Genomic DNA, 211,300 nt, shown 5'->3' on the forward strand with positions numbered 1-211,300 from the left:
ACGATTCATTTCACCACGGATACGATGAAAAATGACAACACGAAACCGATCATCTCCAGCAACTCCCCGCCGGGACCCCGGCGCTTCGGGATGCTCCCGGTTTCCGCCGGATGCGGGAACAGCCCCATTCCCCATTCCCGGCGTCTGGCGATGGGGAGAGGCGAGCTGTGGGCGGGGGTGGGCGCGGGAGGCTCTGGCGAGGAGCTCTGGGGCTTCCTGTTTCCTTCCGAGCGCGATTTGAAAGCAGCGGCTCCGTGAGCTGGACCAATGATCGGGGCACAGCGCGCCCGGGCCGCCCGCGCCCGTTACGGCCCCGCCGCGGCGCCGCCCGGCTCCAGCGGGAACACCGGGAACGCCGGGAACACACACCGGGAACACACACCGGGAACACGCCGCCCACTAAGGTAAGGCGCTGCTCCCTTCGCCTGCTGCCAGGAATTGCGAGGCGGGGGGAAAAAACAATCCATGGAAGCAGCGGGGTAGGTTTGGGATGTGGCGCGGGGTGCATCGCCCCGCAGGGATCTGCTGGGAGGGATTTAGGGATGCTCCGGGAGCCACAATGGGGGAAGCAGCGCTGCTCGGGCACGGAGAAGGGGGAGGTGGGATGTGCAGGTTCTCCTGCACCCGGGTAACTCCATTCTCCATCCCTGGAAGTGTCCCAGGAAAGGTTGGGCAGGGCTTGGAGCATCCTCGGCGAGGGGAAGGTGGCCCTGCCCATGGCAAGGGGTGGAAAGGGATGGGCTCTATGGGACATTCCCACCCCAGTCATTCCCTGATAACGGTGATAACGGCACAGCTGGAGCGGTGTTTGGGCTCCGCTGGCGTCATGCTGCCCGCACAGTGCTTAGTCACCTTTTTCGGTGTTTTGTGCCGCCTTCTCCCGCTCGTTCTGCGCTCTCCTTTGGGATTTGGGCTGGGGAAGGCAGCAGCGAGTTCCCCTCCTGCCTCTCCCGCTCTCCCGCCACCCGATACATCCCAAACTGCGGCTCCCTGTGTCCCGTGGGCTGTCCCGGAGCTGAGGGGCTCTGCCAGGGCTCAGCATTCCCGAGCTCCCTCCTTTTCCTGCTCTGGCTCCGCTTTCGCCCTCGGGATCATCCGGCGGCAGCACATTCCCTCTCCAGGGGGGAATTATCTTCCTGATCCTTCTTTAGTCCTGGGATGTCCCGCGGTGGCTGCGGGCAGAGCGCGGCTCCTCCAGCCCAGCCCATCCCATGGATCGCGGTGCTTTTCCCGCTGCATCATTCCCGGGAAGTTCCCACACAGCCGGGACACGGTGCTGTTCCAGCCCGGCCCCATCGCCGCCTTCCCCACCGAGTTCCCTTTGGGTTTTTTGGCTGGGCCTCGCAATTTTTCGGCAACAGTGACCTCTGTCGGCATCGCCACCGCGGCCCCGCTGTCGCCCGCCTGCATCCCGCAACTCCACCGCAATTCCCAACTCGGGCACGGACGGGACGCGGTCATTTGGGACCGATCCCGCCGTTCCAGCCGCTGCGGGATCCCACGGAGGCGGCTGCGAGGCCCGGGCACCGCTTACCGAAAGGTGTCCCCGGGACAACCCCGGAGCCGGGAACCCGAAAATCCCGGGTTTACTGGGCGGCCAAACCTCCGTGACTCATGTCAGCACCGGTGACTAATCCCGGGAGCGCTCTCTGCCCGGGCTCGGCTCCATCCCCGTCCTCACCAGCGTTTGGCACCGTTCGATAGCAATAAAAATAAAAAATCCAGGTGAGGTTATGGGAGAGAAGGGATGAGTGGAAGCTGCCAGGTTGGTTTGGGCATCCCCTCGGCTCCTCCATCCATCCTGTGCGCTCTCAGAGAGGCTTTCCCTGCCGGGAAACGCTTCCCAGCCCCTTTGGAGCGGCCCTTTGGAGCACGGATCAGCGGCTGCAGGTGGCGGCGAATTTTGGGAGGGCTGTGGGGCCGTGGCGGCGGCCGGGGAGTGACTCAGAGGCGCTTTGGGGCTCTGTGGTTTTGCTTTCATGGTTTTGCTGTGACTTAGCAACTTGTTTGTGCGCTCTGCGGGAAGGCAGGTGCCGGCATGCCCGGCAAAGCAGCCGGATCCCGTGGGATCCCAGATATCCCGAGGGATCCTTTGGGGTGCTGCGTTGCCCAGGTGGATGTGGCTGAACCCTACAGGTGATGCAGGCAGTGGTGTGACATGATTCTTTTGGGATCTGCATCCTCCACAGATATTGCATCCCACTGGGAAAATCCAGCAGGAGCAGTTCCCACCCCTTTCTCTTTAGAAGGAAAATGGGATTTTTGACGATGATTCTGGCATTCCCTAAAGCTCACAGTCTCTCTAGGGGTTTCTGGAGAGTTGGATCTGGAAGCTGGGCTGGCATTTTCCAGGGAGATGCTAATGACTGCCAGAACATTTTCCTGTTTTGTTGCAATATTGGGGAGAATAAAAGGTGGAAAGGGAGTAGGCTGAGTGTAGAAAGTACTCCCGTTCCTCATGTTTCTCCTTCCCATAGGATGCTTGTGATGGGATTTCTTCCAGGCAGGGCATTTCCCACCGGCTTGTGCTGTGCTGGGAGGAGCTCCAGGGATGTTGGTGGGAAGCACTGGACAAAGAGGAGGAATTTTCCATCCATCTCCCAGTTTTTTGGGGGGAGTAGCCAAGCTTTTGGTGCCACTGTAGCCAGTGTGGTGCTCCGACGCCTCCAGAATTCCACAGTTCCTGAGTTCATTTGGAGATTTGTGATCCCTGGAGTCTCAGGCAAGGGAGCTGGATGGGAAATGGGTGAAAGCCACAGATGAGGACAAAAAGGGATGGTTTTTGGGTGGTTTTCCTCCTTCAGCTAAGCCAGGCCATCGCTGATCCCGTGTCAGCTCCCTCAGGCACTGCTGGGTTTTTCCTTGTGCTGCAGTGATGGTGCTGGAAGGGTTAAAGCCACCAGCAAGTCCTGAAGACAGGGATTGAGGTTGGAATGTCAGCTGGACCATGGCATGGCCATGGAGCACTCAGTGCCAACCACTCTGCATCTGAGCTGCCTCTCCGGTGCCATAAAGCCGAGTGTGATTAGCGTGGATTTGGAAAAGGCTGATTAAAGGTTCCCCGAGCTTTCCTTTCCCCTTGTCACCCCCTGGGGCTCCCCCTCTGCACTCTGTCACTGCTCCCAGGGCGGCTGGTGCCCCTGAGTCATCTCCAAACTCCAGCTGTCTCCAGCAGCACGGCCCTGCCCCAAGCAGACCGTGGGGCGCGTTGTTTTCCCAAAATACATCAGCTCCAAAGCACATGGAACAGAAACTTAGTGGGAAAAACCCAAAGTGGGGAGAGCAGCAGGGTGACAGCCACCCCCGTGCTGCAGGAGAGAGGGAAAAGGGCCCTGAGCTGGGAGGGAGAGGGCTTGGAGTGGGGTGAGCATCTCCGGAGCTGTTCCCTGGGGAATGGGGATGGTTTCCATCCCTCCTGTGCAGCCAGAGCCTTTCCTGGGGGATTTGCTGGGAGGTCACGGCTTCTTTTAGATGGCAATGGGGGAAAAACGGGGCTTTCCAGGCTGAAAGAATATCCAAGGTGCTTGAGAGCTCAGGGATGCATTCCCTGGGTGAAAGAGCCTCCCACTCCCATCCTGGGATTTCTCATCCCCTTCCCAAGCTCCTCAGCCAGCAGTCCCCATGGATTTGGCTCCAGGCCCTGGGAAACGAGACCTTTCCCAGCAAAAGCTCTTTCTGATGAGAAAAAACTCCCTGATCCTCTCCCGATGGGGGAAGTGGGAGAGCCCCTGGGCCATGGGAAAATCTCCCTCCCCACATCCTGGCGGGAGGGACGGGGCCATAAAAACCCTCGGCACATCCCGGGCTGGGAGTGCGGCGAGGAGAGGCCAGGTAGGACGGGGCATGGATTTGGTCTGCTCTGGGATCCACGGAGGGATCCCATGGCAGGGGATCCATGGGTGGCCTCGGGAATTGGGGTGTGGGGAATTTGCTCCTGTGCCTGGGAATTAGGGGGCTCTGAGCAGAGGGAAAGTGAGACTGGAATTAGTGGAATTCTTACAGTTTTCCCTGGCTGATGGATTTTTTATCCGTGCTTTGCTCTGCCTGCACAATTCCTGCAGCCCAGGGAAGGATGCTGGAGCCAAGGTTGCTGCTCTCATCCCAGCATCCCCCCACTATTCCCATTAATCCTCAATATCAAAGGATTCATTCCAGCAGCAACTGTGCTGGATGGGACTGGAGTTTCCCAGGGAAGCTGATCCTCACCCCTTGCCATCAAACAACTGTGGAAGGAGAAGTGTGGGAAGCACAGGGGTGAATCCCTGTGGTGGAGCATCCTGCCTGTGATCCCAGGGGCACAAAGGCATGGATCATTCTCACCCTGCAGCCCAAAACCCACCGGCATAAACCTGGGAGCAAAGGGGCAGAAATCCTGCTCTTCTCCTGCTTCCAGCATTCCCAGTGCTGCTTCCTCCGTAGGTGATTCCCTGCTTCTGGAACAGAAGAAGCACCAGAGGTTTTTGAAGCAGCATAAACTAAAAAAAGGCTTTATTCCTTATTTTTCCCCAGGGAATCAGCAGAAGCATGGGATTAAGACTGGAACGGGGGATCTTGTCCCCTTCCCAGTTATTTAATGGTGGGAAACAAGTGCAGCCAGCACTTTGGGATTTTTCCACCCACTGCCATGAAAACATACCCAGTTCTGGATGTTCCCTCTTCCCGTCTCAGATGCTCCAGAGGATGCGGGGAAGGAGCCGTGCATCCGGTGAGTGCCTCCATGGGATGGATAAATGTCTCTGTGGGAAGGGCAGGGAGTGGCTTTGGGATGAGTTTTTGGGATGAGAGTGCCGAGCTGAGGGGCCCAGCCTGGGAATGCCAGGCGCGCGATCGGTGTCGCGCTGATGGAGCAAGGCTCTGGGTGCCACCAGCACTTCCAACAGCACCAGTTCAGCTCCTGGGCTGGAAACCGGGCTGTGGGGAGCTGAGCAGTTCCTGGAACTGCAGCCCCACGTCATGGAGGGGTTGGGTAATTCGGTGGCAGAGGAGGAAGGGAAAACCCCACGGAGCAGCAGTGCCGGGAGGCTCCGGCAGAAAATGAGTCAGCAGCGACTGGGTGGCTGCCAGGGCTGGGGATGCTGGGGCTCCTGGGGCTGCTTCTGTGGGGGCTGCTGGGTGTGCTGGGACTGGTTCTGGTTGTACTGGGTGTGCTGGGACTGGTTCTGGTTGTGCTGGGTGTGCTGGGGCTGGTTCTGGTTGTGCTGGGTTTGCTGGTGCTGCTGGTGGGGCTGGTGATGCTGGTGCTGGTTGTACTGGTGATGCTGGTGCTGTGGTGCTGCTGGTTCTGGTTTTACTGCTGGTGCTGGTGGTGCTGGTGTTGATCTTGGGATTCCTCATCTCCCAGCTGCTCCTCTCCCTCTCCCTGTGCCCATTCCCAGGACTTTTAGGCAGCTGATCTTTTCTCTTGCCGGCCATTCCCAGGAATCCCATACAAGGATTTTGCCCAGCACCCAGATCCAATCCAGGTCCCCCTGGAGCCCATTCCTGTGGTGTTGTGATGCCAAGGGCACCCAGGCCATGTTTTTTAGGGATTTGGGGCTTTCCAGATGTTTGGGATCTATTTTCTTTTGAAAATATTAGCCAAACTTTTAGGACTACTTCCTAGCACAAAAGTGCCTCTTCCCAGGCTCTCGGAGCTCTTCCACACTTTTCCACTGCATTAAAATCAGGGAGGGGAATTTAAGTCAGGAAAGACAATTAAAATCCAGCAGGACAATTAATTAAAATCTGTCAGGGCATAAAATCTATCAGGGCAATTAGTTAAAATCCGGCAGCTCCCAACATTCCCCTGCTTTTTATATTTGAATAAATCCTATATTTGTATATTCATTTAAAAATTAAATTTATGTAAATATATTTCTACTTATATGTAAATGTATTTTTCTATATTTATATATTGCATACAAAGACATTTATTTTTGTTCAAATAAAATTATTAAATGTATTCTCACACATAAACTGTTTGTATGTTTATTGAATAATATGCTGATAATACATCAAAATATTTGTTTATTAAATAAAGTTAAAATATATAAAAATATATTTAGTAAATTTAATTTAATAACAGTGTGACAGAATAGAATTAATGTAATGTGATAAATATAATGAAAATAATATAATTCATATAATAGCAATTATATTCTTAATGATATAAATAAGGCCAAGTGTGGGGTTCATTTTAAAAAAAAAGTGAAAAAAGGATTATTTTAAAAGGATTCTTTTTATAATGGGAAAGGATTGGGAATAAATGGAAGCATTGGGAGTAAATGCAAGGATTGGGAATAAATGCAAAGATTGGGAATGAATGGAAGCACCCACAGATTTAATGGCTACTGCTGAGAGAATCATGGCAGGTGGGTTTCTTTGTATTGAATTTTCCAGATTAATTCCTAGAGGCAAATCCCAGTCTCTGGGAAAGGCCTGTGTGATTTTCCAGCAGGGTTTTTTGATATTGAATTTTTCAGCTTAAATCTCAGAGGCAAATTCCCAACCCCTGGGGAAATCCTGCACGATTTTCCGGGTGGGACATTTTTAAGCCAACTGTTACCATTTTCCTGGGATAAAATCCCTTCCCCCTCGGGTCAGAGTGATCCCTCTCAAGCATCCACTGAGAAATTATGATGGAGCAAAATCAGATCAGCCACAAATTCCCTTTTCTCCCTTATTTTTCCATTCAGTTGCCCAAGGGATGCTCAGGGAGCAGTGTGGGCAGGAGGGCAGCCCAGAAGTGCTGGAAATTTGACTGGTAGAATATCCCGAGTTGAAATGGACACACAAAGGTTATCAAAGTTCAATTCCTGGTGTTGAACTTCCCAAAAAACCTGTTTTCTTCACCCGTGGTGAACGGAGTGGGAAAAGCCTGAGGATTTTGGGGGCTCTCAGTGTTCCACTCTCCCCAAGCAGATTTGCCTCGATTTTCCTTCTCTGCAAATATTCCCAGCCTGTTTGTCCCCAGCACAGGGAAATGGATGAGCCAAACCCCAAATTTCTCCCCTGTCCCCCCCTTTTGCCACCTTTGGCTCAGGTTTGAGATCAGTGACGTGGGGAAGGAGGGGGGAAGGAGGGGGGGGGGGAGACGAAAATAGCGACGTGGAAATTCAGCCCAGCTCGAGATTTGCACTGAAATCGTTTGAAATGACACATTCCGTGCCTTGCTGAGGCTGCCCCGTGCTCAGCCCGGGGTGTGCACGGCTCGGGAAAGGGAGCAGCATCCCGGCAGGGCTTGGAGGGCGCTTTTGGTCATCGCTTCTCGGCACTAAATAGAGGAAGAATGAGTTTCAAACGAAGCGTGTTTTGTTTTGTCACAGGAAGTGGAGAGAGCTTTGGGAGAGCCCTGAGACATTGACTTGAAATTCTGTATTTTCGCGTTTTCCCGGCCCAGCCGGTGGCGTGGATCGGTGCCTGGGGAAATCCGGGGGATAACGGGATAGGATGAGCGGGGCGACGCGACCCCCCCATTCCCAGTTATCCCGAGTGGGGAGATGTGGGGCCGGAGGGGTTTGTGGGCTGAGGGCAGCCCTTCCTGAGGGAGCTGCAGGCTGCTGCTCCCGCTCGGGGGAGCCCGAAATTGTGCCGTGTTTTGGGCACGGGCCGGGCTGCCGGGGGTGTCCCGGCCCCGGGAATCCGTTTGGAGCCGCTGCCCGGGATCCCGGGGGCTCCCTCCCGCCGGCAGCCGCAGCGCCAGGAAAAGCAGCCGCGTTTCACAAAGGCTCAGTGCTCCCCCGGCCGGGCAGCCCGGGCCGGGCCCCTGTTGCCCTGGAAAAGCCCGAAATTTGTTTTTCCCCGTGCCCGGGGCCGCTCGGCGCGGCGCTTCCCCCGGCGGCGCTCCGGGACAGCCGCGGCTGCTGCGGCATCACCGAGCCCGGCCCGGCGGGGGCACGGCCCCGAGCCCTCCCCTGCAGCTCCGAACCCCAAAAAACCCCTGGGGTATCCCCCCTGCTCCTCCCGATCTGCTGCTGCTGCTGGCCAGCATCGCCTCCCACACCGAGCGTAGCGCGCCCCGGGGTGACTCTGCTTGAATTTCAGCCAAATCGCCGAATTCCCGCTTGCTCCTGCGGTATTAATTTGCTTTTTGGTTTCGCTATTAATGTTGAAGGGCTGCGAGGTCGGCGGCGTTGGCTTTCGGTGGTAATTGACAGCCCCACTGATTTAATTCACGCTCTGCTCCCCAAAAGCGGGGCTCACCCCGGGGTGTTTGGGGTATTTGGGGGTGTTTGGGATGGGGTGGTGCCCGCTGGTGTGAAAATGCTGGGAAATGCTATTTGGGATCAGGAAGAATCCAGTGGGTCAGGCAGGGCTGAGTTTGGCTTCTCCTGCGAGGGGGAGATGGAATTAATTCCAATTAAACTGAGGGGGTGGGCAGGGGCAGGTTTGGTGTCACCCAGCACTGCCCCGGGGCTCGTCCCTGCCTCGGGGGCACAGATTTGGGCAAACGCTGATTTTGGGGTTAAATCTGCCCTTTTTCTCGTTGTGCTGTGGTTCTGCTGTGCCTGTCCTCGCCACTGTACTGCAAGCACTTTTGGGAACACGTTGTCTGCTTGAAACATGTCAGAATCGGCCACAAATTGCAGATGAGACTGATAACAAAAGCCAACAACAGAAAATAGGTAGAAAAACAACACGGTGGAGGCTGAGACCACTGAAGGGCTTTTTTGTGTGTTTTTTTAACCAGCTCTCTCACGATGGAAGTGAAAACACATGAAAAGAGAAATGTCTTTTGTTCTCCCACTCAAATTAAGATGCTCCAGCACCAAACCAGGGTTGAACCCTGTGGCCAGAGCTGCTGCCCAGTCCAGGGACTCACAAATCAGCATTTTGGCACCTATGAGGGTGCTTGGATGTGTTTTGGGGGAAGTTTATGGTATTTTTTAACCTTAAAACATGTGCCCTGCAGCACGTGGGTAACACAGCTCATTTTCTCGACCCAGGCTGCTCTACCTGAACGTCTCTGCTCGAATAAATCAGGCTCCAGCTCAGAAATTAGGATGAGGTTTTTGTTTTCGTTCTACTTATTTCGTCTTTGTTTTTATAAATAAATACAAATCACTCAAACTGAAACTCGATGGCTTTGGTGATAATCAAAGAGCAGCCCTGGGGAAATTTTTCTTCATTACCATGTTCTTTCACAGCCCACACTTGGGGTTTCGGGAGGAAAACTTCTTAACCTTTGCAGAGCAGCAGCACCCGACACTTTTTGAAGTCCCGGCACGCTCAGACATCGCGGAGCTGCTTTGGCATCACCTTTATTTCAGGGCCATGTGGGGAGCAGAAATTATCTCAGCCCCCTGCCCTTTTCTCCCCTCAGTTCGCCCCTTTTCCCTCCTTCAAAAAACATTTAAAAATAAACCCCCAAGAAAATGTTGGACTCCCCCCTCGCAGGTCTTGGGTTCTGTTGTTGTTTTTTCGGTTCTGTGGGGCAGCTCTGTTCTCTACCACCTTTGTACAACATGTTTTAGTATTTGCAGCTCACTTCCTGTATGAGGTTACCTTGTTTATCATAAAACCCCTATTTTTAAACCCATTTCTGCCAATAACTCATTTGAATGGCAATAGCAGGCGCGTGTGACTGTCCCCTCTGCCCCTGGCTGACAGGGGGGCTCTGGTGGCTCCAGGAGGGACAGGCTTTGGAATGTGGGCCTAGGGCTCTTCCCTCAAATCTCAGGGGGATTATTTGTGTGAAAATCACCAGGATTTCTGAAAATCCTGACTTTTTCAGCGTGGGGTCACACGTGGTGTGAGGATGGGGATAGGCAGAGCTGCAGCGCTCACCATCCCTTCCATCCTTAGGGAATGGCCTTGTTGCCATCTTCCAACTTGATTTCCATTAATTACCAGCCAGGAGAAGTGTGGGATTGTCAAAGCAGGGTTGGCTCGGCCCTCTCTGCCCATAATTGAGGTGTGGGTTAATGAGCAGCCTGCCAGGCCGGGAAACACTGGATACCTGTGTGTGCTCCTGGGAAAAGGGATGGAGGAGCCTGTCACAAACCCAGCCAGGAGAAATCCATCAAATCCAGGAACAACAGGCCCTGTTATCCCCACAAGGGCTGTGTGAGGCCCCCGGAGCTCCACAGGACCAGCTTGTGTTGGAACAGCAGTGTCTCCATCAGGGGTAACCTCATTGTCTGCCTTTCCTTGGGTTGCAGGGCTTAATTTTTCAAAATTCCACAGAAAAGAGGTTTGGGGTGCTCAGGAAGGGCGGCAGGAAGGTCTCCTTGATCCAGCCATCCCTGAACTTATCTTACACCCTATAAAAACCCTGCTAGAACACTTTTAAGATCCCTTTACTGCTTTTAGGAACCTCCCTGGTATCCAACACTTCTGTCTGCTCCAGGTGTGACCCCAGGAGAGCTCGAGCATCCAAGGAGCTGCCAGAAAGGCAGAAAAGCTGCTGGAAAGAGTGAGCTTTGTTGCAATATGAAAATCAAATGCAAAGCTCTGGGGGTATTTTTAGCTGGTTTAGGCTGCACAGGTGTTTGAAAGGTCAGTGGCGAGTCATTGGAAAAAAAAAATTCTATTTATTTCTGTGTGTGGGGAGAGCCTGGTGTCGCTCCCGTGGCTCTGGATGACTGGAATCATCCTCAGCTTGGGTTGCTTGGCATTCCTGAGGCAGGCAGGGGTGTGGGAGTGCAGGAATGTCCCAGTTTTTTGTGTCCCCACCAGCATGAGCACATGGCAGCCATGAGTGTCCAGCTCTGACAGACACAGGGAGCTGTGGCTTTTTCTATGAATAAAATCTGGGAGTTTGCTCCTTTTCAAGGAATGAAGGCCTCCTTTTAAAACAATTGTGTGGGGGCCTTTATGAGCTCCTAGAATTTAAGAGCATGGAAAGGGCCTGGCTGGTGATGTGGCTTGGTGGGCCTGGGCCATGGCCAATGTGGCTGAGGCCAACCTGAGTTTGGTGGAACTGTGACCACTTTGGGCTTGGCCACGACAAACAGGCCACAACCACCTTGTCTGAGCCAGGAACACCTTGGGCTTGGCCTTGGCCAACCTAAACCATGACCACCTTGGATTTGGCCATGTCCAGTGTGGGCTGAGGCCAGCCTGAGTTTGGTGGACCATTTTGGGCTTGGCCATGACCAACAGGCCACGACCCCCTTGCCTGGGCCAGGAACACCTCCAAGGTGGCCATGAACCCTTCGGACTTGGCCTAGCTGGACTGTGACCACCTTGGATTTGGCCACATCCAGTGTGGGCTGAGGCCAACCTGAGTTTGGTGGGCTATTTTAGGCTTGGGCACGACCAACAGGCCACAATCACCTTGTCTGGGTCAGGAACATCTTGGACTTGGATTTGGCCAACCTAAACTGTGACCACCTTGGATATGGCCACAGCCAGCAGGGGCTATGGCCAGCATGAGCCTGGCCATGGCCAAGCTGGGCTGGTGACACCTCAAAGGTGGCCATGACCCCCTTGGACTAGGCCTTGGCCAACCTGGACCGTGATCACCTTGGATTTGGCCACAGCCAGCAGGGGCTATGGCCAGCATGAGCCTGGCCATGGCCAAGCTGCGCTGGGAACAACTCCAAGGTGGCCATGACCCCCTTGGACTAGGCCTTGGCCAGGCTGGGCCTGGCACGTGCCGAGGGCAGATCCCAGAGAGGGGCTTCACTTCCCTCCTGTGCCGTCACCAAGGTCACCAGGTTCAGGCAGGACATGAGCTCCTCCCAACCTGAGTGACAGCAGGGCCACCTCCATGAGCTCCCAAATCCCAACAGGAGCGCAGAGGCACCAGGAGAGCAGAGCCAGCAGCTGCCACAGGCTTGGCTGGGCAATTAAACCTTTTTTTTGTGAGTTAAAGAAGCCCCCTAAAATAGCACCTGAAACCAATAAACTTCCCTTTCAGGAACTTCTGTAATTTGAAACACACTCAAGAACAAAACAAAAAAAAAAAATCCAGAATTTTTTTAGGTTGTTTATCAAGTAGGACTTGGTGGGGTTGTTTTTAAATCCCTTCCATGTGGTGACTGCTGAGGAATAATATTCCTTCCTGAGGGATAGGAAGGCCTGGAGGGACAAATGGGATGGAGGGTCCAGGCAGAAGAAAGGTGGGATGGGAAATTTTAGGAGCAGATTTTAAACTACGAAATAAAAACTGCCATGTGAAATAATAAAAGGGAAAAATAGTGATGCTCCATAACAAAAATAATGCTAATAAATGCAAAAAATAAAAATAAAAGAAGATACAAAGCATAAAATAACCCCCAAAACTTCTTCAATGCCAGTGAAAACCAGCTGGGGACAAGCATTGCATGGAACGTGCCCATCAGCTGGGCTTGAGCCCACAACCACATAAATGTGAGGAAAAGCAAAGAAATTCCAAGGAATCCCCAAATAAACTTCCAGCTGGAGCAGCCTTTGGGGTTGGGAACACTCAAGGCAGCACCTGACAAAGCAAATTCATTCAAGAGCTGCATTTTGGGTGGCCTGAAGCATCTTGGAGCTCCAGGACACCAAAATGGAGAGGGGAACACCAGGTCTGGAGGGAGAATGGGTGAAAAATGGGGGAAATTGGTGATAAAGCCACAAATATCCTCTTAGGAGAACCTCAATCCCCACAAAGAACGATCACTCGGGATAAACAGTTGGAAGTTTTTATTCATATAAAACTCATATTAAAGAACATAAAAGATTCTTAAAAACAAAACCAAAAAACAACCCCCAAAAAACAAGGCTCTTGCAATTATTTACAGCAGTATTGCACAAGTAAAGTGGCAATTACCCTGTCCAAAATTCATCAGTGCAAAACACAAGGAAGGCAGGGAAATTGCAGTCAAAAATGCTACATTAGCTGGGTCCTGCGACACGATTTAGTGATTCACGTGATCCCATGGGATGACTGCTCCAGGAAAACCTGGCTGAAGCAATCCCGGGGGGTGGAGGAACCAAATTCCAAATTCCCACTGAATTTCACTAATGCTGAAGTCTTTGATGTGCCTACATCACTCCTGGGAAGTGGAGACTTAGGCACTTGGAGAAAAATAAGATTAAAATCTTGTTATCCACACCACGATGGCTTTGGAAGGGGATCCAACACTTCTGGCAGGGAGGAAACCGAATCTTCACAGGAACTTAAATAAGCAGGAAATAAATATACAACATTTCTACAAGTTACAGCATTAAACAGTAGAGTGCATTAATTACACAGGGAAAAAAAAGAAAAAAAAAAAAACAAAAAAAAAGGACCTACAGTATTTACCAATTCCACTCTAAAAAAGTGTAGGAAAAAACCAGGAACTTTTTAAAAAAATTTTTTTAGGTTTTTTAAAAGTATTTCTAAGCTGTACAAAACTTACAGGAGAGAAAGGAGAAGGAGTACATTGCACACAGATATTTGGCTCAGATGATGAAAATAATACGGTACTCTACTCTAATAAATATTTGAGTATTTACAGTTTGGTGCAAAAGAGAAGAAGCAAGAACAGGAACAATCTGGTTTCCAAGGAAAACTCTTCATCCTTTTGGTGCAACACAGAGCACAGGCTACACTTAAACACGACCCAGAGCAGGCAGCCAACGTGGCTGAAAGGAGCAAAAATCCCTATTTTATATCATTCTACTGTTTTGAGGCTTTTTTGGGGGCTTTTTCTCACTAAACCTCACAATGCCACAGGAATCCTATTTTTTGAGGGTTCCTTTTCCTATGATTTTTGGCTGGGAACTCCTCCTGTAGAGAAGGCCCTGGGAGATTTTGCCAATTTTTTTTTTCCTTAAAATGAATCTGTTTTTTGTCTCCATGGGAGGACAGGGTAAAGTGCTCTTTGGTGATTCTTTGGTGTACTCCAAGGGACACATTCTGGGATGCCCAAAGCTGGGAGATCCCAAAGCACCATTTCATCCACCAGCAACGATGGAACTCAACTGGGAGGAAAAAAAAAAAAATCTCACTGGGTCTCCCTCTCTCTGCTGCCGAGTTTTATCCTTTTAATTTTAATTTTACCAGTGGAATTCCATGGGAAATCCCTGGTGGTAGGTCTGGCTGGGGCAGCAAAGCCACGGAGAGCCAAAGCCAGAGGTAAATCCCAAGGGATGAGGAGCAGGATCTGCCCTGGCCAAGCCCCCTCGATATTTGAACCGCTCGCTCTCCACCAGTGCAAAGTTTCTCCCCAAAGGGCTCCAAAATGCCCTTCCCAAAACACCCCCTGCTCCTGCAACCGCTGCTCACCTTGCACTTCCAAGGAAAAAAAGGGAATAAAATTGGCAATCGAGGTTAAAACCAGCTCCATGATCCTCCAGGAGCAGGAGGGGAGGCCCCGCCCCACCAGGCAGAGAGCTCCCACTGGGGTCTGTCCATCGTTAATTAACACTAATTATCATCCATGGCACTCAGCAGCTTCTCCCTGTGGGAAGAACCGCTCCAAGGGGGGGGGGCTTGAGATGGGCTTTTCCTTCTTGTCTTTTCCTATGCTGCTGGTGAGACCAGAAACAAGCCCACAGCTTTTAGGGAGCACCTGCACCAGCCTGAGGGAAGGGGATGTTTGTGCATAGATATGGGATGGCTGGAGCAGCCAATCCCCCAAAAACATCTGCTGGGAAGGGGAACACCCACAGATCCATGGCTCCAGGGGAAAGCCAGGGGCTCCAGGGGGGAAAGCCTCTGCTGGGAAGGGGAACACCCACAGATCCATGGCTCCAGGGGGGAAAGGGGAGAGGCCCTGGGACATGGAGCACCTGGGAACTTCTCTGGGAGGACACAGAGCAGTCAGATCCCCTTGGAAAGTCCTGGATAGATCCATGTCGGGCTGGCATCCTTCCATCTGCATCTGGGGGCTCATCCCCGTCCAAACACGGAGAGGATCCCAGGAAAACACAATCTTGGACACCTCTTTTGACAGCCACGACTCCCAACAGGTCCTGCTGCCGTCGCCTCCGGCTGCGGCGTTCCGGGAGCTGCTCCCTGCCTCCGGAAGGGTTTATTGCTGGATTACTCAGTCCCCCACATCTGATAGCAGACACTACAGAAGAGTTTTCACACGTTTTATAGAAAGAATTTCTTTTTAAAAAAAGGCAACCTGGTGGCTTGGGGTTTGGTTGGTTGGTTGGTTGGTTGTGATGGTTTGGACCCTGGAGTTCGACAGCAAAGTCTTGAAATTCAGAGTGGATCAAAAAAATAGAGATATATAAAAAAAAAAAATTAAAAAAATCAGTCAGCAGGAAATAGGCTGATTTGCATTATGCAAATGAAGTTGGATTTGGGATAGCATTAGGTATTTACAGGTAAAAGAAGTGCTGATATTAAATCCCTCTGCCCTTTTTTTCCAGCCTTTTTTGGGAGGCAAAGGGAGAGGGGAGGAATCCGAGCCTCTGCAAGGCAAACTCCGAGGGCTCTGCCCATCAGCTGGCTCAGGTTTCCCTCATTCCTGCCATGGGGCTCATGCCACAGAATTCCAGGAGCGATGACAAAACACGATTCCACATTTTCGCTGAGACTCTTTTGGGGGGAAAAAAAAGGCAAAAAAATGAATAAAAAGAGTGGAGAGAAACAGCGAGTAAACACCACTCTGCCATAAAAACGCCGCGCTCAGAATGGGATGTCCACCCTCATCCTGCCACGTGTCCTGGGGGAGAGGCAGGGTGGGAGCCCCACATCCATCCATGAGTCCTTCCTTCCCGGGCTTTCCCAGCGAGGAATTCAGTCCTGGCAGCTCGGGATGCACCAGGCGCTCTCACTGGAGCCTCCAGATGCGGCTGATGATGTAACGCAGCAGGCGCAGGATCATGACCTGGGGGTTCCCCAGCTGGTGATCCAAGAAACCCTGAAAGACAGGGGAGGGAAAAAAAAAAAGAGAAAAACCAAACAAAGTGGTGATTTTAAATCCCACCATGAAGCCCCCCATTCTGTATAAATGAAAAATATTCCAGAGGCACAAAGTGTTCAACACTTAGCAGCCAGCGGAGCTTGGGGCTCATGACAGCATCAAGGGGATGCCTCCTCTTCCAGGAAAAGCCCAGGACCCACGAGCCTTGCTGGGACAAGGAGTGTCTGGATGACAAATTGCCCCATTTCCCGGTGTCTTGTCCGAGGAACGGTGCCGGGGGGAGGCCCCACCCTGGAGAACGTGACAGGGAAGGCGCCGGCACCGCGCCGGGACCCGTCCGACAGCCCCGACCTGCCCGGCGAGTGCGGCTCTGGCACTGCTGCAGTTCCCCATTTCTAACCTCAGGCTGAAAGGGCAAACCTCAGAGCCAGGCAGGGCCGGCAGGCACGAGCCCTTACACCCTCCCCTCCGGAGCCCAGACAGCTCAGGAGCAGCCAGAACGCTTCCAGAAGGAAAAGGGACCTTTCCACCAAGTGCCTCAGGGATGATAATTAAACAATGGCTGAAATGCTCTGAAACCTCCCCGGTTTTGGGTGCAGGGAGTGAGAATTTGTCACATGCTGGCTGCACCAGGTACAAAGTGTTTTTAGGGTCACGCATGACGTCTCCTGCTTGTGTCACCTGAGCAGGCAGGACGTGTCCTCTGCGTTCCAGTCCTCGCCCCAGGCCAGCCCTGGTTGGAATTGCAGCCACAGCACTGGGAACAGCCTCATGCAACCCTGGGGGATGCTCCCTGCTGCTGCCTGGGAAACACCCCCATTCCCATTAAATTCACCCCCTTATCCACCACAGGGTTGCGGGGAACAGCAGGATGTGCCCAGAGACTTCCAGCACCAAAGGAGCCAGGATAATGCAGGAAGGACGTTCCTGCTCCTCACAAAGTGCTCCAAATTTAAGGCACGGCTCTGGGAGGCAGGCAGGAGGTGGGAGATGGGTAATCCAGCACTGAACAGGCTCCCCAGGGAATGGTCACAGCCCCAAGGCTGCCAGAGTTCAAGGAATATGTGTACAATGCTCTCAGGCACAGAGTGGGATTGCTGGGGCTGTGCAGGGCAAGGAGTTCGCACTTGGATTATCCTTGTGGGTCTGTTCCAGCTCAGGATATTCCAGGGCACTCTGCATTTCTTCCAGCTCCTCTGGATCTGCCTGCTGCTACCAGGTGCCTCCAGCTTTCTGGACAGCCTGATCCCTCCCTTTCATGGAAAAGATGTCCTTTCATCCCAAAAAGCAGCCACTTTGCATCACAAGGGATCAGCCTGGGTGGGGGAGGTCTGAAGATGCACATTCTGGATTTTGGATTCTGGACTGGGGTATCAGCTTATCACCATTTTGCTGCAGGTCAGGAATGCCAGGACATGTGGGAAAAGTGGAGCAGGTGGAGATGATGTGGAAAAAGCAGGAGCACAGCAGCCTGATCCCCCTTTTGTGGGAAAGCCAACCCTGGGAGCAGTGAGAAAGCACTGCAGGAGTTATTGGGGAGCCGAAGAGGATGGATGAGGATCCAGCAGCCAGCATTCCATCACCAACACTGCTCCTGGCCCCTCTTCCCACAGCCTGAGTGGATGGAGCAGAACCCACAAGCAGGGACATGCAGGAGCTCATCCTGGCGAGCCCAGCTTGCTTCACCCCCTGGGCTGGGCTGCCTTGGGATTGGGATTGGGCTCCTCTGGGGCATTACTGCATCGACTCGGATTGCAACACCCCAAGGTGAGTGAGTTCATGGGCTTATAAAAGCTCTGTCAAAACAGTCTTTGCCAGAGAAGTAAGTTCTAGGACCGAGTCTCTTCTTTGCAGCAGCTGGGATTTGGGAGCTGGGCTGGGAATCCCACTGGAAGCTTCCCTAAAAGCGATGGTGCCGGGCAGTGCATCCCCCAAACTTTCCCTGCCTCTTCCTTTCTAAAAGTTTCCTCATCACCATCAGGTCCAGGCCCAACCCAACACCTCTTCCCCAAAACCCCCGTGCAAACCTGGTGCCCTAAAGCTTCCAGCCCCCATTTCAAGGTTCTTTTCAATTGCTTTAAAGGTTATTTTTCATTGATTTGAGGCCGCCGCTGATTTGCCTGGTCCAGGCCACCCCCCGCCCGCGCAGCCTTTTCTCGTCTGAGTGAGCGAAATGCTCACCGCAGAGAGAGTTTCCAGAAATGATTCAGCCCTCCCCTTCGAGAGACACGGGAGGTGAAGAGGGGAAAGTTACCCTGCGTGGACAATAGGAGGCATTGAACTCGTCACCGATGCGCCGCAGCTCCTGCGCGATCCAGATCTCCGGCTGCACCTCCTCGGCTGGAGAGTGGGATTGCCACCGGGAAGCTGCAGGGGATGGAACAGGAGAGTTAGGAACACAGGAAGAACAACAAATTGTACAGAATTTACTACATAAAACTCTCTAGTAACCCATCAGCTCTTGCCATCTTATGCCTATTTTTTATTACTATCATATTTAAACTCTCTTAAATCCCAGGGGCACATGTGGGGGCTCACTGCGTACAACAAACAGGCTTTTATTCCTGGTTATTTCTGTATTATTATTACTACTATTAGGCTTTTATTTATTTATTGTAGACTTTCCATGAGAGCATCTCCAAACTTTGGTCCTTCTTAAACAGGGATAAGAGACAAGATGCCACTCTCCAATTTCCTTCCCTCACCAAAGCTCTTCTTCTCCCTTTTTTTTCCTTCAGCAGCAACTCCTTCCCTAACCTTAAAAACCCTCTGCCTCATTCAATTTCCACATTTCTTCCCCAAATCATCTTCAAGTGCCCAGCAAGGAAAACCAATGGGTTTGTCACAGCGAGGAGAAAGCCACAGTTGGATTTACGTGTGGAGAAGAAACCACACTTCCAGCAAATCCAAGAGCTGGCTTGAAAGAGAAAAGAAAGAGTTATTGTGTTTATTATACTGCAAGATACTGTAATTATTTAGGTCCCCATCTTAAAAAGTTTAAAACATGTGATAAATCCTCCAAAGAGCCAGGGGGGGAAAAAAAAGAAACAGGACCATGTTTGATACCCAGCACCACCTTATCCCCCCTTTCTTAAAGTTCAGGATCCAAGTGGGAACTGCAGACTTAAGGAATATTTAAAAATAAAAATAAAAAAAAATGAAGAAATAACCTAAAATAATAAAACAACCAAAAAACCAAAAAATACTGCACAAAACAAAGCAGCGTTTTGGCACAACAGCTTCGGAGGAATCACAAGGGAACAGGAATAGCTTCCAATCTTCCAAACATTCAAAGGATTAGTAGGGCAGTTAGAGAGAGACAAAAAAAAAAAAAAAAAAGAAAAAAAAAAGAAAGAAAGAAATTAAATAAAAGCCTGGCTCCAACCTGATTGGAAAATGCGTTTCCGAGCCAAGGCGCGCCGCTTGGCCGGCCGGGGGCTGTGTTGCTGTGTTTTGTTTTCGCGCTGTAGTAGCAGCGCCCGCCGCCCGCCCCGAGCGCGTCCCCGCCGGCCCCGGGCGCGCCACGCGCGGCGCTGCGATCCCGGCGGGAGCGGCCGGGGCGGAGCCGCTTCCCAAATCCCTCCCCGAAAAACAACAACACGCGGCCAGCCCGGGCAGGAAGCGGCCAGCAGCGCCGGGGACGGGAGGAGCACCACGCGAGGGAGCCGCTGCTGTCGCTGCTCCATCCTTCCCCTGTGCCATCCTCCCGCCCGCCCGCCCGCCCCAGGGACTCGGGCTCGGCTCGGTGGCTGAGAGCGAAATCGGGCTGAGGTTTTCGGAAAGGACTTTCTGCAGCGAAAGGGGCCAGTCATAACCGGGTCTCCGAACCAGTCACGGGCGCTTTCGGGGGCGGGGGGACACAGTCATAGCGGGAGCCACCACCGAGGGTGACAGCCCCGGGCACCGGGACGTCACCGACGGGAAGCCGCGCCTGGCTCCGGCCCCAGGGATGCTCCAGCATGGAATTGCTGCGGTTCCGGCTCGGAAGGGCAAAGAAAGCAACCCCGAAGTGCAACGTCAGCTCCTGGGTTAGGTATCCAATCCCTCAGTGAAGGAAATCTTGGAGAGCCGGGAGAAAACAGCAGCGATTCCAACACAAGAGCATCAGGACATCACCAGCAGATTCCCAGCTCAAGGTTTTCCCCTTAAATCCAACTATTTGGAATCTCCTTTGAGAGCAACAGGTTTATACTGCTCCTCTCCTCATGGGAATACACACTGGGATGAAACCAGCACTGGGAAAAGCCATTTCCAGAGCACCTGCTCCAGCCACATTCCTAAAATCCGCACGCAAACAAACACATTGCCTTCAGACCAAAAATCCAATGGAAGGAAAGGAAGGAAAGACATGAAATACCACGAACAGAGTCACCCAACCCCTCCAGAAAGCGTGAGTTTGTCTTGGGTGACTTACACTCCCAGCTGGGAATTCCCCATCCCTGCCAACCTCTTCCCCCAGAACAAACAAATCAACTCACCCTTGCTCCTATCCCTCCCAACCCAAAAGCATCATCCTGGATATCCAGGCTGGCACTGCAGCCCTTGTTCCCTTCCATCCCAGAGCATCCCCTCGCTGCTTTTGTCTCGTTTCCCAAAAGAAACAGCTTTGGAGGCAGCTGGATGTGTCCCTGAACTGTCAGAAAGGCGGCACAGCCCAAAGCATCACTTCCCAAAACCTCCACACCAACAGCTCCTCCTTACACAACCCAGGGCATTCCCAAGGGCTGCCTCCACCTTCATTTGCCCTCATCAAAACCTTTGGGGAAGGTTTTGCAAGATTTAGAGAGGGACTTTTGAGGCAGCGCATGAGCTTGCCATGCTGGAGCAGCCTTTGAGCAGCACTGCCCAGGGGAGAGGCCGGGAGCATCCGTCGCTCCTGCTCACAGGAAATGCCTGTTTATTTTAATAAAAATAATAATTATTAATATTATTGCTTATGCTTCCGAGAGAAACTCTCCACCTTGTGAGCCTCTGCTCACAACAGATAAAATCAGTGGGTAAAAGCACAACAAAAATATCTCCTTTGCTTCCCTTCCCGAGGGACTGACCCGCTTCCATGTGGAAAACTCCACAGCACGCATCCAGCTGGACACTGCCAAGGCACAGGGATTGAGGAGGAGGTGTGCAGGGCAAAGGCATGGATATTTCACAAGGAGAGCTGCATGGGATGTCACAGCCTGGGAACTGCAGGCCTGGATGGGGATAAAACAGCTCTGTAGCTCCATGTTCCCAGCTTAATCCGTTCAGGAGTATCCAAGAGTCCCAGTGAAACAGCACTGAGGATTTTCCATTTGCTTATAGCTGTTTAGGATGATGCCCCTAGCAACACTCACAGAGCAAAGGCTCCAATAAAACAGCTGATGAGAGCACAGGAATTTGGGGAAAAAAACAAAAAAAAAAAAACAAAAAAAAAAAAACAGGGAAAACTTCAATTTCTTCCCAGATAAAAGAAACTGAAGCCTTGGCTCTCCCGGCGAGGAATTCAGGGAGCATCCCTGCCCGGCCGTGCCAGGGCGAGGTTGTGAAACACGAATTAAGCTGTAATTACTGCAATAATGTCACAAAATCTATCCTAAGGGCACATTACAGCCAGGCCTCCGCAGCCAGAGCCAGGAGGGAGCAAAAACACCACCAACCAAAAAAGACTGTGTTGAGATCCCAAAAAAAGCTCGGAGCTGGTGTTTGTTATCCCCATGCCCCGCTCCCACCGTGCCCTGGTGCGAGTTCAAAGGTTTCCTCCAATTCACCAGGGAATTCATCAGGAGAGGGGAATGCTGGACACTCGTGCAAGCTCCCGCGGGCAGGTTTTCCCTGCTGGAGAGGCTTCACCTGGCAAAGCCAGTCGCAAACACGCCCCCGCCCGCCTCCGGGCCGCTTCCCAGCGGGATTTCGGGATACAGGACCCCAGCACCTCTGCCACCAATCCATGGGAGAGCCGGAGCGGCACACGAGCCAGGAGCCACTTGCTTGCTTGGCAAAACACCCTGGGACAGCGAGCCCCGAGCAGAAAACTGGACTCAACAACTCTTGTCCCCTCCTCCCCTGGCAGCGGCTGACCGAGCCCGGAAAAGAATAAACATCATAGTAATAAAAACCCCGGCGCTGGACGCGCGGGAGTTCCCCGGCGCTGTGTTTGCCCGGCCAGCTTCCACAAATCCCAGAGCGCCGGGAGAGCCTCCAGCCCTACTCCAACGGCACGGCTGCTCCCAAAACCCACGGGCTGGGTGGGATGCGGGAGCTGCTGCAGGTGCCTGGCGTGGATACCCGCGTTCTGCATCCTTCCAAGGGAAGCCAAAGGGCAGGACCCCTCATGCACCCCTCAGCAACCCCCTGGCACCGTGTGCTCACAGCTTTACACACTCCTAACTTTACTCTGGCACCTGTGCACAAACCCCAGCACTTCACACACCCCACGAGAATCCGTGTTTTCCGCGGTGCTGAGGAAAGACGAGCCAGGTGAGGAGGGGAAGGCGAGGAAAGCCAAGCCAGGTGAAGGGTCGGAAAAGCGCTCCCGCACTTTCAGCCTAGCCCTGACCCGTGTATTCACCCTCCACACATTTCCCCGGCACTTCACTTTCACATCATCGCACGGCCCCACAGCAACAAGGCTCTGGGGGAAGCCACGCCAGGTGAGGAGGGGGAGCGAGGAAAGCCACGCTAGGTGAGGAGGGGGAGCGAGGGCAGCGGAGTCCGGCGGGGAGGAGAGGCGAGGAGGAGGAGGATGGGGAGCCGCGCCCCGGAGCTTACCCATGGCGCTGAGGCAGTGGCTGAGCGCCTGGCAGGGCGGGCTGGGGGTCTGCGTGGCCTTGTCGCAGCCCAGGGGCGCGGGGCTGCGCTCGGCTTCGAACGAGAAGTACCCGCTGGAGGAGCGCGGCAGCAGCGGCGACCTCCGCACGAAGATGAAGAGCGGCGAGCGGGTGGCGAAGGGGCCGGGGCTGGCGGGCGGGCCCCGCGCCGCGGACACCGCGCCGGCCCCGGGCAGGGCGGCGGGAGCGCCGGGGCGCAGCTGCGCGCCCGGGCCCGGCCCCTCCGCCGCCGGCAGCCGCCCGCCCTCGCCGTCGCGTCGCGCCTTCACCTCGGGGGGCTGCTTGGCCATCGGGGCTGCCTGCGGGGAGCGGAGCGCGGTGAGCGGCCGAGCGCGCCCAGGCCGGCCCGGCCCCCGCCCGCCCGCCCGCCCCATTGTTCTGCCGAGCGCGCCCCCGCCCCGGCCCGGGCCCGGCCCCCGCCCCGCGCCCCCGGCCCCGCTCACGGTGCTGCCGCCGCTGGAGCGGCCCCGGCCGCGGCTGCGCTCGGGTGTGCGCGGGAGCGGCCCCGGCCCCGCTCCGCCCCGTGTTTACAGCCCCAGCACCGCCCCGGCCTCCCCCGGCCCGGCACCGCCCCGGCCCCGGCACCGCCCCGGCCTCGGCCCCGCCCCGAGCCCGCCCCGGCCCCGGCCCCGGCCCCCGCCCCGCCCGCGGGGAGCGCCCGGGCTCGGGCACTGCCTCACACACGCTCGGGGACTGATTAACACAGCCCGGGGCACGGCGCGGCCTTACACACGCACACGTGCACCGCCAGCCTCACACACACATCGCACACAAACACTCACACACACATATCCCACACAAACACAGCCCGGGGCACGGCGCGGCCTTACACACGCACACGTGCACCGCCGGCCTCTCACACAAACACACACACACCGTGCACAAACACAAATCCCACACGAACACACATTGCACACAAACACAGCCAGAGCGCTGCGTTCTGATGCTTTCGCCCATCCCACCCTGCAGCACACACTTACCCCGTGCACACACAGTACACACCCCGTAGGGTTCACCCCTACACGCACCCCGTGTACTGTGGGTGCTCACCTTACCTGCACACCCCTTACACGCCCCAGGCACTCCTCGTTACACCCCATGTGTGCACACACTTCACACCCGGGTGCTTGCTCTTCACACACATTTTACACACACACCCCTGCTGCAGGGCATCTCCTGCAACCCCTCCTGCTGCACCCCTTGCACACTTGTGTGCACACACACCCAGCACTGGTGCATCCCTCGAGCAGCAGCAGCAGCATCTCCAGCCTGTAGAGAAACACAGCTGTGGAGAGGAAAGGCCATGGGAAGGAAGAAGGACCATGGGGTGGAAGAAGCCTTATGGAGAGGAAGAACCCGGCCCATGCAGCAGAGGGGCTGAGCGCTGCTGCTGCAGCAGATTCCGGGATATCACAGGTCCCCCATCCCACCCCAGTGTCTCTCACCTCAGCCAGGGATAGTCCCACACACTGCTGGAGCTTCCCTGGCTGCTCCAGCTCTGTTCCCATCCCCTTCACGCCCCTCCAAGGCGAGGGGAAGGAAAAGTGTCTGCGGGTGTTTGAGTGGGCAAAAATAATTAGGGAAACTTGCTAGGAGGGCACATTAGGGAAAAACTTGAAGACAGGGACCAGCAGCAGAAAGGAAGGGCTCAAAATGTCAGGCAATCACATTTCCACACCAAAAAAGTGAGGGAGAAGCAGCACTGAAAATCAAGCTTGTTCTCTTTTCCCAGCTCTCCAGCCGTGGTACCCAGAGCGCTCCACAAGGCCCCGCTTCCCTCACGCTTCCCTTGGATCCAGGAGCCACCCGAGGCTTTTCCCCTTGGCTGGGGCCTGCAGAGCATCCCGTGCTGGTGGGGCAGAGCAAGGGGCACACTCTGGAGGCACCTGGGCTGCCAGGACACGGGGCCAGCCAGCAGATGTTGAGTCTATTTTCTCCTCCTGGGTCGTTTTCGTTTCTGCGTGGGCGGCTCACACGAGCAGAAAGGGGATGGGGAGCAGCCCGGCCTTTCCAGCACCCTGCCTTGAGCTGGCGCTTCTGCTCCTGCCCTCGGGATTCTGGAGAGCCAGGACAGGCACCAAGTGCATTTTCCCACCGTGAATCACAGCTCCAGCCTCACGTAAGAAATCCGTTTCGACGTTATCCTTGTTCTTCTTGTCGTGAGCCATCTCAGAGGAATTTGCACCAAAGCCTATCCCAAAGTCCTTCATTTTCGGCACTGTGGGCACAGGTTGAGGGAGGGGGAGTTGAAGCCTGCCCCTCAGGCCCTGCAGCATCCATTCCCAGCTCCCTGGGAATGCTGTTTGAGACTGCCTCATCCCAGCCCTCCTTGGCACCCATTAGCATCCATGTGCAGGGAGCTTTCCCATGTCCCACATGGAAATGAGGGAGAAAGGACAAGGATGGAGGAGGATGGTGGGGGTCCCATGGTGCAGCAGCACTGCAGTTGTGGCACCTCCCACCCAGCCTTCCCTCTGTGCCATCACAGAATCACTTAGGTTGGAAATGACCTCCCAGATGATGGAGCCCAGCCCAATCCCAGCAGGTTGGGAAGCGGACTGGGAGGAGGCTGGAGCAAAGATGATGGAGCCTGGCTGGAGGGAACGGGCTCCTCACAGTGCCCTGAAAACCCCCAGGGAAAACCCCCCCCAAGCCCTCCACCCCAGCCAGCAGGTGTTCACCAAACCCATTCTGACCTGAACAAAGTAGCAACGGAAAAAAATGACACCTTGTTCTCCTTCTCCTGCACCCTTCATGATAAATGTTACTTCACTCGGGCTGCCAGATAAAATCAGGTTTGAGCCTCAAGCACGAGGCTTTGTGTGAGCCTGTCTTGGAGCCTGACCTTTACAGAGCTCCCAGTTTCAAACACCAACCCAAAATCAAACCCTCTGTCATCAGCGTGGGGGTGCTTGAACAGCAAAGGTTGGATTGAGATAAGAACAGGTGGGTTTTGTTAAAAAAATGTGTATTTTAGTTAAAGAAACCCCCAAACCCTCTCTGGGGGATCCCCACACACGCACAGTGCTGACAGTGATGTGAGGATGAATCAAGTGACAAGAATGGTCCTGTTGTGATCTGAGTGGTCCCTGGGCTGAGCACAGGGGTGACACTTGGATTCCCTGCTGCCACCAGTGAATTTGGGACCTGTTAATGTATATTTAAATTTATTTATTGTTCCTAATGGGGCAAGTGACATTGCTGTGGGTGACCCCAAGGAGGGAGACGAGCACTGCTGCTTCATTAGCGTGCACCTGACTAATTACTGAGGTGTCTGCAGCTTTCAACCTCACACTTTATCCCTGTTAATGCCTTCACAGCCAAAATTAAGGATTTTGGCCAGGAATTGCAGGGAGGTTGCAGCAGAAAGGGCTTGGCCGGGGCTGAGTGGTGATGGGCCAGAACCAGCAAGGGATGGAGGAGCTGGGGGAGAGCCTCAGAGCCCAGGGGGGGCCCCGGCTCGATGGGAGAGGGTGAACGATGAGCAAAACCTGGGTTTTCTGCAGAAGAAAGGGCAGAGGCACCCACCCACGCGCCAGGAAATCTCTCCTCTCCCGTGTGGGTGGTGGAGGCCCCGAGATGGGTTATCTCTAAAGGGCGACTCTGGGGATGCCTCGAGATCTGCAGCGGCGTGGAGCCGGCGCGTGCCGGCGAGGAAGCAGCGCCCTGCCAGCCGGGCCCTCCCGGGCTCCACTCTTGGGACTTTCAGCAACTTGGTTTAAATAAAATAAAATACAACAGCAGAGCCTCCACCCCGCCTCATCACCCCACTGATTCCATTTTTACCCCTCGTGGGGTGGTTTTAACCTTTCTCCTCCCTGCCTCTCATGGGGTGATGGTGGGACGGGGGCAGGAGCAGGTGGCTGGGACAGGGGGCTGGTTTTAAGGGTGTTTAATGTGAAATAACAGCATTTATTAAGAGCAGAGCTGCAGCTAAAAGCTCCATCGTGCTCATAATGTTCTGAAAAGTTCTCCTCTACATATCCCTCTGCATTATATGAGGAACTAAAAATATATAATTTACAATATACATCTAAAAACTTAAGCCTGGCAGAGATTTTGGCCTGGCCGGAGAACAGCTGGCTCCAGCTCAGCTCGTAAAAAAAATGAAACTAAGGGGAGACAGGGAACAAAAAAAGCCACCCCAGCATCCAATGTTTATGTTTCCACCAGCTCTGAGGTTGCTCCAGCTGATCTGCCTCCTGGTGCAACTCACTCCAGCTGAGTCAGGAACCAGCTGCTTCGGATCAAAGCCCAAGGCTTTTCCACGTGCCACAGGAAGCAGGCTGCTTCCAAGGGGAATCTGAGAGGTTCTGCCATCAGGGCAGGGAGAGGAGCCCCAGCTGGAGGGAGAGCAGCAATGCCTAGAACACATCTCAGCTCCTCCTGACCATCCCAGATCTACGAGGTGCTCAGGCTCACCATGGTTTTCCAGCTGAACAATTTGAGCAGAGGAAAAACACCCCTGAAACAGAAGTAGGAGGAGGGAGAATAGGAAAGGCTGCTGTCTCCCTCCTGTGGGGAGATGCAAAAATCAAATTAATGCCCTCTCCTACCTCGTGGGGGTTGTGCTGCTAAAATATTCCTTTTAAAGGAACACTTTCTTCCCAAAATTCTGCTGTTACAATCAAACAAGAGACATTTATCTTCTGAGTTTCCCCTGAGCTTGAATAATGATGTGGAGAGAGGTCAAAAGTGGAGGTGCCAAGGGTGGGTTCAGTCCTGTCCAACTTACATCTGACCTGCAAACCTCCATTTCCTCCATCTTAGAAATTCCTAAGGACAGGCAGAGCAGAAAGAGCCCAATCCAAGTACACCCATTGCCTCCCAAACCAATCAACAACTCAATTTAGCTTTTTTTTGCCCCCAAAAAAGGCACAGAAAGATGCAAGCCATCATCGCTGAAGTCAACCCCAAACCCGTTTATTATTTGAAACCAAGTTATTACAAAAATATTCCACACCCATAAAACCCCAAGTCCTTGGAAACTGGGCAAACTCAACCCTTATTTCCGTGAGCGTTTGTGCTCGAGGAGCAACACAACAAGTCTGTTCCGAAGGAACTTGATTTCCTTAGCGTAGGACCTGCAAAATAAATCCTTGAACTTCTGGCGCAGGGCTCGGAGGGAAGGCAGGTTGTGGCAGCTGGGAATGTTCAGCAGGCTCTCAAAGAACTCCTTCCACAGCTCAGCGTTGGCAAGCCTGCAAAAAGGGACACAAATCATCAAAAAAAGGCACTAAATTCTGCTGTTAAAATACTCGTTTTTGCTCTGCTCCCAGTTAGAAAAAGTGTGACAGAACCTGACCTCAGAGAAATGTGGTACTAACGTGGGTTTCTAGGAAATCTGGGCAAAGATTTGGGGGATATTTAGGACACCCACCTCCTGAAGGTTCCATCAGGCTTCCAGACCCCATTGTCTTCCTTGAGGTGCATGTAGGACCCGAAGAGCAGGCAGTACACGGTGGCTGCGATCCCAAAGTAGTCTGTCTAAACCAAAACCACACCAGTCTTGTGTCAAAAACACACCCAGAGCACTAAAAATGAGCTGAAAACACCCCGTGGAAGAGGAGAGGCTCCAACTCTGGTACCAGGGTCCAGTTGTTTGGTGTGCAGTAATTGCTGAGATTCCAGGCCATCCCTTACCTGGTAGTTCCATGGTTTGTTTGTCAGCATTTCCACGCACTGGAACCCAGATGTTTCACACCTGGCAGTGAAGGCTGTTCCCTCAGGGAAGAGCTTCATGTCGATGCTCTGTCCCAGGTCAATGAGGGTCAGGCCGTGGCAGAGCCCGTCGATGTCACACGTGTCATTGTCCAGGAACCTTCAACCAGGACAAGAAACACCCCCTGAGTGTCTCCATGCTCCTCCCACGTGTTGACACCTGGTGACAACAGGACACACTTGCCTTTCTCCCAGGATGAAATTGTCAGGCTTGATGTCCCCGTGGATGATATGGCAGCTGTGCAACTCCTCCACCATGTGAAGGATTTTGACAGCGAAGTAGATGACGAGGGCTTGGGGCATCACCTTCTCCGGGAGCTTCTTGTAAAGGTTGACGGCATTCTGGAAGCCAGGGACACACAGCATGGGTTAAGCCACAACACACATCCCCAAAGGAGGTGGAAATCAGGAGGAGGAAAGGCTCTGTGAGGGCAGAGCAGAAGCTGGTGGCACTCACAAGCAGCGTTCCGTAGTTGTGGAGCTCCCCCACCAAGACGCTGCCGTTGGGGAAGAAATGGGCGGAATAGAAGCGGATGTAGAGGTGGTGCAGGCTGGGGCTCAGCCTCTGCTCCAGCTGGGTTGCAATGTAGAACTCCCAGGGGTTGGCTGGTTTCTGGACCTGGAAGAAAGGAGGGGGTTTTCCTGGGAAAACATGGGAGCGGTAAAAGCTGGGGCTCCTCTCAGGTTGGGCTTTTAGTGGCAGATCAGGCATCCACCCTCTTGAACTTATCCCAAAATGGTTTGGTTGAAAGATGATCCAGTCCCATCTTCCATCCCCTGCCACAGGACACCTTCCACTGTCCCAGGTTGCTCCAGGCCCTGTCCATCCTGGCCTTGGACACTTCCAGGGGTCCAGGAGCAGCCACAGCTTCCCTGGGCAGCCTGTGCCAGGGCCTGCCCACCCTCACAATAATTAACCTCAGCTGATAAACTCCTCATGATTAATCCTCTCAAATCTAGACTTCAATCCCATGCCACAATTCCACACACTCCTTGTGAATCCCTGATGCTCCAAAGAAAGCATTAATCACCTTTGTCTCCTGAAAAAGTTTCACTTCAGGGGTTAAAGAGGAGTTTAGTTTTTCCTGAAGGGCTAAATGTTGGAGAGGAGATCCACAAAAAGGTCCCAAGGCAGATCTGACATGGAAAGGCCAAGGATGTGTGTGAATCCACCCAGGAGGAGGGTCAGACTCCAGGATTATTCCAGGAGAGCTGCTGTGGCCCAACACCACTGACCTTGAATATCACTTTCTGGTTTTTCTGAGGGTTACTGGCATCCAGGATGGAAGCTTGATACACTTGGGCAAAAGCTCCTTCTCCAACCAAGCAGTCCACATGGAATGAGCTGGAACCTTTAAAAGATTAACATTAAATCCTGCTTGCCAACTCCACAGAGGAAAAACAGGAGAGAAAAAAAAAAGAGAAAAGTACCAGCCCATATGAATGGTTTAATCCTAGATCTAGTCTTTCCCTACAAATCTCTTCCTGCTAGGAACAGGAGAGAGCAGGAGTGCTAGACGTGCCACACACTCGACCCCAGTGTTTCTATTTTTGCCTGACCCCCTGGAAGCAGTCAAATTCCAAAGGGCATGCCCTGAAAAGTAAACACCAATGTTTAAGTCCCACAGGGATGTTGCAATCCCTGTCCTACAGCTTTTGTTGACATGGGCCCGCTGCTGCTCCACACAAAGCCGGAGAGCTGTGGCCCAGTTTGCAGGGAGAACTGGGAAAAATGCCTCATCCAAAAGGCTCGTGCTACAAAAGGCAAACAAAGCAACCCCAGGCCTAATTCCCAGCCTGAGGCTGAGATAAGCTGGAGATACACACACTCAAGGAAGCTGAATTCCCACACACTTCCAAGAGGTTCTCCTGGAAAAAGCTTCAAGAAATGCTTGGCAGTGATGAGTTGGAAGGAGCTCTTACCCAGTGAGAGTTCAGCCTTCACTTGGATGAAGGGAAGGGGAGATTTCCACTCAAAGTAGTTGGCGCAGGTGTGGAGCGGCTCCGGGAGCTCCGACAAGAATTTGCCAATCAACTCCTTGTCCCAGGGGTTCTCAACAAGGACTTCATGGAAAAAGGGAAAGTGTTTAAGCTCTGGCTGTCATTCCAAGGAGGTAACACAAGCTTGGGCTTGAGAGAGCATCACTGATTTAAAGAAAATAAACCAAAACCCCCAGGAGGGATAAGGATACGTGAAGTATTCCTTGGTATGTGAAGTATTCCTTGATCTTTTGCACCTGCCCAGAAATCCAGAGCTCCCCAAAATGCTCTCTGGAGTATCCATGGCAATATGCAATCCAGGTCCAGCCCACACTCATCCCTGCTCACATCCCTCACAGGAATCATGGAATTGCTCCCTCCAGTGCACAGAGCACAGCCCTTGGAATGCAGGGAGGAGAACCAGGGAATGCTGTGTACCTGCAGGCCTCCCGTTCCACGCTGTCCTGTCCTGCCCAGCTCCACAGAGCATCTCCTGGGAAGGTCTCTCCACCCCAGGGCAGGAGGAATGTCCAGTTCTGCTCTGAGCAGCTGCAGCAATTCCCTGGATTCCAGTCCCTTGTTTCAGGACGTTACCACGAAGCCCTCTCTGTTCTGGGACCTGTTCGAGAACAGGGCTGTGGATTTAAACAAAATATCAGTAATTATTAATAATGTTACAATAACTATATGTAGTTATATAAAATTTATATAATATATTAACATTTATATTCTATAAATTATAAATAATTTGTATTATATATATTATATTAATATATTATTAATATATATTGTATTGTATTATATATATTCTATTCCATTCCATTCCTTCTGCCTTGGGGGTTTGGCACCTTTAGGGAGCAAAAATGCGTCAAATGCCACCATGGCCAACGTGGAGGTGAATAAAATGGAATTTTTAAAGGAAAATTAGATTTGATCCGGTCACTTTACCCATCCCCTAATAATTCTCAGGTTCACCAAGAGAAGAAAACAGCGGATTTTTGGCCAGCTAATTTTTAATTTCCATGGGGCAGAACTTAAATCTTGTAAGGATTTTGGGGGCATGGTCACCAAACCCAGGTCCATTTATCCCCAGAGTGCTGGGCAGAGGCAGGCTGATACAGTGGAAAACCTTGGGACACTTACATTGCAGCAGCATACCTTAACTTCTTGGGCCTTGGCTGCCTGTGCAGTTCTCCAGAGAATTCCAAATTCATCTGGGGCAAATTTTCCTTACAGGCTGAGCAAAGGGAGCAAGAACAAGAGCAAATCAAGGTTTATTTCCCCAAAAGCAGGAATATTTGGAGTATTCTCACCCAGCAGCTCTGAAAGCTGCTGCCACGAAAACCAGAGCTCAACAAAGCCTCATTTCAAATATCCAAGTTAAAATAACACCTGGGTTTCTCCAGGGAGCAGATCCCAATACTTAAAAAGGGGCAGGAGCAGCATAAAGGTGCTCCCAGATGTGATTCAGCCAATGTTTGGATATTCCCAACCCCTTGGAATTGTTCACAGCAGCAGCAGCTGGACACACAAAGCCTCTCTTGTCCCTCACCACCTCCTCTTATCCCAATTAAAAATCCTTGGAGAGCTTATGAGCTGCTGTTCCACAGGGAATGTGGATTCAGGAATGGCAGCCACACCTGGGTGGGATTTGGGCAGAAATGGAGTCATGAGGCACCAAATTCAACGTTTTCCCCACAAAACATTCCTTATTTTACCTCTGTCCTGCAAAGGGGGCTGGGAAGGAGCTGCCAGGTAATTGAAGGGTGTGGACATGAGCTGGGCAGCTCGGGCAAAATCCCTGGTGTCGTCTGGACTGGGAGCCAGGGCTTTGTTGCTGCAGGGGCCATTCCACACCGTGTAATCATCTCGCAGGAATTCCGTGGTCCCTGTTTCTTCCTAGGCAGGAAAAACAACAAAAATCAAAGATTTAAAATGAAATCATCAAAATTATCCTGAAATATAAACAAAATCCCATGTTTCCATAGGTTTAGACTAGGTCTGAATGTTGGTAATAGTCAAAGCCACAGCAAAATGTCAGACCATCAGAGATTGCTGGGGGAGCCTGGAAAAGCCAATCCCATGGGAAGGGACCTCTTCTATCCAAGTTTTATCCATCTCCTTGGGTATGGAAGCTGCAAGGTGGCTGCAGGAAGATGAAATGCCTCTTTTTCCCCCCAAACTGATGCCAAGTCCACACATTTGAGAAGTGGAATTCTCCACCAATTTTATGTCAATCAACAATTAAAAATGCTCAAGAAATGGGAAGAAGTATCCAGCCTCCAGCAGGCATCATTCCTAGGAATATTATGGGGTTGGGACAGAGCAGAGGTGAATCCACCCACCCTGGTAACCCTCCCAAGTGCATAACCCACTTCCAAGGCTGATCCCTGCAGGATCCCCACTCACTTCTGCTGCACAGTCAGTCATGGGATGTTCTCCAAAAGTTCTGGGCTCTTCTGGTTTGTTCTTGTGCTGTGGGATCCTGAAAAGTGACCCAAAGAGTTCAGAACAGCTTTTCCCCAGGAGCTTTCCCAGGCACACTGGTCACAACGAAGGTTGGTTTGCTTTAATGTGAATTTTTAATTTTATATTAAGAGCCCCATTTGCAGCAACTTGGAGAAGCTGCAGCAGCTCAGAGTTATACCCAAGTTTGCAGGGAATGGAAGCACTGTCCAAGCACTGTCCAAACAGGGAAGTTGTGCAATCCCAGAGCAGCTTTTCTCCTGCCACTCCACCAGTTGTGCCGTCCTGGCACAGCCACAGCAAAGTCCCATGGAATGGGATCCATTTTTCCCATAATTTTTAGGGAGCTGAGCTCAGCTGCTCCTTTCTCCCTCCTTACCCTCCATTCTCCTTCTCCTCCTCATCCTCAAAGATGGCAAAGGCAGGAGTGGCAGGGACAGCAATGCTCGTTTTCAAACCTCCACCAGGCTCTGAAATTAAAAGATAACCCCTGTTATCTTCACCCCATAAAGATTATTTACACAGCCACCTTCTCCCCCTCTCCAGGCACGTGGTGCTCAGGGCTCCATCCAGCTGCACCTGCACAATTCCCACCCAAATCACCTTTCCTACAAACTCTTGGAAAGAAGATTTTTCCAGCCCAGCCCCAGGTGTGAAATCTCTCTCTGCTCACTCTTGTAAAGCCCCTGGGTTTCAGACTGGCTCAACTCTCACAGCAAGGGCTGGTGGGAGGTGCCAATGGGAAATAAGGGATGGAATTCCATGGAAAATAAAGAGCACGCACCACTTTTTCTGCAAAAGGCTTCAAATTGTTCCTCACTGTCTTCCAGGGCAGATGGCTCAGGCAAGAAGGGTGTTTGGAACATATCCATGAGAACACCTAAGAAAGGAAGAAGTAATAAAGGAATAAATAATGAAGGAATAACACTCCCAGAAAAAGAAAGAAATTTTCGGAGGTTCTTCCATGGTGTAGCAGCCAAATCAAATGCCAATTAACTCTAACAGCCTTAAATGCCAATTAATAATATTCTTATAAATTATCAACAGTCAATAACCAATTATTCCTCCCTCTTGCATTTAAAATCAGACACAGGAAGGGCCAATTTGGCCAACACACACTTGGTCATGGCCCTTTTTATTCCCTATCCAAGGGGAGATTCCAAGTTTCCTAAGAGAGCAAGTTCTCCTTAATTTCTCAGATTTTTGGAAAACTTAGATATTTGTAGGACTAATGAATGCCACAGGCCTTTTGGGTTTATTTTCTTCTCATTTTTATTCAGCTCAGCACCAAGCAGAGCTGACTGTGAATTGTAAATTAATATGGTTTGGGTCTTCACCTCCCAAACAGGATTCCCTGAAAAAGCAGCTCAGACAACACACTCCCAAAGAAGCCTGGCAGTGATTTATCCAGGAATTGATGGGAATTGTGGGATGTTGTTAAAACATCAATTTCTGGTCAGAGGTTTTGGGTCACCCAGATAATCCCAACAGACAATTAATGATGTAATGCTATTTTCCTCTTTGTTTGGTGCACATGCCCATCCCTGAGCAGCTCCCTTGGCTGGAAAAGGCTCCCCTAATGTTTCCAGGGATGATCCCAGGGATTCCAGGGGAGGGAAAACGCCACTCCAGCCCTTACCCAAGGCTTCCTTTGTGTGGACCGTGGGCGATGGCTGCACCTTGAAGGGCGTTGTCATCCCCATTGCTCCTCCCAGCGAGGTGTTGGGGGTGGCCTGGGAAACATTCCCATAGGCAAAGGAGGAATTCCCAGCTCTGCAGGCTGGAAAACACAAGGGCAAGATCATTCCTGGGATTGTTTATGAGCATTCCAGCAAAACGTTGGTGAGGGAAGTAAACAAAAGGAGCGGCAGCGACGCAGGATTTGGGGAGAGATTTTGGCTTGTTCAGAGATTTGCGTGGCAGAGTCCCAAGGGAGGCTGCCCTGGGGGGCAAGAGGGACCTGGGACAGCTGGGTGGCTTCCAAGGAATCCATCTGCCATTCTATCCTGACACAGAAAGTGAAGCAGGACAAACAGCAATTCCCAGCCATGCTCCAAAAGGAGCTGCTTAGAACATGGGAACAGGGGCTGGATCCATGTTCCATGGAAGGGATAAGATAGAGAAACTCTGGACAGACATGCAGGGATGGAGGCTGGGAAGTCAAGAAGCTTTGCCAGGGTTGGAATTGGTGTCCACACACAGTTGATGATTCCCAGCTGGGAACAGCCACACCAATCTCCATCCAAAGGCTCCTTACCTTCCTTCACATCCACAGCAGGAGTTAATCCAGTGCATCCTTTGTTAGGAGACCTTCAGAAGAAAGTCACAACATTACCTTGGAATAAAAGCTATTTTAATCCCCTTTTAATCTCTGTTTCAATGAAGTGAGAGGTCCCTTAATAAAGATCACCCTGGAAAGTTTCTCCTACAGCTGCCAATAACCTGGGAGGCAGCAGAGTCCTTTAAAAATGTTTAAATGCATTAAAAGCTCTCGTTGGACACAGTTTGCCTCCAAGGAATTCCAGAACATGAGTGAACAATCTGTTCCCACCTTGGCCAAGTCCACTGAGCCACCCTTGCTTTGCCAGCCTGGGTTTCTCCCTCTGCCCCCCCGTTTTGTGGCCAAGTCCCACAGCAAAAGTGTAGGAGAGCAATACCAGCACTTTTTATCTTTCTCTGGAGACCTTGGAGTGGGATCTGCAGGAGCAAAGCACATCCTGGGATTTATTCCAGGCATTACACACCAAATTCCCTCTTACTGCAATTAAGTAAACCTGTACAATTAAACCACAGGGTAAAGGGAATTAAATGTGGCTATGAGGACCAAGTTTGATTTAAGTCTAATAAACAATGGCTTCAGGTCAGGTATTTTTTCCAGAAGGGAAAGAAAGGCTCATTTTTAGCTAATTCTCACAACTCAGAGGAGGAGCCTGTTCACACTCACAGTTCTCCCGCGCTCTGAGGGTCAGGACCAGCCCGTTCCTGGGCTGGAGCAGCACTGAAGGCAGGGTGCAGCAAACTCTTCTGGAGCTCCCCAAGCCCTGCCCGAGCTCCAGCTGGGTCCTTGTCCTGTGGTGTTTCCCATGGGGAGGTTTTTGGGATGTGGTTTCCGAGGGGCTTCGCCGGCCGCAGGGCAGGAGCGGTGGCTGGTGGTGCCTGGAACTGGGGCTGCTCAGGCACCAGAGCTGGGCCCTTTGGCACATCCAGCCCTGCAGCAGGGGCCATCCAGCTCCCTGGGATGGGAGATGTGCTGGGCCTCGCAGGTGGGGGCACCTTTGGGGATGAGAAGTGTTCTGTGACACCCAGATTCCCCCCACATGCAGCCATTCCCATTTTCTCTGCCAGCTCCACGTGACCAGAATGTAACAGAACCTTTAGGTTCCCCCGAATACAGCCATTCCAATTTTTCCTGTTAGCTTTACATGCCCAGAACCTGAGAGAACTTCTAGCTGCATCTCAAACTAAACTGTGGAGAAGCAAAGCCACAGTTCAGGGTAAAACCTTTAAAATTCGGGTGCTGCAAGTTATGCCAGGTTTCCACGCTGGTATTGCAGCCTCAGCCTCCAGGCTGGAGAAAGATCCTATCCCACAGTGCTGTCTTAGGAAAACATATCAAACATACTTTTACTCCTTTTTTTTTTTTCCCCCCTCTCCTCTTTCCTTTTTGCAATAAGCTCTGAATAAAGCCCAGAGCCAGAACCTGGTGCCTCCCTGGGTCAGTGACACGCACTGGATGAGCTGAGCCCATCCCACTTCGAAGGATGAATTCCCAGGAAGAATTCAGCACATTTTGGGGCTCTGGAAGAAACCTGCAGGCTCCTCCTGGAGCTGGTGGAAGCTGTGGCTCAGCTTTGTGACACCCTGAGGAGGGTTTATCCCATCCAGGAGGATTGGGCAGCTCAGGGTCACACCTTGCTCTGCGTGGAGCAGTAGATCCCAGCTGATGGGGCTCTGGTGGGGCTTCCCACCAGGGAAAAACCAACACTGGCTCCTACAGCATGGCTGGATTTTGTGGGGAGAGCCTTCCTGTCCATCCCAGAGCCACTCACCACGCTCTGGCCTGGCTCAGCTGCTGGCTCCAGCCTCGTTTCCTCCAGGCTCCTGGAGAGTTGGGTGAGCTGGTCCAGCTTCTGCTGCAGCGCCTGGAGCTCCAGGACTGCCGACTCCTTCTTCCTCATGGAGTCCTTCTGCTCCTCCTCTAGGGATTAAACAGTGACACTAAATGAATATGTGTGCTCTGCATGACCCCAAACAATGAGATTAAATGAAAATATCAGGCGCTGATGGCTCACTGTGCCTCCTCAGGAGAGAGGCACAAATGTGGCACTGACAGGAGAAGCCCAAGCCATGAGCTTGGCCAGCAAAGAGCCATTTGGAGAGCTGGGAAAAGGAGGATACCCAGTGCCTGCTGCCTCCTGAGGAGCTCATATTTCCTGAAGTATCTCTTGGCCCTGAGCTCCTCGAAGGAGAGCTCGGAGCCCGGGCACAGGAGCAGGTTCTTGTCGTACATGGGCACCTGCTCCCACCCGGCGGCGCCCGACGGCGGCTTCGGAGCAACCTCGGACTTGGAGATGTAGGTGATGTAGTTCCTGGTAGGGAGAGGAGAAAAGGGCCAGGATTGGGGGGTTTGTCCCAGCTGAGAGCTTGTTTCCTCACTGTGGGGGCTTTGAAAGGGACACCCAGCCACTTACACTTCTTTCCCAGCAGCACAGGGTTGAGAACCAGCAGCGTCCAGACCCTAAAGCAGGGAAATAAAACACAAAAAAATTAAATAAAACTAAGTTCAAGCAGCACAGCTGGGACAGAATCCACTGCTTATATTATTCCTGTGATTCTGGGGATGTGTCAGGCCACTGGGTGTGTCCCAGTGCTTCCCAGACGAGACATTCCTATGGAGATGTTTTCCTGCTGCAAGCATCACAGCAGCAATATCCTCTCCACATCAGTTTTGAGATGCACTAGACACAGCCAGTCTGCCCCGTTCAGCCAAGCTCACTAACCCAAACTCTACATGAAACATCTCCCCCAAATAATTCATAACGATTTACCTGAGTTTTGCAGGGATTAGGACTTGAGACACCTTTTGGAGGAGCCATTTGATTTGCAGCATGGGAAGGCTGAAGTGGTTTTAGAACAGCAGCATCTGGGACAGGAAATATAACGCAAGTATTTTCTAGTCATTAATGAGTAAAAATTGTTTGCTCCTTTGTGAATTTAGATTAACTTGAAGCACTAGAAAATTAATAACTTGTTTTAAATACATTGCCCTTAAGAATTTTTCACACAAAGAGGGAAAATAAAGTGATTTCTATGGGGAATTTGGTTTTTTCACTCACTGAGGTAAAAAATTCATTTAGAGGAGCTACAGATCAAACAGGACTCTTCATCCTCACCTTGCAAAGGAGGATTCTGAGGATCATAACTCTGCAGGGAGCTAAAGTGAAAAAAAACCCTCAGTTATTACCATGAAACCACCTGTCCCTCACCCTTCCCACCTCTCAGCAATGTTGGACTTCCTTGTACAATCATGCCATGAAATGCAACACTGAAAAGCTAGATTTTTACTGGATATGGACACCTCCACAGCTGCAAAACTAAAAAAGCCTTCAAGAGGCAGCAGGAGAACAGACTTGGGTATTGGTTTTATGTTTTATATTACATTTTACTTTTGGCTTTTTGCATTTATCTTCCCAGAATTAAAGGCTTAACTCCAAGGATCTGCTTCACTCTGGGATGTGTTTTTTTTTTTAATACACATCCCAGAACATCCAATAAATATTCAGCAGCAAAGAAACGTTATTAAGTTTAAACCTCCCTTTACCAAAAGTAAGAACACTGAAAAAACAAACTTTAAAAAATAAAAATATGGTTAATTATGAGTAATTATGAGCACTGAGTAAATGAGCAGAAGAGTTACCAGTGGAGCTGCTGCAGGTTCTCGCGGGGCTGTGCCTGGTTCAGGAGCCCTTTTTGGAGCACGGCCGCTGCTCCCTGCACGTTTCCCTCCTTGAGCAGCAGCCGAGCCCAGGCCAGGTAGAAATCCGAGCTCCGGGCCCCGATGCCCTGCCCGTGCAGGTACTCAAAGTACTGGCCCGGGGAGGAGATGAACTCTGCCTGCACAACAACAATTTCTGAGTCACCATAACGGGGAAGTATCAGAGAAGTTCAGGTAAACCTCTCCGAACTACACAGTTTAAAAAACACACTCTTCGTTCTTTCTGATCCCCTTGCCTCCTCCCAAAGCTCTCCGCAGTGCCAGAACCGCGGGGTGGGTGAATCGGGATAATTTAATTTAATTTAATTCCCAGAGAAGCGCAGCCGTACCCACCAGCTTGAGGCAGTATCTGACGAACCGCGGGTCCTGCTGGTACCGCCGGTCGCTCAGGAACAGCTCCACCAGCCGCTCCAGGAGCTCCGGCCAGCGGCTCTGCCTCTCTGGGAGCGGGAGGCATCCCTCTGCCCACTGCAGGTACCTGGAACGATCCCAGGATCAGCTCCGGCCCGGGAAGGGGCAGATCCCGAACCGAGAATGGGAAACACCCGAACCGGGGATGGGGCACCCCGAGCCAGGCCCAGCGCTCACCTGTCCCAGGGCTCCAGAGGGTCGGGCCCTCGGTAATTCCGGATCTGAGCCTCGTAATTCCTGCAGGGAAATCCCGCGTCAGGCCGGCATCAGGGAGGCTGGGAAGGGCCCGGGGCGAGCGGAGGCTCTGCCGCCCCCACGGCGCCGCTTGGCCACGGCACCCGCAGCTCCCGGTCCCGTTCCCCATCCCGTTATCCCGCTCTCCATCCCGTTATCCTATTCCCCGTCCCGCTGTCCCGGTTTCTCTTTCCCCGCTCACCGCCCGGGCTCGTCCATGCCCAACCGCTCCCGCCGATTCAAACTGGCCGCGCGGGGCCCCGCACCGCCTCCCCATTGGCCAGCCGTCGGGCCACACTGCATCCCCATTGGCCAGCCCTCGACCCGCACTGCGCTCCTATTGGCCGTTGGCCCCATCAATCACGCAGGAAACACCGCCCCCCCCAGGAGCAGTTCCCGCCGCGGCCACTGGTCGGCGCCCTGGGGCCAGGCCCAAGGGAAATGGGAGGGAGAAAAGAAAAAGGGGAAAAAAAAAAAAGAAAAAGGGAAAAATGAGGAATTGGGAAAAGGGAAAGGGCTGGGCCAGCCCTGGGAGCAAGAAGCAGCCCCCCACTCCTCTCCCCCCTCCTCATTTCCCACCTCCAAGCCCCGCAGGTTATCATGGAGCAGCCGCAACCCTCTCCCATCATTAACTCTGAGATATTCCATCGTTTTTCCAAACTGCTGAATTTATTGCGCTAAAGAGCTGCTTCATTCAGCGTACACCGCTCCAGAGCTGCATATAAAAGTGCTGAGATACAATTCCAGTTACAAAAGTAGTTATTCCATAACATGCTGCCCACGGCACCGTCCCAGCCCGGGCACGGCCGGGGACTCCGACTCCTGCCCGCATTCATTCCAGAGGTTTATATGAGACTTTACATGAGATAAAGCTCCTGTACAGGACAGAGCTGTTTGTTCCCACCGTGTGACCCGGGCCCCACGCGTGGGAGCGGCCAGGGAGCGCCTGGACAGCCGGGAATGAGCTCCATTCCCTGATCCCCCCTCAGGCCGCACTCTCGGAACTCGGGCTCCTGGGAACGGCCGAGCTGGGGGACAAGTTCAGGATCTCCTCAAAGGAAGGGCCTTCGTCCTCCAGGGGTATCTCTGCCTCGAACATGCGCTGGAGCAGAGCATCCACTGTCCTGTATCCTGGGGGGACAAAAGAATGCCCTGTGAGCACCAGATGTGCCCCTCTGGATGCCTTAAAACAGGCAAGAAAATCCCCCAAATCACACTCCCTGCTGCTCCATCCCATGTACTTTAAGTACTCTGAGCCCTTCTTGAAGGTAAGGCCATTATTTGGGATTTTAAGCCCTTCTATTCCCACACAGTGGAGAGCTGAGGTACAGCAGGAAAGCCAGGAGAAGGAGGGAATAGTCACCGAGCCAGAAGAAAGGATCCAAGGCAGCAGGAATGCAAAGCCCACAGAGGAAGGAGAAAGGCAAACAGGGGTCTTGGCACAGCAGGATCTCATCCAGCAGGGCAGTGTCTCCAGAGGGAGGCTACTGAGGACAAGGAACACAGAAGGGCTGAGGTAGGACAGGAGAAATACAGAAGTAAAAACAAACAACAAACATCACACATCCACAGCTGTCCCAAAGTTTCCACGTGGGGTTTAGTTCCTTTGTAGCCCCAAGGGAGCAGCAGGGATTGGGAGCTTCCCCAGGAACAGCTGGGAGATTTGGGCCTGGACACTCTGGAGGGTCACACTTACGTTTGGAGGCAATTTTGAACACCAGCCCTTTGCTCTGTGCCTTGGCTCCACCTTCCCCCTCGAGCTCCTGCTCTGCACTCTCCATGTTGTCGAGGAGCTGCTCCTGCTGGAGCTCATCCCTGCACAGCAAGGGCCAGGAATTACCCTGGGAAGGGGCCATATCCCACCCTGGGAGCCCACAGTGATGGGCTCTCAGTGGGGCAGGACAAGCACCAGCCATGGGGTTATTTTCCAGCATCTCTCCTGTCCTCTGGGCTGGAATTCCAGCAGAGCCTTCTACTGGCACCTAAGCCAGCAGAGGAGCCAGAACTTCAAGACAGGGAAGAGGAATCTCCATTTTTCAGAAAGATGAGCCAGAACTTTGTGACAAGGTAGGGGAATGTCAGCTCACACCTCGACACAGAGGGTGATTTTCCCCCATCAGTGGTGCCAAACTGGCCACATCCAGCTTGGGTACATCTGGGGCCTTACTCTTGAACTCCCATTCCCAGCTCCTGGATTTTCTGCTCGATGGCAGTTTCCACTTCACTCTTCTCCAGGGAGTACTCCACAAAGAAAGCTTCAAGGATGAATGACACGAAGATGCTGCAAGAAACAACGAGCAGAACTGAGACAGCATTTCCTCCCTGGCTGTCCCAGCATGCCCAGGCCCATTCCCCAGTGCTCCATCCCCTCCAGGTCAGAGCAACACCCAGTGGTGTCACCGTAATATTTTCTGAAAAATCCCTTTGCCAGGGTTTTTCTCCTGAGAAGCCTTAGAGGAAAAGAAAACCAATGATTATCTGCTGCTGTGGAATGCAACAGGTGCATCTGGGATTGGTCTCATGTGGCTGTTTCTAATTAATGGCCAATCACAGCCCAGCTGGCTCAGACTCTCTGAGAGTCACCAGCTTTTATTATAATTACATTCCTTTCCTTGCAAGCCTTCTGATAAAATCCTTTCTTCTATTCTTTAGTGTAGTTTTAATGTATAATTTTCTTTTAATATAATATATATAATAAAATAATAAATCAGCCTTCTGAAACATGGAGTCAAGATTCTCATCTCTTCCCTCATCCTGGCACCCCTGTGAACACCACCACACAGTGGGGACAAGAGTGCAGCAGATCCCTCTAAACCCATCCCACCCATCTCCAGGGGGTGACCCCAGCAGTGCCGTGACAAGGCGGATCCCCTTTTCCCCTAAAGTAGAGGAAATCACCCCAAAAAAACGTACTTGACAATGATTATCACCATCACAATGTGGAAGGCGATGAAGTAGAGCTTGGCAGGCTGAGCTGTCACGTTGGCAAATCCATTGGCAAAGAGTGGAGTGGGAGTCAAGGCAAAAGAGGAAAGGAGGAGCTGAGGGGGGAGCCAGAAGCCCAGCCAATGTCCCAAGGGAATTTCCAGCTGGGAATGTGGCCCACAAAGGATATCGTGCCACTGGTTGACCACAGTGAGCTCCATGAGGACGATGAAGGACGAGGCGAAGTTGTTGAAGTTGTTCTTGCAGTACTTGCCACGGGCAAACAGGGAATCCTTGAGAGCTGGATTCCCACACTCCAGGGCGTGAGGAGCATTGGAGCTGGCTGGGAAGTACTGGATTTTCCCGTGGAATAGCTCCATGCCAATGATAGCAAACACACAATACACAACCTGGGGAGAGAAACCCCATCACCTGCTTCTCCAGCAAGCTGCAAGCCCCAGGGCAAGCTCAGCACCCCAGCAGGTTTCCCCGTTTCCACAGGCACAGCAAGGGGCTGGAGGGCAGCACAGACTCCAAGAGCCCCAAGCCACCCAACAGCAATCACCAAGCAGGAATAATCAGCCAAGAACTACAAATACACGGATAGGAAATATCCCCAAATCACAACAAAAGCTCATTTTAGGAAATCATTTGAAATCCACGTTTCTCATTCAGCCTCTTGCCCAAACCATGATTTGATTCCTCATGATGCAAAGCCCATGGATCCAAGGAGGATGTCCTGATCCAGGAAAAAGCAGGAATGCAGCGCTTTGCTTGCACAATGGCCATGACTCAAACAGGTACTTACAGTTCCAAAGGCCTGCCATCCAGGGAATTGCATTTATCCCCTTGGAAACAGCATGAGCGTGAGATTTATGACACACTTCTGTGAAACTGGAGTGCTTTGAGCCAAGACATCGGGATTTCTTACCAGAGTGAGCCCACCAAAGGTCAGCATGGTCGGGACGATGTTTATCAGGGTGTTCATGATCACCTGGAACCTGCAGAGAGCCCACAATGGTTACTGTCACACCCTGGCCACCCACACTCCCCACGTCCCCAGAGAGGCTCCTGCAGCCCCTGGGATCCTCCCAAGGCCTTGGGAAGCTCTGAGGGGTGGCCATGGTCAGTGTGGGCACACAGAGCACCAACCCCTCCCCAAAATCCAGCTCCCACTTCCCTCCTCACCTCTGGATGCTGTCAACAATCCGGATCAACCTGAGCACTCTCAGGATAAACACAATGTCCAGGATCTGCTGGCTGTTGTACTTCATGGCTGAAAAACAGAACAAAGATGTTTTTGTTATGAAAATAAAGCAGGGAGGTGTTTAGATAAAATTCTTTCATTTGTTACGATTGTGTCCTTGTTAAACACTATGACAGGGAGCTAAAAAAAAAAAAAAAGAAAAGAGAAAAAAAGAGGAAGACTGGGTTAGTTCTTAGAAACCCTCCAGAAATTCCTTGTCTGGTCACAAAGCCTCTCAAGGCAGAAGGCTGGGGAGGACACCAGGGTTCCCAAGGCATGCAGGCTGCTCAAGCTGCACTTACTGGACTTGAGGGTGGCATTGAGAATCGTTGCAGTCAGGGCAGCAAAGATGATGAGAGTATCAAACCTGGCACGAGGGAAGGCACTGCTGTTAGATTTGGGGGGACAGGGACAGGAGTGGGGTTTAATCAAGGAGTGACCCCTGCTCCTCTCATCAGGGCCAGCTCAGGCTATGGGCACACGGGAGAGCTTTGTCACAACATCCTCTGATTCACCTTAAACACAGCCTGGCACAGGACTTCGGAGCCTTTCAGTCCTTGAGGAGCTGAGCACAGCACTCACCACACTCCACACAAACCTCCAGCCCACTCACCAGTTCCAGAACTGGGTTTTGCCAAAGAACTCCCTGGGTTCATAGGTGTAGACCTTCAGGAGGATCTCGATGACGTACAGAGCAAGGAACACCCATTCTGCATAGGAAATGTAGGGGCTCTCCTCATCCAGAGCAATGAAGACAGCGTTGATCAGGATGATGGCATCAAAAGTCCAAACAAAAGCCCTGCAAGAACCAAGAGAGATCAGTCTACAGCTCCCAGGAAGGCCAAAGCCACACAGTTATTTCAGAAGCTCTTTGCCTTCTCTCTCAAAAATCCTTTACCCATCACTTCTCCTCAAACCTGAGAATCTGAGGGAGTCACCAGACAGTTTAGTTTTGCCCTTGAAGTCCAACACAGAATTTGGTTAACAGGGGAAGTGATTTTTCCCCACCTACTCAGTACTGGTGAGGCCACACTTGGAGGTGCTGGGGGAGGAACCAGGGTGAGCTGGGCTCCCCAGCACTGCAGAGGCCTGAGCACACAGAGCTGGTGCACCAAAGGTCACAGAGCTGACAGAATGACGGCACAGTGCAATGGGATGTGTTGGGAGAGCTGGGCTAGTCCAGCCTGACAGGGAGAAGGGTCAGGAGCAGCTCCTGTGCATAAATACCTGATGGGAAGGTGCAGGGAAGATGGAGCCAGACTCTTCTCAGTGATATCCAGTGGAAGCACAAGAGGAAAGGGGCACAAGTTGAAATTCAGGAACTTCCATTTAAACAAAGAAGTTGCTTGGGCTTTTTTTTTTTTTTTAACCAGGGGTGATCAAGCACTGGAAGGGGTTGCAGAGAGGTTATGGAGCCTCCATCCTTTGGGGATACTCTAGACCCAGCTAGGACAGCCCTGAGTACCCTCCTGTGGCTGACCTTGCTTGGAGCAGGGGGGTTCCACTAGCCCATCCCTAGATGTTCCTTGCAACCTCAGCTACTTTGGGATCCTGGCAAGGCTCAGAAGGGAAAGAGAGCTCTAGGGAACTCGCAAAGCTGATGAGGCAGCAGGACAGAGCTCTGCAGCAGACACTGCTGAGCTAGGAGCAGATCTGAGTGCGCGGCAGGGCACAAAGCAGAGCCTGATGTCAGCAAAACCCAGCTCGGGCAGCGGGGCCTCGCCCACAGCCACAGCTGGTTCCTCCACACTGAGCAGGAGCAGCAGCAGAGCGCTGAGGGTCTGTCAGCACATCCAGGGGAGCCCTGGGCCGTGTCAGAGCTCACCTGTGCCGTGTCAGAGCTCACCTGTGCCTGACGAGGCCGCGCAGGAGTCGGCTGGGCGCGGATCCGTACAGCGCCGGCGCCCAACGCGCCAGGGGGTGCCTGCGGATCTTCAGCGTCACCACCTGGATGTTGAGCAGGTCTGCCAGCTGCACGAAGGACTTCTTGTCTGCAGCAGTCAGAGGGTCAGTGTCAGCCTGAGCTCATGGCAAGCAAACAGTGCCTGCTAAAGGCACATTCGAGCCCATGGGAGCGGCTGCCGTCCGGGCTCCTCGGTCTCTGCTCCCAGCAAAGCCAATCCCAGAGTGGTGTCCACCACAATGGGCTGGACTTGGAATTCAAGCGGCTTCTCCGCCCCATTCCCGGGGAATTGGCTCGAGCCATGGGCCAACAACTGCCACAGAAGGATTCAGAACAAGGAGAGTGACCCATCTCTCTGGATATTCCCACTCCAGAGGACTGTGTGGGAGCCACATTGCATCGGATAACAAGGGAGGCTTTCCACAACCTCTGCTGAGAGCAGGAGGGCCCACATCCCATGGAGAGCCTGGCCTGATGTCAAATGGCCATGAAGGGCCAGTCACAGTGTGTGGGACATGGGCTATAGCACAGGCAGCAAGAACAACCTTTAGGGACTCCAGGAATCTGGAGGGAAACAGGAAGAGGGGCCCAGAGACCTCATTCCTGGAGGGGCTCAAGGAATGACTGGAAATGGCACTCAGTGCTCTGGGCTGGGGAACAGGCACAGGTTGGACTCCACCTTGGAGTCTTTTCCAACCTCAATGACTGTGATTCTGAGTCCCTCTGGGGCCGTTACAGATCAAACCTCCCAATGCCAAACCCCTGGAAGGATCAGGCTCCTGGCTCCTCCCCAGTCCCCACTGCTCACCTACGAACCCTTTCTGCTCGTCATCCGAGATGCGGAGCAGCAGCTCCCGGTGGGAATTGCTGGTGTCAGGAGCCACCAGCTTCACCAGCTGCTTCCAGCGACCCTCCCGGACCACGAACTGCTCTCCCTCCTCTTCCTTCAGCAGGTTGAAGGCCTCGATCATCTTGTGGCGCTTCATGTAGGCGAGTTTGCGGATCTCGTTCTGGAGAGAGTGCTGGGAGTCAGTCCCAGGTGCCTTTCCCCCTTCTTAACAAAAAACTCATTTGCACAGCACAGAAATGCAAGAAGAGACCCAGGGGAATGGCGCTGGACACAAAGCACAGTTAATGTATGTAGGCGTGAGGGTGAGAATTGGTGTTTAACAGGCAGCTGTGGGTTCTCCACACCGAGCTCTGGAAGGATCACCAGATTGCTGGATGCTGGGACAGCACTGAAAAACCGGAAGGAAAGACAAAGGGTAGCGTGAAACAGGAAGGAGGTGACAAAAATCACGGGATCTGCATGGCCACAGAAGCAAAGAGGATGTGTCCACACATGCTTCCCATCCACAAGTGAATCCTGCTGAGAGCAGGGCTGGGGATCCCCTTCTGCACATGACTGTGAGCAGAGGGACATCCAGCACTCTGCTTCCTGAGAAAGATCAAATTCCCTCATGGGAGCACCCAGGAATTCCCAGCTCTCCTCCTTTGATCACAAGTCCCAAACTGCCCCTACAAAAATTCTGATTTACTCAGACCTCCCATTTCCAATTCACTTGCTCTCAGAGCACAGGCAAAAATGCTGTGCAAAAACAGTTCCCTGCATGGAGACAGCATTCCTGAGCTAGGACTAAGCCTCCAAGATAATGCAGAATGTGCATCTTATCAGCGGGAAACACTATAGAATGTTTCAATCAATGCCAACAGCAGAACTCCCAATAATCCCATGATAGGAGAAGTGGGACTGTGCTTGTTGTTTGCAAGAAGCTCTTTCCCCTTCTCAAAGCTTTCCAAGGGAAAGACAGAGGTTCCTGACAGAGAACAGCAGGAAGGCCACAAGCCCCTCCAGGCATTACCTTCAGGTGCTTTTTGTAGTTGTTGTAGACCACAGCCAGGAAGAGAGACATGAAGATGTAAGTGTTGACGATGACGAAGGCAATGAAGAACAGGGCGTACCAGGAGCTGAAGTCAAACGCTGGCATCCTAGAGAAGGGGAGAGGGATTGCTGCTTGCCAGACTGACAAAAGTGAGCCCGTGAGAAAACAGACTACCACATGGATTTCCAAGTGCTGTTTTGGACTGCCAGATCAAACTCATCAGACAAAAGTTAAAAAATGCATTAGTTCAGTTAGAGAACACTTTTCTTCTGCTGGGTTTTCGTCCTGGTTTGTCAGGCCCTGACTGAAGGGTTGCAGAAGACAGCACAGAGATGAAATCTCTGCCAGTGCAGCCAAATTTAAGAGCACACATGAGGCAATGCCTCAGCCAGATGCTATTTTTTGGCCTCAGACCCTTGCTGCGCTCACATCTGCTTTTCCACTTGCTCTAGGATGAGCAGCATTTTATTTCTCAGTTTAAATTCCCAGGGTCACTGTACCATCACAGTTGTGCTGAAGATATTTCCAGCACATGGATGACCAAGCCCTTCCTCCCTGCCCTACTCCTGACAGCACTTCCCAGCACAAACTACAATGGGAACCCAGAAGAGAAAGGGATGAAAATCCCGACACCCACAGAATTTTAACTCTGCTGTGCAAATTAGAGGCTGCACAGAGAGCCCTGAGAGCACAGTGAGAGAAAGAGATCTGATCATCCACACGAGACATCCATACATGACATCTGGGCTGTTTGCTGTGGTCACCAGCACGTAGAGGTCAAACACAATCTCCAGGTAGTTTCTGAAGTAGGGGAGGCCTTCTGCTGTCTGGAGATTCCTGGGAGGAAGAGGAGAGCCTGCAGTTAAGCACTGGGACCACATGTCCCTTGCATTCCCTAGGAATTGCCTGGAGTGTGCCCAGAGTACCCCAGGAGCAAAGGAATTACCCACACCTCTCTCCAAACAGCTTCAGGGCCATGAGGGAGAACATGAGGAGGCTGAACATGAAGAGCAGGAAGACGTAGGTGATCTCGGGCAGCGTGTTGCGGATGCTGCGGAACGCCCTCCGGATCTGCCGGGACAAGGGAATGTTCAGAGGCAACGTGGCACCCCTTTTCCCCCAGCCCACCTGGATCAAACCCCTGAAATGCGGTGCAAGAGACCCAGGCCTTTCCTCCTTGTTCCTCAGGGGGATCCTAGAAGGAAAGGCCTCAGCTACAAATCACAGTGAGCTCAGGAGCCAAGGGACAGAGGGCCCCCCAGGGCACTGCCAAGATGCTCTTGCTGCAAGGAACCACTCAGGGACAGAAATCCATCGCTCCAGGCCACAAAACACAGGCTCTGAGCCCAAATGCTGAGCTGCTCCCTCCCCCAGGCCTCCACATTGCAGTGTATTCATTTGTAAGTCAGGCCCAGACCAGTCTTGGGCAGCAGGACAAAGATCTCTCCATGCTGAGGGGAATCAGAGTCCAAACCCAGACTACAGCACTTGTTTACCCAGGAGACTTCCAGCAATCAGTAACCTGGTCCCTGACTCAGGGAGAAACACAAGGGTTTTTCCTGTGATACTGTGTGAATCCACCCTTTTGCCCACCTCAAATTATTGCTTCAGGCCACTTCTGAAACAAACCTTCTCTCCCAGGATCCTAAATTCTGCCTGAGGGTTTCTCCTCCCCAGCAGAGAGCCCTGGGCCATGGCAGAGCTCACCTGTTCCAGGGCTCATAAAACCTTTCTGCTAAATCCCCTGGATTGTGGAAAGCAGCAGGCTGTCTGAAAAAACCAGGACCCTGGACATGCCACCAGACCTTTTCTTTACCTGGCGGCTCTCTGCGAAGTTGATGAGGAAGATGGGCCTCACAATCCTTGACCACCGGATGCTCCTCACACCATACAGCCTGAGGACCCCATATATGCCCAGGTCTGTCAGGGATAGCTGTGGGAGAAAGAAGGAAAGCTCCCAGAATTAATGCTGGAATGTGTCTAGACAGTGAAATGTTCATTGATGGAGGAGAGGTGACACATGACAGGTTTGTGAGATCTGGTTGGCTTGGCCATGGCTTGTGTATGCCACGTCTGGGATCCCAGGAAAGCAACATGAGGGGGAGAGGAAATCCATCTCCTCAGGGCCCAACTCACCAGGATTGCCACCATGATGCAGATGTTCTTGGTGTCCTTCCAGAAGACGTTGTGCAGGGTGACTTTGGCAAAGTGTGTCAGGCGGCCGAGGAACACCAGCAGGCACAACACCTCCAGCACTGACGTGGCCTGCAGAGAGAGCAGGGCTCAGCCAGCACAACCAGGAGCTGCAATATTCCTTTTTGCACAATAAAAAACAGGCAGAGCAGTATTTTCAGACTTCCTTTTGCAGAATTCCCTGCCACAGGCAGGTTAAAGCCAGCAAGTCTGTGTTTGCTTAGGATTCAAGGAGTGCATCTTTCACAATCACACTGGTGCAGGACAAATTAAAAGGCTGCAGAAAAGTCTGGCCTGAAGTAAAACTTGGCTTCTACTTTCACGCATGAGGACTGGACTTGAATCCCAAAGAAGGCTGGAATTGGTCTCTGAGAGGGAGACCAGCAATATGACTTTAACCACAGTCACATGGGCCATTACTGGTGGCCACAATGGCTCCTACAGTCCCTGGCCAGCTCCTGTGCCTTTTTTGTCCCCATTTCAGACAGATCACAGAATTATGAAGTCACAGAATCACTTGGGTTGAAGGGGACCATAAAGATGATCCCATTCCACCCCCTGCCATGGGCAGGGATACCTTCCACTATCCCAGGTTGCTCCAAGCTCTGTCCAGCCTGGCCTGGAACACTTCCAGGGATGGGGCAGCCACAGCTTCTCTGGGAAACCCATGCCAGGGCTTCACCACCCTCCCAGGGGACAATTTATTTCCAATATCCCATCTAATCCTGCCCTCTTGCAATGGGAAGCCATTCCCCCTTATCCCGGCACTCCATGCCCTTGGACTCTTTCTCCGTCTTTCTTGTTGGTCATTTCAAGTACTGGAAGAGCCAATTAGGTCACTCTGAAGTTTCTCCAGGCTGAACAACCCCCATTCTCTCAGTTTTTCCTCACAGCAGAGCTGTTCCACCCCTCTGATCAACTTGGTGACCTCCTCTGGACTCACTCCAACTTTCCACGTCCTTCCTGTGCTGGGGACCTAGAGCTGGATGCAGGACTCCAGGTGAGGTCTCACCAGAGCAGAGGATCAAAGACACCCACAAAAACATCTCCATCCACTGTCTCTTGGCACCTCTGACAACCACTTTGAAGCAACAGTCCCTTGCTGGCTCCAGCAGCTGCATTGGCTGCTCCTACACCACAAACTCACCAGGAAGGGGAGAGGATACACAGCAGGTTCCTCAAACAGGGCAAGGGACAGGTTGAGGAAGATGAAGAAGTAGGTGGCTGTTCGCATCATCCAGTGGTTGTAGAGGTGATAGAGCCTGGAGGAAGAAGGCACAGGCACCATAAATAAAGGCTACAGGGCACATCCCCAGGGCATCACCAAATGTGTCCTGGAAGAACAGCACTTGCCGTCCCAAACAAACATTACTGCCAGCAAGGAATTTGGCAATTTGCTTCCAAATCAGTCTTAGAGCTGATGGATATGGTACTGCCTTCCAGAGCAGGGTTAAATAACAGAATATTTACTATAGTGAACAAAAAATATTTAACTTGATTCTGCCACTCCAGCACCTTCCACACAGCTGAGAGCTGACCAAGCCTCCCACACCCTTCATTGCCCCAGAGGCTTGGAAGACTTTACGTTAGTTTTATTTTCTCCCCTCCAGCAAACCACAACTTTTTAATGTCAATTCCCCATCCACAACATACAGACGTGCTGAGCTCCGTTTTAAGCATTTCAGCTTAAGTCCAGTTTTTAGCACCCCACCCATCCACCTCTCAGCCCCCCTGACTTTTCCGGGCTGTTGCTGTTTGCCCACGGATGCCGCTGGCTCTCCGCAGGTGCGGTCGGGGCGGGGGCGCATCCCTGCTTACCTGACAGCCTCCGGAGAGGTCTTGAAAGGAATATTCCTGTTGTACTGCGCGTCGGACACGAACGCCGCTGCCAGCAGCAGATCCTGGGGGAAACACAGGACAGCGAGTGAGGAGCTGCGGAGGACTCCGCGGGGTTATTGAGGGGAAGGAGAAGAGGGAGAAAGGAGGCAGAGTGCCTGGAGGCGAGCCGCTACCTGCGCTGCCGCCTCGGCCATGGCGCGGGCGGACGCGGCGCCTCCCCGGCCCCGCCGCCTTTAACGGGGCCGGTCCCGCCCCCGCGGCGGCGGAAGCGGGAGGCGGCGCCGGGCCCGGCGGAGCGGGAGCGGCCCGGGATGGTGCTGGAGGCGCTGCGGCCGCGGGTGGTGCGCTGGGCGCTGCTGGCCGCCTTCGCCGCCGGGGTGGCCGTGGGCTGGCAGGCGGGCCGGGCGCGCCGCCGCTTCCTGCGCTGGCGGCAGCGATACCTCCAGCGCCGCCTCGCCGCCGCGCAGGAGAAGCTGGAAGCGGCCTGAGCCCGGCATGGCCTGGCAGCGGGCTCCGAGCGGATCCTCCGATGGGTTCGGCTCCTCCGGAGCTCCCGTGAGCGCTGCCTGAGCCGCTGGGAACGGGGGAAGCGATGCTGGGGGAGGTCAACGTCCCTGGCAGGGATAGGCGGCTGGACAGCATCCGTGGAATAGCGGCAAGGACAGCATCCGTGGAATGGCAAGGCTTCTGGGGAAGGACATCATCCGTGGAATAGCAGTGCTGCCAGAGAGAACAGTATCCATGGAATGGCAGGACTTGTCTTCCTCCCTTCACAAAGCAAGATGCCGAACTGTGTCAGACTAACCTAAGAACTGAGGATATGCAAGCAGCGATCCCAGGCCTGGAATGGACTGTTCAGGGAGGTTTGGAGTCCCTGTCCCTGGAGGTGCCCAAGGAACAACTGGACGTGGCACTCGGTGCTCTGGGCTGGGTGACCAGGTGGGGATCGGTCACGGGTTGCACTCGGTGATCTCGGAGGTCATTTCTAAGCTCAGCGATTCCATGATTCTCGGATTTCCATATTCCACAGAGGGTTGTCTGCACTTGTCCGGCTCTAAGCCTGCCGCTCTGCCCTTGCCAGGAAGCGCTGCCAACACAATAAACAAGCAAAAGTCATCGCATGGTGCTGCTAGGTGTTTATTTCTGGAATAAATGTGAAAACGTGCCTTATGGGCACATGTAACAAGTCCCATTATGGGTGTGCATGGGGACAATTAAGTGGTGAAAGAGCTCATGCTTTGGCTGGGCGAATGAACAAGTGAAATAATAAAGGAGTAAGAATTCCTCCTGGCACTTTGGATAAGGAATTGTGAAGGTAGCTGTAGCAAGTTCCTTCTTCTCATCGCTAGGAGACGGGAGTGCTGGGGGATTCATTGCAGGCTGCTAGTTTTCGGACGTATTATGGAGTTCTCAGATCTATGGGGGGGTGGGGGGGAAAGCACTGCCCAGAGCCCCTTTAGGCTTGGTCTTGATCTTGGACTTCCTTCCCAAACATAACGATCCTGCCATCAGACTGGGGGGTCTCCAGAGGTGCCTTCCCCACCTATTCTGTGATTCCGTGGCTTGGATCACAAAACGTTTGTCCCCAGATGGGCCCCGCCGGGGCTGCTGGGGGTGCGAGGGACCGTCCCGAGCTCGGGGCTGCGGGGGCCGGGCCGTGGAGCGCTCCGGCCCCGCCCCGGGCCCGTCATCCGGCGGCGCCGGGGCTGCCCCGTTGCCCGGCGACGATGTCGGAGCGGCGGGCGCGGGGGCCGCTGCAGCGAGTGCAGCGCCGGAGCCGGGAGCTGCGGGCACAGGTACCGGGGCTGCACCGGGGCCGTACCGGGTTTGTACCGGGGCTGCACCGGGGATGTACTGGGGCCGGTGCCGGGGATGCACCAGGGTTGTACTGGTGCCGGTGCCATACCGGGTGTCTTGCCCCATACCGGATGTCTCACCCCACACCGAGTGTGTCGTCCCCCCTGGCCCTGACCGCCCCGTCCCCTGTTGCAGGTGGAGGCGCTGCGGGCGGAGAGCGAGGCCGCAGCCCCCGGGCAGCGGGAGCGCCTTCGGCTGAGGTGAGGGGATCCCGACCCCCATCCCGCAGCCCCTATCCCGAGCCCCCATCCCGAACCTCATCCCGATCCCCATTCCAAACCCCATCCCGGACCCCATCCCGACCCTCCATCCCGAGCCCCCATCCCGCGCCCAATCAATCCCTTGATCCCAGCGCCCCGGCACTGCCCTCACCCTCTCCTCTGGCGCCCTCAGCAGTGTTCGCTCCCTCCATGCCCTTTCTCTCCTAATCGTACAGTTTTCTACTTGCCCTTCCCGCTCCTGTTGTCCAGGCTGGCTCTTTCCCAGCCCTCTGGGGCTGAGAACGGTCTGGAGAAGGGAAGGCTGAGATGGGACTTCACCAATCCATATAAATATTTCCAAGGTGATGGTGCCAGGCTCTTTCCGGTGTTCCCAACAACAGGATGAGGAGCAATAGCCATAAATTAAAACACTAATCCAACGTGAGGGTGGCAGAGAATTGGAAGAGCTGCCCAGGGAGGGTATGGAGTCTCCCTCCCCTCTCTGGAAAGATCCCAAACCCAGCTGGATGCATCCCTGTGTCACCTGCTCTGGGTGATCCTGCCCCCTGAGCAGTGGGGTTGGACTGGATGAGATCCAGAGGTCCATCCCAGTTCCAGCTGTTCTGGGATTCTGGCAATTGCTGCTAGTTGGGCTTGGATTTCTCAACCTGAAGGGACACACAGCACCTAAAATGACACCTTTCAGCCAGCAGGTGTGGTTTGGGTCAGAATTTTAAGAAAATAGCATCTGCCTGTCTTGCTCTCAATGCAGATGTACAGAGCTGAAGGAATTGGTGGAGGAGAATACAAAGGCTCTCCGTGCTTTGAAAAAAGTAAGTATGGAGATTAATTTGTGGTTTCCTCCAAAATTCACCATGGAAAGCATTTAAAAAAAATCAGTGTTCCATTTTAGATGCCTCACAAGAGCAGTGCCCAGCACTGCACAATCCCTGCCTGTCATCTCTCCAATTTATATTTTTTATATCCATTATAATTTAAAAACTCAGTGCTTTATTTTGTCCAAGTCCCATGTGAAAACAGAGAATTTCATCTTGGCAGAGTGAAAGGGTAAGAAAATTGTCACTGAAGAGGGTGTGACAGCAGCCCAGGAAGGGGAAAACTTGTAAGGCATATCTGGAAAACTTAATTTATAGAGGGACTTTGATTCTTTGAGCAATTTATTGGGGAACTTTGATTGTTTGGGACATTTGTTGGGTTCTCTGTCAGGCTGATGAGCCTGCGCCGGTGGGGAATTACAGCCAGAGGAAGGAAGAGGAAGAAAAGCTGTTGCTGAGACTCTCCCAGCAGCTGCAGAAACTCCTTCTTGTCTTGGATCAGGATAATGTGACAAGAAATTATCCAGGGTGAGTAGCTTAAACATACAAATGCTACTGTTTTTTTAAAGGATGGCTGGAATGGACCTTGAAAAATCATTATCTCACCCCCTTAATTAGCTGAAAAATAACAGAAGGATAAAAAAGTGCTCAGGAATGAAGTCATTTATGACTTGTTGGGATTTTCTCAGGGTGCTGGATATTCCATGGCTGGAATATAAGGTTTGGAGGAGTTTCTTCAGGACAGAGAGCAAAACAGAGGAATGGAAGTGCTGTTTCTGAATATTGTCCTTGCAGAGGCTTGACAGCATTTCAGAAAGTTTGGTGGGAATGATACTGAAAAACAGTTTGATTTGTTTTGGGTAGGGGTGAGGAACACCAGAAAGGCCCTCATGCAGAAGAGGGAAATGAAGAAGAGGAGGAGAGTGAAGATGAAGAAAGTGAGGAGGAAGACACTGAAGAAGAAGAAGAAGATGAGGAGAAGTTGTTGGATGATCCAAATGTTAGAGAATGTGTTGCTGTTGGGAACTTTGATGCCCAGCAGGAAGGGGATCTCACATTTGTGGTAAATATCTCTCTGCAAAGGGTTTTTACTGCAGATCACTCTGAGTTAAGCAGTAACCATAATGAAATCCTGTGCTTTTGGGATTCAGCCAGCTGTGGGATTTGGGGAGAAACTGGAGTTAGGTCCTTTTTCATTTAAATGTTTGCCTGTTTTTTTGTCTCTGTCTCTTTCTCCAATGCCAAAGAAAGGTGAAATCCTGCTCATACATGACAAGAAGGAGGATGGCTGGTGGGTAGCTGAAAATTCCAAGGGGGAGAGAGGCCTTGTTCCCAGGACCTACCTTGCGGTGGGTGTGCTGCAACCTCTGTCCTCACCTCTGCTCTTTTGTGTAGATTAATGATCTATAATCAATGATCTGGCCACAATGCCATGTGTTGTTTGGAAATAAAGCCAGGTATTTGGAAATAACCCCATGGTTTTGTCCATGGGGCTGGAGGTATCCATCAAAAGCAGCATTTCTGTGCCTTGGGAAGTTGTGGCAGAGAAGTTTCCTGAATATCAAAGTCAGAATCTTTGTCACTTAAAGATCAACTCTGAAGACTCCAAGCTGCTGTGGCTTGATTTGGGGTTTTAATAATTTATCTGAAATGGGAGTCCATGTAAATGTGGGAAAATTTTCTTCATCACAGGGTGAAAATCTCCTTTTCTAAACTTACTTAATTTATTCTAAACTGACATTAATACGGGCTGTGGTTGGAGAAAGCATTTTAAAGAACAGAACTGGGAAGAAATCAAGCCTTTTTCCATTTTTAATGTGAATTCCAGGTTCCTAAGGAAGAGGAAGAAAGCCAGGAGGAGTCAGAAGAACACATAGAAGTGGTGGATGAAACAGCAGATGGAGCTGAAATTAAAAAAAGGTAAATGGAATGCCTCAGATATGGTTGTGAAGCTGCTGCCCTTTGGAGACAGAGCAACATTAAGTGGCTAAATTTTTGTTCATGTGAGGATGTACTATAAATCCCTCTATTTTCTTCCAGAACAGATTCCCACTGGAGTGCTGTCCGAGCCATTGTAGAGGTAGGTGCCCCTCCTACAGGGCAGCTTCACCTGCCATAATCTTCATTATTTTGTAGAAAATCTGTGCCTTTTCCCAAACAGTGTGCCTCGTATCAAAGACCATTGTTCTTAATTAACATCTGTGTTTTGGGAGTTTTTGGTAGCAAGAAATGCCACAAAAATGCTTCAGAAGAGGTGACTGATACGTCAAGTTTCTGGTTGTAAACAGAGCTGTAATTTAGGATGAATTTTGCTGGTAAATATCAGCACCAGTAATTTCTTTTTTCCTTTGTTTTTGCTAGAATGACACAGTGGAGGTGCTGACCACCACAGGGGCAGTTCCTGCAGGGTTTCGCCCATCCATGCTGTTCCAGCTCCTGGAGGAAGGTAGGGATCTCACCTGGCAGGATTCTCAGGTCTCTGTGGAGGCTTTCTCACCCTGTCACCAGCCTGCTGGACCCCAATCCATACTGCTCCATTTTAATTAATTGGCTAACTGGCTATGTTTGACCCATTAAAAAATGTATAAAAGATTTTTTTTTCCCTTAAATTTCAGTTTATCAATGTGAAATCCCGACAAATTTCCTCGTGATTTCAGAGAGTTTCCTCTTTGGAAGTTTGTTCCTGTTGACTTTGCAGGAAATTCTGATTTTTTTGATTTTATTTTAATCTTCCCTTTTTCTCAAAGGTCTTTTCTAGTCTCTTCACCAAATACATTAAGATATCTCATGTTTTGTTAGTCTTTCTGTTTAAAGCTGTTTAATCTCTTTTTAAAATTAAGTTATTGTGCTTTTGAGATGAAGTACTTCAGAACACTCACAAATAGCAGACAGTGCTCATGACAGATAATTCCATAGTTTTGTTTAGTCAAACATTCAACTGGACATGAATTTTGGGTGTTGTCCTTTTGGGCACAATAAAGATAATTTGAAAAATGAAGAGTGTTTAAATTTACTCTTGTTGTAGGTGAAGAATTTCGAGCAAGTTACTACTTGCAACCCAAACTTACTCCATCCCAGCTGGCTTTCAAAGACTTGGTGTGGAACTCTGAGAGAAATACTGTGAGCATTGCTGCTAAGGGGGACACAAACTCTATTTGCCTTCTTTCCTTTTGGCTGGTGATTATGTCTTAATTTACACCACTTCTGGTGCAAATATTTCTTCTGCTGGGACCTTCTGTCTGTCTCTAAAAGATCCTTGGGGCAGAGCTAAAGGCTTGTGAAGAAATCCTGCTGCGGCCTCTCACTGGGTTTGTGGTTGGGAGAATAACCTCAATCCACAAACACAAGATGAGACCACGTGCAGAAGGGCCTGTAGGTTTAATCCTCCTTCTGCTGTGTTTCAGATCCATCCTAGAGCCACCAGAGTGTCCCTGATTGTCACTTTATGCAGCTGCAAGATGATCCCTCCCCCTGGCAGCGGCATGCGCGTCCTCAGCCGGCACGTCCGGCTCTGCCTCTTCGATGGCAGCCGGGTAAGGAGCGTGTCTGCTTCCCAAAAAGGGACTGCAGGAGGTTTGGAGCTTCCAGCATCCTTCAGGTTCTGCTTCCTCTCTGTCTCAGAGACACACACACCTCCCAAGCTGCTTAATTTATGCTCAGATGAGTCTGGTTTGAGCCCACTCGCCCAGAAGAATGGAACTGAATGATAAACAGGCCAGACTGCATTGATGGGCATGGCCAGGCAAGCCAAGCTTCCCACCCAAGGTGCTCCACAAGGCACTTGGACCCCTCCCTTTTTCTGCCTTTGGTTTCTCCCCTCTGCTTTCCTCTCGTGGTAAATCAGGTGCAGCCCCAGGATGCCCCAGAGCAGAGTGAGGTGAGGCAGAGAGCTGCTCCTGACTCAGGGTGACAGTCACACCCTGCCCCTGGGGCTGTGCTGGGTGGCCTGGGAGGGGCTGGGTGGGAGCTCCAGTTCTCTGAGTCCCTAATTTCGGGTCCCCCACCTGCCATTGTGCCTCCTGGCTCCTTTGTGTTCCTGGCAATGATGTTTCCTGGGCTGATCTGTCTCCTGGGATGGGCCTGGAGCAGCTGGGTCAGGGGCAGATTCCTCCATGTGCCCTTGATCCTCTGTTCCTTTGGGTGTGTGCAGAGCAGCTTTTTGTAAAAACAAAACCCTGATTATCCAGCAGTTTTCTTCCAGTTGTCTTGGTTGTGCGCAGTGTTGGATCCATCTGGGATAACCCTGCACTTTCTGAAAGGGCTTTCCAGAAAAACTGACCTTAGCTTTTTTCCCCACTTTAGGTGCTGAGTAACATTCACACAGTGAGAGCCACGTGGCTGCCTAAAAATCCTCAAACTTGGACCTTTTCTCCAAGGGTAGGTGACACAGCCCCTGGCTGTTTACAGCTTCTTCCTTCAGTGTCACTAAGTGTTCTTTGGTGGCACAGTTATGCTCCATGGAAAGACAATAAGGGGAGCAAGGTTTTGACTGGAATTTGTTCTCTCCTCATTTTTATATGGATTGGGATTGGGTCTGAGATCTTGTGTTGAGTGAGGGATGTGCTTGATGGCCTTTAAAAATCAAGATTTTTTTTTATAAGTATATTAACTTTTTTTTTTTTTCTCCTCCTTCTTTCTGTACCAGGTGATGGGCATCTTACCCAGCTTGCTTGATGGTGACTGTTTTGTCAGGTCCAGCTCCCTGTCTGCGGACATTGGGATCTTGTTTGAGCTTGGCATCACGTACAAGTGCAATGTGAGTGTGGGGAGGTGCACTGGAAATCCCTCCAAGGGCAGGTTTATGAAGGGAACCAGCTGATCCCAGTCAGGGAATTGGACTAGAGAATATCCCTCATTAGAGAACAGGATTGGAGAATACGATTACCTGGAAGGAGCCTACAGGAAAGATGGAGAGGGACTTTTCACAATCTCATGTAATGATAGGAGAAGGGGGAATGACTTCCCACTATCAGAGGGCCGGGATAGATGGGATATTGGGAAAGAATTCTTCTCTGTGAGGGTGGGGAGGCTGTGGCTTGCCCAGAGCAGCTGTGGCTGCCCCTGGATCCCTGTAAGTGTCCAAGGCCAGGTTGGACAGGGCTTGGAGCAACCAGGGATAGTGGAAGATGTCCCTGCCCATGGCAGGGGGTGGAACAAGATGATCCTTAAAGTCCCTTCCAACCCAAACCATTCTGGGATTCTCTGATGGGACAATATCCCTAATTAGAGAATAAAAATCCCCCTGGCTCATGGACATGAGTGTCCCTGTACCAACACTGAAATCATTTATGCCAAAGATCCCATGCCATGGGATCACAGTGGACCAGTTCTCCCCTCACTCCTGCAGTTTTCCATCTCTGTGATTTATTTCAGACTAATGTCCTGTACAGTTGGAAAACTAAAGTTTTAACTGTTTCAGCAGCATGGGCAGTGGTCTCCAGCTCCAGTTTACACAGATAGAGCCTGTCCATCTGGGATATGCTGCTGGAAAGCACAACAGGTAGTAAGACAATAGATGGTAAAGCCAGAAAAACAACCCTCAGAGAAGGCAGACTGTGATTTTTGAACACACAAAGGTGAAAGAGGAAAATGGGATAACTACAACAATTTTCATGTGGTTACTGTAATTAATTGTGGTTCAGTCACTCATTCTGGGTCAGCTGCTCAAATAATTTACATTTCTCTTTTTTTTTCTAGTCAACAGGTGAAAGAGGAGAGCTGAGCTGTGGCTGGGCCTTTCTGAAGCTTTTCACTTCCAGTGGGATTCCTATTCCTTCCAAGTGAGTTTGTTGCCTTTTCCTGCTCTCCCTGTATTTACACACAGATGTAATTTATACATCTGGTTTAGACTGAGAGTAAAGCCCATCTTTCATAATTACACACTGTTGGGGCAGGGGGCATCCAGCCCAATCCTTTGGGATTCTGGCTCTTCTTTGCTGCATTATCCCTTTCCCAGGTGGAAATTGGGAGACTGGTTCCCAAGACCTGGAAGCTATTGTGAATGAATCTCTCACTGCTCTTGGAATTATGATTTATGATTAGTGGGTCCAGTCATCTGAAAGAATAATGAAGTGTGTATATTTTTATTATATTAAATGTAGGAAAACTTTCTGTTTATTGACAGAAATAATTCATTGTACCTCAGACTTTCAAGACTTTGTTTTTGCCAAATATTGGTAGACACACACACACACACACACACATATATATATATATATATATTTATATATATAGTGTGTATGTATTCTGAATTTATCTGGGTTACAGCTCAAAAAAAATACCCACAGGACACCTCTACTGTTCTAGAACTCTCTAAATCTCTTCTAAGTCTCATATTTTAAATATTGTTCTATTATTTCATTAAGTAAGACGGTATTACAGATTCAATTTCATGCTTGTTTCAGCAGTGACTTACTCTTGGCAGAACTGGGGTTACATTATTCTTTAACAAATTTTAAATCTGAAAGATTTTAATTGTTGAAGTGATGATTCCTCAAAACCATTGTAGAGAAACAATTGATAAATTCCATGCAAGAAAAATATTTGGGCTGTGGAAAAGAAACAATGTTGTTAATGGCTTTTAAAAGAATTGACCTCCCAGTACAATTAAATTCCAAAAATAGTTGAATTCCCAATATCATACAGGCTTCAAATTTATCTTTATTGGCAGGATGCATGAGCTGGTCCTGAGTGGTGGAACTCCCTATGAGAGAGGCATTGAGGTTGACCCATCAATATCGAGGAGAGGTCTGGCTTCTTTTCAATATAATATAAACATAATAATGTGATTGATGCTGCATCTCCTTCACAACAGTCCCCACAGCCTGGCTTGGGTTTGTGTCTTCTATTTTTGCATGCATTTCATTATTTATCTTCTTTTGCCTTGGCTGTGGGGAGCTGAGTGCTACCAGGCTTACTAAACTCGAAAGAGTTCTCAAACCACAGAAATGCCCAATTTTGTAATATAATTGTTACTGTTGTTTCAAACTGACTGTGTGAACCTGGGCTCTCTTCCTGCAGCAGGCTCTGGGGTTTTTCAGCAGTTTATGAGCCTCAGGAAGCAGCCTATGCTTCTGGTGAAGGTGAAGTCACCGAGTGTGCACTCAAAAGACATCCTGAAGTGAGTCCTCGTGCTTCCATAAAATGAAAAAAAATATTCTAGATAGCCCAGAGGAGTCTGCAGTGTTTGCAGTGAACACCTCAGCTGCTGTCCCTTATTTTCCCAACAGTTTTCTCCCTGAAACATTAGTTGGGGGCATGTGCTACATCCATCTCCTGGTGTTTTATCGGCAAATCCTTGGAGATGCCCTCCTGAAGGACAGGATGAGCATGCAGAGCACAGGTGAGCACTGCAGGAAGATCAGGTTCATCCAGGGAATGGTTCTTGCCAGGTCTCCCTTTGGTAAGAGATGTTTTTGGCACCCAGGCTAAGTTATCATCTTTATTTTTAGTTTTTAATTATTATTTACTTACTGACAGTAGGGAGAGACAAAGTTGGAGAATTCTGGATTTAGAACTCAGTGTCTTGCCCTGATTATTCAACAGAACTAATGATAGTTCATAGCCTTCTCCATTTTAAAACCAACTTGAAATAAGGAAAAATTACATTTCTTAACTGTACTACATATGAATTTATATAGGTGTAAGGTGCCACACTTACCTGATTTGATCTGAATAATTTATGACAGTAGATCAGGCTGATGACCTCTCCTGGAGTTAAATTGCATCCCTTTGGATTCAGACTCCGTGTGAAGCCATTGCAAGGCTTTATCCCAGGAGTTGTTCTGGTAGCTGTGCAACAAAAGAAGATTCCTGTTATTTCAAAATCCACCATCACTTTGGGAATAAACAACTGACAATGTCTGTGCTCCTTCCCAGAAGTCATCAGTCCTGGCTCTCTTCCCCGAAATGTTTGGGCATTAGTAAATGCTTCATGTTTACCAAACTTACCATCAGCTTCAAGGTGAAGGGACAAGTGTACATTCAATATTTGAAATCACATGATAAAGAATACACTTCAGCCAAAACCCTGCTCTCCGTCACTTGGAATCTTATCCACAGTCTCATTAATTAAAATAATCACAGGAGCAGAGTGATTTCTCATGGAAGTGACCCAAAAAGCACCAGGACACCTGTGCAGTGGGATATGTGCTCCATTGGGAAAATTCACCGTGCACTTGGTCCTTGGTTCTCCTAAAATGCCACACCAGGCTGAGGTAGAACCCAAGTGTTTTTATCCATAACATCCAAACTAAGCAGCACAATTGCAGCTGTGTGTAAAAAAGGCAGGTGCAGAAATGAGGGAAAACACCTCTGGCAGGTAAATCAGGAAGGGTTCATGTTTACTGATGTTCCCAATAAAGAGCACTGGGGCTTGTGTGTCCCCTCTCCTGCTTTAACTCTCTCAGCCACTGAGGATTGGCTGCAGTCAGAACAGTTTTTAGGGAGTTCTACCTTCCCTGCTCTGGAGAACTGTCACAGCTCATTTTCCCTTTGGAATAACCTGACAGGAGGGGATGTGCTGAATACCTGCATGTGCCAATACTTTGCAAATTGATTCTTCCTTAGCCTTGAATGTGTTTGTTTTCTGTTTCAGACTTAATCTGTAATCCTGTGCTAGCAACTTTCCCTCAACTCCTGGATCAGCCAGACCTGATGGATGCACTTCGGGTATGTTACCTTGTCAGCATTTCCAGGCTGAATTTGAGTTTTTCTTTTGTCCTGGGAGAAAAGTTCTCCAGCCTTGCTCTGATTTTTCATTTCATTTTAGAGTGCCTGGGCAGAGAAAGAAAGAACATTGAAGAGAATTGAGAAGGTAACAAACCACAGGTTTTTCTTTCCATATATTCAGGGTAATTCCATCTAGCTGCTCCCTGCCAGTGCAATTGCTGCTTAGCTTTTCCTCTCATCATACAGCTATTTAGAAAACAGATATATGTAAATGCAGTTCTTAACATTTCTCACCCAGATTTATAACAGTAAACCAGGAGCAGGAGGAAAATTAAATTCACTTGTAACTTTATTTCAGTGTTGTTAGGGGTTACCTGTTAGAGATTGGTACCCAGAGTGGCTCCCTGTCAAGATGTGCTTCTAACAGTCATGGATACAAAAAGGGGCTGTGTATGCCCACAAAATCATCTTCCCTCCTCCAAACTCTGAGCTTCAGTCCTCCCACAATCTGCCTGGGAAAAGGCCCCCTAAATTCCTGAGATCTCCCTACCCTAGAGAGTTGTGATCCATGTTTTGGCACAAAGACTGCTGGAGAATTTACCTGGTTGTCCCCAGGCTCACCCTGACCTTGTCCTACATCCTGTCCCCTGGACAGAGAGCAGCTGCAGGAACTGAATGAGAAAGCCATTGCCTCTCAGTGCTGGATTTCCTGGAAGCAGCAGTGGGATATTTCATTCCTGTGCATGCTCCTGAATTGATGCACAAGGATGGCTCCCCGTTTACGCAGAACAAACACCCGCTGAGTCAGAGCAGCTTTGTCAGGGCCATTCATCCAAGAGGAGAGCAGATCTGCTCACAGAATTGGCAACTCCCTGGGCTCCCAGAAGCATCCAGTTCTACCTGACTGGCATGTGCCACTCCCAGGAGAGGATTGCTGAGGGCTCACCCCTGGTGTGGCTCTGTGAGGCTGAGCTGTGAAACGCTCCCTGCCAGGCACAGCGCTCCTGGGGCTGGGACACTCTGGACTTGGATCTTTCCCATGGGTTTGATAATTGACCAGGCTGATCCTTTGTCTCTGGGTTTTCCAAGCTGATCTTCACAGGGGAGCACACAGGTCACACCGTGCACACAGAGTGGGACAGCAGTGCCCAGGGGCAGCATCAGCTCTGGCTCCAAGGAGCGGGCTCAGAGCCATGCTCCACCTAGGACAGCTGGGAAATGAGAGGAGTTTGGGTTTCCAGAGCAGGGAGCATGTGGCACTGCTTTTAAGGAATATAAATACCCCACAGCAAGGGGCTCTCAGTGCCTGTAGTTTGTGGGAAGGCTGGCAGAGTTCAGGTTTGTGGATATACTGGAGGCTTATCCAAGATAACGGATGCATGTTTAGGAAGGTCAGATCTCTTCCCATTGTTTTTCTAGGAACTGGGAATGAGTTGTTTGGGGTTTTTTCCCATGTACAATACTTTGGAAAGTGCTTGACAACACCACATGTTGGCACTGAGGTATTTTCACCACTCTTGTCTGCAGAGAGATCAAGAATTCCTGAAGGCTGCATTTGTCCTGGTGTACCACGACTCTGTGTTCCCTCTGCTCTGCTCCACCTCCCTCCCCAGCTACAGATGGGCTGAGGAGGAGGTGGAATTGTCTCGCTGGAAGGTGATCCATGACTTCCTGAAGAGGAGCCAGGAGAAAGATGGTTCCCTGGAGTACCTGCTGTCATCAGAAAACACCCACAGAGCCTTTGACATCTCAGAGCTGGCCTATGATTTCTTAGGAGAAGTGAGGGAAAACAATCCTGGAGAATGAAAAATTCAGGCTCTCTAAGGACATGGTAAAAATAAAATTAAATTCTTACCAAAGAGGTTGTGCAGGAGCTGAATTGTAATGGATATTTTAGCACAATTAAGATTTTGAGAGAGATTAAAATTATTTTATCTGTTTATCTACTGGAAGTTGTATTTTAAGTTTTTAACTTTGCAGCGTTAAACAAGGCTCTGGTTGCCTGTTACTACCTGTTGTAGCCATGTCAGGTGTCATACTTTGCCAAAGCTGAGGTAGCCCTTTCCTCCTCTCATGCAGCTTCCAATTAATTTCCAGTGTTGTTTTAATCAGGGTGAACAAAAGGCTCTTTGTCCCAGTCCCCCAGCAGCCTGGGAGCAGAGAAGGGAAAGAGCAGAGATCTCTAAGAATGCTGCTGAGCAAGGACAGCCAGCTTAGAGGAAGAATCCTCTCTTGCCCAACCAGTGACCAGCAGGTTGCTCCGTTTTTAGGCTGTTTGCCTGTTCCTCTCCCCCACTCAGGAGAAGGCTGGGTTCCTCCCAGGAATGTGCCAACACAAATAGCAGCAGGTGGGAATCCTGGAATGCTGTGTTTCCCCAGGATTGTTTCCTCTGCTGACCCCTGAGCACCTTGTGACCACAGGCTCTGTGTGCTGCCCATTCCCACAGGGAAGTGATTAATCGACTTTCTCTTCGGTGCTGGAGCATCTGGATGCTTCCTGCAGGGCGATGGGGACATTGCCACCCAGTCACACCTGGATTCAAGCCCAGGCCAGGCTCAGTTTTGTCTGGCAAGATATGAAACAAGATTTTTGAAAATGTCCACTGCATGGAGCCAAAAACCAGCTCCCACTGGAGTATCTGTAAACTGGAGCCTCCAGAAATACCACAGGACACTTCCCCCAGCCTAGGAAGCACTCAGAGACATGGATTTGATCTTTGCTCTGTGTTGTGCAAGAGCTTGGCATAGAAGCCAAGTTCCTGGGGCATCACCTGTCTCGCCTAGCAGAGCTGGGATAACTCACTGGGACAGTGTCTTCCTGCTGCTGTAGCCCATTGCCCTGGTTAATGGGGTCAGTCTGTCCTCTCTGGGCCACCAGGCAGAAGTGCCACCCCCAGCCTTTCATCCCACCCCTTATCTGGGAGTTCTGGGGCCAGGCAGAGTGCACTGGATGAGACAGCAAGCGCTTCCCGAATCCAAACTGCATTTGCCGGGAGGCAGAAATTCCTGCAGTTCCCCTTCACACCTTACTGGGCACTCGGGAGCACATTGCCAAACCCTCCTGGCGTGTTTGTAAAATTTACCTGCCAGTTTCTGAAGGCTGGATGTGCCTGGAGGGTGTGGAGGTGACCGCGGAGCAGAAACCTGAACAGAAAGGGGAGGAGGCTACAACAGTGGAAGCTAAAATATTTCAGGATTGGAAGCGTGCCAAGAGAACTGTTCGCAGGAAACATTTCTGTGCCGGCAAGGTGTAGGAAGTTTTTTCCTTCCCTCTCTAGTTAATGACCTTGCCCTGGCGCCCGGCGGGGTGGGGTCCCGTGTGTCCCATCGCGGCTGGCCGGGGGATGCACCAAGCGGCGCGGCCTCGGGCGGTGCCAGGGCTCGGCGGGCCGGGCCCGGGGCAGCGGCGCGGTGCCAGCCCGGGCCGGTTCCTGCGCTTACGTCCCGCGGGCGTGTCCCTTAAATCCCGCACGGGAGCGGCGCGGGGCAGGCGAGCGCCGGCGGAGCCGAGCGGAGCGGAGCGCTGTCGGCGGGGCAGAGATGGCCTCGGTGGGTCCCTCCGCAGCCTCCGCGCAGCCCGCCCTGCCCTCCGGACCCGCCGTCTTCAAAACCATCCCCTACGCCTTCATCCTGCCCGAGATCGTGAGTATGCCTCGCCGCGCCGCCTCACGCAGCCCGCTCCGGGCTAAAATCCCCCGAAGACATCCTGAATGCATCCTGACTGGGGAGTGACAGCTTGGCTTTGAGCTTATGCTGAATGCACAAAGTATTCCTGAAGGGGATTTTAGGAACAGCTTGAGGACAAGGCACGCTCGGCTCCATCACAGCCTGCGTGAGGGTCACCGGCTGCCGTGGGGCTGGGAGAGGCTGAAGAGCTGCTGGCTCATCCAGGGCAGACTGGCAGCTCTCGTTATCGTGAAGCAGCTCTCTGTAGAAATGGCTGGAAAATCAAGGCAATTTTGCTCTCTCTATCAAGTCGTTCCAGGGGTTGAAGGCAATTGGGCGTCTGGTAATGTGTGATGACATTCCATGATTCTTTCAATTGCTTCTGGGTCCAGAGGGCATCCAGTGGGACCGGCCAAGATAGCACCTGATGTACTTTGTCATGGTGCACGGGGCTGGCAACCCACACACCCTGTGCTCCACAGCCACGATCCCTGGCCGTGGTGGTGGGCTCAGCTCCCTGCTGCAATTCCAGGGGTCTCACCCACAGCAGCTGGGATGGCACAGGGCGGCATGGGCTCATCCCGATGACCTTGTGGGCTTTTTGTGCTCAGTAAATATTTTGGGTGGATCCAGAGCGAGCAACTCGCTGCAGGCTGGTGCGTGGAGCTGAGAGGAGACTTCCTTGTGCTGTGATTCCAAGCCCTGCAGATTAACGAGCGGGCAGGGCTGGGTTGAGGCAGCCGCTCACTTTTCCCAGATAAAAGCACATTTTCTGGCTTCTCCACCAAATCCCTCGGGGTGAGACATTTCCTTGTGTGCAAGGCGGCAGCAAACCCTTCCCTTTCGTGTGAACACTCATTTCCCCTGAGTTTTCAGGGGAACCTGTGCCAACTTGCTTCCTTGCTTCCCTTAGCACTGGGATGCTCTGGGAAAGATGCAGGGGTTCTGCTGGCTGCTGCAGCTGGCTCAGGAGGGAGGGAGGAGGGAACTGGGGAGGAAAAGAGCTTTTCCTCATCCCACACTCATCAGTGGCGCCTGTTTGTCCCCGGCAGGTCTGCGGGACCTGGGTGTGGATCCTCGTCGCTGCTACCTCTGTCTCCTTGCCGCTGCTGCAGGGATGGGTGATGTACGTGTCCCTCACCTCCTGCCTCATCTCCCTGCTGCTCCTCTTAAGCTACCTCCTCGGCTTCCACAGGAACAGCGAGAACTGGAAAGTGCTGGTAAGGAGGGGATGGAACACGGGCAGATGTTGGCAGCAGCAACGTGGGTGCAGGATCACCATGGCTGGTGACCCACCAACCCTTTCTTCCTTTTGCCTCGACTGGAAAGTCCAGGGGAGCTGTGCAGTGAAACCACTGCTTGGTTTGGTCCCAGGCCTCTCCAGGCACCTGTCCCCCTTTGGGGCACTCACAGGTGTCTCGTTTTGCAGGACAGTTTGTACCACGGCACCACGGCCATTCTGTACATGAGCGCCGCGGTCCTGCAGGCCAACGCCACCATCAACTCTGAGTTCGGCGTCAACGCGCCCCTCAACTACCAACTCAACAGCGCTGCATCGGTGAGTCCAGAGCACCTGCCAGGCTGCAGGACACACACTCACCCCTGCAAGGGCAGCAGCCCCTGCTAAAGCCACAGCAGAGCCACCCCAAGTGCCAACAGGGCAGAGTTTCAGCTCCTCAGCTCTGTGGGTCGTGCAGCTGGCGTTGTCTTCTTAGAGTCCACCAGTTCACAGACAGCCTGATGTGGCTGGATGATGGGAAAAGCTGAGGCTTTGCCTCTCCTTTGAGGCTGGAGGGAGCTCTGTGCTGGGAGGCTTCCCCACGCTGAGAGCACTGGGAAGAGATGGGGTTTGACTCTGCCAGCTGACCCTTCCTCTTCTTCCTCTTGTGCAGTTCTTCGCCTTCCTCACGACCTTCCTGTACATTCTCCACGCCTTCAGCATCTACTACCAGTGATCCTGGCAGCACCAGATTGACCTTGACAGGACGAGGGCTTTCCCAGTGTGAGAGACCTTGCTGTCATCCCAAGGTGTCCCTGCTCCAGCCCTGTCACCAGGCCTCAGGAACACCAAGTCCTTTTGCACTTCATCACAGGAGGGATTTTGCTGGCACACCTTGGTGTGCCTGTGGGACATTTCCTGCCTTGCCTGGGGGAGGGACTTGTGAGGGGAGGGACTGGGTGCAGGCCCCAAGCCTCCAATACCAACATTCTGTCAAATATTGACAACCATGGGAAGAGGAAAAAAACCCAAAACACTGTTCCTTCAGCAAACAACCTCCTTTCTTATGTAATTTGCCTTTCTCCGGTTCAGCTCCATCCCTCCCCAACACAAGTTCATAACAATGATACAAGATTGTGTTCCTTGACTTTCAGATGGTTTCATTTGGTAAATGCTGTATTTGGAATAAAGTGTCAATGGGCAGATTTTGACTACTCTGTAAGCTGTGTTCACTGAAAAAGCTCATTTTACTTCCCAAGAGTTAGAAAAGAAACAGAAAATGTTCACTTACAAAGCTACAACAGATTGTAAACAAGCAAATCATAGAACCCATAGGAAATTTCTAGATGTAGTACAAAACTACAGTGTGAAAAGAATGATTACACGGGAGGAGAGGAGACATTTACAGCAGCTCTCCTCCCGTGTCTCCTGATTCCCATTACAAAACCTGTGGCTGTGGAGTCCAGGCACCGGCACCACCGTCACGGAGCACTGGTGTTACTGCTGTCCCTCCTCCGTGTCCTTTGCCTGGGAGTGACTGCAAGGAGCTCCCTCCTGCCCCTGCTCCAGGCAGTCCTGCAGCTCTGGGACGCTGTGGGCTCGCAGCACATCCAGGTAGAGCAGGTAGTCCTGGAGGCAGGCTGGCAGCGGCAGCTCCCGGATCACGCGCTCCGAGCGCAGGCGCTCGCTGCCCAGCAGGGACCGGATCTCCAGGCGGCACAGGTGGGACAGGGGAGGAAGGAAGGCTGGAAAATGGAATCCCCAGTCAAACACACAGCAGCTCTTACTACACCAATATATTTACTACTAAAAAAGGAAATAAAGAGAGAATTTAACCTGCATTTCCCCAAATAACTCCCATTTTTTTGACTCCAAAAACATCCTCATTAGCATCAAGCATTCTAAAGGAAATATTATTAAATGACATTATCACTTGGACAATTTAAAAATTATTACAGACTCTTTTAAAGAATAATTTCCTTTGAAAGGAATCATTAAAAAAGACACCTAAGTGCAGTTTCTCAGTCACATAACACAAGACCTGCTTTTCTGAAGGCTGAACTATGAAAAATTCCTGCACAACCAATTGAATCTTTTTGGCTGGTCACATTTTGATTATGTTTGATTTTTATGGTTTGTATTTAGTTACTGTCCAATGCTTACAAAAAAGGACAGATGCTTCATTGTAAACACAAATCAAATTAGAAAAATAAAACATAACTAAGTCCTATTGTCATCTTCTCCTAAATGTCTCAATCTGCAGCCTGGAAGCTGGACACATGGAAACATTATTTTCCTGCCTGTATTCCTTACCAAAATGGCTCTTGGAAGTCCAAGTGAACTTCTCCTTGTATTGGGAAAGGTGTTGCTCCACAACTGGAGGAAGTGTGCTCCAATTCGTGAACTCCAGGACAAAATTAAGGACATCCTCACTCATGGAGAAAATCCTGTGTAACAAAGACTTCTTTACTTTTAAATACCTTTTTAAAGTATTTGTAGATTACAGAATAAAAGACCAAAAAGCATCACATGTAATACACAAGGACAGTGACATTCATTCAGTCATTGAGTAGCAAGCTTGTAATGTGTTTACTACAGCCTGCAGAAAATACAAATATTTCACAACTCTAAGTTAAGCCTGTAGTGCCCAATTAAATATAAAACATCATCAAGCTGTTGTTTATATGTAGAAAAACTTCAATAATAATAATAATAAAAAAATCTGACTGGAATTTTTGCCACATTGTGTTAAACAAAACAGTCTCGAACTGCATCCGTTTCCTCTCCTCCCAGCCTTGGCCCAGCTTCATTTCCCATTTGTTTCACATCCCTCCTGACCTATTTCTCCCATTGAAATTTCTTCTTACCATGGCTGTATTAAAGTCTCACACACACAATTTGCAGCTAAATTTGGGGGTTAAGTAGAGATGTTAGATATAAACTTGGGGAGTGATGCTTTATTGCTATTCTAGAGAAAGAAAATTTCCGGTCTGGCTTTCTTCCTAAGGAAAATTGTTTTACTGCCTCCAGACGTGACGTGTGAATGATTTATTTCAGACTTTCCACAACCACTCCCGTTCCTGATGGTGGCAACAGATTATCAAGGGCCATCCTGTAGCAGCTTTGCACATTAGCATGGGATGTTTGAGTTAAGAAAGACCAGGCTCCCTGCTCTACCAGAACCTGCACATGAAATTCACGGGGTTGAAGCCAGCCAGGAGCAGGCAGGGCAGCCATTCCTTGTATTCCTTCTGCACCATGCTGCTGTAGAAGACGAAGTCTGTTAACTCCTCCTCTGAGGGCAGGGAACAGCCAGACCTCAGGAAGCGCCGGAACAGATTAAATTTCTTATGGCACAGGCAGTGAGCCAAGTTGATGCCACGCAGGGTGATGCCATATTTCAGCAGGACATCAACAAACAGATAATACCTGTGAGCAGGAAAAGGAACAGGGCATCCCATGAGCTTTGCCTCAGAAAGCACCCACCACTTGTTATATCTGTCAGCAATAAAACGTTTCAAAATGTTTTTATTAAAATCCTTTTACCATTATCCCCAATAGGATAAGGACTGAGACTGTGACTGGTGTTGCCTTTTAGGGATTAGAGGGCACATTACTCCACAGAAGTGGTGACATGTGTTACCTGCCTCGTTCAGAGCAATCACCTGCTCTGCATCCCTTTCTAAATTATTTATTATAAAGCAGCATCAGGACAGAAAGGGAAAAATGGTGTCCAAGGATTTTTAAAGGCAGCTTCCTAGGAGCAGGCCACAAACTAAATTCACTACTAACAAACCTCGTTAATTTACATGGCAGCCTACTAACAAACTAAATTCATTACTAACAAACCTTGTTAATTTAAATTTTATAATTTATTTATAAAATAAATAAATTATAAATAATATAAATATTTTATATAATTAATTATAACTATAACAATATAGATATTTATTTATTATAAATATTATAATAAATATTTATTTACTATAAATAAATAAAATCCATGTACAAAGAAATAATCTGTTAAAATCTGAGAGGATTCAAAAGCCGTTTTTGAAGATGTTTTCCTTAGTGCAGCACGTGAGTCACACTCCAGGCCTTCACATTAATATTCCCAAGGAAATGGGAATAATGAGGAGTGTCTGCAAAGGGGGAACACACTGGAATTCTGGAAAAATATCAGATGATAGACAGCAGTTGAGAGAAGAAAGTGGGAAACGACACGTTTAAAATAAGTTAATTAAAGCAAATATGATTACGAATAACTCCAAAACAGAAGAGGTTTGCTTACTGCTTTTGGAAGACCATGCACATGGGGGACCTGCAGCCAAAGTCTGGGCACTCCTGAGCATCTGGGCTGAAGCCCTGCCTGAGCAGCATCTCCAGGCACTCGCCGTCCCCGCCGTACAGCGCCGAGTACACTGGGCTCACTTTGCCCTCGCCCTTGTCACACACACGGTCAGTGACTGGAATCAGCAGCTCCAGTATCCTGCAGGTGTTTAGAACCACTGCTTTCTGATCTCATTGCAATGATTAATCTTAAACACACAGCCATTTTTTCATTGCAGCTTTGGAAGAAAATAATGTTTTTTTCATTCTTGAATTTGCAGCTTTATAATTCCACACACAGATCCCTGGCAAATGTTGTGCTTTGGGATGGATTTGGGCTAGAAAGAAGTATTTTAAACCAAACCAGGGACAGCTACTTCCTATTACTCAGCAACTCTTTTTACAGCAACAGAACACCGCTGCACATTAAATCCCAACTCCAAGGAAGTTTGGAAGCAAACTGTAAATGTGAATTGCAAATTAAATTAATTCTTAGTTCTATGAAACAGAAAAATCATTCAGTTTACAGCTCACACCCCAGGCCACATCACATTAGTGACAAACACCAGTTCCTGTGCTGCTGGCATCTACTGGTGCTGCATAAGAGTTGCCAGTGATGTATCATCATTTATGTACTTAAGTGCTGTCCATGTGTGAATCATGGAGTTCCTGAGAGATCCTTCTCCCCAATGGTCTACTCCCAAAACTTCCTTCCACTCTTGGCTCGCTGCTGTGGAGCTGACTTGTATATCTGAAATTGGGCAAAGCTGCAAATGCATCTCTGGAAAGATTAAAGAAACTGTTTTTGTGGCTTTGATTTTTCTGGCTGGTCCAGCTAATTCAATATTTGCATATAATTACTTCTGCTACTTAATATAGAATTCTAATTAGCAGCTGTTCAAGTCATGTATAATGTATAACATGTTTATTTGCATTTGTAAATGGAAAGTAAAATGGCCATGGAGTGAATTGGTATCTGGTTCAGCACTGTAGAAAACCCTCTAAATTCATCAGGCTATGGATCAAATCTAGGTTAGATGCTGAATTAAAAATCATAAATCATAGAATGGTTGGGGTTGGAAGGGATCTTCAAGGTGATCTAGTTCTACCCCCTACCTGGACACTTCCATTATCCCAGGTTGCTCCAAGCCCCATGCATCCTGGCCTGGAACACTTCCAGGGATGCCACAGCCAGAGGTTCTCTGGCAAACCTGTGCCAGGGTCTCACCACCCCCACAGGGAAGCATTTTTCCTTAATATTTCATCAAAACCTACTCCCTGTCAGTGTGGAAGAAACTACTAAGAGACATTTAAAATGCAAAAATAATCAGAACTTCTAAACTACTGATCAGTTTGAACACTCAATTTTCCTCCCTTTTAGGGTTGAACTTCCTCCTTTGGGGATCAGATTTGTGTGACCAGGACCTTCTGTCTGAATGCCTCTGCAACCACCTACTTTGCATGGCCCATCTCAGCTGCTGCATGGATGGGTAGCTGCCAGTTATCATTGTTGCAGTAGAGGTTTGGGTCTGCCCCTGCAGCCAGCAGCAGCTTCACACAGTCCAGGTGTCCCTCCTGGGCAGCAATCAGCAGGGGAGTGGCCCTGTCCTTGGCCTGGCAGTTGACGTCCGCACCTGACACGAGACAAAACCAAAGTCATCTCCATCAGTCATTATCCTTCACAGGGTGGCTTCCAATTCAGCAAGTTCTCCTCAGCAATAAGGAAATAAAACCTCTAACGTTTGAAATGATGAGAGCTCCAATTGCACTCAGTGGGAGTTGCTGGGAGGGTGGCCAGGGAAATGGAGGATGTGGTTACCGTGGGACAGCAGCAGGCGCAGACTCTCCAGCTGGCCATACTGAGCAGCCACAAACAGAGGGGTGATTCCAAAGTCATCACGACAGTCCGTGCTGGCCCCTTTCTCCAGGAGCATTTCCATTATCTCAGTGGAACCCTGGAATCAAGGTTTTTATTCTCAACCAGCAGGAAAACAAGTAAATCACACTACCCGTTTTTCCCCACATGCTCCAGATAGAAATAATAAAGCCCACAATATATTCAATATCCTAAAGATACACTTAAAAATTTATGGTAAAAGAAATTAGGCAAGTTCAAATTGATCACTTTTGCTCATTTACATGATAAAGTAATTTGTATGTGTTAGAACTATTAAGCCAACATATTTTTAAGAACAAGCTTATAAGTGCTAGGGTAGGATAGGAAAGATTACCTGACAAAAATCCAATAATTATTAAATAAGTATTTATCCCCCAGAACATACCAGTTACACAAAAATCACATGATGTGCTCACAGGTTACCTGAAAGGAAGCTTGGTGTAAAGAATTCCATCCAGACCAAGAATGAGACCCTTCAATATTTGCTCCATGTTGGAGAAGGAACTTGACAACCTCTGTATGTTTATTTTCAACAGCTTCCATAGAACAGTAATAAAAGGAAAAAAATATTATTGAAAATTTTGAAAAAGAAATAATTTAAGTATTTGTGTTTAAAAGCTCAAAAGGTCTCACTGCCAACTTCCTGAAACAACAACCATAATTCCTTTAAACTTGCCCATTATATACTGGTTTGCCTTTTATATTTAGATCCCCAAAACAGTGTTGGGGAATGGAAATTATGCCAAAATTCCCCCAAACTTGGAAAAGACTTGGAATCAAAGCTAACATGGCATACATGATGTCTGGGCAGATAGGCAAGTAAACCAATAAATGTATTTAATCAGATGATTTAGAAACATTCAATTAAGTCAAACATAAGTCTTAGAAAAAAATGCTCAAATAATGGACCTTAATTGCCAAACTAGGAATGTAAATAATAATAATAAAATAATTATTCTTATTTTTTACATAAGAATTAGGAAGGAATTATAAAAATCAAAAAGGCTTTGAAAGAGGCTCATAGAGATGTAATCCTGAACCTCCTAAAGTTTTTCTGCGCTTGATGCAGAAAATATATTTGCTTTTATAATTTATAATTTGCTTTTATAATTTGTTTTAAAACACTGTCTGAAGCAGATTTACCCATGAACAAAAGGTTATTTCCACACCTCTGAATCTAAAGCCTGGTTATTTAGGGCTACAAAAAGATGCAACATGGCAGGCAAGTAAGAAACTCCGGTGAGTTTAAACTCAGAGAAACTTGAGTTTTAACTGGTGAGTTCAAGCTCTGCGGCTTGAGGAAGGCTTGTGTCACCTAGAAAGAGTGGGGTGGTGGCAGATTCGGTGGTGACATTGTCCAGGTCAGCCCCAGCTTCCAGGAGAATCCGGAGACACTCCACAGAGCCGTGACGGGCCGAGAGGTGCAGAGCACACATCCCTTCAAACGTCCTCGAGTGGATGTAGTCATCAGCTGGAGCTGCAGAGGAGCATAATGAGGGGAAAAAGGGATATTTGGCAGTGAATTATAAAATACAATCATTTTAAGAAAATAACAAAGTTATTTGAGATATGTGATCCATGAATATGCTGTTATCACCTCAAGTATCACCCATGAACTGCAATATGTCAATTTCTACTTGGCGCAGTTGGGAAACTACACAGAAAAATCCCCAAACAAAATAGGATAAATCTATGTAACTTGTATTTTCTGTGACAGGGTAATTTAGCACAAAACCACAGCGTTTCCCATTAGGTTTTCCTTACCTCTATCAATGAGGAGCTTCAGGCACTCACTGGAATTGTGCGCTGCCGCTTCGTGGATGGGCAGCCACCTCCTGTTATCCGGGACGTCGACGCTGTATCCCCGATTTATCAATTCCCTCAGAATCTCAACGTTTCCTTCTCTGGCTGCAAGGCCCACAGCCGAGCACCTGTCTGAATAGGCTTCTGTGAAATCCATCCCTGGCATGGAACTCTGCAGCAGGAGGAAAAGAGGGGGGGGAAAAAAAAAAGAGAGATGTGTGTTGGTACAATATAGATCTGGGGGGTTTTTTCATTGTTAGTTTTACAGAGGATTTGGTTTGTTTGTAGGGAGATAGTGGTTTGAGGAGCTTAGGGAGAGGTAATTGCCTGGTGTGAAAAATGCCAATCACTTGTTTTTAATTTTTTTATAAGTTTAATAGTAAAAAAATGGTTATAAAAATAGTAATACAATTAGAGTAATAATTTGGACAATTTGAATTAGGACAATATGAGACAATAGAAACAAAGAGTTATGGATGTCCAGGTATCTTTTTCTGGGCAGCATAAGCCTGAAAAAGGACACACGTTAACAGAGGATTAACCCTTAATAACCTATTGCATATTCATACATGATGCATAAATTCCATTCAAACACAAGATTCTGTCTGGTCATCCTCACCGTTTTCCTCTGAATCCTAAACGGCACCTTCAAGCCTGAGCAAGGCAGGAAGAAGTTAGGTTCTCCTGATAATGGAGCAATAAATTCTCTTTCTCTGAAAGATTTAGGTGTCCTGTGGCTGCTATCTCAGGGCGAGTCCTTTCTTTAAAAAAAAAAAAGTATCCTACATAGCATAGCTTCTATTTTAATATTTTGTTATAACCTAAAACTAGATTTAACATACTACTTAAAAGAATTAATACAGCATTACTTTCTAACACAACACATATAATATTAATTTTAATATTTGCGAAAAGCCAATCATAAAATACGTATTCTTTACACCAGGGGTTGTGAGAAATGAAACCAAATTTATCACAGGGTGGGCTGGGGAAGGTCGTTTGTGGGTTTTGAGAGGAGGTGGTTGAGGTGTGAGGGGAGGTGGTTGTTTGGAAGGTGTTTGGGGATTTAAGGGGAGGCTGAGTTGGAGGAGAGATGTTTTTTGTGGGGTTAAGGAGTGGTTCTTTGTGGGGTTTGAAGGCAGAGGTGGTCGGGGTTTTGGGGCGAGGTGATTGTTTGGGGGGGATGCGGTTATTGGCAGGACTGGGGGGCAAGGCAGGTGCTTGGGGGAGGTCGTTTGTGGGTTTGGGACGTGGTCGCTGAGGGGTTTTGGGGGACACGATCGTTTGTGGCCTTGGGGGAGGCTGTCCAGGCCCAGGACCGGCTCCCTCAGAGCCGCCACAGCGCCGGCCCCGCCAGGCTCCACATCGGGGCCGCCCCGCCGGCGCTCGAGGCCGCCGCCTCCGGCCGGGGCCGCCCCGCGGCTCTGCGCAGGCCCCGCCGGGCCGGGCCGCCATGTGGGTGTTCGGCTACGGCTCCCTCATCTGGAAGGTGGATTTCCCCTACCAGGAGAAGCTGGTGGGGAGCATCCGCGGCTACAGCCGGCGCTTCTGGCAGGGCAGCACCGACCACCGCGGGGTGCCGGGCAAGGTGAGCCGGGGCCGGGGGGAGCGCGTCGGGCCCGGCTTCGGGCCCTGCCCCGCGGCCGGAGCCGCCCGCAAGGGCTGCACAGAAACACTCGGACAGCAAACACACCACCAACAAACACAACCCGCTTTAAACAGGGCTCCGAAATGCCGCATTTGTCATTCAGGGCTTTAAATACCCTCGGTGAGGGGCGGGTGTCAGACTGCGCACAGGGAATAGGACAAGCCAGAATTATTGATCCAAGTAACCCCCGGCTGTGTTTTGACTTATCTTACTCTCAGGTGAAAATTCATGCATTAGGAAATACTTGAAGTACTAAAATTCTTCACTGTTTGGAAAAGGAGAAAAAAAAAAAACAGCGAGAAAAAGAAACTAAAATTCCCAATGTCATGTTTTTTTAAGCCACGGGGATAAGGTATAACCTTGCACCCAGGTAACTCCACTGTAAAACCTGAAGCGACTTTAAGAGAGAAAAAGCATCAGGATTATTTTAAAAAACACATCTTGTTTCTTGGAAGGTTCCAGATGAAACAACACATTAGAATATCAAACACCATAAAATAACTTGCACAGAGCTCAAAGAACACGGCTTGAGCCACCACTGACACACAGTAAAGAACAGCAACAAGGGAAAAAACAGCTCTTACAAATATACAGCAAATTACTTGTTAGCTGCGTTATAAAAATATTTTCAGAGGATTATTCCCAGTAGTACAAACAGTACTTAATTCCTCTGATCAATAAGTGTTTAGTAATTTGTTTGTTAATGTTTGTTTTGGGTAGTTCCAGGCAAGACAAGGACTCTGCAAGCAATTAAGTAAATATCTTGCCCTTCCTTAGGCAAACAGATCCTTCTTCCTTCACACAGCCCACCTGAACGTGAAGTTCACCTCAGTACTGTCCTTCATATTAAATCAAATCAGATTTAAATGAAATTTAATGAATTTAGGCTACAGTTACAGATATTCCTAGCAAGGACAAGAAAGTTGATTTCCATCCACCACAGAATGTCTCTTTATCCATAATTCACAAAAATCTTCGTGACCCATTGCAAGTGCACAAGTCAGAGAACTATCAATGACTATGGAAAAAACAATCCAAAAGGAACACTAAAGTTATCTTTGGTGTATCATGGGAACAGACTCATTTCTGCTCAGGAAATAGGAGTCATTTAGTGTTCATGTAGCTTTATTGCCTTATTTTATCAGTCAGATCAGGAATAAATTGCTCACGCTGGGAGAGAACTAATTTGATGCCAAAAGCAGCAGTTTTAAACTGCAGATGTAGTTCAACATAGGGTTTTATGTTTTAAAGTTTTATACAACAAACTTCAACTATTTTATTTCCAGTGTTTACAAACTGGATTCTTACTTTTTCCTACAAGAACTGACTTCCTGGGGAAAACAAGCCATTTGGAAGGTATCCTCCCTCCATCCAGTGAGGCTCCAAGGGCTCCTTGAGGATAGTTTTACATTAATGAAACTCTTAATTAGCACTGTTATTGTATTGTTAATTAATTGTCACTTTTAAGTTGCAGTGGAATTGAGTCTGGACAGCACATGTAAAGCAAGGACATTCAAACCCTCCCAATTTCTGACTGCCTTTATTTTTGTGTTGGACAGGCACTGTCCAACCCAGAATTTAACATGTTTATTTTATTTAATACACATCCAAAGCTACTCCCCAAAAATACTTACACTGGATCTGGACCTTACTGGAATTGTTCTGGATTAATTCTCTGAGCATTTAATTCCTGTTCCTTGTTTTTTTCTCGTTTTGGTTTGGTTTTGCTCATGATTTAGGGCAAAAGCCTCTGACTGAATGATGATTTCGTCTTTTAAATTTTAGCCTGGAAGAGTTGTGACCCTGGTTGAAGATGCTGAGGTACAGTACTGTTGCACAGAATGTCCTGTTGCATTTCCACTCATTAATTTTTGCTTTTCTGCGAGCAGATAACTGTCTTATCTTAAGGGAAAAGTTCTCTCAGTGTTTCCCAGAGTTACACTAATGATTGTTTCAAATTATCAATATAAACTGGAAGTAGTTTGGGTCTGTTATTACCACAGGGAAATTTTAAAGTATATTCTGGAATAGTCACTTTGGCTATCCAGTTGTGAGATGTAGAATTTGACAGAAAGATATATCAAACATACATTATTTGATATCAACATTGAATGATAAATGTAATTGCTTTAATTTCAGCTCCACAAGGTTTGACCACATTGTGAAGGTATCTCAGCACACCACACCAGTTCAGGTGTGTAACAGGTGCAGGTGACCCTCAGGTCCTTACCAAACTGTCACTAAACACAAGGAACCTGATCAAAATTCCTTCAAATTCAGCATTATTTAAATTTGCCATTTTCAGACATAATTTGTATGAGGTCAGGGAGAAACTGTGTCCTTTTTGCCAGTTCCTCAGTGGCCTGTACCAAGGCTATTTATTACTCCAAATATTAACAAAACAAGATGTTGCTGTGTTAGGAAAACCTTAAATGCAGAGGATAAACCATTTTATTGTAAAGGAAATCATTCCTTCCCTTGGCTGCTGATGTCAGGCCCTGAAAACCAAAGCTCTGGGTGCTCTGACTCAAACAAGCCATAACCCGTCAGTGCCTCGTTTTAATTTTTAATCCTAATATAAAGAACAACCCCAAAATAGCAGAAAGAGGATGATCACTGATAATTGCCTGAATAAAGCAGGGACTGAATACTTTGGGACTCTTACAAACACTGCAAAAAGCAGCAGAAGGGGAGGTGTGACTGTGTTTACAGGGGTCTCAGGTTGAGGGAAGCGATGAGGATGTGATTCTATGTTTCAGAAGGCTTGATTTATTACTTTATGATATATATTACATTAAAACTATTCTAAAAGAATAGAAGGTTTCTTCAGAAAGCTAGCTAAGAACAGAATAAAAAAGAATGATAACAAAAGTTTGTCGCTCGGACTCTCTGTCCGAGCTAGCTAAGCTGTGATTGGCTCTTAATTAAAAACAACTAACATAGGCCAATCAAAAACCTACTTGTTGCATTCCACAGCAGCAGATAATCAATGTTTACATTTTGTTCCTGAAGCCTCTCAGCTTCTCAAGAGGAAAAATCCTAAAGAAAGGATTTGTCCTTTTTGCCAGCTGTGTCCTTTTTGCCAGCTCCTTAGTGGCCTCTACCGAAGCTGTCTACTACTCCAGATACTAACAAAACAAGAAATTGCTCTGTTAGGCAAACCTTAAATGCAGAGGATAAACCATTGCAGAGGATAAACCTAAAGAAAGGATTTTTCATAAAAGATGTCTGTGACAGGCAGGAAATGGGTTTCCTGAAAGCTTTGCCTAAACGCGGCAATTCCTGAGCATCCCTTTGACCGCGTTTCCTCGGGCAGGGCTGCGTGTGGGGCGTCGCCTACCGGCTGCCAGCCGGGAAGGAAGGAGAAGTGAAGGCCTACCTGGATTTCCGGGAGAAGGGCGGCTACAGGACCACCACGGTGATCTTCTACCCCAAGGACGCGTCGGTGCAGCCCTTCGACGTGCTGCTCTACATCGGCACCCGCGACAACCCCAACTACCTGGGCCCCGCGCCGCTCGAGGACATCGCGCGCCAGATCCTCGGCGCCGCCGGGCCCAGCGGCCGGAACACCGAGTACCTGTTCAAGCTGGCCAACTCCATCAGGAACCTCGTGCCCGAGGACGTGGACGAGCACCTCTTCTCCTTAGAGACACTGGTCAAGGAGCTCTTGAGCAAGCACCAAAATCTCAACTGTCTGTGAAGTGACCTCGTAACACGCCTGGTTCTGGTGTTCTGACCCCTGGGAGGAATGCTCCTCCATTGTGCTGGCCTAATTAGTGCTGCATATCTTAATTAATGCTGCGTTCAGAATAGGAGTTGGTTACTTGAAACTGCCAAAATCATTCTCCCATTCTTTCTCAAGAAAGGAGAGCAACAAAAATCTTCTAAGTTCAAATTGGTATCTCAGCTTTTCATCCAAAACTACACCTCAAGACAACCACCTAAACTTCTCTTTATGTTTCATTATTATTTCAGGTTTAAAATACATCTTTAGAATATTTTTGAGGTCAAAATCAGCATGCAGAGACAAGTTCCTTAAGATTTAAGTGATAGTTTGTTCTGATCCCAGACCACAGTGCAGGAATTTTAAGTGGTTGGCCTAAATTGTGTAGTAGAACATTTATATCAACATTCAACTCCTCTGAAATAAAGTTAAGCTACTGAATTAGTCATCTCACCCTTTATATGTTAATTTATCCTTAAATGCAGAGGATAAACCATTTTATTGTAAAGGAGATCATTCCTTCCCTTGGCTGCTGATGTCAAGCCCTGAAAACCAAAGCTCTGGGCGCTCTGACTCAAACAAGCCATAACCTGTCAGTGCCTCATTTTAATTTTTAATCCTAACATAATATAAAGAAGAACCCCAAAACATTAAAATTAACTAAGAGCATGACTTGAAGTCACAACACAGCAAGAAGAGAAACTTTCATCTCTGTTACTTCAGATGCTGTTGTGGTCCCCGTCTCTTCAAAGATCCCAGCTGCAAGAATAGATTTTAGTTTCAAGGATTCACCAACAGAAGGAACCCTCTGGGAGGTTCCCAGAGACAAAATTAAGGAAGGAATCCTCTCTCCAGCTACCTTAGGGATTGTTTGGACATCCCAAGAAGGTTGGGAAGCCCCAGTTTAGGCTGGTAGGCTTCCTGATGCAGTCCGTCCCAACATGGACTTGTCTTGCTCCTCAAAACTTTATTTTTATTAACTTTTAACCGAGTATATTTTTATATATTAATATAAAAGGTCCTGTTTCAAACACCATGTAACATCCTGTTTTCCTGTCCAGGGAATGTGTAAGTGTTTAGTAGCAGCCTGGCAGCCTGGATTCTGCATCAGTAATTGCAAAAAAAGTGTGGTTTTCCCCTAAAAAGTTTGACCCTTTCTGTCCTTTACATCTTCCTGGTTTATATTTGTGAAGGTAAAAGTGTGCAATGGCATTCTCTGCTTTCTTGAAAATTCTTTTTAGATTTAAAAATTCTTTCCTCAAAGACTTATCCTTGTTCCTTAAAAGAGGGCAGGGGATTCAGAACCATCAGGGCTGATCCTCCCTTTAAAATGCTAATTATTTAAGTACTGTGATTCTGTGTAGCTCCACATTCTCTGTCTTTGCCTCCAAGATTTTGTTGGTTCTTTGCTTCTTAAATGCATAAACCATTGCAATAATACACGTTCCTGTGTACGACTTCAGTGCAATAAAAAAGCATTACAATGACTAACGGGGTTGGAAATTTCCAGAAATGTTATGTCTAAAGTGTGTCTGTGTGAGGGGGGACATCAAGGGGTGTGTTCATTGTGCCTCACTATAAAATTGTTGTTGGGGCTGAGAATGACAAACAACACGCAGGGTCTACTATAATTTGTGGCACATTAGGAACTAATTAAAGCATGGGAAATATAAATAGATACATTTGTCCTTGCTGTGTGGGATTAAAGCCACTGCTCTGCCCCCAGCTTTGGTCCCTACCAAAAGCCTCCCAGATCTGCTACCTTAAAAATTTTAGGCCATTTAGGCTTCATTTTTTTCCTGACTGGTTAAAGTCAGTCTCTATTTATGCAAATACAGATTCGTATCTGTAGGCTTCACTACACAACCACGCTAAACCTGTTCTCAAACAGTGTCTGGGGAAACAACAGGCACATCCATGACTATTTACAGGAGATAATGCAGAGAGGAGGGAGAGGGAAATCCAGATTTAAGGGTTGGACTCCATAATCTCCAAGGTATTTTCCAACCAGAATAACTCCAAGGCTCTGTAATAGGGGCATTCTCTGTAGAATGGCCAATTAATTTCTCACTCTCACATCCTTCAATTATTTATCTGCTTCATGTTTCCCATGAATCAGATGGGACTGGCCTAACCTACTCTGATGTGAGGACTGTTTGGGTTCTCAGGTGTATAGATACCCACACACATATATATACACACGGGTGTATAGAGAAACACACAGAGGAGCCCTCGAAGTGCTCTTTTACACTCATAACCTCGTACCTGTTGGCTGTGTTTAACCCTTAGCGCTGCCACTGATGACCAAAGTTCATTACTCGCATCCCACTCCCCCACTCCTCTTACTTGCCCCCATTTTACCCCTCGCTCGCTCATTCCCTCATTCACACTCCTGCCTCCCTCACACTCCTCCCTCACACTCGTTCCCTCACTTACACTCCTCATTCAAATTCCTCACTCCCTCACACTTCTACTCACTGCCATCACTCACTCACTCACTGACTTACTTCCATCACTCACTTCCATCACTCCCCCACCCCTCACCCCGGTTCTGGGCTCTCTCCGTGCCCGCCCGGCCCCTCACCTGCGGCGGCGAGCGCTGCCCCGGATGCCGCTGCTGGCGCCGGGCGCTGCCCCGGTTGTTGATCGCGGCTGCCGGAAGCCGACGTGGCGGCGGCGCGGCGCGGCCTCGGCGGAGCCGCCGGCCGGCATGAGGGGCTGCGGGCTGCGGCCGCCGAGCCCGGCCCCGGCCCCGCGGAGGGGCTGCGAGCTGCGGCCGCCCTGCCCGGCCCCGGCGCTGCTCTGCGGGCTCCTGGCGGCCGTGGCCGCGGTGGCCGAGGGCGGCCGGGCGCTGCCGCAGCTCAGCGACGACATCCCGTTCAGGGTGAACTGGCCCGGCACCGAGCTCAGCCTGGTGAGCTCCCCCCTCACCGCAGGGCCGGCAGAGGGGCTCGGAGCCGCCTCGGCGCTCAGGGGGGCTCGGGTGGGGCTGGCCCGCCGCCGGAGGGAGCCTGGCAGCTGGGAGAGAGAGAATCCCGGGGGATTCTGTGCCGAAAGCGGCGGGGGGAGAGCTGGGGGTGGAGGGCGGATGGCTGGGGCTGGGGGCTGTAATGAAGGTCTGAAATGGGAGAGCAGGAGTGAGGGGGCATGGGGGGATTTAGGGATCTGGAGGGGATCGGGCATCTGGAAGGCGTTGGGGATCTGGAAGGGATCGGAGATCTGGAAGGAATCGGGCATCTGGAGAGGATCAGGGATCTGGAGGTGATCGGGGATCTGCAGGAGATCGGAGATCTGAAAGGGATTGGAGATCTGGAAGGGATTTGGGATCTGGAGGGGATCAGGGAACGGCTGGAAGTAGAAGGTCCAAAGCGAAGGCAGCAGCAAGCAGCTCCCAGCCAGCTGAACCACCAAACTCGAGCCTTGTGGTGTAATTAAATCCCAGGAAATACTCTGAAGCACCGCTCAGGAATTCAGGGGTGTTTCTAGTGAGTAGCATTAAAAAGTTATTAAAAAGCATTAAAAAGCCTGGCTGATCCATGGGTTGGTTATTTTCTCAGCCGACCACCGGTGTTTTGTACAAGGAGGACAATTATATCATCATGACCACTGTGGATAAAGAGAAGTACAAGTGTCTCCTGCCATTGATAGCCAGTGGCAACGAGGTGAGTTCAGGAGTTATTCTGTAAATATAATCTGTAGCTGAGTCTTTACATTGTCAGTTTCAATATCATGAGATATCCTTTTGTTGCAGGAAGAAGAAAAGGACTATAAAGGTCCTACTCCAGGGGAACTGCTGGAGCCTCTCTTTAAGCAAAGCAGCTGTTCCTATAGAGTATGTTACTTTTGTCCTGTTCATTAAATGCCAATTAAAAGGTTACAGGCCAGTGCATGTCAATGTTTTAGGGTAGTAAATTAAATACTAATACAGTCTGAAACACGGTCTTTACAACTTTATGCCTTAATATTGCTGACAAAATTCTGTGTGATAGAAGATGTCAGAATTCAGATAAATGTGTTGCTATGATAGCAGTTAAAAATATGGATTTTTTATAAAAAAATAATTTTTTCCTTTATTTTATTTGTGTGAAAGTCAAGGAAGTCTTCTCTGGTGTGTTTGTTTGGGCAACACTGAGACCACTCGCTGTGCTCTTGTTTTTGAGGTTGCTCCAGCATTTTGCTGCAAAAGCCAACATTTGGTGGTTTTGTGGTGTGTAAATACATCTAAAGATAATTTTTAAAATGTATTTTATGTCTCAGATTGAATCCTACTGGACTTACGAGGTGTGCCATGGGAAGCACATCCGTCAGTACCACGAGGAGAAGGAAACGGGGCAGGTAGGCTGCTCACAACCCCCTTCCCACTGGCACTGCTGAATTGCTCCAGCAGACTTGAATTTCTGTAATAATTTAGCCATGATTCCATTTTCTTGATACAGAAAAACTGCATCTTTACTGTACAGGACATATTTTTATAGGATTATCAGAAGGCACTGTGTCAGATCTTAATGGTTCGCAGTACGCACTTAGTTCATTGCTCAGTACATGGTATTTTGCATGTCTATTAAACTTCTGTGTTTTTAATTAGGTTACATACTGTTTTATTGATTCTCATGAGACAGCTCTCTAGTTATTACAGATTCCATTTGTTCTTCACCCTAGAAGTAGATTGTTGTGTTAATGAACTCTCATTCCCAAAATTGTTTTGTATGGGAACTTGCAGGCTATCTGCACTTGGAAGTGACAGCCTTGCTTTGGCACTTTAGCAGAGCAAGGCCTGATTTCATAAGACCTTTCTTTTATAATTTCTTTTATCTGTTTGCAACATTGAATTCCTTGAAATAACTTAGAAAGTGTTAACTGATGTTTGTTTTGATTGTAGAAAATAAACATCCAAGAATACTACCTGGGGAATATGATAATGAAGAACCCATTGTCAGAACCAGGTGTGTTTTAGATTATTTAATTCTGCTGATAATGATAATTTTGGGGTTTTAATTATTCCTGTCTGACCAGTTTGAGAGCCTTTTTTTAGGGAACCTGAAATCCTCAGAAATATTCAAGTGCCTAGAGTGGGACTTGGGTGGAAATGAGGTTGCTGAGCCCCAAACTCAAGGGGCAGTTTAGAATAACTGATTTTTGGAGCATTTTTTGCCTGTAAATTAGTTGAAAGAAGTCTTCCAAATCCACAGACTAAGTGTTAATTCAGGATTGAACAGAACAGAATTGAACAGAAATAGAATAGAAAAATATCACCTAGGCTGGGGTGTTTGTTTCATTCTCGGCCAGTGTGTGAAAGGCAGACACCATTGTTTTCCTAGAAGTGATGAACTGGAATGGTGCAGTTTCCTGGGGGGGAATTTAGTGCTGTTCATCCCACTTCTGGATCTCTGGCTGCAGCCCTGAGTGAGGGATCTTAGTCCTGGAAAGAACCAGGACTCCAGAATGTGCCTTGTTTGGCTTTTCTGGGTGCAGCCTCTGTGCAGGGGTGCCTCATTCTGCTGCTGCTGCACAGAATGTTTGATTTGAGTCACCCATTTTGTGGGGCTGGATGTTGAAGCCTGATGGGACCTCAGGTGACCATAGCTGAGGCTGTCAGGCTGTTGTCCCTCTGCCCTTCCTGCTTGGGTGGCAGATTTTGTTCTGTGTCCTTTCCCTGCTTCCTGTCTGGCAGCTCCTGCCCCTTCCAAAGCACCTGCCTGTTTCCTGTCCAATTCCCACCCTTCCCAAACAGCTGCAGTGACGTGTTCTGCAGGCCTGCCTTGCTGTCAGGGCTGGATTTGGCCTGTCCTGCCAGCTCCAGGTGGTTTTGTGATGAGCTGACGTGTAGTTTGCTGTGGGCCTCAGATCACTGGTTATTTCCTTTCTTTCCTCTTTTGCACCTGCAAGTGGCTCTTAGCAGTGTATAAAGCACCAGCAAATACACAAACCAGAAAAGCTTCTCTCTGAAATTCCTTTTTTTTTTTTTTCCAAGTGTACAAACTTACCTCATTCTTAATTATTCCCTAGATCATGAAGAGAAGGAAAATTCCAAAGACGGTGCAAAAGAGGCAAGTGAAAAACATCTGTTTTAACTTCTGCCATCAACAGTGGAGGCAATTTATATATGATCATAGAATCCCAGAATGGCTTGTGTTGGAGGGGACCTCTAAGGTATCCAGTGCCACCTGCTATGGGCAGGGACACTTTCCCTATCCCTCATCCAGCCTGGCCTTGGACACTTCCAGGGATGGGGCAGCCACAGCTTCTCTGGGACACCTGTGCCAGGGCCTCCCCACCTTCACAGGGAGGAATTTCTTCCTAACATCCAATCTAATGATAAGATGATGTAATTATTCCCCTCACAAAATGAATATCAAGAAGTGGAACTGTTCCTGAGCTGCACTTCTCTTGCTTTTAATAATCAGTCCTAGCTCAGAAAATTTATTTCGTCTTGCTGCTTAAATTACTTACACTTATCAAAGCTCTACAGCACAGAATCCCTAAGAGATGGAGTTGACTTGCTGACCCATCCCATAGTAGTCTGGGCTTCCCTTCCCCTTAGAGGACTTCCCCACTTGTTCAGGCCCCAAAACTCAACTCTTGAGCAGCTGAGCAATGGGAGTACCTGAAGCACGCTGGAGTTTGGAATTAGTGAGGGCAGGTTGGACCTTGCTGCCAGTTTCCCTTGATTTTCATGCTGAAGTGAAGTTTTTGTGTCAGTGGCCTTTGGAATAGCCCAGGGTTGTGTAGGGTTCTCAGCAGTACCCAGGCCTGAGGAGCATTTTGAAAGTCATGTGGGGGCAGAACGGGGCCTGTTCTGGTGGCAGTGGCAGCTGTGCCTCCTGTAAAGCCAAGCAAACCAAGTGTTTTGCAGTGCAGCTTTTTTCCTTCAGCTTCAGAAGAAATGAAGTCTTTTATTGCCTTTTTCTTGGGCAGTATTTATGATGCACTTGCCGTGCCAGGATTTCCTGGAATCTCTTATCAGGGAAGGGCATGTAGGTTCCTTAATCTCGTGAATGTCTTCACTGGTGGTGCAGCAGTTTGTGGGAGGAGTCAGTGGCCTGGGACAGGGTGGCGTGGCTTGGAAGCCAGAGCAGGTGAGGGGCAGAAAGGTCCTGGATCCCTGGAGTGTCCTGACCCCAGGAAAGACCTCTGTCTTTTAGCACACACCCCTGCCTGTTCAGCACTGAAAACCTTCAGCAGCTCAAGCAACCTGGGTAAAAAAAAGAGTCAGTTTGTGGGTTTGGGCACTTTGGGAAGGCAGGAACTCCAGCTAATTCCAGGATAGAGATTTACCACTTTAGGGAATTGATGTATTAAAGAGGGAGCTGGATGAAACACAAAGGGGCAAACCTGAAGGGAGCAGACTGGAAGGTGTGAAAAAATGCGATTTACATTGTATACACCAAATATTTGTTAGCCACAGCCACTGGTGCTGTGGGATCCTCTGGATAAGGAGCAGCCTGGGCTGGGAATGCTGAGGGGTGTAGTGCAGGTGCCAGGGTGACTTTGCAGGGTTTCTTTGGATTCTTTAGGGCCTGGTGCTGCAGGTGATGAGCTTGGCAGATCCAGTTTGGGGGTGAGCACCAGGACAGTTTGGATGTTGCAGAAACACTGAGCAGCCACACAGGCTCTGATTTTAACCTGGTAATGCTGGCTCTGCACACACGAATAACATTTTTTGTTTCAGAGGGGTCTCAGGAGCTCTGCTGTGGTTATGACCTGTTCCTTTCCCTCACCCAGATCCCCACAAAGAACATCGAGGGGCAGATGACTCCCTACTACCCCGTGGAGCTGGGCAATGGCACTCCCTGCAGCCTGAGGCAGAACCTGCCCAGGTCCAGCACGGTGATGTACATCTGCCACCCCGAGGCCAAGCACGAGATCCTGTCCGTGGCAGAGGTCACCACCTGTGAGTACGAGGTGGTGATCCTGACCCCGCTGCTCTGCAACCACCCCAAGTACAGGTACAGAGCACCTCTGTCTCCTCCTAGTTTGGGATTTCTTGAGGGGTCATCTTTGTGGTATTTGAAGACTGTAGATGCCATGTGTGTATGCTTTAAAAGTCTATAAAACCAAAAAAGTATCTTCTCCTACCATAACCTTGACCTTGACTTTAGCTCCTCCCAACATGAGGAGCTCTCTAGAAGCCATTTCCTTATGGAGAATTCACAATTTCAGTGTTATTTTCCAAAAATGAAGTGTAGGCTTCTTGTTTCCTCCCCTTCCCTGAACTGTACCACGTATCTGAGGGTCTTTAGACCTTCCAAGGGATGTAAAGAGAACTGCAAAGGGAATGTGCTATACAGACAAGGGGGGATAATGGACAGGATTCCTGGACAGATGTTGGGACAAGTAAGTATTTAATCAGGGATCTGAAACAGGCCACAAGGGCTGAAGGCAAAATCCTGCATTTTGTAAACACATGGCAGTTGGAGTTACTAAGTGCTAAAAACATTTTTAATGTTTGGTATCCACTGTAAATTTTCTCATGTGGATGGGTTTGGTCATTCTGCTGCACTTATCTGGGGCACTGTTATCTGTTTATTGTGTGAGTCTCTTAAGCCTCTGTAGCAGTAGGAAAAAAGCATAGAAAGTGCACAGGGAAATTGTTCTGTTGCTTGATAAGGGTAAAATCTGGAGCTGCTGCCTCCTTCCAAAGGGTTCCTGGCCACCAGCAGGAAACACTGAAAATAAACACAGGATCATCATTGGTAAAAAAGGAAAGGTGGAGGTGGCAGCCTGGGAATGCTGCCCAGTGACATCACAGGGATCACAACCCAAATTCCAAGTTCAGTGCACCTTTTTTCCTGTTGTGTGTTCCCAAAGCAGCCCTGAGCAGTGCCTCAGCCCCTGGGCTTTCCCTGTACACCTGGCATCTCATCCAGGGATGCACCTGCACCACCTGGGCAGCAGCAGATCCAGAAGCTCAAAGCACTGATTCCTGTACTGGAAGGTGTGACAGTGACACGTTCTTACCTTGCTGGGCAGGTTCAGGGCTTCCCCTGTGAATGACATCTTCTGCCAGTCCCTGCCAGGATCCCCACTTAAACCCCACAACCTGGAGCAGCTGGAGAAACAGCAGGAAATGCTGAAGATGCCTTTTAGGAGGGTTAAGGAGGTAGGATTTGTTTCATTTACTTTCCATCTTTAGGACATTTTGTAAGATGATGTCAGTCTTTCATTGGTCTTTAAGCTTGTTGAAACCATCTGTAACTCACCCTACTTGGAAGGAAAACAAAGCAAGTCTGGGCTACTGATTTAAATTTTTGTAGACTTTGTAGCCTGCAGTTCACAAATGTGTGAAGATTTTGAGTGGAATTTTCTTTCTTTCAGCTAAAATTGCCCAAAACAGCCAGCCTGATTCAGTGTTCAGTAATTTCATATAAGTTGTAAGGCTTTGTAGGGGACTTAATTGTATCCTTTAATTGCAGGAAGAAATGCCTTCAACAAAGGAAGAGAAATTCTCTTCCATCCACAAGCCTGTGGCTGTTGGGAGCCACCAGCTGCTAACGGTGGGGACAACCCACATCTCCAAACTGACTGATGAGCAGCTCATCAAGGAATTCCTCAGTGGCTCCTACTGCTTCCATGGGGTGAGCAGCAAAGCCACGTGGAATAAAGCTATGTGGAGTACATTCTCATTTGTGTACTTGTTTAGTTTTTATCTTTAATTTTTCTGTTGAAATTCAGTTTATTTGAGCAAACAGTAAAATGAAAGTAGGTAACAGAATTAGCCATGAAGGATTTTTGTTAACCAACAGAGTTTTACAGCTGAAACAGCTGGTTTAGGGTCTGGGGGAAAAGGATGGGTTTCTTTTGGGGTGTTCTGTTAGTTTTAGGGGTTCTGTTTGGTTCTTTCTAACACTGAGGTTGTTCCTCTCCCCAGGGCGTTGGCTGGTGGAAATACGAATTCTGCTACGGCAAATACGTCCACCAGTACCACGAGGTGTGTTCAGAGAGTTCTGTTCGTTCCTTAAAGTTCCTGTTAAGAAAATATAATCATCTGGACATGGTGTAGTGCTCAGCTTTTCCTGTTTTAGGATAAGGAAAGTGGCAAGACCTCCGTGGTGGTGGGCACGTGGAGCAAGGAGGAGCACATTGAGTGGTCGAGGAAGAATGCAGCCAGGACCTTCTACCTGCGAGAGGATGGCACCCAGACAGTCAGGTACCAACCAGGCCCTGCCCTGCTCTCACACCTGGGACACAGGGCCCAGCCCTGTGAAATTTGGGTTATCAGCAGGTAAAATAAACTGCCAAGAGCAGCATGTTCAGATTTGCCCTCCAGTCAGCATCACAAATGAGGAATTCTGCCCTTCGGATGTGGCACAGAGGAAAATCCTTCAACACTGAACAACTTTTTCCCTCTGCAGTAACTGCAATACAACCTATTGCTATATAATAATATAATAGCTGTATAGAGCAGTAGGATAATATACAGTATAATAATACATAGTATAGTACATTATACTTGTTGCTGTTTGTTAGTGTATTAAATACTTGAGCAATGATGAGGTGCTGGATTGCACCACTGAACTGACTGCTTAAAAATTGTGTTTGATACTTCCCAAACTCTTCCATTCTGATCTTTTGTGGCAGGATGGTGTCTCATTTCTATGGAAATGGAGATGTTTGTGACTTGACAGACAAGCCAAGGCAGGTGACTGTGAAATTGAAGTAAGTGAACTTTTATTACAAGGTGATGTTTTGTGTCTGTTTCCTGGGTCAGGGGGGAAAGCTGCTGCTGTTGTCACAAGGCTGAGATGGCCTTAGCTGTTAACTTAATAAAATGTTGCAGACAGCAGTGAAATACATGTTACTGTGTTTATTGCCTACCAACCCCCCAATTTCCCCTCTGTTTTCAGATGTAAAGAATCAGACTCCCCTCACGCTGTGACCATTTACATGCTGGAGCCTCACTCTTGCCAATACATCCTTGGGGTAGGTACAGACACGCCCTCAGGTCAGGGCTGGCAGTAGAACACATCTCCAGGAGTATGTTTAAGGTGGCCCCTTTCTCCCAGTGACTGTTCCCAAGATTTCTGCAGGGCTGAGTTCATGGTTGGGTCTCTCTGTTCCAGGTGGAATCTCCAGTCATCTGTAAAATCCTGGACACAGCAGATGAATACGGGCTCCTCTCAGTGCCCAGCTGAGGACAGCAAAGCCCCCAGGGCCAAATCCTGGCATTCCCATGGGAACAGTGTCTGTGAGCTGACAAAGGCCTCACCAGCACAGCTCTCCAAGCTGAGGGACTTGTGAACCACTTTGTGTATAACTATGTGTATATAAGAGCTTATTGATAAACTTTTAATGATTAAAACCTTGTCTTGCACTTCCTGCCTGGCTCGTGTGTGCCACATTCCCCCCTCACTGATGCCATTGTTAAGGTGTAAACTCAACTCAGAAAAGGCACAAAAATTACTGAAGCTTGAAGAGAGGAGTTCAGCTGCCAACAGAAGGAAAAAGTGAAGCCAACACTTCCTGCTCAGGAGCCACAGCACCACTCATGGTTTTCCTACTGTTCCTGCTGCCTCCCAACATCCATGTTACCTCACTGTAACTGCTGGGAATTGTATTCTCCGGTCACTGTACCTCACCCCTCTTCAGCTGCTCTTTCTGAGCTGCTTCCCAGGGCATTCAGTTTATTTATTTATATTTAACACTGTAGGGACTTATTTTGCTGAACATCATTCCTGCCACCAGGTCCAGTTCCCTGTAATGTGTCTACCTCGCCAAGAATATTTGGGAAGTTTTAATTTGCTGGCACTAGACATTCCTAGAAGTAAATGGTGAGGGATCAGATAAATTGAAATACTGCTGACAGGAGGATCTGAAGTAGACTTACATTATATTTTTGAACAAGTTTGTAATGGCCAACACCCAGCAGAGCCTGGAATGTCTGGGGCTGTAGCAACAGTGTCCGGTCGGTGTGTGTTGGTCACTTCCTTGTGCCCACCACACTTCTCCTTTCTGCAGCCCTTGTGCAAGGCACAGGAATTTCTGATGGCTGCAGGGCAGGAACCTGCCAGCCTCGTGGCAGATGAGTGGGCAAATAATGCCCAAAATACTCCCCTGGACTGCTGGGCTGTCTTGGTGAGACATTATAGTGTCTCAGCAAGCAGAAAACCCAAACAGCAGCAGCAGCATGATTTGGCACTTAAATTGACACTGCTCTTGCTCATACCCCAATTTCTGAGGCTCAGTGAGGTGGCAGAGGGAGCTGGAAAGGGGGAAAAATCTTTTACATAGATAATTTCCCCATGGAACAGTCTTGTACCCAGATTCCCCCATTCCCAGCCTTCCTGCCAGCACAGAGCAGGAAAAGATGGAATCATTTCACCTTCTGCTGCCTGTGCCAGGGGCTGGCTGGATCCCCTCGTTGTGGCTTCAAGCTGCACAATCCCTTGGGATGGTTTTAGTTTGGATCAAGGCTGCCCTGATGGAAGGCTGGAGCCCCCCGGCTCTGGGCAGCCTCAGCATCCCTCAGGCTGTGCCAGGGGAGGGAACACAACACAGTGACTCCTCCTGCTCATCCCTCCTTGTGCTGATTAGATCAGAGGGCAAGCCAAGAATAGTTATTTTGTAGAATGTCAGAATTCCCCTGGTGGGGGGAACTCCCTGGAAGGAGGGGGAAGCACATCCCTGACTCAGAAGTCACAGCACCTGGTGCCTCCCAACAGCAGCTTTTGCCATGGTGTGAGCAATCAGGCTCTTGGCAAACCCTTGACTCAAGGGTTTCCTCGAGGTGTTCCTCAGCCCCGACTTCCCCTTGCACAGGAAGCTCCATGCTCACAGCTATTCCTGCCTGGAATCTGGGCTGCCCCAGCACCCACATCCACCTCCAAAAGAAACTTGTTTTGCTCTCCCATCTCCTCCTGACCAACAGCTGGCTTAGATTTGCTCCTACACCTCCAGGAAGCAGAGCTGTTTCACACAGACAAGTGCATTTCCAGGTCATCAGTACCTTATATTTTTATCCAGCACCTAAATCCAAGCCCACCTTAATAAGAAAAGCTCCTGTAAGGTCTGGCCTCCTCAAAGCTGGTGCTGATCCTGTTTGGATTTGAGCAGCTCCTGTGCAGGTTCAGCTCTCCTCCATTAAGCAATATTCCCAGGGCACAAAAAACCCTTTTCCTGCAGAGAGAGACAGAACAAGTGGCACATGACCTGTTTTGGGAATTAATGCGCTGGTCCTGCTCCTGGCACATGGTGTGGACCTTCCTTGCTCACTCAGACTTTTCTTGTGTCCTGCTCTTCCCTCAATTCCCTAAATAAGACATTGCTTTAAAAAATGTACAGAGAATGTACTGGATTAAATAAATGGTAGAATAATTGCAGCACAGGGAGTTGGTGGAATAGCTCTGCTCATAACAAAAAGCTGCCTTTTTAACCCTGTCCCTTCTAACCATGATTTTGCTGGCCCCTGTGCTAGGATGCAGCTGTCCCAATTTCCCAAAGCAAAGCACAGCCCCAGGCTCATGAGCAGGACTGCTGTATTCAGCTGGAGAATTGTCCAGCTACGGGGCATCACCCCACACTGACAGCAGGAGCAAAACTCTTCCCTGACATCCCAACTTATCAATTTCCCTTTTATCAAAGCAGGTTGGGATCTGTCTGAAGAAGGGATGACTGTGGGCAATTCCCAGAACCTGCCACAGCAGGGAAGGGCACGGTCAGACCAGACAGACAAACGGCACAAACCACCTTGGGTTTTCCAGCCCCCAGGGCAGGACAGAGGGGCACCTGCACTGCTGTGAGAGATTCCAGTCACTGCTGGTTGCAAAAGAGTGGAAAAAACCGCAATTGGAAGCGAGATAAAGGCAAGCTCTGGCCCCAGTGAAAGCTCCAGGTAATAATTTAGAGTAAGGTTTTTATCCAGGTGTCCCTGTGGGGCATCAGTGGACCCCAGGATGTGTGATGGCCTCTCCTCCCCACTCAAGCTGTTTTTACATTATTTTCTTTGAGGAAGAGGCAAAGGTGAAGTTTACAGTTGATGTCATTTCATGGTTATGAGGAGTTTGAGCGCCTTTGGTCACCAGCACGGGCTAACAGCACAAGTAACCTGAATTTCTGAGATAATGAAGGCGGAGTCAGCTTTGGCTGGATCATTCCTTTGGCTCTGTTCCCCTTAGCAGTGTTGTTTTTGACAGAGCATGACCACAGCACCAGGGTGTTGCTCCATTCTTTGCTCTGTGTTCTCCTGGAAGGATCACTCCAAGCTCCCTCAGCATTCCTGCAGTCTGAATCCCTGCTGGATTCTGGTCAGCCCATGCCCTCCTCGCTGAACTCCATTTCTCACTTTTTTCCCCCCTATGATGCTGAGGCCGAGGCAAACCTCGGGACCACGCTGTGATGCATTAAACGAGCAACTTCCACCTTTTATTTCCCCCTCGGGCACGGGTTGGGCAACGCCCGAGACCGGCACGAAGGGGAAAACTTGGCGGATTTCAGCGGGGAGCATCATCTCCGGCGCCTCCTCCTCCTCCTCCGGCGGGCACAGGGGACGGGGCGAGGCTGGGCGGTCCCGGGGTGTCCCCTCCGCTCCAGCCCCACAAAAGGCACCGGAGGCAGCGGAAAGGGAGAGAAGAGCATCCAGGAGAGCAGGTACAGGGGGCAGAGGGTGGCTGGAAGCGAGGAGAGAGCTGTGCGACAAATTAAAATGCTTATCAGACCCCGCGGGTTCCTGTGGGCTGGGCTGGGGGTGCTGCTGGCAGTGGGGACAGAGTTGGGAGGTCACTGATGTCCCTTCCCTTCAGCTGAGCAGCAAGGGAGACTGTGGTGACACAGGTTACTCACATGGAGCTCTGCACCTGCCTTTGCAGGGAAAGGCTGGGCTGATCGATCCCATGTCCTGCTCCCAGGAAAACTTTGACAGGAAAGGCCAAACAAATGGCACTGGTAAATCCGGGGCAGGGCAAAGCTCCAGGGCTAGGCTCAGGGGAAGATCCGGGGTCACAGAATGACATGAAGCTCCCTGGGGTGACACTGGAGTGGCTGAACAGGTTTTTTTTTTTTTTTTTAATTTGGCTGCCGTGCACTGGGATGGGAGACATAAAACCTGAGTCCCACTGAGCCATGAAGGGCATTACAAATTGTCTTGGTTTGAAAAGACAGGCGTCTGCTAAGGAAGGCAGGAGCCTCTTTTAAAATGGAAATGCAAACCCTCTTCCTCCAAATTATTATAAATTGATATGGACTTCAAGCAAATTTGGATTATTTTAAAGGGTATTCATTAACATATTATAATGATGGATTTAACATTTATTTTCTCCAGGATGAGGATCCTTGCTGGCTACCTTCATTTCTACTTCATTCCCTTCTTACTCAGCGGGGCACATGGATTCCTAATGTGGAGAACACCTCCAGCCTTCCTGGTTTATAACTACTCCTATTCAAATCTCTCCTCTGTCTCAGAAGCACGGGCTCCAAAAACAGCAAGAGCTCTCAATTTCTCACACAATGCCATTGAAAAAATTACCAAGGGGGACTTGGAAGGATTTGACTGGCTGGAAGTTCTGGACTTTTCCTACAATCGGATCAGGGCTGTTGAGCCTGGAGCATTCCAGAGTCTGCTCAGCCTGGTTTCTGTGGATTTATCATTTAATGATGAGAAGCTGCTTCTGTCAGATCTCCCACCCCACCTGAAGCTCTCATCTGCTGGCAAAGCTCCGAGGTCTTTGCAGCTTTCCAGGAATTCTGGCAGATCCTCAGGGGCTGCTCTGGAGCCTTCTGCTCCTGCAGAGGAGCTGTCACGTTCTAGAGATCGGTCTCTCCTGCAAATCCTTAGCCCCAGGCTCAGGAGAAGCCCAGGGAATTTTCTTAGGAAGGGAGAGAGGAACACAACAGCCCTTCCCACAGCCCCACCTGAGCCCACCCTCTGTGGAACTCCCATCAATGGGACACTCAACCTGTCCCACAGCAACCTCACCCAGGACGAGCTGATGTTAAAACTGGACGAGGATCTCTGCAAAGCCCAGCTGGACAGGATTTTGGAGCTTGACATCAGTCACAACAACGTGGAAATGGATCTTCTGTATCTGTTTACGCTGTTCTTCCACATGGAAAACACTCTGTCCATCGATGCCAGCTTCAACAAGTTAACCATTAACATCCTGGATCCTTCATCCTTCTGTGAGTTCCCATCCCACCAGCTTTTGTTCCTAAACATCAGCAACAACCCCATCAACAGCCTGGATACGCTGTGCCTCCCTTCCAGCATCAAGGAAATTGATTTGTCCTTCACCAACATCAGCCAAATACCCCTGAATTTTGCTAAAAAATTGGTTAACTTGGAAAAAATGCATGTTCAAGGCAACCACTTCATCTACAGAGCATTCTCAGAAAGCGAGAATGCACTTCCAATGTGCACCCCTCCCCCTGGAACTGTGCACATCAACGCCATCTCCTTTGTCAGGAAGGAGGTTGGGACACCCATTGAAAGCCTTCCAGACAAAGTTAAACACCTGAGGATGTCCAACTGCTCCATTGTGGAGCTGCCAGAGTGGTTTGCTGACACAGTGGAAGAACTGCTATTTCTGGACCTCAGCAGCAACTTCATCTCTGTACTTCCCAATTTCCCCCCCTCCCTGCAGCATCTCGACATCAGCAACAACGACATCAAAGTCATCTCCCCCAGCCTGAAATCCCTCTCCAACCTAACAGTATTTAGGATTCAAAATAACAAAATTATGGGTGTACACACAGAGCTTTTTCCATCAGCCTTAAAAAAATGTGATCTTAGTAAAAACAAGGTGAAAGTGTTGTCCTTAACTTCTGCCCTGGAGAAGTTGGAACACCTCAATGTTTCTGGGAACCTGATCACACGCCTGGAGGCTGCTGGCCACCTTCCTGCACTGACCAGCCTGGACAGCAGCCACAACCTGATCCCAGATCTGCCCGATGGCTTCGGGGCATCCCTCCCAGGGCTGAAGTACTTCAACCTGTCAGGGAATAAGATCTCCTTTCTGCAGCGTGGCTCTCTCCCAGCCTCTCTGGTCGAGCTGGACATCAGCGACAACGCCATCACGACCATTGTGGAGGCCACGTTCGGCCCGCTGACGAGCCTCAGGCTTCTGGCTGTCCAAGGGCACCACTATTTCTGTACCTGTGACCTGTACTGGTTCGTGAACGTTTACCTCCACGATCCCCAGCTGGAGATCAGGGGCAGGGGGGCCATGAGGTGCAGCTTCCCCCCGCAGCGCCGGGGCTCCCTGGTGGGCAGCAGCCGCCTGACGCTGCTGCGCTGCTCCCTGGCTGTCCAGCTGGCCGTGACCGCTGCCGCCGCCAGCCTGGCCGTGCTGGCCCTCACCCTGCTCTGCTGGAGGCTGGACGGGCCCTGGTACGTCAGGATGGGCTGGTACTGGTGCATGGCCAAGAGGAGGCAGTATGAGAAGAGGCCAGAGAACAAAGTCTATGATGCCTTCATCTCGTACAGCGAGCATGACGCCGAATGGACCAAAGAGAAGCTGCTGAAAAAGCTGGAAAATGATGGCTTCAGGATATGCTACCATGAGAGGGATTTTAAGCCAGGGCATCCTGTGCTTGGGAACATTTTTTACTGCATAGAGAACAGCCATAAGGTGCTTTTTGTTCTCTCTCCCAGCTTTGTGAACAGCTGCTGGTGCCAGTACGAGCTGTATTTTGCCGAACACCGGGTCCTGAACGAAAACCTGGATTCCCTCATCATGATCGTGCTGGAAGATCTCCCACCCCACAGCGTCCCACAGAAATTCAGCAAACTCAGGAAACTGCTGAGAAGGAAAACTTACTTGAAGTGGAGCCCTGAAGAACACAAGCAGAAAATGTTCTGGCATCAGCTAAAAGCTGTCCTAAGAACAACCAACGAGCCGCTCATGAGAGCAGAGAACGGATCTGCTCTGGAGATGCAGGAGCTGGAATGAGACCCATGGAACTCTGAGGGCTGTGACTGGAAAGCCTGTGGTGAGATAAAAGCATTTACCTCCTGCAAAGGCTGCTGTCATGCCCAGGGGTTTGTCTGGGGGACTGCAGCACACTCGTTATTCCCTCTGATAAAGAATTGTGACGGGATGAGACCCGAGCGCTGATAAAAAGCCTTCTCCTCCTGGATGCTTGAATTTGTCCAGCTATTCCCAGCATTTCTTTAAGTGCTGTGGATGTCACCTGAAAGGAAGAACTGCTCAGGTCATGCTGCATGTCCTTGCTGCCTTCCTGAGGTGGTGGCAGTGAGGAGTGGTGTCTTAGGACTGATTCCCAGTTCTGGGACAGCTTGAGGTGGGAACACGCCCTGTGTGCAGGTAAGAGAGCCACAAACCATGCTGGTGCACAGGGAGCAGCTCCTTTCTTTGCTTTGGCAAGGGAAGAGTAAAGATTGACTTAATGTAGCCCTCTGAGAGAGGCTTAAACCCACTCTGCTACAGACTGTGGGTTCAGTGACTGCTGCAAGAGATGAGACTTGAAAATCTTTAGTAAATTCAGAATAAAATATACAACCAGACAGTACAAAAAGAACCAGCTGAGTGTGGTGGTCTTTGCTGTTAAATGACTGGGGTGAGCCTTGTTTAATCACAAATCTCTGGGGAATAAGCAAGTTGTGTACATTATTGTTTAGATTTAGGAAAGTTCCATCTCACACAGTCACCCTGACCCATTTCCAGTGGACTCAGTACTACCTCTGCATGGGCCTTGCCCTCATCTAGTGCCACTTGATAATTTTATTTATTGTGCTTGGGAAAAAAACAAAAGAAATTCAGCTGATCCAACTCTCACATTCAAGGGAAATCAACAGACTGTGACAGAAAATAAACACCAGGTGAGGACAAATTATTTGGTTTAGCATGACTTGGACTTGCTCCTGTGATGAGCAAACACAAACAACTTCCCAGTAGAAAATCCCCAGTCCAGGAATGCAGCATGTTTGGAACACAGACTGTGAAAAATTCCTTTTCCAATTCCAATTCCAATTCCTGGCTCTGCTGTGACAAAACTAGACCAACACCAACCTGTTTGCTGCCAAAAGGGGGAACATGCAACAAACATCTCCACCAACAGAGATCCCTTGGAACTCAGTGCAAACCCACCTTTCCTCAGCAAAACTATTTGGCATCATCAGCTTTGAGGTTTTATATACGAGGATAAACCCCACAATCCTGCAGGCCAGCAGCTGAAAAAGCCAACTCTTCAACACAGAGCCCTGGGGCTTAAAAAGACTGTGAATTATAGAAATATTAAATATTTTTGTTCATTTAAGCAACCAGAAGTCGCTTGTTAATTAGATTAATGAGCCACAAGTAATTAATCTGTTGTTTTTCTAATAACCTTTATGCTTTCCTCTTTCTAAAGCACTCAGTGGTCACATTTCTCACTTCCTCTCTTCCCACACATTTCCCACCTCCACATTCTGCTGCATCCCTCTCAATTCCACTGCTGCTTGTTAACCTTGCAGTGACTCTTTACTGGTTCTTTACTGGTTCTGTGCTCAGCAGGCTTCTGATGGAAGAGATTAAGGGAAAAAAAAAAAAAAAGGAGAAGTTATACTCCAGGACAGTCTAATTCAATTACTTTATCAAAAATTTGATTATTTCAGTCAATGATTCACTGCAAAGTTGTACCTGCTTTCAAAATCCAATCTGGATTTATTACACCCATGAACCTCCCACAAAACAGCTATTTAGTACAGCTGCAACTGTAAGAGCAACTTAAATGAGGTTTTGTTCCTCCTGCAGATGAAAAGGTGCTGCACTTTCCTATCTGGCACTGTGGCACTGTACAGATTAACGCCAATGTTAATTACACAGGTGGTGTTAAGGGCACAGCTGGCACCAGGGGTTAACTGCCAAGAGCTTTGATGGGATTTCAGTTCTTTTGTCACACGAAGGCAATAAAACCTCCTGCTTGGCCCCTTCTTGCTTTACTCCCACATGAAAACTCAATGCAAATGTTTAATGAGGTGTGAGTGGTTTAATTTCAAACATGTGATGAATTCATGTGATCTAATGGCACAGGAGAAGTTGCACATACACACAGCAAACCCCCAAAACTCCCTCATGTGTATTTTTTCCCTCCAGTACGATTTGTACTGAAGAGAAATTCAAATACAGAAAAGCCAAACAAGATCTTTTCATTATCTTTTGTGCCTAGTTTAGAAAGAACCACATTATTCATTTAGAGAAAAAAAAATCTGGGCAGAGAGAAAAGATTTATGGAAATAATTTCCATTTTACATTTGTATTAGAAAGTTGTTCACACTGATTTTATTGCAAGAAAGCTGGTTTGAATTATTCAGAATTAATTAATATTCAGTGTTAAACAAAGAGCAGCGTTCCAGGAGAATCTTGAGAACAGTTTGGTTAACAAAAAGCCTGAACCAACAACTCACAGACAGCAATGATGTGGACATTTTTTGTCTCTAAAGTAACAAATCACGTTCCCATCACTGTCATTTTCCTGGAGATGTGGCACTTTCCTATAGCAAGGCATCAAAAGCCTGTGGCACAATTATTTTGGAGACACTGAGACTGCTGAAGTCCACAGAAGCTGAAAGGTGATTGCTTGTTTGGAAGAGATCTGGCCCACTTAGAGCAAGAAATGTCTAATTTAAATTAGACAGGGGGGAATTCAGGGGAATTTAAATGCCCCTGAATTGTTCTGTCTCCCATGGAATTCCCACAATAAGATACAACACAAATGGGTGAATTTATTAAAAAATACTTAACTTCTGTTATTTGCTCACTGTGTAGACCAACAGACAAAATTTCTAAGCAGACAGACGAACTCAAACTGATGTTGAGACTTAACAAAACTTCAAAAACTTGTCATTCTGGTTTTAGAAATGTTAGCAGCTGTCAGTTCTGGCTGTCAGGAATGGCCAAATCCCAATTTATACAAAGTCATGGGCAAAAGAGCAAGCAGCAACACGACTCTGTGCCTGACAGCTGACCAGTTAGGGAATTCCAGAGGTGGCTGTGCTCCTCCTGGTGTATCAGTCACATAATATTGCAAAATTCATCTTCATCCTCCAGTAAATGCATATAATTAGGTAGTGCATGGTTATTTCTATCAGATGTAAAACACTTCTCCAAATTATTTTGGGATATACAAAATATTTTGGGATACATCATTAAAGTCAACACCCAGCAGGTATATATATAAATACTGCAGAGGTTTGTCCCAGGGCTACACTTCCCAAATGTCCCTCCCAGTGGAAATAGAACACTGACCAGACAAAGAAGCCAAAACTGAAATCATGAACTTCAGCTGAGTTCATAGAAATTTTGCCATTTACCTCCACTGAAGCAGGGTTTCACCCTGTGAAGATAAAGGACTTTTGTCAATACTGAAAAAATTGATTCTTCCAACCTCCTGCAACGGGAAGAGTTTAAACTCAAATACTACCAAGCATCTCCCCAGTTCTTCCTTCCTGAAAATACAAAATAAAACTTGGTGTTTTCATAGGATGGTTTGGGTTGGAAGGGATCTTAAAGACGATCCAGTTCCAGGCATCACCTTCCCCTGCCCCAGGTTACCTTGAGCCCTGTCCAACCTGGCACAATGACATAATGAACCGCACAATCATGGCATCTAGGGTTTTTTTACTCGCCCAGCAGTAAAACTTAGTAACAAACCCAAAACATCCCCCTTGCTGGCTCTCCACGGCAACTCCAGAGCGCGTCAAGGAGGCGACAGCCCCGCGTTCGCTTCCATCGCGAACGGGAGCGGTGTTTCTATTCACTGGCAGCAGCAGCAGCACGGAGTTCGGAGCAGTTCCTACCCAGAGCGGAGCGGGAGGCCCTTTGGAAAGGCCGGGAGGTGCCAAGGCTACACGGAGGGCAGCGGTACGAGCCTGGCAGCGCCGCATTCCCGCCCCGCCGCGCTGCCCGAGGGATGGAGCGCGGCGCCGCAGGGCTTGGCGAAGGCGAAGGCGGAGCCGGCGGGCTGCAGGCTGTGCGGGGTGCTGGCCTCGGCCGAGGGACTGCTGTTGTACACGCTGTAGTAGGGCTCGATCCGCGTGTTCATGGGCGTGGAGCTGCTCTGCCCGTAGTGCTGCTGCTGCTGCCCCGCGGACGCCTTGGGGCTCAGCACGCTGTCCTTGGAGTGGCTGCCACCGCACGCCGGCTCCAAACCCTTCTTCTGGGCCTTCGGAGACAACATGTAGGCCGAGTTGGTCTCGTGGTGGGACGACTTGTTCCTGTTGACCTCCAGGCTGCCTTTGCCCATGGCTCGAAGCCTCGTCTTGTGCTTGCAGCAGAAAAAGACCAGGGCCACGCACTGCAGGCACCAGAGCATGCGTCTCCGCAGCCCCGCGCTGTTGCGGGAATATATAAAGGGATTTAATCCCGACTTGAAAAAGATGAGGGTAAACCCACATAGCTCGAACTGGTAAAGCACAAAGCCACCGCTGCCGGACAGCATGTCCTGCACCAAGGAGATGGCCAGGGGCAGGCAGCACACCAGCACCGAGAGCACGATGACCACGCACGTCACCACCGCCTTGGAGTCTTTGGCCGTGGCCAGGTTGACGGCCGAGGCCAGCGGGAGCCGGCCGGGGAGCTTGGCATGGCCGTGGGGCGGCTTGCCGCAGCTCTGGGTCCTGTAGAGAGCCGGCACGGCCCCGGGCCCCGCGAAGGGCTGAGCCCTGGCGCTGCCCACGGCCACGGCGGCAGGAGGGCACCGCCTGGCCCGCGCGTTCCTGCGCAGGGCCTGGGCGATCATCGCGTACGACACGGACACCACGGCCACGCAGCAGATGAAGTCGGTGACATAGAGGTAGAGGATGAGCCTGCCTTGCCCGCGGGGCAGGCTGGCCATGGGCAGGCAGAGGCGGGAGCCGCGGGTGCGCAGCGTGGCCAGCGTGGCCAGGGTGAAGCTGGCGGCCCAGAGCAGCAGCGTGAGCAGCAGCGAGCAGGGCGCGGAGGCGGCGCGGTGCGGCTGCTTGCCCAGCACCATGCGCAGCCGGTGCAGAGCGATCACCGCCACCGTCTTGAGCGACATGATGATGAAGCCGGAGCTGGTGAGGTGGAAGGTGAAGCAGAAGGTGCCGGGCACGCCGCGGGCCGGACCGAAGAACAGGACGAAGGCGAACATGGGGGCGGCCACGCCGCAGATGAAGAGGTCGCAGAAGGAGAGGTTGAGGATCATGAAGTCGAAGTCGGTGCGGAATTTCCGGAGGGCCGGGTCGAAGAAGGAGAGCAGCACGATGAGGTTGCCGTAGGAGCCGAGGCAGAAGACGAGGGCCAGCAGGGAGGCGCAGGCGGCCAGCGTGGCGGCGTGGGTGCCCTCCCGCAGCTCCGCGGGGCCGCTGCCGTTCGCGCCCAGCTGCTCCGCGGGCCCGGCCGGCAGCCGCCCCGACGCGTTCATCGCCGCCCGGCCCCTTCAGAGCCCGCTCATTGCTGCTCGGCCCCTTCACAGCCCGCTCATCGCCGCCCGGCCCTTTCACAGCCCGCTCATTGCTGCTCGGCCCCTTCACAGCCCGTTCATCACCTCCCGTGCCCTTCACAGCCCGCTCATCGCCGCCGCGGGGCTCCCACCTTGCCTCCTCACCGCCCCCTCACCGCCGCCTCAGGGCTCCCGCCCGGCCCCCTCACCGCCCGCCCGCCGCCGCCTCAGCGCTCCCGCCCCGCCATGGCGCCCGGCCCGGCCCCTCCCCGCTCCGTTCCGCTCCCTCCGCCGCGGCGGGGCCGAGCCGCGGGGACAGAGCCGCGGCCTCCCCGCACCGCCGGGCACGGGCGGCCCGCGGGAGGCGGCACCGAGCTGGCTCCAAAGCCGCGCTGCCGCTGCATGTCCGCCGCTGCAGTTCGGGGAGCAGCGGTGATGCGAGCGGGTGGAGCAGCACAGAGAGTGGGCTAGAGAACCACAGGAGCGTTAGGGTGGGAAGGGACTGCAAGAGCATCTCGTTCCTCTCCCTGCCATGGGCAGGGACACCTTTCACTAGCCCAGGTTTCTGGCCATGGACACTCCCAGGGATGGGGAAGCCACAGCTTCCATGAGCAATCTGTGCCAGGGCCTCACCAACGTCTCAGGGAGGAATTTCTTCCTAATATCTAATATTAGAACCGACTGTCTTTCAATTTGAACCTATTCTCCCTTGTCCTGTCACATGCCCTTGTGAATAGTGTTGCTGCATCTTTCCTCTAAGTTTCCTTCAGGTTGCAATGAGGTCAGCCCGAAGCTTCTCTTTTCCAGGCTGAACAATCCAATCCCAATTCTCTCAGCTTTTCCTCACAGCAGAGCTGCCCCATCCCTCTGAGCAACTTGGTGCCTCCTTTGGCCTTGCTCCAGCAGCTCTGTCCTGTACCAGGACCCAGAGCTGGATGCAGTGTTCCAGGTAGGGTCCACCCAGAGCAGAGGATCTGTGCTCACTGTGCACCAACAAAACACCTGCCTCAACCCAAAACCTGCTCAGCATCAACATCAAAGCTCTGCATGCACCTCCCGCCCTGCTTGCACTTCTGCATCCCTTTCCTGAGCCAGCTCAGTGGGGCCTGGGTGCCCTTTGTGTTTGCTCAGAAGCAAAGGCAAAGAACCTTCTGGGTTCCCATGGGGAGGGAAAACATTCAACATAATTTATCTGTTAACTGCCAACTGCTATCACAAATATAGTAGTGATGGATAGCTGAGCATTAAAGGGATGGTTTTGAAGTACTTACAGGGATGTGAACGTTCCACCATGGCACTGGAAATCCAGGTGGAAGAGACCAAAATCCAGCCAGAAAAGGCACAAAAGCATTATGAAAATACAGTAGAGCCAGTATTTCTGACTTGTGCGTGCACTTGTCTTACAATCATTATATACACATTAATCTATTGTTTTAATAACCATCCCCTACCCCAGTTCTTGGTGCTTTGCAGAACCATCCAGACAGCCACAAATGTGCAAGCTTGATACCCGAAAGCTTCCCAGTGCCGCCTGCCTGTTGCTTTTTCAATACCTTCATTTCTAAACCCCAGAGCAATATTTTTATATTATGCTGTCACCCTCTGGCTGGTGACAGCAGCCTGGCCTGTGAGCCTTGCCCTGCTAAACACACTCCCAGTGCTAATGGGGGTGGATTTGTTCTTGGGGCAAATGCCAGCAGCTGCCAGCAGCAGTGCCTTGCAGCCTGAGCAGGTGCATTTTGGCTTGATTTAGTCCTTAAACTGGCTGTATACAAGAGGGAGAAGGTTCAAAACACAAAACATGGTTTTCTGTGGCTTCAAATTATCTCCTCTCTCAGCTTGGCTGTCTCTTTACTTTCCCTTACTTGTATTTTTGTTGTCATTTGCAGTTAATTTGAATCTGTGGGTGAATCTTGGCCCTCATTGTTTTTCATTGACAAACTGGATCTCCCTTGTTGAATTTTGTTATTTATAAACATTAGAGGACACTTAATTATGGGATTAAACAGGAGTGACAAAATGTAACCGTAGTGCAAGAGTGGGGTTTGGTTGTTTTACCCCTCTACAGTTATTAACTGTGAGTTGAAATGGAGGGGAAATTGTAGCTGGTTCAAGGCTGCAAGCCTTAGACATTCCAGCAGAAAATGAGAAGGGATTGTTCTCAGGGAGCAAGGGAATGAGCTGAGGCTCATTCAAAAGGATCTGCATGGGAGCACAAAGCCCTGCTCAGCCCCTGTGGCACAGCAAAGTGTCTCACCCGTCTGTCCCTTTTAAAAAGGACTTTTTAGCTTTTAAAAGAATTACCAAAGTTTGGGTGGGGGAGAAAAGTAGTGGGGGAAAGTGTGTTTTGCAAGGTGGGAATCACAAGAGCAAAACTTACCTTGCACAAGGTACAAGGGTATTTACTCTTTGCAGCAGCCAAGCCTTCCTTAAACTTTAATTCCTTTAATTACTTAAAAAGCACTTTAAAATCCAGTGCTCTCTAGAACTATCAGGGTTCTCATTGTTCAGTCTTGGAGTTCCTACTGCATAAGGAGAAACATTGTTCCCAAGGCATTTTTGACAACGGTGTTCTGCAGATATTTGCTGGAAATTACTTTTAATTGTTGAAATCTGTCCTCATCTCAGTCAAAAATTTGAGTCTTATGATTTTAACAAAAGAGTTCTAGGAGAAAACAGCTGGAATAATAAAAGGGGAAATTAACCCAGAAAAAAAAAAAAAAAAAAAAAAAAAAAAAAAAAAAAGAAAAAAAAGCCAGGAGAGAATAAATAAGAGTAGCAGTGAAAAGCTTTTAACAGAATACTTTCAGGGTGAACTCAGCTGGGCTTCTACCTGGATTTATTGTAATATGATTGCACTTATTGCTAGAACAGATTTATTTGGTTTATTGCTGGTTTTCCTAAGAAGTCAATCAGAAATGATGGCATCTCACATTCCCCAAGGGAAGTGTGTGTCCAGCTCCATCTGCTGCAGCAAAATCTGCTCAGCAACATCCTACATCTTGCACAGAGTTTCTTTGACATTAACCAGGCTGTAACTACCTCTGCACCAGTGCCCTGAGGGCCTTGCCTTGGATGAACCACCTGGAACCCCCTCCTTGGAGCAGGGATTCCTCTGCCTGCTGGCACCTGGGAAATCTAGAGCAGGCTGAGGTAAAATTCCCCTCCTTTTATTAGAAACAGAATTATTAGGCAATTAGAAGTTGCCTTTCAGGTACTGCAGGATGCTATGAGGATGCAAAACACATCAGCTGGTAACTCACAGCAGGGTTAGAGTTAAAATCTTCCCAGCAGAGTGGCCAGCAAACCCTTCTGCTGCCACAGGGCTTGATTTTCCCCTTATATCTTACCAGATTATTGTGTTTTCCACAGCCCTGGGGAAAAGGGAGCTGGAGGCTCTGCTGCAGGATTCCAGGAAGCCTGAAGCTGTGGAAGGAAGCGTGAGACTGAGCAGGGTGTGGGATGCTGGGGATGCCTAACTGTGAAAAACTGACAGGAGACATCATCACATCATCCAGAGTACCCAGCACAGCAGTCCCAGCAGCCTGGGAGACAAGTGAGAAGGGAAAAAGGGAGATACCTGGACATAACAGGAATAAAGTCATAATATACCAGAAATAAGGAACTTCATCCCTTTGCCTCTTTAATTAAAACCCAAATCCATTCATGAACTTGTTACCAACACAATCCACCAACGTTGAAACTGTGGTACCACCTAAAAGCACAGGTTAAAAGTCTAATTTGCCTACTTGTAATTTTCTTATATATCAAAATAAACGTCAAATATACCCACCTGATTATGGAAATAGGGGACATCACACCATTTAATGGTCTAGCAAGAGTCACTGAGCAGTACATCACTGGCATCTTGAGTGTTTAAAAACCAAACCAAACCCCCAAAAAATCCAACAAAAACCCCCAACCTCAACAAACCAAACCACCTCCCAAACCTCCCAATTCTGCCTTACATCTTTTCTTTCTTTGGCGCTTCCCCATGATGGTCACAGGTTATCTGCGCAGTCTGACAGGTGGTCACTAAGGATGTCGAGGCTATCAAACTATGCTCAAGACATTTTTCCCCTCTCCTCTCCTGTTCCAAGGGGAAAAATTCTCTATTCTCGTGCTAGAAATCTCTCCCTCTCCAGACTGAGGCACTGCAGTTGGTTTATCTTGACAGCTTCAGGGAGGAGACAGTAAAAGACATCAGTGGTGAAAGTTCAGAATTCAGGATGTGGGTGTTGCTTGGGGAAAGTTAGGGAATAAATCCAGTAATGCAGTTGTGGTGTTTGGTGAAGATTTGGTGGTAAAAAATTGTTCCCGCATTTTCAGGACAAGAGACTAACAACGCTTCCCTCACCAAAACTCAACCAGCACAAGTTTGCTCACACTACCACAGATGTATTTCATCCTATAGAAATGTATTTTGGATATTTTGCTGTATTTACTGGGGGATCTCTTTGGGTAAAGCAATTTACTGTTGATTTATGAGGCGTTGGGAATTAATACCACTCCTGACCAGAGCATGATTCCCTACAGTGCACTGAAACCTCAACCAATTCCAGCTATACCCTGACTAAGGAAAGAGAAAAGAGATCCCCAAGTACAGCACAAAGCAGCAGAGCTGTAGAACAGCACATGCAATATCTGCTCCAACACTTCATCAGCCAAGGATCCTTTAAAGATGACCCTCTTCAGCAAAGGCTTTCCATCACCTGTAAAGACTTAATTCCATCACTTGCAAAGATTTCATTCCATCAGCAAAACCCTCTCCAACAAATACCAGTTTCTCCAGTTCTCAGAAGTTAACAGGTGTTTTCCTGGCACAAGGTATTTTTCCATAAATGTAAAAGCTGATTTCCTAGACATTAGAACAAGATCTTTAATTAGTCCTTAATGATGCCTTAACTCATTAGCAAATCCCAGGACAAACACAGGCCTCATCCAAGCTCAAAAGCACTGTAAAAACCTCAAGTTACAGTCTCAAACCAACACATTTCCTCTTTAGAAATACAGGAAGATGCAGTAGTTACAAACAGTCCATTTATTGGGTCTTAAACTACGTACACAATTGAAATCATAATTTTGGCACTACGCTATACAGTGGTTACATCCGTGTGCTGACACTCCTTAAATACAGCCCCAGGAGCACTGCTGTGCTTGGAAATCTGGGATGAGCCACACAAAGGTCTCAGTGCTCCTGGGGGATTTTGCATGGAAAGATGAAACACACACCAGTTTATGAGTTATTTCCATGTACCTCACGTTCTATGAATGGACCACACCAGAATATGTGATGTCAGCATTGAGAAATGGCCACACGTGTTGCAGTAAAATCTGAATGAGACACAGACATGAGATACAGGAAAAGCAAAACAAACCCTCTCAAACACAAAGAGATATTCTGTTAAAGAAAATAATTTAAAAAACTAAGAATGGCATTTGTTTTGATACAAAAGCCAGAACCACTACTGTATTAACATCTAAGTATGAATCTTTACAAATTAATCTCACAATGGTGTTATGTAAAAGGTTGCAAACTGTACAATGTTTTGTCAATGCAATGCCTCTACAATTTATACAGTCTTTTACAACTATGTAACACATATTAAACAGCTTGTTAAACAGCCAATTGATACCAGTCTCTTAACAAAGCTGCAGGCAAGAAAACACAGAGCTTCCACAATCTTCAAACAAGATATGCTTGCTCAATCTTTAGGAGAATACACTGTTAAAAACTGCCTTTCCACACTGTGCATACATTTCATTCTGTGAATTCAACCACCACTAACAGTCCATCATTTCCTATCTGTGGGTTCTAATTACATGGAAACACCCATTTCCCCCTTAAAAATGCAGAGAATCATAGTTTTTTTTATTCCACACGTGATCAAGACACCCCTGAAGGCCTGGCCAGGCAGCAGGAGCTGCCCATGCTGCATCCTGCCATCCCTGCACTGCAACAGAGCTCAGCTATTTACATTTGCACAAGGGAGAGAATACAAAAAGGCAATGCTGCCCTGAGGTGGACTGGATGGTGCTCAAATCCCAGTAGTGAAAAATAAAACTCTGAGGAAGGAAGGAAGGCTCCCAGGGCTGTGTATGGACTGGGGGAGGAGTTGCATCGGCAGAATTGGAGAGCTCCACTGGGAAATTCCTGTTTGCAGCACTCTCTGGTTCTGCACATCCTTAATGTGGGAACAGGGGGCAGGAGGAGAGGGTGAGGGATGTGCAGTGTAGGTCACTGTGTGCAAGGAAGCAGAAACAAGACTGATGTGTGGTGCAGGCCAAGGAGAAAGGTCTTGCCATGGACTCACGATGAGGCCCTGCAGGGGCAGCCTTGGGGCTCCCCCAGCTGCTCCCTGGGGAGGTGAAATTCCTTTTGAGTAGAACCAGGTCTCTATGTTTGTATTTAACAGTAGTTTTGATTAGGCATCAGGATTTCCAGCACAAAGTTCTCTACATGATCAATTTCTTTTGAGTTTCCTTTATTTCGCAGAAAAATTCCTACATCCTCGTTTTCCCCAGGAGAAGCCTGAAAAGAAAGAAGAAAAAGAGTTCAAAACACAAATATTGCCTCATGCTCTTGTTCATATGAAAAGATAAATTAAAGTTTCTCTTGGAATACTGTCACGAAACATCACAATACAATAGAGATGGGAATCTTGTGGTGTAACAAAGAGAAACCCCAGGAATGGATTCACTCTTTGGGGACATGCCTGTGTGAAGAGCCCTGGCAGCAAAGCCAGAGTGTGGAAGAGGAAACCCAGTGGTAGCAGCCATTGCCCATCCTGAGGTGTAGGTGATAGCCTGGACTGGGTGGTGTAAAGTCCTCAGAGGCATCAGAAGTACAAAGCAGCACTTTAGGGGCACTGCCAGGCATTTAAAAGGCAGCCAACTGGCAGAAAATGGAGAAATAAATAAAATAAAAGAACATCAATATTCAAGAAAAGAAGTGTAAATGTCTTAGCAAAGTACAGGGATGCACAGAAAGGTGGGCAATATTTCAAATATTTAACCAAAATAAATCTGACCAAAACCACTGGAAGATGCAAAGGGCCAGAAATTTGGCTGCAGCATTTTCCCTGTGGTTAAGGATTCTCCCTGACTCTGGAGTAGAATTCCTAAGAGTGAAACTAGTGGCAAAACCCATCAGCTGACCCACCTATGCATAATAGCAGGGTGAAACCAGGAGGTCAGTGAGCACCAGGAGCTGGTCATCTGTGAACTGCTGCTTGTGCTCCTGCCAGTTGTCGTGGTGGGTCCTCCGGAAATTGGACAGCGTCTTCTTCACCGTCATCTGCCAGCACAAGTGGGATGGAGCCGTCAGCCAGGGACACAGCTCCACACCAAAACCAGTGTAGGACACAGCAAACACAACTGCTCAGTGCCACCAAGGCTTGGAGCAGACCCAGAGGAGAGGAGGGCTCTGGGGAATTCAGCCCACGGTTTTAATTTTCACAGTTCTGGTCAGTCTTTTGACCAGGGTCGTGACTCCAATATTCTTATAAAAAGGATTCCTGGGTCTACAATTTTGAGCTAGGAAACATTCACAGATTCTTATAAAATAAAAGCCAAGCGATTTTCCCCCACTGCCTTTTTCAAAAGGGTGGTTTTGGTCTGAAAACATCAAAGGAATTCTTCATCTCACTCTGACTAAAACAGTCACAGTCAACAAAACCCAACAGACAGGGCAAAACAATAAGAGTTAAAGGCAATGATTTCTTTAAAAACTTATTTCTAGGGCAACTCATAACCCTTCATTTTAAAAATTCCAGACTGATGTTTTGGTTCAGGTTGATGTTTCCTAGAATGGCAAGCACAAAAGGGACATCTTTAATGAAAAAAACCCACTTCCTCATTATAAATACAGCTCTTGAAGCTTTCAGTTTAATGCTTTACATTTGAAAGCAAGGACAGATCTACTACAGAAAATACTTAAAAGCAGGTCATGCTTTAAAACTATTAGGAGTCATTTAGTAAAAAGCAGCAGAAATTAAATTTCTTAATAGGTTCCTATGCTTTTCCAGGAAAAGAGAACTAAGAATGAGTCACAAGTATTCAGCAGTGTTCTGTTGATTGAGAGCTGCTGTATTTTTACCTCAATAGGCTGGGGATCATTGAGGTGGGCACTGAGATCCATGAGGAGCTGTGGCATCCAGGTGGGCACATCGTAGGGACTGGACAGGATGCAGGCACTGAGCCCCAGGACGCCGGCGTGGCGCTTCACCAGGTCTGCAAAACCAGGGCAGCAACCCAGCTCAGCTAAAGGCAACCAACAACAAACCCCTGGCACTGCAGACATCTACTTATGGATCTCCAGAGAGCTCTACAGACATCAACTTATGGATCTCCAGATTGGCTCTGATTCCTTACTCAGAATCCCAGATTCATTCTCGTATCTTTAATTTTTTACATCTTCTTCCAATAGGAATCAATCTGCAACTGCTGGACACTATAAACATTTCAAATGAGCTTCCCTCTCTCAAAGAAACTAATGAATAACTCATGAGTGACATCTCCACATTCCCTGTTTCTGCATTCAGAGTGTTTTCCCAAATCCCAGAACTACTGGACAATATGGAAAGCAAACTTCTGGGTCAAATGACCGTGACTCAGATGCATTTAATGCCCAGGCAGAAGCCAAAGTTCCAAATCAGGGTTAACCAAGGGGGTTTTTGTTCCGGTTTATTTTTTGGTTGGTTGCTTTGAGTTTGTTGCTTTGTTTTTTTAGAATAAAAAACCCCACTGCTAACAAATAGACGGTAAGGTGGGCAAGAAGTGAAACTATGTTGTGACTTTATTTATTGAGGAACTTGCTATCCCTCATCTGTGAACTGGAAACTGGAAAAACTTCTTTAATGTTAATTCTAAAAGAGTAAGAAATTAATTTAACATAGGAATACATAATGAAAATATTTGCCTTTGCTGTGTATTCTTACCATTAACATTGCAAATCAAATTCTGTGGCAGTCTATGCTACCCAAACCACTGATTTTCCTCCTGAGCTGCTTTCTTACCCCCTGAAGGAATTGTGTCCCCCACTGAGGCCAGGTCCCTCTTCCTTTTCTTGGGGAGCCTCATCTTGCAGAGCTGCTCGAAGTGAGTCTGCATGGGCGCGTCCATGGTGAGGAAGTTGCACTGCAGGAGCCCGCTGAGCGTGGTGGCTGCCATCTCCCTCACCTGGCCACACGTGGGACACAACACAACTCATTCATTTATGTTTATTTATTTGTGCCATACTGCCCTTTCAAGCACACCCCACTAACCCAAGTGAGCAAATCTTGCTCAGCAAAAGCCTTTAAAGTATTATCCTGCTATTAGTAGTTTATTAGGTGGCTCTTTAAAATTAATCAACATGCTTGGCTGTAATACAGAACTACTGTCACAGAATCTGCTATAAAGTGAGCTGCTACTCAAGGAAATAATGTAATTTAACTCCATTGTCAACAGAAGAGCTTTAGAAAGTTTATAAACAAACATTGACCAAGACCAAATAATCAACCTGCTTCACAAAATTCCTAACAGGCTCTGCATTGACATCAGTTTTAAAGTGGGCTTTATTCAAAAGCATTTAGTTCTTCACAAAAGCAGAAGAGCTTTTCCAAGAAAAGGCAGGAGGAATATTCCAGAGACTCCGCTGAATCTGTTCTATCCATAGCACAAGTATTCTTTGAAAGACACAAGAGATGCTGGATTAATAAGCAACAAAACAAACTTTACTATCAACAACTCAGTTCTGTAATGCTCCAGCATGAGACTTCCTTGTCTCAAGTACCAGACCTCTGCACTACATGAATAACCAGAAACCCAGGCTGGAAAAACATTCTTAAGGGTAACACAGAAGCACCAAAAAACAAGATTAAACTTAGCTTTCATCTAATTGCCAAGCCATTCAAAACACAGATCTCCTTTTCTATTCTTTTTAAACAAACCACAGCACCTTGTTAGTGAATTCCAAGTAGAGACAACTCATCCTTGCTTTTAAAAACAAGTGACTAACCCATCAGTATTACTAATTTCTCTCATCTCCTCAAATCTCCCAAAGCCAGGAAGTTATAGATGTGTAAAATTATATTTAAATTGGGAGTCCCTCCAAAACTCACTCCCACTTTCCATAATTACATTCTGACAAAAGCCTCCCAACATTTACAAACCTGCAAACCAAATCAACTGGTTGAGATGCTGCCACCAGATTTTTTGATAGGTACATTCTGTCACAGGTAACTGCAAACAGATCACTTGTCTCTGTGGAGCACAAACACCTGCTCTGAATCCAATGCAGCAGATTATAATAATAAATTACGTCCTTGAACATGATGTTCTGAGCCTCACAAGGCCATAAGTACAGCTGCAAGAGCTGCCATAATTAAACAGAGGAAGTTCAAATCAGCTCTTGAGACTCTGACCCATTCCATTTAAATTTCTACAAGGCACTATTCTAGCGTGATCTACTTTGCTGCCAGTGAAGGAGGAAGGATGAGGTGAGAGGCTGGCAGTGCTGTTTATCAGCAGATTGTGAGTCCCTGAAGAGCTGAGCTATTAAATGAGACAAGATGTGCTAATACAAGAGCCAGACACAAAGCAGCTCGGCTGGGAAGTGAGCGAGCTCTCAGGAGAGCTGGGCTCATTTACATCCCTACTCCCTGTACTACAACCACTTTTATTTCTAAATTAATCACCCAGCCAGAAGGAACACTTTGCTGTGAGGACCACGTGGAAACAAAGCCTTTAAAATCATCCATGAAGCAGCTGATCACTCACCACCTCTGGCACTAAGTAATTTATAAATGATCACACTCATGATGAAATACAAAAAATAGAAACAAGAGGAATCTCTCCATCACCTGTGGGGTATTTTTGGTCAGAAAGGACTGATCACTGTCTATAAAAGTGCAGCCATATCACAACAAAACCATTCAGCATGAGCCAAACCAACTGTAGAAGTTGCAAGGAGAGAGAAAATACAGAGAAAAAATACTCTCATTCCTGTAACACTGCAGTGCAATATGAAAAACGCTTATCAAGACATTGAGTGCTGTGCATATTAAAACAATCATCATCAGCTCTGGCCCTTGCTATCAAAATATGCAAAAAAAGTATCTTAAAATCCAAGAACCAAAAGCTCAATTCTACATTGCAAAGACACCAAATCCTAGTCAAAGCTAACAATTCTCATCTTAAAAATCCAGCATCCAAAAACTACACAGGAATTACTCAGCAGGATACTGTATCTTGTCAGTTATTACCAAGAAAGAACAAGATTACTTTTCAGAGAAAAGTGAAAGCTTCCATGGCAACAGCATGATCCAGAGTGGTTATGAACACAGGTAGGCTTTTGGATTTGCACCTCTGCTGTGCAGAGAGATAATTTGGTACATTTAAAGTAACTCAATTGCATTCAAGTGAATAAAAGGTATTTTTCAAAATGGTGTGAGATTATGAGGTAAGTATTCTGACAAACAACTTCTGTAGGATTGCAAGGTGATGCAGAATCTTTCTTCTAGGAGGAAAAAAGCATCCAAAAGTAGGATTTCATTGATATTTGGCAACTGCACAAACACCAGGGAAAATGATGGTGCAGGGGAGATAGGCCAGGCAGGAGATTAACAATAAAGATTCTTCACTTTGTTAAACATGACTTAAATTCACATAATTTAATGTAAGCTCCTCAGTTCTAGGTAGTTCTTGATGGAAATATAAAGAGTATTTTTGTCATTTATATGGTATGATTATATGTGAGGCAGACCTACAGAGTGATAAATAGTGGTTTTACACACTTTTCACACAGGAAGGGATTTCATCTTAGATGTGGAATTTTCTACCAACACACATTTATGGTGGAATTAATAATATCCCTATTTCATGCACAGAAACCAAGCTCCAAGCAATGCACCATTCTGTGAAAAAGTGGAAGCAGTGGAACTTTTAAAAATCATAATGGAATATTTTATTATCAACTGTTTCCCTGGAATGAATATGAAAGAAACAAATCCTATAAAGCTCATTTTCAAAGCAGGAAGAATGCTGAGCTAGAAACACCTCCTGAATTAATTCACATGTCAGCTTTTCCATAAAACTTTGACAAAGGCAAGAAACAGTGGTGTGAAAGCAGTGCACAGAAGGGATCACTTGCCTCGAGCTGTTCATCTTCCAGGAGTTTTATCACCAGCCACCTGATATCATTGACTGCCTCGCTGTTGTTGAGGAAGATGAAGAGATTGTAGAACACCATGGTCTGGAGGTAGGTTAGGATGGTGTATCTGGCATGCCAAGAATTGCTTTCTGCTGTCTGCAGTGAATAAATCAGGGTGAGAAGGCAAAAATGTCAAAGAAAGCAGGCCTCTGATGGAAAGTGAACAATATTTAAGAAAAAAGCTTCTGGGAGAAGTTGCAAAGAATTTCCTTATTCAGGTAATTTTGTTTCATTGACCTTTTATCTCTAAAGTAAGCAGTTATTATTTGGGGAATAATTTTCACAGGCTTCACTTCCAAAGCAGATTGTTAAACAGAAATATATTGTAAAACTCTAAAAAAATCAGATTCTAGGACAGTTCTTTAACTGAAGACTCATTCTGAAACTGGATTTTAAATTGTTATGCTCATGAGGAGATTTAAAGTGATCCACTACTGAATCAAATGTTAATATATCAAAATTCTGTTCCATTTGTTATCAAAAGTAAGTGACTTAAATGTTAAACAAAACACACTTACTAAGTGTTTTAAAACACTTTAAATAAAATCTTTCAGATCTAAATCAGTATTTGACTTGCTTAAATCAGTATTTGATTTAAGAGTATTGTATACTCTTAAATAAAAAGCAGAGGATGCACAAGATGAGAAGAAGCTTTAAGGTGTTTAGACCACACTCACTTGTTTTAGCACCTGAAGTACCAAAGGCACTTGCTGAGGATACAGCAAACCCTGAGACATCAAGGACAAACACATCTTAGCATCTCTTTTGAGCTCATCATAGCTGTTGTCGTTCTCCACAGGTGCAATCTAAATCAGAGCAGGGAGGGAATAAAGCCCTGTTAGTAAATAGGCACTGGTGAGAGTAAAATCCTCAAAACAAGGATAATCTCATGAAAGGAGAGTTGTCTAGGAAAAATACATTCAATATAATGCTGAAGGATTAGGTTAGCTGGGAAAAACAATCAATATTACAATAAATATTCTCAGTAAATGATCAAGATATCCTGGTGAGATGCTGGTTCCCCACTGCTGCTCTCTTGGTATCAAACCCAATTAAGTTCATATTTTAGATCCAGGTCCAAAACTGAGAGAAAGCTTTATAAAGGTCACTTTCACTTCAATAGACCTTTATTTTATGGTCACATAGATTACTGTGGGGTAATTTATTGATGTTTGTGTGCACTTTGGGCACACAAGCATGGATTATTTCAGAGAGGTAAGATTGGATGACACAGATTCAAAGAATACAAGAATCAGAGGAACAAGAGGAGCTGCTTAGAAAGAATTGTGTAGTCAGGAAACAAAAGAAAATAGCTCAAGGTCCCTTAGAGAATCATGGAATGGTTTGGGTTGGAAGGGTGATCCAATTTCCCTCCCCTGCCATGTGCAGAGGTACCTTCCACTAGAGCTGGTTGTTCAATGCCACATGTAACTTGGCCTTGGAATATTATAAATATATTAGAAATAAAATAACTTCATTTTATTTATACAATCCTTCTTTAATCAAACATAACCAATAAAGGAGAAACTAAAGGATGTACCTTGAAAAACAAAGGTAGCAGCTGGAGTTGCTCTGTGACGGCAGTTGAGAAAGAACGTCCTGCACTCGCCATCAACCACTTCAGAACTGTTTGAATAAAGAGAAATTATCACTGATCAAGAAGAGAAATATGAACAACTCTGCTACACAATCTGCAGACCTCAATCACCATGTGCTAAAACATCCCCCATTCCTTGAGCTCCTTAACTCACTGGTTTTCAAGAGTTTAATGCCCTGAGTTCGCTCGTCTTGTTCGCCGACTCCATTCTCTTCCATAACATGATTCTGGATTTCTTCATCTGCTTCCATGAGGGGTCTGAGGTTTTCAAGTATCCGGGTAGTAAATTCATGGACACGAGGAGATTTAGTTGCAGCAGTGTTTGGCAAGGAGACATCTATCATGAATATGTAGGTCAACACACTAAAAAAACAAACAAAGCCAGCAGGAACACACAGTGAGCACGACTCTTGTCCAGAGAACAGTGACCTGTGAACTCCAAATGATCCAAGATCAATTGGGTGACCTTTGAGGTTAATACTTAGAGAAAATTTCCTCTCATCTTCAATTCAAAGTTATTTACAACCAAATGTCTCTTCTAAGAGCTTTAGAGATGTCAAACATAAACATAGACAAGAAATTAGTGAGGCTCTGGCACAGCTTGCCCAGAGAAGCTGTGGCTGCCCCTGGATCCCTGGAAGTGTCCAAGGCCAGGCTGGATGGGGCTTGGAGCAACCTGGGATAGTGGAAAATGTCCCTGCCCATGGCAAGGGATGGGACTGGAGGAGCTTTAAGGTCCCTTCCAATCCAAAACATTCTATGAATAGACAAATGAAAAGATGAACATTCTATGGAAAGACAAATATAGAGAAGTCATCTGGAATTACTGAAGCAAGTCTCTTAAATTGTAGATCTGATTTTTGTTACAGTAGCATTAATGCTTTTCAGGGTAATTATTTAGCTACCCAACTACCCAAATAAAAATGCAGATTTAAAACCCAAGAGGAACTGCAGCAGACAATACTGACCTTCCTATTCTCTCTCGGACGTTCTTGTAGACCTGGGTGAGTTTGGGCTCCAGGTACTTGAGCAGCCTGTGCAGCAGCTCTGGCACTCTCCACTCCTGCTGGGCAAGGCCCCCTTGCAGCACATAAAGGCGGCTGGGAATGAGAGCAGCTCATTTTTAATCACACAGAACATTCCTCCTTCCCCAGTCCCCTCCAGGCTTTGTTTGGGAATGTGCACAAGTCTGTCAGTGCACCAGAGTGTCCTTCAATGAGCAAAGATGGGTAAAAATTGCCCTCTGAAACAACAGAACTGCTGCTCTGCCAGCCTCAAACCTTCCCATTCTCTTAATTGAGTTATATTAAAAATATTATAATGAAGAATCTGCCATTGTGTGGGGAAAGCTGATTGGAGAGCATTGCCTTTGTTCCCCTCCCCTACAAGGCAGCTGGCACAGTACCCTCTCAATCCAGTTTATCTAGGCTGCATTTCCTACTCTATTGAGCCACAATAAAACAGTACAAATTCATTTTACCAGGCATCTACAAATGATCCTCCTTCACCACTCAGTGGAGATTCCAACAGCAATTCAAACAACCAGTGCAGTTTCCTAGGATCTCTGCTCTCCTGGAAAAGAGCAGGTAACAGAGATGTAAGTAAATGAGGGGGGTTGAAAATGTAAATAATGTATAAAATAAGGTATAAACAAGGAAAGTGTTGACAGAGATTTTTTTTGCATCCCCTGGATTTATTTATTAAATAAGGGCAATATTCAGGATGTTTTCACAATGAACCTCAACAGAAGAAAAACCCAATAAAACTATACACAGTTTTAATTAATTGGTAAATACAATCAGAATAGAAGGAATTTTAGCTTCATTTTTGAGATATCATGCCTGAATTTTGCTGATTAGGGTTTGGGTTGACAAGCTACACTGAGTTCTGCTGAGTGATGTGAAAGAATTATTGGCCCAAGATATTTGTGACCTATCACTGACCCTGCTGCCCAGCACCACAGCTCCCAGCTCACTGCAGGAATGTTAATCCACAGTGGATCCAGCTTTAGAAGACAAAAAATGGGATACTTACACAGGAGGTGGCAATGCAGGTGCCCCAGTCATTGTATGTTTCCACTGTGATGTTGGATAAAGCTGTTCGAAGCAATGGACACAGAAGGTTCCAAAGTTTTTCCACCTGCCCAGCAAACACACAAGAGAAAAGATTTTACTATTTGTACTATTTTTCACTATATTTCCTATTTTACTTTTATAAGATTTTACCCAGTCCAGATATTAAAATGTCTTTATTTTTGTACTGATTCTCCCAGAATTATTTTTTTGGCACAGACAGCTAGGCCTGAATTAAATAAATATTTAGCAGTCCAAGGAGTACATAATCACTTATTCCTATTTGGAATTACAAAACATATCAGCTTTGCCATCTCCTTAACACCAAACTGCTCCTAGTTTTAATACTGGAGCATTTTCCCAACACCTGGCAAGAACAGGCACCAAACCAAGCAATGAATTGTGCTCTGAGATTGTGAATCAAGACCTCAACTTCTAATTGAGCTAATTATTCAAAACTACTCTTTAACTTCCAAGAATGACTCAAAAATACTGCTCCAGCACCTTCTCAAAGGTCCAGTGTTTAGAACCTCTAATGAGGCCAGCTATGATTTCAGCCAGACATCTCTGGGTGCTTTCGTGGGAGTCTGCGACCAGTTGCTCCAAGTGGGGCTGAAGAACTGGCAAAAAGGCATCATCAAAGTTTCTGAAAAGGCCCTGGAAAACAAGAGGGGAAAGGGTCTTTAGGAACTATATAAAACACTGTCTTCCCAAGAACATCACAGAATTGTCAAACATTTGAGTTTGAAAGTGGAGAAAGTGAAATTACTTCGCTTTTTTAAAGAGCATTATACACCAGTGTCCTTCAGACCATTACAATACTCTAAATATGTTTCCCTAAGTAGTTAATCAGAAGAGAGGATTAATAGAATTACCCAGAGCAGCTTTAAAAATCAATGTTTTGCAACAGTATGAGCCCAGAAGTCTTTGGCTTTTCCATGCTCTGGGAATTGTCTACAAAATGAGAGCAATTTAGTGATTGAACTCTCCTTACCTTGAAGAGGCAAAATCTGCGAGGATTAAATTTGTCCTTTCCCTTTCTGTCTTCTAAAGACAAAAATTTTATTAACTGCTCAACAAACTTGGGATCAGAAAAGTGATCATATATAATTTGTTCTTCCTGTAATGGAAAAAAAAAAAAGGATTAGCTTTGAGGTGTTCGCTTGTCACAGTGATACCCCAGTCTTTACAAGTCCCATGTTTCATTTGCATTCTCAAGGAAAGAAATGTCTTGCTTATCCACTTCCCCTTTCATTTTATAGGGAATTACCACAACCCCTAAAAATTAGTCCTTTCATTGTCATTAATGACTTTGTTCTCAAGTCTGATCATGATTTGAAAGTGCTCATTAATACAATTATTTCATGATCTCTGAGAGAAAAACTGCAATACATTAAAACAACAACTCCTTCCGGTATGCTGATACAATAAGAATTAGAAAAATACAATTAAAAGCATCTTGTGGGGGTCTCCACATTAATCTTAAGAGAAGAAAGGAGGAGTAATATTAATATTTAAAAAAATCCACAAATTTGCAGCTTTTACCTCTGTCAGCTCATCTCTCGTTCGCCCAAGCTTTGGCTGCTGCTCAGCTGGAGCATAAACTGTCATAGTTCTGAATATTAAAAACAAAAGATAATTAATAAAAAGCTGAAATTAAAAAAAAAAAAACACTAGCACATGAAGTTGCTTTCTATGTTCTCAATATTAAATAGAACTTATCCACAACTCCAAACAATTGAAATTTAAAGAAGAAAACTTACAACAGAATGAAGTTTGTTATTAAAGGTTTTGCTATGCAAGCAACTCAGAATTATTAGGGATAGAATACTCTACATATTTCTAATTCCCAATATCTCATTTCAACAGCAGCAGTTTAACAGCCATGTGGAATTTGTGCCTATAGCTCATATAGAGAGAAATGGGTAGAAAAGAAATAATAAACAAAAATCCCCAAACCAACCAACACAAAACCCAGACAGAAATGGTACAACAAGCAAGGAGCACAAAGGAAAAAAATAAATTGCATTTTTTTGGGGTTAAATTAAGTTAAATACATATCTATAAGAAAAATTAAAAATCATAATAAACCAGGATTTTATTTCCCACAGAATTTTCCCTGCTGACTCTCCCAGCTCCACCTCAATGCTAATGCCACTCACTGGGGCCAGGTGTAATATCCCCAGTGTGTTTTCTCCACAAAACAGCAGGATTCCCAGGCTTCCTTGCTCTTTGGTAGGCTCTGGCTGTCGTAGTGCAGCCACTGGTTGTCAGCTCTGTCACCAGCTTGGATGCTGGAAGGCTTCAGGGTCCCACCTGATCCAAGAGGAAAATCAAAATTAACATGCATAAAAATAAAAAGTAGACATAGAAATTGTTCTCACAAATCACAGGGTTTTTGGAGAGGAAATAACCCCAAAAGCAAAAAAACCCCAAACTGAAAAATTACCCATTATACTACTTCTGTATCATATTTAACTATTGGCTTAGAACATTAACAACCAGAGAGAAAATAAAAGGTCCTGATTTTATGTTTAATTTAACTAGAAAAGCTTTGAAAAACATTTTAGGATAAATGTAAGATATGTCTTATATTACATAAAACATACTTATTTCGTAGGGGCAGATGGGCACTTTCTTGTGTGGTCTCTTAAGCTGCTTAAGAATCCCAGCCACAGCTGAGATGGCCACCTAAAGAAAAGTAAAAAATGGGCATTAATGGGCATTCATCCCATACATTTCCCTTAGAAGGATGAGGCTCATCATCCCTAAAAAACCATTGAATTGTGCAGTGAACCCGTAAGGAAAGAATCCTGGTTATTTCAGGGGATAAAGGATATTAATTACTTTACAGGCCAGAAAATTCTCACTAATAATTTTGGTTTAATAATTTGAATTTAATATTGTTTTAATAATTTTTTTGGGGAAAAGAAGGTTTGTTTTGAGCCTCACTGAGGCAGCAACAGAACAAATGAAACACATTGATGACTCCCTTCAAATAACAAACTGCAGGTGGGAAAAGCAGCCATCTGCAAAAGAAATTCTGCAAAAGAACTCTGAAATAAATAAGGACTCAGCCCATCCCACATCTTCACAGTTTACAGATTTACACATGTCATGCTACAGCACTGCCAAGATTGCCATTTCTTGGACTGGAAATTTTGTACACGTGCATGGCTGGAAGGGGGAGGAGGGAGTTCCACCTCAGTTTTTGTGTTTTATCCCAGCAAAACCCCATCAGCATTTGATGTAAAGCCCAAAGAGCTGCAGACCCAGAGGAAATCCTTCCCTGGGCTCACCTTGCGAACCACAATCGCGTCGTGGTTGAGACACTGCACGAAGAATTTGATGGCACGGGGGGGCAGGATCCTGTCATCCCTCAGCAGCAGGGACAGGAAACCAATGCTTATGTGTTCAAACTTCCAGGGTCTGAAAAAAAACCCCAAATATTCAAAACAGAGTGTAAATACCAAAGTTTATGCACTAGTTTTACTCAGAAATTATTACATGTTTTAAGATCATGGAAATACATAAATTAATGGCACTGTTGTAATCAAGCTTAACTCATTTTGGGAAATCTCCAGTGTTCTGGGAACATACAGGTGGAAAAATATAAAAGACATGATGTAAAATACCTATAGGGATATTATTTTACAAGTTTTTTAACACAAATACTATGGAAACATTTAGAATCTATTCTGATGTCAGCATTACAGACAGAACCAGAGCTTTTTTAAATTAAAAAATTATTAAAAACCTCAGTCACAGGCCGGACTAATTAAGGAAAAAGCTGAACTCCAAGATGTGATGATGCCTTATATTAACAAATCAAGCTCCCAGTGCAAATAAGTCCAAGACCATGGTAACTGTCCTCCTGGATATTGATCCATGCAACCAGCTCCAATCCACCCTGAAAAACCACTTTCATGCACAAAAAGGGGGGACTTACAGATTTCTCTGTTCCACACAGTCCAGCAGCATGTTGACCAAATTTTCATAGTTCCTGAGAGAAAGAGAGTGAGTTACCAACCATAAGGTACTGAGAGATCCATTGAAACATAGAGGAGAAGTTCCTCAACAAAAGGTGTGTGAAGGTAAAAAGGAAGAGGCAAAGAGGAAATAGAAGTGTAGAGAGAAGATCCAGAATGTCCAAGGATTGTTGGGCTGCATTTTTCAGTTTAGCCACTTTGGATGATGACATTTAATGTGCAGTTCAAGGAAGCTGAACTCACCTCAGAGCTTCAGCGCTCTTCTCCTTCTGTCGCTGAATTCCCAACTGAATTTCCTCTGATCCCAGAGCTGGGAACTCTGAATTTGGCTCTCCTGACTTCTGCAGCAGAACAGCCACCTCCATGCACTTCTCTGGAACCTGTTGATGGACAGTGCAAAGATATGGGACTTGAACTTACAAGCTTTTAATGTCTCTGCTTTGGAATCAGCAGAGAATTTCCTTGTCCATAGAGACAAGCCTGAACACCAAGGAATTGATCACTCACTGCAAAATCCAGCCCAATGGTTTCATATTGCCGATGGATTTTCTCTGCCAGGTCATCAAAGAGTCTGACAATGGATGGTTTTTCCAAGGACATGGCTTTGCTAAGCCCAGAAGAGACAATTGCTGGCCATGTCTGTGCTATACAGTCCCAGTCATGCAGATTGGCCAAGCAGACCCCGCTGTGGTTCCCAAGCAGACAATATAAGGCACCCTGTGGGATGGGAAAAGGGGTTTGGGAAGGTTAAACTCAGCTCATCTGTGAGATTGACACATGCACCCACACAGAATAAAAACTCAGCTACCAAATCATGAAAATGTCCATAAACATTCAGCCTCACAGTGCAAAATCTTCAGTAATTTGACAGAGTCCTCTTCATTTAATGAGATTGGAAGCCCTGCCAATTAATTTATCCACAGATTGGCTGCCTGATTTCTCAATTATGTTAGAGGAGATGATTCACAACTGCTTCACCTTGACTACAGCTTCTCAATTTCCATTCCATAACTTAAAAATAGGTGCTAAGTCACATTTTGGTAATACCTGAGCACACAGGGAACATATTTAAACGCAGTATTTCTCTTGAGAATAGATCTAATGCAAATAATTCCTTCCACCAGTCATGCCTATAAGCCATGAAAATACCAGTCATGCTGATAAACAAGCGAATTCCACTTTCCCCATTAAAAATTCTCATCCATACACTTTCAAAAGACAGCCCAAAACCAAGTTAATGAGGCAGTACTTTAAATTGCTTCTGAGTGACATCTTGCCGATCAGGACGCAGGAATTCCAGAACTAAGGGAATGATATCTCTGCAACAGAAATTGTAGGTTCCCAGAGCTGTGAAGAATGCTTGCTGAGCTTTACTTCTGACCTGAAACAAAAAAATTACTAGATAAAAGTAACATCCTCATCCATTTCAGTTATTTATGCATAAATTTTTTATCATGTATTTGTGCACAGAACAAAATTATTTGTGAAAGGTTGTAAACACCCCACCCTGATTATTAAATCCTACTTCTTGTTTCTGGCATTTACATGAGAACAGCTACAAAGTTACAGAAGATTCTCTATGTTGCCAGAAACGAGGTGTTTTTAAGCACATTTGAAAAGCAAACAGCCAGAACAACAGATTTAGGACGTAGAATCACTACCAACAAAATGAAGAGACCAACAAAATACTCCATAAATTTAAAAGGGGCTCAGTTTACTCAGTTTAAAAGGGGCTGCTCCTCACCTGCCCATAAGAACTCGTGGACAAACACAGAAGGTCCCTGATCATCTCCTGGTGGGAAGTTTTGTATTCACAGCCTTCCATCGTCAGAGTTCTCAGCTGAATCCATGGGAAGCACAAAGAAAGGACAGATTGTTTTTACATTTCACACATATAAAAACACCAGTGCAGGAATATTGTGATGATGACATTTAGCTAAGTATGCAAAGCAGCTTTTCAAGCAAATTAGTGGGGACTGAAGGGGAAGAATTACCTCATGCTGCAGCATAACCCTGTCGATCAGCAAGGCTCTGATGTGCTGTTTCTTTCCTTGAAGCTGTAAGAAAAGACATCCTTTGGGTGAGATTTCAGTATCAGATCTGCAAACCAGCAACCAAAGCTTCACAAAGCCAAGTCACTGACCCTGTTCTCCATTGATTTTTTCACTAGATTGAAGCTTTTCCATCGTGAATCAAACTCATGCTTGTGAGACCCTTGGAACTGCAAAACATCACTGATAATCTGTGGAAAGAAAGAGAGGATAAGAGTGATTGTTTTGCAAAACAAACCATGTGGCCTTAAGTTTCACAAATGTAAAACATACCTTTATTATTAGAAACAACGACTTGGTATCATCTTCTGAATTATCAAGAATGTAACCTACAATTGGGAGAAATGAAATTTATAATCAGACAGGAAAAGAGCTTTACAAATTAGCAATGATTTTGTTTCTGCAAAGCTTAACTTTCAGAATTACAGGCAAAGTAAACAAATACAATTTCCAAATCGATAAAATCATACTGAAGTATGACAGAGCTGGTTGTAGTTACAGGAGTGGTCAAACTTACGCAGCAATTTCCTTGTAACCCTTGCAATTGCTTCTCTGTAATTCTCCCTGGATAAATCTAAAAAAAACCAAAATATTTTCTATTAATCATACAATAGTATAAAAATCAAATTTATTGTGGAAAGCCAGAGCAGACTATTCAGAACTAGCAGTATGAACTATTATAAAAATAACCAATTGTTACATCTAAGGACATGGCTCTCATCAGTTTATCACCTCAGTTGCTTGGGTTTTATGGGTACACAACCTTCTTTATCTGCCTTGACAGTCAGTTTTATTTCTAGAGTTCAGGCAGTTCATTTAGCTTATAGGAATTGAGGAACATGCAGAGCTCCCCTCCCCAGCTAGATCTGTATCTCATGTATCACTGCTGAAAATGAAACTGTGTGTACACAGAACTCTGGTTGTGGTCATAAAAACCATTTTTAGGAAGAGAAGAATCAAAATTATGGTCTCCAAAAGAACCCATTGTTTTTACAAAAAACCCCAAACAACAAACCCAAAAACAAAACAAAAACCCCACAAAAGCAAACCAAACCAAAACAAAAAAAGCAACACTCAAAGCCTACCTGAACAGACAGGGATTTACTCACCATATTCAACACCAGTGTACAGCTTTGTCTCTTCTAAAGACACCAGACTTGGGACCCTGCACGAAAATGAATTAATTATTACTACACATAACACAAATAATGAGGTATGTGCATTTCACTGGCATTTAATTAATTTTAACAAGTTAAATTTCATGGCTGTAGCACACTGACTTCTGGATTTAGTAGCAGTGTGTTGCAGTGTGTCTTAGTCCTCGCATTTATAAATTAACCATTTCATGGTTCATTTAATGGGTTAATTTAATTAAACTAACCATTTAATGGTCTGACCCTTTGGGTCAGACTTTGTCAGAGGCAGGGACACCATAAAGACACCTTGAACCCAGAATTTTGATTTTCCAGTTAACAGAACCTCATCAGTTCTATTAAACAGACAGGAATTTGGTCTCTGCCAAACCTGCGAACACACTCACTGAAACACACATGGCTCCCTGTTGTTGGGAAGGACAGGAGAGTTGGAGTCCTTTCCTGACAACTGAATTTTCTGGATCTTGGTATTTACTATGAGTGTTCCCCAAAAGCAAGCTTCTAGCAGCAGTTGTGTGACAACAGCAGTAAGAAAGCACTAAAACCCAGCATGAAGAAACATAATCACTGAAATTGTTTGGGATACAAAATAAATGTTACTTACAGATGAGCCACCTTTTCTCCTGTGAGAGGAGGCAGAATGTTCCCAGAGCCAATCAGGCAGTTGTGCACAATGGCAAGACACTGCTGCACATCATCTCTTAAACAAAAAGGAAAACCTGGTTACTTATCTGTTCATTGCTTGAAAATACACAAATGACAAACCATATATTTTTGGTGAAGTTTTATGGAAGGTTTTTCTTTAGTTGCATCAGTTCTAAACACTGGAAGAAGCACTACAGAAATCAAACTGGGCTTTTTGGAGACAACCTAATTTATTTACAAACCCCAATATTTAACTTCATTTTCTGGAAAATATGGGAGATTCTGTATTTCAAAACTGTGCAGGTAAGATAAACTAGTGTGAAAACTGCTTTGAATAATTTTATTTAAATCTCAGCTAAAACCTATGAAATAGCTCCTTACCCCAAGGCCAAGACAATTCCTTCAGTCCAGGGGGAGGATGAGGGAATACTTTAGGAGTGAATATTTTACAGTCTGAAGATAAATTAAAAGGCAAAATGTGAACAACTTCTTTCCTGTGTTATTTTAAGGAAATTCTGATGCTATATCAGCTGAAGTAGAGCTTTGGAAATCTTAAAATAACATCTAAGTGCAACATTATAGTATTTCCCTCTCAATTTTTGTACTGCCTGTGTGAGTGGCAGGAACTCCCAGGAATGGATACATGCACCTTTCTCCATCCTACCTGGACATTTCCAGCTCTCCAAGTGCATAGAGCTCCAGCCTGGCGAGCTCAGGCTGCAGGAATGTATCCAGCAAATAAAAAGCAAAGTTTATTTCCTCAGATGAAGGAACGTGCCACTGGATGTCCAAGTTCCGCAGGTCACCTGGCTTACCCCAGTCCTGCAGCAAATAAAGATTCTTCTTATTAATCAAGCTATTTAAATTGTGTTTTTAAAAAAACAGCATTTAATATTATTAAAAAACCCCAAGCACATGGGAACTGACTGCTGCTATAAAGTTAGGTAGTTATTCTGACAAGTCTAGGAAAAACACCATTACCATAAAATCAAACAGAAAACCCAGTCCTATGTATGTCAACACATAGCTAGAAAATAACACATCTCTGAAAGCACTGAAAGGAAAAGGACTGCACTGGTCTAAATGAAATATAACTTAATTATTCCTTTGACTGGATATAAATTCAGACACGTTCTTAAGTACAACTTAGACTTTTCATACTCCCATAGAGAACAACAATGTCATTGTGAACTTTTTCAGTTTCAGAGGAAGAATTTAAAACGATGGTGTGATTGTCAGTTTTTTGGGGGTTTGTTGATTTGTTTGTTTTGTTGGGGTTTTTGGGGCTTGGCATTTAGGACATTTTTGCTTGTTTTTAAATGATTAACTGGCCCAAATGGATGTCCCCATCAGTTACAAAACTGGACTAACTTTCAGTAACAAGAGATTATCTGCAATTGGGAATTATGTAAAAACACTTTTCAGCAAAATGCAGTTGTATATTGAAACAAGTCAGTTGAAAATTGCTGCCTTTAAACTGGAATATTGATGAATTGACCTCAAAGTCTTAACAGCAGAGCAGCACATGACTTCTGACAGTTTCAGTAACTTTTAATATTGACACCTTTGCTTTCATTTTATCTCAAGCTCATGGTAGAATCATTATTTGTCATTCTGCTGACCTGTAAAACACCACATCTCCTTGCTGTGTATTAACTTACAGTAATCATGCAATCATGGTAAAAAACACACATCACAAACCACCAGTAAGTCATATAAACTACTCAAAACTATAAAACTACTCAAACAACAGTCAGTATTCATTTTTGCTACCAGTATACTTTAAATCAATTGTCATTTGCTCTCTATTTCAAAGCCCAAAGCATCACTTCCCATTGCTGCTACCATCATCCAGAAATCTCCAAATAAAACCATAGAGCGTACGACCGCTTTTAAAATAAAACAAACCAACAAAAAGTCAAATCCTCTAATCCTAAATAAATGAAAATCCTTGCCTTGATAGGAAAGTATTCAGAAAGAGGCTTGTCAAAGCCACCTGGCACACTGCAGTACTCTGTGGGGTAGATAAGTGTAGCAGAACGAAGAAGATGGTGCAGTAGGTTACAAGACAGAATGTAACCCTGCTTACAGGTTAAGTGTAGGGTGCGCTGCAGTATCTTCCCAAACTGCTCCCTGTACAGTAGCAGCTTCTTGCCATCCACTCGAGTGATCTGGGGGCACAGAGAGACATTGCAAACATCAGGGTCACCCTGCTCAGCCCAGCTGGGCCGGGCTCCATTCTCCAGCTCCCACTGAACTGATGCTTCCACAGCAGCTGAAAAGTTTCAGTGACACCATCTGCTCGACCCCATGCTGAATTTTCTAGCAATACTTCTGTGTTTTCTTAAATTAACTTTAAAATATTTCTATTTACCAAACAGCTTCTTATGTTTCTCCCTGCATTGATCCCTGTTCTTTCACTCCCCCTCAATAATTGCTTTAATTTCATCCCACATACAACACTGTGTTTATTTGCTTCAAACAACAGCTACTCATGTTGCATTCAAAGTTAGGTAAAAACCAGAAGCTCTCCAGTGCCATTCACACAATATTTACATTGTTTTAACAGAAGTTTGTATTTTTCTCCTTTTAGGGGCAGGATTAAGCAAGATGCGGTGACACACAAGGATGGGAGGAACATTTTTGGGAATACCTCTGATAAAAGTTGAAGATTCCAGAGCAGTTCCTTATCTAGTTCTTCATCATGTAACACATCATCATCTAGAGGAACAAGGGATAAGCACTGCTGTCACCACACTGCAGCCAGGTTTTCCAAGCAAGCTGCATCAGAATCCAGACGCTTCCATCCCAAAACCTGACTCCCAACCCTCCAATTCACACTGCACCCGTGTCCAGCTGGAAGTCACTTAAGCTGATGTACCATCCTGAAATTGAGGAATGTCTGGAGACATTTCAAACTGCCACATTTTTAAGAAATCATGGTCTTGTAGCCAAACAGATTTTAGCCTTGAAATTACACAATTGTCACTTTGGGATTTTTAGAGAGAACAATGGATTTGTCCATTGCTGAAATGAACTTGTGGAAAACATACAGAAGTTTTAGACATTCTTTTCATGCTTAACCAAAAATCAACCCAAAAGCAAGCCAGTAACACAGGAAATGTTAGAAACTTACTGCCTGTGAGGTGAGTTATGACATTGCAGCAATGTGGTACAAAAAGCTTCAAGGACTCCTCAGGGCGGCACTGCAAACAGCATCACAAAAAATCCATTTTAAAACAAAATATCTGAGGCAACTCAGCACACACACTGATAAACATCTAAGACCAGATTGCATCCCAACTCCAATTCAACCTACAGGCAGCCTGACTGCATGATTCTCAGTCAATAAAACCTAAATTTAACATAAATGCAAGACAAATCCTGTGCGAATTAACCTCCTGAAATACTGCTATATGCAACAAGCCAATTTTACAAGACATAATATTAAGAGTCCCCTGTATTGACATGAAAAAAATACAGATATTACACAGGAAAAATCAGCAGCATTAGCTATTTTCTTTTTTAAAGAGGGAGTGAAGAGGATTTTCTCTCACTTTTACTGCAGCTCGGCACATATCGGCAACCATCCGACCAGCAACTCTTGTCTCAAATATATTTGAAACAGCAAAGTTAAAAACCTTCTCCAAGGCAACCTAAAAATGAGGACAAAAAGATGGAGGTTGCTTTAAAAAAAAAACAAAACAAATTAGGTATCCCAAAATGTTTGATGTTACAAAGAAGGCACTATCTCCATACAACCCTGTGTTTTTTTAAACCAAAACCCCACAATCCACACAGAAAAAAAAAAAAAAATCAGAATAGAGAGCCAGAGAAAGCAGCTCTGTGGAAAGCCTGAAATGTTCTCTTTGGGAAGAGAGGAGGTGGATAACTCTTGATGACTAATGTAAGTTCAGGGTAATTCTGGAAAACTACACAGAAAATGTTTTCCAGGAATAAGCCACAGGCTGATGACAGGAAAACTTATTGCACATGTCACAGTGAAGGAAAGCCAAGACATCCCTCAGTTAACAAGTAAATAGGGAATTAAATAGCAACTATTTAAGTCGTTTTAAAGCAGATTATTTCCATCCAACACCTTGCAAGGCAAGCTCAACTATATACAATGTGGGTCCCATGAATACTTTAATAATGGACAAATGGGAAAATACAAATTAAATACTTAATGACAATGAAGAATTAACTTAAGACTTGCATTTACCAAAAGTTTCTAAACACAAATCATATCCAAGTGCCAATGTTCAAAATGTACAAAACCTGGCATCTCCAAGTATCTATTTATTTACAAGAAATATGGGAAAGAAGCTGCTGTCCATGTAATAACCTGGATTCTCCACCCTCTTCCTCTGAGTTATTTCAATCCAGGTAATTTTTCTGATCCCATTAACCACACAGCTCCTTGAACACCTTCTTTGGCCCAGCTGAAGAAGTGGCAGGGAAGGAGAGAGAAAAGGAACTCAGGGGCTTGGGTGGGTCAGCATTATCAAGACAGAGAAATCTACAACCTAAACTGTTGTAGGGATAAAATAAATGGTTGGAATGATTTCTTTTTGTGTTTATCATCAGTGTGCAGGAGAACTCTGTAGGGATGTAGATAAAATCATGAACCAAACTGACACAAATTCAAGCTGCCCCCTCAGCCCTTTCCTTGGTTAAATGTGGAAGTTCACACTCACAAAGGAAGGAAGGATTTGAATGCTGTCAACCCAGAATTAAGTTTCCTAAAAGGGATGAAGCCCATGTTCTACATACCTTAAAGATATCCTTTGAACACTGGGTAAGGATTGTACTGAAAGTAGAAGAGAGACCCAGTTCCACCAGACTCTCCAAATGAGTCATTTTCTCTGTTTCAGTCTCCTCTCTGGTTTGTTCTAATGTGCTGCTCTCTATAAGTCCAAAACATCTACACAAATAAACCAAATAAGTGCAGGGTTAGCAAGTGAAACTGGAAAGTTTTGTAGAGTTCTTCATGCAAAGCTTTCCCCCATCCTTAGCTCACTCACCTATCCATAAACTGCAGCACAAAATCCTCAAATTCAGCAGATGCAGAGCACAACTCTCTCTCCACCTACAATTTTCCAACACAAAGGAAACACATAAGGTTGGCTTTGATGAAGAAAACAAAGTTTATTTTCTATATTAACTATTCCAATGTCCAAGTGCTCCATGGAACAGTTATTGCAGGTTCCTGACACTGTCCTGTCCCCATTTCCTGGCCTGGATGTGTATCCAAATAACCTCTTGGTGAAATCAGGTCTGCCTCCATGGATACAACCTTTGGCCTCACCACTGATCCTCATTTGCAGCAGGAGGTCAGTGAGTGCCAGGGTGCTGCCAGACCTGCTCTCCTGGCAGAGATTTACATGAAATATTCACTGAACAAACTCCTCTTCGTTTTTGAGCGCTGCAGCTCTGGAGCAATGAAATTCACCTTTTAAATTGGGCAACCTGCAGCTCTTTGAGATGCAAAGTGTCCCAGCAGCAAACAGGTGTGGTGATAAGGGGGATAAAACTCCCTGTCTAATGCTGTTACTATCTCCTGACTGGAAGAGATTAACAAGTATCTGGAGGCAGAGCAATAGAATCTCAATCAGGGAAGGGAAACAGGACTTTAAAGAGGAGCAGGGGTTTCTTTAGGAAGAAAACAGCCCTGAAAATGAAGGAAAAAGCCATCTAATGCACTATTTAAAATAACTACAGAGTCCAACATCCTCCTCAAGGCAGGGAAAGCTCCAGGTTAAATGACACCACACAGGGCCCTGAGCAATTTAGTTTTGACATAAAAACATTAAATTGCCTGAATTTAACATTCTCTACAACAAGCTGTGACTAAGAACCACTGCTAAAGCATATTTGCACAATGGTACCAGCTCCACTGATAGAAACAAACAGGATTCGTACCTTTGCATACACTTTGCATACAAAAATTAAATTGAAAACTAAACTACAGCTTTGTTTTTATACCAACCCAGCAGTCTTACCTCTGAAAGATCATCTCTTTCTTGCAATACAGATGAACAATCTACTAAAGGCACCAGAGTAGAAAATGTTGCAATGAACTGGAATGTAATCTGTTGAGAGGTACAAGCAGCTCTTTAATGAGTGTTATTGTATCTACAATCTACAGTTAAGGTATAGGATCATTCTTTTACGATCTCAAGAAAATGATACTAAAAAACCCAAATAAATCCAGAACTCAATTCTTCCACCCTAAAACTTCAACAGCTTTTTCAGATTTCATACATTAAACTTAACAGTCAGCACTGTAAAAACAGTCACAATTTTTTAAGGAACATAGCCATTATCCTGTGCTGAAGCTGAAAGCTACAAAACCCCAATATTTACATTGTTTTAAGTCAATTAATATGAATTTCTGAAAACATGGACTTTTATAACTTAATATAATGAAAACCTAGTGATAAAGGGCTTCCTTTTGATCTTAAAAGACTAAGAATATTTGCTAGGAGCTGTGGAGCAGCTATTTAATCCTGTTGTTCAGAACAGCCCAAAAAGTCAGTACAATGTTTATCACAACTACTTTGCCCTGTTAATAATATTAAACTGCATTTGCCCTGTTGTTATATTAAATTTTTAGGAATAAAATTGTGCAGAAAAAAAAGGCTGATAAATTCTGGACACAGCAGTTACCGGCTTTCAGAAAAATAGAAAATATTTCTCTATAAAATATTAGTTGGCTGGTTATGTTCTAAAAAGGCAGTATTTGTACACTCACCATGCACTTGCTGAAGTCATTTGGGTCCACCCCAGGCAAGGCTCTCATCAGCAGAGGTAGCATGTGTGTGGGACCCTCAGGGAACCACTTCCCCCCGGACACCAGGCTCCGAGCCACCCCAATGACACAGCTCAGGGTGGCTGTGAGCTGATGGGGCTCTGTCAGGGTCTCAAGTGCAGGATATGTTCTGGAAAACACAAAGATATGTTGTGTAAAATGGGAGGCAGGCAGGTTGGCAACAGTAATGTTTCTAAAACCTTTAAAGAAAATAGAAGTGCACTGCACGTGGCATTTTCTGCATTAAAGACAAAAAAATGTCATGTTTCCGAAATTGTTTTCTTATCAATTTCTGAAAGATTTAATATTGTTTTGTTACAATGCTCCTTGCGTTGGATCAGTGCTATCCACCACTGGTTCAGGATTAAAGACCATCTGAGCAGCTGCAGCACAGGAATTAAGAAGTGCAGCCAAAGCTACCACGATTTCCCTGTTTGGACTTGGCAGCAACGCCAGCTCTGAGGTCCTTGTGACAAACATGAAAACGTGCTTTGGCTGCCTCTAAACAGAGAGGGGACCTCTTACTTCATGTAACATCAAAGTCCAAACTTCTTAATCAAAACCTGGGAAGTTACTGGGATTTTTAAACTATTTTTTTCCCCCAACATTTAACACTTTTTAAGCAAACTGCATAACAACATTTCCTGCTGCTACCAACAGCCTCCAGCTCAGACAGGAGTCACAGTGCTCTGCCCTACGTCACGCAGAGCACAGCTCACCCAAACCATCTGGAACTGCAGCCAAGGGAAACATTCCAGGGATAGTTTGAACTACAGAGGAGAAGTTGAGTCTGCTCTCAAAACAGAAAAGGCAGCCCTGCCCAGCCCTGCTGCTCTGCTTGCAACTGCTGGGCTTGGGATGTTTTGCAGAAGAGTGGATTTATCAAGTTTTCACAAACAGCTGAGTCAGGGAGCTGTGGAACACAGGAAGGGCTCTTCAGTCAAACTCATTTGGCTGAAGTACAAAAGACTGCACAGGGAACACAGACAGGGGGTAGGAGGAAAGCTTTCAGAGGAACAGGAAGGAGCACTGTTTTTCTTAAAGAATTTTAGGCCTCAAGGCATTAGAAATAGTACAAACCAAGTATTTCACCAGGGCACATGGTCTGGCAATTACAAAGTCATCAATGGCAGTGATTTTAAAACTGTAACATGCTCTGAACCAAACAGAAATAGAAAATGTATCTTTATTGCTACACAATAGCAGTGTGTAGCAATATCTGGAACCCACCAGGTGGCTTATGAACACAGGACACAAAGTTGCTTTTTCAACTGATCCACCCACTATCTGATACAAAATGCTCCCAGAAATGCAAGCCACCTGAGGACTGCCTACCCTAAATCACACGAGCTGTCAACAGCTCCCAGAACTATGCCACTTGCCAGGTGTTTAACAAAAAACCAACCAAACAAACAACAAAACAAATCAAATTAATTAAAAACTTGAGTTCTCTCTTACTCCCACATTCTGACTGAGGTGATTGCTCAGGAGGGTGTATCAGCAGCTTCTCTCACTGCAGGCATTCATTCACAGCAAGCAATTCATTTATTGTTTACGATGACTGCTTTTCCTATTTACACCTTGGGAAGGGCACCCAGATGTGGCAACGCTCCTCCAGAACTTACTTCTCAAGTACAGGTGGAATTACTAACTCAGGACGCATCAGTGCAAGGTTCTGCAGGGCTTGGGCAGCCTCCAGGCTTCCAGTTTTGCTGAACATGGCCAGGAGAACAGGCTGGATGATGCACTGCACGAAGTCTGTCACGTCCTGGTCCGTGAGCTTGTGGCTCTCGGGGACAGGAGTTAACCAGGTCACCTTCTTGTAGCGCTCGCGGTGCAGCCGCCTCACCACGCCGCTGGGCAGCCTCTGCAGCAGCTTCATCAGCTTGTTCTGGGGGCAGAGCACAAATGCTGGTCAGGGCCTTGGCAGCAGCACAGCCTCAGCTGCTCAGGGCACAACAGAACATGAGTCAGTCTGGGAATTACACAGGCACAATGAGGGAACGCTCAGAGGGGCTCTGAAATAGGACGTTCACAATTTGTCGCTAAACTTCATTTCCCAGGATATCAGTAATTGTGCTGCCAGCACTGTGCCTCATGATTTAAAAAGTAATGAAAATCACATAATTATATGCTCAAGAATCAAGATTATTTATATTATTTATTATTATATCTCTGGGAGCATTCTTTGCACATTCACATATAAGCAAATACCCTGTTCAAGAACAAGCCACCTCCCCTGGCACTGCTGTGACTAGCCTTGCTGTTTTAATCTCTATTTTCCACCAGCTATCACAGGGAGATTCTTGCATTCTTTAACAGAAGATTCCTCTAGCTACCCCATCAAAAATTACATTTCAAACTAGACAATGCACCAAAAATCCTTTTTGCTTTGTTTAATAGAATCACAGAATGGTTTGGGTTGGAAGGGACCTCAAAGCTCACCCAGTTCCAGCCCCCTGCCATGGGCAGGGACACCTTCCACTAGACCAAGTTGCCCCAAGGCCTACTCCAGATTTTCATAACTTGAAGGCAGTAGGTCAGCAAGAAAAAAGCAACATCACACAGGTAATACTGATGGTGTGTCTGAGCCTCATTTCAAGTGCCAAACAATTATTTTTTCAGGCTATATCCAAATTAAATGTCTTGTTCTGGACCTCTGCACTGACACAAGAATAGGAGTATGGTTTGAATGACAGTGCAATCGTGGATCTTTATAATCCAAGGCTCCAAGCACTACACATCAACAGACAATCTGGAGCACACAGAGCTGACAGGTTGAAATCCCAGCCAAAGTTCTCATCTTAACACCCAAAGCCCTTGACTCACCAGCCAGCGCCCATTATTTGAGGGATGGTAGAAAGAGGCAATGCTATTGAATAAGCCAGACAAGTGCTTCTGCACCAGCTTACTTGGTCCACCCTGAAACAGATAAATCACAGAATTTTATCACACAGACCAAGATCAAATGAACAGGTAACAGCAGCATGAGGCATAGGAGTGTTCTCCCCACAGCAAGACTTCAAGGCAGCAAACCACATCCCATCCTCAGCTCAGCACTAAGAGCAAATTCTCTCCATCCCATCTGCTGAGGTTCACACTAAAACAGGTGCCTGTTCCCTTCCCAAATGCCACAGGCAGCAGCTGTGACACAAACCTTTCCAGCCCCATCCCACACTGACAGTGCAACAATGGACCTGACAATATAATTTGGGAAAAAAAGCCCAAAACCACACTTCTGCAGTGAGCTCAGCAGAACAAATATTCATCTTAAATATGTATTTAAGTATTTGCATTATTTTTTGTTTCATTTTATGAAGTAGTTACTCACCATCATGGCTGTGATCCACATGACTGCATGTCCTACATCATAAGCATTTGTTAAGAATCTTGGAACAACAACCTGATTGCTTCCCACTGGCAGATTTAAACTCCTTAAAATCCTAGTAAAAATCTGACAGGAAGAAAAACACACATTGGTATAAATTAATTTTCAAATCCAAAGGTGTTTTAGAAAACCAAACCCACCAAGGAAGATAAGTGAGGCATATCATGAAAAGAGCACTGTTACCTTTGGTACATACGGATCCCAGTCTATGTACCCAATGTTATCAGTGGCCAAGCGAGCAAAAAGATTGACTAGATGCTGAGAATAACCAGAAAAAAGGGAATATTCATTAGAATATATTGAGAATAAATCTTCACATACACAAGATAAAAGTTACCCATGGCACTAAAAGCACTTGGGAAGGGAGATTTCACTCCATCAGAACCACCGAGATGTGTTTCACTGGCCTAAAACAGCATTTATACAGAGACATGGAAGAAAATTCCACCAACTCATCCATCCAGCTTTTCCCAATATTTAGCTGTTTAGGACAATTAGTTCCTGCAGCATCCATCCTACTCAGTGTGTGCTGCTGGCTGCCACATTTGTGTGCTTTGGTTTAAACCCATCAGTGTCTTGTAAAGGTCACAGGCATCAGCTGTCAGCTGGGAGAGCAGCCTGTGACTGCCCATGAAGAATTAGACACTCCATCACCAGAGGACAGCCCCAGGAGTCAAAAAGGGAACTGGAAGATGTCCTCAGGAAAGACAGATATCAGGACTGAACAAAAAAATAGGAGATGAAGTCTCACTCTTGTATCCTAATGATGATAAGCACATCACCCACCAACTCTGCTTTTCAGAGCTTCTCCAAATCAGGAAAGACCCACCAGGCTCTCGATGCTTCTATCAGTATTTTGAAGCAATGACAAAGCCAAAAGGAAGGGCCTTAAATAATCCTGCCTAATTCTGAGGCAGATAGCCCAGAGGAACAGGTCACCTCTCAGGCTGAAGGACATGAGAGCTTTGGAAAACCCCCAAGTTCAATCCAGGACATCAGACACAGCCTGAAGACAAGGGTTATATTTTCTTTAGTGATCTGCCTTTTTCATTTGGTATGAGGAAATACACATTGAAAAAAAAATCCTTACTATGCACACAAGGAATTGATTCCACAGCTCCCCTTCAAACAGCAAGTCTAATTCCTGCCAAAGCAAGCTGAAGAAAAGCTTGCAGCATACAGAGGCTTAAACTGGATTGCAGAGTCAGAACCCATGTGTCTAATTATCTGCATCCCAACCTGATGGAATGAACCTGACTTTAGGAAATGGACACGACAGAAAAGCAAACAAGAAGTGAAAGCTTTGGGAAAAAAAGTAAGCAAGCTGTCAGAATACAGTGGAAGAGGGAAAAAATATCAGAGATAACTTGTGAAAGGGTGCTGATGATTATTTCTTACACAGTTTGACAGAAACAAACTAAATCATGATGTTCAAGTGAGGCTGCCACAGTTCTGTCAGAAGGAATAGACAGAATTATGGGGTTTTTTGGGGGTGAAAGCCATAAGAAAAGTGCAAAAGTGAACACAGAATCTCAAAACCAGCTTTGGCATCACCAGTGTTTGAATCTGGACAGGTGCCAAGTGCTGAGCCCAGGGCCGCCTCCCTGCATTTGTGATGGAAGGCAAGAAGACCCATGGAATGTGTGACCATGGGGGTTTAGAAATCAGCTTTCCCCTCAGAGAGGGGAAGTTCTCTCTGTGTATCCAGGCAGGAGATTAGTAAAAGGAGACAGATGGCCAATGAGCTTATGTTCATACTGAGCAGGGAAAGAAACTGGGGACAGGCCAAGTTTCACTGCAGCAAAGCCAAGGCACAGCTCAGCTGACACCAACAGCACCTGAGCTGCTGCTGGGGCTGCCTTCAGACAGAGTTTTTCATTTCCCAGCTCTGGATCTCCTCACATGAGGCACACAGCAGGGGCACACAGATACATGGCAGACTATTTGCCTTGAAAGATACAGCCCATAGGAATTTTTGGCCAAGGGGAGTGCAGGTTCTTTACTGCAGCTCATTGCAGTGAAGGCAAAATATCACCACTCAAAATTAGGGACCACACAGGATGTATTAAAAGACAGAACAGAAGTGGAATTTCTAGCAATCACAACTGCTCTTTGCATAATTCTAAGTATTAGCAGGCAGTCTGGAAAATGCCAGCATTCCCAAGGCTGGAATGAAAAGCTGCCTGAGCTGGCCATTAAACAATGCTCACCAAGCACAACTGCAGTCTCGTTTATTTAGACAGTAATTGCTTGCTAACAATAATGAAAGTATTGTCTCTGCTTTCTTGTACTAGTTAAAGCAGAAGGGAGAAAATCCATTAAATCACTGTTTGGCTTCAATTCCTTGCAAGCACATTGTAGGAATATTTAAATGAGGATTTCTTCCAGTGTAGATGAAAAGCAAATACTTACCCCTTCCCACTGGGGAAGATTTTGAACTGACACCCAAAGGCCTATAAATTCATCAAACCAAAGCCTGAAAGAAAACAGAAACAAAATAATTTTAACACTGAGAAAGCAGCTCTCTCACTGAATATTTACCCCTCACTTTGCCAGGTGGTTGCAGGAATTCACCTGTGTCTCAATTCATTCTGCAAGAACAGAGATCAACATGGACACGTTTTTATCAATTTGCAGCTCACAGAGTATTCCCAAATCTGACTTTTAGTCCTTGTTTTTCTTCTTTATGTCTCCTCTGAGTCTTTTTTGATCCCCCTTTCACACAACTGTCTCTCCGAGACTTTCCTTATTTACCTCAGCTCTACCATTCCAACAGATAAAACAAATGACACCTCATCTCCCTCTGCCTTGCACTGTGAAATTTGTCCCTTTTGATCACAAGTGTCATTAGCCCCTTCTCTGAATTCACCTGAGGCCAAGGATGCAAACCCTCCACAGCAGTCTCTGACTTAAATTCACCTTTACAAACTCCACTTAATTCAATTCAGTTTGATTTGCTGTGTGCTTTATTCAGTAGGGAAGAGGGACTAAGAATCCTGCAGGTTACATTTACCAAAGAAGCAGGTTGACAGCGCTCCTGTCTTGAACTCCTGCCAAAAATGCTGCTGAAAGCCACCAGTGACTTCCAATCACCCTGTAAAAGATGATTCCTAGCATTTGGAGCAGAGCACTCCTCAGTGACACCTACTTGAAACCCTTGTGGTGAAGTTCAGGGGGAAGGGTGGTGGGCAGGAAGAGCTCGAAGTAGGTGATGGCCTTCTGCATGGTCACATCAAAGGGACACATCAAAGGCCTCCACTCATCCAGCATTTCTGCAGTGGCATCTTCGGGGAAATACCTGAGAACAAGGAAACCACTCAATATACACAGACCTGGCTTTAAACTTTGGCTCTTTTTAAGCATTTGAAAACCAGCTATGAATTTGTCATCAATGCTCACTTTAGAGTAAAACCATGTGCCCAGGGGCCATAGGCAGGCAGCCCTCACCTCCAAAAACCCTCACAAAATACAGGAAAATCAAGGATATTGTGGTGCATCATTAAGACACCAATTAAAAAGTTTCTTGTCTTGTTGAATCAGAGAAAAATCTGTACAATGCAAAACCATTTCACTGTGAAGGCTGGTCCAAATCAAACAACTATTACTCATTTTTGATGCAGCATAAAAAAAAATATCACTTCAGGCACAAGGATCATTTATAGAAACATTACAGGAACGCTGGTGATTTAATTTCTTTTAAACACACTAAGTATGCATGCAATGCAGTATTTAAAATGCATATTAGATAGATTTTTTTATACAACAGAATTATTGCAACCAAGGCTGTTAAAAAGGAAAAATAAACCCCAGAAAAGTCTCTACCCTCCATCTTAAATTTTTGAACAGCAACCAAGCAATGACAGGTAGAGTGGGGGTCTTTTTTCCTCTATCCTAAATTAATATAAAAGATTAAAAAAAAAAAAAGAAAAAAAAAAAATCAAGAAACAAACACTTACGGTCTGCAGCTCTTCACGAGTGTTTTCAGAACACTTTCTACAGAGCTGAAATGAGAAAAGGAAATGTTAGAAATAATAGATTACTACATTTCAGAGACAGCATAAAACAACCAACCATTTGCTGACCTTTCCCTCCAGAGCTTAAGATGCAATTAGATGTCTTCTTTGAACATGCATTAGCTACCTGCCTTCTCCACAGACCTAACTACAACAATTAAAATTGTTCTGCTCTCTCTGCTACTTCTGGTTTTATTTTTAATACTCTGGCATTTCCTGCATTTAAGTGAAGAATTAGTATCACTTCATGGAAGTGGCATCCTGCATTTTGTCCATGAACAACCAGCAAAGTGACTTCTGGGGGAGATGAAAACACAGAAAAATGGGTTTGTGGAATTCATGAATATTTGTAAGATAAATAAAGGCAACTTGTTGTTTTTAGGCTCCAAACACCATATTTGTCCTTTTCAATGTGGTTTTGGGCTTTGTCCAGTGGTTGTAAGAAGGAAGGAATTATCTGCAAATCAAGGGTTATTTCATTGGAGTCCTTCCCAAATAACAGCTGATTTTAAAAGTGCTTTTATCCACAGCAAGAACACTTCTTTGAGAAATCATTTCAACTCCTATTGTCACCTATTGTCACAGGATGCCATCAAACCTTTAAAAAGACTGAATCTGAGAATAAACTCAAAGAATAAAAGGGAGGGGGAGCAGAGAGTGATCAATCAACGCAAGCACCAAGGTAGTAAATTGTCACGTTCTTCAAACCTTCCATTGATTACACAACCACCTCAAGACTAGCTTGCACTTTTACCCAAAAACATTCCCTGAATGGAAAAAAAAGTTCTGGCAGAAGAAATTCTTAAATTTTTTAGACATGCTTTCTCTAGAAACGGAAATATTGCAGTCTTTCATTCATCATCTCAAATAAACGTTAAAAATGCTTTTCTGCTCAAAAAAAGATGATGCAAATATATAATCTTTAGAATTTCGCCAAGAACAATTAATTTTGAGACACACAAGTATTCAACACTATTGTCTCTCCAGTCCTACATGAAATAAACTGACCTCATACAGCCAGGAGAACTAAAAAATAAATAAATCACCAATTCCCTTCAACACTCAATACAAATCAGCAGAAGCCCACCCAGCCCTCAGAGCACTGCTTCAGTCAAACAGTGCCCTAGAAGATGCAAAATTATGTATAATTTATGCAACAGTGACAAAGGCAACTCAGGACCTCTCCCAGAAAGAAAATTTCAAATGTGGAGAAGAAAAGCCAACCAGTCATTGAACAAAAAATAAACCCAAACTCTGCAGGAAACTCAGGAAGATCCTGGGTTCAAGTGAATATTGTCCTTGAAGGAGTTAGGAAAAAAGATAACAGTTGTTCCAAGAGCAGATAAATAAAGTATGAACCAGCACATTCCTTAAGAGCATTAAAAATTCACATGATAAATGTTTGGGTGACATAAACAAACAAGCTCTCCCCAGACTATCATTCCACTCAAGTCAGCTCTCACTAAGGAAAACCTGAAGGACAGGAATTTTAACAAACACTGAGGCCAGAGATCAACAAATTGTTTAAATTAATGAATTTAAAGTCAAATCTCAGCATTTGTTAGTGTGAGAGAGTAAAGGAGAAAGATTGGGACGTTCTCTCCTCTATTTTGGTTACAAATTTAGGAAGGCAGAAAACAAAAAGCAACAGCAAGACAATTTTGTACCCAAGAAAAATTCCATTTTCCATTCAAGAGTGTTCAAGTTACAGGAGACATCCTGGAATATTCCCATTAGGGGACTGTGAGCAAAGGGCAGGACAATGCAGCTGGGGAGGTTCATTAAAGAACACCCAGCACCATTTTTAACACCTATCACTGTTCTCTTTTTTGGCACTACAGGATTATTTTCTTCTTTTGGAAAGGGTATGATGATACTGATTTGCAAATTGTTTTTTTTCCTGCACTTACACAGAGAAACATGTTTCAGTTAAAATTATTACCATGTAAACTGAGAGAGGTGACAATTACATTGTCTAAAAGCAGTAAGACAAATTTCAGTTTTTCAGAAGAAGGTCTGAAGGTAAAGTCTAGTCCTGAAGTGGATACAGAGCTTAAATTAAGACAATGGAAAGAGCAACCAGCTACGGTTTCACAAATTATTTTAGTGATCTCCTAACTAGAGTGAGCCATCTCTCACTGGATTAGTACAACTAAGCCCTTGTTTCTAAAAAAAACCCAAACAAAGCAAACCCCACTGCAATCCCACTGCTGCCACTTCCAGCAGTTTTCTGCATTTATCATACACCAGAACTCCTGATTACTGTTTCCCTACAAAAATTCCCAGTGAATTCTTCACACAGCAGCTCTTCACATCCCCAAGGTTGTTGCTGGGTGGATTTTCCAGAAGCCATTACCTCACTGCTAAAGCACTTTCCATGATTTCATTGGATTTAAGAGGAAGGTACCTTCACTCCACAACGTGCTCCTGCACCAATGGTGCTTTTATCCAAAACCACACACAACAATTGCTCCAATGGAAAACTTAGCTCTCATTTAAACCCCTGAAATACATTTGCTGGTTAAATTAGTTAGAACAGAGCCCTGGAGAGCCACTCCACACACACTGCCTGGGTCCCCAATTAGCAAGGTTGACATCCAGTGCGACATTCTCATAACCAGTGGTGTCAGGTTAAAATTGGCCTTCCAAATACAATTATTTATGCAGAGACTTCCACCTGTGTGACAGTGTTACAGTCCAACAGAACATGCAGAAGGGACATTGGCCAGAGCTCAACAGAAAAAAAAAAATAAGAATCATTCTTACCACCTATGTAATACATTAAGCACAAATGTTTTAGGTGAAGACCAGCCTGGTCGATATGAACTGAATGTAAACAAAAATAAAATTCAATTAAAACAGGAGATAAATTAAACAGCTACAAATCAGCTTTTAAAACCTTGACTTCCACCAAAAAGGTACCCCTTGAAAAAGGATGAGCACTGTATGAGAAGGAATCGCACTGCATGGAGTGGCTGACATGGAATAAAGTTAATAAAATTGAATGCTTCAGTCAGATCATCACAACAGAAATCTTCATTCCTGCTTAAACTCCTTTATCCTCCTGGAAAAGTTCCCTCCCTCCTACACAGTGAGCAGTTACTCAACACCATCCCGCCAGAGCAAGGTGTGCAGGTACAAAAATAAAAAAATAAAATAAACCAAGGAAGGCTCTGCTCTTTCACATTTTACCTACAATTACCAAAATACTTCAATTTAGCAAACTGATTTTTTTCAGCTACACAGCCACAAGAGAAATTCAGCCTGAAATGCTCCATATATTTCCTGTTCATGTTCCTTATCAGCAATAGGATCTTCCCCTCAGGAATCAGTGGCAGTGCTTCAGTATAATTCAGAAAATCATTTTTTTAAAAGCAAAAGAAACACTTTCACCTGCATTTCAATTCAACCAAAGATAATGCATTATCCATGTGCTTTTATAATTTGTAATTTATAGAGCAGGACCTTCTCTGACTGGAATAATTATGAAAATTTTTAGTCTGAAAATCTGACAGATGGAGAGGGATTGACAGTGCAGAGAAAGCAAAGAAAACAAGTTTTCATTTTTAAAATCAGCAGAACATGTCTAAAATTCTTAACTGGAGAAAATAAATTATTTCTCCCTATCATAGCAACACTCTGAGTAAATACCTGTATATCCTACAGAAAATATTTCACTTTTCTTGGACAGCAGACTGATTTATATATGGATTCCAGATCCTGGGAATGATTACATGACGAATACTGAAGGACAGTACTATTTGCATCTCTTTCCCCACAACTTTACTGTGTTATAGAAGAGAACAGCACACATTTAATTTAGTATCTGTGCTGGTTTTGGCTGGGCTAAGTTAATTTCCTTCATATTATTACCCATCTTTAGCTCACAAATTTTCTCACTTTTACCCTTCCATTTCTCTCCCCAGTCCCACCAGGAAGGGCATTAGTTGCCAGGCTGGGGTTAAACCACAACAATACTGTTAAATTTTTCATACTGAATTTATTAAACTGTAGGTTATCACCCTAAAATAAGTTGAGTGAGACCTCTGTTGCAGTGTATTTAAAAATTAATCACATTCATAAAGAAAGAAACAGCATGACAAACACAAGCCACAGGCAGAAGGAGATACATGATTCAGTGCAGCCCTGCATGCAATTATTGAAAGGTGCCTCATGAAAATAGAAACAGAATATTTCCCATGTATCAAATTCCAGATATTAAAAGCACATTACAAAGTACTTTAAAGCAAGTACTAATGGCCTATAAAATGTTTGAAAATGTGAACTTACTTAGGAAACCAATTTAATCCCAGATGTTCTGTTTTGGAGTATAATATCCTTTCCAACATTTCATAGAGTGGTCGCCATGGTAACTCCAAATCATCCCTGGAAAGCAGTTCCTTTTTCCTAATAGGAAACAAAACATCCAGCAGTTCAGGATCCAGCACTGACATGGACATGCTGCCCATGGGAATGCCCCCATCCCTGCTCCCAGTTTGGCACAAACTGCAGGAAGGCCAGGCAGGACCAGGCTGGTCACTGGCAGCCTTCAGCACAAGTGACACTGTCAAGATTTTCCCTGACTAAGTGAAATAAACATTATTGAGTCGTGAGCCAATTCTCATCTTCTCACTAGATGAGATTCAGCCTTAATTCCTGGCTCTCTGTTTGGCTTTCCTGATATGGGGAAAACTGGCATTCTTCCACTTTCAGCCCACTCCTAAAGCTTTGAAGGTGTTTGCACAAGAGAACCCTTTAACCAGAGCACTGTGCAGGGCAGATAAGTGAAATAACCTGTAAGAACTCTGCTACATGAAAGCTACAACATTGAGCAAGAGATCAACTGTTGTGAGACAGAAGTTTCCACAGTCAGCAGAAATCTTTACTCACTTTAACAGGTTGATTAGCAGGCGTGCAAATCCTTGCATCATGCTGATCTCCAGCTTTGGAATTGTCACCAACTCGTACAATAGTTTGATAAAGAGCACGTGATCTTCCTTGCTGAATTTTCTGCCATACAGTCGGATGTATCTGCAAACCAAACAGAGGGGGAGTCAGCAATATTTTAAAACATCCCATTTATCCAAGACCTGAGCCAGAATCCCTCTGATTTGCTGTTTAGTGAAACAAAACTAAAACCTGGTTCTCCAGCCCAACAAGTAAGAACCTGAAGATACACACAAAAGGAAGATTTACAACTGCAATTACAGGAAGAAAAAGAATGACCAAATAAAGTTTACAGCCCTTTTAGAGTCTGTAGTCACAAGTACTGTAACCTGGACAGGACACAATCCAGAAGCTAAAAAAACAACCCAAAAAGTATCAAGACAAGCCCAAATCCAATAGCTTCCAGCAAGGATGAACAATTGATTTAGACACTGAGCTCTGCTAGTGGTGTGTCCCACTGCCTTCAGCAAGGGGAGATCATCAGACTCACTCCAGAAAAAGTGTTTGCTGGTTTTAAGTTGAGATTGAAAAAAAGAAAAATGTTTTCAAGTCTTGAAAGATACTCTGCACCAGAAAAACCCATATAAGGTGCTATCAGAGCATTTTAGGTGTGGCACAACTGTAAATTACTGTTCACTGGGAGGCAACTTCCCTTTTTATTACTGCTCTGACACTATTCTTAAAGATGCATAAGAAAGCTGCTTTCCACTTCCCTTTTCCTGTCAAATTCAAGGGAGGGATGTTTATATTTGATGGGCAGTGTTTTCACTAATGTTCATTTCAACATGTTGTACTTATTTTAAACACAGAAGGAAACAAACAAAATACAGGATAACCCACTTTTCCACCACAGGAACCTAAATAATCTGGATTGGCCAGAGACACTACCTACCTACAGAATTACACCACCAAGAGCTTAACACCTACACTTTTCACCTATGCCTAAAAAAGACAGGAAAAAGAATCCTCAGGGAAAGAAAATGGGTGAAACATGTTTGATTAAAAACAAAAAAAGCAGAAGAAACTGCAGAAGCCTGGGAAAATAAGTTTTAACTACAAAGAAACACAGAGATCAAATTTATCTGCCAGTATTGCTATATATAACTGAAAATAAAATGTTTGGCTGGTTCTCCTTCGTGACATTTGCTAACAACAGCTCTGCTACACAAAATGCTGTTTAATTAAGAAAGGAGTAAAGTACACAGAAACATGCTGAACACAAAGATGTCACTATGCCCAAGCAGCAGGACTTGATGCCAAATTGCTCCCATATTTTACAGCTTCTTTATGTAGGAGGGAGGCAGAGCTGAAAGGGGTCAATTATTTGTATTAATCCAGCTGAGCATTAAGGCAGTGTCAGAAAAGAAATCCTTCTAGAAAGGGGTGTTCAGACTTTTCCTCAAGATTAAACAAGAAAAATCTGTCAGGGGGGAACTGCAATATTTTCAGACTATCCCTTCAGAAGGGATGAAATATCACCATTACTAAATAAAAGAATATAGGCAGAACTTCATGAACCCTGAAGGGTGTCCAGGGGCTAATCACACTGATAATTTTCATCATAGAAATGGTGTCTCTTCAGGATAATTGGGTTACTGGGGGAAAAAAATAATTGCAGAACTAAATTATTGTAAGATAAAAGAGTTCTGAAAGCAGATAATACTATGCTGAGATGACAGCTGAAATCTTAAATGCACTGTCTTTTTGATTCCTTTGAGGCTTTACGAGTTTTCATCCTGCAAAAAGGACAAAATTATTGCCCTTCATTGTTCAGCTACATGGAAAAAAAACCCCCAAACCAAACAAATAAAACACACCCACACAACATGAAAGACATGACTAAGAAGTGAAAATTCTTTTTCCAACTCCAGCCTTTCTGTACAGAGTACAGGCTCTCTGGAGATTACAAAAAAAAAAAATAAAAAAAAAAAAAGAAAGAAAGAAAACCATAAAGCCAATTCCCCAGTCTCGGAGTGCTGGGTATCAAATCTCTCCCTCCAAAAGTACAATAGGCCTATTTTTAGGAAGTGTACTATCATATCATGTGGCCACCCTAAACTGCCCTAGAAAGTTGGCTGCTCTGCTATAGTTAAAAATTACCTCTCCTCCAGAAGCTGAACAGCACACCCCCCTAAATTCCTGGCTTTCCATCTGCATTTGCTAACACACAGAACAGGATCACGACTGGTTTAAAGCTCAGTTTTTGACAAATGATGTGAAAAGCAATGAATCACGCTCAGCAGGACTGCTTAAATCACATGTACATGTACACAGCACACACATCCCTCACACAGCCAAAGAAAGCTTCTGTTTCCCTGATAAAGATGAGAGAAAGATGTCAAACAAGACTTTTAGGCAATAGTGATTAAAATACTTGGCAAAGTCCCACGGAGACATTTCCATGCTCACTGTAACTTTGTGCCCTGTCATTCCCCTTCCAAACAGCTGAGCTGCCTTTTTTCCACACCTTACAGCAAGACACTTGAATGTCATTTTATAAGTCTACACCTGACAAGCACATAAAATAACATTGTCAGGGACAGCAATTGAGTCCTTCACCCTCCCACATCCGTGACTGCTGGAGCAGGAAGCACAGAAAGGCATTTGTGTGTTTGCCTGGCTGCAGAGTTAATTCCATGTACAGTAACCATGAAATGTCCGTATCATATTAATATGTTCATTGACTATGTTTCGTGCTTTTTCATTTTTAGAACAATCTATGAATCCTGAAAGAGGGGGAAGTTGAGAATATGTATACTGCTGACCTGAAGACCATAAAAAATTATGGAGCAAGAGCAGTTAAGCAAATTATTTCAATGTAACCTGCTTTTCCCACACACGCTGTGGCAAGCTGAGATTCACCCTTCTGCTTTCACAACTGGTTAGTATTTTACAAGCTTTTACCAGACAGAGCTGGAGGAATCTTTGGAGCAATTATTACAGATTTAACTGCCAGTCTTTGGGGCAAATTTTACTTGCTTCAGAAACCTCATCAAATCAAAAGTTACTCTCCTCACAGGAGTGAAAGTTCACCACAATCCACACACATCCCAGAAGAACCAGGTGTCACCACTGAAAATGCCCCATAAAAGAATTATACTTACAGACATTTTGTCTGATAAACTCCTATTCTGCCTCCTTTCTGTCCCCCCTCCCTCCTCAGCTTGTGACATCAGACAGCTGAAACAGCTGGTCTGAAGATAAATATGTGCAAGTCATGGTTCCAGCTGTGGGGGGTATAAAAACTACACAATTCAGCTGTCACCGTGAAAGGGTACTCAAATTTTTAATTCAAAAAAAGATCTGAGTTTCACTTTCATTCTCTCCTGTGGCACAGAGTTGTAAAAAGCTGAGGAGGTGTAACTAGGCAGGTGTATCATCTGCATGCCACTGTTTGCTTCTCTCATTTGTACATACACATACCTGTATTAACAGCTGTATCTCTACAATAAATGTAGAGATGTAAATTAAAGATGTAAATTATTTCACAGAATACTGCAAGAATTCCAGCCTTTGCAGTTCAGACACTAGCAACAAATATAAGCAGCTATCATGCCATTATGAGGATTCTGAGCATTTTCTTTTTATTAATTATAGCTTTTTCAGGAGAGGAAAAAAGGGAGCCAGTAAGTTTGGAGATGAGTGCCTGACTATTGAGAGACAGCAGAAATTGGATTCTATAGTCATGAACACCACAGGGCTGGAAGTGTTTTATCTACACCTGAACTCCTGCTACTGTATTTCACAGAATGATAGAATGGTTTGCGTGGGAAGGGACCTTAAAGCCCATCCAGTGCCACGCCCTGCCATGGGTAAGGACAATTTCCACTGTCCCAAGGTGCTCCAAGCCCCATCCAGCCTGGCCTTGGACACTTCAAGGGATCCAGAAGCAGCCACAGCTTCTCTGCATTCTCACAGGGAAGAATTCCTAGCCAGCATCCCATCTAACCCTGCCCTATAGCTGTTTGTATCCATCCCCCCTAGTCCTGGCACTCCAAGTACTCCACTATTTGTATTTTGTTAATACAGATAGTCCCTCTCAATTTTTTTTCTGCTCCCTTCAGGTACTAGAAGGCCACAATTAGATTGCCCCAGGCCTTCTCTTTTGCAGGCTGAACAACCTGGATTCTCTCAGCCTTTTATCCCTAGAAGTACTTTGTCAAGTCAAACAGAGCAGCAGCACATCTCTCACATTAACTACACCAGCTTATTTTTTTTACACCAAGCCCACTGTTTCCTTCCCTGCCCACACCAAACACACTCAGAGCCTCCCTGTATCTAAAATGCCACAAAGAAAATCTGGGTACTAACAGGCATCAGACAAGCTGCAAACACTCACAATGAATTCAAACTTCAAAGTGTAGGTGGAAAACCACAAATTGGAGCCTGCTGACCTTTCTGTGATTCATAAAGCAGCACAGCAGTGCTTCCCAACAGGCCAAATTCACTGCCCTGGAGCCTGAAGTGGTAACAGCAATTGCCATTTACAGAGTGAGTAACAGGGTGATTCTAAGGCACGCTTAGAATGAATTTCTGTGCCTATTGAGCCTGTTTAGCTAAAGCTCATCTTTCTCACAGTAGGGACTCCTAAGTTTATTTCAGCTCCATGGGAAAAGGAAGTTCCACCACAGGTATGGGCAACAGGTACCACCGAAACCAGTATGAGTTGGCAGATGGCTGGGAAGGGAAGCAGTGCTGAACTGGCTCCAAGCAGGTTCAAACTGTCACATAACACAAACAAGTGAGTCATTTTGCAACCACCACTGTAATTCTATCTAAGACTGCCTCTTGGGAAACAGAAAGACACTTACATTCCAATACAGTCGAATCTAACACGCTTTGACTGATAAATGTATATTAATTTCTCAACTGATATTATAAAAAAAGGACTTATGTAAGGAGAGGAGCTGTAAGCAAGTGAGTGTTACAAAACGGTTCAAACACACGGACTTTGTTGTTTCTGGCACACAGGAAACGCTGTGTGTGAAGGCACACACAGCATTCAGCAACAAACATGATAAACATCCACAGAATTTACTGATTGCAGCTACAGGACTCACTGTCATATGATGCCATACCCAGTGCCAGAGTTTCCCGAATAAAACAGGGTCAAGTGTAAAATTCACGACAAGTAACCTATGTCGTACTCGGTGCTATCTATGAAACCAGCGCGGGTTCATCTGTACAAAAACCACCCTGCCAGCACACACAGCACGGCCAACATCAGCACAAACTACCCCGCGCCAGAGTTCAGCCAAGATATCAAGGGCACCAGCGGTGTTTACACAGCATTAAGCCAGAGTTTAATCCTGCCAGCCCTGACCCAACAAACGGCCCGTCTTGAGAAAGACTTCGCGTCCCTATAGCAGAAGTTACACGGAGATTGTATCAACCACAACTTGCTTAAGAAGGGGAGAGGTAAAACAGGTGGCCACGCAGGCATTAAAAAATATACACGTATTAAAAACAAAAGCACGAGTTAATCGCACAAGCGCTTAAGTCGTGGAATTCGGAAGTTTCAGAGGCGGTAGGCGAGCTCTCGCGGCCGGAGCCACCTTTGTCCCGGTTTCCGATGTGGAAGTGCCGGCCTTGCGCAGGGCAGGGACGGGACAGCGGCCGGGAGCGGGGCCCGGCCGGGTGCCAGCGGTTCCGTTATGCGGGAGGCGCTCCCGGCGGGCAGGGCAGGGCACGGCTCGGCTCGGCACAGCTCGGCAAGGCAAGGCAAGGGACGGGACGGGACCGACGCGCCGCTCGCAGCCCGAGGCCCCGCTCCCCGTCCCGCCCCGGCACTCACGTCGAGAGCTTCCTGGTCCAGAAGAGCCCGCCGGGCCAGAGCTCCTGCAGCTGCACGGCGCGGGCCAGGTTGCCCTTGATGTGCTCCAGGAAGCGGGCGGCCTCCTCCTCCAGGCGCTCGCCGTAGGGCAGCAGCTTGTTGTAGACGATCTCCTTCTGCGGCGGCCGGGCCATGTCGGCGCTGCCCGGGAGGGCCGGTGACCGCGGCCGCCGCGCCCCGCCCGCCCCGCTCGGCTCTGCGCCGCTCACTTCCGGCGGAAGGCGGGCCCGGGGCGGCTCCGGGCGCTCCGCGGGCACGGGGCCGGGCCGGGGGCGCGGGGCCGGGGCCGGGCCGGGGCGGCGCTCTGGGCCCCGCCGCGGGGAGGGGCGGAGAGGCCACGGCGCCCGCCCGAGCTCGGGGCTCGCGCTCTGCGGCTTTGCGGCTGGGGGAAAAGCCCTGCTGGCAAAGCTGCCGCCGCCCGGACGCGGAATTGGGAGTGAAAACGTTCACCCGCCGGCTGCGCTCATCGGGAGGGAACCGAGCATTGCTTCTCGCCCCAAAACACTCGGGGTGAGGTGGGGACGGATGGGACAGAGCGACACTCAGTGCCGCGGTCTGTCGGACTCGGTGATCCTGAGTCTTGAAAGCCCAATTGATTCGGTCTTTGCCAGCCCAATTGATTCGATGGTGCTGTAATTAGCCCCGGAGTTTGATAGCAGATTGCGCGGCTGCCTAAGAGGCTTATTTGAAATAATAGCGCTAGTCAGGAGCGCAGAGCTCGCCCGCGGGCCCTGGGTGTGGGATAAACTGCCGAGGGATATGTGATAACAGCACTGATAGCTGTTATCTCCAGCTGTCCTAATATAATTGAATTTCCCCTCAAGAGTTACATCGTGGCCATACAACAGCTGCAAACTGATTAGATTTAGAGCTACTGACAAGGGCAAATCCTGTTTTCTGATCTTTATGCTCAAACTAGCTCTGCTTAAAAAAAAAAAAAAAAAAAAAAAAAAAGACGGCTAACTAAATTCTGGAACACGAAACTCCACAGAAAACTTAAGTATGACAGGCAAAGGCATCATGGCATCTTCCCAAGGAGTGCATCATCTACTTTCCTCACCCTCCTAGACCTGTATTTTTAATAAAGGAAGCACCAGGATTTTGTGTAGTGTCCCATCCTTCTGAAATACTCTTCCATTCCTAGAAGATTTTGTATCACATGATCTCATGTGGGTCACATCTATCAACTTTTACACGATTACAAAATAGCTGGATTTCACTCAATTTGTTGCCATCTTTCACAGGGACTTTACGCTTGTGTTGCCTCATAACTGCATGAGGCAAAACAATCATAGATGAATCTCTGCCCTTTCTGGCTGGAATTAAAAATGAAAACTTGGTCATGGTCAGCTTTCCATGGGGATAAAGTACGTCTTGGTTTAGCCTTTTTCTGGGGAAAACAGAAATAAACAACATGAAATGAATAGTTTTATCACCAATTCAGTAAAGGATAAATTGGCCTAAAAACTAATAAAAAACCAATATCTATAGTTAGTGAAAATATGTATGCATTGAAATTGAAAAGTCTAAAATTACTTATTTTCTATCACTTAGAGGCAATTCTTGGTAATCACAATGGTGATTTGTTCAGACATTTCCAATGTGGGAAAGTGTTTGTCAAATTTGAAACATGCAGTTTGTTTGTTTGGTGAGGGAAAAAAAATCAAAATTCTACCCCAATTTTCTGAAATTGAAGTTGGCAGATACCTCAGGAGCTTCTCAGCTGTGTTCTGTTGCTTTGTAGCCATGTTATAAAAAATGACTCCTGCCCTTTCTAACCCAAGTTAAAACTAAGCCTTGATTTTTCAGGCATTTTGCAGTATTTGGCATGTGAATGAACACCTCTGACAGGGAGCCTGTTCTGTCTGAGCCTCCTCAGCTGTGGCCTCAGACACATGAATGCCTTTCAGCAGGATTAAACACTCACCTTTTGGGGAAAAACATACCAAATTATGCCATCAACACCTCTGACAGCCATCCTACTAACTCATCTGATCTCTTCCATTCTTGTTTTCCGAGTCTGAAACAAGGGGAGAGGAGATTCCTGCTCCATTCATAATTACAGTAGTAAGCATACTTGTAGTACTTGCTTTTTGAATGTATTTTCTGTTCATTTACTAATTACATTTAGTAATAATTTAAAAACCTAATCCTTTCCCCTCCCTGCTATGTCGCCATTCTGCTCTTTAAAAAGAGAGAGAGAGAAAAAAAAGAGAGATACATTTTGCCAAGTGAGTCAAAAATAAATGTGTTGTTCAAGTTTGCAATATGTTTTGGCTGCAGCAGTGTGTGAGAGCACATTTGGTTCCCGAGTCAGATGATGAGGGACAGGGCTTTCATAACACAGGACCCGTCTGTGCCACTTCACATCAACAGCTTCTTCCTCTCCCATTAAGTAGGAGGAATATGAATTGCCAGCAACCCAAATGTGGCAGCCACCTGTTGGTTTTGGCATTGCCTCCTGAGAGCTGATGAATCCGAGTGGAGTAGTTGTGAGAAAAACACAATCTCCCCATTCATGAGGAACTTTGAGTGCTGCCAGTGGCGTGGGTCACGCTGGGGGTTGTCCGCGTGTTCCCTCCTTGGGTGATACCCGAGGGCAGCCAGCACCAGCACTGGCATTTGGGATTTGGGAATCTTGTCACCCAGCCTTTCTTCCTGCTGCCTCAGCTCTCCAGGGACTACTTAGCACAGATGTTTTCCTCAGTGACCCATCTGTCCTTTTCCACCCAAGTTGGATGATGTTTGAGTGACAGATTTCCATCCATTTTTCAGTACCTGAGGCCCTTCCAGCACCTGAAGGGAGCCTACAAGAAAAATGGAGAGGGACATTTCACAAGGACCTGGAGTGATAGGTCATGGGGGGATGGCTTCAAACTGAAAGATAATAGGTTTAGATGAGCTATACACAAGAAATTCTTCTCTGTGAATAGGGAAGCTGTGGCTGTGCCATCCCTGGAAATGTCCAAGTTCAGGCTGGACAGGACTTGAAACAACGTGGGATGGTGGAAGGTGTCCCTACCCATGGCAGGGGGTGGAACTGGAAGGGCTTTAAGCTCCTTTCCAACCTAAACCACTCTATGATTTTCCAGTTTGGAGAAGAATAGCCAATACAAGAGGAACTTCATATTACCTGTATCATACCTGTCCTAGTCTATGACCCCCATATCTCACAAAGCACCACTACAGGAATAAAGAGGAATAACTGATTTTAGATTAGGATCCTCAGACTTTCCCTCAGCCATGTGTTTCTAAACTGGTCAGTTGCTGAAAGGTGCCAAAGAGGCAACTCAGAAACATCCATGTTACATAAACTTCTATTTTACAGAGAATTTTTCTCTTTGGGGAACAAGGGCAAGAGTAATTACAGCATCTGAATGAGGAACTTAAAGTTTCCTGTGTAGTATGGGACAAAAATAGGTTCTTCTAAAGTGTGATTCAGAGGAACTAATTTTAGGTCCCTAAAATAAGGCTGTCTAAATACTCCATGACATGTTTCAAGTTGGATGGGGAGGCGGGTTCCGTGTCACCTACAGCACACATGCTGAATATTGTTCTTTTTCTGCAATGCCTGTTCAGTTCTGTGTGTTCTAATGTAAGTGGAACAGTTCTGTTGAGCAGAAATAAGAGGTCCTTGTGAAGAGGATAGAGTGTTATTACTGGCACCTGTATCATTTTTAAAACTCTATTACACAGACAAGCCTGACCAAATAGGTGCTGCATTGTTGTCCTTCGCTTTACATTCCCAGAGGTTCTGTTTATGAGTTAAATCCATCCTCAATTATATCCATTCACAAGATATTGTTTGGCCTCTTCTCTATTCCAGCTGAACTTAGTGGGTCACTGTGCTTACAATGGACAGTCTTTGTACAAGAACAGGACCTCAATTCTCCTTGGTGAAATAAATTCATTAATAGCAAAAGTGGTTTTTCCTCTCCACTCCCTGGATTTGTTCTCTTTTGGTGCCTTATTGCCTAAGATTTGGAAGCATAATTGTCCCAAATCCACAGCAGAGATTCTGTCTGTGACAGGCTATTTCCTCCACATGTCTGAAACTCCCAAAGATATCCCTGGAAACTATTGTGCCTGTGGGGAGAAAAAGCAATGGGCTTGAGCCTCTTTGTAAGAGGTTCTTTCCAAATTACTCACAGCTATTTGAAATAAATAATAATTCCTTGGACATGACAGAAATGCAGCCAACTTTGGGTAAAGAGAAGTTAGGGTTACTTTTCTGTTCCTCTTGAGCCATTGAAATGGATTTTTCTGTCTCACTCTCTTGCCAAACAGAAAGCAGCCCCAGAGGAGCATGTGATGACAGTGAACTCACAGAGGTCATTCCTAGGGATTCTGCTGTTCTAGGAAATCAAGGCAATCCCTTGGCAGCCTGCAGTAAGTCACACAGAAACTGCTCATTATGGACTTGGGAGTCTCTTGCAGCTGCCCTGTTTGCCAGAGAGGATTGTGACACACCTTACCCCAGGTGCCTGGGTGGATGATCATATTTATTGGTTTTAAGTGGCACATGCATCTGTCACAGCTTCATCTGCAGTTCTCTGGTTTGTCTACTCCTTGTCAAGATGAAATACTGGCAATATCTATTAAAAATAAAATTAATAAAAATATATAAGGTCTGCTTTCCCAACTCAGGATAAATCGAATAACAACCAAAAATCTTTGCTCAGGTTTTCAGTCTTATTTCAAGCAGCATTCAGCACAAATAATTGTGTTTATCATGGCCATGGCTCAAGTAGTTGCTCAGGCTTTAGTTCTGTGGGTGGATTGTGTGTTCACTGTTTGGACATGTGGATCAGAAGTATTTAAATATTTATGAATTCTGGAGGAGAAGCAATCTCACTTGAATATTCCCTTAAGCAACCAATCCTTTCTCTCCTGCTGAAGAATTATCTATCCTTTCCTTTCTGGCTGAGTGGTTTTGTGCATGAAATCTGCATGGGAGACTTTTTGGCACATTTCTAAAGCAGCAGCTTCTCCCATGGAGTGTTAGGGAGACACCCAGCAGATTAAGAAACCTTTGGGAGGATCACACGGCACAAACTCAGAGCTCTCTGGTGTTCATTTGGTCTAACCTGGCATGTTGTTTATGTCTATGCCTTGGTAATAAGTGGGGATAATAAGTGTAATTATGTCAGGGGCATGATTATGGTAGTGCTGGGCCTGCTGACTAACACCAGGATTCAAGGAATTGTAAATTATTTTATTATTGTCCCAGGTAGCCCGTTAAGAAGAGTTCAAGGTGAAACAAAGACTGTAAATTAACACTTCCTTACAACCTTGGAAATATAACTGTCAAAAAGGCCATTTAGGATAGAAGGAATGTTCCAATTAAGGAGCACAGGAGGCCTGTAAATTCAGGGATATCCCTGGGAGAGGAAAAAGTTGCTTTTGCCACATTTGTGTGTTGTTACTTCGAGGCCAAGCCCAATGGAAAACTGAGCCTTGCATAGACAAAGGCAGCAGCTGCCCTTCTGCTGGGCAGAGCACTGAGAATGGGTGAAAGAACTCAGGGGGTTTAGAAAATTCAAGTGAGAAACAGAACAAAAAGAGCAGGAAAAAGACAGCTTGTAATCTCCAGAGAGGGCTCTGCAGGACAATCCAGTGGGCGTTCACTGTGCCTGTGATACCACTATCTACAGCCCCCATGTGTTTTCTTTTTCAGTAGCGTTGCAATGGATGGATACAAAACCTGATTCATGCTTTCTTGGCTTTGCCAAATGCCTGCTCAAATCCTGTAGCCATGCTCTGAATTAATCTGCTTACCCAAGGGCATTGCTGGAAAAATGGTTGTCCTTGGAGATTCCAGCCCCCTTTGCCTGGGAAAGATAGAGCCATCAGCATCTGGAGTGGTATTAGCTGGAGGCTTGACAGGCTCTGAAATGAGAAGAAACTGGGCCAGAATCACTCTGCTTACCCCTAAATATCCCCAGGAAATTAGCACCTCTGAAAAGCAGGGAGTTTTGAGATGGGAAGTCAGGAGCAAAGTGAATTTGGGATGGTATCAGGGGTGCCAGAGGTGTTACCAAGTTCAGAGCACCCAAGAGCTGGATGTGCACAGCAGCTCTGCACCCCAGCAGCTGCAGCAGTCTGAGTGCAGCTACAGCCAGCCCTGCCAGCCCAGGGCACCTGACCTGATCCTGCACTGCACACAGCAAGGGATGGCACCACCAGATCTCCAGGGACTCTTAAGGGAGCAGCTGGTACCATCAGAGTTACTTTCTAGAGTATCTCCTTCAGGTGCCCTCACTGTGATTTTTAAGTTTGATATTAACTTTGGCAGTCTTATCTTCTCACTAGATTCCCAGACTCCATGCCTTTTTCTCTCTGCAAAGTTTTCGGTTTCTTTCAGGCTGGCCTCAGTCTTTGCTGTGGAAGAGTGCAAGAACATTTTCCTGTGACAAGACTAAAACTCAGAACTAAAGACTAAGAACTGGGCATGCATACAATCTTACTTCCCCCCCTGCATACTTTTCATTTTCTTAGTTCACAGACATCCTGAGTCACAGGCTATTTTGTCCTGTTTAATAGTACTAAATGGGTTTTTCATCCCCTCATTCATCTGCTATTTAAGCTCATTATGTTCTGGCCTCATGTTCTGCAGCAGTAATTTCTGATTCATGCACAGTGTGAAAAGTTGTTCCCTTTTGATTGTTGTTAACTTCTTATCTGGGAATTTTTTTAGTGCCCTGAGTTCTTCCATATGAGAAATAAGAAGGCCTCTTTGCCATCTATGATTATACAGAATCATACAAAAATCATGCTGATTCTTCCTGTTTTATCAGAACCATGAAAGTTTCTGCTAGGTTGGATGGGGAAGGTACCATCAAGTTATAAAGATGGATGAAAGTTTCGGACTGACAGCATCCCTCCTTTTGAATGCAAGAGGGCATTTTTCTTCACCCAGATGCTGACTTTCACCAAATTTGTCACAAGTGATGTCTTTGAATCATACTTTTGATGAGAGCTGGTCACATGTTCAAATTTGGAGAATGAAATCCAGAAGTTTTACAGAAGCAGTAATCAGTTCAGTGAGACTTCCTCTGATGGCACAGGCTGCACTAATACAGGGCAAGATTCTGAAATACTCACTATTTTCTCTTTGTTGTTTTGAGAAGGAATAAAGGTCTAATGCAATTAAGGAGAATGAATCAAGTAGTTTCACAGAGCTGCAAAATGTAATGCTGTCAACCCACCTCCCTGAGAAACCATTCCTTTAGCAACCCACGCTCTTTTGTGTGCTCTTAAATCTTCTGTGGAGCCCTGAATCCTCCCTAAATTTGACAGCATTGTTCTGGCAGCTGTGGGAGGGGTGATGCTTAAAATTTCCTATGTTTCAATGGGAATAAAAACTTACTGCCTTAAATGACCACATCTCCTCCTCCTCCTCAGCATATGCAAGAGGAGAAAACATAACAGCAGAATCTCAATGTTTTCCTCAAATGTTAATGAGTTTGCAGTGAATGGTTATTTCATAAATCAAATGTTGGATCAATCTGCTTTCCTATCAAAACAATTTAAATGTGGGTGTTATAGTAGGTGGGTTTGTGTTTGGATTTAGTCATCAAGCCAAGCCTGACCTGACCTTTCGTGCCAGCAGACAACTGACAGACTTAACCCCAAATTCCACCTGATTCCTGGGCTTTGGTACTGAATAGCTTAACTCTATCCATCACATTTTTGTTTGAGATGGGTTTTTCTTTGCCATAGGACACATCAGTTCATATGCTCATGTTTTAATTCCCAACATTTTGTAGTTTAAAAGAACTTCTCACTAGTGATGTAAGTTTCCAAGGCTGATTTCCTCATAGCAAGTATTTATATTTACCCAATGGCTCAGTTCCTTATTATCATCTCAGATTAAAACTTCATAACTACCAGCTAGGAATGATTTACGTGAAAATTCTTTCTTTTTGTTTATATATCAGTGAAAATACTTTTAAAAGCTTAATGTAGACTGAAAAACTTTGAACTTTGTTTTCATGTGGTTTTATTGGCGGAGGTTTAAAGGTTTATTGCCCAACTTAAAAAATAAAAGCTCCTTTCAGAGAAACAGTTGATAGGTCTTCATGCCCTACAGAATCAGGCTATGACACAAAAATAAAACAAAAAATAGCACGAAATCTAAACAATATAGTCTAGCCAGAGGAAAATAACAGGGTCACAATTTTGTATGTGTCACTCGTGTCACTTTATGTAAGCAGTCCGGAATTTTGGAGCACGAGGGACAAATTTAGCTCCTGTGCACACAAAGTTTGGCTGCACTCCTGAAATCAGATCTGTGTGGGTGTGACTCATACCCTGCAAGACTCTCCCCTTGCTCAGGGGCTGCTGCACAGGTGGGGTGCTCTTCCCACATGGATCATGTCCCTGGATTTGGATCCTGGAGTATAAATGGATCAGGAGACAAGTGCTGTAACCAGGTCACCTCCCCTCCTTGTCACACTGGGTTTTCAGCTATAAAGTCATTAATCACTCAACTACCTGAATAAAGCTCTCAAAGAATCCCTCTTTGTGCCTGTCTTGCCCTTTAGAATTCCAAATATAATCTGAAGTGCAAAAAAAAAGAAAGTTCCTGATAGCCAGTAAAGAGGAAAACCTGGGAGATTAAGCCCTCCAAAAGGTTTCAGTATATTTAGATATTATGTAAATAAGAACTGCCAAAAATGCCCTGAAGAAGCTCGAACAGCTTTGATGTAGAGGTAGCAATCCCCTTAATTTTAATTCAGAAATGAGCAATTGCAATTTAGGAATGAGGAAAAGAGGAAGACTAGTAAAAAGGTTAGAAGTTTATAATTTTGCCTGAAGAAGAAAACATAAAGGAAGAGCAGTGCATTACCTTAAAGGACAGAAAAATAAAATCTGATATGCATTACCATTTACAGAAAATAAGGGAAAAAATGCTGGAAAGGTCAAATTAAGCTTACATGGCTTCCCTGATATTCCATGCTCCCTAGGTAACAGCAATAACCTGGCAACAGAAGCAGCATTTTTATTATTTATTTATATGGAGGCTTTGGTGCCCTTTGGGAAACACTCATCAAAATCATCTGGGGACAGTTTGCAAGTGAATCAGGTCTAGAGTTTTGTTCGGATAAACAGAGCTGCACAACTAAAGATACATCAAGCAACTTTTATGATCAGAAGTAGCAGGGGAGAGACATGCAATCACAGCAGGTTTGGGGAGGAGCCAGGTTACCTAAAAATGGTGCAGAAAAACAGTGTAGTTACAAGGTGAAGGATAAATCAAGACAGCAAGGTGGGAGGTTATGTGCCTGATAGCGTATCCATGTGAATGCCAAAGTCATTTTGGGAGTGGGAAACAGCAGGTGTGTGTGGTGGTGTGAGGTGACAGCCACACACACACAGAGCAGCAGTAGTGGCTAGTGAAAGAACTAGAAAGCTGATTTCCCACCTAGTCTGTGCCAGACATAAACAAACAGCATAAATGAGGAAGCTACAACTTTCCAATGACCAACCCAAAAGCTTAATAACTGAGATGCTTTAATCAAATTGCTTTTTATTGGTACTGGCCAGAACCAAGGGCACCAACAACTCTGCCCCTCCCAACCAGCCTCACCTGGGACCCACCCACACCCCTCTGCTCTTTGGTGCAGAAGCACTACTTAAATGAGGGCTGAGCAGAGCTCCTGCCTTTAAACCATGGGTGTGCTCAGTCCTGGTTTTGCCTCTGTTGTAGCTGCGGTTTCCCACTCCAGGAGGGACTCTGCTGCCCAGGTACTGTGGGGTTGTTGTCACTGATGATGTACAAAGGTTGCTCCTTGTTTGTGCTGGTCCCTGGTCTTTGGCTGCAAGGGCACTACTGTTGGGTTTTGGTGTTTTCTGGTAAGAATATAATTTTTATTATACCCTTTTTCATGTCATGGCTAAAAACTAGTGTTGTGGAGAAGCTTTACTGTTCTTGGAGTGAATACTGGAAGGTTTTTAAAGGCTTTGTCCCCAGAGGAGAGGCAGAGGGCCTGGTGGTGAAATGTGTTATTGCTATTTTTACAACTGGCTATAGCTTTGGGAAGTGCAGCCAACAGGTTCTCCTCAGGCCAACGTCACCACCCTGGAATAAACAGCTGGAGGTGGGAAGGAAATTCAGAACTCCATGCAGGCTGCCTGCATTTCTTGGTAGTGTGTGCTAAAGCTCTCTTGCTAATTAGTGTGTTTGAGTAACTTTTGGTTTCTAATATTGATTACTTAGGCAGCAAAATATTAAATGTTTCACAGTATCACCTTCAGAAGTTTTCTGCTACTTGTTATGAAGTAAAGAGAAAGTTGGAGTTGTCTAAGGAGAGAGGGACAAGTTGTTATAACAAATAAATGAAATGTCAAAGAGTGTAGTGATAAAAATGTTGCTGCCAGAGCTGGAATCTGCAGGTAGCAAAGTGTGATCAGCACCAGGATAAGCTCTGCTTGTGAGGCTTGTGTGGCTTTCTAGTGCAATAAACTCTACTATAAATCTACTTTTTTACTGGTCTTGCTCTTCACTGCTGCCAGATGGCAGCAAATTACAAAAGATTTTCTGTGTTTTGCTCCTCCTTCTGTGGAATCCTCCTCTTCCAAAACAAAATGGTGCTGATTCCACATTAGAAAAATGTATGATTGAAGGGCAATCTGTATCTGTGAAGGGCAAAGATTTGATTTAATGTGCTATATAATGAAGTTTTGTCCATTATGTTCCTGTTCCCTGTCATACTGGAAGCTTTTTGTTTCTATGTGAATATTTGTGTTCTGTGCTGAATTGAGTGGTTGTTTCTCTAATGAACTTGTGTGTCTAGAAAACATAATTTTGTTACTTTTCCATGACTTTATTTTGAACCACCCCGTAGTCTTAAGGTCCAAACCTGTGAACAACTCAGGTTATCTGTATTACGGTACAATTCAAGGTGCATGTGGATGGAGATTACTTAATGGAGACAGCAAATAAAATTATTTTGATTTTTATTGTAAAGTTGCTTTTACAATAGGTTGCAAAAGTTAACTTACGTTTATCTGTGGATGAGTGAGAGCAGAGCTCATCTTCTAAGGCTGGAAAAATGCTGTTTCTAATGTAGAATTTTGCCTGAAAAGTTTAGCTTTTTTTTGTTTGTTTAGCTTTTTTTTTGTTTGTTTAGCTTTTTTTTTGTTTGTTTAGCTTTTTTTTTGTTTGTTTAGCTTTTTTTTTGTTTGTTTAGCTTTTTTTTGTTTGTTTAGCTTTTTTTTGTTTAGCTTTTTTTTTTGGTGTTTAGCTTTTTTTTTTGGTGTTTAGCTTTTTTTTTTGGTGTTTAGCTTTTTTTTTTGGTGTTTAGCTTTTTTTTTTGGTGTTTAGCTTTTTTTTTTGGTGTTTAGCTTTTTTTTTTGGTGTTTAGCTTTTTTTTTTGGTGTTTAGCTTTTTTTTTTTGGTGTTTAGCTTTTTTTTTTGGTGTTTAGCTTTTTTTTTTGGTGTTTAGCTTTTTTTTTTGGTGTTTAGCTTTTTTTTTTTGGTGTTTAGCTTTTTTTTTGGTGTTTAGCTTTTTTTTTTGGTGTTTAGCTTAGTTATTTGTTTTGTTGGGGTTTTTTTTGTTTGTTCTTTTTTGGGTTTTTTTTGGGGTGTTTTGTTTTTGTTTTGGTTTGGTTTTTTTGTTTTGTTTTGGTTTTTTGTTTTGTTTTGGTTTTTTTGTTTTGGTTTGGTTTTTTTGTTTTGGTTTGGTTTTTTTGTTTTGGTTTGGTTTTTTTGTTTTGGTTTGGTTTTTTTGTTTTGGTTTGGTTTTTTTGTTTTGGTTTGGTTTTTTTGTTTTGGTTTGGTTTTTTTGTTTTGGTTTGTGGGGTGTGTATTGTGGTTTCTTGTGTTAGGGGTTTTTTTGGTGTTTAAAGTAAATATGGTGGGGAGAAAGTTAAACTTCAAGCAGATGTAGAACACACCAAAGAAACAGCTTTGTTGTGTGTTGCTGGAGACTCAGCCTACTAAATAATCAATTGTTTACTTGTTTTTTTTTATTTGTAGCATATAGACAAAAGAAATGTCACAATGACAGTTTTGGAAAGGTGCTCTAATGAGAACATAAGCACTACTGGATAGCACTGAAAGCTGGGTGAATATCTTGCATGGCATGAGCTTTCTTTCTCTGGGGTCTGCTGCTCCAGCTGAGGAGTCTGGCATTTGCCACAGCACAGTGGGGGAGAAATGGGCTGGTCAAACTGTATCAAGTTTGCACTTAATTATTGAAAGAGTTTGTTAATATCCAGATCTCTTCATGCTTTGTAAATTTCAGTGTTGGCGCCACATTTTTATTTAACTTGGAACATGAAACTGACCACGTAAGAAATCAGCGTTTGTTTACTATTTGTTGTCCTACTTTTTCATTTAAAAACACAGATCCAGCAGAAATAAAAAGTTGTTTTCAGTTGCTAGTCCTTTATTTCATGTTGGAAATCAATGTGTTCTGCTGACGTGGGAATAATGTGGCAATGTGAAGTCAAAGTGTGGTTTTTGATGGGCTGTTCAAACTCCAGGTGAAGATTAAGTCTTGTAGAGATTGGAGATGTAAATTGATTACTCAGCCTCATTCAGGGAGGGGAGCCCAAGGCAAATTTGAGAGGTTTTTCTCATGCTTTGTTTTCAATGATTTCCTAGGAAAGACTAATGCTGCTCACCTGTGCCATGGGTGCTGGCAACTCTAGGTGTGTGTGTGGTAACACCAGTCCTGGAGGAGGAGATGGTGCCCTTCGCACACTGCTCCTGACCATAATTCTAATTTGAAACAGAGATGGGAATGACCTTTATGAGGGATCTGGAGGAGCCGCCCCTTAGGGACGTGGGGCCGTGTCCCTCACGGAGGGAGCGTTTTCCCGCCCTCGGGGTCGGGCGCTCTCCCCTCACAGGAGGAGCAGTTTTTCCTTACAGGGAGAGCTGTGCCACCCCTGGCTATCAGGTGTTTTCCCACACAGGCAGAGCTGTCACCCCTGGCTATCAGGTGTTTTCCCACACAGGCAGAGCTGTCACCCCTGGCTATCAGGTGTTTTCCCACACAGGCAGAGCTGTGTCACCCCTTGCTATCAGGTGTTTCCCCTCACAGGAGGAACGGTGTTTCCCCTCACAGGGAGAGCTGTGCCACCCCTGGCTGTCAGGTATTTTCCCTCACAGGGAGAGCTGTGCAACCCCTCGCTGTCAGGTATTTTCCCTCACAGGCAGTGCTGTGTCACCCCTGGCTTTCAGGTTTTTCCCCTCACAGGAGGAGCGATGTTTCCCCTTGCAGAGAGAGCTGTGCAACCCCTCGCTGTCAAGTATTTTCCCTCACAGGCAATGCTGTGTCACCCCTCGCAGTCAGGTGCTTTCCCCCCCACAGGGAGGAGCTGTGTCACCCCTCGCTGTCAGGTGTTTCCCTCACAGGCACAGCTGTGTCACTCCTGGCTATCAGGTGTTTCCCCTCACAGGGAGAGCGGTGTCACCCCTCGCTGTTAGGTATTTCCCCTCACAGGAGGAGCGATGTTTCTCCTCGCCGCTGTCGGCCGTTCGCTCCTCACACTCGGGGCTCTCTTTGGGGTGCCGTGGCCCGCCCCATTTTCACGTGAGGCGGCCGCTTGCGCGGTAAGCTTGAGCCTCTCGCGCTCCCGTCCGGGTGCCGCTTGTTCGCGGAGCAGCGGCGGCTGCCACAGCGGCTCTTCCTTCGCTGCTGCCATGTCCGCCCCGGCCAGAGTCTCCGGCGCACTCAAATCCGTGGATTACGAAGTGTTTGGGCGGGTGCAAGGTAATGGCGGGCTGAGGGGCTGCCGGGCGAGGGGCGCCGCGCTGAGGCGGCGGCACCGCGCGTGCGCGGGGTGGGAGCGGCCTGAGGGGAGGCGGGAGCCCGCGCCGCGTACCCGGGGGGACGCGAAAGTTTTTTGGTTGTGGGGTTTGTTTGTTTGTTTTTAAATTTTAAATCGTTGTAAACATTCCCCTGCCCTAAGGCTCGGCAGCTCCTGGAGCACAGGCCGCCCTGTCCAAAGTAGTTCCCATTCCGCTCGTGGCTTCTGTCAGCGCCGGTGTGTGGAAATGCCCTTCCCGTCCTTCCCATTCACACATCGCGTCATTTTCACTTAAATGCATGTATTATTTCACTTAAATACATGAATGTGTTAATATAATAATCGTGTGACGAAGGGAAGGCTTAAACACAAGTCCTGATCAGTTTCCCTGATATTAACGCCACTGAAATTTACATAGTAGAACACCACGGGGTGACTTGCATGCACATCATTGCTCCTTTATATAAACTGAAATTCCTGCAGGTGATATACTTTGACAGGACTCTAATTTCCCTTTTTTTTTTTTTTTTTTCTTTTTTAGGTGTTTGTTTCAGGATGGTAAGGCAAAGCTGGATTTGCTGGCTACTTTATGGTATAATGTTTCCAGTGCTAAAAATAAGGCAGCAGGTCTGTGGAGTGTAAATGTATCCAGCCTGAACTTTGGTTGGATGGTTAAGTACTCTGAGTAGACTTAAAATGGTTTTATATTAAAATGGATTTTTAAAAGCTTAATAAAGTGCTGCTTGTATAGATTGTGGTTTGGATTACTTGTGATGTAACAGCCACAAGAATGTTGTAACACCTTAATCTTTAGAAAGGTTAAATAGGAAATAAGGTGTTTAATTTTTCAAGTGGCAACTCAGTGCCTGTACTTAAGGAAGGTTACTGGGGAAAAATTTGTTACAAATATGCACTTTGTGGCTCCTTCCCTGAGCAAGTGACTCTAGCAGCTCTGAAGTGCAGCGGGTGGTTTTGCATTTCACAGAAACCCACGAAACAAGAGGACACAATTAAAGTAAGAACAGTGGTTTTGTCACAAATTAGTGCCCCATGCTTAATATTAAACCTGAGAGATTTTATGTATAGTTTATATTGTGAAATAGTGCCAAGTGGAAATGAACAGAGGACTGCAGTGGAGTTTGCCTTGAATTTAGTTATTCCATCTAGAAGAAAGGGTGAATCCAAGCTTGCTGTGCCTTGTTTTGAGCTGACCCAAAGCTGTGTGAGCACACAGCTCAGTGCTAGTACTGAGGAGAAGGTTTGCAGCTGCATTCCTGTGCTTTTGGGCAAATTAGTTTGGAGAAGCTGCTCTTGATCACCTTGGAAAACACTCTTCAGAGTTAGCACCGCTTTTTCATTGGCTACATCACCCCAAAGCAGGTTTTGTCTTTTGGAATGGGTCATACCGACCTAAAGTTTGGCTCTTGCTATTTGTGAATTTCATCACAACTGGGTGGCTGGGAAACCATAATTTTTAGGTATTGCAGAAATATGCCTTTTTCCACCCTAGCTATTAAATTATGACCTTTGCTGTTGTCAGTAGAAATGCAGCAGCTGTGGGTAGGATTTAAAGGGTGAAAGTCAGGTGGAAAGGATTTGAAAGAGACCTGGGAAGTTTTTACATGTAGCAGATTTAATGAGTTTAAAGACTGTGGTGATTGAAGGGTCAAATGAGCAGTGATAGGAGCTATGGAAAGGAATCAAGTAGGTACAAGGGAATGGTGTGGGATTCGTGGAGGCCTTTGTGATCAAAACCTTGTTCTTTCTGGAAAACGAGCTGTGCCTGCTGCAACTCCAGAGCTGCCAGGAACATCTCTGAATGCCTGAGGATGAGCATCACTCAGGGATTTTTATTTTTTAAGTGTAGCTCTTACAGCTGGGCAAATGCAAGTGGGGGGTGAAGTGTTCTGTCTGTGCTGGCACTGACTGTCCTCTTTCATTATTCCCCAAATCAGTACACAGAACAGGAAGCCAAGAAATTAGGAGTGGTTGGCTGGGTTAAAAATACCAGCCAAGGAACTGTGACAGGCCAAGTTCAGGGCCCAGAAGAGAGAGTGAATGAAATCTAAGTATTTCTGTGTTAGTTTGTTTTGTTTTTTTTTCTTACTCTCATTAAAGTAATTTACAAAAGTGTTTTTAATACAAAGTGACAAGTAGATCTGTGTCAGTAACGTAACAGTGTTTTCATTCAGCTCTGCAGGTAAGGAGGTGCATTCTTTAAGCTGTGAACAGTCTTTAACTTGAAAAATACTGTGTTTTCATTTCTAGTGTCACACAGTTTGCTAATGTATTTCCTTAACATCCTCATTTCTTCTGAAATGAGAAGAAAGTCTTTATTCATGTGACTAAAGATCTGGTTTTTAATTCATCAAAACCTCTCTTGTTAAGAAAAAAAAATTGAGGAATATCTTTAAATGTTTTCTTAGTCTGTGCTTTAAAAACAGCTTAAAGGATACTGGGTTTATATATGATTTTTTTTCTGATTAAAAAACCCCTCTAATACATAAATACACATTTTGGCCAAGGCCTGCAGTCTCTGCCATTTGGAAATGAGTTTTGAGGTACTTTGGGATCTTTTAAAGAATGGGTAATAATTTTCATTATGAGGTTTCCAGGAGCTTAAAGCTCTCATTGAGGAGATGATGCCTGGAAAAACACAAAGGCTCATTGAGTTATTTCCAACTATCATTTTCTGCAAGTGTGTACAGGGGGATTGTTGGGAACTTTAAAAAAATCCTTCAGGGGTTTGTTCTCTCAACAAAGAATGAGTGAGGGCAGAACTTTCCTTTCCTAGATAAATTAGCAGTGCATGTTCTGCCAACACTTTCCCATACAGGAATTGCTTCAAAACTGAACTTGGGTGAAGAGAAGTTGGCTTTGTGCCCACAAAAGTGTTGCACATTCTAGTCAGGAGATGTAAATTATTTCCAATCATTTTCCTTGGTGTTGTGCTTAACATGAGGTTACTTATCTTGGGCTGCAAAACATTTACAAAGCCAGAGAAATATCAGGTTTTTTCTTGTATCAAGTTTGCACTTGATTTTTGAAAGAGTTTGTTAATATCCAGATCTCTTTACGCTTTGTGAATTTCAGTGTTGGTGCCACGTTTTTATTTAACTTGGAACATGAAACTGACCACATAAGAAACCAGGGTTTGTTTGCTATTTGTTATCTTACTTTTTCATTTAAAAACACAGATCCAGCAGAAATAAAAAGTTGTTTTCAGTAGCTGCTCTTTTATTTCATGTTGGAAATCACTGTGTTCCTCTGATGTAGGAATAATGTGGCAATGTGAAGTCAAAGTGTGGTTTTTGATGCATGGATTATTAAATTTGGGGTCCTGGAGTAAAATTGTGAAATAGGAAGTGTTTTCCTTGTGTCCTCTGTACTCTCCAGTGTGTGGAAAAGGCAGTGAGTTTATTTTTGTAATTAACTTGGTGAGATTGCATGTGAAAAGGGAACTCTTGTGTATAAACTGCTCCTTTGAAAGACCCTTATTTCTCTCTGCTGGTACTAGTGAATAATGGACCAAAATGGCTTTGGGGTTGTGAAAAGTTTTTTCAGCATATTTTAATAATGCTATGAATTCATAATACTGTGTTCTCAGATTTAAATGTTATTTAAAATGCCATTTTCAAAAACCAAAACAACAAAATGAGGATGGCTTCGGCTGTAGGAAATGGCTGCAAACCGTTTTTAATAATAGCGTTATTTAATAATATCATTTTTAATAGGAAATGGATACAAACAATTTTTAATAACCCTAAACATGTATTTGTATTCCAAATGTGATAAATCACCAGGAAAAATTTCCATTACCAACTGCCTATACATGTTCTGGTTTGTGTTTTAGCTTTTCAGGACTTTAAGACACTGTGATGGCACTTGTTAAAAATTTGTAGCTCCTACATGGTCAAGGAAATCAAACACACTGCAGAGGAAGAAGTGCATGAATCAATAGTCAGATATTTCAGGGAAGTTTCATGGTGGTGTTTGTTACCATGTGGGAATCTTTCCAGAGCAGTTTGTGCAGTGTCATTTAGAGCAGTGTTTTCACACTTGCCCCAGCTTTTCAATTAAACATGAAGCACAGAACAGATTAAAAATCACATGATGATGGTAATAAAATGTAAGTTGTTTTGCTTGTTCTGGGTTTTTAATGTTAATGTACTTTAGGGGGAAGTAGTAAAGGTGTTTTGGTCTGTCCTAAACAATATTTGTCTTTATGATGCTAAATAGAGTCAAGAGCATGGACCAAAGGAGTAGGGATGCCATGAAAGTACAGGTGTCCTACAGATAAATAGGCAAAGCAATATAAGAGGGAGAAAGAGGAAGAAGGGATTGAGAGGATGATAAAGAGAGGGAAAGTGTAAAAAATGTGGGAAAAAGCCCATGAGGCTCTCTGGTGTTGCCAGAAGCATGGGGTGACTGACTAACAAAGCCTGCCTTTGTTCTGGAGCAGGAATGCAGCAGACCTCTAACCCAACGGTCTTCCAGCAGCTCCCCATTTTCTGCCCCTTTTTATTCTATTTTTGTATCATAATTATATTGGGAGGCACAGCCACAATGTATCCAGTGCATGCTCAAACTCAAGAAGCATTGGCTTTATATAATTTATTTTTTCGTGCAGGTTGCAAGGTAAGATTTAACTTAGGAGGAACAAGAGGATGAGCAGACATCAAATGTAGTGATGCTGAATTACTTTGGAAGGTGCCATGCAAAATAGTGTGCTCTGCAGGGGCCTCCTGCCTCTGCAGAAAGCAATGTTATATTTTAAATAAGTGTGAACAGCTGGGGCCTGGGAAGTGCTGCATGTACAGGAAGTTGTGTCCCTGACTGGGCCATTCATTTAGTGTTGAACATGTGTATGAATTTCTTTGGAAGTGCTGGGAGGCTGATTCCTTGGTGTTCTGTGGTGCTAAAATCTTATCCCACTGAAAATGTACCAACCTCCCCAAGCCTCAGATTGCAGTGGGAAATCACTGAGCTGCAGGAAGCCCAAGGGATAGATGAGTGCTCTTAGATATTTCAATTTTGCATTGTTTTGTTTTAATGAAAGCCTTCTAGGTTCTCAGGGATTAGGTGACTTTTTTGTAAAGTATTTTAAAGCAGATTTTTAAAATGAAGCAACTTGGAGAATGTTTTAGAGGGTGTTTTTAAGAAGTCTTGAGCATCTTTTACCTGTCAGCTTGTTTTGGTATCCCTTGGTTTTTAACTCTAGATGGAGCTGTTAGTTCTGAAGATCCTCAGCCATTCATGCTCTGTTTGCAGGGAATCTATTTTTAGACTGTTATGCTAGAATCCATCTTTTTCCTCACTGTGTTTTATAGGCCTGTTCCCTTTGCTGCTTCTGGTCCACACAGATCACACCTCTTATCCTTAGATAAAAAAGCTCATTTTCAGAGAATTTTACCTGTCAAGTCCCAAGAGAAACAGAGCTGCACAATTTCTGTAACATAATAAGGTTTTATGGTAAAGTGCAGGCCTTTTTTGCCAGCCAAGGTATGAAGTGATGATAAAAAATGGGATAGAGGACTCTAATCCTTTGTTTTATGTAATTTTTTTTACAAGAATATTTGCACCACAAGATATTTCATTATATTATCTTGTGCTATTTTTCCACTTTACCCATTAAATAAGGTTGGGCTCTGTGTAGTCATGGTGGCTGCTGCCATAGCAACCTGCATTGACAGGCTGGAAGTTGCTTTCCTGGGAGAATTTTTTAAACTTCAATGATAAATTGCTTAGTTAGCCATTAAAAAGGGAAGATAAGAGTCTGTACAGTGCCAAATTCAGAATTTATTCCAAAAATCCAAGGTTTCAAATCAGGCTGACACTTGAAAATGTGAAATCTCAGGGTATTTTTTAAGCACAAGCACATAACAGCCCAGTGAGTGTTCTTCCTGTCTCTAGGGAAAGGCAGGGTTCTAAATATAGATGACTTGTCTTGGCAATGTGTTTTAATTAGGAAACTAATGCTAATTGCCTTTGAATATTGTGTTTTTTATTACCAATGTCAGTTAAGAAGAATTAATATTAAGATTTAACTGACACAATACTTAAATTGCTGTAGTGTTTAAATGCATAGAAAAATCTAGATTTTTACCATGTAGAAGAGAATGGAACTCTGCATTGTTATTATCACATTTGTCGTTGTTTCAGTAATCAGGTGCAGCCAACGTTCTGGTCTGTACAAGTGACATTGAATAAATACCTTTTTCCCCAATATAATTTTAATTGGTTGTAGAGAGTAGCCCCTAAATGGAACTAAATGCTACTAAAAATACCCATGGGGGAAAAAAAATCTAGATCTTAATACCCAATTAATGTTTAGTTATAAAATGATCAGATTTTAGTCAGTGTTTTGAGATTTTTCTCCTTTTTAAAAGGATATTTTTAAAAGTATTTTGGTCAAACTAGAAGTGTAGTTTAGGCGAAGAATCCTCAACATTGATTTGCACGTGGACTTGATGGTGAGGCAGAGATGTGCCCCAGCAGGATGGCTGAAATATTCCTGGGATGTGCTGTTCTCAGGAAGCTGACAGGGACAGATTTTGGAGAAAGGGCAGAAGGAAATGAAAAATCACATTTTAAAATATTTTTTAACTTTGTTAAAATGCAAACCAGTGAGAGGTGTTAGATTTGTTCTCATTTATGATGGTAATGAAGAACAGTTTTTACATTAATCACTGCTGAAGGTGATTCAGTGTTTCAGTAAATCAATAGAAAATGACAGGAAAATATGATGGGAATGTTATAATTCAGTGTAGCTCCAAATGTAATAATATTAGGTTTTTAATGTTTGATTATATTTTTTGTTTAAAGGTAAGACTAATGTATACTGGAAAACTAAATTAGGCTATAACTTTTGTGGGTAATAAAATGGGAAATGTGATTCTTTTTTCATATTGAATGTTTGAAGTATTAATTTCTTCTCTATAATTATTTATTCCTTAAAATTGACAGTCTAAATTGTGAATTATTGTAGTTATTGGTCCTGTAAATGAAATTTACTGAACTATTACTGATGATAGCCTGGGAAAAAGAGGAGTAAACCTTGTTCTTTGGGCCTTTTAGTCATATAAAATTAGCTGAATGAACTAATTAATTTGTTGTAGCAGCTGAACTCTGTTTAAAAGCCAAGGAATGGTTCAGGTAAGTCAGAACATGGAGCTTTTGGTTACTGAGAATAAAGTGAGTGCGCTGTTCAGCTGAAGGGGAGCTGCCTGTGCTTCCAGCACAAACCCAGAAGCCCAGTGGCTCATCTTGTGCAGTGTCCTGAGGGAATTCCCCTGCCCTGTGTCCCTGTGGGGCCCAGGAAAAGGCTGTGTCCCTGTGGGGCCCCAGGGGCTGAGGGAGGAGGTGTCCCTGTGCCCTGAAGGTCACCCAGCCCACCAGTGACAGCCAGAAATAGCAGTGGCCTCCTGGCACGGCTCCTCTGCTTTCCACTGCACTGGATGTGCCTGTTCCCTGCAATGCCTTCAACCACAAAAGCTTTTAGCCATGTTTGAGTCTTTCTGGATATAGAATAGTGCCAAAAAAAAAAAAGTTTTCCACAGCCCTGTTTCTTCTGCTGGAGTATAAAAATAGCTGCCTTGCATGACCTTGTAGATTCTTTTTTACAGTAGCTCTGTGGAATTGGAATTCTTTATCAAGTATCTGCTTCCAGTTCTTCTTATCACTGAAATGTGTTTGTTTATAGAACATTTACTAGATGTTTCTGCATGTAAACAGATTGAATTTCTAGGATTTTGGCTCTGGAATAAGCAGTGTTAGTGTTTGCATTGTCTTGGAAAATTCAGAATGGGATGTTGGGCAAGATAGTTAAATTTTATTCTGTCTCTGGTGGATGCTGCATTAATGCCTCAAGTCCTTTAGCAGTGTTAGGGACCAAGGCTGAGTTTCCTGTGGAATTCCAGACTTTTATTGGCTTTGCTGATGGGTATCTCTGGGAGCACTCAATTCCAGCATCCTGGCTGTGCAGTTAGAAGCGGGAAGGATTTCAAGGCTGTATTGGATTGTACTGTAAACACAGGCAAGTTGAGCTGTTGATTGAACACTCAATTTGGGCGTTTTACTGCATAATTAGGACTCATATGCCTTTCTTCCACACTGGGAAGTCAGGCTTCTTTCTGCTCAAAATTAAGCTTAACTAAACCATAATAACTGTTCTATGAAGGAAAGGTTGAGCTTTGTGGGAGACTGATTTTAAAATAAAATTTCCAATGTAATAATTAATTATTTTTACTGGGATCTTTTTGTTCATTTCAGCATTTATGCATTCTTTAATGCTGATAATTTTTAGTATTTAGCCACATGTAATGCTTTATTATTTCCAAAGTGAAGGTGTTCTGTTATTGCTGATGCAGTAGGATGTGGTGCAGTTTGGTGCCATTCATTTGGCTTTTTGTGCTGAATAAAGTGTTTAATGTGTCTTTAGTGCTCCACCACAACACTTAGAGAGACATTAATGAGTAAAAATCAGCTTAAACTAGGATTTTTAATGGCTTTTGTTATTTAGTTTATCAGGGTGGCTAACTGTGCACACAGTCAAAAATAGATCTTTGGCAACAAACTGGTAATTATCAATAAAAACATGTACTTAGTGTTGGTTTCCTGGAAACCTATTCTGGATGTGATGCTTCAAACAAGTTCTGAAAATACAAACCAGCTCATGTGACTCTTAAAGAACAACTTCAGAAATGCAATTTTTTTGCTTTCCTTTTGATGTGCTGATATTTGAAAATTACGGAGCAGGGAACAAGCTTGTTATGACCATTTTTCTGTCTGAAGGGTGTTATTCTGGGTCTGGAGGTTTGTGTTTGTAATCCACAGGAGAAAGCAACATTAAACTAATATGGGAGCTGCATAATGTGAGGGTGACAAGAGCTCTGTGGGGATGCTGCTGCTGTCCCCAAAAGGGGTGCCACAAGTGGGCAGACATTCAGGTGAAGCTCCTCCTGGTGGGAAATCAGGAGGGAATTAAATCTCCAGGTATGTTAAATCTTGTGTGTAGTACAGCAGGAGCTCTCCCATGGGAATGCCAAGGTGTATCCCAAATGGAAAATGTTTGGCAGACTTAACCAGGAGCTGAGGAGGTGAATTCAGTTCTGAATTTGCTGCTGTAATTATGCACAAATCATGATTCTTGCTGCTGCTGATCTTATCAACGTTGTGGTTGTGAAAAGCATCTTCTCTGAGATTTCAGCACTTCCTTAGCCAAGTGAATGTAGGACTGGAAGCAAAATCTCTGTTCCTTATGCCATGTTAGCCAGAAAGGGAGAGGAAGCTACTTCAGCTTTTATGGGGAAAGAGCTCTGAAGCCTGTTGTTTTGTTTTATTCCTTAATTACTGTCGTTTTACTTTGTTTCATTGGCAAGCTGTGTTCAGTTTATTTACCATGTTTTTATCAAAAATGAGTATGTTTCACACTTGTGTACTTGAGATACACCATTTGCCAACAGCAGAAAAGTCAAAATTGCTTCTGGTGCTGCTCTTCCCTCAGCCGCTATTGGAGCATTGCAGCAGTAGAAAAACAAGTCTCTCTGGGTAACTTCATTATATAACTCAATTTTACCTTGTTCTTTTTCCCCAGTTCCTCCCTCCCTCTACTCCCTGGTCTGACTCTGCACAGAAATACCATGTTTATTTGTTTAAGATGGTGCCCTGAGATGTTTTCTGTGAGCTGTTCTGGATGTCACCAGCTGTCCTGCAGAGTTAATATTAGTTTTGGTGTCTTTGTCTTTATGTGGCCCCTCTGAGGGGGGATCCTGAAGTCTCTCTAGAGAGAATCACTTGGAGAAGTCCCTGGGTTTGGTCTGTCAGCCTTTTGCTCTCCAGCTGATTTACTGTAGTCACTCTCACTGGATGAGAAGCTTTCTTTTCAAAGCTGGTTTTCTTGGAGATGTTTTTTCCCTAGCTGGGGTGAAGCAGCTGCCTGGGCTCCTCTGTGATGAATGCTCTGCTTGTGTACCTTCATTGCTTTCCACTGGTGTTCACATTTGTGCTCTGCTCTCGTGATGCTCTGGGCTCTTCCTGCTGCTGAAGGAACAAAGGAAATCAGTCTGCCAAGTGCTCAGAACTTCATGGGGGGGGGCAAGGGGGAAGGCAGAGTTTTTAATTTAGGAAAAAAGAAATCAGCCATTGAATTTAATTAATGCCCAATGTAAAACTGGGCAGCTGATACTCAGTTTGAGCAGTTCCTTGAACTCCCAATGGACATTTTGTTGGGAGAGGATCCTGGGCAAGGAGTTTTCCTTCCCTTTTTTACTATCTAGAGCTGTAGAATTTTAATATATACTAAAAACTAAAGCTATTTGGAACAAAATCCCAATCTATTCCTGTTTGCAGATCTCCCAGCAATTGTTTAATGATGTTTTATTCATCATACTTCTGGATCTGAGCTGGTTTGGTGTACCATAGGGAAGCTCACCTGAAACCATCACACTCCATAAATGCTGATCCCGAGCCTCTGTCCCTGCTCACTATACAATAAAAACCCTTCTTTGAGATTAGATTTTAATATCAGTGCTAAGAACTTTTCAGGCAGCACAGTTCTACCCCCCTATTGATCTGGATATGCTTAAAATCTTTAATTCTAGATGGTTGGTAATTTGCAGGGTAAATTTCAAGAGTCTGGGAAAATGTTTGGCTGGGTATTCTAGGAGGGGTGGAGAAAAGCAGCTGCCTGCTGCCAGTCTTAGATCTCCCTGATCTGCCCTGCTTTTCCAGGCTTTGGATCCAGGAGCTGGAGCCTGGAAACTGAGCTCTTCCTTGGCAGTCAGAGGGCTGCAGGGCTCCTTTGTTGGGGTGAAGAATCCCAGCAAACTGCAAATTCAGTTCCCTTTGGAGGTGAATCTGTTCAACCTACAGTTAGTCTGTTTTCCAGGGACCTGTAACCTGTCTCTGGTTGGGAGCACATGCAGAGATGGAATTTTGCTGCTGCTGCAGATTTCTGTTGCCTTTGCTGCTCCCTGCTTTGCAGGAAAAGTGCTTGAGCAGTGTCAGTCCACCTCAGGGGTGGGAAAACTCCTTTGCTGTTCATCACAAACATCACTCCTTGTGTCTACTTGTGTTTTTAAAAGCCTTGGCTGGGATGTGATCAAGATCTAATGGATTTCTGTGTTTTCCACATTTCTGTCTTGTCCAGCTCACACAACACCTCAGTGGTTTTGTGTCAACCAGGACCTGCTGTTACCCAGCCTGAGGGAGTTGTGCTCTTACTGCAGTCTGTGATGTCCTAAATGCCAAATCAGCAGCAATGCAGTGCAACTTCAAAAACCAGAGCTCATATTTGCTTTTTGCCATTGTAATGGAGCTGATTATGAAAGCCATGAAGGGACTACCTAAATTTGGAATGAGGGCTCAGACAAAATTTGGTAAACACTTGTTTTTTTAAATTCTTAGTGCAAATGTGAATTAAAATTGAAGATAATTTTGGTGAGTAGTTACACATGGATTATTCCCATGCTGTATGTGGAGGAACTAGGGCAGCATCAGTACAGTCTCTCATGGCAAATTTGTGATGGAGCTGAGAAGCAATGTGGGAGTGTTGATATCCAGTCCTATGCTAATCCTTGGAACAGTTTCTTCCTGTAAATTGTTGAGGCTCTGTGCATTGGTTAACTAATGTCAGTGAAGCGCTGCCCAGAATTTCACGGTGTGTTATGTGCTGATTTAATTTCCAGTAACTGCTTTTGGCCTGCAGCTAGCCCTGCAGCTGCACTATTGTATCAGCTGATTGCCCTGGCCCAGATGGAGCTGTTGCTTTCTGCCAGGTCCAGAAGAAATCCATCTTTCTAATCTCAAAATTTTCTGGAGTACAACGAAAAAACCACATAGGCTGGAGTCAGTCAGGACCTCATTCTGCTTTATCAACATGAAATTCCTACTACCAAGAAACAGATAGTAAAATTAAGGAGTAGAGCCAGAGAATGAGAATGTGCTATAGGTTTCCATTTGTAAATTAGTACTGAGGGGAGCTGGTTGGATCAATTGCACAGAAATTCTGGTGCTGACTCTGGACTCAAGTTGTTCCCTGTTCCCTTCACCTCTTTGCTCTTCTGGTTCTGTAGTTTAAAACAAAACAAAACTGTTCAACTTTCCTTGTTAGTAGCTATAAATACAAGCATGCCCTTTGTAGTTCTCACACCAGAAGTGAAGCAATTGTTATATGCCAGCTGGTTTTTTTTTGTTGTTGTTGTTAAATGCTAGCATTAATAATAATTAATTGGATAATTACATAGAAATTTTTGTTCTGGCTCATGTCCATATGGATAGTATGGGCAGAAAATGCAGTGTGGAGTGGAACATACAAGCAATTAATCGTTTCAGTGAATACTTGTAAACAAGGTCAGCTCAGCAGGCCTCCTGGAAATCTCTTCTGAAATGTGATGCTGTCTTCATTATCCTTTTAGAGGGTGTTGGTGTAGGACCAGGACAGCAGCAGGGTTTCTCTGCCATGTGCTCTGACTGCACACAGTGAATTTTGGAGCACTGCTAGACCCAGAGATGAACATTAAAAAACCTTAGACCTGCAATATTGTATTAGAGCTGTGTATTATTCTCATTTGAAAGCTGCTGTTCTGCCTGAATTTAGTCACAGTTATGCAGGCTAGCAAAAATCTGTTCAACTTGGTCTCTGGTTTAATATTTTATCTAATATCAAATGGGATGTTTCTGATTTGGAATAATAAGAATGTGTGGAAGGCTGGCAACCTTGGTATTTGAGTCACATGTTCTGAGAAATGCTAAATATTTTGGTTGGTGTTGTTCAATAGAACTAAAAATTATGAATTTTGTAGTTGTCAGACATGCAAGCCATGCCTGCTGGAGACCTGGGAATTGCCAAGTCTGGAGCACATGGGGCTCAGGCATGAAGCAGTGTGGTGGTGGCAGAAGTGCCTGGGGCTTAAAATGTCCCCTGGCCATGTGGGATTGATGTGGGAGAGGATGCTGGAGCTCTGGGATGGTGCTGGGACCTGTGCTGAAAATCCTTCCTGCTGGAGACCTGCCCAATGCCTTTGCCCTGAGGAAACCACTCTGTTATTAGCTCTCCTCTTCCTAATTATTCTCCCAAATGGAGATAAAAAATGAACTTAATGGCCTTAGCTGGAGTCCTGCATGGAAATTTGTCTTCTCCCAAGGGGATGAAGTCACTGGGAATGTGACTCCTATAGAAAGGCCTAAAAGAGGTCTGTGTTACCATGGGGTTTGAAAATAGAACTTCCTGAAATTCTCTAAGTGTTTTTCCAGCTGATGTGGCTTTCCAGAAGGATGACCTTCACCTTGAGAGGGATGGCTGAGAGCAGAGTCCAGGTGCCTTCAATGGGATTGTGCCTGTGCATATCTCCCTGGCTTGTTATGGGAAACACTTCCCTCACTCCTTTGGCCTGTTTAAATCACAGTGTGTGCTTTGAGACGTGGGGCACTGGACAGAAATAGAATGTTCTTTGTTCTGGGCCAGGTGATCTGTGCTGCCTATCCCAGTGTTTCCAGTGAATAGCAGGAATGGATGTGCCAGAGCACTGAAGGCAGGGACTGTGCAGCCTCTTGGGTTATGTGGGATACTGTCCAGGGCAGCCAAGTGTTTGTTTGCAGGGTGGTTTTCCTAGCAGGCACCTGTTTATTGTGGCTGTTGTTAGAGAGGACCTCAGAGGACCAAGTGGGAAAGGACAGAGGGTTTGTTGTCCATGATGTGTTGATGCCAATGAAGTTATACCTGGTATGCAGCAAGTGTTAATTTTGAGCAGCTGTCTTTAGGTGGGAATCAGTTCTGTGATCCACACTCTCAAAATACAGAATGGGCATGTTGTGCTGGTCACAAGGTTGGGCAAACCCTCCAGTGGAAGCTGGTGTAGGGAGGGACACAGGTGCCACGGGCTGCCCGAGGGTGGAACACACAGTCCATTTCCAGGGAGTGTTGGTGCCACTTGTTTGGAGCTCTGTGGCTGGTAACCCTGTTCTCAGCCTGCCTCCCTGCTCTCAGTGGATCAGCAGGGAACGTGTGAGTGACTTTTGGAATTCATCTCAAGGTCACATCTAAACACAGGAGAGCAAAAGGGAAGGACTGTGGTACATTCCCCCCTAGTCTAGGCAGGAGCAGAGTATCCTCTGCATGGCCTTTATACAGTGCTCCTGGGATTTGCTGAACAGGAAGGAATTAGGTAAAGTGCTCTAAATACTGGATAAAAGAAAATATTAGTTCTGGTTCTGTAACCAGCTCAAAAAAGCAGAGGATGAGATGGGCAGGACAACCAGGTACTTCTATTTTTGTTGGTGATTCTGTCCCTCTGCAAGAGAGGAAAGAGCAGCTGTTTTGACACCAGCAGACACTGAAATCCAGGAGCACTTTTGTGTTCTGGCTCCATTCCAGCTTGACAGGAAGCAAGATCCTCTGGTGGCAATTTAAGTTGAAGTTTTGGTTATTTTATACCACTGTAATGTGGCAGAGTGACTGGATGACAAAGAAATTGTCTTGATGACATTTGAGCTGTCTAGTGATGAATAAAAAATAAAGCCTCGAGAAGAGGGTTTTCAAATCTTATGGGTCTTGATGAAAAGATTTTTTAAGAAAGGTTAACCATTAAATTCCTCTGGGAGAAAGGTTTATAACTTAAGAAATTATGCCACGAGGGCTGTTGTTCTACCAAGTAACTTCTGGTGTGTCTTAGTTGCTGAATACAAAAAAAAGTCTGGAAAGGGAGGTTAGTTTTAGCTAATTATGGGGAATGTGGTTTTAAAATCTGTTTTCAGGCACACTGATAATATTTAATTCACTAATGACTCAGTGATAGCATCTTGATTGGCTGCATTGCTAATTAAACATTTGTGACAATACTTGATTATTTTTTTTTTTGCTCAAGCCTCAAGCTCTCAGTGCAAAACTACTCTATAGGAATTGAAATTGTGTTTTAAATAAAGGTTTGTAGCCTTCCATATTGCATTGTTGAGATAATGCCAAAACACAAAGGCAGGCAAACATCTGAATTTTGGTTTGATGATCTCAGATTTCAGCTGGTCTCATGATTTTTTGGCAGTTGATTAATCTGAACATGAGGGATTATTACTAATCCTTAGTGAAAAGGAGTAATAAGAGTATTATGAATAATTTCCAGGTATTTCTTACTCTGTTCAAGTTCATTGCACACTTTGCTGCTTTGGTGTCTAGCTCCCCTAATTAAAAACATGCTAAAAATAAAACAATTATATTCAAGTAAGGCCATGGTATATTTAAGTCTTACCATTTTTTTTATCCAACCCAGTGTGATACTGATGACAAATGAGAAAAAGCAGATCCTGAATTGGTGATGGATCATGTCCTGCAGTCTGTCTGTGGAGGTTTTGTATCCTAGCAGGTAGGGATGTACAATGGAATTCAGACACTCAAGGAATACAGAACAAGGGTTTTGTTCCAAAATCATGTAACCTGTCCTTGTTTTCAGTGTATTCCTGCAGTAGTTACTTGGAGGGTAGTCACAGAGCTGTATTGGGCATTTCTGCAGTTAATTTAATTTGTGTTGTTTGGTTTCAAGCCCAAAACAACAAATAGCATTTGGATTTTTTCCTTGGGTTCTGATTGTTTGTAGCTTCTGAAAATCCTTAGCTTGAGGAACAAAACTGGATGCACTTGAGATTGGCAGGGTCTTTGGGACTGAGCAAATTCTCCTTAGCTTTCCCTTCAGAACTCTGTAGGGTTTAGGAGGTCAAGGAACCATTTTCCAGCTGACCTGGCGTGTACAGTGTCATTACTGTCAGGAAAGTTTGGTTCAGAGTGGAGCTCACTCCTGTGCCCTTGCAGAAATGGCCCTGGGAGCAGCCCTGGTTTCATTTTTCCAGCTGTATTTGCCATTTCCAGAGCTTATCCCCAAGTCATGGCTCACCTCTGACTCATTGTGCAGAGGTTCCCTGGAGCCCTGAGTTTTCCTGAGTCAAAACAACCCTGGGGTCCCATCTACAGCAGCACAAACTGTCAGTTGTGTAATGATTAACACATTGGGTCTGTGGCAAACTGAGGTATTATATATATTAAAAAAAAAATCACCTTCATCATCACTGAGGGCAATAGGGTATCAGGACACAATGAATCATTGGGTTTGAGACAGATGTCCTAATATTATTATGGAAAATGAGTTGTGAATGAGTCAGGAGTTGTTTGGATGCTTGTCTCTCAGCTTTTAGGATACTATTTTTTAGATATTGCTTTTGTGGAATTGTTACAGGCAGGAACCTGAAAAGAGGGCTGAAACAGCCAGGAAAATGTGATGAGGTCCAAAATCTCTGCCAATGCCACCAGTACTGGACAGAGTAAAAAAGTTACTCTTGAGATTTCTTGGAAATGTATTCCTTTGAAAGGAATGAAAACATCTTTGCCCAAAGATATTTAATACATGAAATTCTGGGATCATGATGCTGATACAAGGGGTCAATCTTCAGTGGAGTGACTTTGAAAAGCCTTTTATTTATCTTTTCTGCAACATATAAGCTTCCTTTCCCTATTCATTGTGTTAAAGAACACAGCTGATTAGAGACTATTTGTACCTCTTCTCATCAGTCTCTGGACCTGCAGTACAGAAATAGGAGTATCCAAGATATCTTTCAGTCATAAATTCTAAAATTAAACCATGCAAACATTCTGCCTTTGTCTTTAACTCTTCACTTCACCTTATCCAGAGGTGGAAAAAGCTTCTCCATGACCAGCTGGCCTGTGTTTCTCTTCCTTGTTCTCCCTGGCACACTTGATTTCTGATTTTCCTCATTTGCTGTTCTCATTCACCGCTGATGTCTCTCATTTCTCCTCTGTTGGAAGCTGCATTTCCCCAGTCACTGGTACAATGTCTTTGGCTTTGTGTAGCTATTAAATATATATATATATATATATATATATATATAAAGTGCTTGTATTTGGAGGATTTGATTCTTTTGTCATTAAAAAAATATTTTAAATTAATCCTTGTTGATGTGGCTTTGTAGTTCAGTGTTTTTACACTAGATGTCAATCTACTTGCATGTGTGGAAGTTACTATTTTGTGCCTTCTAGATGTTTCTCTTAGCAACTCCCCTACGAAAATGCTGCTTTCCATCTGCTTTGCAGAAGAATCAATGCCAGGAGAAAAGGGATGAGTTGAAATATTGATTTCCTTTTGGTAGCTAATGTTGAACAGGACTTTTGCAAATAAGACAGCAGTTTTGGGGTTGTCAAATGTAATTAAAATCACTTTTCAGTGAAGCTGGTTGACAGCTTTAATGGAAAATGAAATTTCAGCTAATGTAGAGAAACTTGATCCAGGTCTTATTTCTTAATCTTTGCCCCTCTTTTCAAACACCATTCTGGGATTGATTCAAATGAGATCTGAGTTTAAAAAAGCATTTCCCACCTTGCCATTGCAGACCCAGTGTTTCAATGAATTGTTTAGGAATAAATGGAATTAATTCCTGCTAGGAATGCAGAATTCAGTGAGGGATGTGGAAGTTTCTTGTCACAGAGCAGTTAATAGTTATTAGTTGCTTTTTAATATATAACTCCACATTAAATTACCCTCTTCCCTTGTGTTACAGCTTCAGTTCTGTGATGTCTTCTGCTTCTTCTGAGAGACCCCAGAATATAAAAACTTTTTCTTTTCCTAGTCAAGCAGTGTTTAAAATTTGTTCTAATTTGTATTTGTGGAAGATCAACCAAGATGTTTTATGTTATGCTGTAATCCTATACTTTATTATTTTTAAATTTTTTTGAGTGCATATCAGTGCCTTATTAATACAGTTTTCCAGGATTTTCTTTAATAAATTAAAAATTCCAAACATCACTGAAGAACCAAGCTGGCTGGAACTCATTTGCCATTTGGAGAACTATATTATTTAGAAATCAGTTTAAAAAGGGAAAGAATATCTTTAACATGGCAGTAAAACAGAGAAGCCATCATGTCTTAAAAGAAAGTTGCATAAGAATTTTAAATATGCAGAGACTTGAAGAGTTTGTGCTTCTTCATCATGAAATTGATTTCTGATGAAGGGTGAGACAGGCCTGAATTTCTTTAACTCAATAACTTCAACTTTTTAGTTATTGGGAGTTTTTTAATTTCAAAATATTAAAAGGCTTTTTGGTGCCCAGTCCCCCTTGGTAGCTCAAAATGCTTTGAACTCCTGGAAAATATAAATTTCCAATTTAGGATTTTTGAAGGGTTTACTGAAGTCCTGGGTTTTTGACTGGAGGTTCCTGAAAAGTATATGGGAGAAGGTGACCTTTTCAGTTATACATCATTTATTTTGTGCTATTTGATAGGGCTGAATATCAGCTCAAGAGACATAAATTTGTGTGAAACAGCTGCTAAAAGTGGTGAATGCAAATAAAGTAATAATTAATGAAGAATAATTTGCTTTACAAAAAATCCTTTTGATGAGCTGGGATGATTTGTATTCTCTAGCCAGCAACAGTTTCTTTGTCTGAAAGAATTTTGCCATAAGGGAAGTGTTTTGCATTCCTTAGCAAACAATCTCTCCCAGGATTCACTGAAGTGCCCTGAAGAACTGTAAGTAATAAGTAATTGCTTGGTACCTGGAATTTTCTTTGAAACTGGATTTATTTTAAAAACATTTCAGGAAAGAATACAGTTTGAATCTTGCACAGTAACATCATAGAACAGATTTAGGTCCTCTTTATCACATTTTACATAAAAATCCCCAGCTTTGAGCTCTGTTGCTTTGGAGCAGCCTACAAAGTGATTTTTATAGAAGCACTGGAGTGGAAAGTGTACTCAGTTCCTTGATTCTCTTCCATGTGTGAGGATGGGGATCGAAAGGAAAGCTTGGTCCTTGTCGCCTGTCACTTGGTGTCCCCCTCACACACAGGAGCTGTTCTGCCTCTCCCTCCTACAGACTCCTCAGCAACCAAGGCACCTCCTCAGGAGCTTTGGGGTGGTGCCCTCATTCTCCTGCCAACCTGCTGGGTATCAGCTCTGCAGAGAAGGATCCTAATGGACACCAAGGTGTCCCTGACCAGCGGTGCTGTGGGGGCAGGAAGGCTCAAGGGACCTGGGATGCATTGGAAGAGCATTCCCAAAAGGTTGGAGGGGAATTCCTGCCCCTCTGGCCAGCCCTGGGAGGCACATCTGGAGTGTTGTGTCCAGTTGTGGGATCATCAGGACAGGAGGCAAGGGAGCTCCTGCAGCAGGGCCAGTGATGGCTGTGGAGATGAGGAAGGGCCTGGAGCATCTCTGTGCCCAGGAGAGGCTGAGGGAGCTGGGGCTGCTCAGCCTCCCGGGGAGCCCTCAGCCCTGGGTGTCCCCGGCTCTGTTCCGGGGGCCCAGCCATGGCACAAGAGGAACAGGCAGGAACTGATTTCACCTGGGCAGGAGGAAGAACTCCTTGGAACAGTTTGTCCAGAGAGGCTGTGGAATTTCCCTCTCTGGAGATGTTCCAGGATCAGCTGGACACAATCCTGTGTGTTCTGGGATGGTTGGACTGAGGCACTGTGGTCCCTTTTCACCTGACCCATCCTGGGATTCCAATTCTGCCAATGCTGATGCACATTTGGAGCATAAAACCAGTGGATGTGGAGCTCAGGTGTTGTGGAGAGCTGTTGGTCTGCCTTGATCTGTGTAGATTTAGGCATGCTGGTCTTGTTCATACTCACTCTTTGCCACATTTAACTCTGCTCCAAACCACTTTAAGTAGGTTTCAGCTGTCCTTTTTGCAGAGTTCCTAGGTCAACATTGTGCCACCAAGCAGCAGAGTGCTAGGAATGTACAGCTGCCACTTAAGGTGTGCAGTGGACTCTAGAAATGGCAAGGTAGCCTTGATTTGTAAGGGTGGTGAAGAGAGACAAAAATTTATTCCATTTATCTATAGAACTGAATGGGAAAGCTACTCCTTACTCTGAATTAAGTGCTCCCTGCACCCTCTTTGGTGTTTCTGCTTGAGCCTGGTGTTCAGCCAGGTTTCCATCAGTTGTGTGGCTGCTCTGTTTAAATGTGGCAGCTTTGAGCTGCTTATAGTTCATGTTAAAGCTGCAGCCACACAACCATTTTTGTCCCATGTGCTTGTGGTAAATGTAATTGTGTTAAAATTATACATGCAGATAAAGGCTGAATTGTTTATGCATAGTTTTCTGTTCTGGTAATTGGCTCTCCTTAGGGTTCTTCTCCCTGTTTGTTTTCTGATTAATCTTGTAAGGGTTGTAAATGTGTTTAGGTAGAATAAAGAGGTTTTATTTTCTGCCCTGTTGCTTCAGGGTTTGGTCAGTTGCTGTTTTCTGGTCACCCCAGCCATGTATCAGTTGTATACCTGGGAACAGTGTGTGTCATTTCCTAATAAAATCAGTGGTTTGTGTTTTGTGAAGGGTGGGGAATTGTCATCCTGTTACCAGTTCTTGGGAGCCATCCAGCACTTTGGATCTGTGAGTGCTGTGGGGTTTGGAGAGAATCTCGTTCTCTATCTCTAAATATAGGGAGAGGAGTCAAAGTTTCACTTAATCAGCACCCACAATTTGATTAGCTGGACAGGTTTTTCTCTGTGTTTTTATCCTTTTGCTGCTGCTGCAGGAGCAAGGCAAAGCAGGAGATATTAATATTTAATGAAATTTTCTGGATCTCAACCATAATTGTGTTGCTTTTTAGCTGGAGGTGTCGCTCCCTGAAGTTCCTGCTGGATTTCTTTGTCTGAGAAGCTCAGCCCAGATTTCTCAAGCTGGTAGACTTAATCCTTGAGTTATAGTGCCAGTTGTTTGGGTGTATTTGTAGGGGATCAGACTCTTGGCTTAAAAATATTTACAAATTAATATACAGAGTAGAAAATTATTGTAGTGGTTAGGTTTCCTAGATGGTCACTGAGCTGCTTCTTAACATACACCTTGAAGATGAAGGACCCTTAAGAAATGGACCCATCAATACTTAGGAATTTTGGGGCTTTGTCTTCCAGTATTGGGAAAGGTAAGTCATTAGAAATGTCCAACAGTTAAAACTAGGGCGAAAAGAATGATTTAAAGCTAAAATTTAGAGCTAAATTTAAAGCTAAAATTTCAAGTTTTAGATGGAGTTTTACATGAGAGGGTTAAAAATTAAACAAATGTTGTAGTGTTTTTCTACATACTGGATCAATATATGGATAAATGAGCAAAATTGCATAAAGAAGAGAAGGTTGTTTCTATTGTGAAGTCAAAGGAGAATGAAGGAACAGAAGGATTTACATCACAATGGTAGATCATCTGCCAGTAATTGAATCATGAACTTGTTTCCATTGTTTCAGTAAACAAATAAATATGTAGACAAGCCTGTGTTGTCCTCTGCTAAATTTGAAGCCAAAATGGATGTTGTAATGAAATAAAAATCCTTTTTGCTGCTTTATGTTAGGGGGAAAGTTGTTCTCTGGTAGAGATGCATTTCTTTACTTGCAGGCACCTTCCTAATAACCCTTGTGCTCTTGGTCCTGTAAGAAAGGAGCTGGAGAGCCAAGTTCCATGTTGGAATTCTGAGCTTGTAATGCAAGGTTCTGACTTTATTTGGTCCCCACAGTCCACACACAGAATTTTATACAAGCACAGGGAAGTAGCTGATGTAATTTGAATTATTTGTTTAATAATTTGTCAGGTTCTGTGGCCAAATGCCCTTGATTGCAAAGGAAACTGATGCAGCAGCTCTGAATTAGGTTGGTTATGGCATTGTGTGTTTAATGCTTGGAACAGCATTACAGGTGTTCCCTGGCTAATGAATTCCTAGAAGTCCTTGTTGACTGGGTTCTGACATCTGTTGACTTCTCAGTGCCAGGATTTCCAGTCTCCTGGAGGAGTTTGGTTTGCCTAAATAATTGAGTGTCTGTCCAAGAGGAAATGTTCTCTGGTGATTGGTATCCAAGAGTTTGAGGGATGGCTTGTTTGAAACTGAATGTCTTTGGAATTGGAAGCCTATATGTGGTTGAGAGTATATTCTGTGTGGAGTTGTCACAGTCAAGATTAGCTTTTTATATATATTTCACTCTAGGTATAAATGTAAATTTGCCCTCAGTAGGATCTATTCACACAGTAGCAGCAGTTGTGCTGCTTCAGATGTCTTTGCATGTGTGTTTGCTGATGAAAATTCCAGCAGAATAAGCAACCACTCATTTCTCCAAACACAGGAGAAGGATTCAGCATGATGTAAGAAATGGGACTGACTTTGCACTCCTGTCTTAGTGCTGTGCTGAATGAAATGGCAATTATTCCTGCTTGTTGATGTTGTAAAGGATGAAATGATGTTTCTGTGCCTTTGGAAAGAGTTCCAGTGATTCTTCCTTTTGCTGGTACCCAGTCTGAGAGCCTGGAATGTGACTCACAGAGGTGATGTGCTCTTGAGCTCCTTCCTGATCCCAGTTTGGTGGTAAAATCTGACATATCATCATAAATATTCATAAAACTGGGTCCTTATCTCAGAGTGGGAATTCCTGGAGGCTTTTAGTGCCTTTTTCTGGAGGCAGATCTATGGTCAAGCCACTCTCTTCGTCCCACACATGATCTGTCCTGAATTTCAGTGCAGCTGCTGTGAAGTTCATCTTTAACTGATATGATTTATATAGTGTTTGGACTGTTTTTTCTGGACAGCCAGGCAGCTTGTTTTTATAAAAAGCACGATGACATGAACTGTTCTGACATGAATTTTGTGAAATTATTTTTTCACAGCAGCTCCCCCAGTCATAGAGAGCTAATGTTTTGCATAATTCCTCCTATAAATTATTACTTTTGTTGTTTTGCTTCAAAGGGCTTGGTATTGCCAAAAACTGAAAACATCTTTTATTCTCTGTGGACATAAAAATGAGCAAAAGCAAAGAGCCTGAGCTTGCCTTTTGAGAGGTTTTATTCTAGGAATGCCTCTGTGTCTTCTGTGCAAGGGCTTCAGCTCCCTGCCTTTGGAAATCTGTCAGTGAAAGCACCAAGGAGCTTCAAGTTGACTGTGAAATGAGTTGAGGGCTTTTCTGAAATACTTGTATATAAATTTTAGTAAAATGAGCCACTAGTTAGATTTGTGGCTTTCAAGGGGTTTTTTTTTTTTTTTGTAGTTCTCAATTCACATCCCAACCCATGTGGCTCCTGCAGCAGCCAGATTCCATGGGAAAGCCATAGGAAGAACTTCAAAAAGGGGGAAGGGAAAAAAAGAAAATGGCATAAATTACAGAAAACAAATGAGATGTTTGATACTTCTTGACAGACTCTGAAGCTTGAAAGAAAAATGGAAAAAACCCAGGAAGATGGAGTTTAGGAACATATTTATGCTTTGCCAATAATTCTCTTGTTACCAAGCATCTCACAAAATATCAAAACCTGCTGAATATTAAGGAATTATGAAGCATAAACAACAAAATAAAAAATTTCTGCAGGACAAGGTGCTTATAAATAGTTATTTACAAGACCTATTTGGGAATACTTGCACAGTATGATGTAGTCTTCCAAAGATGGTTTCTTTTGATTTTGATATTTTTCTTCTGTAGTCATAGTTCTTTGTTTAAATTTTGCAAAAGCAGACATCAAGTCCATCTCCCTGTCCCTAGTAAGTGTTGACTTTAGTAGATAGAAGATGCTGTTGACTTCAGTAGAAATAAGATGCTGCCTTTAGTGCAATACTGCTTTTATTCTGATTTTTTTTTTGGAGTCTGAGGCCCTCACTACTGAAATCTTGTACTGTTAAGGGGCAGATTTGGAATGAGCAGGAAAATATCCAGACCCATGAGAAATGTAGGTGGAAAGATGAAGCCAGTTACCCTCAATTATAATTAAATCAGTCTGGTTTGGTTTTGGTATGTGTTAACTTCAAGTAGGAAGTTCCAGAGCCGCCTTGGGAAGGTGAGATTTTGGTATTTCCAATATGGCTTCATTTTGTAAGAAAAAAGATTCAAAGAATTCTATTTCTTGATTCATTCATTTTATCATTGTTGCAGATAAACAGGAGAATGTTTTTGGTAAATACTCTGAAAATTAAGTTTAATAAAAGCATGGTGTAATACAACACTGAACAGCAAGAACACATATCAGATCTCATTTCAGTACGCATTAAAAGCCTTGTTTAACAATTTTTTTACACAAAGAAACATTGAACTGGGATACTTCTTCATGCTCTGATAGCTTCCTTAAATAGCTGGGAGCTTTGTGTTTATTTTTCCTCAGTGAGTATATCCATAGTGACAGATCATGGACCCCAGGATGGGATTTGCCCTTGGCATGCTGTGGTGAAAAAGTCTTTTCTGTCTAATTTTTTAATATTAATAGAAAGTATAAAGTCTAGCAATTAGAGACGTTGCAATGTAGACTTTGAGGAAATCAGGAAGCCTTGGCTGATTCTATTTGGGTTTTATTTGATATCTCAGCTGATCTATCCAGCATCCCTCCTGTTGGAGCGGTTGGGATCAGGGCTTGAATGGCTTCATTAGGGTGATGTGTTTAATACCTGCCTGCAGAGAGTGAAAGGATAACTTCATGGTACTTGGAAAGCCAGAGAGAAATGGAGTTGAGATTAGATCTGCCAGAAATGGTATTTGGAATACAGGTGAAGTCATAAGAAAAACATGATAAAGGAGTAATATGTTGAAGAATGAAAATTATTTTATTACTGTAGGTGGAATACAATTCCTTGGTATGTGAGTGAAAAGGGGTGTTTGCTTCCATGGGGTCCCTGAGGGACAGCCTGGCACATCCTACCCTGGAGCCCCTCCTGCCTCAGGCTGTTGTGTCTGGAGCTTTACCTCAAGGCAGAGCAGACAGAGGGTCTTGGGGATATATGATGAAAACAATAAATAATACATATCCTGGTCCTTCCTGTGCTTTCCAGGGAATATTGTGTGTGCATCCTGTGGATGACAGGTGCAGTGTTCCCTGCCTTGTAAACACTCCCTGCTGGATGCACCTCCCTGATCTGGTGTGCTGGAAATCACAAGGAGCACTTGTCAAATCAAGAGCAGAATCCCTGCAACATTCTTATGTTAATTTTTTGCTTTCTGCTTGTTGGAGCTATATCTGTAATACCAAAAAATAGAGCATTACAAAAGTAAGTCTTGATAAAGCTCAAATTTTCTCAGCTTATAAATTTTAAGCAGACTATTAGCTAGTGGAATCCACTTGGTGTTTTCCTGAACACTTGTGCTCTCTAATATTATGTATTTAAAACATTTTCTTGTTGCTCTTATGTTCTGGAAAGTCTACTATGTTACATCACAGTTGCTTTAAAAAAAGCAGTTGGAGATGGGAGGTTAAAAGGTGGGGGTGTAACTGCTTCCTTGGAAAGTGCAATTTGAATTAACAAATTAGATCACATAGTGTAAAATTGGGGAAAAAATAGAGCTGAGCTGGCTGAATGCTTGAAAAAAAATATTCAAAACTCTTTTGCAAACTGAGGATAAAAAGAAACCCAAAGTTCTTAGTTGTAGGCCAACCTTGTTAGCTTGTGAAATGTTCCAACAGAGGCATTCTAGGAAAAGATAAATTTATGTGCTGAGCATGTTAAATATTGGCCTTCAGACTTGCTCAGAGCTCTACAGGAGGATGCTTTAAAAGTGTTGGTGCCTTCCTTTAAGACATTTATAATTGGAAATGGCAACTTCTCTGTGAGCCTTCTAACTCTTTTATTTTTTCAGTCCTTAAACTATGCAAAGAGATTTGTAAGGTAAGGGGGAGTTTTGGGGAAAATAGAATCCCAGTGGTGCTTGAAGAAATTCACTCCAATTTGGCCTGGCATTATTTTTAGTTCTTGCATAATAATGAATTATTCTTCAGTGTAAGTGTCTCCTGTGAGGAGCTGCAGCAAGAGTGGAACTGTGGGTGTTGTTCCTTGTGGCTTTTGTGTGTGGCTGAGCCTTGGGACTGCACACCAGGGAAGTGTTGTTTTTCAGATTCCTGACTGTGTTGGTCAGCTGGACTCTTGGATTTCTGCCAGGCTGTGTAAGGACATGGGCTTGAAGTAAAGCTGAGCTGGTCAAGTGTGGTGATTCATTCTGGCTCTGAAATGGCCACTGTAAGGGTTTAATTAACATTTTGATGGGTAAAATTGGTCAGAGGCTGAAGTCCTTTAGTCCTTGTTCAGTCTTATGTGGGTGATGGGTGCTGAGCGTTAGAAAGAGCTTTTCTTTTGTTGGTGCCCTAACAGCAGCAGTTGCTCCTTCTTTAAGCTTCCTGAGGCCTTGGCTTTAATAGCTGTGGAGTGCAGAGAACCTTGAGTGGGTTCTGTGCAGTGGGTGGGGTTAGCCAAGATTCCCAGTCTGCCTGGGGAGCCAAGGTCCCTGTAGGGGCAGACAGATTCCAGGGAGAAAACACAATGGGCCTTTTGGCTGCTGCTGGCTTCCTGGGATGTTTACTGCTCTGGGAGACAGGACACAAGCTTAACTGGAAATTCCCTTTGTCTCCTGCTTTTCTGTAGGTCAGTGTGGATATAAAAGCTTTGTTTGAGTTACTGGAATGGCTGAATTTGGGTTTACTTTTCACTCACTTCTTTACTTTGGAACAAATGACTGCAGTGTTGCTGAGATTTTTCTGATAAGATCTCTGAAAGAAGCCAAAAGTGACTTGCCTAACATGGCCTAAACAAAGAGGTATGCTGATAAGTTTTAATAAAAATATACTTATGATCTCATGTTGAAATGATTAAATCCTCCTTGAAGGTTACCAAGATGATTAACAGGAAAATGCACAACAGATCTTGGCATTGTATATGACAAAACCAGAACAACTCCAGGCTTTGTTTCTATCATTGTGGGATAATTCCTCCTCTTTAAAGTAATAGGTGAGGACATTTAACATAGATCAGATACAGTGTCAGAGTGGATTTGAGGTACATAGAGCCAAATTCTCCCCTGATACAAACTGGCCATGGTCACTTCTACATTAAAAAAGCCTTGCCAATACCATACAGAATGATGATTAATGCATAAGTCACTCTTCTCAAGTTTATAAATAGAAATTCACCATCAAAATGTGTATTTGAGGCTTAGGGCTGTGTCCCACAATATCTGTAAAATCTCAGATCCTGCTAATCTGCCCTTGCTGTTGACATCCTTTCCAATATACCTCGAGGAAAAGCTCATTGTGCATTCCCAAGGGAAATGCTGCCCCTGAGTGCAGCAAGGAAGGAAGAAATATAAACAAATTAACAACATTCATCTGACAGCTGTGTTTAAAAACAGAGTCAAACACCAGTTTTGATTAACTACCTTTCTCTCCTTCCTCAAACACTTCCAGACCTTGTGTTGAATCCCCGAGGGGCTGAGGCATTCCTGCAGTTGGGATGCACGGAGCAGCCAGGCTCCCACACAGCTCCAGGCTGCTGCTCTATTCTGGGCCTCCATGCCCACGCCTCAGCAGGTCCCTTCATTTCCAGCCACCCACTGCTTGGTCTGCATCCTTCAATCCTGCTGCTTCTGCTTCCTTTCATCCTCTGGAGTAACCCCTCACCTGGCTTGCATGTGCTGGGCTCTGGCGGGGCCATCCTAATAATGGGGTTAAAATTCCCCTCCCTTGCATTTAGCCTGGTTCTCAAATCCCATTGTTCCCAACACATTTCTTTGCCAGGGTTTTTATTCTTCCTGCTACTTTTTCACAACAAGAAACCCTGTCAATTTTCTTTACAGTTACCTATTTTCCTGGCAGGAGGAGCAGAGGTGTATGGACAATAGGAATGGCTCTGCAGTAAGCTGAGGAGGGAAAGGTGGGAGGTGTCTTTATGCAGAGGAATTTTTGGGTTTATAAAAACAAATGTTCCTGGCCCTAAACATTACAGAGCAAAGCTTGAAAACCGTGGCTGAAGTTCTTTCCAAAATCTCAGAAGCCAGATAGTCATGAGAGAGAGAGAATTCCACATTTCTTCTGCAAACATTGAAATATCAGGATTTATGAAGATTGGACAGTGCTGTTGCAGAAGGTAAAAAGAAATTGGAGGGATTTTATAAATATTTGCAAGCCTGGTATGTGCTGTCATATGATCTTCAAAAAGTAACATTCTCTGCAGTATTTATCCTAAACAAAGGGAAATAAAGTGTAAACAAGCCAGTGCCATTATTTTCTCTTCCTCTAAATAAAACACAGGTTTCTCCTGTTCTGCTTAAGTGACACTGGGCTTGAAGTGAAGAGAGAGGAACATATTCTTAACCTGTGCCTAGCTCCTTATATATTAATGCTGGAGGGCATTTCCAGGTCCTCTTCTAACTGCAAATTTCTCCAGTATCAGGACAAATGTTTATCTTTTTGCATATAAAAAGAAACTATTGCAGGAATAGTTTTCATATCGTAAAGAAATACTTCAGAGAATAATGCCAAGCAAGCTGTTTATTTTGGAGAGTTCTGTTTTGTAGCAGAGATTTGAGTTAAAAAATAAATATTGTTCAGGAAATCAGAAAGTTACTCTGTTATTGTAATATTTCAAGCACAGTGCATTTTAGGGCCGTGCCAGTGTTATTAATTATTATGATTATTAATGATGGTGCTTAGTGCTGTGCTTTAGTTGACAAGATGGTGTTTGGTCAAAGGTTGGAATCTGTCTGGGAGGTCATTTCTAGCCTTGGGTTCTGTGATTATCCTGTGTTACAGAGATGTAACTCCTTGAACAACCTTTCCAGGGATCTCTCTAGATACCTGGCCAGGCTCCATTCTGCCAAGCTGACAGGTAGGAGTGTTTTCCTGCTTGGAATGCTGTGCCAGCTAGGCTGTTTCCACAAGGATATGAACTGGGATGGTGAAAACCCAGCTCTTTGGATGTTTTTTCCAAGAACACATGGAGTGGGAAGGGCTCTGTTGCCTGGGTGTCAAGACAGTGTCTTGACAAGTATTAGCAAGGTTTGTTATAGTTAATGAAAGGAGAGAAGGGAAGGAGTGATAGATCAACTTGTTCTAAGCTCCTAGGAGTATCCCTCATGAACATGGGGATTGGGAAGCTGTGTGGTTTGGTTGGGAAGCTGTTTCAGGAGCACTGGCTTCTCCCCTGGACAGGGAGGTTGTGTAACTCAGAAATCCATGGTGAACTCAGTGGGATCAGAGCATGGCCAAGAGTGACTTCATGGACAGGCAGTGCTTGGGCTGGGGAGGAGCTGTTTACAAGGGAATGGAGAGACAGGACAAGGGGAAATGGCTTCAAAGTGACAGAAGGCAGGGTTGGGTGGGATATTGGGAAGAAATCCTTCTCTGTGAGGGTGGGGAGGTCCTGGCACTGGTTGCCCAGAGAGGCTGTGGCAGCCCCATCCCTGGCAGTGTGCAAGGCCAGGTTGGATGAGGCTTGGAGCAACCTGGGATTATGGAAGGTGTCCCTGCCCATGGCAGGGGGTGGCACTGGGTGGGTTTTAAGGTCCCTCCCAACCCAAACCATTCCATGGAGTTAAACATGGTCAGAAATGGCTATTTAAAGGTTAGCTCTGATTCTGGATTCATTGGAGCAGTCATTTTGGGAATGAATCCTTTAAAACAAGAGTAACCTGTGTGGTGTCTTCTCAGCAATGTCCTCGATTGCTTCAGATGAGTGAGGGGGAGGGAGTCTTTGCACTCCTGAGAAGTGGGAAGGAGCAGTGAATTTTAACATGGATGCTATAAATGACAAGCTAAGATTCCAAATGCAAGTGATTGTAGCTCATGTCTACACACATGAAGAGATCTGAGGTGAATGGGAATTGAACAGGCTGAGGAGGAGAGTTCAGAACCTTTTCTTCACTGTTGAAGGAAATAAATACCCCTGGTAGTGATGAGATTGGAGATGACATTAAACTTCTAGGAAATACGGATTTTCTGCTTTCTTAGCTTGTGAAAAATGTGCTTCTTCACATTGCTGGTGACTGGGCTGTCACTTGAGCAGAGAGAGGGAGATGGCTGAGAAAAGTCCCCTCAATGCAGAGCTGAGCCCCAAAGTCATGTAATTCCCAGATATTGCCTCCTTCCCTCCCTGCTGCATTAAATAAGAAATAACACACACATCCTGTAAAGAGTTTCCATGGAGCTGAGTTGCTCTAACTGGATTTTCGTAATTTGTGCTTCATCCTTATTCATGTGAAGGAGGATTTGTGGAGCTGAGAGTGGATTGTTTACTCTGGTCAGAGTTTGTAGGTATTTCTTCACCCAGCAAAATTTGGGACTTGGAAGCACCCAGGGATAAATTTTTGTTGTGAAGGCTGGCCAAGGAATATGTTCCTTTTGGATTTTTCCAGGATAAGCTCACCTTCAAAACAGGAAAACAAAAGGAAATAGTGAACAAACTATCACATTACTTAAAAAGCAATTTCTACTATTTTCAGGAGATTAATTCAGTATTCCAAATACATGTTCTTTCTTCTCACTCAAGGACATCCAACTGTTAGAGACTTTCCTGGTAAATAAACAAGAAACATTTTCAGGTTTTTTTCTGAATATGAAACAAAAGGAACTGGTCTGTCCTTAGGCTTGTTTCCTTCTGTTGAAATATCCCCTGTCTTGAGACTTCCAGCAGAACTGAGAAGTTGTGTTCTCCTGTTTTACTCCTGGACTCTTTATTCCTATGATATATTCCTTACTGGAAAGGCTTCATCTAAGACAGGAAGGGAGGTTGTTCATAACATGCAGCAAAGAACAAGAGGTGTGAGGAAGTGGGAGCATCTGACAGGTATTTTAATTTCTCTGTGCTAAAATAGAGTCACACGTGGAACATGAGATTCCTGGTTGCTGTTTTGTAGGAAGGTTTTCATACAGAGGCTCTGTTTTATTGTTGAAGTTACATTGAATGCAAGTTTAGAACTGGCTGTGCCAGTGATGAGACCCATCTGTGAGAGACTAACATGATTCATGGGAAAGTTATTTGTCTCTGGTAACTGGTGAAGCCCCTTGAAATTCTGCAGCATTTTCTGGTGTCAAGAGCTGCTTTTTCAAAAATCTTGCATGTAGGTCCTCTAGCAAGGTGTGTTTCTGTATCTCAGATGTGATACACTGATTTACTGGCTCAAGGTAAGTAATTTATGTCCATGATTCTCATTATAAAGACATCAAAATTAGGTCTCACTGCTAGAATATTGCAGTTTACAATGCTTAGTGGGATTCTGCAATGGATTAATTAGCATAACTCTTAATAAGGGAACTATTGTTTTCAAATTAGAGTAAGGTGAATATTTCTTTTTATTAGCAATCAGCTAAGTGTCTATACTAACTTCTAAAAATCATTTGTGTGGAAGTATATTTCTCCTTCAATATGGTACAATAAAATACTTTTGTCTCTTCTACTTCTGGGAGTTTAGCACAACCAAAAATACTGACCAAGTAAGTGTTTTTTGTAAATGAACCTCTGTGTAAGCACTCACCTGCTGCATTTCCAGTGTTTGGGTATCCAGTCATCCAGTATAACATTCAGTATTTATTACAAATCAGTATTGCTCTGACATAATTGATGTTTTTTTGCTGGTTTTGAACTCATTCCTTTCCAGTTCCCTTGTTTTTAGTTACCAGCAAGGAGCAAAGTAAGTGTTGGGATTCAGTTATCTTTTCAGATATCTTTTCAGTTATCAGTGGTTTGTAGGTCCTTGCTAAAAGCACAGTATTGACTCTGCGAAGGTAATTATAGGAATACTATTAATAGTGTTTAGAAGGGATCATTGCTGTAAATCTGTTCTAGGCTTTTTATCAGCTGTGGTTTTGTGTAATATTCTGTAAATGCCCTGGAAACACTGATACCTTTAAAGAGTTTGGTTTGCTTTTAAAGAGAAAGGGAGGGGAAACAGAGAAGAACAGATTTGGGGTAATTTCCTTATTGAAAGATGCTTTTTATGGCTCTTAGAAAAGTAAAAGTGAGTGAAGGCATGACAGAGAATAACCCTCACATGTGCAGTTCCTTATCTGCCAACTCTCTCTTATTTTTCCTGCAGGAAATCCTGGCTGAGCAAAGTTGGAAGCCCAAGTTCCCGCATCGATAAAACAAATTTTTCCAATGAAAAGGAGATCTCCAAGCTTGACTTCTCGGATTTCAACACTAGATACTAACAGGAGGGCACTTTACCAAGCAGAAAACTGACACTTCTGCTGCATGATATTTTATGTGCCTCCATCAAATGTTACAAGAGCATTGGGATGCTTTTCTGTACTAGGGATAAACATAAATGCTCCCTGTTCCCACCAAGTAAGAATTCCTGTTGCTGTGTCAGACATCTTGCACCATGAATGTCAACATTTAGTGTCTAAAATGCCAATATCTAATTTATTGCAGCTTTGAAAGACAGATAAAAGCTTAGAAGTGCTGGTGATTATTTGTGCACAATGAGACTTGTTACATACAAACAGATGGCACCTAATCTTTACACTGTGAGTCATATTTAGATGAAAAATTAAAACTTTGTTCTACTGTTTGTAATCTCACCAAAAATACATAACTACAGAACTGGAACACTTGAGAGTTCTCTGTAACATGCCTGTTATATAGACCAGGCTCTGTGTGACAATAAGGTTATAGTGGTAAATTAAAATAAACATGTTGTTTCAAACTAGGATTATCTAACCAGCTCTGGTTTAAAATTCTCCATAAAATAATTCAGATGAATCTTGTTCCAAGGTGATGAAATGTGTGTTTTTTCCTTGTCTATCTGTAGCTTGCATCCATGCTGATTATAAAGGATGTTTTAATCTCTTTGCTTTTTTAATGTTCTTACTAAAATTGAAGATTTAAGTGATTTTCCATATGGGTGTGTGCTTGCTCCTGAGTTAAGACTGTGTGGTGGAACCTGCACCCACATCCATCATCTGAAGTCCATGGAAGTTCTAATAAATCCTGGATAAGTCTGATCCATTGTGGATGCAGTTCCTGTATCCAGTGCTGTCTCCACAGGCACCCTGGAGTTAGTCAGGACTGGATCAGTCCTGGATCCTCACTCCTGCAGTGCTTGTGGGTCAGGATTAGAACATTCAGGGAGACTTCATGAGGATATTGAAGCTGGTGTTCCACTGGCTGACCTGTCCCCCTTCCTGGGGCAGGTGGTGTCAGTTTGGGCAGCTGCACCAAATCTGCAGCTCATGGTTTGAATTTCAGGAAGGACATTTCCTCACTTAAGCACTGCACTTCTCTATCAGTGCATGTGTACTTAGAAAGGTATTTCTGCTTGCCACTAGGTTGATTTTTCTTTGGACCTTTGTGTTAAGCAGTAAAATCTCCTTTCTAGAATTTGCAGGAGCTGCTTATGAATTGTTCTGTGATTATACACAAGCCTCCATTGTTGAAGTGGTGGTCAATGGCCCTTGTTCAGCTGATGGTAAATGGCAAAGTTCAAGTGTAGCAGGAGCTCAATAACTGTTCCATCCTCATGGAAAACTGCATCCTGCCTAACAAAGTCGTTTACATTTTCCTTGGAGCTACCTGGCAGAAAATGCCCCCTTAGTCAAAGATGTTCCTGCCAAGTGCTTTGCTCATCTTTTGAGGAACAAGGAGAGAGGAAGGCAAAAAACAAAGGGGTCATTGGTTACAGAGGAAGAGCAGCCAAAACTTGTTTTAATGTGTTCCAGGGGTGGAGCTGGGTGCTCACAAGGACCAGGGGATTTTACCCAAACTCCCCTAGAAAGGCAAGGCTCGAGGAAGGGAAGCAGCTGTTAAAAGTGCTCACTTTTCTGGGAGGGATTGTGTAGAGAGAGCGTTTCTCAGTGCTGTGTTCCTGAAACTAATGGAGCCTTGGCTGGCACTGTGGGCATTAATCTTCTCATTTTATTTAATCCTCAGATTCTGGTAATGTATCCTGAGTCCAAAGCCATCCCATTTGTGGAAGTGCAGAACAGCAGAGCAGTGTCTCTAGATTTAATGAGAGCATCATTGGTTTTGAGGAGCCAAAGAATCCCAATGGTAAGATAGAAAGCAAAAGCAAGAACAGTTGGATAACTAGACATCAAAACTGAGTTGAGGCATACTTCCTTTTCTACTCCATACTAATATCACTCAGTTATAACCATAGATACCCCTGAATTTTATTTTTTCAAAATGCAATGCAGCAAGACTGTATGATGTGTAGGCCAGCTTCATTCTTGCTGTAAGTGGAAATACTTTCCACTAAATAGTTTCTATTTCAATAGAAGCAGTTTCTGTCTATAGTTTCTATTCTGTTCTCCTGATAGTTTCTATCTAAAAAGGGTTAAGACTTGGAAATAAATAGTGGGAACAGACTTCCACAAGTTGGGCATTTTGGACAATATTGACTTTCTTGAGGGGAAAATGTTTTGCCTGACTTGTGTTCTACTAGAATTAAGGAAAATTCACCTCATTAAGCTTAAAGGCTAGACATGTTAATTAAAATCAGAGTTTAACTCCTAAATGACAGGCATTTCAGAAATGTATGGGTTTGTTTTTATTCAGTTAAAGAATAAAAAAATAGAACCTTGCCAAGGCCATGAGCAGGAGAGCTTTGTGCCTCATCAGGAGTGATGTAACCTTGCAGGACAGGGATGTTCTGCTGGACCTCCTCTTTCTTGGTTTCTGTGTGGAGAAAAGCGTGGTGGCATCTCCTGCCATACTTTCTCTTAGGTGACACCAATCTGTCACTTCTTATTTTCTTGATGTCCTCTGGAGCTGCCTTGCTTGGCTTGCTTTCTTCTTAGAAAACTGGGCATGTTTTCTGCTGGAATCCTCTTACTAGACAGAGTGAACTGGATTAGTCACTGGAGCTTCCTGATTAATGCATGGCTCTGTGCTGCTGCAAGCACTCTGCTGTGGAGGGAATGCTGCAGTGAGGGATGAGGGCAAACACTGCTCTCTGCCATCATTTATTTTTTAGAGTCTGTTTATACAAAAGCAATCCTGTAAATTGAGATTTCTGTAGTACTGTTCCTTGTTAAAGGCTCCTCACAGTCTGTTGTTTAGTGGGTAGAAGTATTAGGATTAAAGTGAGGTTATTTTTGCCTCAAAAAACACTGCAGGGACTTAATATAACTAAACTTGCCCTAACTTATTTGATATTAATACTGGCATAATTGGATAAATAATCCTGACATGGAAGATCAAAGGAGGAACAACCTCACTTTTGGTTCAAAGGGCTGCAGGAGTGGGTTGGAAGGTTTTACCAATCAAAATTCCTGAATGGCTTGAGTAATGAGGAGGAGACCAGTTGTCTTCCACAATTAGATGATGTTACTATAGAACTTAATATACATAAGTGCAAATATAAATATTTAAAAGTAGTTTCTGATGAATAACACTGTAAATCAGTTGTGAAATTGTCTTTACCCCTGAAGTGAAGAATTACACTCTGAACAGCATTAATGGGGGAGTGGGAGAAGTTTTTGGCTCAAAATCCAATAAGCATCTCTGTCTGATGAAAGGCACTGTGGGATCTCCCATAACTATAATAATAATGATAATTATGACTATTATTATTATTATTATTCCTTGGTGTTAGGAATTATCACCTGTGATTCCTGCAGTTTGGAAAGGGGAAAGTTTTATAACTTTTATTTCTTCCTGCATTTGTGTTGTTCTAAAAGTGGGCAATAAGCTCTAAGCCATGTTTTTGTTTCATAGACAATTGTTCAGCACCAAGAAGCAAATTTTGTCCATCATAGCCATGGTGTGTGTTCTGGAAAAAATGGGGCAGTGCCCTTGTGGATTTTTGGGAGCAATTCTTTTCTGGGTCTGGCAGGCTGAATTGGAGGAATACCCAGCATCCCAGGGTTTCTCCAGTAGCTGGAAGGTGACCTGGCATTCCCTTGGATTTGGCAGGGAGGTAACAGTTCTGTGCTGCAGGCACTGACTTAGGTTCTGCTGGAATGCTGCCACGGACTTTAGTGGGAACAGTAATTGGTCATGCAACCAAGGAAATGCATTATTAATGGGGCAGTGTTTGAGCAGGGGGCATAAGATAAAGACTAAGCTACTTTTTGGTGCTGGTTTTATTTTTTCCTAGTTACAGAGGAATCACTGTGGCTTCAGGGACATTAGAAAAGCCAGAACTTTCTTGCATGGAGTTCAGCACTAAAAACTATGCCACATACTCACTATCCCAAGCAGGCAGTATTTCCCATTTTGTAGTTACAGAGTTGTTCTGCAAAGGGTGGGAGCAGAGTGTGGATACATGTAACTCTTCAAAACCTTATATAATAATAAAATTTTAAATAAAATTCAAATGCTGGCATAGAGGTGGTAAACAGAACAGGAAGGGAGCAGGGACAGGAGTTTTGAGAAGATCAATATGGAGAAATTTACCTTTTAGTTGTTGATTGGGAGCTGCAGTCAGTGGCACCACTGGAAATGCGTTCTATGTGAGCAGCATAGAGAAAAGGGGTGGCTGGGGAAAAGGGGCTTGGCAGAAAGGGTCTGAAAAAGTGTTTAAAAGCAAAATGTCAGGAGATGTTTGGAGCATGAGAAGACAGGCCAATGTTTTATCAACTGATAAGGGAATCCTCAGTTTAGGTGGCAGCACCTGGGTGCTCCAGGCAGGTCACGGCAGGGGTTTGAGACTCACTGTGAGTTTTGTTCAGCTGTTGGTGATGTTTTGTATTTTCTCCCTGTTTAAAACCAGCCAGCCTCAAACTTTTCTTAAGCATCCACTCCTGAACTGTACAACTGTTGTACTGCTGTGAGTAGTTCAGCTCACTTGGGAGAGAAATCTCAGTACCAGGTAGGAAACAACCCTGAATTGTGTGAGAGGCTCTAACAGTACCATCTCTTCCCAGAGAGAGGTTACTGCCTGCTGTCAGGAAACAGGCAGACAAAAAAATTTGCAGACCAAGTTAAAACTCATTAATGACCCACAATATAACTCGGAGAGAAAAAAAAATCTGTGCAGTTATCTAAGTTTGCTGACACTTTGGAAACAAAATGATGACTAAATAGTAATGTGTGCTCCAAAGAATGAGTGATATACCAAGATGAATAGGATTTAGGCACTATTTATCACAGTTAAGCCATAGCCTGAATACCATAATGCTGATTCCTTAAATTCATTATGCAGCCAGTATAATCTAGCAGGCTGCAATGTGCCTGTGAGAAGGAAGAAACTATTTCCATTGTTTTAAAGTGAACTGTAGGCACAGTGATTGACAAGATTGTGCTTTATTTCTAAGATACCACACCAATGTTTGCAACAACACTTGTGTGAAGCAAAGTGTTAAACCCACTGAATTCTTACATTTTGCTGTTCAAAGTAGTAATCATGGTGTATTTATCTGATGGATACAGGGGGATGGCATTCCATACATGCAAGAAGTTTTGGTTGGACATCATCCCTGTTTAGAGCTGGCAGTGTGTGGGTGCTTCCAGCTTCTATTTATGTGACTGAGATTTGTCCTGTGGAATAAATAATGATTAATTTTTCTGGTGTTCATACCCCTGAGGGTCTCAAGAGCAGCCTCACAGCTCTGCATGCATTAATTTGTAGAAATTATCATGTGAAATAACAGCTTTGTTCTGATCCAGCCATAAAATTTACTCTTTGGGTGGTAGGAAATGTGGCATTCCTGAACTACCATCTAGTGGGAATTCTGTAATATTTTGGGAAGAAAGGAAGAGGAAGGGACAGAAATAGCCACGACTTCTGAAATTTTTGGCTTAGTCAAGGTATGTTTAAAACTCCCCCAATGTTCTGAATGAAATAAGTGAATTGTTCTGGAGGTACTGAGATAACAGTTGCTGGTTGCTTTTTTTGAATTTCAGATAGCATTCAGGAAGTGTAAGAAAGGAAAGCACACAGGAAAGCTGAGAGATTTATTTTGTTTAATGTCCTTTTTCTTTTTTTTTTCCCTCTTTTTTAAAGCCACAGCCAGGACTTACTTGCATTTTTTAAAACCTGTCTGTGGGGAAATAGAGCCACTAAAAGCTGGAGTGGCTGTGATGAGGCTGTGGTAATTAACATGGTTTGATGTGCTCGATGCCTTGAAGCAAATCACTACAGAATTCCTGGTGCTGGGTCCTGGGGGAAAGGCTGGGATACATTAAATTGCTTTATAGGAAAGCCCCTTGGGTTTTTCAGATGGTGTAAAGAAGAGAGTTTGCAGCCATCCAGCTAAAAATGCCACAGAATTATCAATTCTGAAGAACCTTAGCAACAACGTGGTAGCTTTGCTGCCCTCACTACAAAGCAAAAGAGAAAAAATGGATTCTCCTCTGTGCTGCTGCAAGCCAGGAGGAATTAACTTCTTCAGAGCAGTAGGAGGAGGCAGGTTTCACCTTAGATGCTTGTATTCCCTGAAATAAAAGATGAGATGACAGCTCTACATTATTTAGTATCAAACAACTGATGCATCGAGTAAGAGAAGCAAGGGAAAATACCCTCTGTTTTTAAATATCTAATTGAGGTAGCAAACCAAATAACCACAAATCAAAGGCTTGCAGGCATGAGAAAAATACTTGAGAGGACAACCTATCCACAGTGATTCAAAACAACCACTAAACTAATGCACTTTAAACAAGGATTCAGGAAAGAAAATAAATCTGTTACCTATAAAATTAAGGGGAATTGGGGATCTGTATCTCTTTGGTCCCGTGGTTTTTTGGCAGGATTAGTACCTGTAGTACCTGCTGCTCAGTAGGTGAGGACTGTTTGGTTCTGCTTCTGTATATCACAATTGGTACAGGAAATATTCTTTCTGGTGAGATAAATCCTATTAATTCCCTCCTTTACACTTCTCCACTAATTTATTTTTCCTCAAACATCTTTTCTCGTGTTTTGCACAGCTGAGCTGCTATCCATCTGTCTGTGACAGAGATGTTTATTCTTAGTCCAAGATGGAATCTCAGACTCTTGTTTCCTGGTTACCATTTTCCTTTACCCAAGAGCTGCAGATTTGGTTGTAGGATATTGACAACCTAAAATTTCAAGTGGAGCAGCCTGACAAATTGAAGCACTTTAAAGAGCTCTCAATGTCCTCTGAAAGCTGCAGTGTGGAGTATAGGGATCATCCACAGGCTTTTCCACACTGAGCTTCTTCCATTTTATTTTCCAGTCCTTTGCTTCAGATCAGAGTTGTCATATCCCACTGGCCACTTCCAAGGCACCTCCTTCTCTCCAGTCTTTTTTAGTCCCCTTGAGTCTGAGGTCAGCTGGAGTTTTATAGCCTAGGAACTCCCAGAAACCTTTGTCCCTCTGCTCTGTCCCTTTGGGATTTTGCCTTTCCATTTTATTTCAGGCTTTTGCCACTGATCCATCTCCCTGCACAAAGCTAAACTTGGAACAACCTTATATTGCCCCTGCTTGCTGCTAGTTCCAGCTATTCCATTTCAGCTGATAGTGATCACTAATGGCTCCTCTTTGTGCTGGGCTGAGTCTCCCTCACAAGTCTGGCCTCTCACCAGCCACACTCCATTGGATCTTTGGGGGTGATCCTTCCTGACAGCACAGCCCCACTGGGGATTGCATTAGCCAGGCATGCAGAAAAGAGAAAGTGCCTGTCTAGTGTAATAAAATAAACACACAAGGAGGAAAATTGCCAGCCAGGAGTAGGGCTGGGGTTTCCAGTGTTCTTCAAAAACTCTCCCCCGCATAGGTATAGTAATACACCCTCTGACTCCCTCAGATCTTTAGGCTTTTTCATAAATTTGTGGGGATTGTTTACAATAGGTATCCAGTGGGTTTTCTTTCATCTGTTCAAATTTCATCTGTGCTTCTTTCATTATGAAGAAAATGTTAATATTTAAAAAATGAAATAATGCATGTGTAGGCTTAGGGAAGTTCAATCACTGAGCCATCAGTTTAGCCCTGAGTCAAGTAAGTTTAATCCAAGAAAACAAAATTACATGAACCAATCTTATTTCTTCTTCATCCTGCTTTACAGTAAACACTGTTATTAGGATCCTGAAACTTGGTTTATCCTTCCCTCACCACTTTCAGCTCCTTCCCTGGAGCCCCCACTAAATCCCTCTGTGACTGCATCCCACAATCCTTTCAGAGGCAATTGGCTTACAGCAAACAAGTGGAAGACCAGTTTGGCACCTTGTTGGTCTCCTTAGGAATCCAGGATGCCTAAATCCTTCTGCAAGGTACCAAACTTATCAAGTTCCTTTATTTTTAACTCTTGCTATCAGTACAAGTTTTCTCTATGTCTTCCTCAATCTCTACAGTGCACCCATTTACATTTTCACTTGGGGTTCTGCATGAGGGGAACAAATCTGTCTTTGAGGGAACTTAAATCCACCTGTGATCAGGTTAAGTGGCTTCAGTGTCACATTAATGGACATTTCCTTCAGGTGCTGGCTGTAAATGTAAACCCCAAACCCTCCTCCTTTTCAGGTAAGTTATTTCTTAGGACTAAATGAGGTTTCTGAAAGAAGTAGGGACTAAAAAGTCCAGTCCCAAGAAAAGGAGGCTCTAAAAGGGTAGTTTAAACTGGATGTGATGGGTGTCATAGATCCAGTAAAATGTCTCCCCAGGTTCTGGGGGCTGGGTCTGGCTGCAGAAACATCACCCTAGAGCTTGTGTTCTTCCTTTGCAGCTCATTTCTTCTTGGAGCTGAAACAGTAGCAAAGATTTTTGGTGCAAACTGGAATTATAGAAAAAATACTCTGGTGTGTTGTTTTTCCAAGGCTGTGAGCACCCACAGATGATGAGTATGACGTATGTGTGGTGATGGAGACACCGAGCAGGGTGCAGGAAGGTAAAACTCCCCTGACTTCCTTATGAAGTAATAATGCAGATGACCAGCTGGAAACTGGGAATGGAGAGCTCAAACAACCTGAGGAGGATAATCCCAGGCTCCATCCCAAACTGCAGAAGGGAGAAACAGCTGCTCTCCAGGCCATTTATCTGCATCAATCCCTGTTCCTCCTCTCTGCCTGCAGAAACTGCCCCTTCCAGGAGCTGTCTCCTCACAGCCAAGGAGCCAAATTCCAGCTCTGTACATTTCCAGGTGTTTCAGGCCTGGGAAGGAGCAGGAATGTCTCTAACCTATATACAGATACCTTTCTTGAAGGGACTTCCTCTATCAAACTGCCTCTTTGGTACTTCTTTGGTACTTCTTTTTTTCTCTTTTCTCCCTTATTTTTTTTCAGCTTAGCCACTCACATGCTGGATAAACAGAGTTTCAAAGAGCTTTCCAAATCCAAAAGATGGGGATGTTATACAAATTAATCTTATGAAGCAAGGTATTTCCTGGGAAAGCCTTCTGTAGGAATTTTTTTCATTAGTGAGTCCCTCATTACAGGATTAAAAGCTAAGCTCCTTCTTCTCTCATTTCTTCCACAAATTAGGTTTTCATAAGACCTTTTATGTATTTTTCTAAGTATTTCAGGTCTTGCCTCTTCTGGCAGAAGTATAAATGTTGATAGCATTAATTACTTCATGCTAATAAACTACTTTTGGGAGCCATGTCTAGGAAAAATATAGGAATCCCTCTTGTTTGCAGTTTTTTGCTGCTGTATTTTAAGTGTATTTGGAAATATCCAGGGCCACATAATAAATGGATGTCATCAACTTTAATGCAGTCTAGGTTTTGCAGAATAACACTGTTTTGGCTTTCTGAAGCCATGCCTACTTCTAACATTGGTATTTTAGATGGGATTTAGCTTTGTCAGGGAAACTCAGGCCTGTTAAATCCCCAGATCTGGCAAGTGGCATCCACAGGCGAACCCTGGATCCTCTGGAGATGCTCTTGAGGGTTTTCTGTGTGGGGCCAAGGAAGGATCCTGGAAAGCAGCAAGCATCCAGTAACTCCATGCAGAGAAAAGCTTCCCTTTCCTGAGCTCTCAAAATTGTGGCCACCATTGTGGAAGTGTTTGTCCTTCTGTGCACATCCAGAATTTATGGGGAAGTGCAGAACAATAGATAGCAATTAACTGCCAGCCAAAAGAAAGGTGTAAAAAGATGGAATACAGAAGATTTAACAGCCTGAGAAAGGTGCAGGAATTAGCATTTGGCATCCAAAGGCTCACCCTCAGCAGTGACAAAACATGCACAGGTAAAGAAAAAAAGGATTGTGCCTCAACTGGAGGTGTAAAATTTCTGATATAAAAGTGTCTGAATTCCAGTGGGAAAAGACTGTTTGTCTTGCAGTCCCTACCTTAAATAATGCTGGGCAGTGTCTAATGTTCCTAGAAGTGTCTCATTTAATGAGATTTGACCCAGTGACAAGATTTCATTGTGACTTCATTTAGAACCTTTGGACCAATGGAAAGGAGAGTAACAGTGAACCTGAACTCTCTAAAGATTTTGTTAAGGTACCTGATTTCCTAGACAGGAAAAACATCTTTGCCAAGTCTAAGAAAATCTCTTCATAAAAAGCATTTACTTGTAAATGGAATTGGAATGTAGAATAAAACCAACTGGAAATTTTCAGAGATATGATTCCTCCTCTTCTCACAGGCAATGAGAGAAGTCTCCACCTTGAGAAAATGATCAGAAAACAGCCTTTGGCCCTGATGGAGAGCATTTCTTTTTTAAACATTAACTGTAGATCACAGTATCAGTCTGGTTTACCACTGTGATAAAGGTTCAGTTCACCTTGTCTTAAAATGACTGAACTGGCTGGTGAATGTTTTGTAACTGAGAACCATTTTCTTTTGTAACTTAAGCTCTTAATTGCTTCTGATTGGTTTCTGTTGCAAAGGAGACTCGGATCCACATGACAGAGCAGAGAGAGGATGGGGAGCTTGTGGTAACTGCACATTATTATGGTGTCAGTGGTGTGAGCAGAGGTGTCATTGTGGGACAGGACAAAGGAAAAGGAGGAGGAGACTATTGAGTATCTGGGAATGCTCACAGAGAGGCAACTGGGGATTCTGGGAGAAATCACTGAATATTAGTCCTGGCATGTAAATCAGGAAAACAGTATTTGATGAGGCATAGAGTCCTCAGCTAATCAGTGTCCAAAGCAGCTGATAAAAGCCGTCAAAACCACACAAATCAGCAAGGCAGTAGCACTTGGGAAAGTGCTGATGGTCTGATCAGGGAAAGAAATCACAGAACTAAATCAGGAATTAAACACCAAACTAACTCTCAAAATAGGCAGCCCAGACCAGGAATCTATTTTGTACCTTCAGGATCCAGTGGTAGGTGTGGGTGACCCAGAATCTTAGTTTAAGAGAACCAAGGAGTCATTTTCACTGCAGCTTTCTGTACAACCTGACCTCATTGCCCTCATATGAACCAGGAGTAAGTAGAAGAAAATGAATGTGAATGAGAACAAAATTTAATTTTTGGCATTTGCAGAAACTTAAAGCCAAATTACACTTTGTTCTGGTTTTAGAGCAATCAGTAATATCATCTGGGGCATGCTGACTTCTGAACCAGTACACAGTGGTATAAACATATTTAAATATTATCAGTGAGTAGAGTTCATGTATTGGTGTAAAAATTCCTTCCTTGTCATCTTCTGTCTTTTAGCCTGAATAGTGATCGAATGCTTAATATTGGCACAAGAATTGCCAACAGAGACTTTATATCTCTCTCAAATAAATACTGCTCATGTTCACCAGTGGCATGATAATCCCAATTACATTGTGCAAGATTAATTAGCTCCAGTGTAAGGCTGCTAAATGAGCAGTTATACTATTGGGGAGCAAAAGACACCAAAACAAACTAGGTATGAACAATTTGCACATCCTCTTTCAGCATTCCAAGAGGGAATGGCTTCAACCGACAGAAGAAAAACAGAATAAAATAATTCCCTGTGAGGGCGGTGAGGCCCTGGCACAGGTTGCCCAGAGAAGCTGTGGCTGCCCCATCCCATCCAAGGCCAGGCTGGATAGGGGGAGGTGTCCCTGACAATGGCAGGGGGTGGGACTGGATGGGGTCTAAGGTGCTAGGTGTGTCATTAAACTCCACTGAATTGCAGAGCCCCAAAGAACTGATCAGGCACCAGCCTGAGGTGGCTTTCATGGCTGAGTTCAGTCAGCAGCAGCTGAAAACCCTCAAACTTTTCTCCAGTACTGCATGTCACCAGACTGGATTGCACTGTGGACACTGTCAAGCAAGTGCTCTCTGCCAACAGGTTTAGCAGTTGTGTTGTTCATTTTTGCTTATATCCAGAAATGGAAAAAAGATACATTTTTTCAAACATACTTTATGGGGGGCATCTGTGTGCAGAGATGATTTTTGTTTCCGTATAGCAATGCATGTTAAAAATTACCCTGCTGATGTCACTTGAGATGTTTCCTCCTGGCTCTCTTCCCCATCCTGAGTAAACAGCTATAAAAACTGAAAGTTCACCTGCTGTATAACCCTGTATCAGTAACAGCCCTTCACTGGCATGGATAAAGCAGACCTTTGGGAGTTACCATATGAGGAAGTATTTCTATTTAAAAGCTCCACCATCTGGAGGCTGTGAGGTTGGAAGAGGCTCCCTTCAGCTCTTTGAAGGCAGAGTTACTGGTTTTGAGAGTTTGACTGAGTTGGGCCATGGGAGGCCAAGTGTTTGCAGTGTCCCCTGGCTGAGCAGCATAGGTAGCACAGAGCCACAGGGACTGTCTCAG

General features: G+C 45.5%; 13 protein-coding genes across 19 annotated transcripts; 7 read left to right on the plus strand and 6 right to left on the minus strand.

Annotated features, from left to right (window-relative positions):
* Positions 1–12,576: 12,576 nt before the first annotated feature.
* Positions 12,577–22,866, minus strand: BCL2L11 (BCL2 like 11). Its single transcript, XM_063152705.1, has 3 exons — positions 22,503–22,866; positions 18,010–18,122; positions 12,577–15,752 (listed from the first exon to the last, which is right to left on the minus strand). Exons 1-3 carry the CDS (start codon positions 22,849–22,851, stop codon positions 15,663–15,665), a joined length of 552 nt encoding a protein of 183 aa, XP_063008775.1. The 5' UTR covers positions 22,852–22,866; the 3' UTR covers positions 12,577–15,662.
* Positions 22,867–27,465: 4,599 nt separating this feature from the next.
* Positions 27,466–39,587, minus strand: BUB1 (BUB1 mitotic checkpoint serine/threonine kinase). The gene is made up of 25 exons (XM_063153365.1): positions 39,571–39,587; positions 39,312–39,371; positions 39,057–39,201; positions 38,646–38,842; positions 38,122–38,162; positions 37,777–37,871; positions 37,420–37,466; positions 37,127–37,317; positions 36,778–36,926; positions 35,673–36,001; positions 34,986–35,038; positions 34,368–34,508; positions 33,513–33,608; positions 33,108–33,198; positions 32,672–32,747; positions 31,981–32,161; positions 31,421–31,499; positions 30,701–30,897; positions 30,206–30,346; positions 29,519–29,634; positions 28,740–28,901; positions 28,467–28,624; positions 28,205–28,382; positions 27,942–28,048; positions 27,466–27,762 (listed from the first exon to the last, which is right to left on the minus strand). The coding sequence occupies exons 1-25, from the start codon at positions 39,585–39,587 to the stop codon at positions 27,567–27,569; spliced, it is 3,243 nt and encodes a 1,080-aa protein (XP_063009435.1). The 3' UTR covers positions 27,466–27,566.
* A 428-nt stretch (positions 39,588–40,015) lies between these two features.
* Positions 40,016–51,574, minus strand: LOC134416273 (two pore calcium channel protein 1-like). Of its 3 annotated transcripts, XR_010027216.1 has the most exons (20): positions 51,531–51,574; positions 51,337–51,419; positions 50,666–50,780; positions 49,462–49,590; positions 49,142–49,258; positions 48,278–48,396; positions 48,061–48,162; positions 47,305–47,431; positions 46,251–46,452; positions 45,386–45,530; positions 44,153–44,338; positions 43,842–43,906; positions 43,482–43,569; positions 43,225–43,294; positions 42,484–42,703; positions 42,282–42,372; positions 41,536–41,649; positions 41,065–41,183; positions 40,732–40,855; positions 40,382–40,499 (listed from the first exon to the last, which is right to left on the minus strand). XR_010027216.1 is itself a non-coding variant. In XM_063152706.1 (19 exons), exons 1-19 carry the CDS (start codon positions 51,549–51,551, stop codon positions 40,354–40,356), a joined length of 2,259 nt encoding a protein of 752 aa, XP_063008776.1. In that variant the 5' UTR covers positions 51,552–51,574; the 3' UTR covers positions 40,016–40,353. The 3 variants fall into 3 exon arrangements, 1 of the variants encoding a protein (XP_063008776.1); XM_063152706.1 differs by lacking the exon at positions 40,732–40,855 and having other exon boundaries at positions 40,016–40,499; XR_010027217.1 differs by lacking the exons at positions 40,382–40,499; positions 40,732–40,855 and adding an exon at positions 43,102–43,141.
* A 94-nt stretch (positions 51,575–51,668) lies between these two features.
* MTLN (mitoregulin) lies at positions 51,669–52,473 on the plus strand. The gene has a single exon (XM_063153366.1). The coding sequence runs from the start codon at positions 51,669–51,671 to the stop codon at positions 51,843–51,845; it is 177 nt and encodes a 58-aa protein (XP_063009436.1). The 3' UTR covers positions 51,846–52,473.
* Positions 52,474–53,084: 611 nt separating this feature from the next.
* NPHP1 (nephrocystin 1) lies at positions 53,085–64,862 on the plus strand. 2 transcript variants are annotated; one of them, XM_063152708.1, is made up of 20 exons: positions 53,085–53,153; positions 53,350–53,414; positions 54,187–54,247; positions 54,642–54,778; positions 55,115–55,313; positions 55,498–55,599; positions 56,079–56,170; positions 56,291–56,330; positions 56,612–56,696; positions 57,276–57,370; positions 57,655–57,783; positions 58,553–58,627; positions 58,896–59,006; positions 59,948–60,030; positions 60,921–60,997; positions 61,271–61,370; positions 61,480–61,592; positions 62,847–62,920; positions 63,021–63,065; positions 64,448–64,862. In XM_063152708.1, exons 1-20 carry the CDS (start codon positions 53,085–53,087, stop codon positions 64,724–64,726), a joined length of 2,031 nt encoding a protein of 676 aa, XP_063008778.1. In that variant the 3' UTR covers positions 64,727–64,862. The 2 variants fall into 2 exon arrangements, with proteins under 2 accessions (XP_063008778.1, XP_063008780.1); XM_063152710.1 differs by having other exon boundaries at positions 61,274–61,370.
* Positions 64,863–65,845: 983 nt separating this feature from the next.
* Positions 65,846–69,010, plus strand: MALL (mal, T cell differentiation protein like). 2 transcript variants are annotated; one of them, XM_063152714.1, is made up of 4 exons: positions 65,846–66,168; positions 67,639–67,806; positions 68,016–68,144; positions 68,479–69,010. In XM_063152714.1, the coding sequence occupies exons 1-4, from the start codon at positions 66,025–66,027 to the stop codon at positions 68,539–68,541; spliced, it is 504 nt and encodes a 167-aa protein (XP_063008784.1). In that variant the 5' UTR covers positions 65,846–66,024; the 3' UTR covers positions 68,542–69,010. The 2 variants fall into 2 exon arrangements, with proteins under 2 accessions (XP_063008784.1, XP_063008785.1); XM_063152715.1 differs by lacking the exon at positions 65,846–66,168 and adding an exon at positions 66,432–66,562.
* Positions 68,849–83,831, minus strand: ASB3 (ankyrin repeat and SOCS box containing 3). 2 transcript variants are annotated; one of them, XM_063152712.1, is made up of 10 exons: positions 83,791–83,831; positions 75,796–76,006; positions 75,347–75,508; positions 74,455–74,567; positions 73,954–74,089; positions 73,591–73,768; positions 72,097–72,294; positions 70,989–71,234; positions 70,119–70,252; positions 68,849–69,550 (listed from the first exon to the last, which is right to left on the minus strand). In XM_063152712.1, exons 2-10 carry the CDS (start codon positions 75,998–76,000, stop codon positions 69,303–69,305), a joined length of 1,620 nt encoding a protein of 539 aa, XP_063008782.1. In that variant the 5' UTR covers positions 76,001–76,006; positions 83,791–83,831; the 3' UTR covers positions 68,849–69,302. The 2 variants fall into 2 exon arrangements, with proteins under 2 accessions (XP_063008782.1, XP_063008781.1); XM_063152711.1 differs by lacking the exon at positions 83,791–83,831 and adding an exon at positions 76,454–76,674.
* CHAC2 (ChaC glutathione specific gamma-glutamylcyclotransferase 2) lies at positions 77,258–82,693 on the plus strand. The gene is made up of 3 exons (XM_063152707.1): positions 77,258–77,422; positions 79,268–79,303; positions 80,799–82,693. Exons 1-3 carry the CDS (start codon positions 77,288–77,290, stop codon positions 81,180–81,182), a joined length of 555 nt encoding a protein of 184 aa, XP_063008777.1. The 5' UTR covers positions 77,258–77,287; the 3' UTR covers positions 81,183–82,693.
* ERLEC1 (endoplasmic reticulum lectin 1) lies at positions 83,815–92,517 on the plus strand. The gene is made up of 14 exons (XM_063152713.1): positions 83,815–84,120; positions 84,764–84,868; positions 84,958–85,038; positions 85,464–85,541; positions 86,086–86,149; positions 87,213–87,253; positions 88,929–89,152; positions 90,177–90,306; positions 90,620–90,781; positions 91,075–91,134; positions 91,229–91,353; positions 91,785–91,862; positions 92,051–92,126; positions 92,267–92,517. The coding sequence occupies exons 1-14, from the start codon at positions 83,815–83,817 to the stop codon at positions 92,336–92,338; spliced, it is 1,602 nt and encodes a 533-aa protein (XP_063008783.1). The 3' UTR covers positions 92,339–92,517.
* A 2,832-nt stretch (positions 92,518–95,349) lies between these two features.
* Positions 95,350–100,353, plus strand: LOC134416279 (toll-like receptor 2 type-1). The gene is made up of 2 exons (XM_063152716.1): positions 95,350–95,789; positions 96,460–100,353. The coding sequence occupies exon 2, from the start codon at positions 96,461–96,463 to the stop codon at positions 99,083–99,085; it is 2,625 nt and encodes an 874-aa protein (XP_063008786.1). The 5' UTR covers positions 95,350–95,789; position 96,460; the 3' UTR covers positions 99,086–100,353.
* Positions 100,354–101,108: 755 nt separating this feature from the next.
* On the minus strand, positions 101,109–104,681 carry GPR75 (G protein-coupled receptor 75). Its single transcript, XM_063152717.1, has one exon. The coding sequence runs from the start codon at positions 104,517–104,519 to the stop codon at positions 102,981–102,983; it is 1,539 nt and encodes a 512-aa protein (XP_063008787.1). The 5' UTR covers positions 104,520–104,681; the 3' UTR covers positions 101,109–102,980.
* A 4,882-nt stretch (positions 104,682–109,563) lies between these two features.
* On the minus strand, positions 109,564–153,401 carry PSME4 (proteasome activator subunit 4). 2 transcript variants are annotated; one of them, XM_063152718.1, is made up of 48 exons: positions 153,192–153,401; positions 147,341–147,481; positions 146,741–146,857; positions 145,217–145,276; positions 142,394–142,438; positions 141,586–141,735; positions 140,850–140,913; positions 138,621–138,695; positions 138,381–138,503; positions 137,879–137,971; positions 136,675–136,940; positions 134,993–135,179; positions 134,241–134,330; positions 133,263–133,327; positions 133,012–133,162; positions 131,796–131,894; positions 131,375–131,444; positions 130,892–130,959; positions 130,194–130,409; positions 128,903–129,060; positions 128,198–128,293; positions 127,549–127,604; positions 126,957–127,013; positions 126,713–126,768; positions 126,532–126,630; positions 126,383–126,445; positions 126,133–126,228; positions 125,638–125,769; positions 124,896–125,105; positions 124,632–124,768; positions 124,349–124,402; positions 123,699–123,828; positions 123,009–123,090; positions 122,562–122,715; positions 121,945–122,014; positions 121,394–121,519; positions 120,904–121,056; positions 120,362–120,466; positions 119,808–119,899; positions 119,296–119,427; positions 118,482–118,690; positions 118,271–118,356; positions 117,408–117,536; positions 116,671–116,826; positions 113,555–113,717; positions 112,636–112,769; positions 111,700–111,834; positions 109,564–111,069 (listed from the first exon to the last, which is right to left on the minus strand). In XM_063152718.1, exons 1-47 carry the CDS (start codon positions 153,362–153,364, stop codon positions 111,700–111,702), a joined length of 5,523 nt encoding a protein of 1,840 aa, XP_063008788.1. In that variant the 5' UTR covers positions 153,365–153,401; the 3' UTR covers positions 109,564–111,069. The 2 variants fall into 2 exon arrangements, with proteins under 2 accessions (XP_063008788.1, XP_063008789.1); XM_063152719.1 differs by lacking the exon at positions 145,217–145,276.
* A 13,392-nt stretch (positions 153,402–166,793) lies between these two features.
* ACYP2 (acylphosphatase 2) lies at positions 166,794–199,710 on the plus strand. The gene is made up of 4 exons (XM_063152720.1): positions 166,794–166,957; positions 167,536–167,552; positions 168,950–169,059; positions 198,801–199,710. The coding sequence occupies exons 1-4, from the start codon at positions 166,888–166,890 to the stop codon at positions 198,913–198,915; spliced, it is 312 nt and encodes a 103-aa protein (XP_063008790.1). The 5' UTR covers positions 166,794–166,887; the 3' UTR covers positions 198,916–199,710.
* The last annotated feature ends 11,590 nt before the right edge of the window (positions 199,711–211,300 follow it).

Source organism: Melospiza melodia, chromosome 3 (assembly GCF_035770615.1).
Source record: "Melospiza melodia melodia isolate bMelMel2 chromosome 3, bMelMel2.pri, whole genome shotgun sequence".
Lineage (NCBI taxonomy): Eukaryota > Metazoa > Chordata > Aves > Passeriformes > Passerellidae > Melospiza > Melospiza melodia.

What these genes read in the sequence shown, in the direction of transcription:
- BCL2L11 (XM_063152705.1), bottom strand. Translation starts at nt 22,851, where the DNA reads ATGGCCAAGCAGCCCCCCGAGGTGAAGGCGCGACGCGACGGCGAGGGC. An exon ending in CCACTGCCTCAGCGCCATGG is followed by an intron (nt 18,123 to 22,502) that starts GTAAGCTCCGGG and finishes CATCCCCTGCAG; the next exon opens with CTTCCCGGTGGCAATCCCAC. An exon ending in CCTCCTATTGTCCACGCAGG is followed by an intron (nt 15,753 to 18,009) that starts GTAACTTTCCCC and finishes CCTGTCTTTCAG; the next exon opens with GGTTTCTTGGATCACCAGCT.
- BUB1 (XM_063153365.1), bottom strand. An exon ending in CCACACAAAGGAAGCCTTGG is followed by an intron (nt 33,609 to 34,367) that starts GTAAGGGCTGGA and finishes TTCCTTTCTTAG; the next exon opens with GTGTTCTCATGGATATGTTC. An exon ending in AGCCTTTTGCAGAAAAAGTG is followed by an intron (nt 33,199 to 33,512) that starts GTGCGTGCTCTT and finishes TTTTAATTTCAG; the next exon opens with AGCCTGGTGGAGGTTTGAAA.
- LOC134416273 (XM_063152706.1), bottom strand. Translation starts at nt 51,551, where the DNA reads ATGGCCGAGGCGGCAGCGCAG. An exon ending in GCAAACAGCCCAGATGTCAT is followed by an intron (nt 47,432 to 48,060) that starts GTATGGATGTCT and finishes CCCCTTCTCTAG; the next exon opens with GATGCCAGCGTTTGACTTCA. An exon ending in AAAACCCAGTTCTGGAACTG is followed by an intron (nt 43,907 to 44,152) that starts GTGAGTGGGCTG and finishes CCCTCGTGCCAG; the next exon opens with GTTTGATACTCTCATCATCT.
- MTLN (XM_063153366.1), top strand. Translation starts at nt 51,669, where the DNA reads ATGGTGCTGGAGGCGCTGCGGCCGCGGGTGGTGCGCTGGGCGCTGCTG.
- NPHP1 (XM_063152708.1), top strand. Translation starts at nt 53,085, where the DNA reads ATGTCGGAGCGGCGGGCGCGGGGGCCGCTGCAGCGAGTGCAGCGCCGG. An exon ending in CACTCAAAAGACATCCTGAA is followed by an intron (nt 61,371 to 61,479) that starts GTGAGTCCTCGT and finishes TTTTCCCAACAG; the next exon opens with TTTTCTCCCTGAAACATTAG. An exon ending in CATTGAAGAGAATTGAGAAG is followed by an intron (nt 63,066 to 64,447) that starts GTAACAAACCAC and finishes TCTTGTCTGCAG; the next exon opens with AGAGATCAAGAATTCCTGAA.
- MALL (XM_063152714.1), top strand. Translation starts at nt 66,025, where the DNA reads ATGTGCCTGGAGGGTGTGGAGGTGACCGCGGAGCAGAAACCTGAACAG. An exon ending in AACATTTCTGTGCCGGCAAG is followed by an intron (nt 66,169 to 67,638) that starts GTGTAGGAAGTT and finishes TGTCCCCGGCAG; the next exon opens with GTCTGCGGGACCTGGGTGTG. An exon ending in GCGAGAACTGGAAAGTGCTG is followed by an intron (nt 67,807 to 68,015) that starts GTAAGGAGGGGA and finishes CTCGTTTTGCAG; the next exon opens with GACAGTTTGTACCACGGCAC.
- ASB3 (XM_063152712.1), bottom strand. Translation starts at nt 76,000, where the DNA reads ATGCCAGGGATGGATTTCACAGAAGCCTATTCAGACAGGTGCTCGGCT. An exon ending in GCGCCTGCTGCTGTCCCACG is followed by an intron (nt 73,769 to 73,953) that starts GTAACCACATCC and finishes GTCTCGTGTCAG; the next exon opens with GTGCGGACGTCAACTGCCAG. An exon ending in CCCGTGAATTTCATGTGCAG is followed by an intron (nt 70,253 to 70,988) that starts GTTCTGGTAGAG and finishes TTTGTTACACAG; the next exon opens with GATTTTCTCCATGAGTGAGG.
- CHAC2 (XM_063152707.1), top strand. Translation starts at nt 77,288, where the DNA reads ATGTGGGTGTTCGGCTACGGCTCCCTCATCTGGAAGGTGGATTTCCCC. An exon ending in ACCGCGGGGTGCCGGGCAAG is followed by an intron (nt 77,423 to 79,267) that starts GTGAGCCGGGGC and finishes TTTAAATTTTAG; the next exon opens with CCTGGAAGAGTTGTGACCCT. An exon ending in CCCTGGTTGAAGATGCTGAG is followed by an intron (nt 79,304 to 80,798) that starts GTACAGTACTGT and finishes TTCCTCGGGCAG; the next exon opens with GGCTGCGTGTGGGGCGTCGC.
- ERLEC1 (XM_063152713.1), top strand. Translation starts at nt 83,815, where the DNA reads ATGCCGCTGCTGGCGCCGGGCGCTGCCCCGGTTGTTGATCGCGGCTGC. An exon ending in AGGAGAAGGAAACGGGGCAG is followed by an intron (nt 85,542 to 86,085) that starts GTAGGCTGCTCA and finishes TTTTGATTGTAG; the next exon opens with AAAATAAACATCCAAGAATA. An exon ending in CCAAAGACGGTGCAAAAGAG is followed by an intron (nt 87,254 to 88,928) that starts GCAAGTGAAAAA and finishes TCCCTCACCCAG; the next exon opens with ATCCCCACAAAGAACATCGA.
- LOC134416279 (XM_063152716.1), top strand. Translation starts at nt 96,461, where the DNA reads ATGAGGATCCTTGCTGGCTACCTTCATTTCTACTTCATTCCCTTCTTA.
- GPR75 (XM_063152717.1), bottom strand. Translation starts at nt 104,519, where the DNA reads ATGAACGCGTCGGGGCGGCTGCCGGCCGGGCCCGCGGAGCAGCTGGGC.
- PSME4 (XM_063152718.1), bottom strand. Translation starts at nt 153,364, where the DNA reads ATGGCCCGGCCGCCGCAGAAGGAGATCGTCTACAACAAGCTGCTGCCC. An exon ending in CTCGTGAAGAGCTGCAGACC is followed by an intron (nt 141,736 to 142,393) that starts GTAAGTGTTTGT and finishes CCTTGTTCTCAG; the next exon opens with GTATTTCCCCGAAGATGCCA. An exon ending in CATTAAACTCTTGAAAACCA is followed by an intron (nt 118,357 to 118,481) that starts GTGAGTTAAGGA and finishes TTATTCAAACAG; the next exon opens with TTCTGAAGTGGTTGATGGCG.
- ACYP2 (XM_063152720.1), top strand. Translation starts at nt 166,888, where the DNA reads ATGTCCGCCCCGGCCAGAGTCTCCGGCGCACTCAAATCCGTGGATTAC. An exon ending in GAAGAGAGAGTGAATGAAAT is followed by an intron (nt 169,060 to 198,800) that starts CTAAGTATTTCT and finishes TTTTTCCTGCAG; the next exon opens with GAAATCCTGGCTGAGCAAAG.